Raw genomic sequence first — 209,436 nt, forward strand, 5'->3', positions numbered from 1 at the left:
GATCTCACTGGTTCGTGAGTTCAAGCCCCACATCGGGCTCTGTGCTGACAGTGTGGAGCCTGCTTGGGATTCTATCGCTCCCTCTCTCTCTGCCCCTCCCCCCAAAATAAATAAATAAACTTAAAAAAAAAAAAGGAAAAGGTTATGACATTTTTTTTAAATGTTTACTTTTGAGAGAAAGAGAGACAGAGTGTGAGCAGGGAAGGGGCAGAGAGAGAAGGGGAGACACAGAATCGGAAGCAGGTTCCAGGCTCCGAGCTGCCAGCACAGAGCCCGACATGGGGCTCGAACTCACGGACTGCAAGATCGTGACCTGAGCCGAAGTTGGACGCTTAACCAACTGAGGCACCCAGGCACCCAGTTATGACATTTCTTACTCCCCAGCATATTCATAATTGTTATGACTATTTAGTTTAAAATTTGATTTACATATCTTTCTCTTAGTAAGTCATAAACTCCTAAAGCACCATAGCTTAGTTATGAAGGTGGGCCCAGAGCTTAGCCTAGAGCTTGCTTGACTCGCATTAATTTGTTCATTCAATATCTTTTATGACCACAGTGAGAGACCCTGTACTCAGCTGAATAGTCATATATTTAGCAAAGATTTACTGAGCACTTGCTGTGTGCCGAGCCAAGTGCTGAGAACAGGGATGTGAACAACGCTGGCAAGGGCTCTGCTCTCAAGCTTACATCTTAGATGGGGGAGTTGATACACAAACAAAAAAATGAACAAGGTAACGTCAGGTGGTGAGCTATGCCTTGAAGATAATGGAAGAGAGAGAGATCCGATAGGGAGAAACTTGGGGAATGACTCTGGACACAGTCATGAGGGTAACTTTGGCCTCATACCTGAATGGTAGGAAGGAGTGAGTCATAAGGTGATGGGGGGAAGGGAGGGATGGGAAGAAGGGAGTGAATTAGGAAATGCCAGTGGATGAGAGGCGAGGGCCAGATCATGCAGAGCCTACAGGAAGGAAATTTGGATTTGTTCTAAGTGTAGTTGGAATGCTTGAACTAGTAGGTATTCAAGCCCTTAGTGGTGTGTTTTTCTCTGTGTAAAGATCCTCTGGCTATTGTGTGAAAAACGCAGCGGGCCAAGCAAGGGAGGAGGGACACCAGATGGAGAGGCTATTGGGACGGTCTGTGTGGGACATGATGGAGGCTTGGACGAGGTGGCAGTGGAGGTGGAAAGAGGGTATATCTGGATGGAGATCCAGTTGATTGGATGAGGAATGCGAAGAAAAGAAGGAGATCTTGGGTGATTCCCAAGTGAGATGACCAAACATCCCGGCTCGCTTGAGACTGAGGAGTTTCCTGGGACAGGGTTTTCAGGGCTAAAAGGAGGACCGGCCCCGGGCAAACCAGGACAAGTGATCACCCTAGTCCTAGGCTTTTGGGCCAAGCAATGCGGTGATTACTGAGTGTGCCACATACTGAGATAAAGAGTACTTGGGAAGAACAGATCTGGAGCTGGAAATCAAGAGTCCTGTTTTGACCACATTAAGTTTGAGATATTTATTAAACATCCCTGTGAGTGATTAGGCAATGGGATATATGCATCTGAAGCCCAAGGGAGAGGTCAGATTCAGATAAAAATCTGGAAGCCAGCAGCCCGCCGATGGAATTTAACACAATGGGGGAGATGGCCCAAGGGGATGGAATTTAACACAATGGGGGAGATGGCCCAAGGGGAGATCCAGGTCAAGGGTGAAGTTTGGATTCTCTCAACATTCTGATGTTAAGCAGAGGAGAGGCAGTTACCCAAGATATTAAGAAGGAATAGCCACTGAAGTGGGAGGTAACCCAGGAGAATGGGGTGTCGTGCAGGCCTAGAGTAAAAAAGAGCTTCCTGAAGGTGGGAGTGGCCAAATGCTACTGGGAAAAATGAAGACAAAAAAGCAGATTTAAAATACAGTCCCTGAAAATAAAAGAGAGATTAACCAAGAAACAGACTATAGAGAGCTATAGAGAACAAACTGATGGTTACCAGAGGGGAGATGGAGAGGGGGATAAGTGAGACAGGTGATAGGGATTAAGGAGTGCACTTGTCTTGATGAACACAGGGTGATTAAAATAAAAACTTAAAAAAAAGGGGGGGGCACCTGGGTGGCTCAGTGGGCTAAGCATCCAACTCTTGATTTCGGCTCAGATCATGATCTCACGGTTTGCGGGACTGAGCCCTGAGTTGGGCTCTGTGCTGACAGCGCGGAGCCTGCTTGAGGTTTTCTCTCTCCCTCTCTCTGCAAACATACAGTGCATACACTGTCTCTGTCTGTCTCTTTCAAAATAAATAAATACATGCCCCCAAAAGGCAGTCGCTGCTCCCAAGGAGTTCCAGTCTTGTGGGGTGACAGGAAAGTCCATTCCTGTACAGGGATGAGTACTAAAATAGTGATAAGCACAGGACGTCAGGCAAGTGTAGACGGTTCCTCCCTGGGCTGCACCTTGAAGGAGACTGAAAAGGCAGAGAAGGGTTCTCCAGGCCGAGGAGGCTAGGGCACAAAGGTACAGGCCATTGTAGGGGGTTCGGGATGGCTGGGGCACAGAGTAGAGAAGCAGACAGGGGTACCCAGGGCAGGGAGGAGGCAGGGCCAAGAAGCACCTGTTGGACTTAGCGACCTGGAAGTAAGTGCTTACCTTTGCCAGAATAGTTTCAGCCGTTTTCAAGGAGCTGTGGGGACAGACACCAGACTGTGTGTAACTGGGAGGCAAAGAATCAGGCACTCCGAGCGCAGACATCACTTCTTTAAGCAACCTGAAGTGGAAGGAGGGAGAGTGGGGATATTGTAGCTTTTCTGGGCACGGGAGCAGAAAAGGTGGACAGATTGATCCGGAGGGTAGTTTTGCAGTGCGTATACGGCTGAGGACAAATGGATAAGGGTTTTGGCTAGTGGGGGATGTTGTGAGAGGCCGTGAGTTTGGGCTGAATGGCGCAGGAGGTGACGTGAGGCTTTCACTGATAGATTTGGAGGAAATCTGAGAAGCCCAGAGGTCCTGTAGGAAAGCCAGGAACAGGTGGGAAGGGAGAAAAGAGGAACGAGGGTGTTAGGAGGGCCCAAACTGTGATCAGAAAGTGGGATGTTGGAGTTCATGTTTTCCAAGTTGGGAGTGAATCTGGGCGGTCGGAAAGGTTAAGGCATGGTCTTGGGTATGAATCATTTAACGGCGTGGAGGTGAGTGTTCCCGGAGGTGAGAATAGTAAGGTATTGTGGGGTTAGCACATTGGTCAGTTCACTCACATTAGTACTGAAATCACCCCGAATGAGAGGGAGCCAAGGCATGGCGAGGAAGGTGCTAAGCCAGGGGCCAAAGTCTCTGATGAGTGTAGACCAGCACAGTGGGGGGTGGCAGAGCCCGGAGGGGAAGAAACCGGTTGGCTGAAGGCTGGAGCCATTTTCACATAGAGATAGGCGCATAATGGTGCCTTATGCATTTATTGAGCTAAACTGAGCCAAAGTGCTGTGTTAGTTCCAGGAAATGCCCAAGTCAGCACCAGCTGCCATTTTCTAGAAAAACCCCCGGTCAGACATTTAAAGTGGGCGCGACAAGAGCATTGCCTGAACCGTGGATTCAAGAAGGGACCCGGAGAGGAAACCTCAGCAGGTTGACTATGGGGCCGGCCCTCCGGGCTCCACCCAGCCCACATCTCCTTGCCCGGAGCGGAGGCCTGACGCCTTTCGTTCCTCCCCTCCCCTCTCTGGGGAGCTGCCAGTGCCAGTGCTCCTCGCCACGACGCGGCCCTGGCAGGAGAAATCAGCCAGCCATCTTGGGCTGGCGTCCTTCCCGGGAGAAGCCAGAGCGGCGCCTTGGAGATGGAGCTGAGGGGGGCACATTTCAGGCGAACTTCTCACCGGCGGGCAAGGGCTCATTAGCCAAACGATCATCTTCCCCAGGCCCGTTGTCAGACCAACTTAAAAATAACCCGAGCTGTCTCCCCACCCTTTCGCGCAGGAGTGCAAGTCGCTTCCTGCTCAGACAGAACCCACCCGAACCTCAGCCCTTCTAGAACACTAGCAGCATCCGCACATTCCTTCTCCTTACGAGGGACGTGACTGCGCTCAAGGCTTTTCCCTTCAGGACACCGCTCCCTCTTGTCCTCCTACCTCACTAGCCTCGTGTTTTCCAGTTGCCTTTGCGGATTCCTTCTCACTAACTTGACCTTTCAGAGTCGGAGTGCCCGGTTCTCAGCCCCTGATCTCCCGCCTCCTCCCTCCCCACACTCACTTCCTTTGTGACCTCAACCAGCCTTGTGGCTTTCCCACCATCCAATCACTGGGCAACACCACATGTGTATCTCTACTCCTGAGACAGACTCTCACCTTGTACGGCCAGTCACCTCCTTGGCATCTCTACTTGGGTATCTCCTAGGCATCTCCAGCGTAACGTGCTTGGAACCGAACCTGCGTCTCCCCACTCTCCCCTGCCACACCTGTCTCTCCTGCAGCCTGCTCTCGTCTCAGTCTATGGCAACTCGGTCCTCCAGCTGCTCAGCCCAAATACCTCGGAGTCATCCTGACTCCTCCCTTCCCCTCACAGCCCAGTTACAGTCTAATCTACCAGAAAATCTGTCAGCTCTTCCTTCAACAGATACCCAGAAAAAGTCACCATTTCTCACCGTTTCTACCCCCAGCGCCGTGAACCAAGCCATCCCTGTATCTTGCAGTAGTCTCCTAGCTGGACTCTGCTTCTGCCCTGTCCAAACAGCAGCCAGAATGATCCTCGAGAAAATGTTAAGCCAGGAAGGGGGCACCTGGGTGGCTCAGTCAGCCAAGCGTCTGACTCTTGATTTTGGCTCAGGTCGTGATTCTAGGGTCATGGGATCGAGCCCTGCGTTGGGCTCCGCGCTGAGCGTGGAGCCTGCGTAGGATTCTTTCTCTCTCTCCCTCCGCCCCTCTCCCCGGTTCGCATGCTCTCTCTCTCTAAAATAGAACAAAATAAAAAACAAATTAAAAAACCCCAAACATTGAACCGTGAAGATCATGGCACCCCTACAGGGAACCCTCCACTGGCTCTCCACCTCATTTAGAGGCGAACATAACTATTAAATACCAGCATTCAATAAAGACTACCATCGTTGTTATTCTTTATAGAGCAGAGGAATCTGTTATAATCTTCTTGTGACTATGTAAGTCTCTTGGCCAAATACGTTTACACGATAAAGTAAATGTCTTGAAATCTAGCTTTCTGCTGCAGACTGGGTTTCCAGGAGACCCGAGTTGTGGAATTCTGTGGAATTGCCACAATTCTGGGTTCTTCCTGAGTTTCCCTGTGTCCTCCAAGAGGAAAATGCAGGCTTCGGATGAGATGATCACTCAGATCTTCTCTTAATCTAAAATTGTGGTTTTCTTGAAAGAGAAGCGTTCTCGTTCTGGGCATCACAAAAAATGCAGGTGGTTATCTCATTGGCTTTCCCCCAAAAAAACCACATTGTTTACACCAAAGGAAAAGAAACACGAGACACTGTGACCTTTGTATTGGTCAGGACTTTTTGGTTGTTAGGGGCAGAAACCCAATTCAAACTGGCTGAAGCAAATAAAGGCACCTACAGGTTGAAATCCCAGAGGTAGTGCGTCCTCTGGTGAGCTGGGTCCGAGGGCTCATGGGATATAAGGAGGACCCGGGCTCTCCTTATCTCTGGTTCCACTTTTTCCTGTATTGGTTTCCCTTTCAGCGGCCTCTCCCACCCGAAGATCCCAGGAGCTCCCAATGACAATTGCCAGCTTCAAATCCAAGAGAAAAAAGGGATTTTACCTGAGAATTCTGGGTCCTTTAAAAAAAGTAAATTTCATTGGGGCACTTGGGAGGCTCAGTCGGTTAAGCATTCGACTCGGTTTCGGCTCAGGTCATGATCTCACAGTTCGTAATTTCAAGTGCCCACATTGGGCTCTGCACTGACAGTGTGGAGCTTGCTTGGGATTCTCTCTCTCTTCCTCTCTCTCTTTCTCTCTCTGCCCCTCCTGCACTCCCCCCCTCAAAATAAATAAATAAACTTAAAAAAAAAAAAAGTAAATCTCATTGATTTGGTCTGAGTCATGTGTCCTTTCCTGAACCAATCACTATGGCCAGGGGAACAGAGAGATTCACCACATCCGTGCCACAGTCCCTGCCCCCCAGTAGGGCTGGCGTGGGGCGAGGCCAGCCCATCCAACCCCCATGGGCTGAGAGTGGCAGAAGGGACAATGTCAGAAAGGAAATTCAGGGGCTATTAACAGAAGAAAGGAGATTAGATATTGGACAAGTCAAGATAATAGACATTTCCTTGAGGCCTCAGTAAGAGTTTTTTACAAGCACTGCATTAATTTCCGAGGTCCGCTGTAAGAAGTCACCACAACCTGGGCAGCTTAAAACGACCCAAATGCATTCTCTCACAGTGCTGGAGGCCCAAAGTCCAACATCAAGAGGTTGGCTGGGCCACACTCCCCCTGGAGGCTCGGCGCGGGGGGGTGGGGGGGGGTGGGGGGGGTGGGGAGAATTCCTTCTCTGCCTCTTCCAGCTTCTGGTGGCTGTCCCTATTTTTGACTTGTGGCCACATCACCTCAATCTGTGCCTCTGTGGTCACATTGCCTCCTCCCCTTTGGTCTGCTTCAAAGTTCCCCCTGCGTGTCTCTTATGGAGGATGCTTGTCATCGAATTTAGGACCCACCCGAGTAATCAGGATCATCTCTTCATCTCCAGATCCTTAACTTAATTACATCTGCAAAGACCTTTTTTCCAAATAAGGTCACATTCGTAGATTCCAGGGATTTAACATGGACAGCTTTGGGGGCTGTTTTTCAACCCACCACTGGTACCAAATGAAAAGCATAATTATATAGAAGTGATGAATCTGAGGCCTCAAAATATATGAGAGGATCAGAATCATTTCTAAATATTACAGGTACTTTTTACCCATATGCTTTGTTGCCTTTTAAAAAAGTAAAATAAAATTTGCTTCAGGGGAAAACAACTACCTTTTTAACTGGTCCACAAAGCACATAAGGTTTTCATTTCAACGTATCAACCCCCCTGCTCTCTTCCAGGTAACTGTTGAAGCAAGGGCTGTGTTTATTTGAATTTACTACTCCTTTTCTGCCTCATTTTGAACTCCTTTTGATAAAATGTCTTTCTGAGCAGTATTGATACTGATCACACCTGATAAACAAGATCTACAATGTGGAAAGTCACTGGTGAGGATGCCCCACGATTGGAAAAGTATTTTCAAAACTGCTTCTTTCACATGAGTAAAAAAAAAATTTCCAAATCTCAACCAACACCCTTTCCATGTCTCGGTAAAGATTCTAAGGAACCCCAGGGTGGATTAGAGACAAATAATGCAAAACTCTCGTGAAGAAATCAACAGGAACCCCTACACCTCAAAGAAGACAGCGGCGGAATATGTGTTTTCAAATATATGTCACTTCAACCCCTATTTCCACCCACATTCGGCCCAAGCAGCTGCCCTTACTGGTTGCTCAGGTTAGACTGGGAGCGCGCTGGCTGCTGGTATTTTCCCTGGGGGCATCTTGGCAATAATTCTGGGGGTTCAGATCCTTCGATATCACAGGGGCTGGGTAGGTGGCTCTGTGCTTTATCAGCAGGATGAGTCCCTTACAGGTGTTTCACAAGACTGGGGACTGTGGACAGGCGACTGAAGTTGGAGGGGAGTCTGATCCCTGACCCTCCCAGCCTCCCCCATTCAGGAAGTTAGTGGCACAGGGCCTCACCTGTGCTTCTCAGGTGTAGCTCTGTTTTGCTCTCCAACGCAGCCTTTTCGGTTAGAAACCCATAGGATCTGAGAAGGGAAGACAAAGTTGGGTGTGGGGTTCTACCACTCCTCTGCATCCGCAGAACGGGCTCAGCTTTGACCTGGCATCCAGGGGTCAACCTGGAAACGTCGGCAGAGTGAATTCCCAGAGTTGGAGGCAAAATGATGTAATGGCAAGAGTTCTGGCCCGGACATTGGTGGGTACATCCTTGTCTGCCACCACTCGCTCAGTGACCTTAATCAGCCCCTTCTCTTAGTTCCTCAGTTTCCCATATTTAAAACAAGAGGATTGGACCAGATGTTCTCTGAGGCATCTTCTATCTTCACTATCAGATGCATACATGTTACGTCCTCCAGGTTGAGCACTGGGATACCTGGGAAGGCTCACTGTCTCTTTTTCCAGAAAACATGCTCTACGCACACCTCAATGAGGCTCATGGCTATATTCAGCCGCCCCCTAACTAAGGTCCCAAAGTACAGGACTGTGGTTAGAGTTAAGGGATGTTCGCAGCTATGACAGTATCGGTCATCATCAAACATTAATTAGGTGCCCCAGGTCGGTGCTAGGACTACAGAAATGCGTAAGATGAGCCCCTGCCTCATGCAGATGAGTAAATCAAGGATTGCATTACAGTGTGATAAGTTCCACCACAGGGTTATTAACAAGGCCTCATGACAGACAGGATGGACAGACAAATCAATCTGGGGTGAAGTCAAGCATGGCTTCCCGGAGGAGGTAACACATGGGCAGACGCGATTTCCTAGGTGGAACAGGGATCAAATCCCTCAGAATGTTCACAGTGAGCACGCTCACTCCACACATACTTGCCAGCTGCCGTGCAACACGTTGTTTCCTCTAAAGGCAGGTGTCTTTCTCATTGTCTAATGACTCCCTTGGGTCTAACACATGGATTGGAACGGTGTGCACCTTATAGGAGCCCCAGGGGCTGGTCCGGAGGAAGTTGGGAAAAGCTCACTACACCCGGACTTCGATACAGAGACAGCACAACTGTGGGTTCCAGCAATACTATTTCTGATATGCCACTTTTGAATGTTTGCAACCTGCATTCTGTGCACAGAACACATTCCAGTCCTTTTTTTTTTTTTTTTTCTTTTCTTTTTTTCTTTTTTCCGTTCCCTTTTCCTTTTCTGGTGCAAGTTAGGGGGAAGGGACACAAAAGCTGCTGTTCTCTGGGTGTGTTCCTAAGGTCTCCCTCCGATTCTCCTTAGTCATGGCAGGCTTCTTGGAGGAAGTGCTCAGAAACAAAAGTAAGAGCTAGCTTGACTAATGAGGCTGACATCCAGGGCCCCTTGCTGCCCACACCCGTGCGTGCCACCCTTCCCTGCTTTTGACCTTTGTTCCTCTACTAACCTCCCTCCAAGCAGAACCAGGTTTGACCACCCGCCCTTTTCTGGTCAGGGGCCGGACGTGTCCCCTAGGTTCGTCATTCAAAGCGCTTTCGGCCAAACTGGTTCCCCGCGCCCCACGCCGGGGGCTGGGGACCCGCCGAGCTGCCGCTGTTAGTCCTCCCGGCTGTGAATTACCTTCGGCGGCGGCGGCGGCGGCGGCGGCGGCGGCGCGGCCCCGCCTCCCCTCGGCCGGCCGGCGGTTCAAGTGCAGGTTCGCAGCTGGGAGCGAAGAGGCGACACCCCTCGCTCGCGCACGGCGACCTGCTCCTCGGGCGGCTGCGGGCGGGGAGGGGACAGCGCTCGGCGCGGCGGCCAGCAGTCCTGCGAGGGAGCGTCGGAACCCCCCGCGGCGCGGATTGCCCGGCGTTAAGTTGAGGAGGCGTCCGAAGCGGGCTCCGGGCGGGGAGGCGGCGGCTGGAGTGGGGGCCCGGCCCCGCCGGGGTTAAGTCTCGCCTGCTCCCTGCTGCCCGGCTGGCGGCCCGCCGCCTTCAGTGAGAGGCCGGCGCCCCGCAAGGACCCTTCCCCCCCCCCCCACCTCCGTCCCCCTCCCCGCCTGCGGGAGGGTGGACAGTGGGGGCTGCTGGGCAGGAAGCCCTCCACCCCCCCAACTTCCCCCCCCCCCCTCCCCCCGTCAGCCCCGCGCCCCGGGGGGGTGCCCAGAGTGAGAGGGGCCGAGATGGCCGATGAGATTGACTGGTTGGACTTGCCCGGCCGGTGGACCTACGGAGTTGACCGCGGTGGGAGAATCTTCTTCATCAAGTACGTTGGTCTCTCTCGTTTTGCCATTTTATGTTTTCTTTCGAGTTGTCCAACTTGGAAGGTGGCAGGGCGGGGGGCAGGCTGAGCGGTAGGGGGAAGCGATGGCTGGAAAGGCAGGCATGACTAATAAGTTTATCGCCGCCTGTTTGAATGTGTCTCCCGCCTTTTCCTCAATGGGTCAAGGTCCAGCTAAGGCTGGGCATGTCCTCCTCTGGAAAGGCAGGGCGCGGCAGGGCAGGTGCGGGCCTTTCCGGCTGGTCCCCATTCACGGGGGACAGAGTGGGGGGGGGCAGCGGGTGCCCGAAGCAGGATGATTGGACCCAGTGTCCAGTGGGCCCGTCATTCCTTTCAACCCCGTCCTCTGAAAGGGCCAGGGGTATGTTCTTTCTCTTGCCCCCCCCCCCCACCAGATTTTCCTACAGAACACTTGGGCTAAGAGACATCACACCAGGAGACCCTGTCTCAGCCACCAGTTCCTGGCCGTCCCTCATCCCAGGACTCCGTGTTGCCAGGAAGACAGCCCCTCTCCCTTCCTGCTTCCTTCATGGGGCTGTGTGGTCAAGGGGAAGGAGAAGATGCCCACCACGCATTTGGCATTCTTTAAGGAGAGGGAGCCTCTGCTGCTCTCAGTAATATATTAGTACCGTTATATTAATTTCATAAACCAAAATGGCTCTGGCATAATCTCATTATAACAGAGTGGCCTCGCTGGTGCGATTTTGGCCCGCTCCTGCTATAGCCGTTCTTTGCCAGGATAGAAATCTCCCGATAATGTAGCAAGTCTAGAAGCACAGCATTCTGAACTGTTACCCACACATGATGGGTTTTTTTCTGCCTCAAGATAGCCACTCACAGAACATTAGAGCTGAAAGGGAGCCTTGGCTGCAACCCCCTCATTTTTCAGATGGGGAGGTGAGGTCTACAGAGAGGAAGGGTACTTGTTCCAAATAAAACCACTTGTTAATCAGAGCTCAGGCCAAGCCCGGTACCCGCCGACTTTAGAGCACTGCTTTCCCTCCAGCACCGAACTGGAGCCCAAGGAAGCCAGCGGATTTTCCCCTTGCCTCTCCGTTGCCACACTTGCTTTAGGCCTTTCTTCTGTAATTATCATCGCCATGATCATAATTGATGCTGTAATTAGATTATGTTAGAAATTAGCTCCACTGAAGTTCTCGATCCTGGGTCAGATTCTTAAATAACAGAACTCCACCGGTATTAAAACCGGAGTCCCTTTGGTCAGTGGTTTCAGACCTTTGAGTCCATGTAAATCACCGGAGGAATAGATGGAGAAAAGGCCGCTTCCTGAGCCCCGCCTCCAGAGATCCACATCTGGGGCGGGGCCTTCGCCTGTGTATTTCCAGGAGCTCCTCAGCTGAAGTGGTTAATTTGGCTGTCCTCCTCTTTCTTCCCAGACTCTTGCGTGCCTTCCAGCTTCTCTTGGCCTTTCACTCCACGAACATTCGAGTAGCCACTGTTTGTGTGCCACACCGCGAGGCATTAGAGATTAAAAAGGGGCGCCTGGGTGGCGCAGTCGGTTAAGCGTCCGACTTCAGCCAGGTCACGATCTCGCGGTTAGTGAGTTCGAGCCCCGCATCGGGCTCTGTGCTGACAGCTCAGAGCCTGGAGCCTGTTTCCGATTCTGTGTCTCCCTCTCTCTCTGCCCCTCCCCCGTTCATGCTCTGTCTCTCTCTGTCCCAAAAATAAATAAACGTTGAAAAAAAAAAAAAAAGTAAGATACAGGTTTTTCCTTGAAGGTGATAGGGAGAAAATGCAAATAAATACTTGGGAAATAATAGGATATATTCTCGAGGTATTTGCATGATGGTCTAGGAACACAAGAAAAAAAGAACTGACGTTCTTTGGGGAGCGGAGGGAGAGCTTTCTGGAGGAGGAGACATTTGGGCTGATTCTGGAGCAGAGGACCAGGGTGAAAGGGGCCCTGAAGCAGAGGCCTGTGGGAAGGAGGGCGCTGATGAGTGCCAGGGCACAGGTTGTCTAGAACACTCCGAGGGGGTCAGTGGAGATGGAGTGGAGGCTGCAGGGGTGCTGCAGAAGAGGGGGCAGGACCAATAAGAAGGGGCAGCTTTGGAGAGGCCTTGTGTGTTAGGCTAAGGGGTTTGAACTTGGTCCTGCAGGTGATAGGAAACCAAAGGAGATTTTTATTTTTATTATTTTTAAAATGTTTATTCACTTATTTGTGTGTTTGTTTTTAATTTTTTTATATTTTTTGTTTTTGAGAGAGAGAGAGAGAGTGCAAGCAGGGGAGGGGCAGAGAGAGAGGGAGACACAGAATCCGAAGCAGGCTCCAGGCTCTGAGCTGTCAGCACAGAGCCGGACGCGGGGCTCGAACCCACAAACTGTGAGATCGTGACCTGAGCCCAAGTCAGACGCTTAATTGACTGAGCCCCCCAGGTGCCCCTTTATTTTTATTTATTTATTTTTTGTCTTATTTAAGTCATCTCGACACCAAACAGGACCCCGAGATCAAGAGTCACACGTTCTTATGACTGAGTCAGCTAGGCACCCCCCAAAGGAGATTTTTAAGAGGATTGACACCTAGACCTGGGTTTTGGAAGCATCCCTCTGGCAGCTGTGTGGGCAGATGATGACTTAAAGGCTGAACGGGGGCGTAGGGGGAGAAACTTGGGGTTTGGAGAGCAGTCAGGGGTGACTGCTGAAGTCCAGGAGACAGCTGATGAGGCCTGGATTTAGGTGGTGAGGTTGCAGGAAGGAGAGATAGGAGAAATCTTTAGGAGGGTGTTCATTTACAGCCTGAATGTTGGGGAAGAGAGGGAAAAGGAAAAATCAAAGATGAATCTCAGAGGTTTTAACTTGAGTGTGACAGAGATGAGGCGTATGGGACAAGGAATGGATTTTAGGGGGCCTATAGATTCAGGGGAAAGTATTGAATTTGAAGTCCCTGCGGGACCTTCAGGAGGTCATGTCTGACAGGCAAGTGGATGTACAAACAGCGGCCTGGGCTGGAGAGGAAGTCCTGGGAGTCATTGCATAGGGTGGAACCGTCCAGAAATGTGTGACCAAGAAGATGGGGGTACCCAGGCAGCACCAGTGTAGAAGGAAAGGATAGAGGAAGAGAGACCAGAGATTGCAGGATGGTTGCGAGAGAAGGGCACTGCCCTAGCAGGAGGAGGAGAGAGATGGTAAGAGGAAGGAACGGTCAAGAGTGGAAAGGCCAAATGAGCTTAAAACTGGAAAGTGGCTAGAACTAAGGAGGTCTTTACTGACTTCTAAGAAAAGTGGGTTCGGGGAGGACTGAGGACAGAAACCAGATTGCAAAGGATGGATGAGAGGGAGACCAGGAAGTGGGGACAGCTAGAGGGGACCAGTTTCCAAGAAGGATGCTGGGTCAGTAAGAAGAGGAACGAGCTGGGAGGGGAGGCGGAGGGTTCAGACCAGAAGACAAAGACCAGAGTGGGGCTAAGCAGACGATGACCTGAGAGGGAGAGAGAAGTGGAAGAGACAATCTTGTGATACTCAATAGAATAAAGTTCTGGAAAAAACAGGAGATGACGGGGGCTATAACCCAGGCAGAGAGATTAGCCTTACGTGGAGGAAGGCCGCTTCTTCATGTAGAGACGAGTATTTTTTAAAAAATTTTTTCAATGTTTATTTGTTTTTGAGAGAGAGACAGATAGAGCGTGAGCAGGGGAGGGGCAGAGAGAGAGGGAGACACAGAATCGGAAACAGGCTCCAGGCTCTGGGCTGTCAGCCCAGAGCCCGATGTGGGGCTCGAACCCATGGACCATGAGATCATGCCCTGAGCTGCAGTCGGACGCGTAACTGGCTGAGTGAGCCACCCAGGTGCCCCTAGAGACAAGTATTAAGGTGGGGATATGGGTGCTTTGGGGGGTGGCTGGTTGGGCGTATTGAGGAAGCTCCTGACTGATGGTTTCTGGTTCTTCTTGAAGTAAGTGATAAGATTGTCCATTGAGAACGGGGAAGGGGGAGGAAAGAAGAGGCTGGTGAGGGGATTGAGGTTGATGGGGAAGCTTTAGAACACTCTGCAAATGGCAACTGGCCGGGGCCCCTGAAGAAGATGCTAGGTGGCACTTAGGGACCAGCTAAGCGTGGGGACTGTGGGTTTGCAGTGACATCGGTCCTCCCAGTTTTACAGTTCTCCGTCAGCCCAGAGCCAGGGGTGGAGACAGCCTGTGACTGCATCGTTCTGGGCCAGGAGCTGGCAAGGGGAGTAGCAGAACGACAGGGGAAAGACGTTGAGGTTGCGGGATCGTGTCCACCTCTGTGACCCTGGGATTGCCCATGATGTCCAGGACGCGTGGAGACGGTCGTCTGAGGGAATGATGTGAGAGGAGAAAAGGAATCGGGGCCAGAAGGTGTCCGGGTGGCTGAAGAGGAAGTGTAAGGGCGTGAGTTTCCCCGCACACTTAAAGTTCACACTGGCTGACTTTCCTCTTCCTGGGCTTCCTCTCCCACTGCCTCCCGGCACCAAAGCCCACGACACAGGGCATCTCTGTGTGTGCACAATGGTTCGAGGGTCCTGGGGGCACCAGAACGGTGGCTTTGTTTCTTGCCTCCTCATCAGACGGGTGAGTCCACTGGGAAACCCCGTCCTGTAGCAGGTGTCCAAACTCAGAGAAACATTAGTGGAGTCCAGTGAAAAAAGAAAGCATGTGTCCACACGAAGACTTAGGCATAGGTGTTCCTGGCAGCTTTGTTTGTAATGGCCCGACCTGAAAACAACCTGAATGTCCATCACCAGGTGAGTAGATGGACACCGTGGTATATTCTATGATGGAATACTACTCAGTAATGAAGCGGAAGCAACTATGAACACATGTTACCACGGAGAGGGGAGAGAGAGAGAGAGAGAGAGAAAAGAAAGGGAGAGAAGGAAGGAGAGCAGGAGGAAGAAAATAAGAAAGAAGTCAAAGAAGTCTAGCTTGCATGATTCCTTTATATAAAATTCTAGAAACTCTAGAAAATGCAAACTAATCTATAGAAACAGGAAGCAGATTCGTTGTTGTTGGGGGGGGCGGTGCAGGTGGAAAGAGCTGACAGCGTGGGAGAGAGGAATTATGAGGGGGCACAAAGGAAAACTGGGGGGTTCACATCTCGATTTTGGTGATAGTTTCACAGGTATATACACATGTCAACACTTTACATGGTACGCTTTAAATATGTGCAGCATTGGGGCGCCTGGGTGGCGCAGTCGGTTAAGCGTCCGACTTCAGCCAGGTCACGATCTCGCGGTCCGTGAGTTCGAGCCCCGCGTCGGGCTCTGGGCTGATGGCTCAGAGCCTGGAGCCTGTTTCCGATTCTGTGTCTCCCTCTCTCTCTGCCCCTCCCCCGTTCATGCTCTGTCTCTCTCTGTCCCAAAAATAAATAAATGTTGAAAAAAAAAATTTAAAAAAAAAATATGTGCAGCATTGTACATTGTGTATCTTACTTCAATAAAAATTCTTTTTTTTTTATTTTTAAAATTTTTTTTTTAACGTTTATTTATTTTTGGGACAGAGAGAGACAGAGCATGAACGGGGGAGGGTCAGAGAGAGAGGGAGACACAGAATCGGAAACAGGCTCCAGGCTCTGAGCCGTCAGCCCAGAGCCTGACGCGGGGCTCGAACTCCCGGACCGCGAGATCGTGACCTGGCTGAAGTCGGACGCTTAACCGACTGCGCCACCCAGGCGCCCCATTACTTCAATAAAAATTCTTAATGAGATTTGTTATATTAATTAAAGTGTTAAGGATACTTTAACATCAGCGAGTGGAGTCCTGTCCTGGACCCCAAGACAGGCCCCACCCCAAAGCCTGGATGATGCAGGTGATACAGACTCCTCTCCTCCACGTGCCTGGGTTGGCCCAGAAAGTCAGGTGCCTCGTGTGGGTCACAACTGACTCTGGAAAAATTAATATCATTTGGTTGGTGGGGGTGGAGAAATGTTGATGGGTTCATCTGCCTCCCAGTCTAGACCCAGCGGATCTGTGGTCTTGGGGAGCCCAACTTGCCAGGAGTGAGCTGTTAGAATCCTGGCTTCATCACTTATTGATCATATGATTTGGGGCAAGTCCCTTAACCTCTCTGAACCTCAGGTTCATCATCTGTAAAATTCCTCATGTGAAGGACTGTTGTGAACGAAAATATTTAACATTGAGACACCCAAGGACTAGGGGTTCACCTAGCCTCCTCCTCTTGTATCCGTTGAGAAGCTTCCAGTTAAGTACCTTCACTGTTCTCCCCAGAGACTTCACCTGTCACCCCAAATGTCACCTCCTTAGCACACCCTTCGTGCTGTTCCCCTTCCTTAATTTCGTCCCGGATAGCACTTCCTCCTCTGTGATGGGATAATGCTCTTTATGCGTAGCTATAATAGGGATAGGGTATACTTCCTATTATATTACATTGCAACCGTCTTTTTATATGTCTGTTTCCCCCGTGGGTTATAAATTCTTTGAGGTCAGGGTCAGATGTTATTTATTTCTGATTCCTCAGCATCTACTCAGTAAATGCTTTGTGCATGTGAATGAATGAATGGCTGTGTGGTGGATTCATCTATCTCACGTGCCTGGGATCAGACCGTCAGTGTTGGTGTGAATTGGGAGAGGGATGTCCTACTCCGGGAAGCCTCTATTGTATCTGACACTTTTTTTTTTTATGGGTTTTTGGGTTTTTTTTGAGACAGAGAGAAACAGAGCACGAGCGGGGGAGGGGCAGAGAGAGAGGGAGACACAGAATCCGAAGCAAGCTCCAGGCTCTGAGTTGTCAGCACAGAGTCCGAAGTGGGGCTCCAACCCAACAACCGTGAGATCGTGGCCTGAGCCAAAGTCGGACGCTTAACCGACTGAGCTACCCAGGCGCCCCAGTATCTGACACTTTCTTATTGGTTTTGTTTTGTTTTGTTTTGTTTTGTTTTGTTTTGTTTTGTTTTGTTTTGTAGCGATGAGGAAAAGTCAACCAGCTGGGTGCACCCTGGTACAGAATCACCCATCCAGAGTGGACACTCCTCCAGCCCAGGTAAGGAGCTTGGCTGTCCCCACCTTTGCAATTGAGGAGGAAGCGATGGCTTGAGGCAGCATAACTGCCCTGACTTTGCTTCTCACTTTTTCTTTTCGGCATGGACGGATTCAGCTTAGCATTTGGACCACCTGGGGAGGGTGCAGGAGCATTGATGCTCACCTTGAGGTCTTTCTGAGCTTCCAGTTCTGTAGTTAACATATGGGACCGATCTTTGAGGACACAGATTTGACCCCTCTGTCATCCCCCTGCCCAGTCAGAAACTCCTCTCCATCTTCAGAGCTCCTGAGCTAGGCGTAATCCCAGCTCCTGGTGCTGTACCATAGAACCGTGTGCCATGATGGAAACGTTCTCTCTCTGAGCTGCCCAGCAGAGTCACCATTAACCACAAATAGCTACTGAGCGATTGCAACGTGATTAGTGTGGCTGAGGAAGTGAACTGTTACGTTTGAATTCATTCAAATTTAAGTAGCCCCACATGGCTAGTAGGAATGCCTTCACACTGGGGTGGGGGTGGGGGGACATGAGAGAAAAGGGCACGGGGCCCACACTGACTGCTTACTGTAGAGCAGACTCCAGTGCTAGCCCAGGCCAGTGGGAAGGTGAGGACACGTACAGGCGGAATTTCAGTCTAAATGGGGGAGGCAGAGACACCAAGAATGAGAAGGGCCGGGGTACTTCGAGTGGACAGGCAGTGTTCCTCTTCAGAATGTTGCCACAGAGCCACCCTCGCTGGCCTTCTGGCCCTTCCGCTGACTGCACACCACGTGGTTCTAGGAGTCTGGGTCGCTCACGGGACACAGCCAGCACTGCGGGACACATTGGGTTAAGTAAGGTGTTGGCCTGCCCAGAGCCCACTTTCTTTTAGATTCTGGGCTAGGATCGTTGTGTTTTCAGGGCCGGAAGGGACTTCAGGGACCCTGGAACCCAACGCCTTCTTTCAAGGGTGGGAAGATCGAAGAACAGAGGGGAAGTACCTGGCCGTTCAGCTGCGCAAAGCCGTGCCAGGGTGAAACGCCTAAGCTCTAGAGGCAGAGAGGCCTGGGCTCAAATCTTGACTCTCCTTTCTCTCAGGGTGGTCTTGAGCAAGTGGCTTAAATCTTCCGGGACTTGGCTCTTCTTCATTGGCAAAATAGGGATAGGACAGCGAACCTCCGAAGATGATAGCAAAGGCTACCCAAGAGAATCACCATCAATGGAGGTGACCGCTATCGCTGTGGTCACTGTTGTTACTTCTGACATGAAGTAAGGCCTCTTACCCCAAGATCGGGCTGTGTCCCTCTCCTGGGTTGCTGTTTGTGCTGCTATCCGTGTTTAAAATGTGATTGCGTGTGCCTCGCTATGGCCCTAGGTAGGACTAGAAGACGGATAAAAGCCTGTGAGCCAATTACTTCATTTTGGGCCGCAGCCAACTGGTTGTCCGAGGCTGGGAAGGGGTTAAGATGCCCCTGAAGCTTGCTGGGAGGGCAGCTGCCTCAGCGGGCACTCCGCCTGGACAGGAATATAAGCACTTCTTGGTGTTGCCCGGGCAGAGAGGGCAGTGTGGAGGGAAGTTGCTGGAAAAGGCAGGGGACAAAATCCACGCTGGCCTCTTTCCCAGGCACATCACAGTGGCAGGATTATTTATGATTCTGACCCAATGGGGATCCCTCTACTTGGGGAGACTGCCAACCCACGCCCTTCTGAATGGGAACGTCCTCCCACAGGGACAGAGGGGAACAAGTTGCATTTATGGAGCAGCACAGAGGAAAGAATGTCAGCTTTGGAGGCAGTAGAGACCAGACTCACATCCCAGACCAGACACTTCCTGTGTGACCTTAAGCAAGTTGATTAACCTCTCTGGGCCTCAGTTTCCTCGTCTATAAAAATGTTCAAGCCAGTGCCTATCACATACTGCTTTTCTGCAAATTAAATATGCTAACAGTGGTAAAATGTGTAGCTGAGAGGAAGGAAGCACTAAGTGGCAGCTGGTGTTATTATTTCTATGGACCAAGCCCTGGGAGGGGAGCTGGGTTCATTGGCTTCCCTGATACTTTGAAGCAGCAGCAGCACCGCCAACACTAACCATGGAAATCTAGACCCTTGAGAAATAGAGGTGAATAAAATGAATTATACAGACTGGGCCCGCCACTCTATAGAACCCAGGTTCTGCTCTCCAGCAGCTTGTGCCCTGAGGCAGCTGATAATATGGCGGGAGAGATTCAGACCAAGAGTGAATGGCTATGTTTTGTAAAACCTCATACACAAGGCAGGTGTTTGGCTTGACCAGACAGGTGGCAGTGATCATCTGTCAAGAGAATCCACACATGTTTTACAATAGGTCAGCCCCAGGGCTCTTGCACGCCCAAAAGGAATGATCTCCACCAGTGCCCTGCCTGTCTCCACCTTGGACAGTGGTTTCCCTTGAGTTTCTCAGAAGACCCTTCCTCTGCCTTGGGGTGGAGGAATCCTGTTTGCCGGGGAGGCAGGATGCTCTTTTGGGGGGATGCGTAGGATGAAACAGTACCTAATAGAGCGCTCTTAAGAGATAGAGTGCTAATAGAGCCCCACTCTTAGGGGCTGCAGCCACCTGCAGGGAGTGCCTGGGCACCTCCGAGCCATGGTCACCTTCTGTATCTATTCAGGTTTTGCTCACTCTGTAAGCCTGTGATTCTCTGCTTTGAGCATTTCCATGGATATTTTTTTTTCAGAGGTGCTATTAAAAAAGATTTTGTTCTAGATTAACCAGACAGAAAATCAACAGAGAAGGATTAATGGCCTTAAATGACATATTAGATCAAATGAATTTAATGGTTACAGACATAACGTTCCACCCCAGACCAGAAGATACATTCTTCTCAAGGGCACATGGAACATTTTCCAAAGTAGATCACATTTTAAGACACAAAACAAGTATCAGTAAATTTAAGAAGAATGAAATCATATCAAGCATCTTTTCAAACCACAATGGTATGAAACTAAAAGTCAATTACAAGAACACTGGAAAAATCACAAATATGTGGATGCTATATGCTACCGACCAACCAATGGGTCAACAAAGAAATCAAAGGAGGAATGAAAAAATACCTTGCGACAAATGAAAACAGAAATACAACATACCAAAATCTCTGGGATGCAGCAAAAACAGCTCCACGAGGAATGTTCATAGCAATATGGGTCTACCTCAAGAAACAAGAAAATCTCAAATAACCAAACCAACTTTACACCTATAGGAACTAGAAAAAGAACAAGAAGTGAAGCCCACAGTTAGTAGAAAGAAGGAAATAACAAAGCTCTGGGTGGAAATAAATGAAATGGAGACTGGAAAAGACAATAAAAAAGATGAACTAAGAGCTGGCTCTTTGAAAAGATAAAACTGACATGCTTTTAGCTTGACTCACCAAGAAAAGGAGAAAGAGGGCTCAAGTAAATAAAATCAGAAGTGAAGGAGAAGTTACAACTGACACCACAGAAATACAAAGGATCATAAGACACCACTATGAACAATTATATGCTAGTAAATTACCCAACCTAGAAGAAATGGATACATTTCTAGAAACATGCCATCTTCTTTCTCAGGCTGAACCATGAAGAAATTGTAAGTGTGAATAGACCAATTACTGGTAAGGAAATGGAATCACTAATCAAAAACCTCCCAAGAAACAAAAGCCCAGAACCAAATGGCTTCATGGGTAAATTCTACCAAACATTCAAAGAAGATTTAATACCTATCTTTCTCGATCTCTTCTAAAAAATCAAAGAGGAAGGAATGCTTCCAAACTCATTTTATGAGGCCAGCATTACCCTCATACCAAAACCAGACCAGGACACCAGGCAAAAAGAAAATTGTGGGCCAATATTCTTGATGAACATAATTGCAAAAATTCTCAACAAAATATTAGCAAACCGCCTTCAACAAGACATTAATAGGATCATTTGCCATGATTGAATGGTATTTATTTCAGGGATGCCCAGAAATAAACCTACGCATATATGGTCAATTAATTTATGACAAATGAGGCAAGAATATGGAATGGCGAAAGGACAGTCTCTTTAAAAATTTTTTAAAGTTTATTTACTTATTTTGAGAGAGAGAGCAACGGGGGGGGGGGGGGGTGTGCAGAGAGAGAAAATCCCAAGCAGGCTCTGCACTGCCACTGCAGAGCCCGATGCAGGGCTCGAACTCATGAGCCATGAAATCATGACCTGAGCTGAAGTCAAGAGTTGGATGCTTAACTGACTGAGCCACCCAGGTGCCCCAGGACGGTCTCTTTAAATGGTGTTGGCAAAACTGGACAGCTATATGCAAAAGAATGAAACTAGACCACTATTTTACATATACACAAAAATGAACTCAAAATGGATTCAAGATTTGAATGTAGGACTTGAAGCCATAAAACTCCTAGAAAACAATAAATTCCTTGACCCTAGTCTTGGTGATGACTTTTTGGAGCTGACTCTAAAAGCAAGGGCAACAGAAGCAAAAATAAACAAATGGTACCGCATCACACTCAAAAGCTTCTGCACAGCCAAGGGAACCATCCACAGAATGAAAAGGCGACGTACAGAATGGGAGAACATATTTGCACGTCATGTATCTGATAAGGGGTTAATATCCAAAATACATAAAGAACTCGTATCACTCAATGACAAAAACAAAACGAAACCAAAAAACCCACACAACACACAAAACACATAACCCAAGACAAAAAACATTCTGATCAAAAAGGGGGCAGAGGACCTGAATAGACATCCTTCCAAAGAAGACATATAGATGGCCAATAGACACACAAAAAGATGCTTAACATCACTTATCCTCAGGGAAGGGCAATCAAAACCACAACAAGATATAAGATGCAACAAGCATTGGCGAAGATACAAGAGAAAAGGGAACCCTCATGCACCGTTGGTGGGAATGCAGACTGCTACAGCCACTCTGGAAAACAATATGGCCGATGAATGGGTAAAGATGTGGTATATATCTGATAGAATACTACTCAGCCATAAACAAGAATGAAATCCTGCCACTTGTGACAGCAAGGATGGACCAGGAGAGGGGTGTGCGACGTGACATGAGAAAGACAAATACCGTATGATTTCCCTTTTATGTGGAATCTAAACAGGAAGACGGAAGAACAGGCTAAACACAACTCGTTGATAATAGAACCGTGGTTGCTGGAGGGGAGGGGAGCTGGTGGGGGGCTGAACGGGTGGAGGAGGTCAAGAGGTACAAACTTCCAATTAGAAAATAAGGAAATATATAATGTACAGCACCATGACTATAGTCAGTAAAAGTTGCCAAGGGTAAATCCTAAAAGTTCTCAGCGCGGGAAAAAGTCCTCAGTATCTTGTCCAGAAGCAGCAGAAGCTGGTGGTAATGATACTGGCCTGGGGTTTGGAGGCTTGAGTCCTGTTCTGATCTTGGGTGCTAATCGCCTGTGAGGCCTGGGGCAAGGGATCCGCCCTTGGATCTTGCTTGTGCTTCTGCGACGAAGGGAGAGGGCTGTGGGACCGCCCGGAGCGCCCTTCCAGGGGAACCACCTGTGCGTTCACCGCTGGGTCCCTGGGGCTGGCGCAGGGCCTGGCCCAGAGTAGCTGCTCAGGAAAAGCTTGTCGAATGAACGAGCAAACCCTGTGAGGTAGCGATCCATTCGGTCACTTAACTGCCATCCCTCTTCTTCTTTGCTAGAAACAGACCGATGGGGATGACGGACCAAAAAGGGTGAGAGATAGGTGGGTTTGAGCACTTCTGGCTGGTCTGTGAATTTTCCTGGTTCTCCGGGCCCCATCCCTCCTGAGCGCAGACCCGGTGTACGGGGCTGAGAAGAAAGAGAGGGTCATGTTGTGAATTTGCTTCCTCACAGGGTTGCCCAAAGGCTGGGAGATGGATTCTACCCAGGAGGGAGCTGTGTACTTCATCAAGTGAGTAAGATGGGAGTTTCTTTCTGGTGTGGCTGTTGGGCCTGCTGTTTTGGTCACTGATGCCTCCCTGGGTGGGGGGTGGGGGGGGTTGTTAAAGGGGCTGCTCTTGCACTGAAGGCCTTGCTGGGGTCTGTGAGTGGCCAGGAGGCCTCCAGCCTGGCAGAGAAAGCTAGGTGGTGTGTGTGTGTGTGTGTGTGTGTTTATGCACGTGCACATATGGGGTGTGTGTGTTTCTGTTGGCCTGGGAGGGCCAGTGTCAATCATGGGAAGTCTTCCCAGTTTGGATGGGTGGGTGGAGTGCTGGGGGGAGCAGGGATGGCTCAACAAAGTAAAGCAAAGCGGCTGCTTTAGACACCCCCGTGGGACAAAAGTCTCCGAGGAAGGAGACGGAGCGCGAGGAAGCCCGAAAGAGACAGGGAGTGGAGCAGGAGGAGGGAAGGTGTGAGTGAGGTGCGCGGACAGGCAGGTTGGGCCGTGGCAAGGCCCACTCCGTCTCTCTTGCTCTCCTAGACGGAGCATCTGTGACCCTGGAGGTGGCGGGGTACGTGCGGTGCTGTTTTTCCCTGGGGTTTGGTCACGCTCCGCCGTGGGCCGGGCTAGCTGGTGCTCTCAGCAGCCGGCAGGACACCTGGGGAAGGCGCCCCGGATGTAACCTTGGAAGCAGAAGAGAACTCTTTGGGCTGGGGTGGTCCACGTCTACCCGATTGGTTTCATTTCCCGCCGCCTTGGCCTGGGTCTCTCCATCTCCCAGGCAGGCCGGGTCCTGGCATTGTTCCCACGGGCGAGGCTTGGCATGCTCAGGCCTGCGCCTGGCCTGGCCTCGGAGTCTACAGGGCTGGTAAGAGAGTGGCTGAGCAGACGGTTGGGGCGTGGGCACCGCCAGAGGCATCCCCTGCCCGGCCGGGGGAGGGAGGGCCCCCCTCATCTCCTCCCCCTCCTGTTCCCCTTCCAAATCTTCATTCATCTCTCATGAGCGCCCACCCTCCCTCCAGACCACCCAGCCTTTACATCAGCTTGGCTGTGAACCATCTTCCTGAAACAAAAACAAAACAAAATGGACAAGTTATCTGCTTCGGAGACTGTTCAGCTAGGACGTGGCTTCTACAGCCTGAGCTTTCCCTGAAATTGAGCCCAAACCCCTGCTTCGGTTAAGAATCCTAACCATCTTCTGGGCTCCTGGGTGGCTCAGTCGGTTCAGCGTCTGACTTCGGCTCAGGTCACGATCTCCCGGTCTGTGAGTTTGAGCCCCGCATCCGGCTCTGTGCTGACAGCCCAGAGCCTGGAGCCTGTTTCAGATTCTGTGTCTCCCTCTCTCTCTGCCCCTCCTCCCCCATTCATGTTCTGTCTCTCTCTCTCTGTCAAAAATAAACATTAAAAAAAAATTAATTATAAAAAAAATCCTAACCATCTTCATACTCCTCAGGTGGATCTGGTGCTTGAGACCATCTACTAAGTACTTCCACCTGTATTACCTCATCTCAACCACCCCTGAACACTTACCACCTGCCGTGGCCTGGCCCTGACCCTTTCTTGGCCTGGCCCTGGCCCTTTCTGACCTCATCTCCCATAACAGGCCAGCTACCGTGATTTTTATCTTTCTTTTCCTCCGGTGTGCCAAATTCATGCTTACCTCAGGACCTTTGCATCTGCTGTTCCTTTTGCCTGGGAGCACTTTCCTCCTGTTTTTGTGCATCTGGCCCCTATGTATCATTTAGCTCGAATGTTATCTTCTCGGAGGGACCGTTCCTCACTACCTGCTCTGCTCTTCCTTAGACCCTCTCTCTCTCTTAAGTAAACTTTATGCCCAACGTGGGACTCAAACTCACAACTCTGAGCTCAAGGGTCTCATGCTGTGTAGACTGAGTCAGCCAGGCACCCTCAGACCCTGTTACTTTTCTTTAGACTACCCGCCACTACTTGGAAGTTTGTCGTTTCTACATTTCTATATTTACTTAGTCATCGGTGGTGTTCCCCATTGCCTCGTCAGTCCTGAGAACAGATTCTGGCTATCTCATGCTCCACTGTGTCCTAGAACCTTGCCGGAGTGTGACAGGAATCTGAGATATTTGCTGGAATAAATGAATGGAAATGTTGGGAGGTAAACCACACAGGCGTCATTGACTCCTCCGGCTACCAGCCCGGAGCATCACGAGCTCTTCACCTTTTCTTCACCAACACCAGTTCTGTCTTTCTCAGAAAGTGCCACCAGAGGGGCACCTGGGTGGCTCAGTTGCTTAAGTGACCGACTGACTCTTGATTTCGGCTCAGGTCCTGATCTCACAGTCCGTGAGTTCGAGCCCCGTGTGGGGCTCTGCACTGACAGTGTGGAGCCTGCTTGGGATTCTCTCTCTCTGCCCCTCCGCTGCTTGAGCGCTCTCTCTAAAAATAAATAAATAAACTTAAAAAGATAAAAATAAAGAAGCACCACCAGAGGAGATCCCTCCAAGACAGCCTCAAGCCCCACTGCCTGGCAATTCTCCTAAATCTCTTTCACCCCATGGTCACAGCCTGACTTCATGCCCACACGGGCTCTCACCTGGATCATTCTAGCAGGTTCCCGACTGGTGTTCCTGCCTCCAGGCCATACTGCTTCACAAATGCTTCTTTGCTAAGCGCAGCTTTGGTCACATCATTCTGCTTTAAAAACCGTTCATGCTTGGGAGCCTGGGTGGCTCGGTCGGTTAAGCATCCGACTTTGGCCCAGGTCTTGATCTCATGGTTCGTGAGTTGGAGCCCCGCACTGAGCTGTCTGCTGTCCGCACAGAGCCCATTTCGGATCCCCAGTGCCCGCCTCCCCCTGCCCCTTGTCACTCCAAGAAAAAAAAAAAAAAGAACAAAACAAAACAAAAAAACCTTTCATGCTTCTGTCAGTTACAAGATAAAATCGAAATTCCTTACTCAGGTACTTCAAAGGGCTTCATAATCTGGTTTCCTGCCTTCCTGCTCTGACTTCACCTCCCATACTCCCCAGTTTGCCAGACCAGATCATTTGTGGTTCCCTCAACACATACCTCTTTTCCATGCCTCCCAGCCTTTGCAAGTGCTAATCTCTCCTTTCACAGGGCTTGTGTCCACCTGTGAATACTTGCCTTTCTTTGAAAACTCAGCCCATGACATCACTCCTTTAGGGAAGCCCACCGGTGTTGTAACTGTTTACATGTGTGTTATTTTCCCTAGATTGGTGGTTCACTAACTTGAGTGTGCGTCGAAATCACCCGGAGGGCTTGTTAAAACAGATTGGCCCTGGCCCTAGAGTTTCTGATTCAGAAGGTCTGAGAATTTGCCATTCTGACAGGTTTCCCAGGTGATGACGATGCTGCTGGTCCGGGGACCACACTTTGAGAACCACAGGGCTAGACTGAAAGCCGGTCAACGGCAGGGCACACATAGGGTGGCCATAAAGTCTGGAAACACAGACAGTATCATTTCATCATGCATCGCAATGAACTGGCAACAAGCTGTTAAGCGTTCGCGTCTGTTCCCAGACTTGGTGGTCACCCCATGCGTCAGGAGCGGCAGTGGCCGCTCTGAGAGCTGAGCTTTACTACGCGATCTCATTCAGTCCTCACGATAGCATTGGGAGGGAGGCGCTAACAACCCTAATGGTTTCAGCAAGGAAGGAGGCTATAGAGACTTAAAACTGAGATTTAACGCTGAGCAAAAAAACTCCTTCAGTGTTATGAAGCTTTTGGAAAGCAAAGCTGGGATTCAGCCCCACGTCTGCTTGATTTCACAGGCTGTGCGCCTAGCGTAATGCCACAGAGATGCCACAGCTGTCTCTGGAATCCTTGGTGCCAGGCTCAGACAAGGGAGGTGCTCAGGAAACCCCGACTGCGTGAGTGAGTGAGTGAGTGAATGAGTGAATGACTCTGGCCCTCTCATTTTCATGGTTCCCTGCATGATCAAATCCCTACCAAGGTTTGGGACCTTTGGTTGGTGGGTGAGTTGGAGACCCTGAGGACTCCAGACATGGGTCCCAAGGCTTAATAAAGAAAGTCAGATATACAGACAACTCGAGAAGCTATTTCTTTTTCCTTCTAGCGTGGATGGGTCAAATTTCAATGAGCAAACATTGACATTTGCCCAGGACCAGACGAATATGATAATTATGTGTCAGTAAGCCCTTCCCTTCATGGTGTCTGGGAGGTGACTCTCGTGGTGTGCACAACTGATGTCATTGCTCAAGTGTGCCTGCGGTTTTGAGGGTGTCACTTACAGGAAGGGTGGTTCAGAGAGAAGAGCAAAGGCCAAGTGTTAAAATGTGGGTAAAACCCCCAGCAATACCCCCAGTGTGCGTGTATCACGTGAATCCAGAAGAGGGCGCCAAAGCACACGTGATCAGCCCGGCCAAGGCCTTGCGGCGTTTGCTCAGTGGTGACCCACAGATTCACTCCAGAACCATCTCGACCGTCCTCCGCCACAGGTCAACCACTATGGATCTGGTAGACTCCTTTCAAACGCTTAGAGATCTGGGTGTGTTACACCCATTCCTGATTTTCTCTGGCCCTTGACTCCTCCCCCGCTTCCTGCTGAGGCAGCCAGCTGTGGAGCTTGCCAATTCAGTCTCCCAGAGTGCCTCTCTCTTTCCCCAAAGTTGGCAGGGAGGGAGGCACGGCAGTGATGCTTTCTGCAGAGCCCGATAACCTTTGTTCCCAATCTGGGCCCCTTCTGTCCCGCACCCCCTGACACCGGTGCCCCCGTGGGCCCCGCACCTCCTCCATCCCAGGGAGCCTCACCCAGCTGCTGTCACTTCTTCCATGTTCTTCTAAGGAGGTGCCAGAATGGGCGGTCACGCCACCAGTGCCTTCTGCTCCTCCATGGGCTGCTCAGTGCTGCGCCAGGGGCTGTGGAAGGCAGGATCCAGAAGCCCGGGGCTCTGGCCCCAGGTGCTCATGGGAGTCATCACATAGACCCCAACCCGTGGGGCCCCGGAGGAGGCGACACCCCAGAAGTTGGGCTTTGTTGTCTCCAGAACCCAGACAGGACAAGGAGAGGAGTCACAGGGGGAACAAACCTCATACTTAGTGACCTGACTAGCTCTGCCCTCGGGGTTGGGGGGGGGCACAAAATATCCCAGAACAGTAAAATGAGACAGATGAGAACAGGTACTGAATGCAATGGGGAGAGGGGGGGCTCAGGGAAGAGAAACCCCATTTGCAGATGAAAAAAACTGAGATTCAGCAGCCAAGGAACTTGTTCCAAGTCACTCAGTTGGTTAAGGGGAGGAACTTGGAATTGGAACTCAGTAGGTCCTCAAAGGTAGCTCACCACAGGGGGCTCCCTTTTCTGCTCCCCATTTGGTACTTCCGGCAGAGAGAGAGGCCCATGTGGACGCGGCTGGGGTGAAGAATGGGTAAGACATGTCCGAGGGGCAACAAGTCCGTCAATTTCATGGCCACCGAGACTGTGATGACCTTCAAAAGGCCAGGAGGACCCGCGTGCTTGTGCTTAGCGACTCATAGTGGCCCAGAGTTCTGGACCTGCCCCCCCTGAGCCTGGGGGCCTGGATTCTAAGGGCGCTTTCTTCAGGATCCTTCCTCCCTCATGCCTCCTTCTCACGCCCTCCCCACCTGAGTGTCACAGGAGTCTTGCTTCTCCACTGCTGGGCTCAGGGAGAGAGTGTAGACTTGGTAAAGGGAGTTTATTTTCTTTGCTCCTCTGCGTGCCCTTGCTGGAACTCTGAGACCCTCCTCGTGCCAGGTGTCCTCACCCCACTCCTCAAAGGTGCTGCCCCCACAGAAGTCCTCCCTTTGGTTTCTCATGCCCCGGGGGCCTCCCAGATCGCCCGGAGACTTCGGCAGAGCCAGCTCAGACCTCTCGCAGGATCTGTCTGCAGCCTTTGCCCTCTGTCTGCCAGAGAGGAAACCCTCCCAGCAGGCCCTTCTGTCCGTCTCCTGCCTTTTCCAGTTGCCCAAGGATTGTGTGGGATTGGGGCTGGGGTCCTAATCCCCTTCCTCGCCCTGCCTGTCTCCCTCCCAGATGCTGCAGTCTCTGGCCCCAACCCTGCTTTGCTCCATTGACTGTTCAAGGCCAGAGATGCCCCCCAGAGCCCCTCGTCTTTCTTTGGCTGGAAGCCGGCTCTCCCCCTGCCGGTACTGGGCAGGCTTGCCAAATCCTGGACAGCCAGGGCAGGTGGGTTGGGCTTAATCAGTACTACCTGGCACCAGGCCTGCACCCAGGATTTCTCTGTCCCTTCAGCTGAGTGCCTTTCTCATCGCCGATGAACTCAGCATCTCAGCTGGGCTGGGAGAGAGGTAAGGGGTGACCTAGGGATCCTCCTCCCCACCACGGCTGCAGGCAGGTGCATACTGGTCTAACCTGAGGTTCTCAGCTCTGGCCTGGCCTACTCTGGAGTTGAAAGTAGCTGTCTCTCTCTCTCTCTCTCTCTCTCTCTCTCTCTCTCTCTCTCTCTCGGGTGTGATCGGATCCCTGTAACGATCCCCCTCCCCACTCACGTGGCTCTTCCTGGACCCTGGAAGGGAAGCCTGTGCTCCTGCCCCTTCCATAGCAGATTCTTTTTAAAGAGAAAGGCTTCAGTTGGGTAACTGATGCTTGGACTCCGATCACATTAAAAGAGACCCACAGAGAAGGACGAATCATTGTATTTGAGTGAAGAGAAGCTTAATTTTTGAAATCAAGTTGCTGTAATAATAAATACTCAAAAAAGATATAATAGGTGGGTGAGTCCTTGCAGATGCCCTCCATCTAGCCCCTGCTTCTTGAAGTAGTCTTTATTCAGAAGTGACCCCAGGGGCGCCTGGGTGGCTCAGCTGGTTGAGCATCCAGCTCTTGGTTTCGACACAGGTCGCGATCTCATGGATGTGGGTTGGAGCCCTGCGTCGGGCTCTGTGCTGACAGTGCGGAGCCTGCGTGGGTTTCTTTCTCTCCCTTTCTCTCTGTCCCTCCCATGCTAGTGCTCTGTCGCTCAAAATAAATAAGTGAACTTAAAAAACAAGACAGCAGTGACCACCGTAGCTCATCCGGTTTGGTCTGTAGCTTCCAGGTCTCAGGAGCAGGAGGGACTGAGACCCAGTGAGCCTGCTGGACGTCCCGGCAGGCATAGGCCATTTTCTTCCCATCTTTCTGGTCCTGGTTGTGAAATTCAGTGTTTCTATTGCACTTACGCACTGTCACAGAGAATCTGTTATTTTTTCCCCGCATCTCCAGAAATGTGAAGAAGAGAAGGAAAGCGAGGCAGAGAAAGAGAGAGAGAGATCGGGAGAGATCTCTCAATGGCATGGGCTTGTCTACAGCAGAAATGGGGCTGCAGTCCTATTGTCTGAAGCCCTCCCTTCTGTCTCTGAGCAAACACGGGTACCCCCTGGCTTGGCGGGCCTCCTTGCCCCAGGTCACTGGAGACCAATTTGGGCTGAAGACCCGGGAGGTCCTGGTGTCTTGTAATGGGGTCCAACCAGTTCCAGACATTATTTCTTTAAATTCCTTGTTGGGGGGGGGGGGAAGGGGGTGGGAAGGCACCAGGACCCCTACCAAGCCCTCCTAACACCCAGAGGTGTGCCCATCTCTTGGCTGGACAGCCACCGAGATGAAAGGCAACCACAGGCAGGTCTGGTGAGTCCCCATGATGCCAGACCCCTGGACACCTTCCGGTTCCCTGCACTCTAGCGGGAGAACAGCAAAATGCAGCTCACGCGAGGAAGGTGGCCCGGATCGCCTTTGGGGGGCAGCCCTTCCTGGTGGTGGAAGGCCAGGAAGGCTGTGCCCAAGGGCTCCGTCCTTTCCTGGGCTCCAGGAAGCATGGACGGTTAGCAGCTTGTCGCTGGTGTTGATGGAGTTAAACCTTTCCAGGGACTATTTACTCCTGATCCTAAGTGACAGCTTGGGGAGGGAGAGTCACGTGGCCCTGAAATCCCCGCGGGAGCCAATGGAGCATGCCCAGCTGCTTCTGCCTGGGAAAGATGCTGGATCCTGCAGTCACAACAGCATCCTCTCCCCGCGCCAGGGACCTGCCAGCCGGAGAGATGACTGATTAGACCGGATCAGATCCAGAGCCCCGCTCTTCAGACGGGGGCCCTGGGGGGCGGGGGAGGAGGACCCCAGCTGGCCGGAGCTGGGGGAGGGGTGCCTTGGGGCCCGGAGAGTTCTAGCTTTTCAACGCGGGGCTCACACCTCTGAAGCCGGTGAGTCTGTTCTGATGCATCATATAGATGAGGCGGGAGGAGGAAGGCTGTGCTCTGGTCAGGGCTGGCAGCCGCCCGCCGTGTGAGTCTGGGCTGCTGGCACTGTGGTGCCACTGCCTTCCCTGTCCCTCATTCTTGGCAGCCTCACTTGGGGATCATGGATGCTGCGGATGCTAATTATAACCCGCTCGGTGCCCCCACCCCCACCTCCAGGATCCCCAGTCAGGGCTGATGCTGTTTGCATTTCTTTCATTTGAATTGCATCTCTTGGGTGAGGCCAGCTTTGGTGCTGCCAGCTTCCTAGGGTCTAACTGCCCCCCTACCCCCCCCCCCCCCCAGCCTGGCTAGAGCAAAGAGGCCAGCCCCACCCTGCCTCTAATCTTGCCAGAAGTGAGTTGGAGGCCAGCAGGAAGGAAAGGTGGAGGGGTGTCCAGGGGTCAGGCTCGGGTCAGCCCCAGGGACTCACCTCCCTCCGTGTGGAGAGGAACCAGGCCATGTGTATTTTAGGGGCCCGAGGTGGGGGCCCAGGGCCGCTGAGGCCCTTGGATTCTTAGGGGCATCTGATCTCTGGGATCTCGGGTTTAGTGGAGAGCACCTGAGGAGCTGAGGCCTGGTACGTGAGCCCGAGGGGATGGGTTTGTAACGGTGGGGTCGGGCTGCAGGGCCTCAGCCGTATTGTGTGAGCTTCTGGGCAAAGGAGCAAGGTGGGGGAGCTGGCAGAGAGGGGTGGTGAGAGATCGGGTGGGGGTTGGGGGGGGGAATTCGATAGGAAGGCAGAGGGAGAAGAGAGGCGAGAGAGATGCTCTTGGCGACCACAGACAAGCCAGGGGAGGGAAGAGAGGGGGCCGGAGCCTGGGAAGGCTAGGGATGGGAGAACCAGGACAGAGGGAGCCAGCCCTAGGGCTCAGGGGTAGGGAGGGCTGCAGAAAGGGGGAGGTGGGGGGAGGGATGGGGTCAGAGTCAGAGCCAGAGAGGGTGGAGGCCTTCTGAGCTTGGCAGGTCTTTCCCTATCCCTAGAGACCCCTCGCCCTCAATCTGGCAGTTTGGGTGGTCTCCTGGACGCCGGCTGGGGTGGGAGCCCTGTGGGCACGTCTCTGCTTGAGCTTGCTGTCCAGATGGCCTTGGGGGCATCGTAGGCACCCACCCTACAAATCCCCCAAATCCTGGCTTCCAGGCCCCTCTCGGGGAGCAGGGAGCTGGGGAGGATTTCTGTGGCCTCCCCCCTCAGGGAAGCTGCGTTTCAGCTTGGACAGGAGATGAGCAGATCCTGGTGGTGGAGAGGAGGTGGGAGGGAGGTCCCAAAGAGACACTGCTCCTCTCTCTTACACAGCCTGCGTGGGGTCCTGGAAGGGCCGGGTGGTGTCCTGAGGCTGGGAGCCATCTCTCGGTGGGGGTGACAGGAGGGGCCGGGCAGCCTGCCTGGCACCATCGCTGGGCTCCCTTATGGAAAACGGGCTCTCTGTGTCCCCTCGCAAGGGCGCAGAGAGCCGGGCTGCAGATATGAATTATTAAAAGTCCTTGGTTTTCCAATCAGTGGCGAGGTGATAAATGTGTTAGCGCTGGTGTGTAATTAATCCTGGCGGGCGGCTGCACAGGCTCGAGACAATGGGGGCTTTTTTTTTTTTTTTTTCCGCCCGGTTCAGCTTTTTTCCCATCTTCCCAGGAAGGTGACTGTGCAGGACGCATTACACAGATAATTACTTTTAACGCGTCTGCCTAGATTATTGAGTTGGATTCTTCCTGCTCGGTGTAAATGAAGTAATTACCGAGGAAGTCAGGGAGCTCGGCAGCCAGCTCTGGCTCCCAGGCTGACATCACGGCCTGCCCAGGCCCCGCCCGTGGCCTTGGCCTCAGGCTAGAGAGCTCCTGGGGCCCAGGGCAGTGGACAGGAGAAGCTGAGCCCAGAGGGGGCCCAGCCCAGGGTGAGGAAGCTCCGTGCCGGCCGGTCCTGGTCAGCTGCGGTCTCTCTGTCTTCCTCCCTGGCTTGTCGTGGGGTTCCCCGAAGCCACTGGTACCTGGCAGGGACCCCATCCACATGGGTCCCCCAGAGGAGGGTCAAGAGGACGAGGACTGTCACTGGGCGTCAGGGAGAGCTTGCTGACCGGCAGGGGCCGGTGGCTGCGGGAACAGGTCCTGCTTGTCAGAGGTTTTGCCCCGTGGGTTGAGCTCTGGGCTGAGGTGGTCTGGAGGCCAGTGCACTAGTGGGATGACTTTGGCAGGCCAGCCCCCGACCAATTAAAAACATATTGAGAGGAAGGAACACTTTGGTCGGGAAACATTTAGAATCAATGTGGAACAGAGACAAAGAGGACTTGAGGCCGGCTGAGTGGGACCCTTCCCTTGACAACTGTTCAGTCCAGGTGGGTTCCTGCTTGGCACCCGCACCTCCAGAAGCCCCCCAGAGACCGTCTGGCCCAGCCTCCCTCCGCGCCCAGACGAGCCCTCTGTACGCTTCCTGGTGGGAGCACCAGCCTCCAGCGACGGAGAGCTCATTACCTCACCAGGCAGCCTGTTCCGTGGTTAGAACATTCTATGTGGAATCAAAATCGGCCCACTTCCAAGGTCTGCCCTTTGGTTCTGATTCTTTGAAGCAGAACAAAGCAAGTCAAGCTCTGTTTCCCATGGTGATAACGAGGGTTTTCTTCACATGAAAATAGCATATAGTAATGTGTGGATGTAATGTATTTTATGTAACCAGTTTTGTGTTGGACACTTATAAGGCGTTAGCCTTATTTTCCCTTTGCAAATAATACAATGTGAACATTTTTGTGCAGAAGTCTTTTTCTGCAGTTTGGATGCAGATTTATCTTAGGATAAATCTCAAGACACAGAATTAATGCGATGAAGTATATACATTTATTTCTTAAAATTTTTTTTTAATGTTTATTTATTTTTGACAGAGAGAGAGAGACAGGGCATGAGCGGGGGAGGGGCAGAGAGAGAGAGAGACACAGAATCCGAAGCAGGCTCCAGGCTTTGAGCTGTCATCACAGAGCCTGACGCAGGGCTCGAACTCAAGGACTGCAAGATCATGACCTGAGCCGAAGTCGGACGCTCAACCGACTGAGCCACCCAGGTGCCCCAGTATATACATTTAAAAAATTACTATTCTGAGTAGAAAAGTAATACATAGTCATTAAAAAATATAGAAACACATATAGAGAAAAGATTAAAATTACCCATAATTGTCTCAGAGATTTGGCATATAATTTTACCATTTTGATATCTATATGTTTTTACGAATTCATGCACAGATGCATGACTATATTAGCAAGATATGCATGTATACGTTAAGATTTTGGACCAAGAATATATATTTTTATCACTTACATAAGTGACTTCTTAGTGTTGCATTATATATCTATTCCATTTATTTGTTTAATTGACCCCCTTGTTAAACTAGGGGTTTCCAATTTTTTGCTTTTATATTTAAAAAAAATTTTTTAATGTTTATTTTTGAGAGAGAGAGAGAGAGAGAGCACGAAAGAGCACCCGTGGGGGAGGGGCAGAGAGGGGGGACAGAGGATCCAAAGCAGGCTCTGTACTAACAGCAGCAAGCCCAGTGCAGGGCTCGAACTCACGAACTGTGAGATTATGACGTGAGTGGAAGTCAGTCGCTCAAGCGATTGAGCTACCCAGGCGCCCTCAATTGTTTAGCTTTTATAAACAATGCTGCAATGAACATAAAAATATCTTAATCTTTACATATATCAATGATTTTTTTCCCCTTAGGCTACCTTTCTAGAAATGGAATTGCTGTGTTTTTATTTTATTTATTTTTTTAAAGTTTCTATTTTATTTTTTTAATGTTTATTTATTTATTTTTTAACGTTTATTTATTTTTGAGACAGAGAGAGACAGAGCATGAACGGGGGAGGGGGCAGAGAGAGAGGGAGACACAGAATCGAAAGCAGGCTCCAGGCTCTGAGCCATCAGCCCAGAGCCCGACGCGGGGCTCGAACTCATGGTCCGCGAGATTGTGACCTGAGCTGAAGTCGGACGCTTAACCGACTGAGCCACCCAGGCGCCCCAATGTTTATTTTTGAAGGAGAGAGAGACAGAGTGCGAGCGGGGGAAGGGCAGAGAGAGAGAGAAAGACATAGAACCCGAAGCAGGTTCCAGGCTCTGGGCTGTCAGCACAGAGCCGGATGTGGGGCTTGAAGCCATGAGCCATGAGATCATGACCTGAGCCGAAGTCGGACGCTTAACCGACTGAGCCACGCAGCACCCTTAAAGTTTTTATTTTAATCACCCGGTGCTCATCGAGATCTGTGCCCTCCTTAATCCCCATCACCTATTTCACCCATCCCCTGGCCCACCCCCTCTCTGGCAACCATCAGTTTGTTCTTTGTAGCAAAGAGTCTGATTCTTGGTTTCTCTCTCTCTCTCTCTCTCTCTCTCTCTCTCTCTCTTTTTGCCTTTTGCTAGTTTGTTTTGTTTTTTAAATTCCACATATGAGTGAAATCATATGTTATTTGTCTTTCTCTGACTTATTTCGCTTAGCGTAATACTCTCTAGCTCCATCCATGTTGTTGCAAATGGCAAGACTTTATTCTTTTCTGTGGCTGAATTGTAATCCACTGTATGTATATCCCACATCTTCTTTATCCATTCATCCGTCGACGGACACTCGGCTTGCTTCCACATCTTGGCTATTGTAAATAATGCTGCTATAAACACAGGGGTGCATGTATCCCCCTGAATTAATGTTTTTGTGTTCTTTGGGTAAATACCCTGTGATGCGATTGCTGGATCCTCGGGTAGTGCTGTTTTTAACTTTTTGGGGAAAATCCCGTACTGTTTTCCAGAGTGGCTGCACCAGTGTGCATTCCCACCAACAGGGAATTGCTGTTTTAAAACATTTTGACGTATTTTGCCAAATTCTTGGCTGGAAGTTACTAATTTACGTTCCCTGCAGTTGTGTTTGAGAATGCATTTTGTTACGCGAGCGTCAGCATCGAATGCTGAAACATTTTCATTGCTTTAGTCCCTTGCTTCTTCATTGTTTTAACCCATTGGTTTGATCAGTGGTGAGAGTTAAAGTTTTATTTAAAAAAAAAATTTTTTTTTTAACGTTTATTTATTTTTGAGACAGAGAGAGACAGAGCATGAACGGGGGAGGGTCAGAGAGAGGGAGACACAGAATCTGAAACAGGCTCCGGGCTCTGAGCTGTCAGCACAGAGCCCAATGCGGGGCTTGAACTCACGGACCGCGAGATCATGACCTGAGCCGAAGTCGGCCGCTTAACAACTGAGCCACCCAGGCGCCCCAAGATTTAAAGTTTTAAAAAGAGGTGTTTGCTTTTGTTTTTTATAAAATTTATTTTGAGAGAGTGTGTGTGTGCATGTGAGTGGGGGAGGGGCAGAGAGAGAGAGAGAGAGAGAGAGAGAGAGAGAGAATCCCTAGCAGGCTCCGTGCTGTCAGCACTGGGCCTGACACGGGGCTCAATCCCATGAACCATCACCAGAGCCAAACTCAAGAGTCAGACGCTTCACTGACTGAGCCACCCAGGTGCCCCTAAAAAGAGTTTTGGGTTTTTTTTTTCAATGTTTATTTTCAAGAGAGAGAGAGAGACAGAGTGGGAACAGGGAAGGGGCAGAGAGAGAGAGAGGAAGACACAGAATCTGAAGCAGGCTCCAGGCTCTGAGCTGTCAGCACAGAGCCCAATGTGGGGCTCGAACTCACGGGCCGCGAGATCATGACCTGAGCCGAAGTTGGACGCTTAACCAACTGAGCTACCCAGGCGCCCCAAAAAGAGGTGTATAAAGCATGAATAGTCCATCTGTTGTCATTTGTTCGAGATTTTGGCTTTTCTTAAAAGGTAGTTTAGTGCAGTTGTCAAGATGACAGTTATGGGGTGAAATTTGGGTTGAATCTGGACTCTGTCATTTACCAGCAATATGACCTTGACAGTGACTTAAAAAAAGAAAAAAACAACTCTCTGTGCCTCAGTTTCTCCATCTGTAAAATGAAGATAACAACGTTACCTATTTCCTGGACTTCTTGTAAAGATAGGTGAAGTCATGTATGCAGAGCAGGTAGAATCATGGCAAGCAGAGCGACACGTGTGTTTGCTATTATCATCTTACCGTTATTGGTTTGTGCGAAACACATATCTCAAGACAGTATCATGATCTCCCTCCTCCAAGCACCCCAAGTCTCCTTGTCCTAGACTAAGTGCCCCCATGCCTCCAATGATCCCACTCCCTTTTTCAGGCTTTTCTGGAGCCTTACTGGGGTGTGGTCCCACCAGCACAGAGCGTGATGAGGCAGCCACACCCCATTCCCAGGATGATTCCCTGGGATGTCGCACTTCTGGGGACTTCTGGCAGGTACCCGCATGAAGGGGATTTGGCTCCTCTGGCGTCTTCTGCCAATGGGACACTCCACTGGAGCCCCCTCCCCGCTGCGTCCGTCTGTACTGATCAATCCCTCCTTATTCCTGTGAGCCCGATTTGCATTTCCCAAAGTAGCAATAAGAGAGAGTTGGGACACTGCCCGCCCGGGTTGTGGGAAGGATGCCCGTCTGGAATTTGAAGACATTAGATTCAAATCCTGGTCCAAATTAGAGGCTGTATGATTTGTAACAAGTCACTTCATATCCCTGAGGTTTTTGTTTCCCCATCTGAAAAAGGGGGTTTGTATCACTACCCGCGTAACTAGTTGATCGCTAGAAGAGTAACATACATGAAAGTGCTTTGTAAAACGCAGATAATTATACAAACGTCAGTTCGATGTGTGCATTTGAACAGAATATATCAGAAGGCGATGCTTTAGCTCAAAGGTCAGACCAGAGCCAAGGTGGGTTAGTAGGAAACGTGTGTTTAGGGCTGATGGTATTTAGGGTGACCGTCCAATCTGCCTCCCTCACTGAACTTAGTCTCTCTAGACGGTTGGTCCTGATGGAGTAGATTCAGGAAATAAGATCAGCGTATCAATGCTGATCTGATACGCATTCATGGGTGCTCAGGCTTTACTCCTGCAGGGTCGAGGACCCCCTCCATGGAGAAAGCGAGGTCCCTGTTTAGCTCTGACATCACCATATCCACCCCGTCTGGCTCATCATCACCTGAAAACCCGAGTCCTTAACCGCAGGTCCCAATTTGCTTTTAATCGGCCCAATGCTTGCAATTAGCCTGTTAAGTTCACCCTGGCCCCTGGTGGTGAGGTCGTTGTTCTGATTTTGCTGGGTTCCTGGCTCCTCATTGGCATCAGTGGGCCACCCAGAGACCACAAGCCTGCTTGCCTCGCCTAAAACTGTGACTGTCTAGAATGGAAGAGGTCATAGCGGGGAAGGAAAACCTGCTGTTGGAGAGGTGGGGTGGTGGGGTGGGGAGGTGCTGACAGGTGTAGACTCATTGGCATCACAACTGAGGTCTAGAACCCAGGTTCCCTCCTTCTAATCCAATGCTCTTCCCCTTCCGAGCTTCAGTCTCCTCATCTCGAAAACGGGAGTGATAATTCCTGCCCGGCCTGCAACACAGAGGTTCAACTGAGCTAACGTAGGAGGTGGGTACGGACATAAAGCCGTGCAACATGAAACTGCTTTATCACATCAGGTGTGAAAGCCTTTCGGAGTTGCACAAACAAGCTCGGTGTCCCTGGGTCCCCTGTCCCTTATCAGTCATTCCTCCTACTATCTGGTAGTTCCTGGTTCCTCCCCACAAACCGTGGTTGATTTGAGGGCCTTGGCACATAGCAGGTGCTCAATAAATGTTGGTTGGTTATAGGAGCTTTGGATGGAAGAGAGTTTGGGCTCAAGGAAAGCTTTTGTTGGTATGTGGCAGGGGTTGGGGGGGGGGGGCATTTATTTCCTGTCCTCAGCCTTGCCCCTGGCTCTGCTGGACTGAGTTGCTTCAAGGCTAGAGATGGTCTTGAATTTGTCTTTGTCTTTGTGATGTTTCGCACAGAGCCAAGCATGTAGCAGTTATTTGGTAACTTTTTTTTTTTAATTTTTTAAAATGTCTATTTATTTTTGAGAGAGAGAGACAGAGTGCGAGCCGGAGAGGGGCAGACAGAGAGGGAGACACAGAATCCAAAGCAGGATCCAGGCTCCCAGCTGTCAGCACAGAGCCCAAAGCGGGGCTCGAACTCACAAACTGCGAGATGGTGACCTGAGCCGAAGTCAGAGGCTTAACCGACTGAGCCACTCAGGCACCCTAGTAACTGCTTTTTGAATGAATGAATGATTGAACGAATGAATGAGACAGAGTAAGGTGATAGAGCATGGCCCTGACAGTCAGATGAGCAGAATCTTAGAATCCTGGCCCTGCCGCTTTCTTTTGGTGAATGTTTACTGTATGCCTATTATGGACCAGGCAGGTACTAGGTTGCAAAAATGGATTTTTAAATTCACAGTCTAGTTAAGGGAGCAGACGTGTGAGCAAATAATTGTCCTGTATGCGATAGAGACATATGCTACATATGTTGGTGGCCAAGAAAGAAAGTGGTAGACTGTCCCTGGAGAGTCAGGAAAGGATTCCCAGGGAAGGGGTCTGAAGCTAGATCTCGGCAGCGTCTCACTGGAACTATAGCCTCCTTCACAGAGGGGAGGGCGAAATGAAATGAAATAATGAGTGCACCATCTGACGCTGAATAATCGTTTAATAAATGTGAAAAAATGTCCCCTTGGAGCGGGTGATTGCTTTGTGGGGGAGGGGCAGGAGCCAGGAGCCGAAGGAATTTCCGAAGCTGACCCCCGGAGCTGAACTGCTTAGTTCTGCCAGCTAATCGCTGTGCGACCTGGAACAAGTTCCCTGACTTCTCCAAGTCTCGGCTGCCCTAGCTGCAGGGTGGGGACCATGGGTGTGTTGTACGGGGTCGAAGAGGAACTTCACGCCCAAGGCCCCTAGAACGTGCCTGGCACGTAGTACATGCTAGAACATAACAGCTCCCTTTTTATGGCCAATGTAATTCACGGAGAGGCTACGTCTACACGCAGACACGCACAGGTTGCATGCCTGTTGACTCCCAGATATGCTCAGAAAGGAAGGTGGGCGAAGGGGGCCAGGGTTAGGCCGAGGGACAGCGGCTGAATCTGAGAAGCCCTCCAAACTCCCGTAGAAAAGGTTGCAGGGATGAGGCTAGGGCAATGGGGCGATGGGTGGGGGTGGAGGCTGGCTGGTGGCTGGTGCCTCCTAGCTGCTGAGCTGGGGGACCCGCCTCAGGGAGACCAGGACGTGGTCCTTTGACAGCAGGAACTTAATTCCCTCAGGCACGTAGGCCCGGCCCGGCCCGGCCAGTCCTGCCGGCAACATCCCAGGGCTCTGTCGCCTGACTGGTCCCCTGACCTTCCACAGCAAGGCAGCCTGGCGGCCATGCTGGGTTGCCGTGGTAACTGGCAGCCTCCCAGCTGGGTTGCCTGGGTAACCAGTTAGCTGGTATTGGGGGAGGGGGAGGGGAGCTGGGGGGAATCGGCCTCAAAGAGGCAGAGAAGGACAAGGGCGGGACCAAGACGAAGACAAATCCCTGATGCCCCCAGCACAGCCCTCTCCAGTCTCCCTCATGGGATTGGGAAAGCCCGAGAAAGGCAGGTAGGAAAGGATGTGTTGTTTCCTGCCGTGCAGGTGCGTGCGTGTGTGAGTGTGTGTGTTTTGTGGGATGGATCCTCTTGGCCAATGCAGGACATTGGGAAGATTTGATAGGGCCGGGCAGCATCTCCCAGGCAGTGAGATCCAGAGGGGAGGCCGTGGACCAGCCAAACCCCGATCTCAATCCTGGTCCCCCCGCCTCCTGGACGATGTCACCTCTTTGAGCTCTAGTTTCCTCATCTGTAAAATGGAGGTGCTAACACAGACCTCCAGGGACATTGTTTGGGACAGTGGCTGTCTCCGTCAATGGCGGCTTCCTGCTCTCCTTCCGTGCTGATTTTCTATTCCGTGAATGCTTTCCAGCCACCAAGGGCTTGTATCTGGGGCCCCTGCGGCAGGGGATGGGGGCGGGAGGGTTGGAATCCTTGAGGACCCAGTGACGTGACTTTCACCCTCAAGAGTTTACCATCCCAATCTGCTGAGGGCTGGAAGCAAGTTTTTGTAAGTGGGAACGTCTGCAAGAAAGTTTTCAAAGTAAGGCCTAATTGCAAATTGTGACTGCGACCAGTAGAAATACCTTCTCCCACAGAACCAGCCAACACGTCTGTGTTACCCTGACTCTGTGTGGTGCACACCAGCTTCCTGTTAGATTTTCGTTTAGTCTGGCCTGTTTTGTTAAAAAAAAAAAAAGCGTTGGCTCCTCAGGTTGATTTCACGCCCACCGGCGGGTCACCCACTGCCTGGTCTCCCTGAGGTGGGTCCCCCAGCTCAGCAGTTAGGAGGCACCAGCCACTGCCTTCAGCGTGACAAGCACTGAGAAACACGCTCCCTCAGGTGTGCGTGGGGCCTCGGGCTTCTCTCACCTTCTGGTTGGATCCTCACAGCTCCAGTCGGTGAGGTAACTGAAGCTCAGGGGTCACGTGGCTTGCCCAAGCTCACAGATCAGCGGTTGCTGCACATGCGATTTGCCCAGGGTCACAGAGCCAAGGCTTGACCCGGGGTCTCTGTGGCTCAGGTGCGTGAGGCACCCCTGTGTGTGCTGATCCCGCTGCGGTGAGAGGAGCTGGAGGGTTCTTCTTGGGGAGAAATTGGGATCTCAGTTCTGCCCGTTGGGATCTCAATGCCCAAAAGGATCTGTCGCAGCCGCCTCGAGGAAACTGAGGGCCCGGAGCTGAGAGCAGAACTCCGTGCGTCTGGTCCGTTGTCACAGGGATGGGAGCGGCTGGGTGCTGAGGAGGGCTGTCGAAAGATGAGACTGAGTCTGAAGCAGCCTGGGTGCTCCCTCAGCATTTGCGAGGGGGTAAGTCTGGGAGGGCGGCGGGCGGCGGGGAGGGAGGCCTGGCTGAACAAGGAACTTTTCTGGTTACTGAGCTGGGCTGGGTAGGGCTGTGAGGAAAGGTTCCGTGTCGGGGTCCTGGGGCCATGCCTAGAGTCCTCAGATTTTCTGACAGGAAAGACTTAAGCCAGTCCCCTGAGAAGCCAGCTTTTAATTGTCTCCCTCCTGTGCCGCCACAGAAATGATAGTCAGCAGGAGGCCTGCCAAGCGCGGACCTGACCGCAGAGTAGGTTCTGCTGAAGGAGAGCTTAGCACCAGGCGTCTGAGGCTGGGAGTGGCCGGAGAGGGGAGGGCACGAGGGGCTCTGGAATACTCAGGCAGAATCCTACCCGCCCCCCCCCCCCATAAATATGTACTGTGATCAATCCAAGATAAGGCCCGCAATAAGAATCAGGATCAGGGGGCAGGATCCATACTGCTCGGTTCTGTTCTCAACCCTGCTGTGAGAATTTAGCCGCTCAGTCCCTCAGAACTTGGTTTCTCCATGTGTGGGGGCTTAGAAGATGGGTGCAGTTCAGTCCCTTCCCACCGCAGACTTTGCCCTTTGCAAACAGCAGCGCGGGCCAGGCATTTATAGCAGAGAGGCACTTCCTTTCCGTTCGGGTGTATTCCCTTTCCAGCTTCCACACGTCACTCCACTGCACAGAAGGCTGCCCAACGCGCCAGGTGCCCAAGAGGGGGCTGAGGGGTAGCGTGGTGGGGCCGGTGGCACAGGGCCTGCGGCTCTAGAGGCGACGGGGCGGGGGGCGCTCCGAGCTTGGCCTGTCTCTCTGGGCCGGCCTTTCATTTCTTCAGCACCCACTGATTTGAATGTCAACACTTCCAACGGTAAAAACGGGAACAGTCAGAGGTATCTTGTCCAGGCTCCTGATCTCAGGCTCTTGGTGCCTTTGTAACGGGTCAGGCCAGGCCGGTGGGTGTGTGACCAGGAATTCTGCTGGAACTCGAGTGGGATGGAAGTTTCTGTCCGAGGCCGGGTGAACGGAGGCTGGGGAGATGGGTTCCCAGTAAGGAGAGTCAGTGGCTTGGGATCATACGAGGAGACTGTGCCTTGCTTGAAGATAAACTGATTCACACCGTGAAGCTGGAAGAGTATCCTATAGGTTCCCCCTTGTCGCTGTACCTGCACGTGCTGCACGGACCCAGTAAACTATATACCATATTCCTTCTAGCTGGTCCGGGGTGACTTTTGGTGCCCTCTTTTTGTGAAGAACCTGCAGTTCTGAGCCAATGGCCACTTACTCAAGACCACGTTGAACGGTGGGGGGAGAATCAGAATTAGAATTTGTGGCTGTTTCCACATTTCCTGCCCGAGCCCTCTCCTTACCCCTCGTGTGACCCAAGTTTGAATGCAAATACATTAGCAGTGAGATCATGGAGACGGGGGGAGGGGTAGCTTGTGATTATTCTTTTGGCTCCATTTTGTCGTGGCACCCCCCCAACAGTCATGGCTCTTTCGTGGCTACTCAGGGCCGCCCGGCTGGCCTCCTCTCCCTAGGGGCCCAGACCCTGTGTCCTGGGAGAGGTGGGGCGGGGGGGGCTGCCACTACCTGGGGCAGTGGGGTGGGGGGTGGTGTGCATGTGTTATTAGCATGTTCATGTGCATATAGGGAGGGACCGTTGGCCGCTCCTGGTCTGACCAAGGGGCCCTTCAGATCATGCAGAAAGCAAGCCACCAAACTGCTGAGGCAGAGGCTTGGAGGCTGAGCTGGGCTGGAGGGGGAATGAGAGAGTGCCGGTCCTTACCATTCCCTCCTCCACACACAGCCGAAGGGGGTGGGGGGTTGTTACCTAACAGGACCAGTTCCTCCATCAGTCATACATGGCTTCCTTTTGTGGCACAGGCCTTGTCTGAGTTCAGAAACCCTCTGTCCTCATTCAGGCCCAACCTAACCCTCCAGCAGCAGCCTGGAAAGTGGGCTTGACCCGTTCCTTTCTTTTCCCCTGTCTGCTGCTCCCGAATGTTTCCAACCGGCCCCGGTATCCTTATCACGGGGCTCACTTTGTGGGACCACTGGCTCTGTAGGACTTGTACTGTGGGTGAGGCTGGACCACGGGCAGAGCGCATACAGGCTTTGATGGGGGGATAAACAGGGAGACCCCGCAGACCCGCCTCAGGGCGGCAGATCCCCCATGGGACGAAAGCAGGAAGACGAAGGAGAGACCAAGAGCTCTGGGGGAACAGATGGAGAGTGTGTGCCTTTCGATGGGCCGCCTCCGGCCAGCTGTTCTGGAGGCCCAGCAGGTGAGCCACAGCGACACAGAGAGCGCCCAGACCCCAGAAAAGACTTTGTTGGATCTGAACGGGAAGCATCTCGGTTGGGCCCGGCGTCTTCCAAATCTGGTGTTGTCAGGACCAAGGCCAAGTTATCAACACTTACACTTATTAAGTTATATGTATTTTTAAAGTGTCTTTTATAATTTTTTTTTTTCAAACGTTTATTTATTTTTGGGACAGAGAGAGACAGAGCATGAACGGGGGAGGGGCAGAGAGAGAGGGAGACACAGAATCGGAAACAGGCTCCAGGCTCTGAGCCATCAGCCCAGAGCCCGACGCGGGGCTCGAACTCACGGACCGCGAGATCGTGACCTGGCTGAAGTCGGACGCTTAACCGACTGCGCCACCCAGGCGCCCCTAAAGTGTCTTTTATTGGTTGAAACAGCCAGTTGGAAAGAGAAGTGGTTCTGAAATGTTGTCATTCACATATGTCCTTCCCTCTGATAAATTTGTGTCTCCCCACGGCGATTAGCACAGTGCAGTGAACTAGCGGGTACTTGATCGTACCTTCCCCCACCTTCCCCGGGCAGTATGCTTGGGGATGCGGCAACTTGGAAGGCTACAGATGTGAAGCTGCTCTCAGCCCAAATCTTTGGGTGGGCTGAGACCTCAGATCTCTCCACTTTCTGGCTCAGAGCCGGGATCGCTGTCTCCCAGCCATCGGCCGAAGGATTTGTAGGTAGAGTTTGATTCTATCTTTTGCATCCTTCTCTGCGTTTCTCCTTGGACGCATGGCTTTGTCCCTCGTGCTGGGGCGCTCAGATGATGCAGATAAGGTGCTGGCCCACAGTTTAGTTTGGGTTAGGCAGTGCTGAGCCTCTTTCCTTCTTTTTGAGGATGACTGTGTATTTTTAATATTTCTTCGAGAAGGAGCAAGCTCTTTTCAGCCAGCTTAGAGGAGTTCATCACTCCCGCAAGAACCTTGCAGGATGACAAGTCAGGGGAAGGGGGTGGCAGCAGAAGCTCATTTGCATATTTCCCACAAGCCTTCCTTTGGCTCAATTTCTCAGCCATCCCGGGCAGGTTGTAGTCTGGGCATTGCTGTCATTTTTCTCTCCGTCACATGCACCAGAATCTGTGGGCAGGTCCAGGCTAAATGTAGCTCATTATAAACACTGGCCTCGGGTGTCAGAGTCTGTTTTATCTAGACCGGGAGACCCAGACAGGAGAGCGGCCCGGAGTCTCAGCTTTGGAAGCAACCTTTCGTTTGGTCCAGCCCTCCTCCCAGATAGCAGTCACCTTCCCAGACACATGATCACTGTATTCCCCAGTGACTAGGAGCACTCCCGTGTGAAGCAGCCTTGGGCCCTGGTAGACGGCTCCAACGTGTAGCCTTCCTTAATGCTGATCTCAAGTTGGTCTTCTACCCTTTGGTAAACTTGTCTCGATCCTTTGGTTTCAAGAGTCAGGCAAGCGTGGAGAGACATTAGGACACAGTAGGAAAAATCTAGGCTCTGGGGTCCTCTGCCTCGGCCCGCACTTGACTTCACGCTCGCCAGCTGTGTGACCCTGGTTGTAATCCTAACCTCTCTGAGCCTTAGTTTTATGCACCTGTAAAATAAAAATAGTGATGGCACTTACCTCATAGGGTTGTTGAGAGGATTAAGCCAATTATCACATGTAAAAAGCTTAGAACAGGGCCTGGCAACTGGAAGTCACTTGGCACATGGTAGCTTTCATTCTCTTAAAATAAACTGTCTAGAATTGAACACAATACTCCAGATAGGGTCTATTCAACAGGCCTCCGATGCCCCCTACTTGACAATCTATTTCTATGACCTCAGACTAAGTTTGTGAGTCACTGCTGTTTAAATTGAGCTCACTGTGCTGGAATCCTCAGGTTATTATCCCGTGGACAGCTGTTTAGACCTCCTCTCTCCTACATAAATGATGTGATGTGTGAGTTAGTGGGAAGGTCTTTTCTCTCTCACTGGGTCACTTTTACTCTTCTCTGTTCATCCCGATGCACTTGCTTATCAGCTGAGCTGAGCATGTACGGTCGGGGCCTTCCTTACCTCCAAATCCAGCTCTGACACTTCCCAGGCCTACAGGGCAAGGGACACAGGTGCCCCAGGCATATCCAGAAGGCCTGGTTTCAAGGCAAACCTCTGAGACCCTCCAAATCTTTGCTCTTCATGAACCAGCAGCGTCGACATCACCTGAGAGTTTGTTAAAAATGTGGAATCTCAGGCCTTACTTCCAACCTACTGAATCAGAATCTGCGTTTGGCAGGATCTCCCGGGTGACTCATACGTACATTGAAATTTGCAAAGTACTGCCCTGTATTACTCAGCTTGGGGTAGGAAGGAGGGTCAGGGGGGGAAGAATCCTGTCTTCCAAGACCTCACAATGAGTCCTACTGACCAGGCTCCTAGGGACAGACATAAAACGATTTCCAAGATAGTTGATCACAAACCGTCCGCGTTCTCTGTCTGCCTCTTGGCACGCCAATAACACGGTTTTTCTAAAACACTCATGCACTTTAGGAAAACATAGATTGTGCACTTCCCCCATTTTCTTAGTAACATGCTCTTGAGCATACTTCAAAACCTGGGGCTTGTATGTACAGTTAGAATCTTGTTGATGTTACATGTGGGGTTTTACATTTATGAGCGATATCGTTTTGTTGACGTGAGGCCCTTATTCCAGTGTATGAAATGCTGATTCTGCCATAGGTGTGTTAGCCGCCCAGCCCGGCTTTCTCAATAGCAAATCTGGTAGCCTCGCCTTCTGAGGCTTTGTGCCAACCGTGGATGAACACGTGGAACACAACAGGATCGCAACGGACCTCTGTGGCACACCATCAGAGACTCATCCCTTGCCTGGGCCTGGGCCTCCACCTCATCAAGTTGGTCTATGGTGGTTCCCAGGCATTAGTATTTTAAAAGCTCTCTGGGTGGGGCGCCCGGGTGGTTCAGTCAGTTAAGTGTCCAACTCAGGTCACCATCTCGCAGTTTGTGAGTTCGAGCCCCGCGTCGGGCTCTGTGCTGACAGCTCAGAGCCTGGAGCCTGTTTCGGATTCTGTGTCTCCCTTTCTCTCTGCCCCTCCCCTGCTTGCACTCTCTCTCTCTCTTTCTCAACAATAAATGAACATTAAAGAAAAAAATAGGGGCGCCTGTTTGGCTGAGTCAGTTAAGCGCCCGACTTTGACTCAGGTCATGATCTTGTGGCTTGTGAGTTCGAGCCCCGTGTCGGGCTCTGTGCTGACAGCTCGGAGCCTGGAGCTTGCTTCGGATTCTGTGTCTCCCTCTCTCTTTCTGCCCCTGCCCTGCTCATGCTCGCTCGCTCTCTCTCAAAAATAAATAAACACTAAAAATAAAAAAAATAATAAAAGCTCTCTGGGTAATTCTGGTGTGAAGGCAGGATTGAGAACCGCTGGGCCAGATTACCTCTGACATGCATGCTCCTCCCCTCTGACCTCAGAGGCTCCCTGATGCCTGGTAGGCATCTTCTGGGGGCTCTGGTCCCAAGCCTGAGGTCTGCTGGCTAAGGTCCATGGAGAGAGGGCCTGGCTGGCTGGTGTAGCACAGTGGCCGGGCACTGGGCATGCCATGCAGGACTACGGGGCACTCTTGTCTTCCCCAAATCCCTGGGAGAGGACGTGGGGTGGCTGCTGTCAGCCACGTGCTCTCCTGCCCTTCTCGGGACAAAAGGATCATCTTTGACTTCTCTGATGTGAGCTTCTTTCCTGTGTTTCTGAGCTTGCGGCGTAAGGAGAATAGCCAAAGGCCAGTGTAAGTCAGTTTCAGCCTAAGTCAGTCAAGATGGCTCCCTGCCCGCTTCCTCTCTGTGCCCCGCGTTTCTGTCCTCCTCTGTCACTCAGGAGGTGACAGCACCTCTGAGCCTTCTCTTGCAGCTCTTTCCCCTCACACCCCACCCCCACCCCCCACAGGCCCAGGGCTGCCCCATGTGGGAGCTGCAGCAGCTCCCAGGAACCTTTGCTCACAGACACACGAATGCACGCAGACCCCCCTGACTTGGCACCGGGGGGTCGGAGCACCTGCTTACCCAGCTGGCTCATCTGGGGCAAGACCGGCTTCTACCCCGGGGCTCAGGATGTTGCTGTAAGCATCCCTTCCCTGCTTCTGCGGTAGGAGTGTGTCCAAGATCTGTGTTATCTCGTCCTGTCCCCTTCCTCCCCACAGTCGCCGCTGGGTCCCCAAGTGTCTCTGCAGTGGGCTCGTTAATTGGCGCTTCAGCTGGCTGATTGACTCTAATGCGGGTGAACATTTATTTACCCCAGCAGCCGCCTCTCAGACAGCCGTTAATTGCAGGCACGAGAGAGACAATAATTATGGGATAATAGGTGGCTTTTGTGTGAGTCCTTCTCCTTGCACTGAGTCAGCAAACACGAGGGTTTGTTTCCTAACATTCAGCTGCCCTGCTGAGCAGATGCCTGCTCACTCCACCCCTGTCACATCCCAGGGCCTCCCCTCAACCTGGGGTTTTGTCCCTGGGTGACAGAGAGCATGTCCCTATCTTCAAAATGTCACCTCCTAATTCCCATGCAGTCGTGACCCCGTTTTTAGGATTTGTGAGGTTGAATTGGTGCCTTTTTGGAAAGCCACACCTGTTTTTTCGAAAAGGGTATAAGTGAATGCTAAAATGTATGCCTTATTCCACTGGCCCTTCCTCGTCTCTGTATTTCACAGCTGTAGTTAGCGTGTGGCCATCATCCTGTGTCACGCGTTGTTTTGTGTGCAACGTTATTTTACACAGATACTTCCAGGTATGCCAATGGCCCATACATTTGTCATTTTAAATAGCTATAAATAGGGGTGCCTGGGTGGCGCAGTCGGTTAAGCGTCCGACTTCAGCCAGGTCATGATCTCGCGGTCCGGGAGTTCGAGCCCCGCGTCAGGCTCTGGGCTGATGGCTCGGAGCCTGGAGCCTGTTTCCGATTCTGTGTCTCCCTCTCTCTCTGCCCCTCCCCCATTCATGCTCTGTCTCTCTCTGTCCCAAAAATAAATTAAAAAAACGTTGAAAAAAAAGTTGTTTAAAAAAAAAAATAATAAATAGCTATAAATAATTCCGTCAGGTTACTTCATTAGTGGAGTGCTCTTCTCTTATTACTGGGAATTTGGGTTGTTTCCAATTTGTTGCTCTTATGAATAGCTGTGCTATGAACATCTTTATATGTTACTGATTTTTTCCCCCCAGCTATTTCCCAGCGGGGTAAAGTGAATTATGAGTCATATAGATCTGGCACGGTGCTGAGAAGAGCTGAGGTGGGGAGGAAGCTGGAGTCTGGGGGGCGGGGCAGGGGGTGTTCAACTGGTTCCCTCCCTTCCTTGGCCCAAAGTACAGTTCCTCCGCGCCTCTGTCTCATCCACCTCTAGTGTGACCCTGGCTCCAACTTGCCCAGTAACAGCCCAAGTTAGTGAAATAGAGGCCTCGTCCTCTGGTTCACTATTGATCACCCCAAAATGTAGTGGCTTAGAGCAGTAATGTATTGTTACCTCTCAGGGTTCTCTGGGTTACCGGGCTCAGCAGGGGCTTGCCTGGGTGTCTCCTGCCCTTGTAGTCATCTGAAGGCTGGACTGGGCCTGACAGGCAAGGTGGCTTCTTACCCGGCTGTCATTGGTGCCAGGGGAATTCAGGAGAGGGAGAGGTCACTTCTGGCTGAGGCCATGAGGCCAGACCCCATGGAAGGCGTGTGTGTGTGTGTGTGTGTGTGTGTGTGTGTGTGTGTGTGAGTCTGGGGCTGTTAACAGAGCACCTACATGTAGCCTCTTCCCGTGGCCTGGACTTGCCTTGGGGACGTGGCAGCTGGTTCCAAGAGGGTGAGTGTCCCGGGAGAGTATTCTAAGAGATCCACGTGGAAGCTTCAGGCTTTTTTTTTTCTTTTCAACTTTCTTTCTTTTGTTTTCTTTATTTATATTAAAAAAAATTTTTTTAATGTTTTTATTTATTTTTGAAGGAGAGACCAAGCGTGAGCAGGGGAGGAGCAGAGAGAGAGGGAGACATAGAATTTGAAGCAGGTTCCAGGCTCTGAGCTGTCAGCACAGAGCCCGATGCGAGGCTCAAACTCACAAACCGTGAGATCATGACCTGAGCCGAAGTCGGACGCTCAGCCGACTGAGCCACCCAGGTGCCCCTTCTTTATTTATATTAAAGTTTATTTATTTTGAGAGAGAGAGCATGAGCAGGGGTGGGACAGAGGGAGAGGGGGAGAGAGAGAGAGAGAGAGAGAGAGAGAATCTCAAGCAGGTTCCGTGCTGTCAGTTCCCATCTCAGGAATCATGAGATCATGACCTGAGACGAAATCAAGAGTCTGCCGCTCAACCCCAACCGACTGAGCCACCCAGGTGCCCCAGAAACTCTTTTCTTAAAGTAATCTGTACACCTAATGTGCGGCTCGAACTCACAACCCCGAGATTGAGAATCACATATGCTCCACTGACTGAGCCAGCCAGGTACCCCTTGGGGTTTCTTATGCCCAAGCCTCAGAATTCACACAACCCCACTTCTGTTACATTCTGTGGGTCCAACCGAGAGCCCAGACCTGCCCTGATGCCCAGGGACTCCACCTCTCAGGAGAGGATCAGCAGAGAATTTGCATCACCTTTGTTCCTCCCGCCCTGGAAAGAAAACTATTGGTCTCTCATGAATCCCCTGCGTGGCTGCCTCTGGAGAGGCGGTAAGAACCCCACCCCTTCATTTCCATTCCAAATCCAGCCCTTCACGAGGAAGCCATGTGACCTCTTAGAACCTTCCTGAGGCCCCCACAGAAGTCCTAGCTCTCTTCCTGCATCTGGCCTCCCTCCCCCTTTCTAGTCTTTGGTCGTGCTGTCTCACACAGCTCTCAGCACATCCTGGCACTCTGTTACTTATGGGCTTGGCTTGCTAGGTTGTAAACTCCTGCTTGAAGGCAGGCACTCTGTCCTTGTTCATCTCCACACCTACCCTCCAGACCTAGTGACGCGCCTGGCATGAAAAGGGTTCTCCATAAATTCTCTTTCCTTCCCCCTTTTCACACATTGGACACTCCACTGTCTGTTGAATGGACGACTCGATTATCTTATTGAAAGGCAGGGGGTGGGGAGGAGGACAAACATTTGCTGAACACTCAGTGTGTGCACTTACCGGCACTGGCTAGGAGCTTATACTTACAAATTATCTTAATTTTTACAGCAAGCTGGGAAGGACGTGGTAGTATCCCCGTTTTGCAGATGATGAAGGTGCAGTGGGGAGATGTTATGTGGTGCGTCCAAGGTGACATCGTTGGGTCTCATGGTTAAAAAGTTGTAGAGCCGTGGGGCACCTGGGTGGCTCAGGAGGTTGAGCGTCCGACTTGGGCTCAGGTCATGATCTCACGGTCCGTGGGTTCGAGCCCCGCGTCGGGCTCTGTGCTGACAGCTCAGAGCCTGGAGCCTGTTTTAGATTCTGTGTCTCCCTCTCTCTCTGACCCTCCCCCGTTCATGCTGTGTCTCTCTCTGTCTCAAAAATAAATAAACGTTAAAAAAAAATTAAAAAAAAATAAAAATAAATAAACATTAAAAAAAAATTTTTTTTTAAAGTTGTAGAGCTGCGATTGAAACCTAGGTCCTTGGGAACTTCGGGCAAATCTTCTCTCCTGGACCCTTAACCTCTTGGAAGCTCAGTTTCATCATCTGGAAAATGGGGTGGACAATAGTTGTTTGTCATTTGGACGGAAGGAAGTAAGACCTGTAGAATATCCTGTGCTCCGTGTAGAGCAGGCACATACTCCACGTTACCCATCGCGGTGTAACTTCTTGTTCTCAAGGGTTTGGCAAACACTATACATTTGGGATGGCTTTCTGGCCAGTGACGGTTGATGGAGCTGCCCCGCTAGGTCTCCGGGTGTGTGCGTTGTTCGCCGACACAACACGTAATCACTCTGGTACACGCTTCCAGATTACATCCTTCCCTCCCTGTGGAGCACGCTCAGAGCTCTTTCCCGTGGACTGTCCTCCAGCGGGCAGCCTCTCACCTTCTTTCTAATCGCCCTGCAGACGGCCAGGACCCAGTCACCCAGGTGGCCTCCCTTAACCACAGCCAGGCCTGGGGAGCCCATCTTCCCCCATTCATTGCTTTTGTTTGCTCCTTGAAAATTAATTCCAACAAGGACGCGTTCATTCTCTTTCTTTTTCCTCATCCTCATTCTCGCTTGCTCCCCTCACCTCTCCGCTCTGATTCCATTTGGGGGTCTCTCTCGGTCTCACCACACGCAAGGACCCAGTTCAGGATGAGTGTGCATTGGGAGCGTTCCACCGGATGAGTTATGATATGGCCTGGAGAGGAGACTATGGCACTGGGAAGGGGGTTTCGTGGTAGAGCTAGGGACAGCAGTAATTTATGTCTTTCCTTTCCTGATGCCCTTCCCTCTTACTGCTTTGGCTCTGGCCTCATCATTCTCTGGCTCGAGATGCTGCCTGGGAAGGGAGAGCTGGCTAGTCTCGGCGTCCGTTAGTCTGGTCTGGTCCTCTGTCCCTTCATTCCAAGGCCGGGCCTCTCTTCCACTCCCCTGCCTGGCTACTGATGTATAACATGGAGTGGCCAGAATCACAGAAGGCAGAGGGGGTTGGATTTTTTTTTTTTTTCCCTTAACTCTTCTCACACCCTTCCCTCCAAAGATCCAAACTGAAAAGTCTTGGAGTCCAGAAAGACGTGAGCTTCTTAGAATTCTTTCCTCCTAGCGCTGGTCATTTGGGAGAGCAGCATACTCAGGGGAGGTGAAACGGAATCCACCCCAGCAAACCGCCTGCCAGGAGCTATGGAGGAAGCCTCTCCAGACCCCACTCTCTTCATCTCTCTGGTCCAGCATCAGCAGGGGCTCCTCTCAGACCATTGCTAGCTTTTGTGATTCTGTTCCAGTCTGATTCTGTTCCTGGACGCCTGGAGTCCCACAAATCTTCAAGCGCAGAAAAGCATTTCATGCACCCGTGAGGGTTTGCGAATGTATGTCCTTCATGCTGACAAGCCCACGGTGGGGAGAAGTAGAGGGAAGAAAGTAGAGCTACGTGTAAGCTGGTCCGCTGGTGATTCTGCGAAAACACTTTGTTACACACGCACGTGCACGCGCACACGTGCCCCTTCCTTGGGGTCTGGCCCGATGGCCCTAGCCAGAAATGACCTCTCTTTCCACTGAATTCCTTGGCATCAATGACTCAGAACACTTAACAGAAAATCTATGGGTTTTTTTTTTTTAAGTTTATTTATTTATTTTTGAGAGAGAGGGAGAGATTGAGAGAGAATGTGCAGAGTGAGAGGGAGAGAGAGAGAGAGAGAGAGAGAGAGAGAGAGAGAGAGAGAGAGAATCCCAAGCAGGCTCCACGCTGTCAGTGAGAAACCTGATGTGTGGCTCGAACTCACAAAACATGAGATCATGACCTGAGCCGAAATCGAGAGTCAGATGCTTAACCAACTGAGCCACCCAAATCTATGCTTTTAGGGGCACCCGGGTGACTCGGTTGGTTGAGCGTCCAACTTCGGCTCCGTGCGTGAGCCCACGGTTATGTGAGTTCAGGCCCCGTGTCGGGCTTTGTACTAGCAGCGAAGAGCCTGCTTCAGATCCTCCCTCTCCCTCTTGCTCTCTGCCCCTCCCCCACTCACACTCTCTAAGAGAAATAAATAAACATTTTTTTTAAAAAATCTACGCTTGGGGCGCCTGGGTGGCATAGTCGGTTGAGCGTCCGACTTCAGCCAGGTCACGATCTCGCGGTCCGTGAGTTCGAGCCCCGCGTCGGGCTCTGGGCTGATGGCTCGGAGCCTGGAGCCTGTTTCCGATTCTGTGTCTCCCTCTCTCTCTGCCCTTCCCCCGTTCGTGCTCTGTCTCTCTCTGTCCCAAAAATAAATAAACGTTGAAAAAAAAAATTAAAAAAAAAAATCTACGCTTTTGGTTGTAGGGTAGTAGTAGATCCCGTTGGACTAATACATTGCGGATGGATGGTAGAAGCCTTATATTTTGAGCTAGGAAGTGTATCCTCTATCCCGTAGGCATGGAGATACGATGAAGGCCCGTGAGTCAGGGCGTGGTAGAATCAGCATCTGGAGAGAGCAGGGAGACAAATTCAGGAGCACACGTTCATCTCCAGGGCAGTGGGACTGGGGATAACATGGTTCAGGCAGGTCGCTGGGTCATGTTTAATCTCTACTCATGTATACTCATGTTTAATTTAGACTGTATCATGGACAGGGAAGATTGGTTATGGGGCTTTCTTTTTTTTTTTTTTTTAATGAGTATTCATTTTTTTCCATTTGAATCCAAGTTAGTTAACAGGTACTGTAATAATGATTTCAGGAATAGATTCAGTGATTCATCCCTTACCTATAATACACAGCGCTCATCTGAACAAGTGTCCTCCTTAATGCCCATCCCCCATTTAGCCCATCCCCCCCACCCAACACCCCGCCAGCGACCCTCAGTTAGTTCTCTGTATTTAAGAGTCTCTTATGGTTTGTCTCCCTCTCTGTTTTTATCTTATTTTTGCTTCCCTTCCCTTATGTTCATCTGTTTTGTTTCTTCAGTTCCATATATGAGTGAAGTCATGTGAGATTTGTCTTTCTCTGACTTATTTCGCTTAGCATAATTCACTCTAGTTCCATCCATATTGCTGCAGGTAATGGGGGTTTCTGATGACATACTCAGAGCTATTTCAGGGGCTCAGGAGGTGAGGTTGGGAATCCAAGACCTAGGGTAAATCTTCAGGGATAGAGTTGAGTTGGTGACTGGAGGCAGAAGCATTATGGGTAGGGCGTAGGGGACCAGATGAGGGATTAGGTGGCATGACCCCTTAGAAAGCCCTGCCTGACACTAGAGAAGTTTACATTGAATCATCCCCATATGTGAGGGCTTTTGCCCTGGAACACCTTAGAGGTACCTCTTAGCTGAGGCCAGGTGACAGAGGACTGGTAGAACGGTGGCCATGGTGCGGGTCGAGGGAGGATTGAAGGCAGGTACAGATGTCATATTGGCCCCATTACCCCCATTACATGCTCAGAATAGATGGCCCTTCCATTCTCCCTGGGGGCTCAGCCCTTACTGCCCAGATAGAAAAGGGGGAGGAGGGAATGACATGGCTCCTTGTCTATCAGCTTTCTCTCAAGGTCACTTCTGTCTTCTCTCGTCAAAACTGGCACCATATTCCTGGCACTGTCGTCCCTGGAGCTGCGATCCCCAGTCACTCTGGCAGAGAGCAGAGAAGGGTGTAGCTGCCTACTGAAGCTTCAAAGATGCACTTGAGAGATGGGCTCGTCCTCCAGACTGTCCCCTAATCCTGAAAAATAGCCTTCCCCCACCCCCTCTTGCCAAGAGAGGCCTTCTCTAGAGCCTTTCTCGGGTCGGGGAGGAAGGGAAGGACTCCGTTCAAGGGGCCCAGCCTGGGTGTCTGTACATTGAGGGGAGTTGTCTGCATGCTGGGCAGAGGCCAAGCTAAACACCCCCCTACCAGCTGCCCCAGCCATCCTGTTTTCCTGGCCTGGCTGGGAATGGGGGCTGGGGGTGGGCCGTAGGTTAACCCTTGAGAGGCCAAGGGGAAGGAAGGAGTCCAGGGGGGCGGTGTCTCTGTCTGATTCCTAGATAGGTGGTCTCATCAAGACCGAGTCCAGAGCCGGCCTCCGGTGGTGATCTTATGAGGAGTGTCAGTGTGTTTCGTAGATAATTACAGAAGGTCTTCGGGTGGTCAGGGTCTTTGAGTCGCGCCTTTTCTCGGCACAGAGTTGGAAGAGTTCACTGAGCAGGATGAAAGGGAGTTTTGTTCCCAACCACCTTGTGGCCTGCCCCACCTGACTCCGCCCTCTGAGCTGGGGGTTTGTTAGCCTCGCTGTTTGTCCTGGTCTCCTGTCTGGGAGCAGGCTTGCTTGGGGGGAGCTTTTTCAGGGTCCCCGGGGTGCAACATGTCTAGTCCATTCTGCCTGCTTCCCCGCATGCTTCCAGGGAAGGTTCTGAATTCTCTTCCTTCCCCTGCCAGTCAGCATCCTATCACTTTTAGGTCTTTTGTGTCTCAGACCCAGAGAGAAATGGCTGGACCTTGTCAGAACTCAAAAGCTCAGAGGGACCTTACAGTTTTTAACAGGCTGGCTGAGAACTCTTTGTCTATCAAGAGGAAGATAAGGGATGCCTGGGTAGCTCAGCCGGTGAAGCGGCCGACTTAGGCTCAGGTCATCATCTCACGGTTCATGGGTTCGAGCCCCGCATCGGGCTCTGTGCTGACGGCTCAGGGCCTGGAGCCTGCTTCGGATTCTGCATCTCCCTCTCTCTCTGCTCCTCCCCTGCTCACATTCTATCTCTCTCTCAAAATAAATCAAGATTTTTAAAAAATTATAAAAAAAAGAGCAAGACAAGTGGACATCGCTTAAGTTTTTAAGGGAGTTCATTGCCAGTGAAACCCTGGGCTTGCCAACAGAACAATCCGCCTTTGACCTCTGAGGCCCCTGAACTTGCCCGGTCTGGAGGTGGGTCCCTAACTCTTGGTCCCCGAGTGACAGGAGAATAGGGCCAAGGAGGCCCCTCCCTGTAGGACCAGCTGGTTGCATTACTTTCACCACACCCTTGAGGGCCAAGCCCTGGGCTGCCCGGCAGGGAGAGAGACAGTCTCTGAGCCTCAGAAACAGGGCTCCTGTCTGGACATTGGCACTTCCGTAAGATGTATAACTTCAGCTCACACACTATCTGCTGAGCCCCAATTGTTTATCGGCTGAGGACCCAGACGAGTAACATAAGGCTTCTTTGGGTTCTGTGAAGGCACAGTGAAAAATAGTCAACGTATGTGAAAAGCCCTGCAAATGTCAGAGATTATTATTTTTTTTTTTAATGTTTATTTTCGAGAGAGTGTGTGTGCAAGCAAGGGAGGGGCGGGGGGGGGGGGGACGGACAGAGGATCTCCAGGCTGACAGCAGCGAGCCTGATACGGGGCTCGAACTCACGAACTGTGAGATCATGACCTGGGCTGAAGTCGGACACTTACACCACTGAGCCACCCGGGGTTCCTCTTGGGGATTATTATTAATGTTATGACTCACAGGAGAGGCCGAGAAGCGCCGATAGCCCGCAGCTGCCTCCCTGTGGGAGTGAAGGAGAAGGAGCCATGTGGTGGGACTTCCGTGCTCCTCTGAGTTGGGCCAAGCCCTGGATGGGGAGAGAAACCCCAGTCATCCCACAGATACAAATCCTAGGCCCAGATCACGCCTCCCCGCCCTGTCCCTTCTTTCCTCTTCTTCCTCACTCCTCCTCCTCCTGGCCAGCCTGTCCCACTTCCCTCTGATGGAGCTGGGGGCGCCTCGGCTCTCCCGGGCAGGGGGACCGGTCGGTCCTTTGCCTTATCCTTACTGGGGCTGGCTTGCAGAGCCTGGCAGAAACCTGCCTCCTCCTTCCTAGGTGTGGCAGGAACTCTCCTTTATGGGAATGATACCTTGCGTTTATAGAGCGGCGCTTCCTCCGGGAGCCCAGAGCACTTCTCCTTCCGCGCACGCTCCCCACGCTCTGGAGGTGCAGGCTGAGAGAGAGGATCGTCGCAGCAGCTCGGGGACTGACGCTCAGCGGTGTGCAATGGCTTGCCTTGGGTGGTGCAGCCAGCAAGTGGCAGAGCCCGGATCTGAGTTTCAGAGTCAGGGCTGCCCCAGGATTAGTGGGAGGGCCCCAGAGCGTCAGTGAGGGTTTTGTGGGGCCACCGCCTCTGTGCCTGAAGGGTCAGTGTTCACCGCCACCCCCCCCCCCCGCCCCCCATCGATGCCCGCTTGCTCCCTGGCTTTGGTGTGGGTTGACACCCAGGTAACCTTGGGCCTTGTGGCCCCTGAAGGTCAGTGAGAGTGAGGAGGTGGGAGGCGGTCACCTTGTGACCGCCCAGCATGGGCATGAATATGGAACAGGCGCCTTGGATGAATACTAAGTGAACCCTGGGTCCCCTTCAGTGGTCTGCACCCAAAGGGCTCCGGGCTGGCTCCTCCGGCTCCCTTGATTGGCCCCTCGGTCTGAGGTGGAGCCTCCCTTCTGGCACTCCGCCCTCAGGAGGCAGGTGGATCAGTCCACTTATATCTCTCCCAGGAGCAGGCAGCTAGCAGGTAGGAAAGGGACCTTCTGGGCCATGTGGTGAGTCCGGGAGCTGCCTCCCACACACCCTTCCTGGGCTGGGAAGGGCTGGGAACTCCCCCTGGGAACACTGGGCTGGGAATACAGTGGCTGGGGCCACTGGAGGTGCGGGACCGTGGGAGCAGGGGTGGGTGGTTGGGTGACTGGTGACCCGGATTATATGTTCCTGGGGGCCTCTGGAACCTTCCCTGCTCCATCTTTTCTCTCTCAATCCCTACTGCTGCTTTCTCCTTCTTTCTTTCTCCTTCTCTCTAATCTTTCTCTGACTCAGTTATTTCCTCGGCAGATTTGAGCCCTGGAATGTGCCAGGTCTGGTGCTCTCCCCTTGTCCTTCTGCCCTTCCCGAGGACTTCTCCAGGCACCCGGTACCTTCTCTCCCTCTCCTTTCTGAATTCTCCCTCCCTTTCCCCCTCCATCTTCTCTCTCTCCCCTTGAGCCCTGTGATCAGAAGCACCAGGAAGTGCTAAGGGAAGGACCATCGTAGGAGGTAGCTGTTTGCCTAAGGCGGGGTTGGCTGCAGCCTGGGCCCCTGGGCTGGGCTGGGCTGGGCTTCAGCACCGGCTTGGGTGCTTGGCTCTTCTGGGGCCTTCCTTCGCATACCTTCTTCCTTCTCCCCTCCTCCCCTTCTCTACTCTGGCATCTCCTGGGGGCAGAAAGGCAAGAAGGCATTTGCCCCAGCCGTCACAGATGCTGCTTTGTAGAGATGCTACTTCTTTACAGACCCCAGGGTAGTGGGAGGCTGAATTCAATATGGGATTGGAAAAACTCCTAGTTTTCAGGTCCGGGCCAAGGTAGTCTGGGGAGGAGGGGAAGTGTTGAATTTTGCCTCTGAAGATTGAGTGTGGCTCCTCCCCTACCTTGTGGTAGAACCTTGAGAGGGTTGCTTTCTTCTACGTAGTAATGGCCCTACCCCTGTCCAAGGATCTGGCCGTAGAAGATGAGGTGTAATGTATTCAATAGTGTACATCATCTCCAAGTACCCAAGCTCCAGTGTTTGTGCACTCAGCTCATGGCCCATCTCGTATCAGACATCCCTCCAGTTCCTTCTAACCTTCTGATTATTTTACCTAAATCCTACTCAGCTTATCATCTGTAAAGATAGAGACTCTTTTTGTTTTGTTTTATTTCTTTATTGTTTAAAAATTTATTTATTTAAATTCAAGACAGTTAACACACGGCATAGCAAAAAGATCGGGACTCTTAAAGAGATATATCATTATCACACCTAAACAGAAATAACAATTCCGTAATGTGATAAAATACCTAGCTGGTATTCATAGTTTTCTGATTAATCATGTACATGTTTTTCCTCTTTTCTTTAATTTGGCTCCAAATAAGTCCATAGAAATTGTGATTGGTTGTTACAGATTTTTAAGTCACTCTCAATTATATTCTTTTTCTCTTTCCTTCTCTCTTGCCATGCTTTGCTAAAGAAACTGGGTGGTTTGTCCTGTAGAGTTTCACCGTCTGGATTTGGCCGATCGCATCATCATCATCATGTCATTTAACGTACTCCGCTGTCCCCGTATTTCTTGTGTGTGTAGTTACGTGTAGTGTTGAATCAAATCCAGCTTCCTCTCATTCACTTGTTGTGGGGGGTGTGCAAGAATCCCTTGGTTGCGGGGTGTACATCTATCAGGAGACACACAATGTCTGGGCGTCTCTCCTTTTGTGGTGCTCCCAGCCTTGATGATCATTGCCTAGATATCCATTCATTCATTACGGGCTAATTGCCCATTAATGACTCTCTCTAATTAGACGTTGCTCTGTGCTCCCACAATAAGTGATCCCTTACTTTGGGAAGGGGGCTCCTTCTCTGAGAGGTGTTGCCGTGGAAGGCGAGACCACACGGCAACATGGTGGCTCACTCCCACCCATTCCGGCCTCCCTGTGGGTTGCGAAGACCGGCATCCCATAAATACCAGGTTGGGAGTCCTGGAAAGAGTCCTCTGCATCTCTATTCAGCCAAATTTCAAGTCTTTGCGCCGACGGAGAGAGTCAGAACGCAAGACACTCTAACATTTCCAATTAGCTCTGAAATACAGTTCAGCCATAGTTAATCAGATTAATGGTCAGACACAAATCTTCCCTGACTATCCCTTATACCCACCCCTGGCTCATACTACTACCAGTGATCTAATAATAACCCTTCATAATTGTATACTACTTTACCGTTCGGAAAGCACGCACGCACACACACGCATACACGAGAGGGTACGAGGGAGGCTTTGAGGTCAGCTTGCTTGAGTGCGGATTTCGATCTACCACTCCCTAATTGCTTGGCCTTGGGCAAGTTAGCTAACTTCTCTCTGCATCAGTGGCTCCACCTACCTTACAGGGTTGTTACGAATTAAGTGAGATGATGCGGACGGAGAGCACAGTCCCTGACACACGGTCGGCGTCCGGCACGTTGTTAGCTATTGCTCATAGCGATCCAGTCTGCGACAGTGAGGCTCTACAGACACGACCCAGGACAGTGCGGCGGCAGAGGGAAGCTGACCGGTTATCACAGGGCTGGGATTGTGCGCGGCTAGTTCCGGGATCCAGCCAGAAGGAGGTCCGAGCAGCGGTTTCTTTCTCATTCACCCCGGCCGGGCATCTCAAAGTGGCCTGGGCTCGCGCCTGAATTTCAAGGATGATGAGGTTGTACCCGAAGTCAGGAACTTGCTCTCAGAAGCACAGAGGGTCAGAAGACGTGCCTAAAATGGGAAAGGATACCCCGCCACCCTGGCCGTCTAACACCTGCTCTGCCCTTTCCTCAGGAATGGGAACAAGCGGGAGGGAGTCAGAGGACGCGGGGTTTGGCTTAGACTCGCTCTTGTATTTTTCCCTTTCGGAGGCCTGGACTTTCTCTCTGCCCATGCAGATCAGAGATGGAAATCTGCAGTTAGACAATGAGACCCAACGACCTGCCTGGCCAGAGAAGCCTCTTTGCGAGGCGCCAATCAACCACGGGGGCCCCCAGCACGCTCCTTGGCCTAAGTGGGCCAGAGACTCCAGGCCAGGAAGGGCTCCAGAGGGGGGGGGGCTCCTAGAGGGGGGGAGGGGGGAGGGGGGGCGGCTGGTAGACAGCAAGCTCATTTGCTCTGCATTAGCTCCTTATCGCTGGCTGGTTCCCGTAACTCTCCACGTGCTGGGCGATGCAGACACTAAGACCCCATTTCGTGGGCCCTGAGCGAAATACAGAAAGGAACACTGTCGAGGATACATGGGGAGTGAGGCCTCCGTTCCAGGTGGGAAGGAGAATTAGGAGGGCTGGGCGCACAGTAAGCCCTGGCGCTTCTTTCTTAGGCATCAAAAAAGGAAGACCCGGCACATAATGAGCAAAATGAAATGCTATATTTCTGTTTCACTGGCCTCCTGCCTGTTATATCCTTGAACTACTTCTTTTGCTGGGCGCTCAGCCTTGTGACTCAAGCGTGTGAGCCCAGAGTGACAGAGTTTCCATCCCAGGCAGAGGAGAAGGGGAGGGGAGAGACTGGGGAGAGGCAGAAACCCAAGTGGGTGCTTTGCCCGTAGTTTCACACTACAGAGGCGGCTGTACAGAGCGGGCTTCTGCCTGGATCAGTCCGGCCTGAGAATGGGGTCCCAGGGCTGGGGCAGCGAGCAGAGTTCAAGGGCGCACATTTAGATCATACAGCCAGAATGGGGATGATGGGGGCAGTGGACGCCGAGTGAGGTCAGATTGAACTTTCTCCCTGAGTCCCAGTGCCAAGCTCTTTGCTGGCACGCAGAAGGCACTCATGGAATGTGAACTGAATGAGTGAATGGATTAATGAATGAATGAATCAAGGAATCAAGGAATGAATCAATGAATGAACCAACCAGTCCAGGAAAAGGAGAGTTGATTACGTTTCTCCTTAGACCCTTTAAATTTTTTTTTCTAATGTTTATTTATTTTTGACAGAGAGAGAGAGAGAGAGAGAGAGCATGAGCGGGGTAGAGGCAGAGAGAGAGGGAGACACAGAATCCGAAGCAGGCTCCAGGCTCCGAGCTGTCAGCACAGAGCCCGACGCGGGGCTTGAACTCACAGACCATGAGATCATGACCTGAGCCAAAGTCAGACGCTCAACTGACTGAGCCACCCAGGCGCCCTCCTTAGACCCTCCAAATTCTCTAGCTTGATCTACAGGTTGGACTTAGGGCTCAATCAGCAAAAGTCGTTTGTCAGAAATGTGTTGTAAATGGAAGCGAAGCTTGATCATCTATCCCACGGAGCACCGCGTCAGTTAACCAGGGTTTGGGTTTCTTTCCTTTCCCTTTTATCTCCACGTCTCTGCGTTTGCTCACTTGGACGGGATGCCTGGGGCCACACATGGAGGCCTCAGAGTATAAGCTGGGACCTATCTGTAGATCTCCATTCCTTGTGCCCTCCTGTCCCTCCTTGGGTTCTGAGTCTGGGTCTCAACCACCTCAGTCTCTTTCCCAGAACTTTGCACACAGTGGGCACTGATAAAACATTTGCTGAATTAAGAAGTGGCTGTGGGGACGTCTGGCTGGCTCGGTGGGTGGAGCATGGGACTCTTGATCTCAGGGTCATGGGTTCGAGCCCCATGTGGGGTGTAGAGATTACTTTAAAAAATAAAGTCTTGAAAAAAAAATTTTTTTTAAAGAACAAGAAATGGCTGTGAATCGGCAGAGCCGGGAGGGAGAAACTTTTTCGATCCTGACGTCTCAAGCCCCGTGTCTTCTGCCTGGCCCTTGAACGGGGCAGACGGCTGTTTAGGGACAGAGGCGCTGAATGTCCATTCCTGCCCTCTGGGCTCTGCGAACTCAGGGGCCCGGTGTGAGCCTGGGCTCTGTTTCAGCTGGCAGAAGGGGCACGGAACCAAAGCCTGCCCTCATCTGTAGAGAAAGTCGGCTACAGCAGGACTGGACATGTCTCATGCTCAGCCGCCTGCCCCACAAAGCAGCTTAGGAGAAAATTAAGTGGATTCAGGCCAGGGGAAGTGCAGCTCGTTGTGCTGGACTGATTAGGAAGGGGGCGGGGCAGGGCGAGAAACGGGGGCACCGCCCCTTTTTGTGCCCAGTCCCACCTATCAGTCAGTCGCAGCTCAGCTGTGCTTCGCATTGGTAACCTGGAAACGGCCCTTACTGCTTCTCCCCATGCCCATCATTTGACCCCTTCTTCACCCCAACCGCTGAGATCTTTGTAGGACTAAGTGACCTCTAGGGACAGCCAGGGGGCAGAGTTCTGCTCCCTGGCCTCCTCCTGGGTTGACTCAGAGGCTCCTCTAAGAAGTCACCAACAGGAACCTTTCTCAGGGTTCCGGGCAACTTTAGTTCGTCTCTACCAGTATTTTGTGCTCTATCTAGGAGGGTAAACGTATCCAGATCTTCCAGAGGAATCAAGGCCCAGCGAGTATGCCTACAGTAACATGCGAGCCAAGGGCTCACCGGGATGGGCATCTGGGCCCTGAGCCTCCCAACCAACCCTGAGACCTGAGCTTTCGATATTTCTGAGCATGAAGATTTCACGTAACGCCCACGGGTGCTCCGCCAAACCAGAGGCTTGGTTCACGTGTGAGTCCTTCGGGAAGGTGACCAGTCTGTCTCTGTTTTAGCACAGGAAGTCCTGCATTTGAGAACCCCCTCGGTGCTGGGCAAACTGGGACAGTTGGCCACCCTATGCCAGGGGATCCTCTCTCTGCCAGTCCTCCACACCCGGTTTGCATTTCTCTGTGTTACTTAAATCACGGGGAACATTTCTTCCCACCAGTCAGCTTCTGTGGGCTGACCCCAGAGATGGGGTCTCTCTCACACATAACTGGGCAGAGACATTACCTACCCAAGATGGACAAGGCGTGTCTTCTTTACCTCCCAGGGGCTCTGAGATAATCAAACTGGTTGCTCCTTTCTGCCAGCAATTGGGGCAGCGGAAACAGAGCCCGCCCGTGGCTCCTGCCAGCCCGCTGCTGAGACGTCTGGTCAGATCCTGCCTTTCCGCATCTCCTGTCCTCTAGATAACTCCAAGCGACATCTGGTCTCTGGTCTCCTTTACCTTCACACGTTCTCTCTGCCAAGGGACAAGGACACATACAGGTGACACTTAGCCTTTTTTCAGAAAACAGAGAAGCTGAAGTCCACGGAGAGTTTAGTAAGCTGTCGGGCCATATAGAAGCACTGAGATCAGAACCAACTTCCAATTCGGTGCCTTTCGGCACAAAACCTTCAGCTTTTGCGACTTCTGGAATAGTCTCCCTTGCTCCAAATCACCTCTTCTGCGTCTTATCCCTCCCAGTTCCGATTTTGTCAGAGAAGCCCAGCCTTAGAGGTGATTCTTTCTACATTGTCTTTCTTTGGCCCTGGCCCTGTCCGGTTGGTGATGAGACTTTCCTGTCTAAGGATCAGTCTCTTTCTGACAAGGCACGGAAATTAGCCAGAGCTGGAGGAGCCCAGCCCTGTCCTTCCCATCTCGCCTCATAAAGGGGTTATTCACTGAGGCCCCTCTCTTTATTCTATTTATAAATCTGTTCAGCGTGTCTTTGTCCCAGTGACAAACACTGTTCTACCCTCCTTAACCCTGCCCTCTACTTCAGCTCGGTTGAGATGCTAGAAATTTCCTTCCATCCTCTGCCCCTCATAATCCACAGCCCTGGCTCTTACCAGGTGTGTCTGGCGATCAGGTCAGAGAGGAGAGCCGCCCTTTAGGGGGACAGGCCCAGGGGCAGCGGCAGGACTCTGGGGTGTGGACACTGGACAGGCCCCACGAGGTCCTGGACCAGCTGAAACACGGCCCCCGGCCCCTCCCCCCCCCGGCTGGATTTTTATTACACCGCATTACAGCCGGGGGTGACTCACGCGGACCCTGGGGCCCAGGGCAGAAGCGTGACTTCAGTTGTCACTCAGCACTCGTCAGAACACTCACTCGGTACGCTAGTAATGAGAAGTGAGTGAAGACCATGGACGGCGGGAGCGTGTGACCGACCTGTGCTTGGCTGGGGTGCTCGGCAGCACAGCTCTGGAGTCAGTCTGCCCAGGTTCCTCCCGGGTGCCCCCACTCCGGGTGGCTCACCTCATTTTGTCTCCTCTGTGGAAGGGAGACGGTAGCCGCCATCTCAGAAGGTGGTTGTGAAGGCAGCACAAGCCGCGTTTAGAACGGTGCCCGACACAAAGTATGCGATCGAATGGCCATTGCCGTCAACTAGCTCACCCCCTCTGCCCCTGGCCTCTTCAGTAAGTTGTTCATTCATTTAACAAATATGCATCGAGTGCCTGCCATGTGCCAGGAGTACAAGGATAAACTTGTTCCGAGTTTCCAGTTACACCCGCACTTTCTAAGGCCGTCTATTTTGGCCTCAGCCTCTTTCTTCCTTAAGGTCCAGTGACAGTGACTGAGGTTGAGAAGCAGGTGGTCACTTAGAACCCATCTAGCTCTTAAGGATCCTAGTCCGCATGATGGGGGCAGAAGCCACTCTCCCTGGGACCCAGGGGACCTGACTTCTGTCGATGGCCTGGCTGGTAACCAGCTGGGGGCCCTGGGATAGGTCACTTCGTCCTTCTGGGCTTCAACATCCCCATCTTTCAAGTGGACCCTTGTAGGTTCCATCCTGCCTTGTAGGGGTGCCGTGTAGATACAACGAGATCCTGGCTGCACAAGTGAAAGTGCTTTGTAAATGTCAGGCTGGGGCGGAACAAAGAGGAGACAGTCCCCAGGACAGCTCCCAACCTACGTGCAGAGGTGGGCCTCCCTCAGGAAAGGGCCTGAGCACAAACTCCTTGAAGGCAGCGCTTGGCCCACAATAGACCCTCCATAAATGCCTGGGCCCTAGTTGTAGCCCCTCAGTAAATGTTCGTCGCATGAGTGAAGGTAACAAATAGATCCAACCAGCGTAAATGCGGGGAAGGCATTGAGTTCTGAGAAAATGCAAAGCAAAGGCAAGATCAAGAGTGGGCGTGTCTATCAGGGAGGGCTTCCTGGAAGAGATGGTTCCGGTTTGGGATGGGAAGAAGGGGAAGAACTCGCATCAGTAAAATGACACTCCGTGGGACAGGAAGGGCATTGGCACACTCCCCAGGGCCAGCTAGGCTGGTTTGTCCTTGGGGAGGCAGGTCGCAGAAGAAAGGAGTGAGTGAGAGGGGTACAGGATGTTGGGAAAGAGCCCTTGACGCCCAGGCCCAGGAGTTTGCATGGGCAGCAGCCACAGCTGGGTTTTGTAAGAGAAAAAAACAAAAAAAGCTTGGTGAACGTGCAGGAGAAGTGTGGTGGCGGTCGGTGGTGAGCAGACCGCAGGAGGCCCGTTCTCTGCTGTCTCCCCGTGAAGGGCAGAATCCCTTCAGTGACTGGTTAAAGCCCTGGATAATAGGGGCAGTGGTTGCGGCTACAGAGGCCTGGGACCACCTGCCAAGCGGCCACTAATGACACTTTGAAGGTGGCAAGAGCTGGCAGGCAGCTCTCTGGCTTCCCCAGGCAGGGCGGGAAGCTGGCCTGGCTCATTAGGGGTCTGGGAACTGCTGTTGCAACGGAAAGGGAAGAGAATAGAGAATTTCCAGACGGCCGCCTCGAAAGTAAGGACTGAAGTCACACAGCTTAGAGCCCGGAGGTTGATAGATCGTTATTTCCTCCTTTTGAAAAAGCAGTCAAGGTGCTCATTTGTTAGTGTATTTAAATTGGGCAACGTGAGACCCAGGGCAGGGGGTGGCCACACGGACCTGAGGTCCCACCTAAGCTCTGCCACCTGCCGTGTGACCTTCAGCAAGTTTCTCGGCCTTTCTGGGCATCGCTTTGCTCCTCTACCAAAGCCTTTGTGAGAGAGTTAATTTGAGGATTAAGAAAAATGGCGTCAGAAGCCTGACAATAACTTATAATGAAGCGCTCAGGAAGCGGTTACAGTTTCTGCCTTTGCTCTCTTCTTCCCGATGTCCCTTAGTCTTCCGCTCAGGGAGAGGAGGCGGAGCGCACACTGCAAGCCCTGGGGGGCGGCTCCTGGCACCTGCTTTTCCCAACCCCGTAGCAGGCCGGGCCCTCTGCGCCCGCACTGTCCTGAGCACAGGGGACAGCAGACAGTCAGACTGCCTCCCTCTGCTTTGTACCCTGGCACCTAACAATGGAGCAGACGTTTACTAAATGCTTGTTGGGTGAAAGATGGATTTGACAGGGTCCTTTAAGACTCACGGCCTAGTAGGGGAGGTAGACTTACGAACAAAGAATTCAGAAAACTGAGCTTAGGTGCGCAGAGTGTTTTGCGAACAGCCCTGAGGTCAGGGTGAGGGGGCGGAAGGGGTGCAGCAGGCCAGGGGGCGCATGGAACAGCACGGTGAGGGGTTGAAGCACAGAGAACACTTCTGGAGTCTCAGGGGAGGGGGCTGGAAGGTGGGCTGGCTTGTGAAGAGCCTTGACAGCCCTACCCGGGAGACTGGATTTAATCTTTCAGGGGTTTAAGCAGGGCGCGGGGCACAGTTTGTTTCCTCTCTTCTCCTTGCCTCCATCCTTATGGCCCTGTGCTGTGTTGCCGAAGGATCAGATAGGTTTGCAGCCTGTCTGAGGACACACAGCAGATTAGCTCTAGGGTCAGAATGAGAGCTCCGTGCCCTTGGCTTCCACTAAGCAGGGCTCTGTGTGGTGGACTGTGCTGTTGGTGTTACTTGACTCCGGCTGCTGTCCTTGAGGACACTGCCAAGGTCATCAGGCCAGCCGTGGCCTCTGGCTGACACTATCCCATATTCTACCTTTCGACAACAGCCTTGCCCATTCAGGGAGCCCAGTGTGATTGAGCTCGGAGCCCCCCCTTCCCCTCCCGGTTCTTTGGCACAAAGAAGAAGCCACAAGATCCCCTGGAATAGCTTCCTGCTTCATTTCCAGGTGCCTGGCTGCCTGGCATGTGCCAGATTTGGCTTGAGGACTTGTTTTGCAAGAGAGATGGGGCAGGGTTCGCAGACTGTTATGGCGTTATTCTGGATTTTTTTGGAGAAGGCCAAGAAGCCCCTCTGTCCCCCAACTGCCCGCCCCCACCTATTCCAGAGATCTGGCTCCAAGAGTGCACCCCCAGGACCAGCATGCTTTGCACATAGGAGGTCTCCACAAACACGTGTTGGGGGGGGGTGTGACTGGTATCTGAGCAATGGACCGTATTGGAAGAGGCAGGGGACCTGGTACTTTCTAGAAAAGGAGAAAGGGGCCTCACAGGGGTTCAGTCTACACAGCAAGCCTTCCGCCTCCTCACTCCAGCGAAACTCCAAAGAGAAGCCAACCTGCTAAGTTCTGGTTCCTGGTGGTTTCTCTGCGTCACGTAGGGACCAAGGCTGCTCAGGAGCCCCTTCTCGAGAAGCCACCCCTGCCGCCCGCCTCATAACCCCTCGGGAAGGCAGACCTTGTGTTGGGGGTTGATCCGGGTGGAGGAACATGGCTCCTTCCTCAGGCTTCTGCCGACACTAGCCCCTCACCCGAGAAGGACCCCTGAAAGCTCACCCCACCCCCCCAGGTTGGGGGTGGGGTCCAGTGGGGGGGACTCCCCAGCTTGTGTTGCGGGCCCCCATTCTCCCAAATCCATTCCGTCATCAGGACGGGGAGGAGCATCCATGTAACAGGTGGGAACGGCGAGGCAGGAGGGGACCAGGGAGCACGGCAGAGGAAAAGAACACAGGCGAGTGGCTCTGCTCACGCTCTGGAGGTAGGGAAGGAGAGAAAGAAGGGCGGGGAGCAGTGGCATCTCGAGTTCTGGGAAACTGGCCTGCTCGGTAGCTGAAAGGCTACCCCCTTACAAGTGCTCCTTCCTTACATCCTGGGTGGCTCTGGGGTAGCCTGTCCAGCACCCCAGGGAGACCCGCAGAGGCCCACATGCTGTGGTCCAGTCCCACCAGCTCGAGGTGCCTGTGATCTCCTGGTACCTGCTCACCCTCCTCCCTCACCCCTGCCTGCCTTCCCGCTCCCTCCCCAGCCCCCTCGCCTCCCTCCTTCCCCTTCTGTTTCTTTCTCTCTGCCCTTCCCTCTTTTTCCATCCCACCTCCCCTCCTTCCCTCCTGCCCGGTCTTCTCCGAACATTTATTGAGAGAGCACAGGAGAGGGAGGGGTCACGTCTGTCAGGGAGGGGAAGGGAAGATTTATGGGGGAGGGGGTGGAAGTTTCCACCAGCTCGGAAAGGAGCCCGGCCTTACTGGGACCTACCCTCATTTGTAGTCACAGAGCCTGTGACCTGGGAGCAAGCCCCCTAGCCTCTTTGGACTTCAGTTTCTCCGTTTGTTTGTCGGTTTTGTACCGGGGTCACTGTTTGAGGTTTACCACGGAATGAGAAGATACAAAGGAGAGTCATGGGCTTCGCCTGGGATGTGGGGATGTTGGCCAGCTCTCACTGGAGAGGACCTTAACGGGGGACGCCGGGCGTTTCAGAGGAAATGGTCCGTAGAGCTGATGGGTAGATTCACCTGCTCCTCTTCTCACTCGAGCTCTGACTTTTCCCGAGGGAAAGGAGGCCTGGTCCGCAGTCACAGTCTTCGCTGCCTTCTTTGGCCTCTTTCTCCCCGTCGGAAGTAGCAGCCGGGTTCCAGAGGTAAACCGAGTGCCTTGTGTCCGGGGGGAGTTTGCACTGAAGTCAAGGTGGGAGGAGACCAAGAGGCAGGCTGGGAGAGCCAGTGCCTCTAGGCCCTTTGAGACAGAGGTCACATCACTTCCTGGCTCCTAACCACCGGAAACCTTCCCAGGCTTCACGGGGCGCTCCCTCACAGGGTGACTCTGGCAAGGCTGGGCTTCTCGGGGCTGGCAAACAGGACAGTGGTGCCCCTCCTGGCGTCTCTGGGCCACGGAGGAGGTCAAATGAGACGTGATCAGAAAGAACCCCGGTCTTCTAGAACAAAGGGTGTGCGAGAGTCTAATATCCTTATGCAAGTTCATATTGTCGAGATTAGTCAAGTGCTCAGTACATCATGGTTATGAGCCCTGTTAGCCAAGTTTATTTCCAACTTTTTTTTTAAGAGAGAGTGTGTGAGCACAAATAGGGGAGAGGGGCAGAGGGGGAATGAGAGAGAGAGAGAGAGAGAGAGAGGATCTTAAGCAGGCTCCACGCTCAGTTCAGAGCCCAATGTGGGGCTCAGTCCCATGACCCTGGGATCATGACCTGAGCCAAAATGGAGAGTCGGACACTCAATCACATCACCTGTGCCTCTTTCCCTAAAGCAAGGTGTGCAGAAACCTGTGAAGCCTCTGAGCCTCGGGAGTTTGAGTCCAAGTGTATATTGTTCTCGGAGAGACCCTTCTTAGCTTCTCCCACAGCAGTGGTTTTCAGTTTTTTTCTTCACGCTACGGACAGATGTTTACTCTGTAAGCAAGGAAACACGTACCCTTCTCTGTGGGTGTAAATATATGACATTACACCTCTTTCAAGTTTATTTCTTTTGAGAGAGAGAGAACGCGACTGGGAAGGGGCAGAGAGAGAGGAAGAGGGAATCCCAAGCAGGCTCTGCACTGGCAGGCACAGAGCCCGACACGGGGCTCGAACCCAAGAACCGTGAGGTCATGACCTGAGCCGAAGTCAGATGCTCAACGGTCTGAGCCACCCCAGGCGCCCCTTTTAACACCTCTTCTTACAGAGTGCTGTGTGTACTGATATTTTCTATTCTGTTTTATTCAATTCTTAAAATGCCAATCTTGATTTTACTCCATTATAATTCAAACACGGTAGTGTGAAAGTCTCTGGCCTACAGAATCCACTCAGAAAGCGAGGAGGACAGAGAGGGGGAGGCTCCCGAGGGGAAGGGGAACAAGACACGCCAGGCTTGCCATGGCCCCTTTTCAGAAGCAGGCGGGACTCTGAGACAGTGGGAAGGTACCTCATGGTTCCCAGACGCGGGGCTCTGGAGAGAGCGTGTTCGGACCCCAGGAGATGGCTGCAGCTGGGGTCAGCTGTTCGTTCCTGGAGACCTGGCTGTGGGGACATTGCTCACGGTTATCTTATCCCTTCCCAGACCCAACCCGGGGAAGGGTGTTTCAACCTGGAACCCAGAGCGTGGCGCTCATTGCTGAGGGCTTGAAATGCGCGGGCATCTCTTTATGAGCCGACTGGTGTTCTATCGACGTACCCAATGCTTTGCTTTTTTTTTTAATTGTTTTTTTTTTTTACATTTCTTTATTTTTGAGAGACAGAGAGAGACAGAGCACAAGTGGGAGAGGGGCAGAGAGAGAAGGAGACACAGAACCCAAAGCAGGCTCCAGGCTCCGAGCTGTCAGCACAGAGCCCGACGCGGGGCTCGAGCTCACGAACCGCGACATCGTGACCTGAGCCCAAGTCGGAAGCTCAGCTGACTGAGCCACCCAGGAGCTCCTATGCTTTGCTTTTTTAGGTTCAACTTTTGAAATATTTTTACATTGGTCAAGTTGTACACTCACAAGGGCTGAATTAGGTAAGCATAGTTTCCATGCTGTTCCCCAAGTGAAGGTAGAGAGGCATGATGTTGATGTTCTGGCCAAGGCTCAGAGCAGACTGGAACCCGGGTCCCCTGGCCTCCAGTTCTGGTGACCTCAGCTGCAGATTACGGGGTCGATTACATGATTCCGTGTTAGCCGTGGAGATGTTAAGAGGAGAGGGAGGAAGGACCAGTCAGTTCAGGAGGCCCTGCCCACTCTGGGGTGTGCTGAGGGAACCCTGCTTGCACGGGTCCCACACCGGCATTTGGGACAAGGGACTTCTGGGGAGGTTGGGTACCTCCGGGCCGGCCCATTGAGAACATTTCTCCTGTGTCCCTATTCTGAGCAACCCACAGCTGTCCTTCAGGGGCAGCTGTCTCCCCAAGCCTTGCTTGGGTTTCTTGTGGGGACAGGGAGCGCTCTAACACCCACTCTTACATCCTGCATCAGGAAAGCCAGGCCCTCCCCCAGCCGGTGGCCCTCTTCCGCTCATCAGCCCTGGTGTGGCTTTTAATAGTTTAAAAAGTGAGGAAAATATTTTTCAGAGCCGTAGTTGCTCCCAAAGGATCCTGCCTTCCTTCCGCTGGGAGTGAGCCTTCAGAGATCAATTTATCTGTTGATCACGGAGAAAATATTAATCGAGCCGGAGCCACTCTGCGCCTGGTGGGACTCCCCAGCCGGACCCCTAGTCCCCTTCCAGCTTCAGTTAGTTAGAAGGGATAAGAGAAGCCATAAATAGAGAGCAGTTCCAATAACATGCACGGTAAACACACAATACATGTTAGTTCTTATTCTCACCCCCCAGCATGACCCCTGGGGGCCATGCCAAGGGGGCCCCAGCATTCTCCCGCCCCTCTACAGTGGCTCCCTTTCTGGAATGCCCACATTCCATCGCTCAGAGGCTCTTGTCTCCTTGCTGCTCCCTCCCTGGACATTTCGTGACTCTTCACTCATACCACCCTCTGCCTTTGAGAAGAGGATGGTTTTGTGGGTTTGGTGTGTGTCCGGCCACTAGATTGGGGTTCCTGGAGTGCAGGGACCCCATCTTATGTCTGTCTCTGTGTGGCTGCTTAAGACCTGTCTAGGGAACGCACGACCAATCCGTGCCCGTATCTTCACGGGGGGCCCTTTGTGTGGGCCGGGGGGTATTTAACGGGGCTTTCTGGAAAAGGTGGCATTCGAGCTCAGCCTGACAACAGTGTCGACCTGCTTCTCCCCGTAGATTTACATTCAGCCGGCATCTAGGATGGAATGGGGGATTGGGTTTTGTGGGGAAGTTCCCCAGGTTATCGTTTAATCCGTTTGGCTGAGCTCAGCCTGAAAGGCTGCCTGGTGGATGGCAACTCCTGGTGAGAGGGAGCGGTGGCACAGCCACACGCACAGCTGCCTAAAGCCTTTGGGGGAAATATCGAGAAACTGTGGTCCGATTAGGAGATCGACATACAGGGGCACCCGGGTGGCTCAGTTGGTTAAGCGTCCGACTCTTGATTTTGGCTCAGGTCGTGAACGTTTGTGAGTTCGAGCCCCAGGATGGGCTCTGCGCTGTCGGCTTCTCTCTCTCTGCCCCTCCCCTGCTCGTGCTCTCTCGTTCTCTCTCAAAATAAATAAATAAACATTAAAAAAAGGTGGGCGGCACACCTGGTTGAGTCTCGCGGTCGTGAGTTTGAGCCCCGCGTTGGGCTCTGTGCTGACAGCCCGGAGCCTGCTTCGGATTCTGTGTCTCCCTCTATCTCTGCCCCTCCCCTGCTCATGCTCTCTCTCTCTCTCTCTCAAAAATAAAATAAACATTAAAAAAATTTTTTTAAAAAGAAAATTGACTTACAGAGCAGTGGGATATGACCTTCAAAAGGTAAATGAGGATGTGCCGTAGTGGGCCTTGGGTGCCGAGGAGTTAGGCCTTTCTGCAGCCAGCAGGGGAGGGGACAGCCGCCGGGAGTTTCTGAGCAGTGAGAGTAACGTGATGAACGCAGGCGCGAAGCAGGGAGGCACTGGTGTATTTCTCAAGCACAAAGGCAGAGTCCTGAACTTTCCCTTATCACCTGTTCCAGGCGCTTCTTGGTGTCTACCCTAAATCTTTCCTGCTGTAATCAAAGCCCAAGTTCTCTTAGGAGTTGCAAAACAGCAGGGCAGGGCCCAGCAACTGGAAAGAAAGGTCGTTCTCCCATTTCTGCCAGAGAGAACCCACACATCTTGGTGGAACAGGTGTCCGAGGGTTCTGGGCCGAGCTGGCAGAGCCCCAGGGCACAGGAGGGCACTGAGGCCTGCACTGGTATAGGGGTGTGGGTTGGAGGTCGCTGGAGCCTCATGAGAGACTCCCCCCCATGAGAAGCCCTGGGTTTAGCCTAAGGTGCTGTCCCCCCACCCTGCCCCCCAGAACTGGCATACACGCCGTCCCCTTGAAAAGCCTGTGGGCATCAGTACAAGGGTGCCTCCCCTCCTGCTCCACTGTGAGGGTGAAAGAGTTGAGGCCTGATAAAGGTCTGGGCTGGGAGATAAGGGCCCAGAAGAGGAAAGACAAGATAGGGTTCCGGGAGGGGCACAGGAGAAGAGGTTGGCAGTTGGGGGTGGGGGGGGCCTCGCTGTGTCTCATCCCAGCTTGTCGGGGTGCTGACACCTGAGAGGGGGACCCACCAGGATCAAGGGAGGCAAAAGGTGTCCGTTGGCCTCCAGTCTCCTGCTTTGACCGTCCCCAGGCTAGGGGGAGCAGGCGCGAGCTCAAGTCTGTCTTGACCCCCAAGGGTCCTCCCCCGCTGTTGCCCTTGTCTCGTTGCCTCCACCTGTCATGTGCAGCAGCCTCTAAGGGAATCCCAGAGACTCCAGTCTCTAAAGAAGAAAGCTCTTCGTGAGCGCGGGATTTCTCCCCCCACCCCTGGGCTCCCGGGGCAAGTGGAACATTCCATTTAAAGGGTGAAACAGGAACAGGTGAGCAGCCGGTGCAAAAAGGAGAGAGGACTCAGAGACACGGGTGGGAGGAGTGCTGGGCCACCCACCTCCACCCCTGCCACCTTCCTACCAACCTGCGCGAGGGCTCCTCACTTCCTGTGTCCTGACCCCAAAATGCCAGCACGGCAGGATATAGCTCTGGGACGCCTGAAAAAGCCAGGTAGGCAGACGTCCTCGCAGAACACCCTGTCCCTCCCATCTGGGGACCTTCACTTTCCCGCCTGCCTGGAGCTACTGTGTCCCACAATTCTGGGGGCACCATTCACACTGCGCTCTATGTGAATGGCACCCCCTGAGGGCGTGCCGAGTCAGGGAAGTCAGTGCCAGCAGATAAGTAGGAGGGCAGAATCGGACACTTTGCTGTGCTGCAGGCAAACAATAGGGACCTTTCCAGGAAGCCCGGGGAGGGACTGTAAGAGGATCCCTGGGTGGATGCTCTGTGCGGTGGCTTGAACAGGTTTTTGCATTTGCTACTGATTGCTTAATTAGACACCTACCTAGTGCTCTCTGCTAATGACCGCATCTCCCAGGGAGATGGCAGATAAAAAGGTGGGTGGTTTAGACAGCGCCAGGTGAAGGTCTCAAGGACAGCTCCCCGAGAATGGGGGTGGGGGGGAGCTGGAGAGGTAGCGCATCATGGGGTTTCCTTGGGCCAATACAGACTACAGACTGTCGCTTCTCTGCAGCGACCAAGAAAAGAGGCAGTGTGGGCCTGGGGCCTGCTTCTGTCTCCAACATTAACATCCGTGGGAGCTTTCAACTCCTGGCTGTGGTTTGCCCTCTTGAGAAATGGGGAGGGTCCTCTCCCGCATCCTACGTAGTCACTGAGGCCAGAGGGGCCTGGGCATGCGCGCATCCCCGGAGAGAGGCGCTCTCTGCAGCCGAGAGCAAGCGGGTGTGTTTCCAGGTTGATAGGTTGGAAGGAGAACCAGGCAGGAGCGCCTCGCCGAGCGCTGTGAGCTCCAACCGGACAATCAGGAACCACTCGGGGATTTGAAGCCGAGCTTCGAGCTTCGATAATGGGCTGAGAGCCTGGCCGCAGACATTTCAGAGCTGCTTGGAGGGCAGGGGAGAGGCAAGGTGATGCAGGAAGTTCCCTGCTGAGAATGAGAGGAGCGGCTGCGCGCGCTGAAGTGTTTGTGGTCCCTCGGTGCCCATCCCCAGCACTCTCCAGCCCGTCTTCCTAGAAGTAGGGTTGTCGGGCTGGGGGAGCCGAAGAGGCCCCCAGCCCGGTGTTGGGTGAGCCGGACAAATATTTACCAAAAGCAGGCTGCAGAGGGAAGGTGCCGGGCCCCAGGTCAATGTGGGGTTTGTGCTGCCCAAACAATGCCATGCTTCATGGGCCCCCAAGCACCCTAGGCCTGGCAGGAGGCCTGGAGCCCGGCCCCTGCGAAGTCTGGCTGAGGAGAAGCATGGGGTCGCGCACCATGAGCTGGGGAGATGCCACTCTGCCCCTTGGGTGTCTCTGGGATGCTGGCATCCTGGCCTCGTTCCCGCCATCCCGGGCAGGCCTCGTGACGATGGATTTGGCAAGGGGCTGCGGGGCGGTTATATGCGGTGAGCTCCCCTGTGCTTCTGGTGGAAGTGGTGGAAATATTCATTTCTACTCGTTTCAGAGGCAGAGTGAGGTTGACAGAGATGATCAACTGTCATAGCAACTTTGGGCTTAAGGAAAAGACCGTGAATTTTGAAGCTGGGGCAGGCCTAGGTTTGAAGTTTGGCTTTAGAACGTCCTAGCTATGTGATCTGGGGCAAGCTAGCTAACTCCTCTCCTCCTCACCTCCTGTGGTGTAAAAGGGGATGTTGGGACCCACATTGCCATGGGTGGTCGTGAAGCTTCCTCCTACAAAGAAAGAAAACCATTCCTTTTCTGCATAACCTGGATACTTTCACGCTGAAAGGAGGAAAAGGGAGTATATTCAGTTTCATTTAATAAACATTTTTAAGCAAAGGTATTTCCACTTTCAAAGAGTCAATGATTTTTTTGTCTTTAAAAACCCTTTGAACGTCTTGAAAGGAAAAAGTATTCGAAAACTCTATTATATTTGGCAGTTATCGTTAGTTTTGTTACCCACTCGGAAAGTCTTCATCTGCTCAGTTCCAGAACTGGAAATAGCGGGGGGAAACAGCAGGCACGCTTAACCGCGCTCCTCAACAGTGGAGCAGGCTACCTTCAGAAGCAGTGAACATCTCGTCCCTGTGCGAGTTCGGGTGGCAGGCTCATCTTTCCTAGGTGCTGGAGAGAGCTTTTCCTGCTTTGGGTGGAACAGCAAAGTGCTTACCATGGAGGTCCCTCCTATACCGGGGAGACTCTGATTCTGAGATCACCCAAACTCCCCAGCTGAGGATCAGAGGTTCCCCCTACCCTACTAGGCGAATGCATGAGGGAGTGGGGCGAGGGAAAAAATTCCCCACTGGGCTTCCTGACTTTCTTCTCCAGAGCACAGTTCTCCTCTCCCTAAACGTCCTTTACTACAATGGAAGGCTTTGTGCCTGTGTTCATTCTCGCCTTGCTATGTGTCTCAGAACCAACTTCTTTTCTGGGGTGGATCTTTCGCCCGTGTTCCACACCGTCTCTGGGAGGATGGGAGATTAACAATCAAGCAACTATTTGTGGGATTCCTGCTAGGTGCAAGGCACTAGTGTGAGAGCGGAGAGAGAGGGCAGGGAATTAAGAGCCTCAGTCCTTAAAAGGCTTCAGTCACTTGTGGAAGGAAACAAGCTTTACACAAGTAGAAAGTCAGTTGAGGGTAGAAGGCTGTAGGAAATGACAGAGGTGTGGCAAAGGTGATAATAAGCATGCATGGGAGAGGAATAGATAGCTAGTCGTGGGCAGAGGTGCTGGGGTGAACGGGGCCAGTGGATTCCGGACACCAATTACTGTTGGATGACAGACTGGGGTGGGAGAGAGGCAAAGTCGACCTGGCAGTTATAAGCCTGTTTGATTGGGACGGTTAACGTTGCTATGGATAGAAGTAAGGGAACTTGGATGGCAAACCCATTAATATTTGACTCTGTGGGGCGCCTGGGTGGCTCAGTCGGTTAAGCATCTGACTCTTGATTTTTGGCTCAGGTCATAATCTCATAGTTTGGGAGATCGAGCCCCGTGTCGGGCTCTGTGCTGATAACGCAAAGCTGGCTTCGGATTCTCTCTCTGCCCTCCCCCCAGCCCCCAGCTCTCTCTCCCTCTCTCAAAATAAATAAATAAACATAAAAAAAAAATCATTGACTGTGTTTAACCTGCGTAGGTTGCAATATTCGAATGGTACAGAATAGTTTCCAAAGAAAAGTTTCTCTCCCACTTCATCTCAGATCTACCCCCCCCCCCCCCGCTCCCTCCCTGGAGGTGAACATTCTTAACCAGTGTGTCCTTCCTGAGAAGCTCTAAGCCAGTCTACACCATGACCCCCAGGCCAAATCCAGTCCACTGCCTAATTTGTCAGGACCCACAAGCCAAAAGTGGTGTTTGTTTATTTATTTAATTTATTATAAATGTTTTTGAGAGAGGGGGACAGAGGATCTGAAGCCGGGCTCTGCACTGGCAGAAGCAAGCCTGATGCGTGGCTTCAACTCACAAACCACCCTTGAGATCATGACCTGAGCTGAAGTCAGGCATTCAACCAACGGAGCCACCCAGGCGCCCCTTATATTTTAAATGGTGAAGAAAAAATAATAAAAAGGCTTTTTGATTCATTAAAATTATATGCAATTCAAGTTGTCGTATCCGCAAGGAGAGTTTTGCTTGTTCACAACTATGCTCTTTGGTTTATGCTAATTGATTTGTCCTCATCTGTTTATGCTCGCTTACACGTTGTCTGTGGCTGCTTTTGTAACACGAAGGCAGAATTGAGTGTTTGCAACAGGGACTCTATGGCCCAGGAAATATTTACTGGCCCTGAGAACATTTACTATCTTACCCTTCACACACAAAGTTTGCTGACCCCTGCTTGATGCTCAGTCGGGGGGTGGGCTCCAGGGGACCGAAGCTTGGAGCCTGGAGGTGGAGTTGCGAGAAACTTCTGGGGAGAGATCTTCAGTGCAAATCTGTGACCTCAGCCTGTGGTTAAGTGATTTTTCTCACCATCAGTGATTCAAATGAATACCTAGTTGTACCGACTAAAGCGTGATTCTATCTGACTTTTGAAGACTTGGGTTTTGGTACTACAACCCAAGATGCCAGGTCAGCCCGGGAGTCACTTCCCAGCTTTGCGAAGCCATTTTTTCTTCGTGGCCTCAGCTCCCTCATCTGCAAAATGGGCGAGTGTCTCCCTACTCTCCCTTCCCACTCGCATGTGGCCTGAACCGTAAGGGAAAGGGGCGACTCCATAAGAGGCAGATGCAGAAAATCGAAAGAGGAGTAGAGGGGAAGGTGAGTTTAGCAATTAGTTTATGCCAGACCAGTTATCTGGAATCTGAGCCTTAGAAAAATACCGTTCCTTGATGTGGAGCTAGAGGCTAGAAATCCCTGCTCCTAAACCAACAACTTGGCCATCAGCCTTGCTGCCGTGACCCTGAGTGCCCCTTAAGCACCTGAACTTGAACTGGAGCAGAGAGGCAGGGAGGGGGTCGGGGCTGGGAGCGCCTGACAGGTCGCTTCCTGTGTCTGCCGGGCTCCGCTTGGCTCTGCTCAGGGTTTCTGGAGCTGAGCTGCTACAGCTAGAGGGCTGTCTGATGTTACTGAGTTGCAGAGTTGCAGGCGGGGTGGGGAGGGAGGGGACCGAGGGCGGGTGAGCCATCAGACCCCAGGAGCCGGGGGTGTGAGTGTGTTTATATAGGACTCGGCCAACCTGCAGTTTCAGATTTCAGACCCCCGCTTTATCAGGAGACTTTCCCCTGGTTTTCAGTCAAGGCTGGAGCTGGGAGAGAGCTGACACCAGAGCCTTTCTGGAAGGCTAGGGAAATTCTGGATTCCCGGGCTCTCTCCCTCTCTCCTTCCTTCTCATGGGAGCTGCACCGGCCACCCTTGACAATTTTCTCCAGTCTGGAGTATTGTCTCATTCCTTCCCAATCAGCTGTCTGCATCTTCTAGTTGGGTCCTGACTTCTAGCACGGAAGGTAAAATCTGGGGTCCTGGGGACCTGGGCTAGGAAGAACTGGGGCTACCCAGACTTTCAGTGGAGAGGACGGGGTGCGCACATGTTGGGCAAAGAGGAGTGGTTCACAAGGAGAGAGAAAGAGAGAGAGAGGAAAGGAGGGAGGGAGGCGGGAGGGAGGGAGGGAGAGAGAAAGCGTGAGAGAGAACTGAGAGAGCGTGTTTGTGTATGTATGCGTTTGTGCGCGTGTATGTATTGGGGGGTGTTTCTACTGGGAAGCAAATTTTCTTTTCATTCTTCTTTCATTTATTTCCTTTTTCTCTACTAACAAATAAGAATGCCCCATGACTGTCCGTCTCCCTTGGGGATCTCCCATCAAAAACTTCTGACTTCTAGAATGTGAATAGTTCCTCACTCGGAGGCAGGGGGGCTACAGAGGGAGCTTAGGGACACGGGTATGTACTGAAAATATACTTCCAGAGGACTAATGCCCCGAGAGCCAGGCTTGCTTTCTGCAGGCACTTGGAAGCACCCCCAGTAAAGCTAACTCTAAGTCCCGTAGCTGTCCTTGTGGTGAGAAGGTGTAACCAGTATGGGTCCCAGCATGGTCTCCGTGTGGAATTAGCGTGAACTGGCCTAAGGAGACCAAAGCTGTGAGAGACAAGTGCTGGGAGCATTTTCTTCTCCGTGTCTCGGAATTGGGCAGGTTGGAGGCTGATGCCTGGGGGCGGGGGGGCTTGGCATTGATTGGCGGGTGGCAAGTAAGGCTGGGCTGCGTGCGGGTCTGCGTTCCCAGGCTTTGCATGGTGTTTCTCAGTGACCGGGAGCAGAGACCAGATCCCTACCTCCTACGGGAGCTGGGGGGCAGGCAGCCTGCCCTGGCCGCTGAGACCTGTCTGTACAGTCATGCCCAGTGGGCAGCACATGCTGTGTGGTAGGGTCCGGAGGGCTGGTGGGTGGACCAGACCCATGACACTGGCAAGAGACTGGAGGCGGCTTTTGAAAAGCAGATTTAAGGTGATGAGATAAGCATGAGAAGCAGACTGTGGCCGAGTGAGCCGGAGGCAGAATGTGGAGTGGACAGAAAAGGAGTCAGGAGAGGGGACCAGGGAGTCCTAAGCTCTGGTACCTTCCAAAGCTGCAGCCGGCCAAGGGACCTCAACTCTCATTATAGATGTAACCTCAAAGAGGTGAGAGAACCAGGGTTTGTCTACTGGCTTCTGGATACAATGAGAAGGATGGATGAGAGGCGATGTGGACAGGGCAAAGGACAGTGAAAACACATTTTCAACCAGGAAATTGTGTAGGACGGCCGAACCTGGCATGCAATCACGCAGCTATTTGTTCGGCAATATCGTTAATGGGTTGTACAGTCTGATTATTCTTTTTTTTTTTTTTTTTTTTTTTTTTTTTTTTTATTTTTTTTTTAAATTTTTTTTTTTCCAACGTTTATTTATTTTTAGGACAGAGAGAGACAGAGCATGAACGGGGGAGGGGCAGAGAGAGAGGGAGACACAGAATCGGTAACAGGCTCCAGGCTCTGAGCCATCAGCCCAGGGCCTGACGCGGGGCTCGAACTCACGGACCGCAAGATCGTGACCTGGCTGAAGTCGGACGCTTAACCGACTGCGCCACCCAGGCGCCCCCAGTCTGATTATTCTTGAAACTCTGGGCATTTGACAAATTATTTTTTATTTACCTCACCATCTACTTCCAAAGAGAATTCCAGTGTCTTTGTATATCTGACAGCTGGCGTGATGTGCAGTTTTGGCCAACGGGTAACAACAGCCCTTCCCTTGTACCGGAGCTTTCTGGTGTGGGCGCGCCTCCGCAGATAACTCTGCCACTCTGGCCCAATGCAGCAGATGTTTACCAATCCCTTTCCTCCCCCGGGTACCCTGTTGGATATTGAGGTACAGATGTGGATAAGACCTGTTCTGTCCCCGAGAATCTCACTGTCTAACAGCAGCCCCATTAGGAAGACAGAGAGAATCTCATGCCCACCATATAGATAAGGAAACCAGAACCAAAATGTGCCAGAGAACTCATGGTTAGTAGGCAGATGGCCAAGGACGAAGATCAAGAACCAGCTCCTAATCCAGGGCCTTTTTTTAATCTTTTCCCTCTACACCACGAGCTGCATCCACTTCCCTGTCCTCTCCAGCCCCCATGCCATCCCCATCAGCATAATGAGCAAGAAGCAATAATCTGCAGAAGGCGAAGTGGAAAAACTGCTCCCTGGAAGGGAGTCAGTCCTCTCCGGGCTCCTAATTGTGCCACCGAAATGGCATCGGCGGGTCCGTGTCCGTGTCACGTTGCCGATTCGCTGCCCTTTACCGCTCACCGGAGGCCGCCTTCACATCTCGGGTAATTCTTGACTTGGGAAGATTGTCTTCTTCCCTCCTCTCCCTGGCTTGTCTCCACAGGCGAGGGGACTGTAGAATTCAGGGGCTCACAGAAACCTGGGAGGCCACACGCAGGGGTAGATGCTCACGGAACACTGCGTGTGTGCCACTGTGGCCGGCATTTGTTCTCGTCTTTGTAACTGGCCTGGTTGCTGATTTCCCCCGTCTGCCCCATTCGTCTGGCCCAGGTTTCCTGGAAGGGTCCAGATCCCCAAAGCTGAGGATCTTTCTCTTCATTTCCAGGCTTAAGCGGTCATCTGGCCCAGTGATTATCCATTTTTGGTCAGTGATGGAGTTTTCACCAGTCTGAGGTGAAATGGAGAGAAACAAGGAAAACCCTGATCCGATTTTTTTTTCCCTTGAAACAAAATGCATTCGGTTCAAAGGTCTTCTTTTGGGGGTGGAAGATGCGCTCCAATATTTATGCTGGGGTTATGGCTTTTTTATTCTTTTCATGCGCTGGTGGTGAGAGTAGATGGCAGTTGGGCTTTCAAAATGTCCTTATTTGGCAAAATAAAAAGTTGGCAGCCTGATAGGGGTTCCTTAAATTTCAGTTTTTGAAATGTAACTGGTACATGAAATCCAAAAATCTTACCTCCAGGCAGGACTTTCTCCAAACAGATGAGAATCTCCCTGATAACAGCTCCTTTGGGCAGATTCCTGAAAACCCAGACTCTGGTCTTGTCACCACTGTCCTTTCCCTGTGGGCCCTTGGATCATGATAGACTCATGCTGAGTCTTGGTTTTCTCATTTTTAAAAAATGTTTCTTGATTTGGAGAGAGAGAGAGCACATGTGTGAACGGGGGAGGGGCAGGGAGAGAGAGAGAGAGAGAGAGAGAGAGAGAGAGAGAGAGAATCTCAAGCGGGCTTCGAGGTGCCAGTGCAGAGCCTGACACGGGGCTCGATCCCACAGAACCGCGAGATCATGACCAGAGTCGAAATCAAGATTCGAACACTTAGCCAACTGAGTCCCCCAGGCACCCCAGTTTTCTCATTTTTAAAAGTTGTGGGAGGTTCTTCCCTCCTGGACGAGGCCGCTCACTGGCAAAGGAATGTGCCCTAGAGACTCTCCCTTCTCTGAGGGGCTCCAAGATCAGGCTTTGCCAGTTCCTATGCCTGCAGTTATCTTTTGGAAATGTTGGAAATCACCTTCTATCCTTGGAAGAGAGAGAGAGAGAGAGAGAGAGAGCGTTTGTGGATTGGATTAGGGGAACGGCACGAGGTATATTTTATATCTGGGGTCTTGGTGTCCAGCGTTAGTCATTTGGAAAACCCCCCCTTGAGATGGGCAGGAGCTAAGGGCATTTAAAAATCTTGCTGTCGGTTTTTGAAATAGCAGATCTTTCTTGAACTCTCAAGAATATCAGCTGGAGCTTTCCGAAATCTGTAGGCTCCTGGAAGCCTTAGAATGTCTGGGTCTTCCCTTCTGAGGAGTCGAGCCTGGAATAGCAACAAATATGTGGGAATCCCCGGACAGCCCGGCCGCCAGACTGAGACACAGGGCTGGGTGTGCATGCGTGTACAGACCTGCAGAGGAGAAAGTGTTAAAGGGGACACCAGTTTGAAACCCCCCTGGACACTGCACTAGATGTTCTCTTTGAGATTTATTCTAGGACCCTTCTCCTGAAGACAGATGCCAAGGAGCTCCTCCGTTAGGAGAGAATTTTCTGATTTTCCCCCATTTTCGTGTTCTGAAACAAGAGCCCTCCTCGCCCGGGAAAGCAGCTGAGGTTTGACTCAGGTTGTTCTATTTGGGGGAGTGGGTAGCACCCCCTCACCTCAAGTTTGCCTGGGGCTGAGGGGGAGGTGGCACAAACTAATGAAACAACAACAACAACAACAACAACAACAACAACAACAACAGAGAAACCATAGGTTCTGACCTGGAAGACCAAGCCCAAGTGTGTGAAATTCTTCTCTCCAAAAGGTTGCTGGATAGTGAGGGGTCGGTAGAGCAGCACAGGCCTTAAGAACAGCACTGTGGAGGGGTGCCTGGCTGGCTCAGTGGGTAGAGCATGAGGCTCTTGGCTGTGAGTTCGAGCCCCACGTTGGACATAGAGGGTTGTTTTTTTTTTTTTAATTTTTTAAACTTGAAAAAAGAACGGCGCTATGGAAAAGCACACAGCTGTGACTGATGACAGACACCGCAGACCTATTCAAAGTAGCCGAAGCGGGAGAGAGACAAGAGGGTAAAAGGATCCAAGAGGTGCAAATTCAAGATCTCTGTCCCCTGAGGAGCTTCTGGAGGGTAGAGCCCTCCACAGTCCACCTGGTGTCTCTACCTGGGCGTGGGGCAAGCTCATGACGGGGACACGGCAACGGTTCTCTCAGGGCATCTCTGGTCACCAGCGATGGGGACTTTCCCCAAGGTGGCTTTAATGAAGATTTTGTATTAAACGTTGGACAAGTCTGGGACACGGAGTCAGGGTGTTCAGCCACATTCTTAGAGATCAGCATCTCATCCGAGATGTTCAAGCCAAAGGGGGAGCTTGGCTTTTTCTGACTATGAAGGTCAACAAGAACGTGACTGGCACCTTAAAGACGTCCCCGCCCTTGTCACGGCGAGACTATGGAAAGCAATCTCTGGACTCCAAGGCCACCTTTTCCTTCATGACTGCATGATCTTGGGCAACTCAGTCCCTCTCTGGGCCTCCCGATTCCTCATCTGTAAAATGAGGGAGGTGAATTTGATTGCCACGCTTCCATTCTCCATTTAACTGACAGCAGGGCCTTTCCCGGAACTTCGGGTAGACCTGTGGCTCCAGGAGGAGTAGAGTCTGCTTCCTCTTCCGGTGTTGCGGGTCTGTGTCCAGCAAATACATGTCTGTTGGGAAAGGGTCCGTTGGCTCGAGGCGGCAGGCTGAGACAGGTGTCCTGAGGACAGCAGATCCAGAGTCAGAATGGAGAGGCCCGCCTGGATGACCGTGCCTCATCATGGCCCAAGTCCTTAATAATCATCTGTAAGTCCCAGAAATGTACAGCCAGAGCCAAGAGATCTAGAAGAGCCATTGCCCAGCATAGCTCACAGTTACTGGTCAGGTCTAGCTTCCCATTTTAAAAGCCTCCTGGGGCCTTGAAACAGCATCAGGAGAAACACGCCAAACCTGTTCCGCTGTGTGTTTGCTTCTCGCCCCAGAGCGTCCCATCTTCACGATCTTTCTTACACGCAGTATCTTTCCCTTTCTTCAGCTCAGTTCTCCACAAACTCTGGCCCCCTCCATCCCCAGTGGTCCCCGAGGCTTAGTCACTTATTCCCCTGGGAGTGCCTTTAGGGACTGGGTAGCGCACGTGAAGCTGTGGGGTGGTGGTAGGGTGGAAAGAGGAGCCCAATGAGGTGGGAAGTTGGGAGGCATGCTTGGAATATTCGGGCATGTCTATACCTGAAGCCTAACCAGATAACAGCAGCACACGGCCTGTGCCAGCTCTGTTCAGGTGGAAAGGCCGCAGATTCTTATGGGTTGACAGGCTGGTCTTTGGATCCTCTCCACTGCCCCATGCCAACGTGTGTTCCGGGGAGCTGGCTGCAGGCTGCAGGAACCCAGGGACCCAGGAGAGATCCAGATTGTGACGAGGCAAGTGTTTTGAATGGTTGTCAACATCTTTAGCCTAAATAACTCTGGTGGCTCTCCTGAAACCCCCGTCTTCAAGGGGCTGGAGGACCACTATAGACAGTTCCACGGTTAGTCATCTGAAACCCCAGGGCCTGTGCATTTCAGAACGGTAACATGATGCACATACTGTGTGTTACATCAAGCCTCCAGCAGGGTCTGGAACAGCTCCAAAATCAAACATATTAATATTTCTGCAGCCAGGCTTATCTAAAGAGTCACAGAACCGGGATAAACAAAGCCTCTGAAGAGTCTCATGCCAGTTCAGGTCATGCTTTGCTGCTAACTAGGTTCAGGTTAAGTTGGGGTCTGCCACCCGTTGAGTTAGGAAAAACGTTCAATTTTCAGATGTTTGTGGATTTGGAGATGCTGTTAAGGCATTGTGGTTCTGTACTGCCTTGTATAATCCTATCGGGTGGAATTAGCATTCTCATTTTACAGAGGATGAAGCTAGGGCTCAGAGATGATCAATAAGTTGCCTAACGCCTTTCAGCCAATAAGGGTGATTCCAGCCCAGGACTGTCCACCTCCAGAGCCAGGCTTTGTCCTCCAAGGTGTGGCACACTTCGCCGCTCCAGCAGTGAGGGAAAGAGAGCGGAGGGTGGGGGTGGGAGCTCTGACTTTGGCATTGTACCCAATTAGGGAGGTGCTTTCTGCACATCTGATAGGGATCATTTATTGGCTTGTTCTTATTTATACATTGACTTGTGGGATCCCAGTAGGCTAAAAGCTCGGAAGAGAGGAAGCTAAAGTTCAGTCAACTTTGTGGCTTACAAGAAGAATCCAGCTGGCTTCATGGGGGCTGAGAGAGCCAAGAACAAATGGGGTCAAGTTGGGTTTAGTGAGAGAAGCATCATCTGCAGTGGAAACAACCCCCGTGCAGAACCAGTGGAATGCACATTGCTTCCTGCTTCCCCCCCCCATTGCCTGAAGTCTTCTTGCCTTGAGTAGGGACTGGTCTTACGAGAAGGACTCTCTGGAAGGATCACAAAGCCCCCATAAGGGCGAGAGTGATGCGCAGCTTGAAATGAGAATTCGATTAGGGGGTCTCACTGGTCTTCATTAGTGATGTGAAAAATAGGTCAAAGCAAGTGCTAATGTAATCTGCTGAAGATACAGCATGTGCTTTTAACACTTCATTGGAAAGATGGACATTGGTCTGTTGTGGGAGCAGTGGCATAGATAATCTCCCTCCCTCGACCTTCTGTGTGTTGTCAGATGACAACTGCCATTCCTGGGCCACCTCTAGGTCAGGTAAGGGCCGAACTCTCGAAATCTAGGCACACGGGTGTCCACGGTGTTCCTGTGTGGTCAGGAGCCTGCTGTCAGGGGACTCTGCTCTGGGAGGAGAGCGGCTATGCTGTGCCCTTCACTAGGAAGATACCCATTAGGAAGGGTGGTAGGTCCGTTGCCATAGGAACGAGGAACATCTGCTCCAGCCCAGTAGAGAACAGATGGGGGAAAAATATTCTTAAAGGGACCATTAGCTCATGGAAATGGTGCCAGGGAAGTCGTTTAGAAGACCTGAGGGGCAGACCGGTCCCCTTGAACTCAGAGGACTGTGAGGCTCAGAGGTAGCAGAAGACCCACAGTTGCTTTGGAAAGTTCAGGAGAAAGAAGACAAGATGATTTTTTTTTTCTCCCCTGAATCGTGGCTGTCCTCTGAGAACATGTCTCAAAGCCACGTCAGCTTGTTGGCCCGGAGCTCCCCGACTCCCTCTGTCAGCTGTGGTCACCTGCCACCTTCCTTAGGGATCTGAGCTTGCCTCTGTGGTTGCCGGCTCCCTCTTAAACATCCCAGAAGCTTTTCTAAGCTGAGTAGTAGCAAACTTAGACTCCTTTTCTCTGACCCTTACCTTCCTCCTTGCCCTCTCTGCCGGCCTGGTCTCTGGGCTGGCCCGGGGCCTCCCAGCCCGGTTGTGTGCCGCCCTTGGGCCCGGCTCTCAACCCTTTCCTTTCTTCCTCTGCTTCTCTTCCTTTTCTCCTCATACCAGCCATGTGTGCAGAGTCAGTGAGACGTTGGGTCTTCCAGAAGGCACCTTGTTCCTCTTCCTGGTATTAATTAGGACTTCTGAGCGCACACTACTGAAGCCACTCATAGCATCTTCGGCCCCAGAGGGGATTTTATTGTAAGGGTCAGAGAAACGGCTGGGTCACAGGAACAAACTAGAAGCAAGAAGCCGAATGCCACAAGTATGATGTCTTGCTGCTCTCCCTGTGCTGGCTTCAGTCTTTGGTCTCACTGCAGACAGGCTACTCAGCTTTCTGGGCAGCCTACGGGGTCCAGAAGGTGGCCTCCAGTGGCTCCCTCGTGTACAGGTCACCTGGAAGGGGTCTCAGATCTCTTTTCTCTCTCAATCCCAGTTCCCATCCCTGAGGAGGGTTTTCGTTGGGTTGAGACCAGGTGGCTACCCCCTGTAACCACGAGAGTGGCGTCAGGTTTAGGGACATGGTTGTTACCACTGTAACTATGTGGGTATTGGGGTCGGGGCAGTTTCTAGAAAGGGTGGGTGCTTCCTAGTACATGTTAGCCCTTCATGGGCCTCCAAGCCTAGAGGAGTCTGGCTTGAAGACTTTATACGCCCCCGACCTCTCCCGTTCGGCTCTTTTCCTGCCTGATCATGGGGACGGGTAGGGACCTAGTCGGTGGCCAGACTGCAGTGTCACTGCCACTCCCTGTGAGTGGAAAAGGCACAGAACCTGAACCTGGAAGGCCATTCAGGCCCCTGCCTTACCCATAGGTAACACTCTGTTTTTTTAGTGAAGTCCTTTATGAAAAGATTTTATTATTCCATCAGACACTAGGGCGTCAACATCTAAAAGCCTCACAGTTGGAAAGCCCGTTACTGTTTCTAAATTCAGTTATTAATAACGTAATTGGATCCATTGTCCCACATTCCATCTTGGACTCACGAGGAAGACCGATGCCCACCATCTTGTTTAGGTTAGGATTGAATCCGTGACGATGAAATCACCCTCTTGTATGAGAGAATGGGAATTTGGGCCAGGGTGTCTGGGATTTGGAACCATTTCCGGCTGGCTGCTGCCCTTTATCCAAATGAACCTCGGAGAAGAGACAAACCGTACGGGGGTCAGATTGTATACTCTCTTCATGGTGCTATCCCCCTTTTTCTTTATGCCCTCCTTCATGCCTTCCTCCGCCAAACCGCTCCCCTCCATCAGCTGTAATGGCAGATATGGCACAGAAGCACTGGGGCTAGAAGGAGCAGGGGGGAGGCAGGCCCCATCTGGCTCTGCGCCGTGAGGGGCGTGGGGGAGAGAGGAGTGGAGAACTGAGCACTTCCCTCCTGGAGCCTGGGAGGTGGGGTATCTCTGAGTAAAGCAGAGGGAGGGCCTGCAGGGGCCCAGGAGCTGGGCTATTTCTGTAACACAGAACACATCTGCAGCCAGCCACAGGAGAAGGTCAAAGTCTGGGCGCAGGGCTGGAATGCAAGGGGCCAGGCGTCAGGGAGAGCCTCGGTTTCACCCCTTCGGGCAGCTTGGAGGGTGCCTGCAATGCCTTTTGGGAAAGGTGGGGCTCCTGGGATAGGGAGGAACTCAGCCCCTGATGGTGATGGTGAGGGTGTAGTGCATTGGAGGTGGGGGGGGGGGGGGGCTGGGGCGTGGCACAAAATCCAAATACCTATTGCGCAGAGGCGGGGAGGAATTTAATTCCAAGGCGTGGGGGCACTGACTAATTCGCGCTGTCTACCATGAAGCAAAATCAGGTCAGCAAAGCACGGGTGTGAAGGGAAAGGGAAATAGTGCCGAGGCAGGGGCAGGAAGGTTCAAACAAGCACAGGTGAGTCTGTCCGCTCAGAGATGCGGACAGGTGTGGGGGCGAGCTTACCGCCCCCCATGGCGTGAGCCACGCAGTTTAGTTCCAGGCCCTCTCCAAGACCCCATCTGTATTTGTATTTGTAGTCTTTTTCTTAATGAGGACCCCTCAGGTTGCATAAGCTTTCGGCCCCACAAAATCTGGCTCTGCCCCCTGTATTCCCATCACCAAGATACATTCACCTGCCCCAGTCCCTTGCTGCCACTTCGCACAGCCCTGTCCCCTAGACATACACCCCCTGGTGTCTCCCTTGCTTCACTCGCATCCCCACACAAGTCCTGTGTGCCTTGTGGCTTCTCGGGTATCTGTTTATAGTTAGAAAGTTGCCCTGTTCCAGCTCTGCCCTTGTCACAGAAGGACCGTCTTGGCGAAACCTGACTGCTGTTGACTTTTGGCCACCCTGCCGTTGGCCTGCCTCTCTTCAGCACCTTAGATGAATGATCTGTCAGTCCATGTCCTTCATGTGTTGTGGGTCCTCCCTAGCTGAGTCCAAAGGTCTACACTGGGGCCAGGGGTCCTGATGGGAAATTGGCCCGAGAGAGGGGCTTTCTCGAAGAACCTAAAGTGCTCAGGTCTCCGTGGTCTCTCTGGTCCCTCTCGTTCACTCTCTGGGCAAGGTGAGTCCCTGTTTCCTGTCCAGTGGGCCCCAAGGGGCAAGCCCTTGTCCACATTATACCGCTGGAGGGGTACGGTGCAAACACTAGAACTTGGGGCTCCTCAGTTGACTCCTGCCCAGTGATGTAGCCCCTGGCATTGACTTGCTTTTTAACTTCCAAGTTCGATATGACCCAGGAAAAAAATATGCACCTTCCAGTTCAAAGTACGTCAGGCCAAACCTCCCTCCCATTTGAGATTCTCAGATGTTGATTATTCTGGATCCTCAGGGTAGGGGGACAGGTGACCGCTGCAGATGATCCCTTTTTCTGAGGTACGTAGTGCCTCAAAGACATTAGAAACCAGATTTAGGAATGGCTAAGTGCCATCTTGAGGAATAACTTCTTTTTTTTTTTTTTTTAATGTTTATTTATTTATTTATTTATTTTAATTTTTTAACCTTTATTTATTATTGAGAGACAGAGAGACAGAGCATGAGCAGGGGAGGGGCAGAGAGAGGGGGAGACACGGAATCCGAAGCAGGCTCCAGGCTCCTAGCTGTCAGCACAGAGCCCAACACGGGGCTCGAACTCACAAACCGTGAGATCATGACCTGAGTCAGAGTCAGACGCTTAACCAACCGAGCCACCCAGGCACCCCGATTTATTTTTTTGAGAGAGAGACAGAGAGATAGAGACACAGAGTGCAAGGGGGGAGGGGCAGAGAGAGGGGGAGACACAGAATCCGAAGCAGGCTTCAGGCTCCTAGCTGTCAGCACAGAGCCCAGCGTGGGGCTCGAACCCACGGACCATGAGATCATGACCTGAGCCAAAGTCAGACGCTTAACCAACAGAGCCACCCAGGCGCCCCTTGATGAATAGCTTCTTTAGGAGCAATTATTAACCATCCATTTTTACGTATCAAAGTGCTAAGGGGCTTTATGGTCAAAATCAGGCCATTGCTTCCTATGAGTGAGCAGTCCAGGGCACAGGCGCAGATAAGAATGATTACTTGCATTTACTGAACATTTACTAAGTGCCAGGACCTCTCTTAAATTTTCTACTTGGATAATCTCATTTAATCCTATGACAAACCCAGGAGGTAGGTGCATATATTACCCCTTTTTACAGATAGGGGAGTGAAAGCACAGAGAGGTTGAGTCACTCCCCCAAAGCTCCTTAGTTGGTAACTGGTGGAGCCAGGATTGGAGCTGGGGCAGTCTGACTCCGGAGCCAAAAATCTCAAGACCAATGCAGATTCAACTCAGTAAAAATAAACTAAAGGATTAGTTTGTAGGATGATGCATGAGAAGGGAATTTCAAGTTGCACAACTTACATGAAGTGGGAAGAGAGCCGGCTTTGGACTGTGTCCTGGGCTATGGTCCCAACTCTCCTACCTCCTAACCCTGTAGCTTCGGGCTACCTACCTGACCTCTCAGGTTCCTCCTCCCTAGGCTGGATCTCAGCACCTATCAGAATTTGCTAGCGTCATGGCGTCATGGCACGGATAGGTGTTAATTTCCTTTTCTTTTCTGTGCCGGTTGTCAAGTCTTCCTGGGGAGGGTGAGGAGGATTGGGAAATTCAAAATTAATTCTTGTTTCGGGAGGAAAATGCCCAGCCGGTTCTCCAATACCCGATCTTTTGGACAAGACTTTCTGCCAACCCCATTTCCTACTGTTCCCTCTTGGGACTGCCGAGAATGGGAGGAAAGAGACTAGAGAAAGAGGGGCGTGGGCTTCCCTCCAGCCCTTCTTTCTGCATCATCGTTTTGTTTTTTTTTTTCCTTTTTCAAAACAAGGATATTCTCTTGCATAACCACAGTACAAATGAACAGATTTCGGAAATGTCACGTTGATGCAGGACTAGTACCTAATAAACAATCCATATTTAAATTTTATCAGTTGCCCTAATCATTAGAATCCAATCCAGGACCATGCCTCTTTATTCCCCTTTACTCTAGAAGAAGTCCTCAGCCTTTTTTCTGTTATTCGTGCCTTGAGGTGTTTCGAAGAGTTCAGGACCCTCCCTAGCCCTTTCTGGGCCTTGTCCAGTCTTCCCAGCTCCCTCCCATGCCCTCCTAGCCTCATCCTTGAGCAGGTCTGAATGAGGTAAGGGATGTGAGTTCCCTCGTAGGGACAACACTTAAGGGGTGCCAAAAAACTCAATTATCCAGAGCAGTATTTTTATGTATTTTCTTTTTTTTTACTATTTTTTCTTGTTTATTTATTTTGAGAGAGAGAGAGAGCACAGGTAGGGGAGGGGCAGAGAGAGACAAAGAGAAACTCCCAAGCAGGCTCAGTGCTGTCAGAGCAGAGCCTGATGCAGGATTCCATCACAATGAACCATAAGATCAGACCTGAGCCACAATCAAGAGTCGACCGCTCAATCGACTGAGCCACCCCTGTGCCCCCCACCCCGCCAACCGAGAGCAATATTTTTAAAAACTCAAAATTAGTGCCAAAATTTCATAAAGAATGAAATATCAGCAGTTTAAGTAAAGACGGGACCGATAGCAGTGCCCCTGTAGGCCATGCTGGAGCCTCAGACAAGAGGGAAATTCAGTAATACCGATCTGGGTTTTATTTAAAATATGTCATTTATCATGGGTTTTTTGTTTTGTTTTTTTTTTTTTTTGCATTTTTATTTTGAAAAATATTCCATTAAGAAAATAGTATCAATCTTGATTACTGAGTTCTTGGATGCCCCTTACATGTCGTGTCCCCATGCCCTGCACAGTTAGGTCTCCTCCCTTCCAGCATCCTGTCCTGGGAACAAGGGGGAGAGAGAGGTGGGGCTCCCAGCCAGCCACTGTTCTTGTGCCCTGGCCAGAGTGCTGGAGGAGGGAGGGTGGGGCAGGGAGAGAAGAGGAGGGAGAGGAGGGGTACAGAGGCCTGGAGCCCAGCCGGGTCGCTGGCCTGGAGCCCTCTAACAGCTTCCAGCTGCTTCCACACCCACCAGACTTCCTGCCTTGGGAGTGGCTTTGGTTGTCATCCTCCCGCTTCTCATCAAATGTGTGATCAAATTAGATCCTTGATCCTCTCGTCTCTAACAGTCTCCTCTCTCTTAACACTGCATGGTTCCCATTCGTTGATCCTATTCTGACCCTAGATCTGCCCCTGTTTTCATCCACCCTGGGAGCCCCTTCTGGATCAGTCACCAGAACATCCACCCAGGGCAGGGTGAGCACCGGACGCTGGTCCACGGTCCACAGTCGGAGCCAGTCACCCCGGCTGGGGACAGTTCTTGTGGCAACAGGGAAGAGCCTTGAACCGAGATTGAAAGACCCCATCAGGGTTTAGCCTCCCCTCCCATATGGCAGGTGGGTTATCTTGGCCAAGACTCTATCTCCTTGAACTTCAGGGTTTTTGTTAAAATGAGGGGTGATAATATTTTTCTGCCTGCCTCATGGGGCCATGAAAGAACCAAATGAGATAAGGATAAGAGTGCTTTGGGGATCATAAAGGGTTGTACTTCATATTTTCCCTTCTGTCATAAGATAATCCTTTATTTTTATAAAGACCGTATTCAGATCTGCCACATTTTTGACCTGAATCCATGCGAGGTATTCAGGCCGATTCAGGGCCCATGCTCATCTCTGGCTTGAACCAGCATTTCTGTCAGACTAAGTCACCAGGCAAAGCTGGAACCCCAGCCTGTCCCCCCCCACACCACTTGCCCACATCCATCACAGTGTAAAACATAACGGGTAGGACCCAGGTGGAGCTGTTGTGTTGTTTTGTATTGTACTGATGTTTCAAACGAAAGTTTTTCTACTTTACTGAGGTACAATTAACTGAAGGTAAACTGCATATATTTAAAGGGTAACATCTGATGGGTTTTGTGAAACGACGACCACGGTTAACATAATGTCCCCGGACGTGTGGCTCTCCAGCTTCTTCCTGCCTCTTTGAAATCCTGCCATCTACCCCACTCCCCCTCAAACTTTCATCTGCTTTCTGTCACTATAGATTAGTTTGCATTTTAAAATTTCATATAATGGAGTCATACAGGATACATTTTCCACCTTGGGGGCGTCTGACTTCTTTCACTCGGCATAATTATTTTGAGATGCACCCGTAATAATTCATTTCTTCCTGGGGCGCCTGGGTGGCGCAGTCGGTTAAGCGTCTGACTTCAGCCAGGTCACGATCTCGCAGTCCGTGAGTTCGAGCCCCGCGTCAGGCTCTGGGCTGATGGCTCGGAGCCTGGAGCCTGTTTCAGATTCTGTGTCTCCCTCTCTCTCTGCCCCTCCCCCGTTCATGCTGTGTCTCTCTCTGTCCCAAAAATAAATAAACGTGGAAAAAAAAATTAAAAAAAAAATAATAATTCATTTCTTCCTATTGTCAAGGCATAGCCCGTTGTATGGGTGTAGCACATACATTGTATTCACCTGTTCGTGGACATTTGGGTTTTTTTGCAGCCTGGGGCTCTGACAAGCTGCTGTGAACATTTGTGCACAAGTCTTTGTGTGGACACATGCTTTTCGCTTCTTTTGGGTAAATACCTAGGAATCAGTGGGTTGTAAGATAACCACACGTTTAACTTATTAAGAGACTGCCAAACTTTCCCAAAGTGGAGGTACCCTTTATATCCTCATCAGCAGTGGATGAGTTCCATTCCCCTACAGTCTTGTCAACACTTGGTATGATTAGTCTTAATTTTAGCTATTCTAGTGGGTGTGTAGCGTTATTTCATTGTGCATTCAATTTGCCTTTCCCTAATGACTAATGATGTTGAGCATCTTTTCGTGTACCTGATTTGACATTGTAGATCTTCTTTGGTGGAGTGTCTGTTTACGTCTTTTGCCCATATTTTTTGTGGTGGTGGTGGTGGTGTTTGCCGTCTTTAATATTTAGTGGCAAGAGTTCTCTATGTATTCTGGATAAAAATCTTCCGTCTGGTACGTGTTTTGCAAATGTGTCCTCCCTGTTTATGGCTTGCCGTTTCCTTTTTGTAACCGCATCTTTTGAAGAGTGGTTTTTCATTTTGGTGACGTTCAATTTCTTGATGATTTCTTGATGAAGTTGGTGAATTTTGTGTCGTATTTAAGACATTTGCCAAACCGAAAATCACTGAAGATTTTTCTCCTATGGTCTCTCCTAGCAATCTTACAGTTGTGGCTCTTACATTTAGATCTTGGTTCCTTTTCAGTTAATTTTTTTACAGTAGAGTCAGGGGGCTTGTTTTTGTTTGCCTTAGGTGTAGGGATCTCTGTTTTTTCCGGCAGCCTGTATTAAGAAGGCTGTCATTCCCTCATTGAATTGCCTTTACACCGTTGTGGCAAACCAATTGACCATATATGCATAGATTATTCCTGGATTCTCTATTCTGTCCTATTGGTCTATACATATATCTTTATGCCAATATCACATTGTCTTGATTACTGTAGATTTACAATGAGTCTTGAAGTCAGAGAGTCTAAGGCTTCTAACTTTGTACTTCTTTTTGAAAGTTTTTTAGTTATTAGAGGTCCCTTGATTTCTATATGCATTTCAGAATCAGCTTGTCAGTGTTTACAAAGGATCGTGTTGAATCTGTAGAAAAATACGGGGAGAACTGATACCTTAACGATATGGAATCTTCCGATCCATGCAAACAATATATATCTCCTTTTATTTATATTTGGTTTAATTTCTCTCAGCAGTGTTTTATAATTTTTAGTATATAGGTCTTTCACATCTTTTGCCAAAGGTATTTCTTAATATTTCACACTTTTAATTCTATTGTAAATGGCGTTTTTAAAATTTCAATTTTCAGCTTAGTAGCTAGAGGTACAACTGATTTTACTATATTGACGGTGTATCCTGAGCCTCTCCCCACCACCAACCCCCCCCCCCCCCCGGCTTTTAAAAACTCAATAACAGAACTGGGGCCTGGAAATACTGAGGTGCAGGGCCTTTGCATGATATGATAAGCATTTAAAGTGGTATGTAACAACGTTAGCATCTTTCCCTGTTTTAAGTCAGTAAGTCATTCCAGTAGCAGCCCCGCAGCCTGCCGTGGCTGTAAAGGGAATGCCAAGAGGGGGTGGGGTGGTGAATCTGACCCTCCACAGGCTGTGCTTCCCTAGATTTCTGAGGGTATTCTTGAGGTCCGACTAGATGGAAATATAGTGCAGCCCCTTTAAGAGACTAGGGCCAACCAGCCATCAGGCCACTGGGAAGGCAGCCTGGGAGATAAGATAAGGCCCCCGGGCTGGTTTAAGCCAGGGTCCTGGGCCACAGTGGCTGGGCTTACTGGTAGACAAACAGGAACCAGGGGTGATAAGGAGGAGGTGCCAGCTGCTAGACCCAGGCTGGCAAGGCCTGGAGCAGCCAGCTCACTCACTGGGCCCTGAAAGGAGAAGTGGGTATTCATTGTGGGCGTGCAGGGGGAGGGCACTTGCATTCTCCTGTGTATGCTATATATTTATGATCATGTTTTTAACACTCTAATAGAGTATACTTAAAGGCCTTACACGTAGAGCATGTTCGATAAATCCGTTTGCTGAGCTCTCTATGTTCTCTCGGCTGCTATCTTTAAGCTCTAGTAAGATGCTCTGATATAAGGTTTTGAGACTACCTGGTTTCTTGCGCAAACTAGAAAAATCCCGGCAAGGACTTACTCTGAAAAGCCCGGAGCTGCTCATTTGCACATATCTGCATAGATTTGCATGTGTCCTACATGTGGATACTTTTATGCTGGATTTAGATTTCCCCAAATCAGAAGCCTATTTTTAAAGGGATAAAGAGGGGATTTGTCTCCACTCATTCCTGCCCACCTTTCAGCTGCATCCGCCAAAGATGCAAAAACAAAAAAGAACCCAAAAACAAAACAATTTCTGCAACTTTGAAATATAAAGAAGACCACCTATAGCTGCACAGTTTAAGTAGAGACGAGCAATCCTTTGCCGGTCAAGGAGTTTCCTTTCTTGGTTTCTGTTACAGTTCCTGCTAAGACTCTCCAAACTCCTGAGCGAGGCAGGGGATTATTAAGGCAACGAAGCCCTCTCGCTAAACAGCCAGGAGCTGAAATGCTCAGAAGCCTTCAAGGATTGTGCCCCGTACATGGACAGAGAAGCTAGAGACGCTTCCATCCACCTGAGACCACCTTCCCACTGCTTCCCGTCCCAGGGCTAGGGATGCGAGGGACTACCTTTGTCTGTTCTCCCTCCTCCAGGAATAAATAAAAATAGCATCCCCTCCCCCAGATCCAGGCTCCTCTATTGGCCTGCTAGGCAAATATTTCATAATGTGGGCTCATCCAATTGGGCACCACGCCAGAGCCAAGCGCCTCAGGTTGGAGTGTGCTCCAATCAGGCGGGGCAGCCTGGGTGGGACTAGAGGGCTCCCGCTCTCCGCTCTCCACATGGGAGGCCGGCATTACTCAGGTGGATGACATCAAGGTGGGAGTTGGGCTGGCCCAGGGCTGGGAAGGGAGGACAGGGCTGTCCATCAGTCAGCCGGAGGCAACCCAGTGCTGAAGGGGTTAAGGCCAGTCAGCATGTGTGGCTGTTAATGATTGCTACCCACCAGGGACCTGGTGAGTATTAAAGGAAACCTTTTCCCTATTCCTGAGTGTGAAAGGAGTCGGGGGACGAGCAAGCAGAGGCCGGCGAGTGAGTGGTGAGAGTGGTGATCTGTCCCCGTGTGTTTGCCTGGGTGGCTCTGGACCAGGTAAGGGAGCGCTGGATACACCCAGTCCGTCAGCTAGAACGGGCTTTTGTTACAGCCGGATACAAATTCTCAGCTTGGGGCCAGATTTCAGTATCAGGCTATTTCTTACAAGGGAATGTTGAGGGTTGCTTTCATCCAAGGGGGTGAACTACTTGACACAGGAGCTGGAGATACAAACCATTGTCTATCCTGATGTGGAGACAATGGTTTTGTGTGTGGCCACCCTGCACATAAAGCTGGCTGGCTGCGTCCTCCCTCTCTGAGCCATTGTCTCCAGAGAGGGGCTTGGGAGCCCCAGGCAGAAGCGCCCCCGGCCTGCCCTCTCGTGGGCTGATTTCCTGGGAGCAGGCAAGAGGGAAGGCAGAGAGGCCCCGCCAAAGAGGCTGGGATCGCTGTGGCTTGTCCTTCCATCTTTTTTTACTTAGGTGTGGAGAGGAAGAGGGTAGGACAGAACCGGTGAGGGAGGCGGTGCAGAGAGCTGGCAGTGGCCCAGGAGTGCGACTCTCATGAAGAAGACAAAGTTTGTCATTTGGGAGCCAGACAAATCCAGAAAAAAAAAGAGGACCAATCTTTTGGGTTCGGGTGTCTCTCGTTCCCTTTCTCTCAACTTCAGGTCCCTCCTTCCCTCAGCTTCCAAAACATTTGTGCTCTTTGACCCAGGCACCGTCTCCAGATAAGTCAGACTCCTGCAGGGAATGTGGACCAGAGTTCTGGGTTTTGTTGGAGGGGGCAGGTGGACTGTTTTCAGCTGATGGTGTGTGTGTGTGTGTGTGTGTGTGTGTGTGTGTGTGTGTGTGTGTATGCTCAGCACGCATGTGTACTCATGTGTGCACATGTGACAAAAAATGAAAGCCTGATCTGTCTCCAAAGCAGAAATGTTGACTCCCCCACCCCGCGGCCCCGCCGCCCCCACCTCCCTTAGCCAGGAGCTCTTTTGTAGCCGTGCCACTTTCTTGGGACGAAAAAGGTTGGAGGGCCTAATGCTGATGTTAGGTGGCCCTGAAGGGGACTGTTGGGTAGGAACGGAGCACTCCCTGTGCCATCTTGGAGGCAGATTTGAGAGATAAGGCAAACCCAAGCCCCTGGTGGCTTTCAGCTGGGCGCTTCAGCTGCCGGGCTCCCCACAGGCAAACAGAAACCAGGCACAAGAAAGGGGAGGGGCCGGGCTCGGGACCCAGCAGGGCAAGAGCAAAAGCCAAGTTTCTGGGCATGTGAGCCAAGAAAGGGAGGGTGGGGGGGGGGGAGTAGAGATGGGAGGAGCGGGGCCACTTGTGCTCTGCCCTGTATTAAGAGAGTGAGCCGCAGAGGGGATCGGCCGCCTTCCGCCCTCACAGTCCCAGGGGAAGTGGCACGGAGGGCCTGGCACCCCCAGGCTGGATGGACTTCCTGGGCATACAGCCTGTGCAGTGGGCCCCACAGGCTCAGCAAGGCCTGGTTTAATGCTCTGCTGTTGCCGTCCTGACATTCTTAATCTTCGAACAAGGGGCCCTGCGTTTTTATTTTGCACCAGGCCCTGGGAATTCCGTAGGCTGTGCCGTCCCCGGGCCCAGCCGGGAGTTGCAACAGCAGCACAGTGGCTCACACGCTCTGACAGGTGCAGGCAGCCGCACCTGTTACTCTGGTGTCACTTACCCGGACTGGCACCTGTCCTGACCGGCACCAGTACAGCATCCTTCTCCCTTTCCTCCTCTCCACTCCCCTCCCGAGAGCATTCTGTTCCTTCTTGTTGCAGCTTCCCTGCCTCGTCTTCCTTCGAGGCTATTGCATGGCAGGCGGGGGCGGGGGGAACAGGGGTGGGGACAGTGGTCCCCTCTTTCTGTCTCCCTCTTCCCTTCCCTTTGCAGGCCCCCTCTTTTCCTTGGCTGGGGTCTAGGCCTGGGAGTGCCTCTCCCGTTCCTCTGAGATCTTCCTCCCCTGTCTCGACCTGGGTTATCAATGAACGCACTCTGGCACCCGCTTCAAGTGCTGTTTGTTTAGGGACAGATTGTTTCCCTGTGATTACCACAGGCTCCAGGTCTGGGTGGTAGGGTGGGATGGGGGAGGCACAGGGAAGGAGGACTTCTAAGCCCCCTGTCCTTGGTGGCCACTCCTCTATCTTTTCCCTGTGTGCCTGCTCTTCCTGTTCTAAACCGAAGGACCCTGCAGCTCACCTCTTTCCTCCTCCTCCCTCTGGTCTCTGCCAGAAGTTGGCCAATCCAAGAAGGAAAAGGAAGGCAGGGGAGGAACGGGCTCCCCCATTCTTTCCCCCTTACCACCTCTCCTCTCTGCACAGAGTGAGCTGCTGTGTAACCTTTCCCCAGTGCCTCCCCCAAGCCTGCCCCCAACAGGCTGTCAGTAACAATTTTCCCCATCTTGGAGGAGAATCTCTTAATGTATATGCTTTAAAAAGTGATGGATTCTCCAAATCAATTCTGATGCGACTTTGAAATGTACCAAACTCTGGTGGTGGTGGCAGATTTCCCCTGCTTCTTGCTGTAGCTGAGGACTTGCAGGGCACCTGTACTCCCTGAGGACCCTGAGCCCAGAGCAGCTGGTGTGGAAGTACATGTTCCAGAGAATCAAAAAATATTAGAACCGGAAGGTGGCTTGCAGAGACTCTGGCCCCGTGCTGTCCAGATAGACTGCTGCACGATGGTAGAGTGCGCCATGGCTGTCTGTCCCGTGTGGTCACCTCTGGCGACTGTGACCGTTGAGCCACACGGTGAGATGTGGCTAGCATGACGAGGAACTGGCATTTTAATTTTATTTCATCTTAATTAATTCCAATGTAAATAGTCCCATATGACTAATGGCTACTAAACTGGACGGCACAGCTTTAGAATAATGCTACTTGGGGGCGCCTGGGTGGTGCAGTCGGTTGGGCGTCCGACTTCAGCCAGGTCACGATCTCGCGGTCCGTGAGTTCGAGCCCCGCGTCGGGCTCTGGGCTGATGGCTCAGAGCCTGGAGCCTGTTTCCGATTCTGTGTCTCCCTCTCTCTCTGCCCCTCCCCCGTTCATGCTCTCTCTCTGTCCCAAAAATAAATAAACGTGGAAAAAAAATTAAAAAAAAAAAAAGAATAATGCTACTTGTTTTATGTGATCCCTTTAATCTATTAATGATTATAACTTCAGCAATTTGCCGAGGAATGATCATGTGCCAGGCATTTTCCTCTGTGCTTCCAACATGTGATCTTGTTTAACTTAACATCTCTGGTGTCACTTTGTTACAGATGGGGAAACCACTGCCCTCACCCTTTTCCGTAAGGATAACCCACACACTCTCCATTCTTTGACTCTATGGGACAGCCTTCTTCAATAGTTCTCTAAGTCCTTTCCTTTCTAGATCTCACTTCTCCTCTCTGGGATAGCAGGGGGAGCACTCTACAGCTGTCCTTAGTCCACAGAGGGGGAAGACGGCAATGACCTTCCCCAGGTACAGCCATTTTCTGGCCCGTTCCACTGGTGGCCTGCGTTCCCAGGATCACTTTGGATCCTCCCTACAGCAGACAGCAATCTGGGGAGATGCCTCTGCCCTCAGAGCCCTTGGCAAGCTCCCCAAGCACATGGGAAGTTCCAGACTCCTCACTCCCAGCGGAAGGAGGTGTTCGGAATTTCCCACAATCCGTCTGTGTCCCCCAGTCTAGGAGAGATGAGCAGCTGAGCCCTCCCTGGGGGGAGGGGCCGGCTTGGCTCCCCCAGGGCAGGTGAGGGGTGATGCTAACACTAAAGCTTTGCTGCCATCCGCCTGCCTTTGCCCCCCTTGCTCCATGAGGCTCCCTGAGATGAGGGCTCCTCCCCCCCAGAAGCAATTGTCCAGGCCCCTGCTCTCTGCTCCCATTGGTTTACTGCTCTCCTCTCCCCCAGACAAAGCCCCTGCTTCATAGACTCTTATCAGCGTGGGCTGGCCAGTTGGGAGCGGGGAGGAGAGGAGGGGGCCCCGGAGCATATGGAACCTGCCTTCACATCCCCCAGCGAGAGGGACCGGAAGCTGAGCCCTCCTGCCTCTCTCACTCACAGTTCCATCTCCCAAAGTGCAATGGCACACGTCCACTCCTCCCACTGCCTCTGCAACCACGGCCATCACCCATTCCGTTCCTACTGTGTGTGAGGTGCTGGCCAACAGCAACCGAGAAGGCCCAGGCGGTAAGCAGTTTGTATGCGGCCGCCCTTCCGCATGTCCGCACCTAGGCAGGTGTTGTCGGACTAACATTCGTGGGTACCCCCTCGCCCCCGCTCCATGTCACACACAGTCCCCAGACCTATGGCCCACGGGCTTACAAGTAAGAGGGTTTGTGTCTTTTATCCCTGTGTTCTTGCAGCCAGCCTGGTGGAGCAGGTGTCTCCCCTCTGAATCATGAAGCTTTGTCCCTCTTCTTTCCTGGAGACAAAAAAGGCTCAGATTGGACAAAGAACAGGAACTTTGTCTTCTCTCTCCAGTCACTAGGGTTGGGACAACGGACCTCAGCTTCCCTGACTCTGATATGGGCCTTGCCTTCCTCCAAATGCAAAGCCCAGACCACATGAGCTTAATTTATCCCCTTTGTTCTGAACCCCTTCATCTGTGTTGTGTACTGAACAAGGCCTACTTATTACCATTGGTTCATTTTTTTAATTATTATTCTTTTTTAATTTTATTTTTTTTAATTTACATCCAAATTAGCATATAGTGCGACAATGATTTCAGGAGTAGATTCCTTAGTGCCCCTTCCCCACTTAGCCCATCCCCCCTCCCACACCCCCTCCAGTAACCGTCTGCTCCATATTTAAGAGTCTCTTCTGTTTTGTCCCCCTCCTTGTTTTTATATCATTTTTGTTTCCCTTCCCTTATGTCCATCTGTTTTGTCTCTTAAAGTCCTCATATGAGTGGAGTCACATGATGTTTGTCTTTCTCTGACTGACCACTTTCACTTAGCATAATACCCTCCAGTTCCATCCGCGTAGTTGCAAACGGCAAGATTTCATTCTTTTTGATTGCCGCGTAATACTCCATTGTATATATATACCACATCGTCTTTATCCATTCATCCATCGATGGACATTTGGGCTCTCTCCATACTTTGGCTGTTGTCGATAGTGCCGCTATCAACATGGGGGTGCATGTGTCCCTTTGAAACAGCACGCCCGTATCCCGTGGATAAATGCCTAGTAGTGCAATTGCTAGGTCGTAGGGTAGTTCTCTTTTTAGTTTTTTCAGGAACCTCCATACTGTTTTCCAGAGTGGCTGCACCATTGGTTCATTGTTGACACAAGGAAGCTGAGGCACAGGACAACTTGACCCTCCCCGGTTGCTGGATTGATAACTGAGAAGGCATTTGTAGCCTTGGAGGGTGTGGAAGGAGGGACGTTAGTCTGGTTGCATTGTTCTCTGAACACTGACTCTGTCGAATGCTTTCCCTTGGGGTGAGGTGGGGTGGGACTGTTGTCTGGGACACCAGAACCAAATCTGCTGAGCTAGGAATGAAGAGAGCTGGTTCCAGTGACCTTCTGGAGGCTCGGAAGCAGACAGCTGGGCCGCCTCAGCTTCTGAAAGGTTGGGGTTTTGGGATTTAGCTCAGAGCCGGGGGGGGGGGGGGGGGGGGAGACAGTAATTAATTAGTATCCTGCCCCTTTATCTCGTGGGACTCTTGCTGACTGTCAGGAGAAGGCGGCTTGGAGGCTGAGGGAGGAGACTGGGGCCTTCCCCCTGCTCCCATCAGGCTTCACCACTCAGGAAAGGCTGTGAGGAGGGAAGGTGGAGCCAGAATGACAGTCCTTCCTAAATGTCCTTTCCCTTCAGCAGGGAACAAAACCAAAGCGTGAGGGCAAGGAAGGTGAGGAGCCCCAGGGAGCTGCGTTGCCCCAGTTCTCCCAAGTTGGGTCAGGCGTGGGGTGGAAAAGCGGGAAAGGCCCCTCTCGTCCTGCGTCCTGCACATCACAACTTCTGGGCCCAGAATCCCTATCTTGACGCTTGCAAGGGCCATTGGTGTTCTGACAGTTAAGGAATGGCGGCTTCAGGAATGACGTTCAGTAATTCGTCGACCAGAAAGGGCAGGGGCCTGGAGTCCTGTGGGCCCCCCCTCCCCCGTGGTGTCTTTGGATCTCTGGGGGGGGGGGGGGGGGGGCGGGGCAGGCACCGGTGGGGAGGTGAGGAGGGGGCGCTCAAGAGGCTTGGTAGAGCTGCTCTTTACTGACCAATAAGGGAGAATTTCAACGTTTTCATAACATAGCATGGCTGTGCTGAATATCCACCCCGGTTATCTTCATTTTTCGGAAGATGAATGGAATCACATAAAGTAAAATCGCCATCGTCGTCGCCGTCGTCATCAGTTTGAAGATAAGATAATCCAAGCTGGGGCACAAGATCAGAATGAACACTCCCCGCAAACTTCCCCTCCCTGAGATATCCGCCGCTCCCCGCCGCACACACGCACACGCGCGCGTGCACGCTACAAACAGTGACCGGGACTAAAGAGCCCGCGAGAGCGCAACCCTTACTCTGCCGTCTGGGGCTTCTTTCCAGCCCAGGGCAGGGGCTAGGAGATAGTACGGCGAGACCCCAAGGAAGGACACGGTGGGGAAGGGAGGAAACCTGACTCTGGACCCCTGATTTGTGATTTCCCCTCCGTTGGCTTCTAAGCCAGCTCATCTGCTTTCTATCTGAGGTAGGGACTGAGCTCCGGGTGAACATCCCCCAGCATTCCACAACCGGTCATAGGAAGGGAAATGTGTTTTGGCCCTTTGGGGTGGGGATGGGGGCTGTGAGGATAGGCAGAGTTGAGCAGGAAAGGGGGCGGCCCGAGTCTTACCTTTTAGCCGCTCAGCCCAGTGGCCTAGCATTTCAGGACATTCCAAGCTTGCTTGGCAGAGGACGCCCTATTCCTGCCCTTTTGGAAATGACTGTGGCCTGGGAGGAAGGATGGTGCAAGGGCAGAGAGGAGAGAACACGTACCAGTGTGAGGCTGGCAGCTGGGTCCCCAGAGCCCGCAGAGCTGGTATTTTGCTCTGCAGGCAGCAAGCACGTGAAGAAGAGACAGTGCCGTGCCGAGGTGCTCCTTGCCACCTGCAGATCCCCAGGAGGGCCACCGGGGCCTGACCTCCTTTGGCTTCTTTGTGTGGCAGCAATAGGCCGGAGGACAGAGGGACTTTGGTGGGGAGAAGTTGGCTAGGGCAGCGTATTTTTCCCGAGGAACGATCAGGAGAGCTTCAATGGTCAGGCACACCAGCGCTGTTGGAACTGCAAACCGAGCTGGTTTTAATTGGGACAGAATGCCGGAGCAGATAAAGCTGCTCAAAAATAATGATGAGACATGGTGGGGAGGGAGGTGGGGAGCTGCAGCCAAACCTCTCCCTACCTTCCTCCCTCCCCCCGCCCTCCGGCAGCAGCCGTCCCAGGAGTGTGGATGGCCTCGCTTGGAATTTGCTAGCTGGGGAAAAGAAGGAAGTGGGAGGGATGGGCCACAGGCAGCACCCCCCGCTTCCCCCCCCTCCCCCCGCTCACCCCATGTCCTCTCTCCATATAATGAGCTGTGATGCCAGAAGCCAAAGTGCTCTCTGGATGGGGAAGCCTAGCCAGGGCTAATTCTCTGTCAGCAGATTCTCGGGAGCTATGGAAATGAGGCAGCTTGGTGTAGGGCAGATAACCAGGAGGGGCCCAGAGGGTGGAAGGCGTTGAGTGTATTTTTCTAGTTGTTCAATATTTATCACGGTGGGAGCTCTGGGCGTCCAACCTGTGTGTGTGTGTATGTGTGTGTGTGTGCGCGCGCGCGCGTGTGCGTGCACACGTGCAACCATGCATGCCTACAAAGGGTCGCGGAGACTGGGGTTGAATTTGCTGCCTTTGACCGTGTAGTGCCGGTAGCCCTCTAGACAGATGCCGATGCTTGGGGAGGATGTTTGGAGACAGATCAGTACTGGGTTATCTTTGTAGTGAGGCTGTCACCAGGACCTGGAGACTGAGGGCGCCTCAGGAAGTAGGAAAGCCCTAACTAGGAAGGAGAGGCGGATGCCCGGCCTCTGCTTGTTGTAATTTACTGGTATTGGCACTTCTGGAAAGCCAGCCCCCGCCCCATGCACGTAGCCTTCTTAAACCTGAATGGTGTGTTTTTCCTTTTCTAGCTCCGGCACCTGGCATGTTTCTTGATTTGTTTTTAAGCAAATTAATCATCGCCATTATCTCTTATGCATAAAACATTTCACAGTTTGCAAGTTCCAGCTATTATTTCATAGAATTAGAAGGTACCTCATTTGCACACGAGGAAACGAATAACCAGAGAAGTCAGGTCACATTGCTAATTCCCGTTGGATCTTGGACTGTAAGCCTGGTGTTGCCCAATTCTCTTTTCACTGGTGGCACTGCCATTGGGGCCACGTTTGTAGGCACAGTGGATAAGGTGGCCACCCAGTGGGAGATCCAGGAGTTTAGGGATGTTCCTGCCTCCATCACAAAATCTGCTTGACTGCTTGAGATTCTCCCCCTTTTTGGGGGGGGGGGGGGGAATCAGGAGGTCCATTTGGAGATGTGCTCATAACTATTTGTTCCTGAGAAATGGAGGCCTTTGACATCCCCCCCACCAAAAAAAAAAAAAAAAAGGAAAGAAGAGAGAAAAAATGAATCACCTATCCTTGTTTCCCTTTTAAAATATCCTGCACCTGGTAAGTTCTTCTTGACGTCTACCCTAAAATGACAACCTGTCATTCTGTGCAGTTTAGTGGTGAAGGAAAAGAACCCCAGCTAGGCATTCTGTGTGCCTGAACCCTGAGGATTTCAGAGCCCTCGACAAGCAGGGAAAGCCCCTGAGCCTACATTCCTACTCCCTTGTGCCAGCTTCACTGGGCATGGGAGAAGTAATTTAGCTTACAACTTAAGCAAAGCCTGTGGGAGGTTCCTGAGCTCAGCTTGAAGAGAAAGGGGATATTTTTTCCAATGCACCTCCACTCCCTCCTCCTGTACAGATGAGCTTAATTTTCTTCCCCTCCTAATGAAGACGGATCAAAGCCAAGCTATATATTCGAGGGGGAGCCAGGCAGGGGAGCTGAGTGAAGGGGCGAGGGGGCAGAGACAGAGCTTCTCTCATGGAGTGGAAGTAATTAATTTTAAGAGAGAGCAAAGGTAGGGAGGCCCTTGGTAATAGAATGTCAAACTCCAAATGCAGGTGGCTAAAAATTAAGTTGGAGCACGGAGGGTTTCTTTTGTTCGTTCATTCATTCACTTGTTGGTTCAACAAATATTTATTAGGCGCCTACTGTGCACAGGCAGAGACCTCAAGCTGGCACCAGAGGAGGGCCCAGATTCCCGCAACCATAGCAGGGCTCAAATAATTAGGCTGGGCCAGAGAGAGGTGGGATCTGGCACCCGAAGGCTCTTGTCACCATTTGCAAAAGTACCGCTAAATGGTTGAATATATTGACCGTTTGGATTTAGGATTAGTTGCCTCAATATCGGTAGCTGTTGACCCCAGCTCTAGCCAGCCGGCTTGTCTTGTCGCAGTTAAATAATAATGTTGTCTGCTCGCTTTTGCATTCACTGATTGCACGGTTCTCTGAGTTGTGACCTCGATCTGAAAAATTAGACCCGCCCTCCCCTTTCAGGGTCTGTTGTGACATCACAGAATTGCCGTAACAACAGACTATGATGTCAATGGACTGCCTGGTGCTGCGATAAAGGACCACGCTGCTCAGAAGGGATTCTGTCATCCGAAGGCAGAAATGGAATAATATGGAAAGCCAGAGGAACTGAAATTTGATATCAAGAAAGAACAAGTTGGCAGCATAAGCTGACAGCGGGTCTGGAGCCTCCCTTGCTGGAGCCCTTTGTGAACAGCCAGGGCACTTAATGAGATTGATTGCAGAGTGAGCTTGCCTGGAGGCAGGGGGTTGGAAGAGATGACCTTCAGAAGGCCCTTGCAGTCCCAGGACCCTCAGACACCGAGGGCATGAGGGAAAGGGGAGATCTGATTGTCTTCAGCCCCCAGAGAGTTCAGGGAACTTCAAGGCGATGCAAACCTCCTTTGCCCCTGAGCAGATGCGACAGTCGCCAGCTGGGATTTATCATATGGCATCTGGGAAGATTTTCAGAAGTAAACACACGGTGACCCCCTCTGAGCCCTGTTTGCTGCCCTCTTCCTCACAAGCTTTGGGAGGAAGCTTTCCTTCCAGTTCACCAGAGCAAAGAAGCCAGGTCCTTGCCACCAGCTCTGGCTCCCCGTGCCCCTCAGCTGGACCCCAAGCGGAGGGCAAGCCAGGAGGGGCTAGGTCCTAAGAGAGCACGTTTGGGGGGGGGGGGTTTGCTGCGCAGAAGCCCCCCTCGCTGTGCCCTGTCTGCGCCGAAGTCTGGGAAACTTAATCTCAGCTTCTAGGCAGTGGCAGCAGCCGAGCCTGGAGCTTCTTTTAACCCTCGTGCCCGCGGGATCAGAAGGGTCTCTGCGGAGCACGTGGATTTCAGCCCAAGGGCCTGCGTTCGGGGCTGGGGGTCGGGAGGCAGGAAAGACCGTCTTCCTGCAGGCCGGGCAGATGGGAGCGCGGCCCCAGACGGCTCCGCCCGCCCGGCCACTCTGTGTCCTTAGCTCAGGGAGGTCGGACTACCTGGAACTTGTACACCTGCTCGGCGCCCGCCCGCCTCTGTTTCAGCGTTTTCTCCTCGGGGACCTGGACCGGGAGGATATCATCCCTGCTCATTTAATCTGCCTCCAGCACTCAGACGGCAGCATTCGGGCTGGATGCTAGGAAGCCACGGGCCCCCCAGGGCACCTGGGCACCCCCTGCCACCACCCGGGGAGAGCCCCTCCCCCTCGCCTGGTGCCGGAGCCGGGAGGAGGGGGAGCCAGCCACGCCTGCCTCGCGCTCCGAGCTGGCCACCGGGACCCAGAGGACTTACTTCTCAGAGGGATGGTAGGAGCAGGGTGGCTGGCAGGTCCTCTGAGGCTGCCGAACAGGGGACAGAGCTGCCAAAAGGATGTTGAAGTTTCGGGCTGATCGGCGGGTCAGGTAGGGATTTCTTCAGTGGCCGGTGAGCCGAGTTCCGTGAGCGGGCTGATGGGCGGCTCGCTGGGTAGGGGGCTTCTGAGCGAGGGCCCTGCCAGACCTGACCTGGAGAAGGAAGAGGAGTTAGGTCAATGGCTGCTGCATTGCAGTGCTTGTGAAGGGGAAGCTATTTTGAAATTGGTAGCGCCGGGATGGAGAGAGGACGTCATTTGTAGGGGTTGCTGGGTAGGAGAGTCTGGGGCAGGGAGCAATTCGCTGTCCCTTGAGAGACGTGTGCCGGCTGACAGCAGACTGTGTGTGCTTCTGTGTGTGTGTGTGTGTGTGTGTGTGTGTGTCTGTCTGTCTATACCAGTGTGTGTGGGGAAGGTTCCGGCAGTTAGCACAGGGAACATGTAGCGGGCTGGACGTGGGAGGTGGGGAGCAGGCGCTCTGTGCCACCGGGGAAAAGCAGAGATCTTGGCACCTCGAGGACCTTATTTTCACAAACTGCTCGCCTCCCGATGGGGGAGAGGCGGGGGGCAGGGGGGACTGGAACCAGTTACCCTTCCTTGCAACGATGCCCTGCAGTTGAGGAGAGCATCCCTGTTGGAGGGAGGAGGGAATAAAGTTTGAGACGTGGAGAGCAGGTGAGCAATATGCAGGAGTTGGAACCGAGTCCTGGTGGACACTGGCCAGATTTAGGGTCCTGGCCGGCAAGCCCAAGCTGCAAAACCCTAGATTTCCACATAGACTGTGGCCACTGCTCACCGGGCTTCTCTGCACAGGGCTTTGGATTCTATTTGAACATGGCTGGTTTGGGAGCTGAAAAAAAAACCCACCGTTTGTTATTATCTCTAACTCCAGCAGACAGCCCAGGGGCTGAGATTCCCGGACTATTGAAGACAGGTCTCCATAAGGTTACTTCTCACGTGGAGGGGAAGGGACCATGCTAGGCTCTCTTTCCTCGGGGGCCGGCTGGGGTGCCGCATGCCAGGCAGCCCTGGCTGGTCGCTGTCAGAGTGCTCAAGTGGCCTGGTGTCAGGACCCCCCCACCCCCACCCCAAGCCCCAAGCTTGGCATGGCTTCAGCAGGCGCTGTCCAGGTGCCTGCTTCTTGGGGCGGACTGAGACTGTTCTGGACTCTCACAGCATCTGTCACGAGGGATGAGTGAAGACCTTAAAACTCACCCAGTCCCCCACTGGCTAGATGCTTGGATCCTACAATGTTCTTGCCAAGTGATCCCCTCTTCTCAGAAGCCATCTTCAATGGCTGCCATTGGTGGCTTAGACCCACAGCACCAGCCCCCCTCTAAGGTCTATCTGCTACCCTTTTCACAGACTGTCTGTCTCCCCCAGAAGCCACCAGGAAACTAGGCTGACATTCAGCCAGCCAGAGAGCCACAGCAGGACTTCCCCAAGGAGCCTCCACGGCCCTGCTCCCCATCTGCTTCTGCACAGACCCCGTTTCCTAGCAGCCTGTCCTCCCAGCACCCCAGCCCACCCCAGGCCCCAGCATCCCTTAATTAGATGTGACTGTGGAGCCGGCACTCACCTCGATGCCTGACGGTCGGTCCCTGGGGCCTCAGTACATCAAGTGGCCCCTTAGATGCAGGGACCCTGAACTGGAAGCGTGAGTGGGTCCCAGCCCGAGCTCAGGAATGGAGTTTCTGGATCTCTGGTTTCACGTAAAGCAAGAGATGCAACATAAAACAGGAGAGAAAGGAGTCCAAGGTCACAAGGGAATTCTTTCAGCAAATAATGAGTGAGCAGTTTTTATGTGGGGCACCGGCAGGAGCTGTTCCTGGGAGAGAACCTGCCACACACGAAACCTTGGCTGTTGGAGAGTCCCGCCCCCCCCCCCCCCACTCAGTTACAAGCCCAGGGTCACCACTGAAGGGGTTAAGTGGGACGTATTTCCAGCCTCAGAGATCTGTGTAAGTAGTTAGCACTGACTAGTGAAAGGTGTCTCCCTACCCCCCACCTGACTGCAGCTGCTTTTCCTGCAGCCCAGCCCCCCAGCCTGCCTCTCCTGGACCCCACAGAGGACAGAGGGACCATCTCCCATGGGGCCACCGGGCCCTGTCACTGCCTGGGGCCCACCCTTCCTTTAGCTTGTGTCTCTGCCTTCTCCGTCTTTATCACAACCTCTCTCTTTTTTTGCCTCCACAGCCACAATGAAAGACGGAACACATTTCTGCACCCAGTGACTGGCCAGGTCCCAGAAGAAAACAAAAAATTTAACTTGAAAACGTATGTCTGCCCCCATTGGCTGCTTGACCTTTCCAGCCTTCCCCACCCCCGCCCCCACTGCCACTTTGCAGCTGGGAAGGGGAAAGAGGGGGTGTGGAGAGCAGAGGGAGTTAGGGTCTCTCACCTCAGTCCTGAGGAATGGAAGCTTCTAAGGGCCATCCAGCTTGTTGACCTCACCCACTTTTCCCAGCGTCTCCCAGATCTCAGGCTCGAGGAGTGAGATAGTTTTGAGGTGGGCGTATCACCCAGGGGCCTTTGAGGGAGGTGCTGAGGGAAGGTGATATACCCCTGAGAGCCAAATGTGAATTCCTCTTGGCTTCCTCTGTGGATCTCGGCTCAGTGAATGGAAGGAAAAGAAAGATCATTAAATGACTCTCATATCCACTGAGGCATTGTGTCTCTTCAGTTAGAAGAAAAAGGAGTTCCAGAGTCCTAAGGTCTAGGTTTTTAAAATAAGTTTACAGGAAAGAAAGAGGAAAATGCCCAACCAAGATTACTGGCATGTGGTCTCAGAAGAGCGGAAGGAGCAGCTGAGGTGACCTCTTGACAGCACTTAGGGGACGTGATTTTGTGCTGATGCTGGAACAGTGGGTGGCAGGGTAGGGAATACAGCTAGGGCCCTTCCATTCTTTCTGGGTGCTGACCAGTCCCTTTCTTCTGTTTTCATCAACCTGAAATCAGATCGGCCTTGGACATGTCCAATAAAGCAGGTGGAAAACGCCCGGCTATCACCAACAGCGACACATCGAACCACAACATGGTGTCCGAGGTCCCCCCAGAGCGGCCCAGCGTCCGGGTAAGTCTAGCCCCCAAGGCAAGCTGTCAGGTAGGAATCCTAGGAAATATGCTAGCCTGTCCAGCTGTTTCAACGGTCTCCAAAGAGCAAGTGAGGTGATGCAAGAGGGGTGGAGCACAGGAAGGGAAGAGGGGTCAGACCGGAACCTTCTAGAAGATCAATCTCTAGACTGGGGGTTCTCAACCTTGGCACTGTTAGCATTTGGAGCCAGATAGTTCTTTGTGGTTTGGGACTGTCTTGTCACTGTAGGATGTTAAGCAGCATCCCCAGCCTATACCCATTAGATGTCGGTAATACCTGCCCTATGACAACCAGCGTCTCCAGACATTGTTAAATGTTCCCTGGGGCACAAAATTGCCCCCTCCTCCACCTATTGAGAACCACTGATCTAGGGGGACGGCAAAAGAGGAATCATGCTTGGAGGAGATGCCAATTGAGAGCTCAGAAAGGAAGGAGAGCCTCAGGAGGAAGAAGTAATCCAGACAAGAATGTGGCACAGAGGTCCAGTAAGATAAGGGCTGAAAGCGTCCATGGGGCGTACCACTGGAGAACCTGACAGGTGGTGGGATGGGAGCAGAAGGCGAGCAGGAGAGAGCTAAAGAGGAGTTGGGAGGGCAGACAGACGATGAAGAGTAGAAACTAGTCTTCTAAGAAACTGGACAGTAAGGGGTAGTACAGTCATATAATAGAGTGCTCTCCAAAAATTAAATTGCACGAGAGCTATGTGTATTAACGAGGCTAAATCTCGAAAATGTAATGTTGGGTAAGAAGCAAGTTGCAGAGTATGAAAAACGTGCTATCGCTTACGTAAAACGGACATGAAAGTGACATGGCATATGTATAGGTATATTTGTAGTGCAAGCGTGTAACCACTGCCAAGCTGACTAGTTTGGGGTCAGCAGTTGCCTCTAGGAAGGAAGAAAGGTAATGAGATTGAGGAGGGGCTCAAAGGGAGTTTCAGCTGTATTTGTCACGTTTTGTTAGAAACCAACAAAGTGGGGATTTATTCTCTACTTTTCTGAAGCGTTTGAAATATTAAAATGTACGTATCTGTAAAGAAACTTCACTGTTAGGGGGACTGAGGGGTAGGGGACAGAAGCCAGAAGATATGCCGGATGGCAGGAGGTCTGCTTGGTCCATCTTGTTTTGTTTTGAGATGTGCGAGCAGGAGGGGCGTGGCCCAGTAGATGGGTTCAGGAGGAAGGGGACAGCCGTGAGTCTCATTTCTGTGGAGACAGGAGAAGTCCGATGCAGAGGTGCTGTTAGCCTGCATAGGGAAGGGGTACTCCTGAGCTACACGGGAAAGTCATGTGAAGCTAGGAGGTGGGGGTGTGGAAAGTTAAAGACGTTCCCATCTGACGTCCTCAGCTTCTACAGGGAGGTAGGAGGTAGGGTTTTCTGCAGAGAGTGGGGTGGGTGGAGAGGCAATGAGGCTTGAGAATATGCCCAAGGTTTGGAGAACAGGAACAGAGGACAACGAGGGGAATATGAAATATTGCGTGATAATGTCGAACGGTCAACTGAGGTCACAGACTTGACTCTGGCTGACTCCAGTCCACAGTTGTGTGTGGTTTTACTCCAGCACCACTCCCAGACTGGCTGTGAAAGCAGGGAAGGCAGACGGTTGGATTGGCCTAAGGTTGAGTGGTGCTGGGAAGCCGTGGCAGAAAGATAAGGAGGCGAGAGAGTATGGAGGGTTTGGCAGGAGAATGGCTGAAGTGGTGAACTATGGGAGTGGCTTCTAGGCCACAGAGAGGAGGTGAAGCTATGGCAGGTGAGAGCCTGAGAAGGAAGGGAAGGATTTGCGGATTTGCTTATTCTTAGGGGAGTAGGTGGTGATTCAGGTGCCTAATCTCAGCCTTTATATGTGGATTTTTACTAGTAAAGGTTAGAAAACAATTTTATTCCCCAGATTGGGGTGTGCTTTATAATAAATCCCAATTTCTTCTTTCCTTTCTTCTGCAAGCATTTGCTAAATGTTTATTGTAGCCAGATACCTTGCCGGGCTCTGGTGACGAAGAGATGAATAAGATTCAACTTCCTCCCTACAAAGAGCTCAGAGTTTGGAGAAGGAGCTGGAAAGCCAACAGTTCCATTGCAGTGTGACATGCTTTAGACTGCAGGAATGGACAGACAGGAGGGGCAGCTAACTGCCCCGGGGGATCCAGGAGGTTTTGTGGAGTAGGGGGGGTCTACACTGGGCTTAAAGGATGAGTTGGGATTTGTTAGGGAACGAGGGAGATCCTGATCCCCCTGTCTTCCATGAGTCATGAGCAAAAGCAGGGAGGATGGGAGAGAACCACCAGGAGTTTGGCCTGACCGCAAGGGACCTGTTGGGTAGAGGGGCAGACGGCGGGTCATGGGCCCGGCGACTCTTACAGACCTGCCTTGTGAGCCATGCTAAGAAATTGAATAGTCTTCCAAGTGGTGAGAGGTAGTAAGAAACGTTAAGAGAGCGTCATGATTACCCTGTTTTAGAGAAGTAACCTGACTTGTTCCAGAAGGTGCATAGCAAGAAGAGATGACGACCCAACAGGAAAGAACAGATCCGAGAACCGTTAGGAACATAGACTCACCCACCCGTAAATGTGGGATAAGGAGAGGAGGGAGGAGGGAATGGTGTGAGGCGATTCAGAGTTCTAGTTTGGGCAAGTGGGTGGATTGTAGTACCATTCACCAAGTGAGAAATACAGAACAGGCTTGGTTAGGAAGACAATGGGCTTGGGTTTGCATTTACTTCATCCTGGCTGGACAACCTGTTACAAAATGGACCAGGGCTAGGAGAGAAGTCTTAGGTACAGATTAGGGAATTTTCAGTCCATTGCTGGTAGTCAAGGCAATGGGTATAGATGAGATACATAGACAGCGTGGAACAAGAGAAAAGGGAATTTTAGAAGTTTGGTCAAGGTCCACCAGTTGAGTAAAGGTGGAGATTGAGGAGCGGCCACAGGTGGAGGAGCTCAGAAGAAAGAATACTGTCACAGAAACCAAGAGTCGCAGGAAGCAGAGAAAGTAAATGCTCTCCAGGGTCTTAGGATGATGGCCTAAGACTGAGCAGCCTTAATTCAATGATGTTGCAGCTGCCACTTCAGGAGAGAAGTGCAGGGGGGTTAGGAGTAAACGCGAGGAGAGGATGTCAGGACTCTTCCCAGGAGAATATTCCTGCAGGGACAGGAGGGAAAGTGTTACCTGACAACAGGCAGTGGATGTAGAGTTGAGGGGGGATTCTGGTGTGTGTGACAGAGAGAGGTGGAGGGAAGAAAGACAGACAGAGACAGACTGATGCCTTAAGATGGAGAGGACTGAGCCCATGTGCCCAGGAGAAGCAGCCAGTAGAGAAGGAAAAGTTGAAGACGATTTGAGAGGAGATTATGAATGGAGCAAAGTCCCAGGAGATGGTGGGTCGAATGTGTTAGCCTTGAAAAGGAAGACGACACCTCTTTTGACATGGAAGAGGACGAGGGGATGAGTGGTGAGGACAGTAATTTTCTAGGTAAAAGGGTGTGAAATTGAGGAAGTGCATGTCTGATCGCCGGATTATCTGTGTGTTGGCAGGAGGGGAGCCGGGTCCACCGCGGGGAGGGCAGAGGGGGAGCTCGCGGGGCAGGGAGCGGAATGATGGCTCATGAGCCGAGCTGTGCTTGGGGACGGTGGTCTGTGGCGGCCTCATCTGTACTGCAGTGTGCTTCTCCTCTGCCAGAGCTGTACTCTGGCAGTGAGTGCAGGCAGAGGATAATTTGCTTGCTCGGGGATTTTGAGTTTTAGAGAAGGCCAAGCAATGACAACGGATGGGGTGTTTGGGAGGGTAGTTGACCTATTCCCATGTGGGGCCTGGCCTTCTTAAGTAATTTTTTAAATTTTTTTAATGTTTGTTTATCTTTGAGAGAGAGACAGAGAGCAAGCGAGGGAGGAGCCGAGAGAGGGAGGGAGACACAGAATCCGAAGCAGGCTCCAGGCTCCGAGCTGTCAGCACAGAGCCCGATGCGGGGCTCGAACCCACAAACCGCGAGATCATGACCTGAGCAGAAGTCAGATGCCTAACCAACTGAGCCACTCAGGCACCCCTGGGCTTCTTAGGGAAATAGATACAACCAAGAGGCAACTGACAGATCCAGAAGAAAAGGGGAGGACTGAAGAGCTGGAGATGCCAATGGAGTAGAAAAGCTGATGGTGTCGAGTAATGGGGTGAGCAAGCCCAAAGGACAGGAGGGCGTCAGGAAGTCGAAATCTCAGAATTGAAGATGTCAGTGGTGAAGGGGCCTGGGTGTGACCAGGTCAAAGGTGCGGCCATGGAGTGAGTGCTGGGGTAGAAGCAAATGGTTTTGGAACTGAGGACCTCACGGTGCAGTGGGTGGGTCATCATCAGGGACAAGGTCACGGTGATGGCAAGACTTTGAATGAAGGGGATGATTGGTACCAGAATCTTAAGATTCTGAAGGAATTGATCTAGAAGCTGACAGTGATGAAAAGGACTAAACAATGGAAGATCAGGGGTGCTTCCAGAGTGATTATTGCCAGCATGCGGAAGGGTGACAGTGTCCATGTGGCAACAAGGAGCTAGGAGAACACTTGTGTATCCTCCCTGCTCTGTGCTACGTCGGCCATTCGAGAGGGAGCAGGACTCTGACAGGATGATGACATCAGGAATGTACTTGTATTTGGATGGGTGCCAGAAAGCTTTACCAAAGAGTTGGGGAGTCAGGACAGTAGAAGAAAGCCCGGGGGCGAAATGAAAAATCTTACTTTCTCTTCACAACAACCACCACAACAAAACCCACACCATTGTGAGACGGGTCGGACTGATTTTGAGCCCCATTTTAGAGATAAGAGAAAAGCACTGAAGAATTGGACAGCTGTGCCCTTGAATGAGGACAGATCCAAGAGTCCCACCTGGTCCTCTTGGCGTGACGAGTCCCCCAGGCGTGGAGAGAGATACAGCTCCCACCGAGGGTAGCTTCCGTTGCAGATAGAGCAGAGAGGAGGACAGGAAGAAAGTCAGGCCTGCTTCTCTCTCGGTCTCCCCAGGCAACCCGAACATCCCGCAAAGCCATCGCTTTTGGGAAGCGCTCACACTCCATGAAGCGGAATCTCAATGCACCTGTCACCAAGGCGGGCTGGCTCTTCAAGCAGGTGAGGACTCCTCTGCCGGTCCCCCCACCATGACCGCCGCTCCGATTCCTCTGTATTTCTGAGTCCCTGCGTGTTTTGGTATGTGCTTCCGTATCCTATTCTTGGTATATCTCTGTGAATCTCCTAATTTTATAAAGACTCAGAGAAGTTGAGTATCTTCCCAAAATCACACAGAAAAATTAATGTCAAATATGGGAATCCAGCCAGGTCTCCCGATGGGCAGATGCAGTGACTTTGAAGTACGCTGGGTCACCAACCCCATGAGAGCACCGTCTGGCTCATTCTCAGCAGGTCCCTCTTGCTGCACTAAGGGGACTGTCCTTAGTCTAGGGGTCCGCTAATTCTTCCCAGTTTGACCTTGCCACTCTGCCTGACTGCCCTCTGCCCACTTATCCTGGCTCATCTCTCACCCCTTTTATCTTCCCTGGGAGAGATGCTGAGGCGCAGAAAGACAGAACTGGAAGGTCACGGGCAATAGTCCAGGGTCCGTTTCCTGCGTCCGAGGTCTTAAGGGGGTTGGCTGCCACTGGTTACTGGCAAAACCGTAACCAGAGGCAGGATGTCCTTATATAATTCGTGCCGCACACCTTCCCCTGCATCCCCCCTCCCGTGCCCAGCTCACGGTCCCTCCCTTCTGTCTCCACGTGTCCCACAGGCCAGCTCCGGGGTCAAGCAGTGGAACAAGCGCTGGTTCGTCCTGGTGGATCGCTGTCTCTTCTACTATAAAGGTGAGCTTCGCTTCCACTGGGGCTGGCAGGGGCCACAGGAAGGCAGGGCCCACTCTTGCTTGTTCTGCCAAATCATCAGGCTCTGCTTCGGGTGGACGTTGGTCAGTGGACCAACGGTGGCCGGGCGGTGGCGGTGGGAGGGGGGATATGCAAATATGCCCCATAGGTGCCGGCACCTGTGGGTCCTGACGGTGGGGTGAAGACAGAGCCCGCTTGCTCACGCGCTCGATCACGTCACATTCCACAATATTTCCCGGGCACCCTCGAGGTTTCAGGCAGAGTTCTAGGTCCAGATGGAGGACACAGTGGGTGAACAGGAAAGTCATGTGACACGCGGTGAAGTCCTGGGGTGGGGGATGGGGTAGGAACGGGAAGGAGAAGAGGAAGGTCCCTACTCACTACTAGGTAAGGTGACCTACCGATCGGGGCTTGTGTGTGGAGCTTCCTCCCGTCGCCCTGGAGTGTCCGATCCAGTCTGTGGGGGCAGAAATCGCAGTGTTGTTCACCGCTGTCGCCACAGCGCCTAAAACGGTGCATGGCACATTGTAGGCGCCCAGCGTTGAGTAAACGAACATCCCCCAGCTTCTGTCCTCTCCGTGCACCCCTACACTCACTCTCTAGCCTCTCAAAAACGGAAAGAGAAAGAGAGAGACCTAATAACTTTGGTGAGGCAGCCTCCAGGAAGTTATTTTTAAAATATGTACAGCAACGTTGTGTCAAGGAAGGCACCTTGGGAGCTAGTGAGGGCTGATGACAGCGACGGCCCCGTCACGCTGACGCGGGGCCACAAGAAGAGAAGGGCAAAGTGATTTTGCAGCAGGAGAGGCTGTTTCTTTTCCTCCATGTCCCGGGAATGGCAGAGCCCTGCCTCCTCTGGGCCTCCTGGGGGCAATTCAGTGAATCATTAACTTGCACAAACAAAGGTTGTACCCAGTGACCCTCCAGAATGCTGCTGTCCCTGTGCCCTGCGTTGCTGCCACCTGAACCCGAGGAGAGAAATCAGGAAGGGGCTGCATATACAGGATCCAGTCACAGAGAAAACCCCAAGACGGGGGGAGAAGAATCCGCCAAGGCTTGGTCCCTGGTGCTGAGCCTCTGGGACCCAGGGCCGACTGGAGCCAGAGTATGAACGAATATGAAGGAAAGCCAGGCCCTCTGCAGACAAGAGACTCTGGGACTGGCGTGAGGGTAGAAACGTAAGAGCTGTGAACTCAAGAGGCACTGTGATGGGGGCCACCATCCACTGAGAGATGCGCTCAAGAGACCCCGTAAACACTGGCCTGGAGACTACCAGGCAGAAGGCCATCACCCCCAGAAGATGGCAGCCTCTGTTTCCCTGAAGAAGCCCTGGGTCCCCGGCCCTGGGTTCCTCCTGATCCTTTGGCTCAGCCCTTCCTCTGGGTACCATGCTGAGTCTGCATAGGAAGCTGGGCCTTAAGCCAAGTATCTTATCTAAGTGATGAGGAAGAAGAAAAGGGAAACCCATGAGCGTATAATCCCAGAGACCCCTTCTGAACCCTGAGGGTTTTGCAGGGTCTCTAGCCCCAGGACTCAAGAGCTATCCCAGGGAAGTGGGGAGAGGCTTGCCAGGGCCTCATAGTTGCCCCCCCCACCTATTCCACAGAGCACCCCCACCTTCCGTGGCTCCTGCTGACACCTGGGGGGGGTGCCTGACTAGCTAATCCATCAGGCTCCTTTGGAGATTCGGGGTGAATTATGTAACAGCCTGGCTGTTAGCCTGATCCGGGGAACAGAGGGCCAAGAGGTTACGCAGGGGCATGTCTTCCTGTGGAGACAAGGGGGCCATAGAGGGGAAGGCAGACCCCTGTCAGGAGAGGACAGAGCAAGCTGCTGGGTGCCTGGGAAAACCTTGGAAACAGTTACCCAGAGGAGCCAGAGCCGAAGAGGGGACTATCCTCTCTGCCCTGCCCGATCCCATTATCATCCTGTTATGTCTTTCCCTATTGGAATTGTCTTGCTTGCAGAGTCTCTATAGACAGGAGAGTGGTTAAGAATGCCTGCTCGGGGGGCACCTGGGTGGCTCAATTGGTTAAGCGTCCGACTCCGGCTCAGGTCATGATCTCACGGTTCGTGAGTTCGAGCCCCGCGTCGGGCTCTGTGCTGACCGCTCGGAGCCTGGAGCCCGTTTCAGATTCTGTGTCTCCCTCTCTCTCTGCCCTTCCCTCGCTCATGCTCTGTCTCTCTCTCAAAAGTAAGTAAACATTAAAAAAAAAAAAAAAAAAGAATGCCTGCTTGGGAGTCAGACTTCTTGGGTCCAAAGACCAATCCACCACTCTCTACTTAAGTAACCTGGGACCAATTACTTAACCTCTCCGCTGCATCTCAGCCTCCTTCCCCAGAAAATGGGGTAATAGCAGGACCTTTTCGTGGGATTGTTGGTACGGTGAAATCCTTTAAGGCCATTAACTTAGAACAGTACCCGGCGTATAGCAAACCCTCCGTAATGTCAGTCGTCACTTATCTGTTTACCCTAAGGTAAGCTCCTGGAGGGTGCGTACCACTTCTCTCTCGTTCGCCTCTCTAGTCCCGGTATCTAGAACCGTGTCTGCAAGGCCGCCGGGTTCCCTACCTCCCGGGAGCGTGCCTCGCGTTGTTGTACAGAGCACACCCTGGGTGCTTGGTGGGTGGCGGCCCCGAGTCCTGACAGGCCGTAGACGAGCCACGAGTATTTATCGGTATCTGTCGTAAGAGGGCGGATACCCTCCTCTCTCTCCCCCTCTGTGCGGGCCACGGGCACGTGCGTCTCACCCGGGCCTCTGTTCACCCGACAGATGAGAAGGAGGAGAGCATCCTGGGTAGCATCCCGCTCCTGAGCTTCCGGGTGGCGGCAGTGCAGCCTTCGGACAACATCAGCCGAAAACACACCTTTAAGGTCAGTTGGCATTTCTCTCCCAGGCCAGGTGGGGGAGGGGGGCCTGCTCTTGTAGAGCACGCGGGACTGGAGAAGGATCACGAGCCACCTCCCCGAGGAGCCCCCGCAGTGGTGGCGGAAGGAAAGAGTAGGCGGTGACCCCTGGACCTGCTACAGGCTGTTGTAAGGCTGAGGAGAGGCCCGAGAGGCCGCCTCCTCTTACCTCGGGAGTCAGGTGGGGCCCGTGGAGATGGGGATGGTGGTCCCACAGTTGTTCCTGGGGGGGAGGGGGGGAATGAACCCTCTGCCCAGCGGCCTAGCATCAGTCGCTGTGGAAATTTCCTCGCAGCAGAGGCGGGGCCGTGGCTGGTGGGGTTCTGATATCCTTTCTGGAAAGGAATCCTCCCTACACCAAGCCCGGAGGACTGGACCCCCAGTCACACCGACTCAAATTTCAGCCTCTAGAGAAAATCAGGAGTTGGGTTTGATGGCAAATCAAGAAACGCGAACCTCCCAGTAGAGAGCAGTTTGGGAGAACGAGAGTGCGGGAAGACGGGCCTCGCATGGGCCTGCTCAGTGTCACTCCCTGAGAACCCCTGGGGAATCCACCCATCAAAGACGCACTTGCAGCTGGCTCATCACAGGCCAGTGTTTTTCCACATTTAAAAATTCATGACCCACTGAAAACAATAAAAACCCCGTGCCCTTTTTGTACTTGATGACGCAAAGATCATAGGCTCCTTTCACTTCCAAATATAAAATCAGGGTACTTGGGGCGCCTGGGTGGCGCAGTCGGTTAAGCGTCCGACTTCAGCCAGGTCACGATCTCGCGGTCCGTGAGTTCGAGCCCCGCGTCAGGCTCTGGGCTGATGGCTCAGAGCCTGGAGCCTGTTTCCGATTCTGCGTCTCCCTCTCTCTCTGCCCCTCCCCCGTTCATGCTCTGTCTCTCTCTGTCCCAAAAATAAATAAACGTTGAAAAAAAAAAAATTTAAAAATAAAAAAAAATAAAATCAGGGTACCAACCATGCCTTGCCCTAGCACAAAGCCATCTGTCCCCTAGTTGAGAATTGCCGTCCACGACCCTGAAAACCTAAAGCCGTGGTGTTAGGTGATAGAAACTGCCGCTAACACCAGGTCAGTATCTGAGCCTGTAGGACCTCAGAGCCTGCCCCCTCCTGTCCTTCAGACTCTGCTCACCTGACTGTGGAAGAGAGGTGGGCCGCACGCCCAGGTGTCGCTCCAGAGGACAGAACCAGGAGGGGCTTCTTTGGCACATAATTAGTTCCTAGCCTCCTAGGGTCCTGTCTGCCAGAGGTGTGAACAGAATGAGCAATTAATAAAACTCTGGCTCCAGGGAGCCAGGTTCTAGCTGGGGGAAATAGAAACAGGTTGTTTAACCAACAACAGAAAGTCCTACTATACACATTCGTGCACACACCCACACAGTCAAACAGCCTGTCTTACCCTCTCCTCCAGACCTGTGCACAGACACATCCACACTCCAGCTCGGAGCTCTGCCAGCCACAGGCATTCCATCAGCGCCCCAAGTGACTGACACACACACACACACACACACACACACACACACACACACACACGCACACACCCCTCCATAGCCCCAGCTCGCTGTGCCCATCAGCCCCTCTCCTCCTTCCCTTTCCCCCGAGAAGCACACTGCCTCTTTAAAACCCAACTCTGAGGGCTGTGCTCAGTGGCCCACAAAGGGTTCCGATTGTGGCTATCGAGTGGCCCTTCCCCAGGGAAGGGAGGGGAAGGGAACGGAGACAGATGGGAGGCTTGTCCTGTTACGGCCACCAAGTGAAACTCTTGGATGGCTAATAATGAGCCGGGCACTGTTTCTGCCCAGCCTGCTGCTGAATGCCTTAACCTCTTCCTAACCCAGCCCTGTGGGGGCTCAAAGGACTTCACCCCACTGGGGGACCTCCCTCAATATCATGGCCCAGTTTCACAATGCCAGGCTGGTGTCCCCCTCCGGCTCGCCATCAACTGCCCTGTCTTCTCCCAGGATCTGCCTTTTCCTGTTGCAAGCGGTTCCCGTGCCTTTGCTTTCTCCTTGTTTCCCTGTGGGCATGTTTTGTCCTCTAGCTTGACCGTGAGCTCTTCAAGTGCAAAGAGCAGGTCTGTTTTCCTGTGACTGGTGCCGGAGCAGAGCTCTGCACACACGGGGCGCTCACGAGCAAATTAATTCACTTGCTGTCCGCTCCTACCAGCCCCAGGTCACACCCACAAGACCTGCCTGTGTCTCTCTCTCCTGTACAATAACCCTGTGTCCTCCATTCCAGGAGGCCAGCCTGGGCCCCTGCTCTCCGTACCCTTGTGCAGTTTCAAGCCCAAGGTGCCTCCTTACAGTTTCACTGCCTAGAAACACGCCCCGCTGCCCACAAGCCAGCCCCCTGCTGGAGGGTGGGAACTGGCAGGATCCAGAGGAAAGAGGCCCATCTCTACTCCTCGAGAAGTAGGACATGTCATTGCGTGATGACTCCCATCAGAAGGGAATCATGTGCTGGGGAGGGGTGGCACAGCAGGGCGAATGTCCAGCCAGGAAAGCATGTGGGAGGTGTGGGTTTGACACAGTTTGACACAGCTGCTTCGGAGAGCCCTGGGGCTTGGTCAGGAGAGCCCTGTCTTCTCTCCTTCCAACCCCCAGAGACCCATGATTTCACACCCATGGGGTCAGAGACCAAAGTGAGGTTCACATCTGAGACTAGTAACCACCCGGATTTCTCATGTCGAGTGGGGTAAACAGGGCTACCTGCTTTTTCCGGGAGACTGAAAGTCTCACCAGGGAAGCATGCTGAGGTTCCAGAAAGAATTCGGCTCTGGAGCATCTCTTCCTTGTGGCCTTGGAACCTGGAGTCTCACCAGGTAGAGCCCTCCCCATTAAACAGGTGCAGCGCGTCAGGCCAGAACAAAAACCCAAGTTGTTTGCAGCTGCAGAGCCGGAGTCAGGGACAGCACCGACGCCCTGAATCCTCCCCGCCAACAGCCCCGATTGCCTTGGCGCAAGCTCTGCCCTCCCCGCTCTCGGCGGGCTGAACCGGGAATCGCTGGGTGCTGTCGTCCCAGTGGTTGACAGCCAGTAGAAGGGGGGTAAACTGAATAGCTCCCCACTTCCCTCTGCTCCTCAACCTTCCTGCCACGTCATCTTCTGGCTCTCCCTCTGGTGTCTGGTTGACCTTTTCTCTGCTTCTCCTCCTTCTGACTGCGTGAGGACCCCTCCTCTGGACAGGAGCTCTCTTCTGGGTTCCCGCCTGCCGCACCTGCTCGCGGCCACCAACTAGGTAGCGTGCTCTAACAGTCCGTGCGTGCCCCTTGCATGCCCAGGGAGGTGGAGGCCTGGCTGTCTCTGCACAGAAGAGACGGCACTCGGTCCTCAGAGGCCAGGCTGGGGCCGAGGCTGGCATGTGCTCGGGGGCAGTCCCGGGGGGGGGGGGGCATCTCTCTCAGACATCGGGTAACTGCCCTTCAAATCAAAGATGGAATTTGATGGGAGAGCGGGCATGGTAATTGTGCTTCCTGTTCGTAATCACTTCAGGTGGGGCAGGTAAGCTTACCTGGCCATTGGGCGGCTTATTGGGGTCCAGAGAGCTAGCCAAGGCGAACGCCTAGCTCGGTTTGTGCCTGAGCTCCTTGTGGGGAAAAGAGCTGCAGGTCAGGGGGATGGCCCGCCTGACCGCCTGTGCTGTGGGTGTGGGTGTCTTCTCCCGACAGGTGACCACGTGCTGGGTGGATGAGGCCGGGGCCAGTTCCACGCACTGCCTCTCCCCACAGGCTGAGCACGCTGGGGTCCGCACCTACTTCTTCAGTGCCGAGAGCCCCGAGGAACAGGAGGCCTGGATCCAGGCCATGGGGGAGGCTGCCCGAGTACAGATCCCCCCAGCCCAGAAGTCGGTGCCCCAAGCTGTGCGTCACAGGTGAGTCCCAGGGCACAGGGCATGGGGGTGGGGAGTGCTAGAGAAAGAGGATCAAGGAAGCGCCCTACTCTGTGTCCTGCTGAGCCCGGCGTGCTGGCTTGAACCTCTGAGAACACGTGAGCCGCTCCATGCCTCCTAGCAGGGCTAAGTGATTCCAGAGCCTGGAGTCTCTCTTCCCTTCCCCCTGACCGGTTCTCCCTCTTCTCTCTGGGCTGGTGGAGGCCAAGAGAGAAGCCAGGTTCCGTCGTGGCCTGGCCAGGAGCCAAAGACCGGGGTCATTTGCTCATTTATTCTTGGCTTTGCACATTAAACCCATGACCTCTGGAGGAGGGTAGACTCAGGTGCGAATCCCAACTTAGCTACTTGCTCACACTGTGACATCAGGGTGATCACTTAACCTCTCTGAGCCTGAATTTCCTCCCCGTGAAGGCAGCAGTTATAATCCTACCTCATAGGGGCAGCCGGGAAATCCTGACATGCAGTGAACACTCAGCCCATGGCCCCTCCATCACCCCTGCCACCTGTCGCCACCCACAGCCTCACGGCCTGTCTCTGCTGGAACCGGGTAGATGGGAGTCTTGAGTTAGATGTTAACAGGGATCCAGAAGAAGGAGGTTTTTATGATACAGACTCCAAGTCTATTTTAGTGTCTTAGAAGTGTTTACCAGGCAACGCTGCAACAAGGATGCTTGAATCTGTTGAATTTGAGAAGCGGTAGGGAAAACATCGTCACGAGGTCCCATCTTCACTTCAGCTGAGGGGCGTACTTCCAGAAGTTCGCTCATTTAGTTCATAAATATTTACTGGAAATAGGTATGTGTGAGGCACTGTAGGGGGCGCTAGGAAAACAAGGGAAGACCAGTCTACATGCTTCTGCCTCGTGGCGCTTACGTTCAGGCGGAGTCTGTCCCGGAAGAAGCTTGTCCTGGAGAAGAAACTAGCATGCTTCTAAGCCTAGGATGTTTGAGGCAACAGCTTAGGCGCCTGGCGCCCGCCGTGTTTGATCTCACAGTCCTACGAGGGGAGCGACTGTTACACCCATCCTGCCAACGAGGAGCCCAAGACTTGCAGAAGTTAAGGAACTTGCATAGGACAGCAGGCTGAGCTGTAACGAGCCTCCATGGCCGAAACATCAAGGACAGTCACTATCATGAAGCTTTGGTGTAGCGTGCACCGAGTTTGGGGGGCTGGAGCGGGGACAGACTGCAGAGGAGACCAAGTCTGGGGCGGGTTAGTCTTGGCCATAGCTTCGGAAGGCTGGATGCAGTGCAGGTCAGCAGAAGGGAGCAGAGAGTGGGCCGTGGAGAGGACCTAGAGGGGGAAGTGAGCACACCACGCGTGGGCAAGAGTGCACTGTGTTTTCGAGTAACTGCCCGGGCTGGGAAGTTACTTGGGAAACAGAACTGTCATTCATTGAATCCCGTTTCCATCGCTACCTTCCTGCCCACCCTTCTCCACTCCTTTTCCCTTCCCAGTCTACCACCCCCTGCCCAGCTCGCTGCTGGGCTGGAGTCACTTACAACATCTCCCTTGGCATCCTGCAGCCATGAGAAGCCAGACTCAGAGAACATCCCTCCTAGCAAACAGCACCACCAGCCGTCCCACAACAGCCTCCCCAAGCCCGAGCCAGAGGCCAAGACTCGAGGGGAGGGTGACGGCCGGGGCTGCGAGAAGGCAGAGCGGAAGCCCGAGAGGCCTGAAGTCAAGAGCGAGCCTCTGGTGAAAGCCAATGGCATCCAAGCCGGACCGGAACCATCCTCGGAGCCGGGCAGCCCTTACCCCGAGGGCCCAAGGGTCCCAGGGGGAGGAGACCGGCCCGCCCAGCCCAATGGCTGGCAGTATAGCTCCCCGAGCCGGCCGGGCAGCACAGCTTTCCCGCCTCCGGACTCAGAGAGTGGGGGGCACCAGCGGAACTTCCCCCCACGTGCCAACCCCGACAAGATTGCCCAGCGCAAGAGCTCCATGAACCAGCTGCAGCAGTGGGTGAACCTGCGCCGGGGGGTGGCGCCCCCTGAAGATCTCCGGAGGTGAGTCCTGATGGGGCGTAGGCGTGGAGCTGGGGTGCTGCGATGGCCAGGGGCGGGGGCTGGGGTAGTAACACTTGCAGCTTCCCTTGCTGGAAGCCTTCGGGAAGCCAGGCTGCGTTGGGAAACCAAGAAGACTCCAAAACCCAGGGTCTCAGGCTTGTCCAGATCCTTTCCTGTCCCCCGTGGCACCGTCTGTGGAGTGTGACCCCTGCCCGATTCCTGCCCTCTCTGATTGCTTCAGAGACAGGGTCGGACTCCCCGGCACCTCTCCACAAGGATGCTGGGTGCCCAGGACGCGCAGGCAGTCATAGGAGGGGCCTCGGCCTTGCTCCCGTCAGATATCCGTCTGTGCTTCCCACCCTCTTACAACAGCCCCTGTTCCAGCATTTCCACCACCGTGAGCCTCACTGACTGCCAAGCCCACTCACCCCATTTTTGAACGGCTCTAATTGTTTGAAAGTCTTTATTTATTGCAGTTGTAAAAAAAGAAAAGAGGGGCGCCTGGGTGGCTCAGTCGGTTGGGCGTCCAACTTCGGCTCAGGTCATGATCTCGAAGTTGGTGGGTTCGAGCCCCGCGTCGGGCTCTGTGCTGACAGCTCAGAGCCTGGAGTCTGCTTCAGATTCTGTGTCTCCTCCTCTGTCTGCCTCTCCCATGCTCATGCTCTGTCTCGCTCTGTCTTTCAATAATAAACATTAAAAAAAATTTTTTTTAAAGAAAAGAAACGAAATGTCGCCACTCACTGATCCTAGTCCTGCCCTCTAGACCAGTTTCCTCCTTTGTCCGGTGACTGGCTTTCAAATACTGGAAGACATTTATTAGCCTGATAGCGTTCATCTCGTTCATCTCGGGACAAGTGGGGCTGCTGCTCGCTCCCCTGGGTGTGGGCGGCTCCAGGGACCCCAGGTAACACCTTCAGGAAGGCTACTCACCTCTGGTGGCACTCTGCTGCTGGGGACATCTGGCCTGCCCCAAGGGGTGAGCGCCTCACTTGGGATGCATCCCAGGAACCTACCGGTCCCGCCCTTGACAAGAACATAAAATCTGGGGAGGCGCCCTTTTGTCCCCCCTGTGTTGGGTGTTTCCCCTCCTCCCTCCACCAGGTGCCTGGTATGTTCCCTTTCCTTCAGCTGTTTGCTTCTCTGAAAGGATCTGATACATTGTGCTTCAAGCTGGGATAGAACTAACAAGGCTTAAAGTTTCTTCCCAGGAAGCTCTGAATGTGAAATTTCTAGCCTCAGGTTGTTGGTTGAAGGAGGAAGCTGCTTTTTTTTTTTTTTTGAGATACAGTTGGTTTTTTTTTTTTAATTAATTAATTTATTTATTTTGAGATACAGTTGGTTTTTTTTTTAATTAATTAATTTATTTATTTTGAGAGAGAGAGCGCCAGCAAGAGAGGGAGAGAGAGAAGCCCAAGCAGGCTCCCTGCTGTCACAGCAGAGCCTGATGCAGGGATCAGACTCACTAACCGTGAGATCGTGACCTCAGCCCGAGAGGGAGGAAGCCTTGAGGGAGTTTCCCTGCACCTCTGGAAGCAAGCCTCAGTGCCCAGGCAGTGGCTACCTCTGTGTGCTCCCAGGGTCAGCCTGGGGCACCATTCACCTGTTCACGGTCTGCTCTAGGCTGGAGGACACAGAGGCAGGGCTGGGGCACGGATGGGTGGGTGGGGTTGTGCTCATTCTGGCTTCCTTACAGTGTCCTCTCTCTCAGTCCCTCTAGGTTCTACCCCGTGTCCCGCAGGGTCCCTGAGTATTATGGCCCCTACTCCTCCCAGTACCCTGATGATTACCAGTACTACCCACCAGGGGTGCGGCCCGACAGCATCTGCTCAATGCCAGCCTATGATCGGATCAGCCCACCCTGGGCCTTGGAGGACAAGCGTCACTCCTTCCGCAATGGAGGCGGCCCTGCCTTCCAGCTTCGGGAGTGGAAGGAGCCTCCGGGCTACGGGCGGCAGGATGGCACCATCTGGCTCCCCGGCCCCTCCCCCTCCCGGCAGCCAGTCTATTATGATGAGCTGGATGCCACATCCGGCTCCCTGCGCCGCCTGTCCCTGCAGCCCCGCTCCCACTCCGTGCCCCGCTCGCCCAGCCAGGGCTCCTACAGCCGCGCCCCGCATTTACTCCCCCGTCCGCTCACCCAGTGCCCGTTTTGAGCGCCTGCCACCTCGCAGCGAGGACATCTATGCTGACCCCGCTGCCTATGTGATGAGGCGATCCGTCAGCTCCCCCAAGGTGAGCCAGCAGCGCGCCCCCTCCTTCCTCATCCCCTGAGGTCCCCCACAAGCCTACTACCATCTGCGGAGAAGATGTGCAGGTGTGCAGGCATCTGGGACTCTTGGGGTCACTGTGCCCCATGGGGACACACACCGTATGTTGGCAGGAGCCACGATGATGCCCAGGACGCCACTGGCCCTGCAGTTCTGCCTGTGGGAGAGCTGCTTTGGGGGATGTGCTCTGACCCCTGAGCAGGAACACTGGTGCCCTTCCCCAGGTTGTGCCGGGAACCCTAATTCCTTGTCAGAGGGCAGAGAGGGTTCTGTCTTTTGAGGACTGGACGGGTCACTGCAAGGCTATCACAATGGATAAATGCTGCAAATCCATTTGAATTTGGAGTCTGCTCTGGGACAGGATACAAACATCCCTAACCTTGAACGTTAGTTGGTGGGGAAGTCCGTGTGCCAGCCGGACCCCCTCACCTCTCCAATCCCCTTTCTCTTCCAGTATGATTACCTGGGAGACAGGCGGCCAGTCCCTGCAGGACTGTTCCCCTACAACTACCCACCATCCCCCACGGCCCACGATAAGATGGTACGTCCTCTCCTCCCGTCCGCTGCCCGCACGACCTCTCCTCCCAGAGCGGGGGCCCAACTAGGGCAGCCACAGGGGTGCTCTGTGTCCGGTACCTGGCCCTCCTGGTTCTCAGCAACCTCTGGATACCTCCTCCCTCCTGGCCAGGACTCTAACCCCAACGCAGAGCTTGACGCCAGTTACCCCCAGCTCTGTGACATAAGGTAGAGGAGCAGGGACTAGATCTGGAGGCGTGTGACGTCCTGATCGTCTCGACTCCAGAGCAGCCTCCCGTCCAGCATGGTCAGGGGCTTGGGTCGCGGCCTGGGAAGAAAAGTTAGGTCCGAGTGTCCGTTAGCAGACGTCTTCTCCAAGTCTGTCCTTGGCCCGGAGTGCGGCTTCTGGGAAACGACACAAGTGGTGGGATTAAGGAAGAAAAGATTTTCCATGGTGTGTCTTTTCCTTTCCTCCCTGCTTTCCACTGGTCTCTCCCTGGAATCTGTTCTCCGGAGAATTTTGGTCTCCACTGGTCTCCACCCGGAGAACTGGATGGAGACAGGGATGCTGAGGAGGGTCACAGGAACCAACAGGCAGAGTCCTTGTCCCCGAAGGCCTGTTGCTGACCCCTGTCCTGACACAGCCCCGGGAGGCCAGGGTGGAGGAGCCTGCGCAGGCGTGGAGGGGTGCCCCTTCCTTCCTTCTCCCTGATCCTTCTCTGTCTAAGCCCTAGCCCTGACGCACAGCACGTGCACCCACCCAGAAACCATGGATTCTTCCAGAAAACTCAGGAGCTGGTAGGGAGGGCCAACTGCACTGCTTCAAAGGTGCTTCCCTCTCCCAGGGGAGGGCCCGGCGGATGGGGAGCCCTGGAACTGGGGCCCTCGAGCTGCGGCCAGAGCGAGTCCCTCCTCTGGTTGAGGCATCCAGGAGGCAACCACGGTGCCTGCCCCCAGCCTCTTTCCTTCCCTTCCCCAGAGCTCCTCAAGGATAGACAGAGGCCTCTCTTTGACCTTGCCCCCCCTCGCCCCTCACGCGCCCCCCCCCCCCCCGCCCCCCAGCTAACTCTTAACTGCTTTGCTTCCTTTTTATTGTTTTCTGTTGTCCTGTTCCTGTTTGTTTGTGTTGCTGTTGGGCCTCGGGCTCCGGGTAGGATGAACTTTTAGACCTTCAGTTGCAAAGAAACCTAGAGTATTTGGATCAGCAGGTAGGCAGAGCTGGTGCCCCCTCCCATTCCCCTGCCCTCCTGTCGTGTCTCCCTGCTCCTCCCCACCTTCTCATCTTCCCTCCATTTGACAACCTTTGTTGGCACCCCCCCCCCCCCCCCCCCCCCCCCGGACACAACAAAGTGGCTTATATTTTGGTTTGCGCCTTCACGCCCCGCCCCCTTCGCCTCAAAGCCCTTTAGGGCAGCTGGGAGTTTCCTAGGGAAAAGGAGAATAAGAAATGACCACATGAATAATTAATGCCACCTCCTATTTGTTCAGGCCAGATGGAACTGTCCCTGGGGGGTAGGCGGGAATTTGCATTTCTGCTGGAGAGAGCAGCAGAGACCTTGAACAGGGGGTGAGCGCCAGGCAGGGAGGTGGGGGGTGGAGGGGGCTGGCTAAAATGCTAGGGATTTAGTGCAGCCTGAATCCGGGAAATGATCTATCATAGTTCACAGGCTGTTGTTAAACTATGTCGTTAAACAAACATAGTTTGTAAACCAAGGACTACAGACTTGCCCTAGGATGGTGTCTTTATAGATCCTAACGCATTTAATCTTCATAACAACCCCTGCAAGGTGGGTACTGTTGTTATCCCCATTTTAGAGCCGATAAGACGAAAGCACAGAGAGGTTAAGTAACATGCCAGGGGACACACAGCCAACAAACGGCAGAGCTTGGAATGTGGCTCTGAGATTTTGACCCAGGTTGTAGCAGAGGAAATGACTAACATGAAGAAGCAGGAGTCAAACCTCATCAGGATTATTTTACGCTCTTAGAGGTCCAGAGAGAACCATACCCTTGACATCAGAGGCTACCGCCATAACTGTTGGTGGTTCTAGACACACAGACCTCGATGCCTCGGGGAGATCATCCTCTTAGAAGGCATTGGGCACTAAGAAGAATTGATATCCACGTTTTGATCAGCAGCGACAGCTCCCAGCCCGCACGGGTGTTGCATTTTACTTCCAGAAACAGCACGTGGTGTCCACCACGAGTGGTGCAGTCCACATGGGGATGGGTCTCCGGATGCCAGCCCAGAGCAGCGCTGACAAGTGCTGGCGTTTCTCCATAGGAAGCGGGGTCTGCGGTGCCCTGGGTAGTGAGGGGCAGGGCTGAGTGCCCTCAGGGCTCCTGGGCAGACTTTCCTTTCTGTGGCCCATCCACAGTGCCTGGCTGCACAGGACTTCAATGCCACAGCTGGGCCCCTGCTGGGGCTTCTGGCCCTCATGACAGGGCTGGGCCCTTGGCGGGGGGGGGGGGGGGGGGGGGGGGGGGGGGGGGCTTGAGAAATAACCCTTCAGAAGACCTCCTCTAGATAAAGAATAATTTTTTTAAAAGAATAATATTCCTAAAAGGAAGTTGTATATGCTAAGAGTCCAAAACGTGGAGTCAGACATTCTAGTCCCAATTCTGCCATTTTACAAGGGTTGTGGGTTTTTTGTTTTGTTTTTTTCTGTTTTTTGTTTTTTTCTTGGAAATGTCGCTTTGTCTCCCTGGGCCTTGGTTTTCTCAATCATAAAATGGCCGTTGTAGAATCCACCTTTTCTGCCGTACAGAGTTCCTGGAGAATCAAGTAAGAGGGTACATGGCAACGCTTTGTCAGGCATTGGCAAGGAGTGGTCACTGCTGCTATAATGATTTTATTCGTTTTCTTCTAAAACTCAATTTAAAATATTACTTGAGCACTTTTATGGTGTATAAGGCACTGGGCTAGGTGCTTTCTCACAAAATCTAACATTTTGGACAGACCGAAGGGACACACAGGAGAGGAAGGAATCCTACAGTCAAAGCCTGCGGGGGCTAAAAGATCCCCAAAGCCGCAGCGTGAGTGGGAGCAGAGGCCAGGGCGAGAACATTCTGGCTTCCCTCCTTTATTGCTTGAGATCCACTGGTTGGGGAAGGAATGAGATCAGTGGGTGTCCAGGAGAAGCCTGGGCCGCCTTTGCCCTCTCCAAGCCTGGTGCATTACCAGGTCTGCCTTGCCCTACACACACACACACACACACACACACACAGAGGACACAGTCATGGCACACAGCAGCATGCAAACACACATATACACACACCATATACAATTACACATACTCCACACACACACACACCCCATACACAACAAACACAATCTCATACACACAGGGCTCCAGGAAGATAGGGATTGACTTGAGTTCAGATCCTTACAGAAAGATGTGGCTGATGTCCTGTTGACCGTTAACTATTTGACAAACCTCTTACCGCTCTTTTCAAAGCCTTTTCAATGACACTTTGTGCCATGGAAAAAAATTCCAAAGGGCTAAAAGAGGTAGAGGGATCAGATCCTAGGAAAGCCTTTGAAAATGCTGTGGACCCTGCAAAGGGGAGTGGGTGGGTACCCCTCACCCTGCCCACAGCACACAGAAGCAAGGCTGCCCCTGGGTCACCACCTAAGTGGATAAGATAAAAAATACGTGTGGGTGCGACACAGATTGGGCAGCTAAGTGCTGAAAACGTGAGAGCCTCCTGCATCGTGACCCCAGAAGCTCTGCCCTAACGTGGCTCTGTCCCTTCCCTCATTCACTTCCTCTCCCCAGAAGGCTTTTCCCACAGAACTTCCCTCTGTTTTCTGCTGCCTTCGCCTGTAGGTCAGTTGAGTTAAAGGGACATAGCCAAGGACGCTCCCGAATGTGTTCACGTTTTGATGTTGTCAAGCTGGAACCAGTGGGGGAAATGATAGCATTTCTAGTTGATTCGGTCGGCTTGTCCTCCCTCCCTGTCCTTCCTTTCTCCTGCCCTTCCTTGTCTCTCTCTCTCTCTCTCTTTCTTTTTCATTTGGCAAGTAGTCTTTCCCCCTCTGTGTTCCTAATGGCCCTTGAAACATAAAGATAACCTGTTGGGAGAGCAGTGTTCCAGCATCTGGTGTCCCTTTAACATGGCTTGCTTGTTTTGGCCTCCTTATTTGCTCCCTAGTGTCATCCAAGATCGGCATGGATGCTACCAGCCCAGCTCTGGAAACCGTGTTTAGCAATCCTTTCTACTCTAGAGCCAAGAGGTGGGCAGGGGTCGGGGAGAGAGAGCTGTGCCCACCTCTGTGTGAAGGCCCATCCAAAGAGCGGCCCCAGTTTTATTTCTCAGCTGTTTCATTTAGTTCAAATTTGGGGAGATGGGTTTTTCCAACTGCCGGTGTGGTCTTTGACTGAAGCAACGTGAAGAAAGAGAGTTGGGGCAGGGAGTTGACCTTGGCCAGTGTGGATGAGACCCACATGTCTCAGGCACCCTGGGGGAGTGTCACTGGGCGGGGGGGGGGGGGGGGGGGTGTCTCTGCAGGGCCGTGAACGAAGGCACAGCAGCCCTCCAGCTCCCTTCTGTGGCCTTTCCTCAGGGCACCTCCAGGGCTGGTCCTGGGACAGTTCACAAGGGGCCAGCGATGGCTAAGGCCAAACAGAGAGGGAGCTGGAGACCCCGTGAGAAGCTGTCCTGTCCTGTTTCGGGAAAACAAGCCCAGGCGGGTGATGGGGAGATAGCTCTATGTGGGCCGGAGTTTGAATCGTCCATTCCTTCCTCTCTCCAGATGAGTGAGAGCGAGACTCTCATCAGTATGGTGAACCGCATGGTGGAAAACTCCTCCCCCAGGGCCCAACTCTTCATGCAAGTAAGGCCTCCGCCTGGTAGCATGGTCCCCGTCAACACCATTTCAGCTGCTTGTGCATGGTCGGGTCAAGCCATCTGGGTTGGGGCTTGCTCTGCCCAACCCTCCATCCACCAGGCCTCATCTCCAGGCCCCGCCTGGCCCCTCTCCTTTCATCCCACCGTGTCTCTCTTGTTCTTCATGTTCATGGGTGGACCCAAGGCCCGTTTCTCAAACCATCAAAATAGCCAGCACCACCATCCCATATCACACCAGGGATCACGAATCTGCTTTTTAATGCCCAGGACTTCTATCTCGTGTTTGTTATCTTCTTAACAGACGTCTTTGGGGGCAAGGGCATGAGGGGTGTCATATGGAACCATCCGGTGCCACGGTTGTGTAGAATGTCCGGTGATTTCCAGATGCTTCACCAGGGGTGGGCAGCGTTTGCCGGACCCAGGTGTACTTCTGGGTTAGACACGAGCCCTGTGGCTGGTGTTCAATCTACTAAGATGATAATTCTCAAGTGTTTCCGATGCTCATTCCATTTCCTCATGCCTCACCCTCCAAAACAGCCAAGGGTTAACTGTTGTTGTCATGGTCGTTACCAACAAGCCATCTGGGATCTATGCACCCCCAGAGTCCCTCCCGACAGTAGATCTTGAGCTCAGGGGAGAGGGGAGAGTAGGAGCCGGGCAGAATCAGCCTCAAGAATTGGGGAAAACCTACACAGGGGCCATCCCAGGCTTCCCAGCCGGGGGCAAAGAACTAGCTCAGGTTCCCGGCATGGAGGCGGCGAGAAGTGACGGACCACGGTCTCGGACAAGAACGGAGCGAGGGTTGTCCGCGTTCCCGTCCCCACACGCCCTGCCTGTCCCCCGCTGCTGTAACCGGCCTCGTGTTCCTGCAGGTCCCTCCGTACCCAGAAGTGTTCCGGGACGGCCTCCACACCTACAAGTTAAACGAGCAGGATACAGATGTAAGAGCAGCTCTCCTGCTCCCCTGTCCTCTCCGGTCCCTCCCGCTGTCGCCCTCATCTTCGCTCTCCTCCGCTGGGGCTTTTCCTCCGTCCATCTCTGTCCTTCTGCCGGCTCTTCATACCTTTGACTCATGTCCTCTCTCGCCACCAAGACAGCATTCTGCCTGCCCCTTCCTCATCCCCTTTCTTTTCTCGTTCGTACCAATTACCCCTACCTCCCATGCCAGCTGTGTGCGTTTCTCCACTGAGCCCTAGGCCCTCTCGTCTACAGCAGCGGGGGCTGCTTATTACAAGGAACTCAGACTTGTTTAGGAGGGACATCAGCCAGGCTGCTCTGGGCCCAGCCTGGCAGGAGGGCCTCGGTGACTGGAGGGAGGAACCTGGCCCTGGCCTCAGGGAGCTTCAGGGTAGTGTCGCGTGCCACTGAGCAGCAGGTGGTGACATAAGATTTGTGTACTAAATGGGCTCGGTAATGGGTTCCACAGGAGGGCAGGGCAGGGAGGCCAGGGACCAAGCAGGTGGCATGTGAGCCGGGCCTTGAAGTTCAAAGGCCCAGAAGACACGATGTGGCTCAGTAGAAAAGAGCCAGAGAAGTGTTTGAGGAATGGCATGAATAAAGGTGTGGATATGGGGAAAGCATAAGTCTTCCCAGAAGAGAAGTTTGGCCTAACCTGCCTCCTCCCCATCACCACTGGCCTTGCCTGGGTAGCGGGTCCGCCCAGTAGGCCTAGGAGAGTTTCCATCCAGGCGAGGACCAGATCTCAGAAGGATCCCAGCCTCAGCCATCCGGAGACCCTGGAAGGAGGGGAGAACAGGGTCCTGTGAGACTGGGGAGCCAGTTCACTGGTTTTCCCAAGACTGCCTGCTCCTCCAATCCATGCCCGCCGGGAAGGCCTGGGAGGCCCAGGCCACGTTGTCTCCTCAACCCTTCGGGAACCGGAACCCCCAGGAGGAGGGGAATGCAGGGGCTTAACATTTAACTCCTCTCTCAAGCTGACTCCCTTCCTCAGAGAATAAGCACATCTCCCTTCCCGGTAGGTCCTTGGGGAGTCTCCCAAGGTGAAGACCGTCTTCCTATTCCCAGGAGCCTCCAAGGTCAAGGTGAAGAAGGCCTAGGGTTCCTCAGCAAGGGAAAGGAGGAGGTATCCAGAGGCCAGTCCCTTCCAACCAAATTCCCAGGTCCCCATCAAACCATATCCTTCACCCCCTTCTCTCTCCCTCCCTTCCCTCGACCCCCTCGGGGCCCCCCAGAAGCTGCTGGGCAAACTGTGTGAACAGAACAAGGTGGTGAGGGAGCAGGACCGGCTAGTGCAGCAGCTCCGAGCTGAGAAGGTGAGAGCCAAGGGGTGGCCTTGGGTTGGGGGCATGTGGGGACGGTGGGGGGGGGGGGGGGGGGAGAGGCCGGCTCGGAGAGGTGTGGGTTGCCATCTCCGCCCTAAGCTGACAAAGGTCTGTCACAAACCTCTGTACCACCCTCCCCTGGAACTGCTGAAGCTCTTCCGGGGGCCCCAGCCAGGGAGGACAACCACCACCAAGTTGCTGGGCTGAACCGTTGGGGCTTAGGCCTCTTAAAGTCCCAGAGAGGAGTTATCAGGGCTGTTCACAGCCGGTCCCCTGCCCTTCTTCAGGAGAGCCTGGAAAGTGCCTTGATGGGGACCCACCAGGAACTGGAGATGTTTGGAAACCAGCCCGCCTACCCGGAGAAACTGCTGCGCAAAAAAGAGTCCCTGCAGAACCAGCTCATCAACATTCGGGTGGAGCTGTCACAGGCGACCACGGTAACCCCCCCCCCCCCCGCCCCCGTGGGCACCCCGACAGGAGAGCCGCCCCTCCCAGGCTGTGCCCTCTAGCTCCCGACTCTCCTCTGCGGGCAGGAGCAGCAGGGGGCTCTTGGCCAGAAGGGGCACAAACGCGAGACCTTAGTACCGCCCTGCACGCGGCCGTGCGTGTGCCGGCCTCTTCGATCCATAGTCTCTGCCGAGGAAACTGGCTTATTTTTTCACACACCGCACCTGCACCGGGATTCGATCAGGACAGGGTGAAGTCGAGGGCTGCTCGTTTCCTCGGCTGCTCTCACAGCTTCGCTGCCTACCTCTGTCCTCTCCCCTGGAGATCCAGGACACCGGCGGCAATGCTACCTCCCTCATCTCCCGTGGGCACGGGGCCGACCCTGCGGCCGGTACGCACTGCCTGGATAATGGCTCTGGGCTGCGGCGGCCAAAGGCCCAGGAAAACGTGGCCCAGGAGGGAGAAAGGTCTCTAACGCCCAGCAAGCAAACACCTCTGGGTTTTCTCTTTCTGCCCTCCCAACTTTGTATCACCCAGTGTGGGGAGAACAGTAGGGTGCGGGCATCGTACGGTCCCCTTGTGGCCTACCCCCACGTCTGGAGAGGATTCTGGTTTCCCTGTGTCCGCCTGCAGTACGATGGGCCACTGTGCCTCTTGAAAGGCCAGTGTTTGGCTGTCATCAGAATGTCTCAGCCCTGGGCCCTCTCCGCCTGTCCCTCTGTGCCCTCCTCCCTCGCCCTGCCAGACCCCAGGTACCTTGGCCCCAAGCCCCGCGGCAGGATGGGAGGAAGGCTTCGGCAATGGCCGCTTTCTCAGTCAACCCACCTGCCCTTGCAGGCCCTGACGAACAGCACCATAGAGTATGAGAACCTTGAATCCGAGGTCTCTGCCCTGCACGACGACCTCTGGGAGCAGCTCAATTTGGACGTCCAGGTGAAGAAGGCGCCTGGGCAGGGGAGGGGCGGTTGGCATGCCTTCCCTTCTCCTTAGGGCCACAAGAGACCAAAATGGCTTCCCTTCTTGCTTTAGAGATCTCAGAGACTTGAGACAGGGAGTTGGTCCTGAGACAAAGGACAGGATTCAAGTCCGCTTAAAACAGACGCTTTCAGGACGAAGCTAATGTGGATTCTTCTTTAGTTCCATCAAATCATTAGGAAGGAGTAAAGCTGAAACACAAGAGAGCTGGGTTAGACAGAAGGTATTTTATGACTGAAAGGATTTAACACATAAATACGGACACGGGCGTCGGTCTAGACAAGCATATAGGTCTCTACGGGGATATAGATATGGGTATACGTGTAGCTGTCCCTCGTGACCTCAGAAGGAGTGGGCAGTACGGGAGAAGCCACCCAGGAACTTTAAGATAGGAAAGAGGCTTTCCTTCCCAGGAGGGGTTAGGAACGCTCTGCTTGGAGGCAGGAGGCTGGACTCATCCACCTTGGGGAATTCTTAACCTTTCCCTCGATCAATCGTATCTACCCAAGCTGTGCAAGCCCTGTCTCTCTGTTGCGGTTAATGCCCCAGTTTCCCCTATTTTACTCCTGGCAACAAAACTTACCACCACCCTCACTTGCAGCTGGACCTCTTGGTCCAGGTCACCTGAATGCCACCGTGTCCTGTGGGCAAGCCTCACTTTCAACGCGAACATTTTAGGAGGTAGGAAAGCACTCTGAGCACCAGCTCTGGAGACAAATAGACCCAGACTCAGACGGTGGTCGCACTGCTTGCTAACGGACGGCCTTGGGCGCACATCCCTTCATCCCCAAAGTCGGGACACCTGTCACTTTTGCCTCGCAGACTTCTGGTGCGGCCGAGATGAGTTAGTGTATGCAAAGCACCTAGCGCGGAGCCTGGCACGCGGCACGGAGGAGGGTCGGGCGCTAAATAAGTGGCAGCTGTCAGTTTTCAAAGAGTGTAAACTCTAACCCAATAGAATCCATGAGTGTGTAGGCATGCATTGGGCGTGAGTGTTACGAAAGGGCTGTTTGGATACAAAGAATCTTAGTAAGTGGGGAACTCTTGCTGTTGATAACTGGCTCCCATAGTGGCCACCTAGAGGGCCACTTGCTCCAAGACCACCCTGATCTCCCTGGGGGAAGCTGAGTCATGTTTACCTAACAGGGCTCTTGACTGTGATAGCAGGGCCCTCTCCTCTGGCAATTCCCGCATTCCATTTTGCAGAAGCCGAGGGGGGGGCACAGTCTTCCCGTGAGAAAGAGGAACGTGCTGGAGGGCTGTGTGCGCGTCAGCGTGCGCGTGTGCACGGGGCTCTTGTCTACCGCCGGCCCAAAGGGATGCAGGGAGGAGGCTGGGATGCTCCTCACGGCCACCTCCCTTGACCTGCTCTTCTGCCGTTTCAGAATGAGGTACTCAACCGGCAAATCCAGAAGGAAATCTGGAGGATCCAGGATGTGATGGAGGGGCTGAGGAAAAATAACCCGTCCCGGGGCACGGACACGGCCAAGCACAGAGGTGGGTGCCTTCTCCACCAGCCTCCTGAAACGCTCGCCAGAAATGCCCTGGTGTCTCTGGCGTCCATCCCACATCTGTCAGCTCCCACCTCTCCAGGCCCTTACGCTGAGCTCAGAGCTAGTCAGGGCCCTCTCAGGCCTCCAGAATCTTCCCCCGGGAGGGTAGGTACGACTCCCTTACTCCCTCCTCTCCTCCCAGAATGCACCAGACCCCTCTGAGACACTGTTGACCCTGATGGTCTAGATTCCTCCCCAGAAAAGGTCAAAGAACACCTATGCCTCTCCCCACCCCTAAGCCCATGGGCCTGTTGGCGATCTGAAGCCACTACCTTAATGTCTTCCTGAAGCCCTTTGGGCTGGACTTTGGGCTGGCTTTCTTTGACATCTCAAAGGCAACAGTGTCCTTTCCGTCCGTCATCGTCCCCTGTCCCTGCACAGTTCTCCACGGCCAGCCTGCACCCCAGCCCCCATAATAAGTCCCTTCAGCAGGCCCAGGTGGCCCTGGAACCTTCCTCCCACGTCCCTGGGTCCTCCCCTGCCTCCTCCACCTGTGGAGCCCATCCACATGCCTGGCCACACCCCTACCCTATCATCCCTCACCTCTCCTCTCCTCTGCCCCCAGGAGGCCTTGGCCCCACGGCCACCTACAGCTCCAACAGCCCCGCCAGCCCTCTCAGCTCTGCCAGTCTCACCAGCCCCCTGAGCCCCTTTTCACTGGTGTCCGGCTCACAGGGGTCCCCCACCAAGCCCGGATCCAGTGAGGTAAGCTGAGAAAATGGAGTAGAAGGTAGGCGGGGGAGGGGGGAGCAGGTCCTCATCTGCCTGAAAGGCCCGGATTCTGTGCCCCTCCCTGCCCCAGAGGCCGCCAGTCCTAGAGCTTTGGCTTTCGGTCCGGTCCGAGGCAGTCGTCGTCTTGCGCCCAGTTTGGCGGACCTCCTTCCAGATTTCTCCTTTCCTTGCTCTCATCTGCACTTGCCATCTTTAGCTTCCTTCCGGGGAAGTCTCTTCCCAAACAGCAGGATGGTTAACAAAGATACCACTTAGTGGGGATTTAAATCCGGAGCTTTCCAGCACACGAGAGGGTGGAGAGTCAGCGTGGGGAGCAGTTTCCTAGCCAGTCAGCAAGAGTTTACAGGGGCTCTCCCAGGGGCCAGGGACGGTGTGAGGCCCTCTCAGACATGTGCCCGTGTGTGCCCACAGCCCTCCACTTGGGGAGCCCAGCGTCCGGTGCCGACCGAGACCAATTTATAGGAAACAGCCAGCCTCTGGAGCGTGGCGGTGTGTGTCTCAGTATTGACCATAAACGCTCTGATATTCCCAAGAGACGGTGGAACTTTGGGCCACTAGGCATTGGGACAGTCAGAGGAACAAGGGAAAGGCATCACAGACAGGAGGGGGCGGCAGAAGCAAAGACACAGGGGCACGAACGTGCCCAGCGCGATGATGAGACAGCGAGCAGGGAGCTTTGGAGAAAAATGGGGGAACAGTGGGGGCAGCAGTCACAGGCGGGGGCTCTGCTGAAGAGGGCCCTGAGGCCGGGCTGAGAGTTCACTCCGGAGCTGGAGCTCCATCCGGGCGGTGGGTGGGAGTCCGGTGGTCCAGGGCCCCGGGTGTCCACGATGGGGGCCGCAGGTCTCCACGATGTTGTCTGTCCGCCTGCTAACGCTCTTTTCTCCTGCTCTCACAGTGGCTGCTCTCCTTCCTCCTAATGCTCTGGCTTCTCTCTGCCTCAGGAGCCCGGCCCGCCGCGGCCCCCCCTTCCCAAAGCCTACGTCCCCCTGGAGTCTCCTCCAAACGTGCCTCCACTCCCTAGCGAGAGCCGCTTCTGGCCGTACCCCAGCTCCCCTTCCTGGCACCGCCGTGGCGAGCCAGCCAGGGGTCAGGTACCCAGCACCCTTGGGTCCTGGAGGGCAGGGGCGGAGGGAGCGGGGCGAACGGCCAGGTGAGGGGGCGAGGCAGGACACGGAGCCATTTTCCCCATTCCAGTAGTCATTTCCCACAGCTGCCCAGTTGGACCCTGGGATAAGGAGAGGGATGGCAGAGAAGGCTTTCCCCTTGGTGCTCTCTGTGGACAGGGGGACAATGAGTTGTCCCACTCCGTGCCGCGGCTCCCGGGCAGCCCCTGGCTGCCAGCACCAGCCGGCCAGGAAAGGCCAGGGACCCGCAGCGACCGGTGCCATTCCAATCCCCTCCTGCTCCTGTCCGCCTTAGACGCCGGTCCTCTTGTGCTGTCTCTGTCTCTGCCTTGCCTGTGTCCTCTTGGGTTTCCTCGGCCCTGGGATGTAAGAATACAGGGTCCCCTTTTCTGCCCCGTTCTGGCTCCCCAGCCCCTCTCCCAGGAGAGAGGTACAGTTAGGCTGGCAAGAGGTTGCACGGTGAGTAGAAAGTCCTGTGCCTAAAACAGGGAACCGTATTTCCATCTTGGCTCAGTTGCCGTATCTGCACCGCCCCGAGGGGCTGCCAGTGAGGGGGGCAAAGCAGGCCACGCTTTCTAGATGAGGGGAGGCGATGGGGCTCACCTGTGCTCTCTCCCTGGACTAGAGCCGGGGTTTCTGGCCTTTGGCCCAGTCTTTCTGTGTGCACCACACTGACACTTAGACTCTTCAGCTGCACGATGGGGGCGAAAGGGGGTGCAGGTGGTATCTGAAACCCCTTCGTGTCTCATGATTCTGCGAGCCCTCAAGCTAAGCACACTTTTCCGTCGCCCAGAATCTTGGTACCAAAGCCCAGCTGGTTCTTTTGCTTAAGTTTTGGGTGCGATTCCAACAGAATCCTCAGAGATCCTCGGCCTTATAGACCCCTCCTCTGGCCATTCCTCCTCTCTGGCTTACAGCAGAGTCTGTGCTTCTTGGCGTTTGCCAAAAGGACTGGTCAGGTTGAGGGGCCTCCCTGATGGGCCTCTGCTGAGGGCCTCCTGGAAGCCCTGAGCCCTCACTCCCCAAGATGAGCCAGCATTGGCCAGCCTTAAGGTGGCCTGAGTGGGAGGCTCGATCTCACCCCTGCCTGCTTCCCAGCTGGCTCACTTAGAGTTTCCTTATCCCTTGTTTTCAAGGGTCTGTGCTCCAGCCATTGCAAAACAAAGAAACACCCCTGGGGGCCAAATCCTCAGCAGTCCCTAGGGCACCAACCGTCTCCTCCTTTTTTCTCCCCAGCCCAAGGCAAGCTATGAGCAAAGCAAGAAAGACCCCCACCAGACGTCACCCCTGGACACCGCCAGAGACATCAACCTGGTGCCCACCAGGCAAGAGGCGGAGGCAGAGAAGCAGACAGCTCTCAACAAAGGTACTTCCTGTCCCATCCTCCCCTAGACGCAAGGCCAAGAGTCGGAGAGCGGCCCAGGTGCTCATCACAACCGAAGACTGAGTGCCCACCCATCCTCGGCTTTTCATCTCAGCCACAGGTGGCACTGAGCCGCCTCTAGACGCAGGCTCCCCTGTGTGTCTGCCCTCCTGCTTCTCCAGGAGGCCCACCAGTTCTTCTGCCTCCCTACAGTTGGCATTGTGCCCCCTCGGACGAAGTCGCCCACCGATGAAGAGGTAACCCCGTCAAGGGTGGTGAGGAGGAGTGCCGATGGGCTCACCAACGGACTCTCCTCCCGGGTGAGTACGATCTGTGGGCGCCGAGGCCCGAGTGGGCCTGAGCTGGGCTGAGGCCTCTCCGTGTCCGCCCATGTGTCCACCATCAAGAAACCCCGGGCGGGAGGAGGAAGGCAGGACAAGTAGGAGGGGGCAACAGCTCCACTGGAGAAGCCTTCCTTCAGGAAGCCACATCGAGGGACAAGGGACAAGGAAGATACAGATTACTTTCATTGTTCTGATCTTCCTAACAATTCTCAAATTTGCCGTGGCCCTAATTCATGGGAAAGATAGAAGGATGCTGAACAAAATTATTATAATGTGCCAGCAATGAAATACAAATCCAGCAAAAATCAGGGTCAGATGAGCCGACCTAAGGTAGTAGATGTGTTTCCGAGGGCTGCCAGGAACTTAACAAAGCATCCCACACTTGGGGCCTTAAAACAACAGAAGTTTCTTCTCTCAGAGTTGTGGAGGCCAGGAGTCCCGAATCGAGATCATCAGGGTTGGTTCCCTCTGGAGGGTCTGAGGGAGCACCCCGTCCAGTGCCTCTGTCCTAGCTTCGGGCATTGCAGGCAATCTTTGCTGTTCTTTGGCTTGTAGACCCAACACTCTAGTAGGCACTCCTGCCTTCACATCTCCTTCTACGCCGTCTTCTTTTTTTCTGTCTCTTGTAAGGACCCCCATGATTGGGTTTCGGGTCCACTCTAATTCAGGATGCTCTCTTCTTGAGATCCTTACCTTAATCACACCTGCCAAGACCTTATTTCCAAATAAGGTCACATTCACAGTTACTAGGGGGTTAGGACCTGGACGTATGTCTTAGGGGCTATTCTTTAACCCGCTATGGACAGGCTTCCCAGAGAAGGGAAATCTAAGGGATTAGGGCAGATGAAGAAGCTGGGAGGGCAGACGAGGCACGTGTCAGAGCCCCGTTCTCCCCCTGCAGCAGGAGCGCCCCAAGAGTGCCGTGTTTCCTGGCGAGGGCAAGGTCAAGATGAGTGTGGAGGAACAGATCGACCGCATGCGGAGGCACCAGAGCGGCTCTATGAAGGAGAAGCGAAGGAGCCTGCAGCTCCCGGCCAGTCCGGCCCCCGACCCTGCTACGCGGCCCGCCTACAAAGTGGTAATGTCCTCGCAGCGACCCACGGGCCTGGCCCGGCATCTGCCAACAGTGTCCACTCCCAGTGGGTGACCAGCCTGGGCCGGGGCAGTTGGGTGCGGGGCACTGGGAGAGGGGCTGGGAAGGGCCCGAGCTGGGCACCTAGGGAGAACGAGGCGGGGTGGGGGGGGGGAGACTTCTCCCCACTAGGCAGACGATTCACTGCCACAAGTATTCCTTTTTGTGCGTTGAAAGAAAAATAACTCTCCCCCCCCCCAAAGAATGCGTTGATTGCTTTAGTGGAAATGAAGTATACACAATTCACTTAACACAGAATAGTGCGAAGTTCACCGCCCAGAGAGAGGCATCGCTCACGCAATTTCTAGAGCATTTTCTATGTATTGAAAGATACATACTGAAGATAATCACGATGCCACCCTGTCACCTGGTACCGTTCCCAAACCTCATGTTGCTCTATTCGGGTCCCTCAGCAGCGCGAGGTTCGGAATTATCACCCCTGTTTGGGAGACAGGGACACAAAGTCAGGAGAAATTAAGGATTCCTGGGCCACACAGGTATTGAGTGTGGAGCTGGGAGTAGCCCCAGGCATCTGCCTAAGTTTTCTTTCCACCACATTTCAAAAATACAGGAAAATTATGATTCGTAAGTCCCACCCTCAGCCAGCTTGCATTCTACCTGGTGGGTTGGAGGTTGTCTGATACGCAACAACTGAAGGCCAGTGTCAGGCACACTAATCAACTGCCCAAAACGTATGGCACAGAATGGGAACACAGGCTACAGCCAGATGGGAAGTACCAAGTACTGACGAGACCTATCGATGAGATTTTGCGGCTGGGCCTTTGCAGGCGTCCCCGCTCTGGACAAGCAGCACGGAAGGAACATAGCCGGGCAGTGGGGCCGCGGGGCGGTGGCCGGATGGGGCGTGACGAGCAGGGAGGACACAGGCCTGTTTTGCGCTGTCTGGAGACACGGGTAGCAGGGGAAATGGCTGCCGACAGCAGGACAGGGGCCCCGTGTGGTCACGGCGGTGCTGTCCCCTAGGTGCGCCGTCACCGCAGCATCCACGAGGTGGACATCTCCAACCTGGAGGCGGCCCTGCGGGCAGAGGAGCCTGGTGGGCAGGCCTACGAGACGCCGAGGGAGGAGATCGCCCGGCTCCGCAAAATGGAGCTGGAGCCCCAGCACTATGACGTGGACATCAATAAGGAGGTGAGTGAAGTCCGGGAGGGCGGAGGGGGAGGAAGCCTGGAAGGGGGTGGGATGGGGGTGGTGACACAGGTCCCTCCGCAGCTGTCCACGCCGGACAAAGTCCTCATCCCTGAACGGTACATTGACCTGGAGCCCGATACTCCCCTGAGCCCCGAGGAGTTGAAGGAGAAGCAGAAGAAGGTGGAGAGGATCAAGACGCTCATTGCCAAGTCCAGGTAACAGGCCTGGGTGAACCTCGACGACATCTGCCCACCCAGGCACCCAGGGCACCTGGGACATTAGCGCCACCGAATCCAGCACCCCACCCCATGCCAGTGGGAGCCCTGAGCCTCCCCGGCGGAGAGTGCGTGGAGGCCGTGGCTCGAGGCAACGGACCAGGCCCGGGCCCGTGGCAGGGGCCGCGACGCTGCCGCCGTCGGGGGTCAAAAAGACAGCTGGGTGCAGGCACGTGCTGTCGTCAAGACAAACTGATGGGTTGCCCTCTGGTGACCTCTCTTCCTCGTCGAGGCCGCCCTAAATGTTCACCTGAACCTTCTGATTCATTTTAAAACATTGTAGGAAGGGGCCCCAAAATGTGTTCGGCCAGGGTCCCACTCACCCCATACACAGGCCTCCGGCCACCCTGCCAACCTCAGTCCACAGGCCCCCGCCCCAAGCCAATGGGACCGTCCTGTCCGCCCCCCACTCCATGTCTGTGTGTCTGTGCCTCCTCAGTATGCAGAACGTGGTGCCTGTCGGCGAGGGGGACCTTGTGGACGTGCCCCAGGACTCAGAGAGCCAGCTGCAGGAGCAGGAGAAGCGGATTGAAATCTCCTGTGCCCTGGCGACCGAGGCCTCCCGCAGGGGCCGCATGCTGTCTGGTGAGAGGGGCCGGGCCTCGCTCCTCCAGGGAGACCGGCTGACCAGGTGCAGGGGAGGAAGCTCAGTGCTGCGAGGGGGCCAGGGACAGAGAGACCGTCAAGATCAGGATAAGCATTTATTGAGCACCAGGTACTGTGCTAGGCTCCGTGGGGTGCAGAGGAGCCAGAGTTGCATCCAGGAGCTCAGAGCCATGGTGACCCTCCCAGCAGCTCCGCAGAGGAATGGCCAGAGGCCACTCAGGAAGCAAGCGAGCCCCCCCCCCCCCCCCACCCCCTGGACAGCTCGAGGAAAGGCACAGCCAAAAGGTGATAACTGAGTCTGGTTGGGAGTGATAGGCATGGAGTGAGGGCCAGGCATCAGGGCCTCCTTTCATGGCCCTTTCCTGCCGCGTGCACATGGGAAGGTGGAGACGCTCTAGGTGGCCGCAGAGTTGAGAGTGATACAGTCACCAGCCTGGCTCCTGACCCGAACCCACTTTTCTGCTCATTAAAGATGAGCATGACAAGTGGACTTCACACTGACCCGAAAGCAAGAGGGTTCCAGGTGGACACGGTGAGGCCGGAGCCAGCCTGAGATATGGCCCCAGAGAAGGTGAGAATGGAATCAGGAAGAACGGACGAGGCTCCAAGACAGCGATTATGTCATGAAGCCTGGGGGGGACGGAGCGCGTCCTCCTCCTCAAGACAAAAGGTGGTGAGGACAGAGACGAAGAACTTTGAGGGCCAGTCCAGAGGGAGGCCCAGGAAGGATGCCAGGGTTACAAGGGCTTTGGTCGAGGAAGAGGCAGAGGCAGAGACAGGGGTGCTGGCCACAGGGACGGTAGCCTGGGCGAGGTCAGGCCTGTGGCCAGGAGCCCGGTGGAAGGCATGGCGTTTCGTGCTGGTGATTAAGAGGGGTTTGAATTCTGGCTTTCTGAGGCTCCATCTCCTCTGTAAAATCCAAGTCAAAATACCTGTCTGGTGGTGCAAGGAATGTCAACGATAAATGCTCAGCACCTAGCGCGGTGCCTGGCCCTTCGTCGGTGCTCAATAAATGCTAGCCAGGTGTCGTCGTGGTGGCGTTGGTGACGGTGGTCGTGGCTCATTGAAATAGCAATAGCTGAAGGAGAAGTAGGGTCTGTTTGTGGTTTTTCCAACTATTTTAAATATGGATATTTTTAGAAACCAGAGGGTTTTCGGCTACCACAAGGGGGATTTGAGTACGCCTTAGGAAGAACCTACTGGCAGTTAGAGTCTAGGGGACATTAGATGGGTGGCCGAGGAAGACCCCCCCCTGCCCGGGGTGGGGGGGGGGGCGGTATTTCAGAAAGAAGCTGTCAGTTGGGCTGGAGTCGAGGACACGAGAAAGAGACGGGCTTCAGACAGCCCCATCCCGCAGCCAAGGGCGGCAAAACCAGTTTGGCTGCACGGAGGCCTCTAGCTAACCTCTCTGTAGTTTAGCCGTAAAGTGAACTTGAATCTTCCAAAGATCAAATTCCCCATGCTCTGGGCAGAAGGCAACTTCCTGTTTCGAGGGTTAGAGCATACAACACTGTTTTTAAAACTTCCCTCTGCCTTCGCCGCAGCCCCTGGCTCTCTCGGCTGTAGTCTCCCAGCCAAAGGTTCCATGAAAACAGAACCCACCCCAGCCTATCAGATTTCCCTCTTGATAGACACCGGCTTACATTTCAGGGTCTACGCGCTGAAAGCAAACTATCACTTCGCTTTTGCCAAAACCCCAACTATTTAAAAAATGGCACAGCGGGGCCAGACCTCAGACTAAGCCCACTGTCCCCCCTGCCCCTTGGCTCGTGGCCCAGATTCCCAGAGCTGCTGCTCTGCCAGGGACAGCGAGGACTGTCCCTGGGCACATGCCGTGCGGGCATAGGTCCAAGCCCGGGACCTGAGGGCTGGGCCCGGGGCCATAATAGCAGGGCGGCGTGCACAGGATGGAGGCGTGGTGCCTGAGCGTGGGCGTGTGGTCAGTAACGAGCGCTGGAGCGCTTGTCAGTGTGCCCGCTGTGTGCAGACTCAAGAATGGTGTATATGGGAAGACGTGACAATTTTTAATATGCGTGTGTGGCACGATGTCCCGTGCGGTGTCTGTATTCGGGTGGTGTTTGCAGAGGCGCACGTATCTGTGTGTATTCGGGTGTGAGGCGTGAGTGTATACGTGTGCAAGATGTCTACGGATATGGTGTGGAGACCATTATTTATGAGTACAGGTGGCATTCGGTACACCGTCGGAGTTACATATGCGTAGGTGAGCGTACAATATAAGGATGGAGGTGGTGTTTACGAACGTACGTGTTTGTGTGCGATTGGCGCTTTTTTTTTTTGCAGTATCGGGAATGATAAAACGCACTTGTGTGTATGTCGTATATATGTACACGTGGCAGTACTGATGTATCTTTGTGTGCAGGGTGGGAGAGAGCACGTGTGACATTTGTTTGTGAAAGAGAGAGCGTGTGAGCAGGGAAGGGCAGAGAGAGAGGGAGAGAGGGAATCCCAAGCACATTCCGTGATGTCAGCTCGGAGCCCAGCATGGGGCTTGATCCCCATGAGATCGTGACCTGAGCCGAAATCAAGAGTCGGACGCTCAACCGACCGAGCCTCCCAGGCACCCCGTGACCAATTATTTATGCATGCAGATGGGGTAGTACTTGTGGACACACAGTAACAGTATCACATCTGTCCAATCCATAGCTGCTACATATGTGAATTTTAACTATTGCAGCGCGTACATTCCTGATATGTATTTTGTACTTTTCTGCCTTCCTAAGGAAGTTATATTTAACATAACCCATTTTGCTTGCTCTTGCTAATTTAGTATCATTGTAAATATCCTTATTTTGTGGATCTGTTGAAGGGAATGCCCTTAGAGGCTATAGTTGGTACAGACTGTAGCAATGCTAAATGTTCCCAAACTGTTACACTTTTAAAGGTTTTGTATCTAATTTTGCAAAAGACTTTTTCCTCCTCAGTTGTGTCTTCTTCTAGCTGTCAGTAGGTCTCTTGATTCCTTTCTCTCCCCTAATTTCCCTGCTTCTGATCTCCCATGGGGTAGTAACCCAGCAGGTCAACACCTATTAGAATGGTATAGAAATTGGGGCGCCTGGGTGGCTCAGTCGGTTAAGCGTCCAACTTCAGCTCAGGTCATGATCTCGCGGTTCGTGGCTTTGAGCCCCACGTCAGGCTCTGTGCTGACAGCTCAGAGCCCGGAGCCTGCTTCGGATTCTGTGTCTCCCTCTCTCTCTGCCCCTCCCCTGCTCATGCTCTGTCTCTCTCTGTCTCAACAATAAGTAAAACATTTTTAAACATTAAAAAAAAAAAAAGAATTGTATAGAAATGAAAGTAACTGGATTCCAAGGAGCTCATCTATGAATAAGTGTAAGAGCCTCACTGCATGCACGTTGGAACATCAATTTGGCTTTCCTGAAATAGCCCTTGCCTGGTTTTTTTTTTTTCCATCTTTTTGACTATTTTAGAAGTCGAAGCTGCCACATAACTAACCATTGGGTCTACGATACAGACAGACGCACAACTGTGTGTTTCGAAAGCGTTTGTGAGTGTGTTTGTATGTGAAGTTACACGTGTGTTGGGTCACGTGGAAGAGAACAGATTTGGAAGTGCACGCGCACACATATCTGAGATGTTTGCAGCACGTGTGGAGGTATTATCGGATCCTGTGCACAAACTATGTATTGTGTGTGGGCAGACACAACTTCCTGCTCACGAGAAAGTTCCAGGTCTTATATACAACTGTGGGTGTACGTATATATGCAGTGGAAGCTGCCCCGGCCCCCTCTCTTGCGCCGAGGGCAGGGAAGGTGATGAGGTCCAGGGCAGGGTGGAGAGCAAGGGACTAGGAAGTTCGATGCCAGGATCCTTCTCTTGAAGGAAACAGTGTGACCCTGGGTGAGGTCTGGTTCTCCTCTGAGGCCAAGTGAGGATGTTCTGTCTGCCAGTCTCCTTGCCTCACAGCCGTACAGGGGTGCCCAGGGGCCTGGAGCCCGCACAGAGCTGGTCCCTCCTAATACGACCCCCCTTCCCATTGCCCTTCCACTTGGCTAGTCTCAGCATGGCATCATAATGATAATTAGAGTAAAATCCATTAATTCAAATGTCACCACTTTAAGGTTTGTAATGATTTGTTTGGCTTGGGGGTGAAGTTTGCCCTTCCTGGATTGAGGAGAAGGGGGTTCCCCGGTGATAGCGGGGCCGTGTTTCCAAGACCTTGAGCTGGTCTGAGTTCACGGAGCTCACTTCAACCCTGCCGGAAGCCTCCGTTTAAATGGAGGGGATTCCCCCACCCCGGTGACAACTTGGATCCAGTCGTCAGATGGGGGCCTGACGATCTGGGCTAGTGTGATTTTACTGCACTATTCATCATCATCGTTAGCGACGACACCACCGTGTATAAGGCGCCGTCGCTGGTCCCCTCCGTGCCATCTCCCCGTTGCACGGACGGGAGTGGAGCCTCCGCCCAGAGAGGCCGGCCTCGGCCGCGGTCACACTGGTTCTCAGCAGAGCCCGCAACCGCCCCGTCTCCTCCGGGGACCCCGTGCTCCTCCGTGGCGCCCGGGAACGAGGCCAGCTCCGCTTCAGCTCCCCTCTCTGCTTGCCTCCTGCCTGGCTCGCCGCCTGGGGAAGGGCCTCGCTTGCTCTGGGTGCCCCGCCTCCCCGCCCCTCCCCCACCCACCTCCACCCACCCACCCCTCCCACCCCCACCCACCCCTATTCACCTCCCTGTTCATTTCTGTTTCCAGTGCAATGTGCCACCCCAAGCCCTCCCACCTCCCCTGCTTCCCCGACTCCACCAGCCAACCCCCTATCGTCTGAATCCCCACGGGGCACCGACAGCAGCCATACCATGCGGGTCTGAGCTCTGACGTAAGAACTTTTCTTCTGTATTTCATCCACCGCGGGGAGTGGGTCCCCCGCCCCCCACCCCCGTGAGCCATCCACACCCCTCATCCCAACATCGCTTCTCCCGCACCCCCAGTGCCCCCCCCACCCCCGCCGCTCCCTCCCCTCCCTCCACCTGCTTGAGCCCTCCGGCGTCGCGTGCAGTGCTGGGCTGGCGCCGGCTGGCAGGGCCGCTGCTTGGTACCGCAGTGCCCGCAGGCTTTGCTTCTCCAGAAGCAGACAGGGACAGAGCTGAGGCCCCCGCTGTCCCTCTGTCGGCCAACAAGCCTTCTACCTGTTGAGATGCACAGCGGTCCTGCCTCGGAAGCCCCCAGGTCACCCCCAGATCTTCCTGTAAATTAAAATCACACTGGAAACGGTAGCAAAGGCTGTGCATCTTCCCCTCCCCTCGCACACAGCCGCTCAGTACCAGGCAGGTGGAAAAGAACACGGACTTCCATTCATCTGTCCCCCTCTCAGGGTTGGGGGCGTGGGGCGGGTTTCCGCAGGGTTCTACAGGAAGAGACCTCTGTCTCCCGGGGAAGCTTGGCTGGAGTCGGTTCTCGTCTGGGTAGCACCTCTCTGACCCGTTTCTCTTTTCTCCAGTGCAAGCCCTGGCCGAGGCCAACGCCGTGAAGCTGCACAGAGCCACGTTCTGAAGGCCGCCTCTGCCCCCCGAGGTCCTGGTCCCCCACCCCGGCCCCCCGCGCCTGCGCTCCCGTGGGAATGCTGCAGGGAGCCAGGCTGGGGGCCGGGGTTGCCGCTGAGAGGATGCCTCAGTGTCCACACGCCCGCCACGCCCGGCCCCGAAGCCCCTCGCTACTCAGATGGTGGTCCTCGGCCAGGGCCCGAGAGGGCGGGCAGGGAGCACCCTCCTGTCTGGTGCCCAAGTCACAGGGAGCTAGGCCTGGCCCTGCCCGGGCTGGTGATGGCCTTACTGGAACATTTCCTGATGAAGAGGATGCCCTGGTGGGAGAGACGCCCTGAGCCGTCTTAGGTTAGGACTAGGGGAAGATGGACACGCTGCCTCTTCTGGGCCCTCTTGACACCGAGGACGGCACCTGCCATCATGTCCTTCCCCCATCAGCCCCACCCTACTGCCCCGGCTGTACCCAGGGCTTTGACACATCTCTGCTTATGGGTGCTCCTTGGGGGTCCAGTGGAGACTGACCACCCTGCTTGAGCCAAAGACAAGATGACAAGACGTGGGGAGAGGCTCCTCGGCTCCCGGAGGGGACAGTGCTGGCTGTGGGTAGAGAGCAGCACGCAGGTCTGTGCAGCGTCTGAGGGCAGGTTGAGAAGGGGTAGAAGAGAGAAAGGGAGAGTTGGAGGCGAGTGGGAGGGAGGACAAGGAAGCAGCAGGAATCGTTTGCAAGAAAAAGGACAAGGCAGAGATGCAAAGAGGGGGTACGGGATTGGTTTCCCCAGGATGGAGCCTTAGCTTCGTGCCAAGTACAGTGCCAGACTGTCAGCTCCGCTCCTCCACCGGGTCCCCCAGATCCGCGGGCTGCCCGCACACTGGCTCCCGGAGGACCCACCAGCAAGCATGTGGGGGCCTGAGGCCGTGGGGACGAAGGTGTGGGGATGCTGGTGTGGGTGAGCAGGTTGGAAGATGGCTCTTTCTTAGGTCTGGGCCTAGCGTCTGCCTCCCCCTACTAGGCTCAGGGGCCAAGAGAAGGACCTGTCTTCTGTAGGGTGTAGTCAGCCTTGGGGCCTTTCCTAACCTTGTTCGGGACATTTCCTTGTCCCCCTTCCCCTTGGAATGGGCTGTGGGCCAGCTGAGCGAGTGCCCTGGAGAGGTAGCACAGCCTTAATCTGGGAGGCCAGATTCTAGGACCCCACCCCGCATTCCAGGCGTCCGGATGAGGCTGTATGGAAGGACTCCCTTCCGGCCTGGCTGTCTCACAATCCACCTACCCAGGGAGGCCAGTGGAGGAGACACAGAAGCAAAGCTCATTCTTCCTCCTCTGCGGCTCGTCTTCGAGGACTGTAGCCAGAGAGGAGGGAGGGGAGAGAGTGAAGCTGGAAAAACCTCGGCCCCTGGGCCTTCTCTCTGCCAGAGCTGATGCCCGGAGACTTCCCAAGAACGACTACTTTATCTGCCGCCAAGTCTTCTCCACCCCTTCACGGCTGGGACAGTTACTGGTTCATATGCAAGTAAAGATGGCAGTTGATTCAACAAATATTTATCAAGCACCTTTTATGTACCAGGCACTGTTCTAGGTGCTTAGGATATTCTCGTGCTTCTGCGGGATTGCAGGCTGGGGAATTTCACTTCACTTTTAGCAGAGGTGTTGACCGTGACCTTTGGCTACATTTCCCATCTTTAGCACAGCTCGAGCACCCCAAACCTGTTTTTTTTTTCCCTCCCCTACACACTGGTGGGCGGGATTGGCCCTCTCTCTCTTTCCGGCACCTTTCTCCACCCACAAGAAACGGCTCTTCGGGGGCCTTCCATGCCTCCTCCTTTCTTTGCCCGTCTCTCCTTTTTTAAAGTGGTATCTTTAGAACTACATGTAAAATACCAAGGATTAACGCCTGCCACCTCGCTCTCACCTCCTGTTTCATAAAGCTGGCTCTTTATGTTGCTTTACATGCCTTAATATATGTTTTATGAAGATTATACATATTATAGATATATACATAATATATATATTTGTTTGGATGTCTGGTCCTTTCCCAGAACTCCTGCCCAGGCCCGTTTTCTCCCCTTCACTTTCCACGCCATTCCTACCTAGCACGTTGTGGCCACACCCCATGCCTTTTGATCCAAAGAAGGGGAGAGGACAGACTTATTTTAAGACAGATCTATTTTACGCTTTTATTATAAAAGCAAATCTATTTTCAAAATGTGCAATGTCTGAATGGAATTGGCCAATGGTAGGAGGAGACTGGGGCGGCTGCCTCTAGGTCCGACCCTGTGTCCTTCCCTATCCCCCCCCACCCCCCCATCCCCCACCCCCCCCCCCCGGCAGCTTCCTCGTCCTATTCTCCAGTCTGCAAAGGACCAGTCCCCAGAGCTCACCCAGAGAGCATCTCACCAGGGCATCCAGGCTCTTGGAAGTCCTGGTCTAAGGATTTGATTACAACTGTCAACTCTTGATGACCGTCTAAGGTTACGGGATGTGAATCCTCTCAAAGGAAATGTTTACAGTTGTGTGCACAAAAGCACACCCGTGCGGGCACACACACTCCCCCGATGTGCTCCTGGACCTCCTCCCTTCATCGGTCTGCTGGAAAGGGCAGACAGTTTAATGGCAGCCTATGCTAAACAGCACCAAGAATTCTGTTCCCTGATGGAGCCAGGATGCAGTGCAAAGGCCAAAGGAAAACCGTTTGGGATCACAGGTCCTTCAGCACAGACACATTCAAGTTCCTCGGACTTCTCACACTCCTTGATCCCTTTCCAGTCTGGGTCACATCGACGACCTCTGTCTCCCTCTGTGACCTTTCCTCTGGGGGCTGTTGATAAGGGGACGGTACCTCGGTCTGGCATCCAGACTGCGAAGTCAGCTTCTGGGCTGAAGCGAGTCCCACGGACAAGGTAACATCTCAGCCTTGCCCAGGAAGCCCCCCGGGACTTTCATCTGGAGGGCTGCCGCTGGGGCGCTGAACTCCGCCGGCTCGGCCTTCCACGCTCTTATCCGCCCACAAAGTAGGCAAGGGGCTCTTGCCTTGCAAGGTTTCGGGCACAATGGAAGTCTTTTGTCCAGATCCGGAATCAAAGGTTTGGGACTGTCACAGAGCTCCTGGCCAGCATTTGAAGCCTGACCTCCCAACTCTGACATTTACTGACACCCTATTCCCAGCCTGGAGCATCTTGTTATGAATGAACAGGGCCCAGACGGAGGCCCAGGGCTAAGTGACCCACCGGGAGACAGCCCTGGTTACTATTCTAGGGCCTTCCCAATTAGCACATTACCTTCCTGATCAATAACCAAGAGGCTGTAATCAAATACCGCTACTGTCACTTTAAAGATTTTCTGAGGTCGCAAGCTGTGCATACTTGCTCTCCTGCCTTGGGGAGAGGCATGGTCTTGGGGCAGGGCTGAGAATAGCAAGACGGAATCAATTCCTTTCCCCTGTAGGCACCCCCCCACCTGGCAGCTCTTAAAACTAAGGAAAATATGAAATATACGTATATATACATATATCTATTTATGCACATACTGGGGCCAATTTGATTTGCTAGCATTAGACAATAAACCATACAAGGAAATGTATGATCTCAGTGTCTTTATTTAGTATAAAAGTGACCTTAGAAGAAAAGTTAAAGTTAGATAAACAGAGGGCATCTCTGTTGGGGACCAAACATCTGTAGCAGCTGCTTTAGCATCTTTCTAGCCAACAAGCCCCTCCCCGGGGAGGGGCCTCCTGACTGAGAGTGAACGTTCGCTTCCCCCGCCCCGCAGCATTCTTTCTAGATCTAGGTACTGAAGAATCCCAGTGAGCTCTGCATTTGTATCTTGCAAGTTTGTATAAACCCAATACAGGAAATAAAATGAATGGTTTGTACACGTGCCGTGTGTCTCTCACTCTGTGCCTGCCTGTGGCTGGCCTCGCGGTTCCGGGCAGCTTACAAGCTTGGCAGAAAAGGGGAGAGGGTCTGGGGTGGAGCCTTCCCTGTGGCTAAAAGCAAAGCTGGGTCCGTGGTATGCTGCCACCGCGGTCATCTCTTCTGTCCGGGTAGCCCCGAATCAAGACGTGTCCCAAGCAAGGTCCTGGGTAACGAACATTAATTAGATCAGTGTTCAGATCCTGGAGACTTCCCTTGACTCGTCTCCGAGACTGACAGAACTACAGGAGAAGAAAATTCTTAGGTGTTCTCAATTACTGCACAGTGCCCTGTACTTCTGCTTGAGGGGACAACAAGGTAGATGATTTGGGGAGGGGTATCAGAAAAGCCACCCCAAATTATACTCATCCAGCCACAGTGTTTTGGGTTTATGACCTTTGGCAGGTACTCAGTGATTATCAGCTATGGATCCTCAGTGTGAAGGACTTTATCAGAGCTTCTCAATTTGAAATCTTGAGTCATAGTCAAGAAGCCCCGTGAATTCTATGCGGTGGAGAGTAGAAAGAGAGAGTGAGCCCAGGATAGCGGCAGGCCTCAGCTGGGCCCCTGCAGGATGTCTCGGGAGAGGTGGAGGCATTAATGGTTCAAGGTAGAGAAGAACTTTGAGAAAGAAGAAAGGGGAAGGCAGGCCTCTTTCAATTCCTGATTTTGCTTTAGTTTGGTTCTAAGGGCTGATTTCAAACTCTGGACACCTGTTCTCCTTCCTAAAGAGCTAGCAGAGAGCATGTGTGTGTTTAACAAATAATAGGAGTATATTTGGGGGTTTTGTCACATCCCCAGGAGAGCTAGACGCCTGTGGTGCTTTGTGAATCCAGGAGAACTGGGATCGAAGCAGACTCAAGAGAAAAGCCACTGGAACTGGAGGAGGTGCCCTGGAGAACTTGCGGCTCTCCAGGGCCTGTGTCTGTCTGCAGTTCCCTCGGGGCCAGAGCCGGAGGCTTGGAGAGGAGGTGGTGGGACAGGAGAGCACAGGACATGGCTGGGTGTTGCTGTCTCCACAAATGGGCTGGTTCCTGTCCAAGAACGATGCCCATGGGGGGAAAAAAAAAGAAAAGAAAAGAACGATGCCTATGGATCTCTGCCTGCTCCAACTCCCGGCCCAGATCAGCCTTCTAATCAAGCCAGGCTGGGGTTGGAAACGGGGGTGATAGGAAACGTAAGTGAAAATGCACCTAGCAGAATGCCCTCCAAAGAGTGCTGCTCTGGAGTGTTGTGGTCATGTATTATTCTTGGAGAGAGGCATGATGGGTTCAGGCAGGCAACCAGTCTTCGGATCCTGCCTCTGTGGCCAGGGAACGAGGCCCACTCCACAGCCCCCTCATCCCTGAGCCTCCGCTGCCTCCTGGCCCTGCTCCTGGCCCTGCCGAAGTTTGGACACATCACCAAAGTTCCTGAGCCTCAGTTTCCTGGTCCATGAAATGGGGATATCAACCACCATTTTACGGAGCTCTAGAGAAAGTCAAATGGGAACACGAATGAAAACTCTGAAAACTCAAATTCATCTACAAATGTGAGGAGGCAGTGGTGACGTGGTGTAGGCCCCTGGGGAAGAAAGAGAACGTCTCCCAAAGACATTCTCCCACGTTCTCCCACTTTGCCACCTCCACTGCCTTCGACAAAGACATCACCAGGGCCCCTGCTGTCCAGCCCTTTGAGATGTCCCTCCCCTCCCCACCTCTATTCCTCCAGCTCCAGCCTTCCAGGGCCCACAACCTCCTCCCTGGGGGGGGGGGGGTGCTCCTAAGAAGGGGCACCTGGGTGGCTCAGTCAGTTAAACGTCGGACTTCAGCTCAGGTCTTGATTTTGCGGTCTGTGAATTCAAGCTCCGCGTCGGGCTCTGTGCTGATGGCTCAGAGCCTGGAACCTGCTTCCGATTCTGTGTCTCCCTCTCTCTCTGCCCCTCCCCTGCTCACACTCTGCCTCTCTCTCTCAACAATGAATACACGTTAAAAAAAAATTCTTTTTAAAAGAAGGGGCTCCTCTCTGGGAGTGTGGGCTGTGGACCAGCCCGTCCAGGCCCGACACCTGTACCCAGCGCTGCCATCAGGGAACCAGGCCGGGAGGGCCCAGTTTGAGGACGGTTCCGTTCTTCCAAGCTTACAGGCGAGCTCCATGGTGGCGGGAAGGGGTGGGGGGGGGGGGGGGTGGAGAATATTCCTAACTGCTATTTTATACACCTGTGCGAGCAGTTAAGCACCACATTTGAGAGAAGCCTTTCAATAACAGCATTTAATAGTATACCAACACTAGTAATATTAATAACAAGAGCAATGATCATAACTATACTGGAAGAGTAAGAACAATGGCTCATCAAGTGTTTATGTGAACCGGTACCCGGTTCCGGTTCCGTGCACACCCCACGCACTTACTCACCAGTCCGCGTTCTAACTCTAGGGGACAGGTACAACTCTCACCCAAGACGCTGAGGCACAGAAAGGGTAAATCAAGTGTCCAAGGTCTCACGAGGCTAGGAGGAAGCCCAGGCCCACTCTGACTTCAGAGCGGAAGCGCTTAACCTACCAGTGGTTTCAATGCGGGTGATCGCGCCCCCTAGTGGAAATTTTGGAAATTTGCGGGGAGCTTGTAGTGGCTGCAAGGCACTGGCCAGATCTCCAAAAACAGTTAACTGTCTTCTACCCTGCAGGACTTTAAAACGTACAACCGACCTAAACCCACTTCTAATATAAGTTGGTCATACAGCAATTCATAATAGTACGAAGTATAAGCTTCTAAGTTTTTTTTAAGTCAGTTTCATGAATAACTCGGTAAGTTACGAGATGGTCTTAATGGAGAAGAAACGTAAATGGAATAAAGACATGGTTTAAAAATTGAGTTAAACTACCGCATACATTGTCCCCACAATGCAGTGGAACATTCAAGTACTGTTTCCGTGGTTGAAGATGGTTCCAAGTGGGGTCTTACTGAGCAAGCACAGACCGACTGCAAACATCTAACGGAGGAGATCTGAGAGAACCAACCATTACAGCAAAGATACCTGAAATGCAGGAGATCTCATTAGATCGCCTTAATGAATGTTTTTAGAGATTATTTCATAGGATTGTCATTCTTTAGATTTTTTAAGTTTTTGCAGCCCCAGCATGGACACCTAAGTTGTACAGATTCCGTGTGGTAATGTTTGGGGATGCGGTCTGTTTTTTCTCTAGCTTTCCCCGCCCCTGTCCCGGGGGCCCACATGCAATTGTCCTCAGGCACTTGTATCCCCAAGTCCCTTTCCAATCTAGCCTCCATTCCCCACTGCCTGTTGGAAACACATGACCTCCAAGGCCCAAATTCCTGACTGAATTCTCCCTCAACCTGCGACAGCATTTCAAGACAGAGCTCTGTGTGTCTGTGACATGCCTGCACTTACTCCTTTCCCGCCAGAGCACCGGGAGCTATTTTAACAATACACACAGAAGACCCAGTTCATTTGCATTCACATCGCGCCTCCTCATTGTCTCCACTCTGCCTTGCTATGTTATCCCTCTTTCAATTAAGGCTATTTCCCTCTTTCTCTTTTTATATGTAAGTATACTCCGTTTGTTGTAATTTACCTAACGGGTTTTATTCTTTTGTTCATTTCCTACTACTCTCTCATTTTCTTGTGGGTGGGGAAGGTGTTTTTATTTTGTTTTGTATATAATGACTCTCTGGTCTTCTACTTCTCTTAAATGTAAGTGTATTAATTATAAGTAGGTGCAAGCAATCTGCCTGTTTCACTTATGGCTTCATTAAATCTTGCCTGAACATTAATATATTGAGAGACATCGTGCTTTATTATGATTTTTCCCTTCTTTATATAGTTTTGTGTTTTTAAAACTGATGTGTGTAGATTGCTCATATCATCTATGAACTTCATTTCAGGATAGAGGGGACATTACAAAGGGGATGCTGACTCATGGGTTGAGAGCCACGGCTCTACGGTGGCAGAAAGGATGTTAAGAACTATCTGCCCCTCTTTTTACAGGCCCACAGAGGGAGGGAAGGATGACCCATGTCTACACAGCTGGTGGGTGGACTTTCAGAACTAGGCTTCTGAAATCGTCCAGCCCTACCCCAAGCCCAAATTCATCTTTCATCCTCCCTGGCTCAACCTCACTGTCCGACGCTGGACACCGTTGGGGAAAAGGAGGTCGAAGCCTTTTGTGTCTAACTCCTCTGGGGCGCTTTTGCCCTTGCTGTAACCCAACCCGGCTCTCCCAGAGACTGCCGGCAACAGGTTTTACCCAGTGGCTTGCCGCCCCCTAGCGTCTAGCATGGGTACTAGCGCCAAGCAAGCGGACTCCACAGGCACGAAGAATTGAATACTTTTCCGAGGAGAAACGCGGATTCCAACTCTTGCCACACCCCCACCAAGCCAGGCAAGGAACCCGGGGAGCCCGAGATCCCAGTCCACTCTACAGTCTGAGTTCTGCGAAGGACTTGGAAGCAGTTACACTCAGCCTCAGGGCGCGGGAGTGGGGGGCTTTGGCGGGGTCAGGTGGGTGTTGCCTTCGCCAGGTGGGCGGAGCGTGTGCCCAGGGCTGGTGTCCCCTGGGAAGATCCAGGAGAAGGGAGCCTGCGACTTTAAGCAGCCGTTTGGGTGGGGAGGGGGGGAGAGGTGGGGTTTGGAGAGCGGAGGGAGTTAATGATTTACCAGAGGCCCGTTTCACAATTTCCCAAGGGTCAGCTTGCCTGGAGCACGCACAAGCGCGGTCCTCCCTGCTCCTCTCCCCTTGGCAGCTTCGACCCGGAAGGCCCCCCAGGCAGCCTGCGGCATGATCTCCATCACCGAATGGCAGAGTGAGTGGGGGGGGCCGGTGCCGTGGAGGGGGCTGGGCTGGAAGGGAGGATCCAGCTTGGGGCGGAGGGAGACGCCGCCCCTCCCAGCCGGGATCTCTCTCTGGGCAGCAGGGAAGGCGACCTCTGGAGCCGGCGGCCGGCAGGTGCTGTGCTGGCATCCTCCGGGCAGCGGGGCCAGGACCGGGTGTGGCTCCTCTGCCTCCCCGTGGGGGGAGGGTTGCTCAGGACCCCCGCGTAGCCAGAGGTTGGTGCCTGGGGGGGGGGGGGGGGGGGCTGCAAGTTCACCCCCCCGTGCTGTTCCCTTTCCCATCATGGTTCTTAGACCCGGGATGCCGCCAAGGGGGACTCAGGAGGCCTCTGCCCATTCAGACATTTTCCGCACAAACTCTCAGCGTCTCCTGTGGTCTTGGCACGCTTCTTCTTCTAAATTTCATGTTTCTCTTTTTTTTATTTTTTGAAGTCAACTCTACCAAACGTGGGGCTCGAACTCATGACCCCGAGATCAAGAGTCGCCCGCTCCACAGACTGAGCCAGCCAGGCACTCCACCTTGGGTTTCTTCTTACCAAAAACTAAACTCCACGCCTGTCCCCAGATTACCATACCATCACTCCTAAATATGGGTGTTTGTTTTTTTTTTTAAGTTTATTTATTTCGAGACAGAGAGAATGAGTGGAGGAAGGGCAGGGAGAGAGGGGAACAGAGGATCCAAAACGGACTCTGTGCTGACAGCCCCACGCGAGGCTTGAACTCACAAATCACAAGATCATGACCTGAGCTGAAATCCCAAGCTTAACCGACTGAGCCACCCAGGTGCCCCACTCCTAAATATCCTTCTCTTCCTTTGCAGGGAGAGGGAAGGGAGATAGTCCACAGATGTGGGAGGGGCAGGAAGAACTGTGATTTAAAGCCTCTGAGCCCAGGATCTCATCTGTGAACTGGAGATAATATTCATTCACTGAACAAATTCGTCCCCACTCTGTGCCAAGCATTGTGTTGGGCATAGAGTATACAATAGTATACTGAAACGGAACAGACCTTTTCCTGCTTACAAGCTAGGGTGGGGAAACAGGGAATTAACAGATCAAGAAATAAGTATGTAGTATGTCAGATGGTGATGGGTCCTCTGGACAAAAATAAAATAGAGTAGGGAGGCTAGGGAGAGTGAGGTAGGAGGGGTTACTGCGTTGTATAGCGTGGTTAGGGAAGGCTTCCTTTTATACAGAGAAGCAAGGAAGCAAAGCTATGCAATGATCTGGAGGGGAAATTTTTCCAGGAGCGGGAATAGCCCGTGCAAAGGCCCTGAGGCATTAGCATACTTAGCGTGTGGTGTGGCTGCAGCCAAGTGAGTAAAGGGGAGGGTGGGAGGAATTTAGGTCTGGGAGGTCACCGAACGATGAGGCTGTGTAAGAACTTTGGTTTTATCTCCACAAGATGGGAAATGACTGGAGGGTTTTGTACAAAGGAGTGAGTGATATGATATAGGTACATTTTTATTTTTTTAAGCTTTTTTTTAAAGATTTATTTATTTTTGAGAGAGAGTGCCAGCTGGGAAGGGGCAGAGGGAGAGGGAGACACAGAATCCGAAGCAGGCTCTAGGCTCTGAGTTGTCAGCACAGAGCCCAGCCCTATGCAGGGCTCAAACTCGCAAACCTTGAGATCATGACCTGAGCTGAAGTCGGTCGCTCAACCGACTGAGCTACCCAGGTACCCCAATTTATGGACATTTTTATTATTTAAAAAAAAATTTTTTACAGTTATTTATTTTTGAGAGACAGTGAAACAGAGTGTGAGTGGGGGAGGGGCAGAGAGAGAAGGAGACACAGAATCCGAAGCAGGCTCCAGGCTCTGAACAAGCGTTCAGCATAGAGCCTGACGTGGGGCTCGAACCCACGAACCGTGAGATCATGACCTGAGCTGAAGTTGTTCAACTGACTGAGCCACCCAGGCGCCCTTTAAAAAAATTTTTTTAAATGTTTATTTATTTTTGAGAGAGAGGCAGACAGAGTGTGAGCAGAGGAGGGGCAGAGAGAGAGGGAGACACAGAATCCAAAGTAGGCTCCAGGCTCCGAGCTGTCAGCACAGAGACGGACGCAGGGCCCAAACCCACTAACTGCGAGATCATGACCTGAGCCGAAGTTGGATGCTTAACCAGCTGAGCCACCCAGGTGCCCCAATTTGTGTAAATTTATCTTAATTTTATATTTTTAATTTACATCCAAATTAGTTAGCATCCGTGCAACAATGATTTCAGGAGTAGATTCCTTAGTGCCCCTTACCCATTTAGCCCATCCCCCCCCCCAAAGCCCTCGTTTGTTCTCCATATTTAAGAGTCTCTTCTGTTTCGTCCCCCTCCCTGTTTTTATATGATTTTTGCTTCCCTTCCCTTATGTTCATCTGTTTTGTCTCTTAAATTCCTCCTATGAGTGAAGTCGTGCGATATTTGTCTGCCTCTGACTAATTTTGCTTCGCGCAATACCCTCTAGTTCCAGCCACGTGGTTGCAAATGGCACGATTTCCTTCTTTTTTGATTGCCGAGTAATACTCCAGTGTACAATTTATGTACATTTTTAAAAGATCGCTCCGGGTGCCGGATTGCAAACAGACTGTGGAGGTGTGCGGTCAGCCACAGGGGGACAGTTCCGAGGTGAGAGATGGTAGAAGCCGTGAGGGCGGTGGCAGTGAAGTGGTGGAAAGTGGTCAAGGCTGGGTCAGCTTTGAGGAAACTGCTGGAAGGATTTGCTGGTGGGCTTGATGTGGGCATGAGAGAAAGAAGTCGAGAATCCCACCAGTATTTTCAGCCTGAGCGATTAGATGGGTCGATTTGGGTTTTGGACATGTCGGGTTTGCTGTGTTAGTAGACATCCAGGTAAGCTGTCAAACAGGCAGTCAGGTATAGGAGTCTGGAGTTCAGGGTTGAGCGCCGAGTTAGAGACATTTGGGAGTTGCCAGCATATAGACGGTATTTAAGACCACGAGTGCATGAGGTCGCCTAGGGTACAGTTTCTCAGCTTCCCCACCACTGACATTTGGGGGCAGGACAATTCTTTGTCGTGCGGGTCTGTCCTTGCTGCTGGTATGTCCTCCTCCCATCTGTGACCCTGAAAAATGTGTGCAGACATTGCCAAATGTCCCCTGGGGAACAAAATCACCCCTGCCCGTCCATCCCTTGGGTTGAGAACTGCTGACTTAGGGAATAAAAATAGAGAAGGGAGCTGACCCCTGAGTCTGGTGGCAAGCCAACATTTTATTAAACCAAAGTGTGGGAAGTCCTCAATGAGAGAGAGAGAGATGAGGGAACCAGATTTAGGTCAGGTAATGGTGAGTGGACCAGGTTGCCCTCCGGAACCTTAAGACTTAAAGGATGCGTATGCCTTAGGCAGATAATGTGGGAGGAAGCCTATATACAAAGGCCTTGAGGAAGGAAGGCTCAGAGACACAGTGATGAAAAGGGAAGGAGGGAAGGAGGGAAGGAAGGCAGGAAGGAAGGAAGGAAGGAAGGGAAGAAGGAAGGGAAGAAGGAAGGGAAAGAAGAGACGAATGGAAGAAGGAGGGGTCAGGGAGGGAGGGAGGGGAGGGGAGAAGAGAGAAAAGGAGGAAGAAAGGAAAGAAGGGAGGGAGGGAGGAAGGAAAGAAAGAGGAAGGGAAGGAGGGAGGGAGGAAGGAGGGGGGAGGGAGGAAAAGAAGAAAGAGGGAGGGAGGAAGGAAGGAAAGAAGAGAGGAAGGAAGGGAGGGAAGAAGGGAGAGGGAGCAAGGGAGGAAGGGTAATGTGGTTAGCCTATGATAGGCAAGGGGGATGGTGGCAGGAGGAAGATGAACAGGCACGTGGAGACCGCACCATGCAGAGCCTGTAAGCCAAGGTGTGGCTCAGGGGACACTTGTAGCCTAAGCCCAGTGGGAAGCCACGAAGGGTCCCGAGCGGTGCACTAATATGATTGGGCTGTATGCTTTCTAAGGCCCCTGAGTGCTGTGTGGGGAAGGGCCGAGAAGCGGGGGACTGAAGTAGGGGACAAACTGGAGAGTGTTGTAGGAGTCCAGGAAAGAGATGACGGTGGCTTGGAATTTAGCGGTAAAGGTGGAGGGAAAGGCACCCCTTTCAAGATAGCTTAGGCAAGAAGAAGCAGTAAAACTTAGCTGTGGGCCGAACAGAAGGGATGGCGAGAGCAGTGAGGGGGTCTCGGCTCTCGGGCTTCTGCCTCAAGCTGCTGGCTGGGGCGGGAGGGGGGGAGGGACATTTTTATTCATTTGGGGAAAACCAAGGGAGGAAGCCCTGTAGCTCCGCCTGGACCTGTGGAGTTCCAGAGGCCCTGGAGGGAGAGCGCCAAGCTGGGATGCCAAGCCGGCAGCTGGGTGTGAGTTTGGCAGCTCAAAGAGAGGCATGGGCCGGAAAGAGAAATATCGATGCTGTCAGCACACAAGTGATATTTAAAGACGTGGGAATGCATGTGAAATAGAATGAAAAGAGAAGCGAGCTCGGGCTGAAGCCCCGAGCAACTGAAACCCCCAGAGGAAGAGAGAGAAGGAGGAGCTGGCAAAGGAGACTGGGACGGAGTGGTGGGAACAGCAGGATGAGAAGCGAGAACACGGTGTCACGGAAGCCAAGGGAGGGTGTTTTGAGAAGGGAGTGGCCAACCACTGACAGATGAGGGCCGACACCCACCTGGATGGATGGCTGTCGGATCTGGGAACAGGGACATCATGGATGGCCGGAGCAAGAGCCACTCCTGTGGAGGGGTCTGGGGGCAGAAGCGGACCGGACGGGTTGGTTAAAGGCACATCCATCTTCTAGAGCCAGACGACTGGGGGCAGACATTGGTTCTGCCAGCTACTGGCTGCGTCCTGCTGGGCAAGTGACTCAACCTCTCCTCGTTTCTATTCTGTTTGTGACGTGGGGCCAACAGCGCAGTAGGGTTTCCTATATAACCCACTTCATAGGCAGCGATGAAAATGAATGAATGAGTGAATGCGTGTGAATATGTGAGTGAATGAGTGAATATGGGTGAAGTGCTTAGACTGTGCCTGGCCCAGGGTGGTCACGAGTGTTAGCAGTTTTCACTAGGAATCGCTGTTGGTTAATTTTGAAAGTGAAGAAGGGCTCTTTCTCTTCTTGTTTCCCTCCTTCCTATTCCTAGTCCTGATTTAGTCTTAAATTTTTTTTTTTTAATTTTTTTTTTTCAACGTTTATTTATTTTTGGGACAGAGAGAGACAGAGCATGAACGGGTGAGGGGCAGAGAGAGAGGGAGACACAGAATCGGAAACAGGCTCCAGGCTCTGAGCCATCAGCCCAGAGCCCGACGCGGGGCTCGAACTCACGGACCGTGAGATCGTGACCTGGTTGAAGTCGGACGCTTAACCGACTGCGCCACCCAGGCGCCCCCTGATTTAGTCTTAAAGCTGTCAGCTGGGAGGGAGAGGGTGCCACCAGGGCAGGGTGAGGAGGGCATCCTGGCAGGGTCGGGGTGGGGGGCTGGAGAGTAACTTTGTAGTGGGTGGGGGTGGGGGGTCCCGCTTGATTTAGGGGGACACCACCTAAATCAAGGGATTGAAGAAACATCAACTCTGGCGGGTCTCCAGCAGGGGGAGCGCCGCCCCATCTGTGTGGCTCATGGAGCCGTTGGCTGCAGGTACTTCTGTCACTCCTGGTGACATGCCCCATCTCCCGCCCCCTCGGCCACCTCGCCTGCTGCCCCAAGGAGAACTTCAAGAGCAGCCCCCGGTTGGTAGCAACTGAAATCGCTAAGCTCCTGGGAGCGAGAGGCAAAGAAAGGTCTGAGGTTTATGTATGAGAAACAGAGTTTCTGACCCTTTTCAGTGAGGTTTTGTGTCCACAGTGCAGTTTCCCCACTGGGCGCCGGAAGCAGTAAGCATGGCCCTTAAGGAAGGCTGCCCCCAGTGCAGGAAAATTCTGGAACTGTACCAGCTCTTGAGGAAAGACATGGAACAAGTTGGAAAAGTGATAACTCTCCAGGCTAGTAAATCATCATTGCAGGAGCAGGGAGAACATAGTATGAATTCAAGAAACTTATGCTGTGTCTGCAAAGTGAGTGAGAGGGTCTTCTTAAGTGTTTGCAGGATGGACATACGGATATTTTAACACAACAAAATGAAAACCCAATAAGATATTCACACCATTTCTATACAAAAACATCTACTAAAGGAGATGGAAGGGAAGGGTGTATCAGAATTGGAATCAATGACATTTTAATGGTAGGAGACAAGTGCCTATACGTCACCGAGGTTTGTCAGAAACGGAAGGAATCGGCCGCTAGTAGGAGATGCATTCTGGGCAGCTGGATGTGTCGAGAGAGAGGATGTCGCCTTGGGTCCTCACAAAATCCAGCTCTGCCAAATGGGAGACCCAATGAGACTGGCATTTTTTTCTGTACCGTGAGTTAAATGAGGTTTTGGTCTCGTTTGTATTTTAAAGTAATCTCTGCCCCCAACATGGGGCTCAAACTCACAACCCCGAGATCAAGAGTCACATGCTCTACTCACGGAGCCAGCCAGACATCCCTCCTCTTACCTCTATGTTTAATGATTCTTTTAAAGAAGTCCTTTGGCCTTATTTCTTTTTTTTTTTTTTTTTAAATTTGTTTTTCAACGTTTTTATTTATTTATGAGACAGACAGAGACAGAGCATGAACGGGGGAGGGGCAGAGAGAGAGGGAGACACAGAATCGGAAACAGGCTCCAGGGTCCGAGCCATCAGCCCAGAGCCCGACGCGGGGCTCGAACTCACGGACCGTGAGATCGTGACCTGGCTGAAGTCGGACGCTTAACCGACTGCGCCACCCAGGCGCCCCTTTGGCCTTATTTCTATACTGAACCTGACCCTACTCCTCTTAAGTTCACTATGGTAACAGATTATGAAAAATGACCTGATGATGATAGCGTTGTTTGATTTTCTTTCCCTTGTAAACAGAACGTAGCCAATAAGTCTAGTCTCAAAGACTTTGTTTTTGTTTTGTTTTTACAGTTCTGCCTCGAAACAACCAGACTCTTAACAATATTTTATAACAGACTTTTAACAACATTTTATAACTATCTCTAAAAGTATGGCAGTAATGCAAATTTCATAGGTATTATAGGGACCCATTCTAAGATGTTAGTTAGCAAGTCCAGTAAAATTTTTCCCTTTAAAAATTACCTTTATGTTTCTTTAAAAAAAAAATTAAGGGACATCTGGGTGGCTCAGCCAGTTAAGCATCCAGCTCTTGATTTCGGCTCAAGTCATGATTTCACGGTCTGTGGGTTCGAGCCCCACATCAGGTTCTGTGCTGACAGCACAGAGCCTGCTTGGAATTCTCTCTCTCTCTCTGTCTCTCTGTCTCTCTCTCTCTCTTTCTCTCCCCTCCCCCACTTGCACATGTGCATGCCCTCTCTCTCTCAAAATAAATACACTTTAAAAAAATTAAGCCACCTTCAATTTCTAAAAAATTAAGCCATTTTTTAAAGTTTATTTTTTCAGTAACCTCTACACCCAACTTGGGGCTCAAACTCATGACCCCAGGATCAAGAGTTCTATGCCCTTCCACCTGAGCCAGGCAGGTGCTCCTAAAAATGAAGCCATTTTAAATAAAGTTACACATGTTGTCGTTGAGAAAGGCAGTCTTGCCATATCCCCATCTACCACATAATTTATAATAAAAAGAAAAGAAGGCATTCTAAATATATGAAATAGATAAAGTATGTCGCAGAACTACAGCGTAAACTCGAAGTGTCACATCACCAGTAATTTTTTCAAAGGAAGCAACGCGGTTCGCTTTATAATACCATCAAATAGAAGACAATTACAGGGCGCCTAGGTGGCTCAGTCAGTTAAGCATCCAACTCCCGCAGGTCATGATCGCGTGGTTCATGGGTTCAAGACCCTTGTTGGGCTCTGTGCTTATGGCTCAGAGCCTGGGGCCTGGTTCAGATTCTGTGTCTCCCTCTCTCTCTGCCCCTTCCCTGCTCACATTATCTCTCTCTCTGTTTCTCTCTCTCTCTCCCTCTCTCCCCCTCTCCCTCCCGCCCTCCCTCTCTCTCTCCTTCAAAAATAAATAAACACTTAAGAATTTTTTTTAAAAAGAATAAATACTTAGGAACAAATTTAACCAAGGAGGCAAAAGTCTTACTGAAAAATACTGAGTGTTGCTGATGGAAGTTTTAAGACACAAATAAATAGACATCTTCTGTTTATGGGTTGGAGGATTTAATATTGTTAAGATGTCAATACTCCCCAAAGCAATCTACAGATTCAGTGTGATCTCTATCAAAATCCCAATGGCGTTTCTTGTGGAAACAGAAAAAGCCATCCTAAAATGCATATGGAACCTTCAGGGATCTCAAAGAGTGAAAGCAATCTTAAAAAAGAACAGAATTGGAGGTCTCACACTTCCTGGTTTCAAAACTTTTAGAAAGCTACAGTGATCAGGACAGTGTGGGACTAGCATAGAAACGGACACATAAACCAAAGGGATAGAACAGAGAGCCCAGAAGTAAACCCAGGTACAGAGGTCAAGTGATTTTCAATAAGGGTGACAAGACCATTCAGTGAGGAAATGACAGTCTTTTCAACAAACGATGTTGGGCAAACTGGACATCCATGTGCAAAAGAATGAAGTTGAACCTGTACTTTATACCATCTGCAAGAATTAACTCAAAGTTTATCTTAACTCAAAGTAAGGGCTAAAACTATAAAGCCCTTAAAGAAAACTCAGGAGAAATGCTTCACGACACTGAAATTGACAATGATTTCTTGGATATAATACCAAAAATATAGGCAACAAAGGAAAAAGTAGTTAAATTGGAGTGTATCAAGATTGAAAACTTCCCTGCATCAAAGGACACAATCAACAGAGTGATTTCTCCTATGGGAGAAATATTTGCCAACCATATGTCTGATGAGGGGTTAATATCTAGCGTATATAAAGAACTCCTACAACTCAACAACAACAACAACAACAACAACAACTCCAACCTGTTAAAATGGGCAAAGGACTTGAATGGACATTTCTCTAAAGAAGATCTACAAACGGCCAACAAGCACATGAAAAGATGTTCAAAGGGCGCCTGGGCAGCTCGGTCGGTTAGACGTCTGACTCTTGATTCCCGCTCAGGTCATGATCTCACAGTTGGTGAGTTTGAGCCCCGTGCCAGGCTCCGCGCTGACAGCATGGAATCTGCTTGCGATTCTCTCTCCCTCTCACTCTACCCCGCTCCTGATCATTCTCTCTCTCTCTCTCTCTCTCTCTGCCTCTCAAAAATTAATTCGTTTAAAAAAGAAAAGATGTTCATGATCACCGATCGTCAGGAAAATGCCAACCAAACCACAACGAGATACCACCTCCCACTCATTAAGATGGATGTTATCAAAAAGAAGACAAACAAAACAAAACAAAACAGAAAATAACAAGTGTTGGTGAGGATGCATAGAAATTGGAACCCTTGGACCCTCGTACTGGGAATGTCAAATGCGGCTGCTGTGGAAAACAGTGTGGCGCTCCCTCAAAACCTTAAAAACAGAACTACCCTATCATCTAGCATCATCTATAAACCCACTGCTGGGTATATACCCCAGAAGAAATGGAGGCAGAGTCTCAAAGAGATCTTTGTTCACCCATGGTCACACCACCATTATTCCCAGTAGCCAAAAGGTGGAAACCACCCAAGTTCCACCCACAGATGAGTAGATAAACAACCTGTGTTACATCCATACAATGAACTATCACTCAGCCTTAAACAAGAGGGACATTCCGACGAGGGCTGCATCCTGAATGAACCTTGAGGCCATTATGCCAAGTGAAATAAGCCAGTCACGTGAAAACCCTGTATGACTTCCCATATAGGCCACCTAGTTAGACTCCCAGAACTAGAAAATAGAGTGGAGGTTGCCGGGGGCTGAGAGGGACTGGAGAACGGGGAGTTAGTGTTCAATGGGGACAGAGTTTCAGTTGTGACAGATGGAAAGCCCGGGAGGTGGCTGGCGGTGACCATCGTAGAACACTGTGAAGGTACTTCACGCCCCTGGGCGTGTGCGTAGAAATGGCGAAGTTGCTGAATTGTGTGTGTATTTCATCACCATTGAAAATGACAGCTTAATTCCATTTAGAAATGAAGCCGCGCAGTGAATGGTCACTGGTGGACTCTCAGAGTGGCAGAGATAAGTAAAATGAACAATTCTGTGGGCTGGAGAGGGTTTCGGGAAAAGGGGAACTTCATATCCTGCTCTTGTGACAACTCCTCCTGAGGGGAGCGATCTGGAAGATACATCGAAATGTCAGAGATGTAGCCCCTTGACCAAACAAGGGGCTCCTTAATATCCTGCCCTTCTGTGCTGTGCTCACTGGCCCTCAGCAAACGCCTGCAGCTTCAAAGGTTGCCCTGGGACACGAAGCAAAAAGACACACTACAAACCGGGGTGGGGTGCTGGCGGCGTGGGTCCAGAACCTGGCACAGAACTGCCCGGTCTCGGGACTGACGCTAGAGGAAGCTGAGGGGCGTGTGGTGGGCCACCCAAGGTGCTGTGGCAAGAGGGAGGGTGCAGAGTGGGGCAGCAGGTGTTGGCCAGGTTGCAGACTCCCAGGTAAGCACTGAGCACATTCTTCTATTTTTCCAATTAAGTATGAGAGGTCGCCACCTGAAAGCTGCGGATGGGGCAGTTAGAGGAGGAAGCGCACAGTGTGAAGAATAATCCAGGAGGTCAGGCCTCTTGAGAAATCGAGCAGGACAGCCGGGCGGTTCTAAGCTTTTCGGGGCTGGTGGTGGTGAGTGGTCAGTGGTGCCCTTCTGCCTGGGTGTGCGTTGGGCATCAGCAGCTCCCGGCTGCAGGAGGACAGGACCGGAGGGATCCAACCCTGACCATCGTGTAGACAATGTAGCATTTGTAAACAAGCTGAAAATACAAAAGGCAGCGAGGGTAGCACTAGCCGCCTCACAGACCCATGGTGAGGACAGAATGCCACAGCGCACGGAACGGATCAGGAGCGTGCAGGGGCGAAACATAAATCCGTGCCTGCCCTTCCTTTCCCTTCCCGTCCCATCATTCCCCGTGAGCACGGAAGCTGAGATTCCTGGGTGGAAATGGAGCCGCCCCATCCCCCACCATCCAGAGGGCAACTGTCCAGTAGCAGTGGGGGAAACTTCCAGCATCCCAACCTGCTCCCCAGAGCCCATCCCACCCCATCCTCCTTGCCCATTGCAGAAATTGGTGTGGGCACCACCGGCTTCGGAATCTTCTTCATCCTCTTTGGAATACTCCTGTACTTTGATTCGGTGCTCCTGGCCTTCGGAAACGTGAGTCCCCAAGCCTGTGTACCCTCCGCCACCAACCTACCTGAGGTCTCAATTGCCAGGAAGATGGGCCCCAAGTTCATTCAGATTGTGCCCATCCAGGGGTCTGCACCATCAAGCCTGGGCCGGTGAGGGTGGCCGGGGGTGGGCAGCGAGGCCTGCTGGGCGCGGAGAATCCGAGGACGTGGATTCTCATGCCAAAGCTCTGGGTGAGGCCCTGCAGGTACCAAGATGAATGGGCTGCTGTCCCTGCCAGTGGAACGCCCCTGTCTAGGGATAGGGACATAACGTGAACGTCCGTGACTGGGAAGGAAGGCAGGGGCAGCCATAAAGTCGCAATAAGATAAGTACACTTAATCTAGAACAAGATGTCTGGAGGAAGAAAGCATATCCAGCTGGAGAGGGACGAAAAGGAATTTGGAAAGGCAATGGGTGTGGAGGCAGAAGGAACAGCAAGAGAAAAGGTATGAGGAAGGGGAGGAAAGGCATGGAATATGCTGGAAGAAAGCCAGAGAGTTAAATCTGATGGACACCTGGGCACTCCTAAGGGACCATTAGGAGCCAAGCTGAAGATAGTGACGGGGCCAGACAGTGGAGCCCTGATGGCTGGCTATGGCTAGGTATGGCTGCCTCAGTGTTCACCTCCGTAAAATGGAGAGACTCTGTCTATGCCGTCTTCCCCGGGAAGTGTTGGTGTGACAAGAAATAAAGTCATATATGAAAAAGTGATTGGGAGCCAAGAAGTTGGGTTGAATTGCGTGAACAGATGGAGACCTTCAAAGTCCTCCTTGTCCATCCTCCTGTCTCGGGGCGGTTCTGCTCCTAACAGAACTCTTCCTGAAGAGGCAGCAAGTCCTGCCCCAGGCCTGGCCCCTGACTCCCCGTTGGTGGAGGGCGGGGGGTGTTGGTGTGTTGGTTCTCATGCTTCTCTCCCTCCCTCCCCCACAGCTGCTATTCCTGACTGGCCTCTTGCTCATCATCGGCCTGAGGAAGACCTTTTCCTTCTTCTTCCAGAGGCACAAGCTCAAAGGGACCAGCTTCTTCCTAGGGGGTGTGGTCATTGTGCTCCTGCGCTGGCCCCTTCTGGGCATGTTCCTGGAAACCTATGGATTCCTTAGCCTCTTCAAGTGAGTGCGGGTCTCTTTCCCCTGGATGAGCCCACCAGGGCCTCTGAGCAGCTGAGATCACCCCGCCAGGTTTGGCCAGCACGACCGACAGGGTATGCAGACACAGGGATGCTATCCCACGGATGGGAGCCACGGAAGGACTGAAAAGGCAGATGGGCATCAGGCAGACACTTGGAAGTTCCCTCCAACAGTAGGACGAAGGACAAATTGGAGGGATTGGCCCATCCACCTGCAAACATTGAGCACCTGCTGTGTGCCCGGCCCTAGGCCTGCCCTTAAGGAGGAGACACAGGGCCTGCCTTCAACTTGAAGAATCCAGCAGGGAGGAGGGGCAGTGAACTAGCATTTGCCTGGCCCCTCATATGCCCCTAGCACGTTCACAGTCGTCACCTCACTTTATCGTCTTTACAACCCACTGCAGGATTGCTCTCTGCAGATGAGGAAACCAGATCTGAGAGGCTGCCCCCCCTCCCCCCACCCGCCGGAGGTCTCACACAAAGTATGCAGAGGATCTGGACTTGATCCAGGCATCCCTGGCTGCTGGCCTCATGTCCTTCGGCCTGTCCAGTGTCAGCCTGGCCTGCTGAAAGGTGGGGTGGAAGTCAGCGAAGATGTGTGGCCACTGCCAAGGCCAGGGAGGTGTCCAGGGCAGGGAGGGCCTGTCCTGAGACAGGCCGTGGGGACAGGCAAGCTTTAAGAGGAGACTGGGGGGTGCTTAAGGAGCAGAAACGAAGGATGTCGGAAAGGTGGGGCTAGAGAGGGAGGATGCCTATTGTCTCTGGGACACTGGAGGACAGTGGTGGGATGGAGAAGACGGGCTGGAAGAAGCATGGCTTATGCACTCACCGGAAGGAGCCGGGGCCAGGACCCCGACTTCTCATAAAGCCCTCCGTTTGCCCAGTGCAGCCTTGAAAACACTTTGATTAGCCTGAATGGCCCAGACCTCCTAGACATCATATAATGTAGCTTCGAGAAACTAAATTTTCTCACACGCACTCTGCCACCCACTTGTTTAACATCCAGACATGTCACGATTCAAACAGCCACTTATTCAAATAGTCAAAAACACAAAAAGTAGCTACTGCGTGCCAAATACAGAGCTAGGTGGGGGGATGTGGCACTCAACAGGGAGAAACTGCCCGAGGACCTCGCAACCTAGTCGAGAAGAAAAATTCTGACGACAGTGACCATTTATTGAGGGATTAGAAGGGTGAGTGGGGCCACTGCAGATTCAGTAGCTCCAACCAAACGTAAACCTTGACAAAGACCCCTTGCAACAGCATTGGGGGGGAGGGGCGAGAAAACCAAAATCAGAGCTCTAAGGGACGTCAGAGATGTCGGTGAGCCTCGGGGAAATGAGGCCCCGGGAGAGGAAATAGCTCAGCCAGCATTCAAATGTCTAACCCCCTCGCCTCTCCACACACACAGGGCTCCCCCCGACGCCAACCTCAGTGTTTCCAAGCCCTTTGAACGATGGTGCACATGTGCCCGGCCAGACCTTGCCACGGTGTGTTTGACAAGAGTGGGGAAGCCAAGGGCAAAGGGTGGCTCCACGCATGGGCACCACGCCGAGGCACCAGGGAAAACACCCATGAGCACGGCCGCCAGCAGCTACCCATGCGGGGGCCCAGGAAATCTGAAGCAGGCAGCACCCACCCAGTCCAGGGAGGAGAAGACAGTAACAATGATACAAACGCTTCTTTTCTTAAAAAAATTTTTTAATGGGAGGGAGAGAATCCCAAGCAGGCTTCGCGCTTTCTCAGCGCAGAGCCCAACACGGGGCTCAAACTCACCGACCGTGAGATCGCGACCCACACCGGATGCTTAAACAACCGAGCCGCCCAGGTGCCCCCAAACAAACACTTCTTGAACATTTCTTTGCAGAAGGCCCTATGGTGTAGATACTATTATTAACCTCATTTACAACTGGGAACTGAGATTCAGAGAAGTTGAGGAATTTTGCCCCAAGTTTATACAGCACGAGCAAGTGGCAGAGCCCAGATTTGAACCCAAGGAGCCTGATCCCTGCCCCTTTATTCTTAACCACTTCACATGGTTGCCTCCCCAAACCCAGGGGGTGCAGAACCAAGCCTGCCCCCAGTGCCCAAGGGCCCGCTTTCTGGGGAACCAAAGCTGGAGCCTTTGGGTGGATCTCGCCCCAGGCCATCGCTGACCCCTCCCCCCACCTCTGCTCCTAGGGGCTTTTTTCCTGTCGTCTTTGGCTTCCTGGGCAATGCCTCTGACATCCCCTTCCTGAGTGCGGTAAGTAGATTATGCATGTGGCTTGGTGATGATGCCTTGGGGCGAGGGGCCCTGGTGAGACTGCTGCCCCAGTGCAATGGAGCCTTCCCGTCTCCCCTCAAGCCCCTTTCCCCTCAACTCCTCTCCCCATCCCCACACCTTCTCCGTTTGACAAGAGCAGATGAGGAGAGGGCACCCGGGAGCATTGTGCCTAAGGCGTAGGTATTGAGGCAAGTGGCTATTCGTAGCTCCTTATTAGAGCCAAAGAAACAGATTCAGAGAGTCTAGGTGACCCAGCCAGAAAGTGCCAGAGATTTCTGGGGAGCTGGCTGAGTCTGGGCCCCAGGCATGGAGAGCGTGTGTGACAGCCAGTGACAACAGAAGCTGGTGGCCGATCCTGTCCTCTCCTGGAGGCACGCAGGGGGCAGCGGTCCCCAGCCCCTGCCCCTCCCTTTCTCTAAAGCATATTTTCTGACAGAATAGGAGCTGAGAAGCTTAGGGAGGCCCTACAGCCAGCTGGATCATCCCCGCGGCCCCCTCTCCCGATCTGTACTCAAGGCCCAGCTCTCAAGGCCCGCTCCACAATAACCTAGATATGGAGTGTGCTGCTCACTCTTTGTCTGAAGTAATGATTCTTGGCTCCCACAGCTGTTCCGGAGGCTTCAAGGCACCAGCTCAATGGTCTGAACAGCAGAGACGAGCTCCTTGAACTTGGATCATTGGTTGAGGGGGCTGGAAAGGAAGTGGGGGCTGCCTCCACCCTGCCGTGACTCATCTCCCCATCATCCCCAGCCCTCTCCAAGTCCAGAAGGAAGAACAGAGTTGAATGACTGACCTCAGATTCCAAGTCAACTCAAAAGGCTGTTGACATGGCTGCGGACAGAGATCCGGGGCCCCACCACGATCAGACTGGGGCTGGTATTACATCCTGCCCTGTATTTATGGGAGGAGAGCGAAGATTAAATCCCCAGTCTGTGAGTGTGTCTGAGACTCAGAGTCACTGTCTCTAGCCTGTCAAGTCCAGTCCCTGACTCAGGGCAGGCCGACACAAACAGCATTCCACTGAGCGAGGGGCAGGCCTGCTCTCGTAGCCTATCATTTTTATCCTTGTGGTTAATGGCCCTAATGAGTGAGATAATATGTCTGTAAACCCCTGTTAGCAGTAGGCATTAGACCAGTGATGGGTATCAGCCTGCGTGCTGGTGGGAAATGCTACTCAACCATTAATTAGGCGGCTGCCTGCATGGCACACCCTCCAGGTAGCACCTGGGCTCAGAGAGCTTCTCGTCTGAGGGCGGAGACATAGCCCCTGCCTTCAGAGAGCCCAAGCCTGATAGAAGGGATGTTCTCTGTCCTGGGGAGCCCCTCGGCCAAGGGTAAAGAGCATTCTTGCAGGCCCAGGATGGAGACCAGAGTCCCTTGCAATGCATACATCTAGTAAATACATAGATGCATTTGCATACATAGATGTAGATGTAAATGCATCTACATAGATGTAAATGCATACATCTAGTAAATATCCATGAGGGCCCCCTGTGTCTACACCGAGCACTGGAGTAGATGCTCAGGGTGCAAAGGGGAGCCCTGTCGCTGCCTCCAAACACCGCGATTACAAAGCCATGGGATGGCGAGGTGTGGAGGGGAGCCCACGAGCAGCATCTTCAGATGCTGTACTTGCAAATCACCCGTCTGGATTCCCTTGGCACTTCCCAGGTATGCTCACCTTCTAGATTTTCTCTCTTCCACCCCCTTTCTCCTGCTCCTTCACACTGGGTGTGCTTGTACTTCCTGTCTAGAGGGCAGGGTCCCCCCCTCCCCCTCACATAGCCCATTTCCATGTCATTTGGGGCATAATGGGTCTCCAGCTGAGTGGGTCTGGGGTGTAGGGGGTGAGGAGGATGGAAGGAAGAGTGGGAATCAGAAAGCCAGCCTTGGAGGGCTTCTGGAGGGGGACAAAGAGGCTGCTTTCAGTGCTGAGAGCCAGGCAGTGGGAGACAGCAAACGCTGTGCTCTCTGAGGGGTCTGAGGGCGGGGAGGAGGCAGAGGTGGGCCTATGCCTGGAGACGAGACGTCACCCCAGGCTTTATAAAAGGGACGCGATCAGGGCACTGATGAGGGTGAGCCCTGGAGCCCAGCTCCCCTCTCTGTGCGTGTTCATCAACCCAAGAAGCACCTGGAGACCCACGGAGCTGCCACCCGGCCGGACAGAGCCAAGGTAGGTGCCCAGGGGCATCCACACGTAGAGAGGGGTCTGCCCAGCCCCAGGCAGGCTCCAGAGGTGGGAGCAGGAATTTAGTTCCAAGAACGACAGTTGTAGCCCAGACAGGCAAAGGGGATGCTGATCTTTCCTGATTATCAGGTTGGCCAGATTATTCTGGGATTAGTCAGTGAATACCCTGACTCAAATTTATGAAACCAGGACCTTGGGGATCCCTTACAGTGGAAGGAATAGGAACAGTGAGTGAGTTCTGGCTGGGATGAGAGGCCACGGGAGCTTTTGGAGGGAGCTAGGGAAGCCCTCAGGGCTCGTGGGCTCCACAAGTCTCCTCCGAGCAGCTCTCCCAACTTCCGGATGGCAAGTACAAACCTAACCCAAGAGCCCCTTTGCACCCTGCTAGCCACCTGCACCGAGAACCGGGGGTCACCCCAGGAAGGAAGCCACCTCACTTCAAAAGCTTTCCTACCACACCTGGAATCTTTTACTGATTAGGTACATAGCCTGTGGTGGGGGCACAGAAATTGCCTACAGCAGGTCAACCTCTCCAGGCCCTGTGAAAGCTGATGGTTCTTTTCCAAACAATTCAACTCTACTATGTTCAATGCCCCTGTGCTGCCTGGGTGGGGAGAGGAACGTGCCACGGTGGTATCTATAATGGGGAGGAGGCGCTACGGGGTGCCAGGAGCTTGGAAGAAGGTACACTAGCCTTCTAACCATACGCCTGCCCACCCCTCACCTTCCCCACTCACCACACTGCCTGCGCATAGCAGCCGGAATGCTTCATCTGAAATGCAACACACACGCATTCCCCCCTCGGGCTCAGCCTACACTGGGATGAAGGCCCCCGCCCCGTGCCCCTTCTTCACCCTCACCACAGTCTGTCTCTCCAGGGAAGCTCTGTCGAGGACCTGTGGTCCCCTCCACGCCCGGCCCCTGCTGGCCAGCTCCAGCGCCCCCTAATGGAAATGCCTTCCTTAATCCTGTATTCACGCAGCTGACCAGTGCTCAGAAACAGCCGTGGTGCCACCCCCTGTGGCAAACCCGCCTGCCCCCCATCCAGGATAAGCCCCCACAGCTCCCTGGGTACCCACATGCCGCCAGCCTGTCATTTCTGGTGTTATTTTGAAGTGGTCAGCTAAGACGACTCAACTTCTTGAGCTAGGTTCTTGGGGGAGGAGCTGGGAACAAGCACCCTGTGTCTTAGCACACCTGTGCACCCCTAGCACCTAGCACAGCACCTAGTTCAGGAATGATCTCTGAACTAACCTGGGCTGTGTGCATCCATGGTCTGAAGCCACAAAAGAAATGGTTGACGCTGCTCTAATGAACTGATCCTGCCTCTCCTCCATACCCACCCAGGGCTTAAAGCAGGTGCAGAAAACTTGTCTGGATTTCAGAGTGTCACAGCATCAAAGTCTGCAAGGAAAAGCGACTATCTGAGGGGATAGTTGGTGTCCAGTCTGATGCAATGCTCTTACTTCACAGAGAGGCAAAATGGTCCTGAAATGGGGGTGACTTACATCCCACAGGGAGGGGGGCAGAGCTGGAGCCAGGTTTGAATGTGTTTTCTTTTAATGTTTATTTTTGAAAGAGACAGAGCATGAGCGGGGAAGGGGCGGAGAGGCAGGGAGACACAGAATCGGAAGCAGGCTCCAGGCTCTGAGCTGTCAGCACAGAGCCTGAGGTAGGGCTCAAATTCATGAACTGCGAGATCATGACCTGAGCCGAAATTGGACACTCAACTGAGCCACCCAGGCGCCTCAGGTTTGAGCGTTCTTGATCCCATTTCAGGAGTCTTCCTATCTGCCCCGTGTCCAGATCCTGGAGGCTGCAGGGTGGGGGGTGGGGGTGGGGGCAAGAACAAAGGGGTAGACCATGCTAAGCAACCATTCTTTAGCAGCTGATGGGCGCCAGTGATAGCCCTGCCCCTCCCACTTGCCCCCCTGCACCACGGCGGCTCCAGTGGACACACTTTTTGTCCATCCCTTTGACCTGCCTCCCCATTAGTTTGTCTTTAATCATGCTTGTTGGACAATACCAAAGTGCTGATGACTTTTTTTTTTAATGAGTATTTATTTTGAGAAAGAGAGCAAAAGCAGGGGAGGGGCAGAGAGATAGGGAGACAGAATCCCAAGCAGGCTCCAAGCTGCATCAATGCAGGGCTCAATCTCACAAACCATAAGATCATGACTTGAGCTGAAACCAAGAGTTGGATGTTTAATCAACTGAGCCACCCAGGCGCCCCTCCCCCCCCCCATGACTTTTTCAAACAGAAATTCAACTTGGGGGCTGCAAGAGCTGGGGTGGGGGTGGGAGGCTGAGAGGGTAAAGGCAAAGGGGGTGAAGTGTGGGTCAGGGTACGCAGCCCCCACCCCAGCAGCCGAAACCACGAAGTCAATTGAGTGCATATCCTCTTGGAGCCCACAAAGACTAGAAAAAGGTGGCACTGACCTGATACACCAGGGAAAGTTTTTTCTCTTCCCTGTATTACAGGCAATAAGACAATTTAATGACAGTCCTCAGGTCTGCGAAGGATTATGAGAGATAATGAGATGATTGCCTCTTTCTTACTTTTCTTCTTGGAAAAGGAAAAGAAGAAAGTCTCTGCTGCAGCAGGAGGGAACTGGGCCAGGTTTGGGAAGTTGCAGTCTAACGGGAGAGTTGGGCCCAGGAAGTGGAGGGTTTCTGCAGAACCCAGCGGGGAGCTCCCAGGCTCCAGAGGATGTCTGGACCTCAGTGCCCTCCACTCAGTGAAACTCCTTGCCCTGCTTCGCTTCACCCCTCCCTCCTGGGTGCCACACACGCCCTCCCCCCCCCCCCCCCCCCCCGCCTCCAGGGCTTTCCTCTTCACACTGGGCAGCACCCTGCCCATGCCCTGTGCCTGACCTAGTCTCCCCTCCTTCCTTCTATCTCAGCCTCAGGGCACTGTCAGGTCCTGTCTTCTCACCAGGATGAACTCGCTGGTTTCTTGGCAGCTGATGCTTTTCCTCTGTGCCACCTCCTTCAGGGAGACATTTGAAAAGGTGGCACCCGTGGAGAATCCTCTATCTACAGGTATGCGTGGTATGGGAAGAAGGGCGGGGCAGGGCGGGGACGGGGTGGGGGGTGCACAGGAGTTGTCGTAAAATAAGAGTTACCATGGTTCTCAGATTAAAGCTAGTCTATCAATGTGACTTAAACGCTGCCTCTAATGAGAACCTAAGACTAGCACATGCCATTCATTTAGGGGCTGCATCAATCTTGCAAGCAAGGGATGTCTTACTGCTGTTATGGGCATCCGAGGCTGACCCCGGTCAACCACTGAGCTCCTCCTCACGTGTGTTCTCTGCTCTATGCCAACCACCTGTCTGAGCAGATCCATTGGGAAGGAATGTACTATGCAAGCTTTTCTGATCAGTGATCTCAGACCCTGTATGGGGAATTGGGGGGGAAAAAAAAGACCTAAGCAAAAGGACAGGTTGTTAATATCTGTCAACCTTATGAGTTCACTGTGCAAATGATTAGCTGGAGAAACGGAGGCCCAAAGAGGCAAAGAAAACCCCGGAAGTCAATCAAATGCTGCAACAGCCCTGCAGGTGCAGGAACTGCCAAGAGCGTGCCTCTGAGCGGCACGAGCTAGTCCCCGGAACAGGAGTTGGGGGTTTAACACTGCTTGGTGGCCAGTTTCCTGGGCACATGAGATGCGGCTTGTCCTCTCCGGCCTGCAGTAGTTCTCTAGCCATGGAACTTGGAGCGTCCCCTGTACACGTGTGATATCACTGCACCCATAAGATATCCCAGAGCAAAGAGAAGATGGCCCGGGTGCCCTTGGCCAACAGTGTCTTCTCTCCTGGGATCCACGTGTTCTTTCTGGGTGAGGGAGGCTCCCCCAGAGAATAACCTCACCTCTTTCCCCCAGGGACATTGACCTGTTGACTCTTTTTGGCAAGTGGCTCTAAGTGAGGCCACACACAGTAGCCTGAGCAGTAATCCTACTGCAGGGATGATGGGTGTCACTGGGAAGAAAGCCATCATCCCTCCCTGCCTCAGCCAGGCCCTAAGCAAGGCGGGAGGGGCCTTCTAGGAAGATTAGCATTAACTCTGAACCACGCCCACACTCCTCTCCTCCAAAGTATGCCAAGGCATTGAGGAGCAGGGCTCAAAGCCAACTACCCCCCCAACACACCCACTCACACACCAGGCCTCATTTCCACTAATCTCGTGCCACAATTGGCTGGGGTTCCTGTCTACTCAGAGCTAGTTGCACTATTTTACTGCCAAAAATTACAGTGAATTTAACAAGCCTTGCATGTGAAGTGCCTTCCTAATTAGCCTTGTTAGCCCTCAGTGTGAAGGGAAGAGATTATATCTGGGGAGGCAGGGGTGAGCAGGTGAAGGTGACCCAGATAATTTCTCATTCTTCACTGAGCCCTTATGCAGCTTATTAGGGGGTCACATTAACTGGGGGAGAGGTGTGGGGCACAGTGGTCCTAGCTCTACCCTTGTTTTTGTTAACTACAGACTTTTCATTTGCTCTTATATATTGAACAAGCATTTGAAGCCCTACTACGTGCAGACGCAGATCACTGTTTCAAGCACTCAGAGAACTGAATGAACACAGCTCCCACCCACCCCAAGGAGCTCAGTCCAGTGGGGGAGCCTGAGACAGAGACAAGACAGAGGGCCAGGCAGTGAGCCAAGAAATGCCCAACTTGAGTGTCCAACAAATACTGCAGGCTTATTTCCAAGCTCTACCCTGTTTGCTTCCGAAAAGGAAGTGATTTAATACAAAAGACATTTAAGATCATTCCCGAAACCATTTGAAACCAAAGCTATGTTGAAAGAGGAGCCAGTGACCTAACCCCCTGGGGGGCTAAGATGGTCTGCATTGGGCTCTGGGCTTCCTAGAGGTCCAGGAATGAAAGGGACCAGGAACTACGAGAGGGAAGCACAGGCTAGGGGTGGGAGCAGGTGTTCCAAAGCCTTCTCTCCTGGCCTCACCTCAACCTCTCCCTGTGGTTCTGCCCTAGGCCAGCGGCTCGAATCCCAGGCCCTCCTGGCCCCGTGGGAGCAGAGCCCGCGATGCGCGGAGAGAGAGCCCGCCGGGGCCCAGCCCAACGCGCGAGGGGCCTCGCTGTGCCCTCCTCCCGAGAGTGCCGCGGGGCCCCAGCGGCCAGGCCTGTGCGCCCCCCGCAGCCGCCTGATCCCCGCCCCGCGGGGCGCGGTGCTGGTTCAGCGGGAGAAGGACCTGTCCACCTACAACTGGAACTCCTTCGGCCTGCGCTACGGGAAGCGGCAGACCGCGCCTCCCGGAAGCGACCGCGGGGGGCGCTGCGCTTGGCTGAGCGCCAGGTGCGGGATGGGGGCGGGGGCATGAATTTCAAACTCCAGACTAGGCGTCTGAGCTGGGGGTGGGGGGTGGAGGGTAGGGCAGTGGGAGGGGGACTGGGGCTTCTGTCCTGAAACAATAAAGGAAATGCTGCCCAAACATCCTGAGTGCGATTTGTGGCTAATTTTTGCAAGCAGCGCTGATTAGTTTTCCCTCGCTCCTCAACTGGATTTTTACTGGTTTTAAGATGACTTTAGTCTTATCAAGCTCAGTGCTTTTCAAACTAGAGATATGAAGAACCAGATTGTTTTTCCCCAGTCTGGGGCAGATCACTACTTAAAACACACACACACACGCGATGAATCGCTGAAAATTTTTAAAATTTTAAAAATAAAGAGAAACCGGAACTGGTTGCTGCTTCAGTGTTTCGGCAACATCAAATTTCTATTAAAATTGCTGCAGCTGTCCTCTTAATTCCTAGACTTAGCTCATTGCCTGCAGGTGACAACATTTCGCAGAGGGGCATGAGCCATGGCCCACACTTTGAGTAGCACTGATCTAGGCCAGGGGAGGACGGCTGAAGCATCTCCTCCTTTCCCAGGGAAGTTTACAGCCAGTTGGACAGCTTGATCTGGAAAATGATGCCAACCACTACCCTTTCCACTGAAGCTTAAAGATCACTCCAGCAACCCCCTCCCCCCCCCCCCCCCCCCAGACCTCTGCTGGGGCGCTCAGCCTCAAGGCACTGAAGTCTGCATGCAAGAGTGGCCTGGGCCACCCATCCCCCTCCCCCAGGGAAAGCCCTGGATGCGGCCAGTTCTCTACCTGTATCACTTTTCTGCATCCTTGTAACCACCGAGGGCACTGGGCATGCAGTATCCCCACTTTCAGGTGAGAACCCTGAGGTTCAGAAAGATACATAACTCACTGAAGGCCTGCAGCCAATGAATGGTGAGCCTAATCAGTCTCCAGACAGCACCTGGCCCCCACTTCATGCTGGGAAGGGTTTCCAACTGAGTCAGCCCTGGTGGACATCAAGAAAGGTCAGTCTGCCCTATGGGGACCTTCTTGGAGGCCCCCCAACAGCTGGGGAGTTGGTTTCTGTAGTAAGAAGTAGAGGCTTGTCAGTAGGGAAACTGACAGGAAATCCACACCCTTCTGCCTGCAAGAAAAGCCAGCCCTTTCTGACAGCCTCTGTAGGCTCCTACCCTGCCTGGCCTAGGATGGAAATGCTCTTTCCCAGAAGGACTACGGGGCCACCACCATCCTGAGAAGCGCCACAGCGTTCCACCCATTACAGAAACGAGGACTCCACTGAATGGAGGGCGAACGTGTTGCCATGGCAATGAGACAGGCTGCCATGGGAACACGACAACCTGCCCCACCCCCATCTCTACCCTGAAACCATCTTCCAGGATCTTTCAAATTATGGCTACTGCTGTGAGCTCCTGTCATAGCACGGCATGACAGGGGGATGCTGTTGATATTTGGAAGGGACTTCTCCCCCAAAACAGCCTAGGCTGCGTCTCTGTACCTCTGGGAAAGGAGTCATAAACTCAACACCTAAGTGAGTTTTCCTACTCTCTGGGCCATTCCTTTCTCTGATGAAGACCGTGGGTGGCAAGAGTGTGAAGGGCCTCTGAAATGTGCTCTTAGGCAGCCCAGTTTTTACAAAATTCACTGCACTGCCCCCAAACCCTTCCTTAAGCCTTAAGTTTAGGCAGATAGGAGCTAGGAGCACATGCGTTGTATGTGTGCACGTGTGCTGCTTCAGGGGCACGGATCTCACCCATAAGAAGCAGGCCTGTGTGGGAGAGGGTGTTGTGTAAGAGGACTAAACATGAACAACTGTGTGCATGTTCATACACATGTGTCTGTGTGACCCTGTGTGTGGTATGGGCCCCTCTAACTAGATTGCAGGCTTTCTCAGCCCCCACTGCTACCCACGTGTCCTTGAGGATGTCTGTCCTGGGTGATTTAGAGGCCCTCCTTCAGCAGGCAGCAGGAGGGGAGCTGGGTCCCATGCTTCTGCCTGAAAGACTTTGGGATTTACAGTTCTTGGCCCCGTGTCTTGGGACAAAGGGATCTCTTTGGTTTCGTGAGGCTCCCAGCCTGACTCTGAACCTGCTCCCCAGATTGGAGGGAGTGTTCAGGGCAGGTTGGAGGCTGTGAGGGGCTATAAACATTCCTGGCCCCAGGGGCTCCCATCTGCCTCTCTAGACTTTCTGGGTGATAGCTAGGGCACCAGGCTTGGAGGTGAGGCTGCCGTGGCACACTCAAATCCATTCCTCCCTGGGATCTGAATAACCAGGAAGGCCTGGGCATCCCTCACTGGAGGAAGGGAAAGGGGGAAGCGTCTCTTCCCAAGTCCCAGCTCCTTTGGGAAGTCTGTCAGCATAGCCGGAAGCTGGTCTCACACCTGCTGTGGAAAGGAATAGGAGGGCAGGGACATTTCTGCCTCTGGTATTACACTTAATACACTAACAAGAAATGTTTGAGTACCTGCAGTGAGCTAAGCTGCCCCATTTCCTCCTCACAACACCTGCAGGAGGTGGGCAATATTATCCCCATGGTACAAAAGAGAAAGCTGAGGCTGGGAGAGGGGAAGTGGTGTGCCCAAGGTCACACAGCAGGAAACTTACAGAGCCAAGAGGCAGACCCCCACCTGCTAACTGCAGACACCATAGGCTTTCCTTTCTCTCTGGCCCCTTGCTGTGTGTCAGGCCAACCCTTTTCCTGAAAGATTTGTCCTGGGAAGTAGGTCCGGCAGCCGGTGTAACTCTATCCCAATTCCTCTCCAGACTGCTTTCATAACAACACAGGTGAAGTCACCGAGGCCCAGAGCAGGCCTCCTCCCCTTCAACTTCCTGTCAAGGGCCAGGCATCTGAATTTTTCCCTGTCGTTCTCCTTCTCTCGGGAAGCAGCCTCCCCAGTTCAGACTCACTGGGAGTCACCAGGAGTGAAGGGGGTCAAGTCCAGGGAGAGCCAGCAAAACGCCTTTCCTTACCTTCAGTGCTGTCTTCCATTTTAAAGACATCAGAGCCCAGCACGTTTCCACGTTTGGCTCAGAGTAGGGAGCCCAGGGAGGGGGAAGGGGGACAGGACACACAGCCACACCTTCATCCCCTTCTCACATTTTGTTTCTGTTTCCTCTAAAGTTGTCCAATAGAGTCTCAACAACTGTCCCTTCGATGTATTACCGTCACAAAATGCTAAAAAAAAGTACCACTTTTGACACATTGATGTCTGCTCACTTCCGAAGCCCCTTAAAAGACACCGAAGGAACAGAGGAGCGTGAATTCTCAAGGACAAAGAGAAGGGACAGCAGATGAGAAATGACAACCAGATTTTGAAGATGGAAATTAGAGGGCTTGGCAGAATGAGGGAAGATACAACCTCAAAGCCAGCCAAGGGGTTTACTGATGCACCCCAGGACCCAGTCTCAGGACCGGGAGGTCGCTGGGGGTGAATCCTGGATTGCAAACAGCAGGGACTGGCCGGAAATCTGTACGTGGAAAAGTCAAACTTTTTGCATCCCGTCTGCCCAGGCGACACAGCCAGGCAAGGTCCAAGAGAGAAGGTCCCAGAGAAAGACCTCAGAGGGGCGCCTGGGTGGCTCAGCTGGGTAAGCCTCTGACTCCTGATTTCGGCTCAGGTCAGGATCTCACAGGTTGTGAGTTGGAGCCCCGTGAGCTCAAGCCCTGAGTCAAGCTTCACCGTGATTACAGAGCCTGCTTAGGATTCTCTCTCTCCCTTTCTCTCTGCCCTTACCCCCTACCCCCCACCTTTCTCTCTCAAAATAAATAAATAAACTTAAAAAAAAAAAAAAAAAGGACCTCAGATACTGACATCGGAGGTGCCTTAGTCCATCCGGGTTGCTATGACAAAATACCACAGGCTGGTGGCTTATAAACAACAGAAACTTGTCCTTCACAGTGCTAGAGGCTGAAGGTCCAAGATCAAAGGGCCCCAGATTCCCTGCTTGGTGAGGGCCCACTTCCTGGTTCCTGAAGGCTATCTTTTCGCTGTATCCACACGTGGTGGGAAGGAGGAGGGGTCTCTCTCTCTCTCTCTCTCTCTCTCTCGTCTCTTTCCTTGGGGGACTAATCCCACTCATGAGGACTCTACCCCCATCTCCTAATCACCTCCCAAAAGCCCCACCTCCAAACACCATCACTTTGGGGGTTAGGATTTCAACATATGGTTTTGAAAGGACACAAGCATTCGGTCTACAGGAATGCCCCAGGGAGAAGCCAGCTCAGAACTTCCATCTAGAGAGGGTGGGCCAGCACGAGCCCTGCTATACACACTGAATCTCTAGGCCACTCCACCTGTCTCTCTCCCTCAACCATGAACCAAGAGCCAAAGAGTTCTAGGGGTTTTGAAGAAAACCTCCAGTCTGGATGCAGACCAAACCAAACAAGCACAAAGAAAACAGACATCATTTTTTAAAAAACCTAGTCTGTAATTAATACCCTCGGGGGGCATAAGAGAAAATTCCGCATCCATAAAGCAAGTAGTAGAGGCACTAAACAAAGGAATAATAATCAAAGAATCCGAAAAGGCTCTTGGAAGTAAAAAATATATATACAGGAGAAAAAAACTGTAGAGAAATTGAAGAGTTGGAACCTAGAGTTAAGGACATCTCCTAGAAGGTAGAAGAAAAAGAACTCAGGAGAAAGGCGCCTGGCTGGCTCTGTCGGTAAAACATGTGACTCTTGATCTTGGGGTTGTGAGTTTGAGCCCATGCTGGGTATAGAGATTACTTAAAAGTTTACAACACTTATGGGGCACCTGGGTGGCTCAGTCAGTTAAGCGTCTGACTTCGGTTCAAGTCATGATCTCACGGTTCGTGAGTTTGAGCCCCATGTCGGGCTCTGTGCTGACAGCTCAGAGCATGGAGCCTGTCTTTGGATTCTGTGTCTCCCTCTCTCTCTGCCCCTCCCCTGCTTGTGCTCTCTCTTTCTCTCTCTCTCTCAAAAATAAATAAAAAACATTAAAAAAATTAAAAAAAAAGTTAATAGTTGGGTGCTTGTTAATTAAAAAAAAAGTATACAATATTTAGAAAACAAACAGAAGCTGCAATATGCTATTAATAGGAGATCCAGAAGAGAGAAAAGAACATAGGAGGGAAGAAATGACCAAGGAATCAATGCAGGACAACTTTCTAGAATGGAAGGACACGAATTTTCCAGATCAAGGGCATCCTCTGAGTGAGTGTTCAGTACATGAACGGAAGGGACAAAGGAAAGGGACAAAGGAAAAAGTGGCAAAAGCCCGCAGAGAGAAATCCACAGGAGAGTCCCGACTCGGTGGCACCAGACTTGTTAAAATCAGAAAAACAACTTCCAACTTCAGAAGGAAAATAAATTTCAGCCTAGAATTTCAGCCTAGAATTCTATTCACACCCAAACTATAAAGAGTAAGAGTGGAATGGAAACATTTGTAGCCATGCCAGGACTGGAAGGGTTTGCTTGTCAAGCACCCTTTCTCAGCAAACTCTGGGAGCACATGCTCTGCTTCAACAAAAGTACAGAGTGAGAAAGAGGCACCCCCCGGAGCCTGGACACAGAAAGCCACAGCCGGGAGCAGCAAGGAGGTCCTCAGCCAACCTGCATGTGGCCAGCCTAGGAGCACGGAACTCCCTGGAGAAAATCCCACTGAACCGTACCTGAACATGGCACCAGGTGGAGATGGGGGTTTGGGGGATCGGGGCAGAATTCCTAGGAAAACAAGGAGTGGGGAAAAGGTGAAGGGGTGGGCAGTGATGAACTTAATGAAAAGCAAATAAAAATTACGGAACTGTAAGCATTATACACTGTGAACCATACTTTAATTATAATCATGTAAACACTGACTTTTGATTTTGCCAAAATCGGAGGGTTGGAGTATAAGACGGAAAAATCTTCATCTGCCATGAGAGAAGATCAATACATAATGTATGAAATTGAAAATTAAGAAATGGAAAGATAAGCATAACCTCAAGAAGGGTCTAAACGACCGGGAGTCAAAGGCGTTGCCTCTGTGCCGCAGGATAGGGGGTGGGGGGACTGGGGGCTGGGGGCTCAGGGCAGGACTGGAGACTGCTAGGTTTCATTACCAGCCTCTTAGTCCTATTGTTGTTTTTTTTTTTTTTTAACTAGAGTGTTTATTTTTCTGATAAAAAATAATAGATGGCTGGCTCCGTCCAGAGAGCATGTGATTCTTGATCTCCGGGTTGTGAATTCAAGCCCCACGTTGGGCATAGAGCCTACTTTAAAAAAAAAATACCAGATGGGAGGAAGGCAGGAAGGAAAAACAAGAGGGAGGGAGGGACGGGGGGAAAGAGGAAGAAAGGAAGAGGTCCATTTTCTAGGAAATGTGTTCTTGGGATACACTTTCTCTAAGAGCCCTGCCCCACCCCAGCTCTACCCCTGCTGGCGATACCTCCCTGCCCGTCAGAACCACCCCCTGCATCACCACCACCCTCGCCACGCACATTCCACTGAGCTGCTTCACCATCGTACCCTCCTCCGGCAAAGGGATCTTCTAGTTTAAGGTTTTTCGGATAATGTGCCGTTTGGGGGAAAGCAGTTGATTATGTTTCTAGCTTTCGTGCCTCAGCGTTCGGTGTCTGGTCCCACTACGCTGGGTGCATCTCATCTCAGGAACACCCCCTCCGACTGGGGTCTCCCGCGAGCCCCTGCCCCCGCCAATCCTCGCTTCCCCCTCAGGCCCCCGTAGCTCCCAAGACCTGTGTGATCTGCCTTCCATTTTCCTGGGTCATCTCTTGAGCAGGCCTCAGGGTGGGATCACCCCAACCCTGTGGCTGAATTCCTGTTCCTCCAAGGTCCCCAGAACAAACAGTTTAGGGCACTTGGTTCTCTCCACCCCGGCCCCGCAGCTCCAAGGTTCTGGTCCCAGCCCTGGTGCCTCCCCCAGAGCTCTCCAACTAATTGCTCCTGGACGACCCATCCACACATGGCAGCCCAGGCTGGTTATTAAACTCCACTGGGTCTTTCTTTCCCTCTCAAGGCCCCAGCTGCTCATCTCTGCTGGGCTCCATCTGATTGAAAAATTCCTCCGAGGAGCCAGCTGGGGCCCTCCGGGATTGGGGAGTTCAGCATGATGTGGGCAGGAGGTCAGATGGAAGAAAGACAATGTCCATTTTTTTTTCATCTTTTCTCCTGCGTCAGTGTTTGCTCCTTATGGACAGAAGCAGGACCAGCTTGATGCCAATCTCCCCAACTCGAAGGCTCAACAAGGTCAGTTTCTCCCTCCATACCAGTGGGCGTGGCAAGACTTTCCCACTAAACTAACCATGGCGGGGAATAAATCCGTGCTTGGCTCAAAGCAGCAGAAACCAGGCTCTCCGAACCACCAGCCTTGTCTGCCTTCATCTTCGACCTCCACTGGGCACTCCCAGCCTTGGTCACACCACCCGAATCTCCTTGGGATCACTGTCATGGAGCAAAGTGGGATTTGAGACCATTTTTAGAGAAACCCTGGGCACCCTTTGTCTCCTGAGAGATACTGGCCTCCGGAAGACCCGACCCCACGGCACACACCCGGCCGTGGGATCTGACCAGAGGGCCAGGCTCCGGCTGGATTTATGCTTCCCCTGACTGGTTCTCACGTCCGGGGTCTGCCCCACTGGGAAAGGGCAGGTGCAACACGACCCTTCCCCTGGGCCTCTGCCAGCTCCATGACCCTTGACCTCCAGGTGACGCAGCCTGGGCCCTAGACGTAGGATCCTGGGGAGCCTCTGTGAGAAACAGTGGACCCTGGGCTGACGGGGGCTTGGGAGATAGGCCGATAAGGGTCCTACCCACTCTCCCTTCCATCCCACAGCCCCGGGCCCTGCACGCAGCCCCAGGTCAGAGAGGAGAGACCCTCGTGGTGATTCCGCCTCCGTCTGCATTTTCCCCACAACAGTGGATGTGGTCCAGTAACAGGTCGGGCCACCTGGCAGGGAGTGGGGACACATGGAATCCTAGAAAACCAGTGCTGACCGCCCCAGGGGTGACGCATACCTCCTGGCAGGGCGCTCACTCTTGGGCAACGCCAACTGCTAGACCTTTCTTCCTTGGAACGGAACTGAGCCCGATTCTTTCTCCCTGCCTCTCACCCCCGGGGCCTCGGTTCTGCACTGTGGGGCCGCACAGTCAGGTCTGGCTCTGCTTCCCTCAGAAAATCCTTCAAGGGCCTCGTGGCCTCCTGGGGCTTCTCTCCTGGCTCAGCCTCTGCGTGCAGAGAGCCCTCCAGGAACCTTCAGGTCTTGCTTTCAGGATCTTTGCTCATCCCGACTCCAGACCATCAACCGTCCTGCCTGGTCTCTGGTCTCAGGCTCTCGGGCCTAGGAGTTAAGAAGGGGGACTGAGGGGAGCCGCGAAAAGGGCAAGGGACAGCCACCCTTCTCCCAGCCTTTGAGCTGCAGTAACCAGGAGAAACCAGGGAGGCTACTATTTCTGGGCTCCGTCACCCTCGCCTCTCCTGGGCCTCCTGGACCACAATTTCACCACGGGGGCCTCATGCCCTCAGAAGTCTCTCTCCTGCTGAGGTTATCACACTCAGTATTCGCCCCTGTGCCCCACCGTCTGGGGCCATGGGAAGTGCTGTGGCAGGCAGGAAACAGGTACTGGGTTGGAAAGTGCCCAGGGCCACAGGGCACCCAGACCTGTGGGCTGGAAGCCCTGCCCCTGCCCCTGCCTTTGCCACAGAAGATTCTGGTCAACCTAGAGTATACTTGAGGCCCCAGGTGCTCCGTGCAGGGGGTCTACGCTGCAGCCGGGTGCTGGGCTTCAAAGAGCTCCCTCCCCTACAGAAAGCGCTGTGGGGTGGCCGTGCTCCTGACCGCGCAGCCATAGCTCAGCACCCCCTCTTTTGAATCCCATGGCTCTGCCGGTCACGTCTGACACCCACGGCCACACAGAGGGGCCGGGAGTCACAGGCAGAGCACTCGGCTCTCAGCTCATCCTTCCCCAAGCTCCCTGAAGCCCCCCCTCCCCCGCTTCCTCATCTGAACAGTGGGTGCAAGGGCAGGCGCTTCCCGAGGCTGCGAGAGCATACAGTCCTTCAGGGCGCAGGGTAGGTGCTCAGTAAAGGGTGCTGCTGTTCCCCGCGTTCAGCCGCCGCAAGGCTGACCCCATCTCCCCACCTGCTTTCTCCCTTGCTCCTGCTCTGGGGTTTGGAGAGTGGGGAGGGAGGCGGTGGTCAGTCACTTGCAATGGCCAGGACAGGTCACAAGCTTGTCAGGGTCTCGGGCAGGGGAGAGGCAGGGAGAAGTGAGATTCCGGGACAGCACACCCCACCCCTTGGTGGCTGGGCGGACCCCCGTGTATCACAGGATATGGTGCAGGGGAGACACAGGGCCCCACTCTGCCTCACCCCAGCTATGAATTAGGACCCGTTGTGTACCCTCCCGGGTCTTGGTTTCCTCCTGTGTTAGAGGGACACTGGTCCACTCACTTCCCAGGGCTGCCGTGGACATTGGGAGAAGACACTTCTCCCTCCAGGCGCCTGCCTTCAGCCTGGGACCCTCCCGTCCCACTCACTCAACCCTTGTCACCACTGGACGTGCAGGTCCCGCCTCCTTGTTTACCAAAGACTTTGGCTCCTGGCTTACAGCCTTCCCCCACCCCATGCCCTCTGCAGTCTTTCTGGATGACATCACCATCCACGCAGACGGTGACCCGTCCAGCAGCCTGGCCTCTCCGCTCCTCGAGCGCCCTCCATGCAGTGGCCTCGCCCCTACAGCCCTTTCTGGGCCCACGGTCCTCCGCTTCCTTCCTGTTCGTCCGCCCTGTCCTGTCCTGACTTCTTTCCCACATCCACCTTCTAGGCCACAGTCTATCATTCAATAACATCTTTGCTGGGCCCCTAAATCCCTTCGGCTTTCCTCTTCCATCACCATGTGTGGCACCACCCCAGCCCTGGATGAAGCCAGCCACACACTGCCTTACTGTCCCCACCCAAGCAGCCAAGCACTGTGGTGGTGGCGGGGAGGCAGAGAACAGGGCAGACTGGCTTTCGACGACGATGGTGTGATCTCCAGCCATTAAATGTTTAATTCCTCCCAGAAAACCCCTGAGTTTCCCTGGCCAGCTTCTTCCAACTTTCCATAACCATTGCACACCTTCTCTATTTCTCCGCATGCCTCTGAACCCCGCCCCCATCCCCAGCTCTCAGCAGTGGTCCCTGCTCCCCACTTGTCTGAGAAGAGGACAGTCACCGGACAGAAAGGCCCTCGGCCGCCAGCACCTGGTGGCCGTGCGTGGGCCCTGCCTTCCTGACTCCCACCTGCTCGGGATCTTACTGCCATGATTATCCCTCCTCTCCCCCGAGTCCTTTCCAGGCCTTTAAATATATTCTCTTCCCTCCCACCATTAGAGGAAGGAGGGAGAGGGGCAGGCAGGGAGAGGAGAGGGAAAACCCTTCACTTTGTCCTCACTCGCCTCCAGCCATCACCTCCTCCTCCTCCGTTATCCCTGGCTTCTCAGAAAGGCTGTCTGGGCTACACTGCCTTCATCTCCCTTCTTCCTGTCATTCTTCCACATTCCCTGTCTGGATTCCCGTCCGTCCGCATCACCCAAACAGCTCCCACTAACAGCACCGATGGCCACATGTCTGCCTTGTAACCCATGTCTTGCCTGACCTCCAAGCAGCCCCTCCCACTGCTCACTCTCGCTGCGTAACCTCCCTTCTCCTTGGGCTTCAGGGACACCGGATGGTTTCCCCCTTCCTCTCTGTCCTCTTCTTTGTGGTCTGTTAGGCCGTTTCTCCACTGCTGGGCCACGGAAGCTGGAGTCCAGGGCTTCCTTGCTCTTTCCCCCCCCTCCCCTCGGCTAATTGTATTCATATCTGTGACATTCATGACCAATGGCAAATAACACATAAATCTTTCACCCAGGTCCACGTGCACCTGCCACTTAATGTCACACCTGGGATATTTCTTTCTTTTTTTTTATTCCCTGCCCCTGTCTCCACAAAGGAACCCCACACTCAACAGGTCCTCAAACTCATGGTCTCCCCAGACCTCTTTCCCCTCTGGAATCCTGAATCTCTTCCACTTGGTATCACCAGGCATCCAGAAACCTCCCTCTCCTTCACTCCCCATATCTCACCCATGACCTAATTTTATTTCCTAAGTTTTTCTCAATTCCATCCAATCTTTTCTGTCTCCACCACGCCCACCTCCCCTAGTCCAAGCTGGTTCCGGCGCTCTGGCTTCCTGTCACGTGCCACATGATTCCGGACCATTCCGAAGTCCTTGCTGAGCCACACCGTAGCCGCAATGTCTTTGCAAAACGCATTCAATTACTCATCATTCCCGTCTTAACCTGTTTACCCGTTGTGCTCTTAAGGTAAACACAGTGTGGCGTTCAAGAACTTTCACGGTTGGACGCTCAAGTCACGTAGAGTTCTGGGACATACTGCCTTAGCTTATAGGCTGACTCCACCCGTTACCGTGGGTGTGATCCTAGGCACGCTGCTTTCTGAATCCTCCCATATCTCAGCTTCCTCATCTGTAAAGTGGAATAACAATAGTACCACTTCATGCAGTTGTTTTGAGGGTCACATGCATTAAGCACCTAGAGTGACACTTGGCGTTAGCTCTTATCATCTCCGCTTCCCAATATCCTCTCTCACCCCACTTCCTCTGGTCTCTGTCTAGCCACACTGGCTTCTTTTGGCCCTTGTTCTCATCATGCTTCCTCTCTCCACAGGGCCTTTGCACATGCTGCTCCCATCGGGACTCTATTTCTTTCCCTCTTCAGCTATTCGTTGCCTGCCCATGTCGCCTTCAGGTCACAACTCCAGTGTCATTTCTTTGGCGATGCCTTCCTGGAGTTCCCTGACTGTGCTGGTCATCATTGTTATTTTACATCTATGTTGTGATGATAACCTATTTCTCCTACAGACTGTAGGATCCACGGGAGCAGAAATGGTATTTATTTTTTGTCAATCTCGGCATCTCGAAAAATGTCTGGCAACTAATAAATGCTCGATGAATACTGTCTAATGAATGAAGAGAACCAAGGTCTATTGGAATGCTTCATAAATCCTCCTCCAATTTGCCAAGACAGACCCCCCCCCCCCACTCTGAGGGGTTCTAAAAAGTTTTCCCCCGGGGGCACCTGGGTGGTTAAGCATCTGACTTCAGCTCAGGTCATGATCTCACGGTTCGTGAGTTCGAGCCCTGCGTCGGGCTCTGTGCTGACAGCTCGGAGCTGCTTCAGATTCTTGTCTCCTCTCTCTCTGCCCCTCCCCCACTCGCCCTCTGTCTCTCAAAAATAAATAAACATGAAAGAAATTTTTTTTAAGTGTTCCCCTTGCCCTCAGATACTTTGTTCACTGCCAACCACAGTGCCTGAAAAATTCTCCAATGAGAGTTTACACCAGGAAATGCCAAATCCTCCTGTCGTGTGGTAAGGGTGTTATAATCCCAGAGGTCCAAGCATACTCATTAGGCAACACGTCAGCAAGAGATTTTTAGCTTCTCTAAGTCCTTGCTGCTCGCAGCTGGTTGCAGAGGGCAGCACCCTGAAGTCAAAGGACAGAACATTAGCACCCTAGGGCCCACCCAACATCTGTTTCATGCTTCAGATTTAGAGACTGAGCCCCAGAGAGGTGGAGGGGTCCAACATCACTTAGCAAGTTCATGGTTGAATCAAGACCGGAACCCAGGGGTCCCAGACCACTAGCCCCCAGCTAGTTCCCTAGTTCCTTCAGCTGATAAGTGCGAAGCACCACTTTGGGCAAGAGGCAGAGGCAGGTCTGCGAGGTCACTCTGATACGGGACAGCTGAGGTCCGTGCTCTCCTGGAAGGGCTCGTGTGGCGTCTTGGGAGCCCACAGCAGAAGGCAGGCAGTTCCGGGCTGAATCAGGACCTGCTTTGTGGAGCAGGTGGTGATATTTGAAATGGGCCCCGAGGCATGAGCAAGGAAAAGCCAGGAGAGGGCATCCTCGCCTGAATAAATAGCACCCCTCCTGGGACTTAGGAGTCAGGTGTGTGTATGGAGAGCTGCCCCAGGTTGTTTGTAAACTACAAGGAAAAGGGAAGGTGGCAGAGACGGGCCCAGAAGGGACTCAGGGCCCCGTGGGAAGGGAAGGAAGAGTTGGAAGACCAGCTCCCCCTCACTCCTGAGGGCTCCCACCCACACGAGGCGAGCTGAGGGTAGACACACACCCCTTCCCCCAGATTCCTGCGTCCAGAGGCCCATACAAGGCGCTTCTCCCCCTGCCGGGCCGTGGTATTCTCCCCCTCCACAGCTGCTGCTAACAGAGGCTTGGAGGGAGGCGGCACGGAGGCCTCTGGGTCTGGCTCTGTCACGAACAAGCCAGGAGGAGTCACCCGTGTTCCAGAAGGGAACTGAGACACAAAGTGGAAGAAGCCGGTCAGGAACACAGCCAAGGTTAACCTAGAGGATGGCACTTGAAGGGTACGGAGGGTGGAGTCTGGCGGGGGAGGTTGGAAACCTACGTTCTGTGCCGGTCTCAGCCCTGACCCTGTTCTGGAACACTGATGTTTCCCATCAGCCTCTGCCCCGGCGGGGGTCGCAGGGCCAGGCCGAGATGGGGCTGCTGGCGTCACTGGGCACAGCATTACTTTCCCACAGCCCTCCTTTTCCCTGGCTCCTGGGCTCTGCGTCGAAACCTGGTCACCCTTCACCCATCTAGCTCCGTCCCATCGGGGGGATTTATTACTGGCCGCCCTCCATGTGCCCCCGGATAATAAATCAGGGCAGAGCTAAATCTCAACCGTCCCAAGTGTGGAGCGCATAAAAGGAGAAGGGCTCTGGGAAGCCACAAGGCTTCTGCAGATTCCCAAGAGAGCCGAGCCCCCAGGCGAAGCATGGACCAAGGGAGCAGAATGCCTCGCTGGGGCCTCCTGCTGGTGCTCTGCGGCTCCTGCACCTTCGGTCTCCCCGCGGACTCTGGCGCCTTCAGACGGTAACTCAGGCTGGGGGGCGGGGGCGCGGGGGTTCCCACCTTCCTAACACCCCTGGCTTTCTGATATGGGATGTCATCCAGTCCTCATGACCAGGGAGGCGCGGGCCCATTCAGAGAGGTGGCTCGGCCGATGTCACAGGGCCGATAGTGGCACACTACCCTAGTGGCCCGAAGGCCACGTCATTTGATCCCTGCCCAGAGCCCTTGCTTCCTGCACAGATCGCCAGGCGAGGCACTCAGATGATTCAGACCTGCCCCTTGTTCTCAAGGAGGTCACAGTCTAATTGTTAAGAAGGGGGTGGTATGGTTAAGCCTACCAAGGAAGAACAATTTAGTGGTTAAATACAAGCCTTCTAAAGTTGAATTGTCTTGGCTTAAATCCCGCTCCACTAGAGGAACTAACTAGCTGGGAAAGCACGGGCAAGTTACTTAACCTCTCCAGGTCTCAGTTTACCATTTTTAAAGCAGGGATAATAGCAGCACCTGCTTCACAGGTCTGCTTTGAAGATTGAATGAGAGATATGGAAAGCCCTCAGCCTGATGCCCGAAGGCTGTAAAAACCCAGCTGTTACTAGTCCACAGGGTGGGTTGTTACAAACGTTGAAAGAAAGGCTTAAGGCGTGGCCTGAAGGAAGGAGGAGGGAGGCCTAGTAACGCCCACACCCGGTGCCAGGCCCTGTGGGAACTGGGCTCATTAAGTTCCCTGAGTTCACTAAGGCTGCAGGGGGAGGGAGGGGGGTGGCCCCTGGGCGGCTCAGTCGGTTAAGCGCCCAACTTAAGCTCAGGTCAAGAGCTGACGGGTTCCTGAGTTCGAGCCCCGCATCGGGCTCTGTGCTGACCGTCCAGAGCCTGGAGCCCACCTTGGATTCTGTGCCTACCTATCTGCCCCCTCCCCACTCACTCTGTCTCTCAAAAAGTGAATAAATGTTAAAAAAAATATATACACCTAAAAGGCTGAAGAAGGGGAGAGGCAGGAGGGAGGGTCTCCAAGAGAAAGGGTTTCAGTGTGGGGAGGGCAGGTGGTGGAAACAGAAGACCTCAAGGTAAGAGCAGGATTTTGTTGCTTTTTAAAGATCTTACTTTATTTTAATTGTTTAATGTTTATTTATTTCTGAGAGAGACCTAGAATCCGTAGCAGGCTCCAGGCTCTGAGCTGTCAGCACAGAGCCTGATGCGAGGCTCGAACTCACGAACCGCGAGATCATGACCTGAGCTGAATCTTAACCGACTGCGCCCCTAAAGATTTTATTTTTAAGTCATCTCTACATCCAACATGGGGCTCGAACTCACAACCCCAAGATCAAGAGTCACACGCTCCACCGACGGAGGCAGCTGGGTGCCCCTAAGAGGGCAGGTTTTCACAGTCCTGGTTGCTAAGCCGGTAAAATGTCGAGGATTTCACAGGATCTTTCCACATATCTCCTCTCAAATTCTCCTCCTGACAACCCAGCAGTCCCATTTTACAGGTGAGGACACAGAGGCTCAGGGAGGTCACGTGTAAGAGGCTGAGCCTCAACACACACTGGGCCTTTTGTTTCCAAAGCCTTTTCACCTGCTTCTAGGCTCCCAGAGAGTAACTGCTAGGGTAGGGGTGCGGGGTGAGAGACGGAGTGCCTGCAGGCAGCCCCCACCCCCAGAGTAAATGTGGAATTGAGGTAAAAACATTCTCCCTGTTCTCTTTAAAAAGCCAGGAAGAGGGGCACCTGGGTGGCTCAGTCAGTTAAGTGTCTGACTCTTGATTTCGGCTCAGTTCATGGTCTCATGGTCAGTGAGTTCAAGGCCTATGTTGGGCTCTGTGCGGACAGTGCGGAGCCTACTGGGGATTCTCCCTCTCCCGCTGCCCCTCCCCCGCTTATGCTCATGCTCAAAAAATAAATAAAATAAATAAAAAGAGAAGAAGAACGGGATTGGGCCAGGAGTGGAGAAAGAGGCTTTTGAAACGCAAAATTTTTCCACCTGCTATTTGCATAGTGTCACGCAAGGCACTTTGGGGGATCTGAACACAGGGCCCCATTCTCAAGGTGCTTTCATTGCCTTCTGCACAGTCTTCACATTTATTGAGCAGTGGGCAGCTTGTTTAATCCGCACAGTGATTCTCTGAGGCAGGTACTACTGTTTAGTCCATTTTTACAAAGGAGTTGATGGGGGCTCACGAAAGGCCCGGAGAGGTTGGGTTAAGTTGATCCGAATCACACAGTAAGAAAGGGTTTAAACATGTGCCCACGACTGCTGTGTCCTCACCACCAGACGGCACCACCTCCAGGGGCATTAGGCTGTGCAGTGCAGGCTGGGAGCACCCGAGGAAAAATGGAGCCGGAGCCCAAGCAGAGGTGGGGCCAGTGTGAACTGCAGTTCCTGGGGCAAGCTTCCTGGAGGTGGGATGCATGCTGGGCTTAGAAGAATGGAGAGCTGGGGGCGAGGAAGGGACCTTCTGAAAGGAGAATGGGACATGTTAGGGTCCAGGGCAGAGGCTGTTCAGAGTAAATAGTAGAAAGTGCACCCTCTTCGGGATCAAGCCTTCTCTGCCCTTCCATTTTCCCATCTGTAAACATGGGAATAATAACCTCACCCACCCCAGGGGATGGCTGAGAATGAGATCATAATTGTGAAACGACTTTGTGAACAGCAGACTGTGACACAACTATGACGAGTCGTTTCTGTTGATGTGAGGCTGGCTGGCAGGAAAGCTGCATTCGCATAAGGGGGTCCGAGAGTGCCGGGTGCGAGGAGGGAAGGGCCGTACAGGGAGACCAGCAGCTAGAAAAGAAGACGGGTTCTCCATAAACTGGGCTGCAATCCCAGAACCCCCTGGCCAACAGCTAGGGACATCTCCCCTCAAGCTTCTGCAAAGAGGCTTCCCGTGGGAGCCCTGGGGACACTCTCTGGGAAGCAAGTCCAAAGACGCCGCTTGGAGTCCCTGCTCCATCCACAACCCTGTGAGTCTGCTTCCTCATCGAAATTTTTTCAAATGTTTATTTTTCAGAGACAGAGACAGAGCATGAGGGGGGAGGGGCAGAGAGAGAGGGAGACACAGAATCCAAAGCAGGCTCCAGGCTCTGGGCTGTTGGCACAGAGCCCGACGCAGGGCTCGAACTTGTGAACCCTGAGATCATGGCCTAAACCGAACTCGGATACTTAACCGACTGAGCCACCAATGTGCCCTGTCTGCTTTCCTCATCAGTACCTGAGGATAAGGATGGCTGGCCTACGGTCGAAGGCTATGTGGAGGGTGTATAGTGTTTGAAACTGACCAGGTGGCCCCTCAGTATGTTTTACCGGCCCCCACCCAGCCCCAGAGTCTTTAATTCTGCCTCCCAAAGCTGATAGGCGCGTGTCAGGGAAAGGAGCTGAAGGACTGGGACTCAGGCTCAAGAAGTCACATCTTTCCACGGGCAGGGGGGCACAGTTACTCTGGACATGCCGGTTGCTCTCCCCACCCCACCCATTCAGTCCCAAGGTTCCAGCCCACAGCCCTGGCTGGGTGTCTACCCTGGCCTGGCATCCTGGAGCCCCGGCAGGCTGCTGTGGGCGCCTGCTGCCACCTACAGGCCTCACACGGCACTGCCCGGTCCTGTCCAGCCTTGAGGGGAGCGTCCCAGCCTTCATCTTAGAGGGGATGTCGCTGTTGCGTTTCCTCCTCTGTCTTCCTTGTCTGCCGGAGCTCCTTGAAGGCAGTGATTTTTTTTTTTTTAAGTTTATTTACTTGGGGGAGGGGAGGGGCAAAGAGAGAGGGAGGGAGAGAATCCCAAGCAGGCTCCACGCTGTCCATGAAGAGCCCCATGCAGGGCTCTATCTCGTGGTTGGTGACCTGAGCGGAAATCAGGAGTCAGAAGCTTAACCAACTGAGCCACCCAGGCACCCCACTGATGATCTTTATCTTTCTATGTCTAGTATCCACTGGAGTGCAGGCACAGAGTAGGTGTTCGACCTGTAATTATGAAAGGAAGGAAGGAATGAACGAATGGCCTCGTAGTGATAGGGATCAGAACTAGACAACAGAAGGAAGTGTGTTAAGGATTATTTAATGCCAGTGCAGCTGACTCAACGAGGCTTGCGAATTCTCCTTGAGAGGCCTTAGGGCACAAGAGTGATTCTCAGGTGTCTAGGCTAGATTAGGGAGAATTGTACCAGAAGCTTCAGGACTGTGTACCACTGTTATGAGGGAGTACAGAGCTCTTCTGTTTTTTTCTTCCCTCACCCCCGGTCAGGATCTTCCTCCAGAAAATGCCTTCGATCCGGGAAAGCCTGAAGGAGCGAGGCGTGGACGTAGCCAGGCTTGGTGCTGAGTGGAGCCAGTTCACCAAGAGATTCTCCTTTGGCAACAGCACGTCCCCTGTGGTCCTCACCAACTACCTGGATGTGAGCGCCCCTGCTTTTCCGTCTCCTTTCTCTTTCTGGGGCCCAAGGCTCTCTTTGCTCTTTCCGTGCTGCCTATGACTGAGTTGCTGAGATGCACAAAGTGCCCTATAAAACTCCCATTTCAGAGCTAGAAAGGTTGAGCCACAGAGGGCAGAAAGGAGCCCAGAGGCAGAGTTAGGTTTGGAACTCAGGAATCCAGGCTCTGGGTTTCAAGGTGGGCCGGGTGGGTATGTGACCTCAGATGTGGGTTTCTGTGACTGGGCTCTGCACGGCGTGCCTGCTTATTGCACGCAGCCCTTATAATAAGCACGCAGCTTATTAGCAGCCCTTCGAGGGGCGGGGCATCATCTTCATTTTCAGTATTCTTCTTTTGTCCTCTTGTCTCACTTCCAGGGAAGTCCTAAGACAGTGCTAAGGGTCCCACCCGGGCCCTGCTGGAAAAGGGAAACCCGGGGCGGTTGTCTGATCTGCCTAATCTCACCCCAGGTGCCCAAGGGGGTATCCAGCAAAGCCCCAAGCTTCCCCGCGCCTCCAGCTGCCTCTTTCCTTTCACCCCCACAGACCCAGTACTATGGCGAGATCGGCATTGGCACCCCACCCCAGACCTTCAAAGTCATCTTCGACACAGGCTCAGCCAACCTCTGGGTGCCCTCCACCAAGTGCAGCCCTCTCTACACAGCATGTGGTGAGCACCCCCCTCTCCACGTGCCTACAGGACCTCTCCCCGAGCCCCCTGCCACACTTGGCCGGGCCTGCCTCACACCCTCTGCTACCAATTGAGCTATTTCCTCCCTGCTTCTGCTCCTGTTGCCCCCGAGAGGAGAGATGACAATGTCCCCCATTTTCCCGATATGGCCGCCAAGGTAAAATGGCGGCATTAGAAGTCCCCAGCTCACCCAGAAGTCCACTTCTCACCTTTCCTGAGATTGGGGCCAAATCCTCAGACCCACCCCAGGCTCTCAGGGTCTTCCACGCCCTTCCTTAGTCAACAGCCTCTTCTCAAGAGCTTACTGGAACCAGAATCTTCTCCTCATCCCAGCCTCAGAATCACTGTGGAATGCTTGATTGGAGACAAAATTCTCAGAGATCTGGGCACGTGACAGGGGCCCAAGAAACACACTCCTAGATTGATGAAACATGTTTTCAAGCCTCCCACCTCAGGGCCTCCCCGCCCCTTCACAGAAGTCCTCAACCACAGGGGGCCACACCCACAGGCACCTGCCTCCCAGCCCCCCTGCCGGGCCTCTCTTGAACAGACCTGAGCCTATATCCCTCTGCCAGAGATTCACAGCCTCTATGACTCTTCGGAATCCTCCAGCTACATGGAGAATGGGACGGCATTCACCATCCACTACGGATCTGGGAAGGTCAAAGGTTTCCTGAGCCAGGATGAGGTGACTGTAAGTGGGAATGCCCCAGGTCATCTGACCTCTGCCCTTCTGGTCCCAGACCTCCCCTGCCACTGGAGGGCCCATACTTGGAGGGGGGCGGGGGGTACAGTTCAGTCCACCTTAGAGCCTGGGCAATTGAGGAACACCCTGCCTTGCTGCAAAGAAGCAGGGCCTGGGACAGAGCAAGCCTGAGCTCCTGGGTCCACACTGGGTGATTTATGGAAGCTTTTACGTGTAACTCACGTGAGAGCTGAGCCGGAGCCCCACAGCCTCCTGTCAGCTAACCTGCCCGAGGTCACCCAGCTCCGACTGGGCCCTTCACAAGGCCCCAGACTGAAATCAGAGTCGGTGTCAGGGTCAGCAGTACTGGTTTCATTATGGCCAGAGTTAGTTTGGGGGTCAGGCATAAGTTCTAAGATCCTAGTTGAGGTTAGAGTTTAGGATTAAGGTCAGGGCTTGGTTTTCTTTTCCATTTGGCTTGCCTCGGACCCTTTCCATTCTGGGAGTTACTCCAGCCCCTGCTCTAAGCTATGGGAAGGGTACACATGGAACATGAGAGGCCCGTTGTCTGGGAAACCAGGGGAGAAGGTCTGGCTGGGCTGGAGAAATCCTTACCCATAGTGGGGGTGAGGAACTGAGACCCAGTCCTGCCAGTGTGGAAGCTGGGCCGGAGAGGGTGTGAGAGCTCCTGGCACCTTGGTGGTTACTGACTGTCAGTACCCCTTTCCAGGTCCTGGGCAACCCCACAGCCTGCATGTGTATTAGAAGAGAGGATATGTGTGGGGGGTTGATAAAACGGTCTTATCCCCAGTTTCTCTACCCTAGGGGATGTGGGTCCTAGACTCCCCCCTGGCCAGCAGGGGAGGCAGTAGGCTTGGTCTCCTCCGGTCCTTCCTCCCACAGGTGGGCGGAATCACAGTGACACAGACGTTTGGAGAGGTCACAGAGCTGCCCCTGATACCCTTCATGCTGGCCAAGTTTGATGGGATTCTGGGCATGGGCTTCCCTGCCCAGGCTGTTGGCGGGGTTACCCCTGTCTTTGACCACATCCTCTCCCAAGGGGTGCTAAAGGAGGATGTCTTCTCTGTCTACTACAGCAGGTGAGGCTGGGGCTTCAGGGGCTGAGGCAGGGGTGGCGGAGGGTATCAGGAGAGCTGGGAGGGCAAGAGGGGAGTTGGGACCGGGATGTTTCTGGGTTCATGATTAGGTGGTATTCAAGCCGTATGTCGAGCTCCACTAGCCAATATGGAAGTCACTATTTAAATTGAAATTAATTAAAATTTAATAAAATTTAAGTCTTTAGTCACACTAGCCCCATGTCCAGTGCTCGGCAGCCACAATTACTATGGCTACATATTGGATAGAAGATAACAGAACATTTCCATCATTGCAGCAAGTCCTGTCAGCACTCTCTAGAACAAGAGGAAAATGCAGGGTGGGGGTGATGGAAAATAAAGCATTATTGGGACCTGGGACCCTCCCTGTGACAGACCACACAGAAAGCTGGCTTTATTCATTAATCCCTTCATTTATTTGCTCATTCATTGATTCAACAAATATGGCGTGCTTATGTGGCAAGCACTGTGGGAGGTTCTGGGGTGCAGCCGTGAACACAGCGTCCAAAAAGAGTCCCTGCCCTCACAGAGCCTACAGTCAGGAAGGAAGACGGGAAACATTACAACGTGACAAGCAACAGGACAGGGGGCCTGGGGCTTGAAGCCCATGGGTGCCTTTCAGCTCTAGGCTGAGCTTGTGCGTGGTTGGGCCAGCCTGGGGAAAGCCATTGTGAGCTCTCGCTGCAGGGTTGTGATCTGCTCCAAGCTGTGGGTTTGGGAAGACCGGAGGAGCTGGAGGCGAGGGAGGTGAGGGTGGAGGGAGGGTCAAGGTCGGAAGAAATTGCACAGGTAAAAACGGAGAAGAAGGAAGGAAGAAAAAGAAAACGGCAGGCATTGAGCAGAGGCCACCGGCTGGCTCTGGGGCAGCGTCCTCGGGAAGAGCTGTTGTTGAGCTGGAGCACGGCCAGATGGTGACCAGTCGAGAGGTAGATGTGGGCGTCAGGAAGCAAAGGGCAGGTGTAGAGTGCCCTGAGAGATTAGACAGGGGAGCGTCAGGAGGGGTGCAGGCTGAGATGTAGAGGGAAGCAGAGACAAGAAGGGTGGGTGTTTTAAAATGCTAGAGGAGGCACGAGTATGCTTGCAGGTGGAGGAGGAAGCCAATGGAAAGAGAGAGAGAGATTGAAACTGGGAAACGGAGGAGCTGACTGAGGGCACAGGAGCCTGGCAGCCGCAGGAGGGAGAAGAATCCAGCAAACAGGAAGAAGGCGGGCCTTGTTAAGAGGGCCTGCCTCTTCCTTGACCCTGGGGCAAGAAGGAAGGAACAGGCAGGGGGATCTTGAAATGTTGGCAGAGGGGCAGCGGGGGCAGGTGCTATAGCACACGCGCATACGTACTGAATGTGTAAGAGGGCAATGCATTGCACCGGCCCGCATAACGCGTGCACACCTAAACCGCCTGCACACGTATGCTGGGAAACCCAGCCCACGTGTGCACCCTGGAAACCAGCCCGAGGGGAGGCCCCGCGCGGTGGGAGGCGTTGTGCGCTGGGAGGAGAGGAAAGCAAGGGAGTCCGCTTTGGACTGGGCACCAATCGCCCCACATACCACCCGGGGGACTTCCGGCAAGTGACTTCACCTCTTGGTGAGTCCAGCACCTAAAGGGTAAAAAAGAGGGCATAACACCCACCCTGGCCAACAACAGGCTGGCGAGGCCCACCTGCAACAGAGACCTCATTTCTGCTCTCTCTTTCTCTGCAGAAATTCCAAGTAAGGAGCTGAAACCCACCCCACCACTCCGCCTCGCCTCACATAGCCCTGACCCTCCTGAACACCCCGTCCAGATTCACATACGCCACCAACCCACCAGCCCAAACTCACCTCCGCAGGCCCAGGCTCTGCCAGATGCCTAAGTTTTCCACCCCTCCTTCCAGCTTGCCTCCTGCCCCTTGCCCACCCCCCACCCAGCAGGTCCCGGAGACCACCCCACCCATGCACCTACCTGTTCAACCTGCAACAACTCAAACCCAAGTTGGGATGGGGGGGGAGGGGGGGCGGATTCTCATCTTGCTCTCGACTCACTGTCCTTGTGCCAGTTCCTTTGCCGTGACCTTGCTGGGGATGTTTTATCAGATGCAGCTGGACTATTCTGGAACCACCTCTGGTTGGGCTTGGGGAGGGGCAAGAACGGTGGAGACGTGTTTCTGCAGCTTCCCAGCCTTGCTATCCTTTCCCCCTTCCTCTGCCCCCCACCCCTGTATCCGTGCCCAACATCCCTTGTTGCTGGGGTGCTGGGGCTCAGAGGTCACGGATCTTCAAGAGCTCTGATCTTTCCTTTAGGAATTCCCACTTGCTCGGAGGAGAGGTTGTGTTGGGAGGCAGCGACCCCCAGTATTACCAAGGGAACTTCCACTACGTGAGCGTCAGCAAGACTGGCTCCTGGCAGATCAAAATGAAAGGGTCAGGAACCCTCAACCCGCCCTGCTCTCCCAAAATGCTGCTGCTGGGGGAATGGAAGTGGGATGGGGTACTGTCGCCATCTTGTCCTCTCTCCTAATGCAGTCACTTCTTAAGGCCCAGCCAACGTTTGCTGAGTGCTCTGTCCAGGGATGGGGAACGTGGAGATACGAAAAACAGAGGGGGGGAGGGGCTACGGAGAGGAGGCGGCGGTCACCAGGCCACGTGCTGAGGGAGGGGACCGGCACCTTTCCTCCTCCAGGGCATCACTGGGACCACCAGCACGGGCCTCCTGTCACCTGCCTCGCTCAGGGAAGCTTGGCGGCCTGGTGGTGTCCCATCAGCCTTCCGTCTGTCTCACTCTCTGGCCTCCCTCAGGGTGTCGGTGAGGTCGGCCACCGTGGTCTGTGAGGAGGGCTGCATGGTCGTGGTGGATACTGGCGCATCCTACATCTCGGGTCCCACCAGCTCCCTGAGGCTGCTCATGGAGACCTTGGGGGCCAAGGAGCTGAGCACAAACGAAGTAAGAAGCTGGGGCAAGCGGGGGCACCCGAGGCTGCGGGAACATCGCCTGATCAGGCCCCCAAATTACCGCAGGGAGCATCAGGTCCCACAGGGGGCCGCTTCGGGCCTTGCCCTCCTCTCCTCTCTCGCCACGTGTGACTTGGTGTCCCCTGGGGAGAGGGCGGGCCACGTGCGCAGCCCTCTCCAGCAGAGGAGCCCAGCCACAGGCACAGGGCTGTGTCTGCCCCGGGGGCTTCCCACACTCAGCAGGGCTCCCTTTATCTTCCCCTCAGTACGTGGTGAACTGCAAGCAGGTGCCTACACTCCCGGACATCTCCTTCCACCTTGGAGGCAGAGCCTACACGCTCACCAGCGCGGACTATGTGTTAAAGGTGAGGCTCCAGGCGGCCCCTCGACCACAGGGAGGACGGGTGGGCAGGGGCCCTCTAAAAGGGACGAGTCTTTATGCATAGATCCCATGCTCAGTCGGTGCTTCTCAAGCTTAGCTACATATTAGAGTCACCTGGAAGCTTTGTTTTAAACTATTTTTATTGAAATTCAAGTTAGTTAACATACAGTGTAGTCTTGGCGTCGGGAGATTCACCTCTTACATATGACATCCAGTGCTCATCCAGAAAAGCGGCCTCCTTAATGCCCCTCACCCATTTAACCCATCCCCCCCCCCCCACCCACTGAGTCAGCTGGAAACCTTAAAAATCCCAGTAACAAGCCACATCCCCTACCTATTAAATCAGAACCTCTAGGGGCACCTGGGGTCCGTGTTTTCAAAACTCCCCGGTGATTCCAATAGGCAGCCAGGTTTGGGAATCACTGTGCTCATCCCCTTGTCTCCATCCTGTCAGCAAATGCCCCCAGTAATGCTGTGCTCCTATGCTCTTATGCCCTTCTTATACTCAACAGATTTAGGGCACTTAAACACAGTAACTTGCCTAGGACCAGAAGTTCTGCCGGGCTGTAAGCTCTTGAAGGTCTCACAGTGTATGGTTTGCCCAGTGTCTAGCTAAGTACCTGCATCCAGGAGGATGTATGGTGGGGTGAAAGGCCAATGGAGGCCCAGGATGCATGGGGGACGGAGGGGGTTGTCACTGAGGATGGCTGCTGGGGTCAGGCAAGGCCAAGGGAGGAGAATGGTAATGTGCCAGGCAGTAGGGAAAACCCTCTTGCTTCCTGCCAGGATCCCTACGGTAATGATGGCCTGTGCACTCTGGCCCTCCATGGTCTGGATGTCCCACCGCCCACTGGGCCTGTCTGGGTCCTGGGCGCCAGCTTCATCCGCAAATTCTACACGGAGTTTGATCGCCATAACAACCGCATTGGCTTTGCCTTGGCCCGCTGAGGCCCTCTGCTGCCCCGGTTGGACCCTGCCTTCAGCCCTAGCCTGGAGCTAGAGCACTCTCTTGGACACTCCCCTGCCTGTGCCTGTGCTCTCACGCAGGGGCGTGGGGTGTAGAGCTCCTCCCAGACGCTCACCCTGCCTCCAGCATCAGCTCTTCCCTGCTTTGAGAACAAACAGAAGAATAAAGACTTCATGTTCACAACCTGGTTGCACCTGGATTCACTGGGGTCTGAAATGAGAGGCACAGCCGTGTATCATGTGCAGACAGGAATGTGACACCAAAAGACAGACTACGCACTCACCTGCACGCACAGGCTCCTGCGTGCAGGGCCGATGCCATTCATCCCCGCTCAGGTGGAGTTATTCGCACGCAGTCGTTTGCTCCCTCTGACCCCTGCAGGACCAGGGCTAATGCCGTGCTGGTAGATTATGGGCCAGAAAGATGCTCCAAGCAGGTAGAAGCCAGACTCGAGCCTCTCATGCACTGCAAACCCCCTAACCCCCGACGATGTCACCGTTTATACATGTAGTCTAAGACACCATCACCTGGAACTGTAGAACGCCAGAGATCTGACGTTCCCTTTTTAAATTTTTTAAAATGCTTTATTTATTTGATGGGGGGGGCGGGGCAGAGAGAGAGAGGGAGACACAGAATCCGAAGCAGGCTCCAGGTTCTGAGCTGTCAGCACAGAGCCCAACGTGGGACTCGAACCCGTGAACCATGAGATCACGAACCAAGGCAAAGTGGAACGCTTAACCCACTGAGCCACCCAGGCACCCCGATATTCCCTTTGTACATGTGGGGAACCTGACGCTCAGAGAATGGAAGGCATTTGTCCAAGATGGCTCGTTGGAATGTGAAAAGTTAAGATTAGAACCCAGCCCATATAAGTCAGATTCTGGGGGCTTTCCACCTTATCTCATGCAGGTGTACTTCCACAGGTACAAAGCGGGAGACACCCTGGCAAGGGGCCACGTGCACAAGCACACAGCCCACACACCGTCCACCCCTCTCACAGACATGGGACTCAACAGGCTGAAGTCTTCTCCCACCCTTGCTCCTTGGGCTACCAGGTTGGGGAATGAGAACATCGACCTGAGGCCATGGATGCTGTCTCTCTTCATGGCAGCTGTTCACCCCTCTTTTGACCAAAAAACGTGAAGCACTGAATGGCCCAGCCAGGCCCCGGCGAATGTCATACCTCTAGAATTGCAACCTCTTGACCTTGTGTGGGACCCTAGGGCCCCTCCAGGGCAGATTCCCAAAGGCAGGAGCTGTCTGCAAAGCCAAGCTGTGCAAAGCCAAGAGCATGAGCCTGTGTTCGGAATCCTGGATCTGAGCCTTGGACCCCCCCCCACCCCCATTCTCTGAATTCTCTTGCCTGCCTGGCTTTATTTCCTTACTGCAAAAAGGCGGAGTTGGAGTCAGTGCCCTTTCCAACTGGACATCCTGGGGATCCATGACCTTAAAGAGGCATGCCTCCCCATCATCTCCCCATTGTGCCTGGCCAATATGACAGCCACATATAGCTATTTACATTAAAGTTAAAATTAAGTGTCACACTAGCCATATTTCAAGTGCTGGACGGTCACATGTAGCTAGTGGCCACTGCACTGGGCGGCACGGATACAGAACGGTTCCACTGTCTGGCAGTTCAGCTGGGCAGAGCTGGATTCTGGACAGCAATAATGATAGGGGCCTTGCGGTTGAGACGTTTCTGAAGAGGCCGAAGGGACAACTTGGGGAAATGGAAAATGGCCCCCTCTCTGTAGGCACTTTCCTGGATGGGGCAAGGAGAGTTCTCCCCCCTGGGCTGAAGATGAGTGAGGTTCCCATTGGCACGCCCACCCTCCACAAGCATCACCTCTCCCTCGAGTATATGCGTGGGGGGGGGAGGATTTGCCTGGGGGGGCTTCCTGCAGGGAAGGGCCTTTGAGATGCAGCAGGGGACTCCTTTTTCAGGGACCGCGGACAGGGACCTAGGGCACAAGTGGGCGAGTCCAAGCCGACCTCTTGGCGGCAGCCGGATCTCCATCCTCCAGGCTGGAGTAGGGGCGCAGGAAGAGGCCTTCCCAGGCCCTGCCCCAGGCTGCCCAGGGGGAGTGGCCCCCGCCGAGCCGGGAGGAAGCAGGCCGGCCACCCCGCCGGCTCAGAGGCCG

At 53.0% G+C, this 209,436-nt stretch overlaps 4 protein-coding genes and 2 long non-coding RNA genes across 13 annotated transcripts; 4 read left to right on the forward strand and 2 right to left on the reverse strand.

Annotated features, from left to right (window-relative positions):
• The first annotated feature begins 9,808 nt into the window (after nucleotides 1-9,808).
• Nucleotides 9,809-153,350, forward strand: PLEKHA6 (pleckstrin homology domain containing A6). Its single transcript, XM_086693104.1, is given in 30 exon segments — nucleotides 9,809-9,913; nucleotides 16,832-16,908; nucleotides 22,752-22,809; nucleotides 110,643-110,723; nucleotides 111,405-111,519; nucleotides 116,545-116,649; nucleotides 117,305-117,377; nucleotides 120,170-120,270; nucleotides 123,982-124,184; nucleotides 125,729-126,211; nucleotides 127,920-128,322; nucleotides 128,324-128,443; nucleotides 128,933-129,019; nucleotides 130,149-130,202; nucleotides 133,751-133,831; nucleotides 134,718-134,786; nucleotides 136,038-136,118; nucleotides 136,415-136,564; nucleotides 137,412-137,507; nucleotides 138,935-139,046; nucleotides 139,668-139,807; nucleotides 140,779-140,928; nucleotides 142,198-142,327; nucleotides 142,538-142,644; nucleotides 143,570-143,746; nucleotides 144,785-144,952; nucleotides 145,034-145,167; nucleotides 145,667-145,812; nucleotides 150,561-150,684; nucleotides 151,306-153,350. Coding segments are annotated over 29 exon segments (3,900 nt in total). The 5' UTR covers nucleotides 9,809-9,830; the 3' UTR covers nucleotides 150,677-150,684; nucleotides 151,306-153,350.
• On the reverse strand, nucleotides 102,422-121,851 carry LOC147572518 (uncharacterized). Of its 7 annotated transcripts, none has more exons than XR_015245756.1 (9): nucleotides 121,447-121,851; nucleotides 118,082-118,259; nucleotides 117,797-117,852; nucleotides 110,848-111,058; nucleotides 110,026-110,148; nucleotides 109,243-109,296; nucleotides 108,389-108,600; nucleotides 104,322-104,419; nucleotides 102,422-103,864 (listed from the first exon to the last, which is right to left on the reverse strand). It is a non-coding gene; the product is annotated as an uncharacterized LOC147572518 (long non-coding RNA). The 7 variants fall into 7 exon arrangements; XR_015245755.1 differs by having other exon boundaries at nucleotides 110,848-112,745; XR_015245758.1 differs by having other exon boundaries at nucleotides 104,322-104,749; nucleotides 110,848-112,745.
• Nucleotides 153,351-154,920: 1,570 nt separating the features above from the next.
• LOC147572519 (uncharacterized) lies at nucleotides 154,921-156,719 on the reverse strand. The gene is made up of 2 exons (XR_015245762.1): nucleotides 156,448-156,719; nucleotides 154,921-156,288 (listed from the first exon to the last, which is right to left on the reverse strand). It is a non-coding gene; the product is annotated as an uncharacterized LOC147572519 (long non-coding RNA).
• Nucleotides 156,720-159,898: 3,179 nt separating this feature from the next.
• GOLT1A (golgi transport 1A) lies at nucleotides 159,899-175,681 on the forward strand. Of its 2 annotated transcripts, none has more exons than XM_086693259.1 (5): nucleotides 159,899-160,057; nucleotides 171,242-171,333; nucleotides 172,345-172,457; nucleotides 174,656-174,719; nucleotides 175,347-175,681. In XM_086693259.1, exons 1-5 carry the CDS (start codon nucleotides 160,033-160,035, stop codon nucleotides 175,383-175,385), a joined length of 333 nt encoding a protein of 110 aa, XP_086549385.1. In that variant the 5' UTR covers nucleotides 159,899-160,032; the 3' UTR covers nucleotides 175,386-175,681. The 2 variants fall into 2 exon arrangements, with proteins under 2 accessions (XP_086549385.1, XP_086549384.1); XM_086693258.1 differs by having other exon boundaries at nucleotides 159,902-160,057; nucleotides 172,279-172,457.
• Nucleotides 175,682-179,807: 4,126 nt separating this feature from the next.
• Nucleotides 179,808-182,272, forward strand: KISS1 (KiSS-1 metastasis suppressor). The gene is made up of 2 exons (XM_025921035.2): nucleotides 179,808-179,970; nucleotides 181,926-182,272. The coding sequence occupies exons 1-2, from the start codon at nucleotides 179,868-179,870 to the stop codon at nucleotides 182,270-182,272; spliced, it is 450 nt and encodes a 149-aa protein (XP_025776820.1). The 5' UTR covers nucleotides 179,808-179,867.
• A 13,598-nt stretch (nucleotides 182,273-195,870) lies between these two features.
• Nucleotides 195,871-207,478, forward strand: REN (renin). The gene is made up of 9 exons (XM_086693890.1): nucleotides 195,871-196,157; nucleotides 200,366-200,516; nucleotides 201,078-201,201; nucleotides 201,798-201,916; nucleotides 202,811-203,007; nucleotides 205,299-205,418; nucleotides 205,794-205,938; nucleotides 206,213-206,311; nucleotides 207,115-207,478. Exons 1-9 carry the CDS (start codon nucleotides 196,060-196,062, stop codon nucleotides 207,274-207,276), a joined length of 1,215 nt encoding a protein of 404 aa, XP_086550016.1. The 5' UTR covers nucleotides 195,871-196,059; the 3' UTR covers nucleotides 207,277-207,478.
• The last annotated feature ends 1,958 nt before the right edge of the window (nucleotides 207,479-209,436 follow it).

This window comes from Puma concolor, chromosome E4 (genome assembly GCF_028749965.1).
Source record: "Puma concolor isolate L17-30 chromosome E4, mPumCon1.1.hap2, whole genome shotgun sequence".
NCBI lineage: Eukaryota > Metazoa > Chordata > Mammalia > Carnivora > Felidae > Puma > Puma concolor.

Coding starts and splice junctions, on each gene's coding strand:
- GOLT1A (XM_086693258.1), top strand. CDS start 160,033: ATGATCTCCATCACCGAATGGCAGA. Junction 171,334..172,278: donor TGCTCCTGGCCTTCGGAAAC/GTGAGTCCCCAA, acceptor CCTCCCCCACAG/CTGCTATTCCTGACTGGCCT. Junction 172,458..174,655: donor GGATTCCTTAGCCTCTTCAA/GTGAGTGCGGGT, acceptor CTCTGCTCCTAG/GGGCTTTTTTCCTGTCGTCT.
- KISS1 (XM_025921035.2), top strand. CDS start 179,868: ATGAACTCGCTGGTTTCTTGGCAGCTGATGCTTTTCCTCTGTGCCACC. Junction 179,971..181,925: donor GGAGAATCCTCTATCTACAG/GTATGCGTGGTA, acceptor GTTCTGCCCTAG/GCCAGCGGCTCGAATCCCAG.
- REN (XM_086693890.1), top strand. CDS start 196,060: ATGGACCAAGGGAGCAGAATGCCTCGCTGGGGCCTCCTGCTGGTGCTC. Junction 196,158..200,365: donor GACTCTGGCGCCTTCAGACG/GTAACTCAGGCT, acceptor ACCCCCGGTCAG/GATCTTCCTCCAGAAAATGC. Junction 201,202..201,797: donor CCCTCTCTACACAGCATGTG/GTGAGCACCCCC, acceptor TCCCTCTGCCAG/AGATTCACAGCCTCTATGAC.